This window comes from Salmo salar, chromosome ssa09, assembly GCF_905237065.1.
Source record: "Salmo salar chromosome ssa09, Ssal_v3.1, whole genome shotgun sequence".
In the NCBI taxonomy this organism is placed as follows: domain Eukaryota; kingdom Metazoa; phylum Chordata; class Actinopteri; order Salmoniformes; family Salmonidae; genus Salmo; species Salmo salar.
This window is the reverse complement of record NC_059450.1, coordinates 103,949,838-104,226,589: the sequence shown is the minus strand read 5'-3', so window position 1 is coordinate 104,226,589 and position 276,752 is coordinate 103,949,838. Positions and strand designations below refer to the sequence as shown.

The 276,752-nt window shown below is 44.1% G+C and overlaps 2 protein-coding genes, 1 long non-coding RNA gene and 1 pseudogene across 3 annotated transcripts; 1 reads left to right on the top strand and 3 right to left on the bottom strand.

Annotated features, from left to right (window-relative positions):
• The first annotated feature begins 393 nt into the window (after window positions 1-393).
• LOC123744696 (uncharacterized) lies at window positions 394-17,693 on the top strand. Its single transcript, XR_006771099.1, has 4 exons — window positions 394-527; window positions 10,253-10,402; window positions 17,227-17,317; window positions 17,434-17,693. It is a non-coding gene; the product is annotated as an uncharacterized lncRNA (long non-coding RNA).
• On the bottom strand, window positions 2,412-39,618 carry LOC123744694 (cytospin-A-like). Its single transcript, XM_045724283.1, is given in 16 exon segments — window positions 2,412-3,829; window positions 4,919-4,978; window positions 5,084-5,200; window positions 10,737-10,795; window positions 10,798-10,838; window positions 13,196-13,358; window positions 13,555-13,635; window positions 14,528-14,606; window positions 27,373-27,658; window positions 27,733-27,902; window positions 28,159-28,232; window positions 30,012-30,219; window positions 31,873-33,542; window positions 33,638-33,788; window positions 33,920-34,112; window positions 39,439-39,618. Coding segments are annotated over 15 exon segments (3,405 nt in total). The 5' UTR covers window positions 34,076-34,112; window positions 39,439-39,618; the 3' UTR covers window positions 2,412-3,739.
• A 3,174-nt stretch (window positions 39,619-42,792) lies between these two features.
• Window positions 42,793-169,221, bottom strand: LOC123744695 (breakpoint cluster region protein-like). The gene is given in 26 exon segments (XM_045724284.1): window positions 42,793-44,120; window positions 44,203-44,365; window positions 44,844-44,949; window positions 53,186-53,320; window positions 54,008-54,147; window positions 58,010-58,119; window positions 58,337-58,396; window positions 60,963-61,094; window positions 61,809-61,906; window positions 63,918-63,992; window positions 71,352-71,462; window positions 71,732-71,807; window positions 72,588-72,707; window positions 72,839-73,004; window positions 73,211-73,332; window positions 82,575-82,715; window positions 83,314-83,366; window positions 83,616-83,676; window positions 87,447-87,554; window positions 90,861-91,046; window positions 91,151-91,255; window positions 97,963-98,147; window positions 166,940-167,587; window positions 167,590-167,737; window positions 167,739-168,061; window positions 168,157-169,221. Coding segments are annotated over 26 exon segments (3,936 nt in total). The 5' UTR covers window positions 168,431-169,221; the 3' UTR covers window positions 42,793-44,030.
• A 7,103-nt stretch (window positions 169,222-176,324) lies between these two features.
• LOC106566303 (sarcoplasmic/endoplasmic reticulum calcium ATPase 2-like) lies at window positions 176,325-247,012 on the bottom strand (annotated as a pseudogene).
• Window positions 247,013-276,752: the final 29,740 nt, after the last annotated feature.

The window sequence follows — 276,752 nt, the reverse complement described above, 5'->3', positions numbered from 1 at the left end:
TTTCTTTAAATATGCTTTTCACCTCATTCAAAAAAAAGTAAAATCGTTTTATAATTTCATAATAAGTTAAACGGCCATGTAATGTTAACTTTACATTGAGGACTTTAAGTTCAACTGTTAAGTCAACCCAGTTTGTACTTCGGAATGCTTTTAACTCAATGGTCCTCTGATACATGAGTAGTTGGAGGCTCAACCATGGTCAAATGAGCCCAGGTACCTTAAAAGGGATTCTCCGGTACTTTTTAGCCAGTAGTTCTAAAAGTAGCACCCACGAGCCAAAAGTGGTCCCCCGAAAATTGCTTACTGCATCACATCGGCAGATTGTGCACCACGTAATTTCTCTCGTTCTCGCTCTGTGTGATTCTTGCTAGCTGTCATTTAAAATGGCAAGGGGCTGAATCTCATTGGCTGGAACCTGAATTGCTAGGGTGCTGGCCCACGTGGGAGGAAATGCAGGAAAAAAAAAATAACAGCACAGCTTCTAGAAAACAGTCACTTTCAAACGACGGATTTCGTGGTTAATTGAGGTAAGAGAGTAATTCAGCTCATAGATTATGTATGAACTACACATTGACACATCCAGCCCAAAGCGGGAGGTTTAAAAAAAACAACTTATTAGTCACCGAAGTACCAGAGCATGTCTTTAAATCATTGACTAAACAGTGGAGCTATAAAAGGAGGGGAGAAGGAAATAAGAATACATTGGCATCCTGCCTACTGTTAGCTAGGACGGACTGACAACTCTTTACTTTGAGAAGTGTTCCCATACAGTACATAACAAGCTCTAGCTATGCTCAGTCTACTTTTGATCCAATTTATATTACAGCGAGACATCAGTGACCTTTATAATGTAGCCCAATTCTCATTTATGAGCGAGTCCATTTCATCAGATAACATATGACAAGGTGCAAACCAGGAACTGTAGAAACCAAACACCAACTTAACCAAAACATGACCAGTGTCCTAACAAAATCATGACCATAGTGTTCGTGTAAGGAGTTACACCACTTTGCCATGAGTACATAGGGGGTGTGTGAGACAAAATGTAACAGATCAATTGTAGGGTAACTTGGGGAGTAAAACGTCACCCTACCTCAAAATCATTTTGTGATGAGACCAATATAACTTTTTTGTTGAGAAACAGTGACAACCAGGGGAAAGTGTTGGGGAAAAATTGTGACATGAAGTGGTTCCTGTGAGATGTACAGGCAGAGTGCGTGTTACACCAAGTTACCCTAACTGGAACGTTTACTTTACAGTGAGAATACAAAACATTAAGAACAACTGCTCTTTCCATGACATAGCTTTCCCCTGGATCCACCTGGTCAGTCTATGATCCCCTATTGATGTCACCTGTTAAATCCACTTAAATCAGTGTAGATGAAGGGGAGGAGACAGGTTAAAAGATTTTTAAGCCTTGACACAATTAAGACATGGATTGTGTATGTGCCATTCAGAGGGTAAATGGACGAGACAAAATATTTGACTGACTTTGAACAGGGTATGGAACTAGCTGCCAGGCACACTGTTTTGTGTCAAGAACTGCAACGCTGCTGGATTTTTCATGCTCAACAGTTTCCCTTGTGTATCAAGAATGGTCCACAACCCCAAGGACATCCAGCCAACTTGACACAACTGTGGAAAGCATTGGAGCCAACATGGACTCCACAAGCCAATCTTGTAGAGTCCATGCCCTGACGAATTGAGGCTATTCCGAGGGAAGGTGTTCCTAATGTTTTATACACTGTCTATTAGCCTTGATTCCTGGCAATGACTAGTACCATTTAAATGACTGTAGCTCATCTTAGCTGTGGAAACCTTATCAGATGCCTTTATGAGCAACAAAATGTTATGAAATATTCACATGGTATCTCAGTATAAGGAGAATATTCCAATGTACCAAAAACACAACTCATAAGTTCTCATACATACTTATTTAACTATTTCAAAGCAAATGAGGATTGTAAGCTTTTCCCATGTGTGGGAACATGCATAGCTAATATGATTTCCCTGTGCTGGAGGAAGGGACTTTACTGTGTGTAGTACACCCAACGGTTTTGAAACATGGTGGTTTCTATGGCATCGATGAAGGTTTAAACACATTCCATTTAAGTAAAGAGCCTCACATCCCCTTGTTGTGCTTTGAAACCAGGGAGGATTTGCTGAACAGTAAGTGGTGCTTTTACCTTAATGCCTAAACTGTTAGCTTATCAGGTCAGCTCCCTGTGTTGTTCAGCCTATTTATGGATGGGTGTGCAACAGGGACCTCACTGTACAACCATTATGGATGGGTGTGCTACAGGGACCTCACTGTACAACCATTATGGATGGGTGTGCAACAGGGACCTCACTGTACAACCATTATGGATGGGTGTGCAACAGGGACCTCACTGTACAACCATTATGGATGGGTGTGCTACAGGGACCTCACTGTACAACCATTATGGATGGGTGTGCTACAGGGACCTCACTGTACAACCATTATGGATGGGTGTGCTACAGGGACCTCACTGTACAACCATTATGGATGGGTGTGCTACAGGGACCTCACTGTACAACCATTATGGATGGGTGTGCTACAGGGACCTCACTGTACAACCATTATGGATGGGTGTGCTACAGGGACCTCACTGTACAACCATTATGGATTGGTGTGCTACAGGGACCTCACTGTACAACCATTATGGATGGGTGTGCTACAGGGACCTCACTGTACAACCATTATGGATGGGTGTGCAACAGGGACCTCACTGTACAACCATTATGGATGGGTGTGCTACAGGGACCTCACTGTACAACCATTATGGATGGGTGTGCTACAGGGACCTCACTGTACAACCATTATGGATGGGTGTGTTACAGGGACCTCACTGTAAAACCAGAGACTGGCCGTGGTGGTCAACCATCACGCTTACAGAGTTTGGACACAACGGACTGAGACAAATAATAACTGGCGTAAAAGACGTCAATGCGATTGAACTCTGACTTTGGGTCCTTCAAAAAGCACTATGTATTATTAATATCCCTAATGGGTCAATGCTCATTGTCATAATTGGCAAAAACAAGAGACAAACATGGCATTGATTCGTATGAAGTTATTATCTCTTTGGAATAAATATCACAGCAAAGCATTGGGCTAAAACAGCCTTGTTAGAACAGCTACAGTTAAGCTGGACCCTCTGTCAGTCAGGTAAATCACACTTACCCTCAAGTCATTGTGCGAAGAGACAAAATGGACAAAGCCAAAGGCATTTTAAAAAGGCAATCCTGTTCTCCGCAGTATTCCAAATCCAAAACCATACACATTGTTTCAGCTAGCTAAACATGAACTACAGTGTAAAGTTGGAGGTAATGATGGTGTAGGCTACTGCAGACAGTAGGACATAGGACTGGGGTCAAGAGGCCAGAAGACTTGAGTATACAGGAAGTCACTGACCCAGGGAAAGTTGAAGGACAGTTCAACCCATGGCCTCAGTCTATCCACAGCCTAGTCTGACGAATTCAATCAAACTGAGAAGCCACATGAGCATCCCAAGCCAAGAGTTTGTAGAACATTGCAGTGTAAACATGGAATATATTGGTGAAGTTAAGTGATGCAGCTTAAGGTAGAACTCAGGGTCCCAGACATATTCGCAGGTAGCATTGGCTGATGTTGCTCTAAGGTTGTCCAGTGTTGCGATGACAGCCCTGGCTGGACACGTGCGTGTGGGCAAGCGAGGTGTTCAGGCTTGAAGATGGGTCACGTCTCAAAGTACTTGTAGATGGCAGTGACGTAGGTCATCACACTCTGCCAGTCAGGCCTCTCTGTGTGCACCATCTCTCCAATGTCCTGAGAGAGAAAGACACATGTAAGATGTGTTGCAGTACAAAATGCGCATCACACTGCATACTTTCTTTCACTGCAAATTGTGTGTTTAGAATATTGTCAGTGAGAGACCGTGAGGAATAAAGTTCTGACTTTATTCCTAGGCCCATTGCTTGGCCTAGGAGTAACATCACAATACCTTCCACCAGAGAACGTTGGAGAGGTGTTACTACATCTTCTTAAAGGAGAATTGTGTCCTTCCAAACCTCATCCGCAATGTTATATTCCATATGTGCGACTCGCGCCGTTTCCCCCTATCCAACTGTTCCATTCTCCGTGTTGCCTGCTGCTAGAATGGACAGAGAGGTATCGCTCACGTCACAACAAAATGGAATAACACGTTGTGGATAATGTTCGGAATGACAATGTGGTGTACAACATCTAAACACCCGCATCACTATATTGAGAGCTTTTCTGTTTCTGAAAGGAGGTATTTTGGTGTTTTTGGATTATTTGTTCATGTTTATTCAGAGCCCCTGTACTGAATCACAGGTTAGGTTAAGTTTCTCAAAAAAGTGCCGGGACCCTTCTATAACATGCAATTTACATCACAAATAGAGATTTGGTTGTAAAAAAAAAAAAGAAGCTAAATTATAATGTAATATCTAAAAGGTTGTAAAATTGACAAGAGGCAAGACGCAGAGAGAATGTGTTTTTTGTTTTAATAGTAAATCTCCTCCCCCTGTCAGCGCTCTGGAGTGGATCACCCACAGATGAAACCCAGTCTGTCTCTTGTTAAGCTGAAGTCAACTGGCCTTGGTGTGACACTGCTCTTAAGTCAGCTGTAGCTGCTTGCCATGAGCACATATTTTATGGGCAGTCCTCACAGGCTCCAGACAGCCAATCTATGACTGTTGGTATGCATTGCTGCTGAACTATATAATCAGCCCTGTCTTTCTGTTGCCCAGTCTTTCTAGTCAAGCCTTACAAAGGGGAGGAAGGGATATGGGAACGTCTCTCTCACCCCTCCAGCCATATAAAGCATCTTGGTCATTTCATTCTACACTTTTGAGTGGTAGTCAAATATCAGTTCATTTTAGCTCGGACACCAACCAATGAGGACTTGATCCCGACACTTTCAGCGGCCTGGAAAGCCAGTGTGAAATTTCGCTTCTGAAGGAAAAAAGGGAGAAAATACATTTGTGATGAACGAACTACATGTATATAATTTCCACACTAAGAACTTTCAGGTCCGTGGACTGAGGGGGTCTATCTCACCTTGTCCTGGCTGGAGAGCTCCAGGTAGGGGATGTGGGCAGGCAGGTAGGTGTGGAGAACAGCACAGAAGGCCAGCCCGTCGTTCCAGCTGCTGCTGAAGTTGGTGATATCAATGTTCTGGAGAGAGGAGAGAAAGAGCATAACAGTAAAGGCTCTCTAATAGCAGCCCTAGCAGTGTTTCCTCTAGAGAAATGTGTAGCAGTTGGAGAAGAGGTTGTTTTGCTGACTCCATCTAAAATAGAAATTCCACCTCCAGAAATGTGTCCAACAACATATTGGTAAAATGATTTTAACATGTTGGACCATGGTATGCATATAGCCGGTGCATGGTCTATATTATCAGGTATGCTATTAGCAATTAGCATTATTACCTGTACCCCAACAGATGCAGCATAGTGGCTATAAATAAATAGGCTGAAGCATTGGGTTGCCCATCTGCTAATCATTAGGTAGATCCCAAATATGATATTTTAACTAGTTAGCGTCAAATTTATACATTTTATGTCCCAAAACAGTGAATATGCACAGAATTCTGAACATTAGGAACATTTCATTAATATTGAGTTGCCCCTTCATGTCACCATTTTTCCCTCCAACACTTTCCCTGGTTGCCACTATTTTTGCTCAACTCAAAATATGCATCGGTCTCATCACAATTTTCAAAGAAAAGATTGGAGGACATTTTACCCCCCAAGTTACCCGACGATTGATCTGTTACATTTAGCCTCACTCTCCCCTACCCACTCATGGTGAATTGCAGAGCGGTATAACATGCTTAATCATGACGCTGCTAAATTGTGAAGTTTGAGTATATTTAGAAGTGGAAAGCTGAGATTCCCCTCTTTTTAACAATGGCCATTAAAAACGGCTTCTTTCGACGTGATGGGATTAAGAATAGATGTTTATTGACTGCATGTCAGAAAGCATGTTTCCTTCCCTATGGCACTCGCAACTTGAATGCGCCTTAATATTTATCTTGCATATAACACACAACAACAAGCCGGCTAGGAAATAGATAAACTATTCTACTATGGGGTTGTCTGTTTTTTTATTCATTATGTTTTACGTCGGAGGCAGTCACAGTGGCCCAAATGTTGAGACGTTCAGAAATGTAACAGATTTTGACTATCACTAATGTCATATGTTTGGTAAAGTAATAAAGAGGGTGAAATATTTGGGGTAGATGTTCCTAAAACAGATATAGATATATATATGACATATTATAAAGAATAAAAAGGCTTCATTCACAATTTTTATCATACCATCATATTTGTATATGTTTTATTGAGTACTAGATCGTATGGGTTGGAAATGTTTTTCTCCGACATAAATAAACAATTCCAGCTGAAAGCCAAAGGTCATAGCTTTCTAGGGGGAAACACTACTACATTAATAAAATATTGCCCTCTTTCTAGATGAATAAAAGCATAGTGAAACAGTGCGGCTGTCAGCTCAACTATATAATTAACTATATTATAGGATTTAGCCATGGTGCAGCGCAACAAAAGACTGCAGAGGAAACACTGAGCCCGAGGCTATTCTTATGTTTCACCATGTCATCCCCAACAGCTGTCAACAACAGTAGATGATGCAAACTGTGGTCTTTCAAAGGAAGTATAAGAACGTACTTGTTTTAGCACACTAGTGTTTCTTCACACTGACTTGCACTCAAGTGAGAGATGATCAAAGACTCCATTGTACTAGCTTCACTACTTTATCACTGTGTGTTTGCTTAGTGGACAAGTTTATCTCCATCGACTTGCATCCCACGGCTCCCCTCTCTAACCCACATAATATACAACGGGAAGCCATTTAGGGCCGACTGGTGTGTGTGTGTGTGTGTGTGTGTGTGTGTGTGTGTGTGTGTGGGCCTTTATAGCCCTGTTGTTATGACCAGGTACGGTAGGTCGGGGGAATTCATGTTCGGTTGGCTTAACCTTTTTAATGCTCCACACGGATGGATGCCATTCAATTGGGATGCACACACCTCACGTGCGTCCAAACACTATGTGTGTGTCTCTCTCTAGAAAGTCCTGTGGAAAGAGACTCTTATTCTTGTCCCACATAGTGTATTTGGAAAGTATTCAGACCCCTTGACTTTTTCTACATTGTGTTACGTTACAGCCTTATTCTAAAATGGATTAAATAAAACAAATCCTCATGGATCTAGACACAATACCCCATAATGACAATGAAAAAACAGGTTTAGAAATGTTTGCAAATTTATTACAAATAAAAACCAGAAATACATAAGTATTCAGACCCTTTACTATGAGACTCGAAATTGAGCTCAGGTGCATCCTGTTTACATTGACCATCCTTGAGATGTTTCTACAACTTGGAGTTCACCTGTGGTAAATTCAATTGATTGGACATGATTTGGAAAGGCACACACCTGTCTTTATAAGGTCCAAGGTTGACAGTGCATGTCAGAGCAAAAACCAAGCCATGAGGTCGAAGGAATTGTCCGTAGACCTCCGAGACAGGATTGTGTCGAGGCACAGATCTGGGGAAGTGTACCAAAACATTTCTGAAACATTGAAGGTCCCCAAGATCACAATGGCCTCCATCATTCTTAAATGGATGTTTGGAACCACCAAGACTCTTCCTAGAGCAGGCCTCCCTGCCAAACTGAGCAATCAGGGGAGAAAAGCCTTGGTCAGGGAGGTGACCAAGAACCTGATGGTCACTCTGACAGAGCTTCAGAGTTCCTCTGCGGAGATGGGAGAACCTTCCAGAAGGACAACTATCTCTGCAGCACTCCACCAAATCAGGCCTTTATGGTAGAGTGGCCAGACGGAAGCCACTTTTCAGTAAAAGGCACATGACAGCCCACTTGGAGTTTGCCAAAAGTCACCTTAAGGACTCGCAGACCATAAGAAACCAAATTCTCTGGTCTGATGAAACCAAGATTGAACTCTTTAGCCTGAATGCCAAGCATCACGTCTGGAGAAAACCTGGCACCGTCCCTACGGTGAAGCATGGTGGTGGCAGCAGCATCATGCTATGGGGATGTTTTTCAGCAGCAGTGACTGGGATAGAGGGAAAGATGAATGGAGCAAAGTACAGAGAGATCCTTGATGAAAACCTGCTCCAGAGCGCTCAGGACCTCAGACTGGGGCGAAGGTTCAGCTTCCAACAGGACAACAACCCTAAGCACACAGCCAAGATAACGCAGAAGTGGCTTCGGGACAAGTCTCTGAATGTCCTTGAGTGGCCCAGCCAGAGCCTGGACTTGAACCCGATCGAACATCTCTGGAGAGACCTGAAAATAGCTGTGCTGCGATGCTCCCCATCCAACCTGACAGAGGTTGAGAGGATCTGCAGAGAAGAACGGGAGAAACTCCCCAAATACAGGTGGGCCAAGCTTGTAGCGTCTTACCCGAGAAGACTCGAGGCTGTAATCGCTGCCAAAGGTGATTCAACAAAGTACTGAGTAAAGCATCGGAATAGTTATGTAAATGTGATATTTCAGTTTTAATTTGTTATAAATGTGAAAAATTCTGAAAACCGGTTTTTGCTTTGTCATTATAGGGTATTGTGTGTAGATTGAGGGAAAGAAACGAATGCAATTTATTTTTAGAATAAGGCTGTAACGTAACAAAATGTGGAAATAGTCTAACATGGAACCCAAACCGGCTGCGCCATCGTGCATAAATGTATTTTGTCCCCCACACCAAACGCGATCATGACACACAGGTTAAAATATCAAAACAAACTCTGAACCAATTACATTAATTTGGCAACAGGTCAAAAAGCATTGAACATTTATGGCAATTTAGCTAGTTAGCTTGCACTTGCTAGCTAATTTGTCCTATTTAGCTAGCTTGCTGTTGCTAGCTAATTTGTCCTGGTATATAAACATTGAGTAGTTATTTTACCTGAAATGCACAAGGTCCTCTACTCTGACAATTAATCCACACATAAAACGGTCAACCAAATCGTTTCTTGTCATCTCTCTTCCTTCCAGGCTTTTTCATCTTTGAACTTATATGGTGATTGGCATGTAAACTTTCATAGTATTACTACAGCGACCGGCAACACAGTTCGTCTTTCAATCACCCATGTGGGTATAACCAATGAGGAGATGGTACGTGGGTACCTGCTTCTATAAACCAATGAGGAGATGGGAGAGGCAGGACTTGCAGCGTGATCTGCTTCAGAAATAGAAAGGAGTTCCATTTTAGCCCTTGGCAACGCAGACGCTCGTTGACATGCGCGAGCAGTGTGGGTGCAATAATTGAATAACATAGATCCCTACATTTATTTTGCAACGCTCGCGTGTGGTCAGCCTATAAGACTGAATACTTTCTGAATGCACTGTAGGTATGTTAGATGACAGCTTCCTCTACCAGAGACGATGGAAACTCAGTAACCCCATCCCAACCTTCTCACCCCCTAGTGCACTATATAGGGAATAGGGTGCCATTTGGGACGCAGTCCCCGTCTACAGCGAGGCAGTCCTCAACTCGCTACTAAGGGTCACAGGGGACCTGTGTCAATTATCAGAGAAGCCAGGACTACACATGCTGCGGGCAAAGAAACTCTGGCTCACCATAGTTAGTGACAACACTGGTTATTAAAGCTCATCTTTTCCTCAGAACCTTATTCCACACAGAAACTTTTGAGAAAGGACTGTTAAAATGCAAACAAACTTAGCAACAAGGAACATATACATATGTGCTAGGTTGAAGGTAGGTATTCTCTCTGCATCCCCTTGCTTTACGGGAGTTGGCAAAAAAATATATATGAACCAACGATGGCTCGAGCTGGAGAGTAAAAGCAACAGGACGAGCCCAGTAGAAAACATGAAGGTATAATCTGTGGGAAAACAGGGCTGAGCTACGGTAGGAGAGGCTTGGCTGGTAGCAGTGTGTTTACAGTGAGCATGGCTCCTAGCAGCACCAGAGCACAGGTAATGAACACATTGTTTTCAGGAGTACTGTAGTTAATGACAAAAAGGGGTAAGAGAGAGAGACAGAGAACATTTACGATTTAGAGAGGAGACAGGGGACTGCCCCTGCCAGAAACCAACAGAAAAGACGACAAAGTAGAGAGGCAATTTAACATAGAAGACAAGGCCTTTGATACTATTTCCCAAACTGAACGGCTAAGAACGCTTGTGCTACAACAGACTATAATCCTCTATTTTTCTTTTACCCTACACAGTTTCCCACAATGCCCATCTGTGCCAACGTGCCCTTTCCCATACCGTCAGAGTTTCAGCAAGAGGAGAGGTCAAGTTGGCAGAGGAGAGGCCGGGACTATGGCGAAGTCTGGCACACTTCCTGGAGAGGGCAAAGTCTAACTGCTACCATGGTAACTACACAGGGCATCCTTAATGCTGCCTGGTGGGTAAACATCTTAAAAGCCTGGAAGGAGAAGGAAGGGGCACTGATTGGAAACGAACAGGAAGGAAACACAGCGTTTACCATCTGTGTTTGCAGCTATTCCATAGAGAGCATAAGGCGTTACTGATCAAAACAGTAACGGTAATGATCTGATATTCTTTCCTGCATCTAAACCTGTTGAGAGAAACCAAACATTGTCCAATGGGATGGAGTAAGTAAGTCGCCTAAGTTGGTGTGTGCATGCACGTGTGTCTTATGCTAGCCTGTACCCTCCACCCTTCTCCCACCCTGTTGGTCATTACCAGGTATCCTTCAGTCTTCTTCTGGCACCACTTAAGCAGGGCGTTCCTCTTGGATCCCCGTACTCCCTGGCCAGTGCAGACAGGGCGTATTTTCTCTCCTCCCTATGGACACACAGAAGGACATGAAAGAACACAGGAACAGAAAGAATGATCAGACACATAGGGGCGGTTTTACAGACACATATTTAGCCTGATCTTGGACTAAAAAGGATTGTCAAAGGAGATTCTCCATTAAGCTTGCTTTTCAGTCCAGCACTAAGCTATATCTGTGTCTATCACTAAGCTATATGTGTCTGACAAACTACCTCAGTGCACCCTTCAGAAGAGGAAAATCTACAACACATCAGCGTGACAATGAAAACCTAAAAAATACAATGTGTTATACATTTTTTTGTTCATCCCCTGCATTCACCGACTAGCAAGTCAAGCTGTGGACAAAATAATCCTTCTATAATTCAGCGCAAACTGGCTCTAACCAGAATAGATAAAAGGAGTGGGAGGCTCCGGTGTACAACTGAGCAAGAGGACACGTACATTAGTGTCTAGTTTGAGAAACTGAGCTGCCTAGAAGGCCAGCATCCTGGAGTCACCTCTTCACTGTTGACGTTGAGACTAGTGTTTTGCAGGTACTATTTAATGAAGCTGCCAGTTGAGGACTTGCAGGCGTCTGTTTCTCAAACTACACACTAATGTACTTGTCCACTTGGTCAGTTGTGCACCGGGGCTTCCCACTCTTTCTATTTTAGTTAGAGCCAGTTTGTGCTGTTCTGGGAAGGAAGTAGTACACAGCGTTGTACCAGATCTTCAGTTTCTTGGCAATTTCTAGCATGGAATAGCTTTCATTTCTCAGAACAAGAATAGACTGACGAGTTTCAGAAGAAAGTTCTTTGTTTCTGGCCATTTTGAGCCTGTAATCGAACCCACAAATGCTGATGCTCCAGATACTCAACTAGTCTAAAGAAGGCCAGTTTTATTGCTTCTTTAAATCAGACCAACAGTTTTCAGCTGTGCCGACATAATTGCAAAAGGGTTTTCTAATGATCAATTAGCCTTTTAAAATGATAAACTTGGATTAGCCAACACAACGTGCCATCGGAACACAGGACTGATGGTTGCTGATAATGGGCCTTTGTTCGCCGATGTAGATATCCCATTAAAAATCAGCCGTTTCCAGCTACAATAGTCATTTACAACATTAACAATGTCTACATTGTATTTCTGATCAATTTGATGTTATTTTAATGGACAAAAAATGTTTTTGCTTTTCTGAACGGTAGTGTACACACACACACACACACACACAGGGGAAAGATCGAGAAAGAGGGGAATAGATAGATCAAGAAAGAGGGGGACAGAGCATTAGAGAGGTGGTTCAGGAATGAGAGGGAGATAGTGAAAGGAGGAAAGTCCTTTTAGTCGAGCCTGTCAACCATTCAAAGCAGTGTGCGCTGTCAGCGCTCAATATATGGTTGCAGTCAATTGGATTTCCAGTTATGCTCTCCTGAATTACCTGGAATTTTTAGTTCACACCCCGCATGCCTCTGATTGATTGTCTAGTCTATCTGCCACTTCGCTTAATTACTGATATACCCATCTGTAGAGCAGAGGAGAGTAGCCATAGGGAGATTGGACACAGACAGATAGACATCCACAGATACTGATAGAGACACAGACCGAGACAGAGATAGAGACACAGACTAGGGCTGTTGCAAGTTTGGTAGAGTGAGCTTCAGGTGGATCCAAGTTAATACAAATGTTACAAATTCATTGCAGACAGGCCATGTGTAGCCAATGTGACTTATAGGATTTTTTTTTTTTTTTATCAGGATATTTACCTGCAGGCTGCAATGTTTTTATTTGTTGGCTTTATGTAGGCAATTTTTACATACTTGGCAATAGCAAAAGGTTTGTATCATTTAGATTTGGATAGAATTTTGATTAACCACATGACAATGATTTAGAGATATGGAGACATTCTAAATGAAAAGAAACTGTACCACCAAAATGTGCATATGAAAACCAGAACTGGCACACAGATCAGCAGAAATGGCAAGATACATTGGCATTTCACATGAGAAAGGCTGCCGACTCCCCGTGTAGCCCATTACCAGGAACTTCATGGAAGTAAGGGCAGAATCTGCTAACGCCAGCAGGAGGAGAATGGTCAGGACAAGGTTATCTTGATCTCAGGCTCCCTCTTGACTAATTTGTGTCTTATTTCATCAAACAGTATGCTTAAAGAATAAGACAAGCTGAATGCATATATAGTTGATTTTATTGAAACACATATGGAAAAATACTTTAAAAACTTTTAATCATTTTGACAAAGATTTTTGGGGGGTCAGGCCCAGCCCTAAGACAGACACACACAGACACACACACACACACACACACACACACACACACACACACACACACACACACACACACACACAGACACAGAGAGAGAGAGTCCATACCGTAAGCGTCCCCTTGTGGAGGGGGTGACTGAGGCGGTGGGGGAGGAGGAGGCGGCGGCGGAAAGGGAGGAGAGCTGGGGGGAGGAGGTGATGAGGGAGGCTGAGGTAGTGTTCTCTGAGGCAGACATGTCCCTCTTCAGCTCCTCACTGCACCTTCGTGACACTGGGGACAAGACAGGAGAAAGGTCACTTACTGGAACATGGGTCACTGTGATGACTGAAGAAGTAGTTAACCACAGTGTTATCTGCACCACAATCACATTACTTTCACTATCAAGCCACAATAAAGTAATTTGGAGCACAGCACAGTCACAAATGTATGATACAGAATCTGACAGGTGCATATAGTAAACACACACCTGATAGGGACTTGGAGTCCATGTTGGGGACCCTCTGGAGGGAAGAGGGGGTCCCAGGCGAGGCCCGTAGCAGGTGATCTGCTGTTGGGGATGGAGAACACAGTCCCTAGTACTCTAAATGGACCCTTAAATTAACTAAATATGGAAGTATGTTGGTTGAAGCAGAGGGCAAGTCATAACTCTGATCCATAAAATCATCCAGCCAGTAAATAAACACACTTCAGAGCCCAAGATATTACATGAATACCTGTTAATGCAAACAGACTTTTCCTAAATACAAAAGTAGAGCTTTGTGAGGCTCACAGTTGGCTGCTTTTGTGCCAACCTAAGGGGAAAAACTGAGTCTGAGCTGAGTTAGCAACGGGGGCTCTTAAGAGGTGTGTGAACAGGCATCTAAATCCACTGTGGCATGCTCTTTTTACTCCTTGTCTGCATCCAAAATGGCACCCTATTCCCTATTAAATGCACTACTTTTGACCAGGCCTATAGAGCTCTATATAAAAAGGAGGAATAGGATGCCATTTAGGGCAAAGCCCTGTTGTCTGAGCCTGTGGCCTCCCCACTGATGGCTGCCTGCACAAGGCTGCTATATGAACCTCATGTGATTGCAGTGTCTGCTATATGAACCTCATGTGATTGCAGTGCCTGCTATATGAACCTCATGTGATTGCAGTGCCTGTGGCCCTTCTTCCATTTTTACACCTGACACTGAAAATAGAGGTCAATCTCCCATCCCCGTCTGCTACACACCGCTCTACTATTCCAACCTCCTAGCTATACATGGACATCCAGACGGACTTCTTTCGGTCTTGTGGTGTTCATCTGTGAGGTCATGGTGCAGTGAGGTAACCTACTAAACTAGGTGAATGCACTGACTCCCTGGATAAGTGTCTCCTAAATAACTCAAATGTAAATATGTCTGTTTTGTTGGACAACCATTACATGATATGAATGAAGACAGCGTTGTACCCACCTGGCATAGTGAGGTCTGTGTAACTGGACCTCTTATCCACCATGGAGGACGGGGGTTTGGGGGTCGATGCCGTGTGCCTCTGAAACATAGCACAATTGAAGAGAATCAGACATACACACCAGCATATACAGTAACATTGTTCATTAATGAGGACAGTATAACAGAACTACTCAAGAAGTAGGGTATCCAATCAAAAACGCATATTTTGTCCAATGGGTAAAATAATTGTTAATTGTGTATATACTCCTTTAAGAAAACCAAAGTATACATATAATCCGTACCAAAGTTATTGGAGTTTTTACCATTGTAGGATCGGATGGCCAAAATTAGGGGGACTAAATCAATGGAGGCCGGAGGAATTTTTTTTAAAAAAGGGGTCAAAAAAGAAATCTAAAATATCTGGAAAATAGCATTGCGTCAGCTAGGCTTGATGCAGTGGGAGAATTAAGGCTAACTGACAGGCTCACCGTTGAACTGGTCATCTTTCTTCTCAAATCCGGAGGACAAAAAAAAAAAAGGTAAGATAGATATCGATTGAGACATGACATAGTATTTTCAGTTTAGTATACGCTCTTCAGATTAATGTGAAATTCCTGCTCTTTCGCAAAGATTTCCCAAAAAACAAGCAATATCTTTGTGAAATGTCAATGGAGCAAAGAGCGTACTGCAAGCTTTTTATTTTCAAAGCATTTTTGACCTGAGGAAACAACTTCGCAGACGACCACATGACCATGTCAAATCCTCAAAAGTGTCTGTGAGAAAGCGGTACTGCTCTGTCAGATCTCGGTACTTATTATCGGATGTATTAGGTTACGAAATCTGACTTTTTGGATAGAATGTTAATGATATGTTAGAGAAAGATACCCACTGAACGATTCAGAACATGAATAATCATATTTGTCTTGGTAAAATGCATTTTATAACATTTTTACATTTTAGTCATTTAGCAGACGCTCTTATCCAGAGCGACTTACAGTAGTGAATACATGCATTTTTAAAAAATGGTTACTATATATATTTTTTTTGTACTGCCCCCCCGTGGGAATCGAACCCACAACCCTGGCGTTGCACACACCATGCTCTACCAACTGAGCCACAGGGAATACTTTTTTTTAATATAACATAAGGAAGTGAAATTTCATCACCACAGTGTGATTTCAACCACTCTGGGCAGAGAGGGTGGATACCCTATATTAGAGCTACCCGACCCCCGACATTATACATCGGGTTAGGACTGGGTAGGGCCTGTTTTTTCATTACGAAGTTGGGTACCACTAACATTTTCAATCGGAGCCATTTTCTCATGCTCATAACATATCTCATCATTGAGCAGAGCAGCCCCAGTGGAGCTGTTGCTATGGATTAGTGCTGACCCCATTTAGTCGACTGGTCGATTGTTTGGTAGATAGGCTGTTGGTCGACCAAGATTTTTGTAGTCGAGTAGTGGCAAATATATATTTTTTAAATTATGACACACAAGATACCTATCTGATTCACGCCTGTGAGTGGACTAAAACGGACCAGGTTTTTTTTCTTCTGGTTAGGCTTCATTGATCTCTGGCTCCCTCTTAAGTAATTTGTTTGTTTTCATTTTTAAATCACAGTGCTTAAAGCATCAGACAAGCTCAGTAGCCTACATATAGTTGATTTTATTCAAACAAACGGTGTGTCTATATATGGAAAAATATCCTTTTTAAAATTTAAACCAATCGCTTGGTCGAAAGAACAGACAACTCTCGGTCAACAGTTTTTTTCTAGCTTGAAATATACTTATTCATGTTACCATACTAGAATTTATTGATTACTTTACATGAATATATGTTGGGGTCAAAGGAGGGTGGATAAGAATTAGGTGTATGGAAAGTTACAGAGGGAGACAAGGGTGGGAGGCAGGAAGTTTACATTCTGTTAACAATAACCTGTTTGAATCTCATGGATCCTATGGAGGAAGGTAAAAGGCAACAGTCTGGTTTCAGTCACTGATAAAGGTTGGACAGTCGTAGAGTAGTGAGGAGTGAGGAATTCAGTGCAAGCTCAGGTCAGATGAAGTGAGAAGGAATAGTCCCATCACACACACACTTCAAAATCAAGTTATTGGTCACATACACATTTTTAGCAGAGGTTATTGCGGGTGTAAGAAATTATTGTGTTCCTAACTCTAACAGTGCAATAGTACCTAACAATTCACAACAAAACACAAATCTAAAAGTAAAAGAATGGAATTAAGAAACAAAATATTAGGACGAGCAATGTCGGAGTGGCATTGACTAAAATACAGTAGAATAGAATACAGTATATACATATGAAATGAGTAAAACAGTATGTTAACATTATTAAAGTGACTGGTGTTCCATTATTAAAGTGACCAGTGATTCCATGTCTATGTATATAGGGCAGCAGCCTCTAAGGTGCAGGGCTGAGTAACCAAATAAACGGGTGGTAGTACTTACATGCCTACGAAGGTTCTAGCAGGAGGTTAGGCCATGACTACACCAGTGAAAGGAACCAATTACGTTCCTGACCAGCAACAGAGATGCATTGGCTATCTAGATGTGCAAGGAGTTGACTCCTAGTAGAAGGGTATAAATATACGTGCTTGTGTAAACAAGTCTGTCTTTACAGCTGTTTGACCCAGTGGGTGAATGAACTTGGTTTGAGCTTTTTTTCTAGTCATCCATTTGAGTTTTTACTCTGTTCAGAACAGTTGGCGTTGTTGTCAGGACTCACCACGATTCACAGTCAAACTAGAGAGTCCGAATCAGTGAAACAGGAGCCAGCACCAAAAACAAGGTAGACACAGATCCTACACCTGTTACCAGTTAATAATTATTCATACGGTGAATAGTTTGTCTGCATTTCCTGAATCAGAAATGCCTTAAACTTGTTTTGGTCTGTCCTCTCTCAAGGTTATGGCGATAGTGACTCCAGATGGTATCTACAGTGGGAAGAAAAAGTATGTGGACCCTTTGGAATTTCATGGATCTCTGCATAAATTGATCACAACATTTTATCTGATCTTCATCTAAGTCACAACAATATACAAACAGAGTCTACTTAAACTAATAAAACAATATGTTTTCATGTCATTATTGAACACAGTGTAAACACTCACAGTGCAGGGTGGAAAAAGTATGTGAATCCTTGGATTTAATAACAGGTTGACCCTCCTTTGGCAGCAATAACCTCAACTAAACGTTTTCTGTAGTTGTGGATCAGACCTGCACAACAGTTAGGAGGAATTTCAGACCATTCCTCTTTACAAAACTGTTTCAGTTACACAATATCCTTGGGATATCTGGTGTGAACCGCTCGAGGTCATGCCACAGCATCTCAAATCGGGTTGAGGTCAGGACTGACTGGGCCACTCCAGAAGGCCTATTTTCTTCTGTTCAAGCCATTCTGTTGATTTACTTCTGTCTTTTGGTTTGTTGCCCTGTTGCATCACCTAACTTCTGTTGTGCTTCTATTGGCGGACAGATAAAGACATTTTGCAGGAGAATGTAAGGCTAAACTTGGGAATTAATTTTTCCGTTGATGACAGCAAGTTGTCCAGGCTCTGAGGCAAATGTAACTAAAGTTGTGGTGGTTGGAAGGAACACACAACACTGTGTGGAGAAAAAAAGGCACAACACCAACATCATTTGGGGCTGCCCCAAACCATGATGCTCCCTCCACCATACTTTACAGTTGGGATGAGGTTTTGATGTGCCTTTTTTTTCTCCACACATAGTGTTGTGTGTTCCTTCCAACCACCACAACTTTAGTTTCATCTGTCCACATAATATTTTGCCAGTAGCGCTGTGGAACATCCAGGTGCACTTTTGTAAACTTCTGATGTGCAGCAATGTTTTATTTGGACAGCAGGGGCTTCTTCCATGGTGTCCTCCCATGAACACCATTCTTGATTAGTGATTTACGTATTGAAGACTCGCCAACAGAGATGTTAGCATCTTCCAGAGATTTCTGTAAGTCTTTAGCTGGCACTCTAGGATTCTTCTTAACCTCTCTGAGCATTCTGCGCTGTGCTATTGCAGTCATCTTTGCAAGACGGCCACCAGGATGAAACTAGCGAGATTACAGGCAAAAACTAAGAAGGGAGGATTAAAGCTCCCTAACATGCAATTATATCAAGAAGACTTTGTCGCTGCCCAAATAGGCTCTCTCGCTCTATTGAGAACTCGACTAGGCCAATTTGGGTGGACATGGAAGAGGAACTTAATGCCCCATATGGATAATCAGATTATCTGAGTCAACAAAAAGTGGGACTGCAGAATCCAATAATGTCCTATACTAAAAATAGATGGAGACAGAGTCACAAGATGGCGAGATTGTTGCCTTTCTTGACAAGCTCGGTGTCTTTATGGAACAACCCTAAATTGAAAATAGGGGGACACAGTTTTCTGGAAAGATTGGTATAGAAAGGGGATAAAGAACATTGGTTGTCTATATCAAGAAACACTTACCTCTGAAGAACTAAGGTCCAAGTATAATTTACAGAAACAAGACTTGGAGATATCTCCAACTTAGAGACTGTATGTTTAAGGTAGGATAGAACAACAAATTCCCAGTACATTCTGATAGTGTTACGATAGACATCCTTTGCAAATTACCACATACAGCAGGGCTTTTATATTGCCACCTTATAGGTGGATTTAATGATACTTGTATGGGCCTAAAGGCCGTATGGGGAAAAAGACCTGGAGGTAACATTTGGAGAGGAGGAATATAACAGTACAACAGACGCTCCTCCTATGAGAGATGCCCGGTCCAAGCTGATTCAATTTAAAGTGTTCAATAGGATTTATTGGACTTCTCTGAGGTTGAACAGAATAGGTTTGATAGAATCCAGTCGATGCTGAAGATGTCAGTCAAGTACAGGTGACATGATCCGTATGTTCTGTGACTGTCCAAGCTTACATACCTTTTGGCAGAATGTAATGGAAAAGATTGGGGATATTCTGGGTACAACAATAATTTCAAATCCTGCTTTGCTATTACTGAATATCACTAAGGATATTGATGGACTGAGAAGCTCATGTTTAAACTGGCTAAAAGTTGCTCTAACCACATCCAAAAGAGTCATACTGAGACACTGGAGGGAGAAGGACCTTCCCTCATAAGAAATGGTCTATAGCCTATTGAAACAGCTTCATATGAAAGATTGATTTATAAAATGAATGGAAAACCCAATAACTTTTCTGACATCTGGGGACATTCTCTCAAGGATAGAAAGAGAAAACAATCTGGAATGGCCTGATTGACAACTGGTAGAGGTACGACCTTTTTTCTTAGTTTAGTTTGTCCTTTTGTTGTAATAGTTGTTATGGGGAGGGTGAAAAATGAAAAGTTTGTTTCCTTTTCTATCTTTGTTGTGTGTGCGGTGTGTTCGGGGGGTGTTAATGCCCCTTAACTTTTTACACATTACGTTGCTGCCTTGTAGCGGGGCGGGGCCAGGGTGCATTCCAAATGCACGGTTTATTCCTGTCTGTCAAGTTATTGTTTAATGCCAAATGTAATTCAATTGCACGGTTGTTATATCGTGAAAGGAAATAAAAGCTATAATTACAACAAAAAAACTAAAAACATAGCAAGGTAAAACAAAGCCCCTACTATCAGAATCCTAATGTTAAAGATATATGGCTTTCTGGATTATACAGCCCAATGAATTACTCGTAGTCCGAGTCTTGCTTTGACACCCGAGGATGAAGACTGGGTAAAAGTGAGTGGGATAACCAACAGGAAACTAAATTTCATTGGAGCCCAGGGAAGATCTAGCATCCCATTGGCACAGAACCGGACGGTCCTTGCCCAAATCTCATTCTCATCAAGGGTGGTGTGAAATTATTGAACATGTATTCTCTCTCTCTTCCCTGTTCAAGTCAATAGGTTTTCTAGGTGGTATGGAACATGTGAGTGATCATTGTTCCAGACAAGAATTGTTGGAAACTGACTGACTTGAGCACGTTTTAATATTTTTATAACTATATAAGTGGACTAGCAGTAGTGATTAACGTGTTATGGGTTAGATGGAATGATCTATGTGCAAATGTATTTGTGGCTGGAGGCAAAGTACATAGGTGGCCTGTGTCTGAGACAGAATGTTTCCATAAGGGTGTTAGTTGCAGATTCTGGCAGGACCGATATCAGTGCATTCTATGCAGTCCCAAAAACCAAGGCGTTAACGTTACAGGGAATTGGGAAAGTGGAATTGAATATGACTGGGCCGGAGATTCTTGTGGCTCATAGATTAAGGAAGTGGGTAATACGAGTCTCTGGGAGAACGATACCACGCCTCTGTATAGTAATACAGGGGATAGCTCGTAGTAGAGGAAGGACAGCTAACGGTGCACAATATAGAAACTACTATGAAGACAACTTGAACGTCACGCATACCCATATCATGGTGGGAGTAGCAGAGATGGTGTTATCATTTCAGACACTATTGTCAACTTTCAGTGAGTGGTTCATCGAAGAATGTACAGCTCTTGAAAGACTAGCTACAGATCCCCGTATACAGGAAGCCACCTCACCAGAAGGACTAGCTACAGATCCCCGTATACAGGAAGCCACCTCACCAGAAGGACTAGCTACAGATCCCCGTATACAGGAAGCCACCGCACCAGAAGGACTAGCTACAGATCCCCGTATACAGGAAGCCACCTCACCAGAAGGACTAGCTACAGATCCCCGTATACAGGAAGCCACCTCACCAGAAGGACTAGCTACAGATCCCCGTATACAGGAAGCCACCTCACCAGAAGGACTAGCTACAGATCCCCGTATACAGGAAGCCACCTCACCAGAAGGACTAGCTACAGATCCCCGTATACAGGAAGCCACTTCACCAGAAGGGAAGTTTGCTGTAATAATAGCATCATATCTCTTGTGATTAAGAAACATGTGACAGAGTTTTGTAAGGTTGGATACTCTTACAACGCCAATAATCTCTCCCCATTCCTAACCACCAGCAAACACTTATCTCCCAGAAGATTGGGACCGAGTGACAGTAAAAGGAAAGTGTCAGAAGGTGGCTGCTTACCAACCGTTGGGACCCAAAGTTTACACTGTAACGAGGGTGTTCACAAAGGGGTGGGGTGTAGATCGGCCTTGGGATGAGAGTTGTGTATCTAACCTGAACACAGGGAAGTATTCTCCACAGATACCAAATGTAGCAGAACATAGGATGTCAGTGGCTAGAAAGTCAGGTAGGAGTTGGGAGACAGGTAGGGAGTATCTGAAAGATTCAGTCCTAGATCTATCGGTGAACCACAAGGGCAATAGGAGATCGGGAGCAGGAGACAGATTCAATGCAATTGCTATTCTCAAGGCAGTCAGTCGCTGTAGGGTCAGCAACTGAAGGATGCTATAGTAACAGCATGGAACTGGACTATGGAGCAAATGAGGGGTATCTTGAAGTATGCATCATGGACAATGTTAGTGGTAGCAGGGGTTACCTTGTTAGCATTGCTGGGATATCACCTTCTGAAGGTGTTGATGTTCAAATGTGTATATAGTGCAGATTTACCTCAAGATGAGGTACAGTTGATTAAGGCCACCGCTCGTGTATATCGGGTGGCCACCTTTTGTAACCTGTAGCCTGATGGGGAGGACTGGGTACAAGCATGAGGTGTTTAGAGCCTTCATTGTTGTGGACCCAAGCAGAACAGTATCCCAAAGGTCTAGAGTCAGGAAGTGGGAATCGTCATGTTATCAAACTTCCCAAAAATGTTTTGCCATATATAAATTATGCATAGCTAAAGACATTATGAATACTTTAAGTCTTTTGCTATCACTCTCTTAGGAATCCGAAGGAGGAAATGGAGAAAGTCTCCATGAGCAGAGCGCATGCAGAGCGAGCTGCGCGCAGGGAGCGAGCGACAGACAGAAGAGCCGCTAATGGACATACTAATGGAGGAAGTTATTTTGCAATTCGGGCAGGGCCGGGATTACATTTGCCAGAAGCAAATTGGGCCTGGGTAGGGTAGGGCCTGAACGTCGAGGGCATAGGTAGGGTTCGGTTTTAAAATGCATTCCTGAGCAGGGCTTTACCCTACATAAAGTAATGAACTTAATTAACACATCATAAAGTTTATTAGTAAGGTGAAGTGTACTATCATTATGCTGAGACTGAGCCACTGAGGGATAACTCTAGCCTGAGTGCCAGCCAGTCTGTTTGTGCTATCATACGAACTCCTTATCACTCACTGTTAGGGTTGCAAAGGGTCGGAAACTTTCCGTGAAACTTCCAGAAATTTTCCATGGGAAGTTAAATTCGGGAAATTGAAAATGTTGCTTAAAATTCATTTAAAAAAAAGTTAGCTTATAACAGTGAACCTTTTATGTGGGATACACAAGGCAATTCTTGGTCTTGGGGATAGTTTAACCAAAATATGCCACAATTCAATGGAATTGAAACCCTCTGCATGCACAGTGCACTCTTCCATCACATGTACAGCTGATTTTCAAGATCTTGCACACTAATGAGATGCTATTGAGCCCACACTACTATACTGTCTGAGCCAAGGACTACATGCTTTCTGGTAGGTTTTGATTACAATACTGGGTGGGATGAATATATTTTATATGACATACATGATTTTTTGTTAACTAGTAAATAGTAGCCTACAGCAAAGTGTGTTAAAATCATTTCTAACTTGTTAACCATTTCTGCTAATTAGTTTTTGCTACTATGTGGGTTTTAACTTGCTTCAGCCTGCTAACTGAGAAGTGTTAATTCATCTGTTTCCATACATGTTTCATTTGAAAACATTTATCTTACAAAAGGAGTTGTTTAATCTAACTGCTTAACTATTTATCTGTACATGGATTTGTATTTAAAAAAAAAAAAATATTTACAGGAAAATGCCATGGGCACTATCTGATGTGTGGAGACATTTCACTGCAGCTAATGTAGAAGGAAACACTGTGTACATTTGCAAATAATGTGCCAAAGCATGTGAAGAATGCAACAAAGATCCAGAATCATCTGGCCAAGTGCATAAAGTTCCCTCAGCGCTCACAACAAGCAACCTCAAATAGAAGTAGAGGGACTTTTGTCAGAGGTGAAAATGATGACTCAGACACCTAATTGATAGCAACAGCTCATGGTCCTCCTGGAATCAGAAGTTGTTTTGACTCAATAGAGGAACGTAGTCAGAGAAATACTGATGAATGTCTTTCTCGATCTGTGTATGCAACTGGTTCACCTCTGATGCTCACAGGCAATGTGTATTGGAAGAGATTTCTGAATGTTCTTCGCCCAGCATACACCCCTCCAACCAGACATGCTTTATCTACTAATTTGCTGGATGCAGAGTTCAACAGAGTTCAAGTAAAGGTCAAGCAAATCATAGAGAAGGCAGACTATTGCAATCATCTCTGATGGGTGGTCGAATGTTCGTGAGCAAGGAATAATTAACTACTTCTCCACCCCTCAACCAGTATTCTACAAGAGCACAGACACAAGGGACAACAGACACACCAGTCTCTACATTGCAGATGAGCTGAAGGCGGTCATCAATGACCTTGGACCACAGAAGGTATTTGCACTGGTGACAGACAATGCTGCGAACATGAAGGCTGCTTGGTCTAAAGTGGAGAAGTCCTACCCTCACATCACACCCATTGGCTGTGCTGCTCATACATTGAATCTGCTCCTCAAGGACATCATGGCACTGAAAACAATGGATACACTCTATAAGAGAGCCAAGGAAATGGTTAGGTATGTGAAGGGTCATCAAGTTATAGCAGCAATCTACCTCACCAAGCAAAGTGAGAAGAATATGACCACCACACTGAAGCTGCCCAGCAACACCCGTTGGGGTGGTGTTGTCATGTTTTACACTCTCCTGGAGGGGTAGGAGTCTCTCCAAGAAAAGGCCATATCACAGTCTGCTGATATGGACAGCCCCATCAAGAGGATCCTCCCATCAATAGGATCCTCCTGGATTATGTATTTTGGGAGAGAGTGGTAAGCAGCCTGAAACTCCTGAAACCTATAGCAGTAGCCATTGCACAGATTGAGGGAGACAATGCCATCCTGTCTGTTGTTCAGACTCTGCTTGCAGATGTAAGAGAAGAAATCCGTACTGCCCTGCCCACTTCACTGTTGCTCCAAGCAGAGGAAACTGCAGTTCTGAAATACATCAAAAAGCGTGAAGACTTCTGCCTGAAGCCCATACACGCCGCAGCGTACATGTTGGACCCCAGTATGCTGGCAAGAGCATCCTGTCTGGTGCAGAGATCAACAAGGCCTATGGTGTGATCACTACCGTGTCTCACCACCTTGGCCTGGATGAGGGCAAGGTTCTTGGCAGTCTGGCAAAGTACACTTCCAAGCAAGGGCTTTGGGATGGAGATGCAATATGGCAGTCGTGCCAAAATATCTCAGCCACCTGGTGGAAGGGACTTTGTGGATACGAGGCTCCTTCCCCTGTTGCCTCCAACATCCTCCAAATCCCACCAACATCAGCTGCCTCAGAGCGCAACTGGTCCTTGTTTGGGAACACACACCAAAGCACGCAACAAACTGACTAATACAAGATTGGTGGCCATCTGGGCAAATTTGAGGCTTTTTGAGCCATCCTCAACAAGGTTGGAAAATGACAGTGAAGATGAGGCCTCAGACTCTGATGTTCAAGAGGTGGACATTGAGGAGGACCAGGGAGAAGACATGGAAGCCTGAGAGGAAGACAACCAATGCTTTAGTTTCTAGACTATCATTTTACAGATGTATGTTGAAAACGTTTTTGGGAGATGCGATGGATCATTCAATATTCCCTTTTGTTGTTCAGTGAAATAATCCCATGTGAAGAGTCAACTCATTTAATTAAAGTTCAATTTGTAACTAAATTGTTTTAAAAAAATTATATTGGAAGGATTTCATAATTTGCAATTATGTCTACTTATGATAAGGTTTATGTCTCCATATGATATGGTAAACATAACCAATGCAAAAAACATCTACATTTAAATGGTTTTAATATTAATTTGCATATATATATATATATATTTCTGTTAATTCCCACAGAAAGTTTCCAACTCTGAATATATTCCCCAAAATGTGCAACTCTACTCAGTGTCATGCCAAACATTGTTGGCTTCACAATCAGATTTGGGACCAGGCTAGGATGCCTTGTGTTATAGTGGAGGACTTATTATGGGTCACATAGTTCCAGGGTGACTTTAGTGTTTCTAGCGGAATCAGGCTTAACAGTGCTGATTTGTCCTCTCCAACTCACTGCCCAGATAATCAAACCAATGAGGAAATATGACAAAAATATACAAAGCCAGACCTCTGCTTGAACTTTTTTTTTTTTTATCTTCAATCCATCCAACATTCATCCCTTCTAACATCTCAATACTATTCTGAGGGGCATTAGACTAATTCCGCAAAAGTGTAGTTTTAGATTATACATTAGGGAAATATCCAAATTATCCTCATGTTGTAAAACACTCCAGGGAAGTGTATAAAATGGTAATAAATGCAAAAGTGTGTCAGAGGAAAATGGGCTTATTTATTATCCTTCACTGCAGACCAGATAGAGGCCATGGGCCTGCCTGGGGGTAAAATAAAGCCATCTCCCTATAAACTGCAGGATTAATATTTGATCTTCAATAAAACGTGAGGGAGGCTACTCAGTGAGTGAAGGACGGGCATCTCAAAAGCACCTTCTATATCGACCAGTCTAAAAATAAAACTGCAGAATACATTTACGTTTCACGACCATCCATTGTCTGACAACCAGAGCTTTGTTTCACGGAAGTGATTTTCTTCCTAAAGCTTGAACCAAAACACTACAGGCAGCGATCAACCAATTCACTGAAGAGACGGGCTGTGTGCCATACAGACAAAACTCACTGTGCTCCAAATGAATGACCGTTTAACATTTCACTGGACTCTGAGTGATTAAGTGAATAGGCTCCCTGTGTGAACCAATTGTGTATGGTGATTTACACTAATGCACTGTTTACGTGCTAGTCAGAACTAGGAAACTGACATTTGTCTTGGTAACTGGTTGTAGTTATACAGGAGCGACGTTCAACCAGTTAGCAAGTCGGAAATTTCAGACACTTCCTAGCCCGTGAATGTGGCATTAAACTTACCCCAACATGAAGATACATGTCTCTATTTCTGTAGAGACAGATATATCTATGCCAACAAAATCCAGAGCTTTCACATGCTCTCTCCCCCATAAGGTCCGACTTAGACTGGACTTGACACTCAGGTCCTTAGGGAAAACTTCTGGCTACGCCACGAGCAGGGCAAAAATAGCTGGTATTGGCAATCAACACATGAGCTTAACTCCAACATGCAGCGGTTGTACTAGCTCTGAAAGCCTTTATTCCCTGGTCTTGTGATGGTTAGAAAGTCTCTGGGCCTGTTCTAAACAAAGGTTGTGAACAGCACGTCTCAAGTCTGGCCAGACGAGTGGCCAAAACATAAACCTTAACCCATAATAAGTTCACATTTTAATGTTCAAAAATGACCCTTCCTCACACTCCTTCCAAACCGACTTGACACAAAAATTGTGTCACCTAACGTGTCACCTACTCTGAGCATGAATTCCATGTTAGCTTGAAGACATCCTGACTGTTTGGGTAGAGACCCGTGCGAAGTCCCGTCAAGTCTTGCAGGGGTCTGAATTGGAATTCTCATAGTAGTTCTATAAAGACAGGGCTGAGGCAGGGGAACCACATTAAAGGAATGATAGCAGGGTTGACATCTGCTGAACCAATCAGAATGGGGTTAGAGACAGACTCCTTTCAGAAGGGGCCTGTGCTGCCTGCTGGTCTGATTCAGAGTGCTTATAAACTACTGGTCTGCCATTGTGTGTGTTTCTTACCTGTATGGGAGAGATAGCAGCAGCGGGTGGGGTTTTCAGAGGGCTGGGGCTGAGGGGTGTACGGGCAATCGTTGTGGTAAGTGCTGGCACGGCTGCTGTGGGGGAGGTTGGGACAAGGCCTGCAGTGGAGGCGTTGTCAAAGCTCTTGATAAGGGTCTTGACGGTGGGAGAGGGCTCAGAGGAGGTAGAAGAGCGTCGGCTGAGACCCATGCCCTGCCTCAGGGCAGCTAGGTCCCTCTCAACAGCATTCATGTAGTTATACACCCTGCCCCTCTCCTCATCCTGCCTATAGAGACAGATAACAGATCGTCAATATCTTTGACACAGGGAGAGATTGGCACACACACAAAGACCACATACTTCTTGATCTCCTCCAGCTCTTTGCTCATCTTCTCATGCTTCTCCTGTGTGTCCAGTAGGCGGCGCCGCAGATCCCCAATCTCCTCCTGAGCCTCAGACTTGATGTCGTTAGCAATGACCACCGCCGTCTGCAGGTCGGCCTGGAACTGACGCCACTCCATAGACTCCTCCTACAACGGGAGATATGAACCGGACATGGACAACGGTCAAAAGTAGTGCATTACATTCACGTCATTTAGCAGACGTTCTCATCCAGAGCATTATATGGAATACGGTGTCATGTGGGATGCACCCATGGGCTAATGCTACGGACCAGCAGACCAATTTTCATTATGACTGGGTGAAATGTCTTCAACGGATGTTCAGTACCAGCTGAGATATAGCTGAGGCACTGGACTCCGTATTCCTCTAGCTCCCCAAACAAACCCGTAGCTTTCGATGCAGCATCTTGATCTCACGCTCCATGTCATGTTTTTGGTCCTGCAGTTTTTTGACAGAGTCTAAAAGAAAAAGAGAGAATGAATTATGAAATGAATGAATTGAGACGGGATAAACTCTGACTAAGCTGTGTAATAATGGTCCCACATTGCCACCTGGTGGTCGCAGCAGCTTTATCATTGGTATATGATTCAGTATTGGCCCAGCATCATTGGTGAACTGTCTGGATGAGCATATTATTCCCCCTAGTCCCATTTCCTGACTGATATGCGTGTCCTAAATGGCACTCTATCCCTAAATAGTGCACTACTTTTGACCAGAACCCCATGGGCCTTGATCAAAAGTAGTGCACTACGAAGGGAATAGGATATAGGGTGTTCACACAATTATTAATTTATTAATTCAAGGTTTATACTAATATGTCCATTCAATAGAAAATCCAAACCTCATGTCTCTACCGTACAGTACAGCGCATTTGGAAAGTACTCATACCCCCTGACATTTTGTTACGCTACAGCATTACACTAAAATTGATTAAATAGTTTTTTCCCCCCACTCAATCAATCTACACACAATACCCCATAATGACAAAACAAAAAAAAAATATAGAATTTTTTGCAAAAGTATTCAGACCCTTTACTCAGTACTTTAACAAACACCTTTGCTAGCGATTACAGCCTCGAGTCTTGGGTAGGACGCTACAAGCTTGGCACACCTGTATGTGGGGAGTTTCTCCCACTCTTCTCTGCAGAGCCCCTCAAGCTCTGTCAGGTTGGATGGGGACCGTCGATTCAGTTATTTTCAGGTCTCTCCAGAGATGTTCGATCCGTTTCAAGTCCGGGCTCTGGCTGGGCCACTCAAGGACATTCAGACTTGTCCCGAAGCCACTCCTGCGTTATCTTGGCTGCATGCTTAGGGTCGTTGTCCTGTTGAAAGGTGAACCGTAGCCCAGTCTGAGGTCCTGAGCAGGTTTTCATCAAGGATCTCTCTGTACTTCTTCAGACCAGAGAATCTTGTTTGTCATGGTCTGAGAATCCTTTAGGTGCCAGCTCTAGGAAGAGTCTTGGTGGTTCCAAACTTCTTCCATTTAAGAATGACACGGTGTTCTTAGGGACCTTCAATGATGCAGACATTATTTGGTACCCTTCCACTGATCTGTGCCGACACAATCCTGCCTCGGAGCTCTATGGACAAATGCCTCGACCTCATGCCTTGGTTTTTGCTCTGACATGCACTGTCAACCTTATATAGACAGGTGTGTGCATTTCCAAATCATGTCCAATCAATTGAATTTTATCACAGGTGGACTCCAATCAAGTTGTAGAAACATCAAAGGTGATCAATGGAAACAGGATGCACCTGAGCTCAATTTCGAGTCTCATAGCAAAGGGTTTGAATACTTACGTAAATAAACTGTTATTTTTTTATTTCTGAGTCTTTCCCTTTAAAGTCGCCATAGAAACAGCCCCTCTCACACAGATTGCTTGCAGTTATAGGCAATGAAAGCCAAGGATCTGGAGGTGAAAACGACAAAGGCATCAAGTTGATTTTGATTGGTCCAACCAGCGGAAACACCTCCAAATGGTACCACCTCACATCACCACATATGAAGGACACAAGACCAAGAGCGGCAGTCCAAACTAACAACGGTGTATAATAAGGTTATAATATTGTAGAGAACAATCTAACGACATAGGGAAAAGAACATTTCATTTTGACATTTAATTTCGTAGCACCCTCTTGAATTACCCCGTTTTTCTCTACATTGTACAGCAGTGAGTGAACGCCCTATAGGATAGGGTGCAATTTGGGATGCAATCTAGTGTCCATCCACCACTCACTCTCCAGGTCTGTGATCACGAGGTTGTCGTGGAGTTTTACGGCTCGGTGTTGCTCCACTTCGTCCTCCAGCTCAAAGATGGTCTCCTTCATGTCTGAGACCTCAGTGTCCCTCTCCTCCAGCTCAGAACACTGATGGGCCAGGGTCCGCTTCTGCTCTGCTAGCTGCTTCTGTACCTCATCACGAAATGCACGGAAGTTCTCCTCCAGCTGACGGGAGAATGGGATACATAGGTGTATGCATGAGCTCACGTGTCATATACAGCACCAGCCAAAAGTTTAGACACACCAACTCATTCAAGGGTTTTTCTTTATTTTTACTATTTTCTACATTGTAGAATAATACTGAAGACATCAAAACTGTGAAATAACCCACATGGAATCATGTAGTAACCCAAAAAAAAAGTGCTAAACAAATCAAAATATATTTTATATTTGATTCTTCAAAGTAGCCACGCTTTGCCTCGATGACAGCTTTGCACACTCCTGGCATTCTCTCAACCAGCTTCATGAGGTAGTCACCTGGAATGCATTTCAATTAACAAGTGTGCCTTGTTAAAAGTTAATTTGTGGAATTTCTTTCCTTCTTAATGGATTTGAGCCAATCAGTTGTGACAAGGTAAGGGTGGTATACAGAAGATAGCCCTATTTGGTAAAAGACCAAGTCCATATTATGGCAAGAACAGCTCAAATAAGCAAAGAGAAATGACAGTGCATCATTACTTTAAGACATGAAGGTAAGTCAATTCGGAAAATGTAAAGAACTAAGCGCTATGATGAAACTGGCTCTCATGAGGACCGCCACAGGAAAGGAAGGCCCAGAGTTACCTCTGTTGCAGAGGATAAGTTCATTAGAGTTAACTGCACCTCAGATTGCAGCCCAAATAAATGCTTCAGAGTTCAAGTAACAGACACATCTCAACATCAACTGTTCAGAGGAGACTGTGTGAATCAGGCCTTCTTGGTCAAATTGCTGCAAAGAAACTACTACTAAAAGACACCTATAAGAAGAAGAGACTTGCTTGGGCCAAGAAACACGAGCAAGTGGAACTCTGTCCTTTGGTCTGATGAGCCCAAATTTGAGATTTCTGGTTCCAACCGCTGTGTCTTTGTGAGACACAGAGTAGGTGAACAGATGATCTCTGCATGTGTGGTTCCTGTGGGAAGGAGGAGGTGGTGGTGTGATGGTGCTTTGCCGGTGACACTGTGATTTACTTAGAATTCAAGGTACACTTAACCAGCATGGCTACCACAGCATTCTGCAGTGATACGCCAACCCATCTGGTTTACGCTTAGTGGAAGTATCATTTGTTTTTCAACAGGACAATTACCCAAAACCCACCTCCAGGTTGTGTAAGGGCTATTTGACCAAGGAAAGTGATGGAGTGCTGCATCAAATGACCTGGCCTCCAATCACCCGACCTTAACCCAATTGAGATGGTTTGGGATGAGTTGGACCGCAGAGTGAAGGAAAATCAGCCAACAAGTGCTCAGCATATGTGGGAACTCCTTCAAGACTGTTGGAAAAGCATTCCTCATGAAGCTGGTAGAGAGAATGCCAAGAGTGTGCAAAGCTGTCAAAGGCAAAAAGGGTAGCTACTTTGAAGAACCTAAAATATTTGTTTAACACTTTTTTGGTTACTACATGATTCCTTGTGTTATTTGATAGTTGATGTCTTCACTATTATTCTACAATGTAAAAAATATTAAAAATAAAGAAAAACCCTTGAATGAGTTGGCGTGGCCAAACTTTTGACTGTTACTGCACGCACATACATACCAACATAGGAATTGGGTGAAATACTAACATAAGACTGATGGACAATCTGAAATTAAAGTATGTTAAATATGAGAATGTGTGACCTTGCTGATACCGTCCTCCAGCCTTGCGGCCTCGTTGCGGGTGTGGTCCAGCTCCTCATGCAGCTGAGCAGACTCTGCCTCTGCCCTCTCCTTGTCCCTCCTTTCGCTTTCCAGCTGGTGGCAGATGTCCATCTTGTCCCCGGCATTGTGGATGGAGTAGAGCTCAGCCACCCTCTGTCTCTCCTGCTCCAGCTGGGCCCTGCATCGAGCCAACTCCGCCTGTTCCCCTCCGGCCGCCTCCCTCAGGACCTCCAGCTCTATGGCCGCCACTGCCCTATCCCTGCGCTCCATCTCAGCCTGCCGCTCAGCCACGTGCACCCTCTCCTTAAGCGCTGATATCAGGCCCTGGGCTTCTGCGTTGTCCTGCTCTGTCATTTTCAGCGCCCCGCTCAGGTGCTGCTGCACCCCCAGCAGCTGCTCCCTCTCGAAGTGGGTCCCATCAGTCAGGTCCATGTAGCGGCGCTCCAGCTCCAGATAGCGGCTGCTCTTAGTGTCCTCCTCGTCGACCGGGGCATAGGCCACGCGGTGCTCGTCCAGCAGGCCCCGGAAGTAGTCCATCTGCTGGCCGTACAACTCCAGCCGGTCACCTTGCTGGCACAAGGAGTCCACCAGGATGACCCGCTCTTCGCCCAGCCGCTCGTTCTCTGTGCTTAGTTCCTGGGTGATCTGCTGCAGGTCAGCCAGCTCCTGTAGTGTAGCCTGGAGCTCCTCAGAAGTGCAGTGCTGGTTCTCCTCCATCTGGTGAATGCGCTCAGTTAGACAGGCCACCGACACCTCGCTGGTGTTGCCACTGCTGCCTCTACGGGAGCGCTCACCGTGACTCGGTGGCCCGCCCTCTGACTCAGAGGAGGAGCAGCAGGCAGAGGCAGAACCAGAGGGGGCATCCAGGGCGTCGTCGCTGGAGGTGATTGGCTGGTAGGCTTCGCTGCACTCGCTGTCGGCCGCCTCAGGGGAGATGGCTCGCCGGGGGTCCAGAAGGTCTTCATTGGAGCCGCGGGCAGAGCCGTGTGGGGAGACCCCATGTAGTAAAAAGGCCCGTTGGAACACTCCATCTCTGCCACCGCTGGCTGGGCTGAGGCAGGAGCCTCGCGGGGCTTTGAGGGGGCAGTCCAGCCTCTGCTCCAGGGAGAAACCCAGGGCATTGAGGCGGTCCTTCAGCATTCGGTTCTCACTCTTTAGCATGTTCAGTTCCCCGCGGATCCCCTGGTTCTGGTCCTGCAGCAAGAGCAGGGGTGGACTCAACGTCTGTAGGGATGAACGGAGTAAGGGGTTCTTTCTCCTGTTCCTGTGGGGGCTCAGCCTCAGCAGTCTCCTCTCCCTCAGCCCTCTCTCTGCTCCCCCATCCTCCTCAGGCAGGCCTAGCTGGACACGGATGGCCCGCAGCTCAGTGCGCAGTTGGAGGATCTCCACGTCTTTGCTCTTGGCCAGGCCCAGCAGGTCCTTCACCCTGCTCTCCAGGACCGTCTTATTGCTGAGCTGCCCGTCCGACCTGGACTTGCTCATACGGGACTCGGACTCAGTCATGGCCCGGCTGCGGACTCTCTTGGGCGGTGCCAAGGCATCCGAGGGTCCGGAGAGCTTCCTGCTGGCGGTGCCAGTTCTGGAGCGTTCTCGCAGGCCCTCCCGGGATGAACCGGGCTCCTTCACCACAGAGGAGGTCCCACGCTTTCCTGAGGAGTACAATACAACACGTTATTGAAGGTCAAGAAGTTAGAGCTAATCACAAACCGAGTATAGTCTGTTAGTAGCTGTATGGTTGATGTACCTGAGCTGGTCTTTGTCTTGCCCTCTGGGTTGCTGGTACCTGTAGTGGAAGAGGTTGAAGAGTGGGCAAAGCTAGTCTTCTTGGCCTTAGCAACAGTGCTGATCCCACTGCCTACTGTTGTTGCTGATGGCAAGTCATCGCTGCTCTTCGCCTGGCCAAAGAGAAAGATGATAGTTAACACACCAGCTACTGGACCTATAAAGATAATTGACTTCATGGTTGTTCTTAGCATGTAGCCAAAGTGCCCGCACGGTTATTTGCATGTGCCTTCTGCATTTGTACCTTAGAGAGTGGTGCGGTAGCGGAGGTCTTGGCCGTATTCTTGCCGGCTGTGCCCATGGTGGCGCCCTCAGGCTTGACTCTCTCCCCAGTCTGGGCCTTAGTGCCTGCTGCTGTGGCTTTGGATACGCCGGCCACTGGCCTGGTCGTCTTCCTCATACTGGGCTCTAGGTTTCTCAGACATTTCCAATGCAATCTGTGTGGAACAAAAACACACAAGCATACAGGAGTTAATAACAGGATGAGGTGGTAATGCATGCATCAGAGGGTTTCTAGTTTCTCAGTCAGAGGGAAAACTATTTCATTATTCCATAATTAACATCAGTGAACAACCTCTTACAACTAACGTAAATATTAAACCCACATAAACGCAGCCTACAACTACAAGAATTATAGTAGGCAGCCCAACAGTCTAGAAACTAGTTTGTAAATCAATTGTTTTAAATCAATTACCAGAAAAACCAATTAGCCTAGATTGCCTTTTTTTAAATACAGTTAGTTACCTGATGCCTGTGGCAGTAGTTCTTGTGAGAACACGGTCTGTCATCTATGGGCTAGCTAGTAACTAAGGAGTTGCTGTCTAGTCTGGAGTACGGACAAAATGACTTTACAGTTCTTCTGTGCTGTGGTCGATGCTATTTATGTTCAAACGCCAGCCAGCACTACATCCTTCTCAGACACTGACTCACACAGATCACGAGGGAGCGGTCATTGGATGCAGATCTGAAAGCACACGAGGCGTGTGACTGGAGGTCTCAGGCCTGTAGCTACAGTTGAAGTCTGAAGTTTACATACACCTTAGCCAAATACATTTAAACTCAGTTTTTCACAATTTCTGACATCTAATCCTAGAAAAATTCCCTGTCTTAGATCAGTTAGGATCACCACTTTATTTAAATAATGTGAAATGTCAGAATAATAGTAGATTTAATGATTTATTTAAGCTTTTATTTCTTTCATCACATTCCCAGTGGGTCAAAAGTTTACATACACTCAATTAGTATTTTGTAGCATGGCCGTTAAATTGTTTAACTTGGGTCAAACATTTTGGGTAGCCTTCCACAAGCTTCCCACAATAAGTTGGGTGAATTTTGGCACATTCCTCCTGACAGAGCTGGGGTAACTGAGTCAGGTTTGTAGGCCTCCTTGCTCACACATGCTTTTTCAGTTCTGCCCACAAGTTTTTCTATAGGCTTGAGGTCAAGGCTTTGTGATGGCCACTCCAATACCTTGACTTTGTTGTCCTTAAGCCATTTTGCCACAACTTTGGAAGTATGCTTGGGGTCATTGCCCATTTGAAAGACCCATTTGCAACCAAGCTTTAACTTCCTGACTGACGTCTTCAGATGTTGCTTCAATATATCCACATCATTTTCCTCCCTCATGATGCCATCTATTTTGTGAAGTGCACCAGTCCCTCCTGCAGCAAAGCACCCCCATAACATGATGCTGCCACCCCCATGCTTCATGGTTGGGATGGTGTTCTTCGGCTTGCAAGCCTCACCCTTTTTTCCTCCAAACATAATGATGGTCATTATGGCCAAACAGTTCTATTTTTGTTTCATCAGACCAGTGGACATTTCTCGAAAAAGTATGATCTTTGTCCCCATGTGCAGTTGCAAACTGTAGTCTGGCTTTTTTATGGCGGTTTTGGAGCAGTGGCTTCTTCCTTGCTGAGAGGCCTTTCAGGTTATGTCGATATAGAACTTGTTTTACTGTGAATATAGATACTTTTGTGCCCGTTTCCTCCAGCATCTTCACAAGGTCCTTTGATGTTGTTCTGGGATTGATTTGCACTTTTCGCACCAAAGTACGTTCATCTCTAGGAGACAGAACACATCTCCTTCCTGAGCGGTATGACGGCTGCGTGGTCCCATTGTGTTTATACTTGCGTACTATTGTTTGTATAGATGAACGTGGTACCTTCAGACGAAATTGCTCCCAAGGATGAACCAGACTTGTGGAGCTCTACAATTTTTCTTCTGAGGTCTTGGCTGATTTCTGTTGATTTTCCCATGATGTCAAGCAAAGAGGCACTGATTTTGAAGGTAAGCCTTGAAATATATCCACAGGTACACCTCCAATTGACTCAAATTATGTCAATTAGCCTAGCAAAAGCTTCTAAAGCCATGACATCATTTTCTGGAATTTTCCAAGCTGTTTAAAGGCACAGTCAACTTCGTGTTTGTAAACTTCTGACCCACTGGAATTGTGATACAGTGAATTATAAGTGAAATAATCTGTCTGTAAACAATTGTTGGAAAAATGACTTGTGTCATGCACAAAGTAGTTGTCCTAACCGACTTGCAAAAACTATAGTTTGTTAACAAGAATTTTGTGAAAAACGAGTTTCAATGATTCCAACCTAAGTGTATGCAAACTTCTGACTTCAACTGTAGCTGGCTCTTATCACAACATCACGAGGAGGTTGCACTGTAGCAGTAACGGTGGTCTGGGCAGGTCGACTGGGCCTTACGAGGCATGAGGAGCCTGTGTGTGCAGACCTATAACGGTGCCCAGACAATGAGAAAAAACACTCACTTTCGTTGGCTTATGTCTGAGATCTTCAAGATAAGATAAGACTGATTATTCAAATTGATCAGGCTACTCGTCATCACCTAGAATGAAGCACATATTGCCTGACTGACGAACACTCTGTAAGTCCCCATTCCCAGATCAGTCTATTCATACCACAGATAAAGCTGGACCATTATAACCACTACCCTGCAATAGCACGCAAGATAGCTTTGAACATTTTTACAAAGACAGGTATACCCATAGTAACCATAACATTTCCTCTCCCCAGCCCCCTTCCCTTATCGTTGAACTGGATCCGTTTGAACTGTAGACAAAGCAACTAGATGTCTAGAGACACACCCAACCTAACAGACATCTGCCCACCCACACGGTTCACTGACTGAGTCGGGGCATCCAGTAACAGGGACTATCCTTGTAGTGCATCATGTTCAAACAACACGAGGCAGGATATCAACACCACCCTGAGTCAGATAGTTTCTAGAAAGGCTTACTGAGGATGCAGCCAGACTCAGAATTGGTGGCAGTTGTGAAAACCTAAATCTTTCAGGCTCCTTCTGTAGAGTGAAGTATTATGATAAAGTATCAGTACCAGAGGAATTTAGCCTAGTCTAATTGTTTGACCAAAAAAGGAAATACACAGCCTAAGCTACAGTAAATAAACATCCTGGGCTGGCCATGGTGAGCTTTATGATATTAGTACCAGGGCGTCGGGGTAGAAATGTTTGCGCTGAAGATGGATTGGACAATAAGAGTAGAAAATTATACCATAGCTGGAATTCTAGAGTTGAAGAGTAGAGGGAATGGGACGACATGGTAATACCACTCAGTATGCACTAGCATAACTCAGTGACATACTCTCTTCATTTGAAATGAGGGAGTAACACACACACAGACAAGGGAACACGTATAGCCAACTCAGGAATTTTAAAGTGCAGTCAGATACCAGATGTGTTTCTGTTGTTTGAAGTCCATGTGTTAAAAAGCTTTACCTGTTAACTGCAACATAAAATGCAACTGTTGTTCTGAAATACAGCCTATTCTTTTAAAGCTTTCTCAATGCACTCTTAGACTACGACTTGAATCAGTTGCCTAAGATTAAAATCAAATTTGAAAATAATATGATCACAGTGGACAGCCCAAGAGTGAGTCAGCGTCTAATGACCGAGCCTGACCTTGAGTGAGCCACTGACTGGGTAAAGGTCTGAGCTCAGGCTGGTGTCTTTGGATCCCCACTGAGTCTGGCTGACTGTAATTTCCTATTGACCTAATTAAAGCCAATACTAAATCAGACCAGATAGATACTGGAGGAAGTGAGGGGGAACTATGAATGCATAGTATGGTTTGTACAAGGCCAATATAGATTGGTGCTGCTGAGGGTGGAGACCAGACAAACGTTTGACACAACCACCAGGAAACAACCCTGGAAAGCAAAGAGAGACAGAGGTCGGATGGGGGGGTGGAAGAAAAGAGAGCAGATGAATGATACAATCAAGTTGGTTGCTGACTAACAGATTGAGCATTGCTTGAGTGTGACTCTCAGTCTCTCACACAGGACGGTAACAACTGCTTGTAGACCCTATCCCTGCTGTATACCACAAATTAACCTTGTTCACTATGGCAGGGGTAGGATGCAGAGGTGCCAGGTTTTCAAAACACTGCTGTCTGTTTTAAGAGAGCAGCTGCACCATTATTTCCAGCACCAGATGGCTCCTGACAGATCTCATATCAAGGTTTAATGGGTAGAACACCGTGTTGAGCATCACAGAAGAGGAATACATAAAGAATTTTGTCATGAAAGCCAGATCATCCACAAGGCAAGAAAAATATGATAAGGCAAGAAGAACATGATTCCAGTGTTTCCCCTATATGCATTTAGCAGTGGCGCTGATTCACTGTCCATGCTACGGTTACATAGATAGAGAACAGGCCTAGGCTACATTTGCTGCTCCACAATACACTTATGCTGACTGTTTCAATGCATACACAGCGTGAGAGAATAAAACCACACTGACTGGATAGTCTCTCTACTGCCTCAAATTCCTCATCTTGCTCCTAAAAACGATGACCCTATAACACTGGCCCTCCTCTCTTCTCCTTTTCTCCCATAGCTTTAATAACACAAGCTGAAACCCCTTCCCCCATGTCCAGGGACCTCACGCAGGTTTGGAGGAATGTTGGGGATTTTTGGGGACATTGTGTGGCCGGGAATGTGCTGCAGGCAGCAAAGTCAATACCAGTTGTCTGCTCAATAAAACCTCTGTTAATTGCTTGCCAGACTGTGATTTTTACTGCACCATGTGAAATGATCCTTCATGCCAGTTAGTAGTTATTCATCTCAATCTATTCCAGGGTGCAGAATGGCACTAGAAGTAGCAAACTAATAAGGCTTAGTGTGACATGTAATGATCACAACAAAAAGGTCACTGGCAGTCCCAATATATATTTGGTGGTTGCGGCTAAATGAGCATGACTACTCAAGAGATACATCTCCTTCACATAGTGTGAAACATCACATGAATGATACATAGTTTGACAGGTTACTGATAGTGGACACACTACCATGGCTGGTAGAACACACTACTATGATGTCAACCCTATTCTGACTTTATGCAATGTGATAGTATGGCTGCAATATAAATTGGTGTCTCAATTTGGTCAAAATGAGTGGATTTTTCTTTACCCTAACCCTTCTCATATTTGTTTGGAGGGGAGGAAAGTAGCTAGCTAACGAAATGAAAAGACAACAGTAATGTTATTGTATTTTGTTATCTAGCGTATTATTTAGTTAGCTAATTAGCTAGCTAGGTAGGTATGTATGTATTATTTCTATACATTGAAATTATCAGACACTGCTGGCTCGATGAAGTTACTGTAACGTTAGCTTAGCTACGTTAACTCGTTAGCTAGCTAGCCACCTACAATACATGTAGCTAGCTAGTTACACACAAACAATCACAATTTGAAAAACATCTAACACATTTTACCTGGAATTCTTTGGTAGAGATAATCGAATGACTCGGATACCATCGGTTTGAAGTTACAATATGCAGTATTGGTCATTTCATGCACTCCATCCTCAGCGTCCCTGTGCCCCTTGATCTTCTCCATTGACAGGACACACAACATGAGCACCGTAGAGCGAGCATTCCCAATTAATGCTTGGAATTGTGGGACGGCGCCTGACAGATCCCTCTCCACGTCCTTTTTGGAACGTAGCAAATTATATGGTGGGGGCCATATAAAAATGTGATAACGACATGTAGTGAATCTGTGATGTGGTGATATGTATGCGATCTGTAAAATCTAGTTGGGTCCAGGTCAAGATATGCTCAATTGAAGATATAAGGCATTGCCATATTTTTACATAGATACCGATTTTATTTAACATTTTGTGTACAAACAGAGGCTGCAAATGCCTTCCAAACATGTATTTTCCTCAGACTACAGTATCCCTTTTTACAGACTCATGACATAACATGTATGCTGACCAGAAGGAAATAAATCTAAATTGAAAAACAGAAAAAGGTAAAATGTATTTTTTGTTGTTGTAGATAACCAGCAAGTACCATCATTTTAGCTTCACACAGTCAACTAGAAAATGTGGAATAAAACACACATATTCCCAAGATGTCAAAATATGGTTTCAGGTCATTTAAAATACGTTTAATATGGGAGTGAATTATAATAAACTATTGCCAGGCTCATGTCAACTTACAAGGACTGAAAGAATGAATATTCATTCATCATACAGTATGCATACACTGAAATGCTAAAGTCGTACATAGAGTAATATATTCCATATTTTTAGACTTTAAAACATAGTGCACATATTTATAATAATCTTATGTTGACATATATTACTTTTTTGTGAAAGAGGCATGGTAAGTGACTAGCCCTATGAAGAATCACACTGACAACCAATAACCAAGTTCTCTTTCAGTTGAAGCCTAATTATTCAACTGTTTTATTAATATGATTAATCCTAAATGTATTGCCCAAACTTGGATGAACATCACAATAAATAAACCTAAGAACCCAATGTCTCTAGTATGATACATACAATACATATTGTACAACCATAAGACAAGGTTAGAGAGATGAGTAACCTATATAAACTCAAATAACCTTCATCTTTCCTTGCAAATCATTTCCAAACCACAGAAAATGTCCTAAAGCATCACAGTGGGCAGTCTGGAGTAAAACCAAAAGAAACTGAAAGTGCAAGCCCCTCCAAATTAAATCCTGTTCTGGATTAGTGACATGTTGATACATACAGTAGTTACAGTTAGGACAACAGATGGTTACAAACTGTTTGGCAGTTATTTGAAAATACAAAGGACATCTTGCAAATGAACGATACACAGCATAGCATAGTGCCTTGAGAGATATTATCTATATATGAGTCATATAACATGACAGTGAATTTTGAAAGTGTCCTCCTTCTACAAGTATAGATACCACTTTGCTACTACTAATATAATTTCCTTCAGATGAGGGTATTCATCTCCGTAAATACAGTAGACTTCATTTTACACAGAACTGGAACAGAAAAGCTGAAAATGAGTTATTTTGCTATTGTTGACAGAGCTAAGTCAGAGTGAGGGTTATTGACTAAGCATTTGTCTGTCTGTCTCGTATGATTGCAAAAATGAATTGGGCTTAGCAGACGAGATCTCCCACACAGGCTAATAGTAGCATGAATTGCGATACCAAACTCTACGTTCATGTATTGGTCTCAAAATAGGTGCCTTAATGACAGATCTGTTTTCTCAAAAGGCGAGGGAGACTACAGCACCCCAGTAAGTCTCCTTACAGAAATTCCACTGACACATTGAAATCCACGGCATATGTGCTGAATAAAAGCTATAACGCGGAGGCACAACGGAGCAGAGCAGTGCACATTGAGCACTAATTATATAAATCAAAGAGATCCAAATGAATGGTGAATGCACTGCCTTTCTCTCTCATAATCAATGGCTTCCTCCAATGTACAGTTATGTGTATGGGACATGTGAGGATATATTAGGACAAAATGTGTTACTAAAATTATGACTATGGCTATTAACTGGAGCTGATTTAGTTGATATGTCAGCATATGGATACGTCAGGATTTGAAACGTTATGTCTTAATTCTACTTTTTTACAGCAAATCATCCCATTATTTCATTCACTCACTCACGCATGTGTGCACATCAATGCTGCATGTACAACCACACACTCAGATGCCAGATTTTACACTAGCTACTTACTACTGTACAGTCAAAACTGTCAGAAATGTCTCTGCTAACTTCAAAATGTCGGAGTTCTTCATGAAATCTCAGTAGTGCAGACAGTAGTACAGACTGAGTTAGTAAACACATTACTTGTTAACAATTATCCAGCCAGAATGAAATATCATAACATATTTTAAGCTTGGTTTTTCAAAACCAAAACACATTGGTCACTAACATCCTGCTGCCCAATATAACAACAATATGTTTATGACAACACACAGAAGAAAATAACTTTAATCAAACATGCCTGCATTAATCAAACATGCCTGCAGGTACTGAAATTAAAACCATTCTAATATAATCTTCTCTTTTTTCCTTCTGAACAAAATATTCTAAGAGCATTTTCTTTTCCATGGCCTTTTGGTGGGTGACAATCAGGCAGACCAGGAGTGAGACGAGCTTAAGGAAGGGTTTAGAGGACAGTTAATGACAGCTGTCCAGCCACCCTCATAAATATGGGTGAGAAAAAGATGGGTCACTTTCATTGAAAAGAGGATAAACAAGTATTCCTTCATAACATCAACGGAATGGTTCACTTTGGGTAAAATGTAGAGCGCCCACAATTTAGCGCAACATGTTTGAAACAGGTGAATGATTTTCATTTTCATGACAACAACTGTCTCCACCGACACAGTTGTAGAGATGAAACATGTTATTGGTAAACTGTTGATGTTATTAATGTTATTGTTGTAAGTTGTAGAAAGGGAACATGTTATTATTGTAAATTGTAGAGATTGTTATTGTTGTTCTGTATACAACTAAATGTAATGTTTTGTATCCTACTTCAGTAACACATCAAGATTTCAGGCTGGATGGTTGGGACTGGAACACTCAAAACAGATGAAGAGGGGTTATGACATTGGCATTCAAAGATGGAGAGTTACCTTCATGACGGATAAATGGCTAACAATAGGCTGGACAAAACTGCAGTTATTCCCACAACAAGACTACATCCTGGTTACATAGGCAGCATATGATCTCCCATCACCTCAGACCTCCAGGACTCAAGTCTGTAACCTATACCACCTTCATCAAATCAAAACAAACACATCGAAAAAAAACATGTTGATTTCTGCCCCCACCCCATTTTATCTTCTTCATAAATTATAATCATAACAATGATTATTACACTGTTAAAATAAGTCAAATAAAACAATTACAGCATTATGATTATGTACATACTGTACTGTATCTGTAAATACAATAGTTTTCTTTTATCCCAAACAACAGATCATTTTGGCAAGATCTCCTATGTTACCATGATGAGGACATCTCCGGACTAAGGATATGAACGCAGACAAACTCCTATGTTAGAAAATCTATTGCTTCCTGGGTATTTAAGCTGAGGACTACTTGAAACACAAAGAACAAAAAAAGAGGGAATTGCTTTATGGTCCAAACTGTAGGCAGTCTTATTATAAATGACAGATAATCTGTTTCTGTCAACTGTTCCTATTTCACAAATGCCTTTGTTGCAGTCTCCCTGTCTCTGCCTTTGTCCAAGGCTTGTTTACCTTGTAAACACTTTTGTTGTTGTTGTGAGTGGTGGATTCCTGGGACACACAAATAGACTGGTGATGCTGGCAGCTCTGGATGTTCCTCTTTAAAAGTCTTCAGAGAACCCAGATGTTCCTTTTCAACAGAACTCTCGTAGCATTGCGGTGCTAATGTATCATGTGTAAAACATACGGTTTGAATCTCTTCAGCAGTGGATTAAGAAATAACTCAACATTTGAAAAGGCTAAACAAAACGATGTGCAGGCTCTGCCTGTTTTTCTGCCAACAAAGCAGGAGACAATAGCAAAACATTTTTTTTTTAAATAACCTTGGACGCTCTTTTCCCCTACATGCTGATCAGACTCAAACTGAAGTGTTTCATTTGTGGTTGCAGCAGGCATGTTCAGTAGTGGCATTCATTCCGTACACCGTACACAAGCTGTGGAGCTTCGACATGAGAGCGAAGAGACAGAGCGAGGAGACAAGGATATGTTGTGTCAGAGAGGCACAGAGAGTCACACTGGCTATTGGGTGTGATGTATTAATGCGTTATCGTCATCAGATATGTGTGGTACAACAGAGGATTGGTGTCCACCCTCTTGTTCTCAGAGGGATGGTGGCGCCCTCTGCAAGGTATGTCCAGAATCAGTGCAGAATACATCTCCTGCTGCAGTCCAGCAAAGGCCATTCTCACTCTCAGTAGCCTTCCCAAATGGACATACTGTACTGTAGACTCAGTTTGAGTCGACGTCTCCATCTCACCCTCTCTCTCCCATTGTCTTCATGATGGGAACCTGTGGAACACTCTACACTTCGGTGGAGAAGAGGATGCTCTGACGCTTACTGTCCGGCGTGGGGATGGTCTCCAGCTGGAGGAAGTACAGCAACACCTGGACCTGGAGGGACAGACGGACAGTTAGAAGGACATCAATATCAAAGAAGAGGGATGGGGTGAGGGAGAGAGACTATATCGCCTACTTGTGACATGACCTCCAGGGACCAGCTGTCTCCCATGCTGATAGGCTGCGTGGGGTTGGTGGGGATCTTGCTGTCCTTCTCTGCAGGCCGCAGCAGCGTGGGGCCAAACACTGTGGCCAGGTTGTGGAGGGACATCTTGTTGATGCTCTCCTTGTCAGCCACCCTGGGGAGCAGGGAGAGACAGAGGGTGAATGGTGGCTCATGGTAATACACCAAGTGAAAATACCTAATAATCACTATTACTTATTCAAAGAAAGAGTTTGGGATCTGCTTGTCTCTAAATCCCTGTGTTTGTCTGTACATAGCTCTATGACTGTGGTAGTGCTATGACTGTGGTAGCTCTATGTCTGTGGTAGCTCTATGACTGTGGTAGCGCTATGTCTGTGGTAGCGCTATGTCTGCGGTAGCTCTATGTCTGCGGTAGCTCTATGTCTGCGGTAGCGCTATGACTGCGGTAGCGCTATGACTGCGGTAGCGCTATGACTGTGATAGCTCTATGTCTGTGGTAGCTCTATGTCTGTGGTAGCTCTATGTCTGTGGTAGCGCTATGACTGTGGTAGCGCTATGACTGTGGTAGCGCTATGTCTGTGGTAGCTCTATGTCTGTGGTAGCTCTATGTATGTGTGTCTGTCTGTGTGTACCTCTTCAAGTGATCCAGCAGGAAGAGGAATGTGACCAGGTTGGGTTCTGGCAGTGACAGCAGTAGATTCAGCATGCAGCTCTCTTTGGCAACGCTGTCAGACAGGGCTACAGACAGAGAGACAGACATTCACACATTAACCTGAGTGCTAAGTTATACCATGATAATACTATAGGTACAGTTTCTGTCAAAAGTTTGGACACACCTACTCATTCAAGGGTTTTTCTTTATTTTTACTATTTTCTACATTCTAGAATTGGCTTCCGGTTTGGAGCGAGCAGCCGCACCACGCTTCGCTCCACAGGTAATATTACACTTCACTACATTACAACGGCTTGATTTGTTTGATCTGAGCAATTCTTCTTAGCTAGCTACATAGCCGTCTTTGTATCAAAGATAATTGTGTAGTTTAGAGTAACTGAGTAATTATCGAGGCTAGCTATCTTCGTCCTCCTAACGTAGTCAACACTGCTAGCTGCTAGCTAGCTAGTCATCACTGCTAGCTAGCCAACTTCTACCGACTAGCAGCACTGCAGAAACTATTACATCGTAACGACTTGATTAGTGTGGTGTTAGTGTTAGTTAGCCAGCTACATAGTTGTCTTTGCTGTCTCTGTATCTAAGATAATTGTGTAGTTTGAGTTTGAGTATTATCGAGGTGAGCCAGCCAGCCGCGACGCGGCGCCAGACTTACTCAACACACCTAGTCATCATTAACCCACTGCCAGCTAGCCAACCGTTACCGACTAGCAGCGCTGTAGATACTAATACTTTACAACGGAACGATTTGACTAGTGCAGTGTTACCTAGCTAGCTACTTAGTTGTCTTTGTCATAGCTTGATAATTGTTAGCTAGCCAGCCATCGAGGTTAGCTAGCCAGCTATTTCCGTCCCCCGCGACGCCATTTTTCCTAACCCAGCCAACTATTACCGACGTGCAGCATTGTTGAAACTAAATACACTACAAGGAACGTCTTGATTAGTGTTATGTTAGCTAGCTAGCTACAAAGTTGCTTTGTATCATGACAAGGTGTAGTACTGAAACTACCGAGGTTACCTAGCCAGCTACACATTCAAAGTCAACAAAGCAGCCACTGCTAGTTAGCCTACTCCACCAGCCAGCAGTACTGTATCATTTTAGTCAATAAGATTTTTGCAACGTAAGCTTAACTTCCTGAACATTCGAGACGTGTAGTCCACTTGTTATTCCAATCTCCTTTGCATTAGCGTAGCCTCTTCTGTAGCTTTTCTACTATGTGTCTGTCTATCCCTGTTCTCTCTCCTCTGCACAGGCCATACAAACGCTCCACACCGCGTGGCCGCTGCCACTCTAACCTGGTGGTCCCAGCGCGCACGACCCACGTGGAGTTCCAGGTCTCCGGCAGCCTCTGGAACTGCCGGTCTGCGGCCAACAAGGCTGAGTTCATCTCAGCCTATGCTACCCTCCAGTCCCTAGACTTCCTGGCGCTGACGGAAACATGGATTACCACAGATAACACTGCTACTCCTACTGCTCTCTCCTCGTCTGACTACGTGTTCTCGCATACCCCTAGAGCATCGAGCCAGCGGGGTGGTGGCACTGGAATCCTCATCTCTCCCAAGTGGACATTCTCTCTTTCTCCCCTGACCCATCTGTCTATCTCCTCATTTGAATTCCATGCTGTCACAGTTACCAGCCCTTTCAAGCTTAACATCCTTATCATTTATCGCCCTCCAGGTTCCCTTGGAGAGTTAATCAATGAGCTTGACGCCTTGATAAGTTCCTTTCCTGAGGATGGCTCACCTCTCACAGTTCTGGGTGACTTTAACCTCCCCACGTCTACCTTCGACTCATTCCTCTCTGCCTCCTTCTTTCCACTCCTCTCCTCTTTCGACCTCACCCTCTCACCTTCCCCCCCTACTCACAAGGCAGGCAATATGCTTGACCTCATCTTTACTAGATGCTGTTCTTCCACTAATCTCATTGCAACTCCCCTCCAAGTCTCCGACCACTACCTTGTATCCTTTTCCCTCTCGCTCTCATCCAACACTTCTCACTCTGCCCCTACTCGGATGGTATTGCGCCGTCCCAACCTTCGCTCTCTCTCTCCGCTACTCTCTCCTCTTCCATCCTATCATCTCTTCCCTCTGCTCAAACCTTCTCCAACCTATCTCCTGATTCTGCCTCCTCAACCCTCCTCTCCTCCCTCTCTGCATCCTTTGATTTCCTCTGTCCCCTATCCTCCAGGCCGGCTCGGTCCTCCCCTCCTGCTCCGTGGCTCGACGACTCACTGCGAGCTCACAGAACAGGGCTCCGGGCAGCCGAGCGGAAATGGAGGAAAACTCGCCTCCCTGCGGACCTGGCATCCTTTCACTCCCTCCTCTCTACATTTTCCTCTTCTGTCTCTGCTGCTAAAGCCACTTTCTACCACTCTAAACTCCAAGCATCTGCCTCTAACCCTAGGAAGCTCTTTGCTACCTTCTCCTCCCTCCTGAATCCTCCTCCCCCTCCCCCCTCCTCCCTCTCTGCGGATGACTTCGTCAACCATTTTGAAAAGAAGGTTGACGACATCCGATCCTCGTTTGCTAAGTCAAACGACACTGCTGGTCCTGCTCACACTGCCCTACCCTGTGCTTTGACCTCTTTCTCCCCTCTCTCTCCAGATGAAATCTCGCGTCTTGTGACGGCCGGCCGCCCAACAACCTGCCCACTTGACCCTATCCCCTCCTCTCTTCTCCAGACCATTTCCGGAGACCTTCTCCCCTACCTCACCTCGCTCATCAACTCATCCTTGACCGCTGGCTACGTCCCTTCCGTCTTCAAGAGAGCGAGAGTTGCACCCCTTCTGAAAAAAACCTACACTCGATCCCTCCGATGTCAACAACTACAGACCAGTATCCCTTCTTTCCTTTCTCTCCAAAACTCTTGAACGCGCCGTCCTTGGCCAGCTCTCTTGCTATCTCTCTCAGAATGACCTTCTTGATCCTAATCAGTCAGGTTTCAAGACTGGGCATTCAACTGAGACTGCTCTTCTCTGTGTCACGGAGGCTCTCCGCACTGCTAAAGCTAACTCTCTCTCCTCTGCTCTCATCCTTCTAGACCTATCTGCTGCCTTTGATACCGTGAACCATCAGATCCTCCTCTCCACCCTCTCCGAGCTGGGCATCTCCGGTGCCGCCCACGCTTGGATTGCGTCCTACCTGACAGGTCGCTCCTACCAGGTGGCGTGGCGAGAATCTGTCTCCGCACCACGTGCTCTCACCACTGGTGTCCCCCAGGGCTCTGTTCTTGGCCCACTCCTATTCTCGCTATACACCAAGTCACTTGGCTCTGTCATATCCTCACATGGTCTCTCATATCATTGCTATGCAGATGACACACAATTAATCTTCTCCTTTCCCCCCTTCTGACAACCAGGTGGCGAATCGCATCTCTGCATGTCTGGCAGACATATCAGTGTGGATGACGGATCACCACCTCAAGCTGAACTCTCGGCAAGACGGAGCTGCTCTTCCTCCCGGGGAAGGACTGCCCGTTCCATTATCTCGCCATCACAGTTGACAACTCCCTTGTGTCCTCCTCCCAGAGTGCTAAGAGCCTTGGCGTGACCCTGGACAACACCCTGTCGTTCTCCACCAACATCAAGGCGGTGACCCGATCCTGTAGGTTCATGCTCTACAACATTCGCAGAGTACGACCCTGCCTCACACAGGAAGCGGCGCAGGTCCTAATCCAGGCACTTGTCATCTCCCGTCTGGATTATTGCAACTCGCTGTTGGCTGGGCTCCCTGCGTGTCCCTATAAACCCCTAGAAATCATCCATAACAGCCGCAGCCCGTCTGGTGTTCAACCTTCCCAAGTTCTCTCACGTCACCCCACTCCTCCGCTCTCTCCACTGGCTTCCAGTCGAAGCTCGCATCCGCTACAAGACCATGGTGCTTGCCTACGGAGCTGTGAGGGGAACGGCACCTCCGTACCTTCAGGCTCTGATCAGGCCCTACACCCAAACAAGGGCACTCCGTTCATCCACCTCTGGCCTGCTCGCCTCCCTACCTCTGAGGAAGCACAGTTCCCGCTCAGCCCAGTCAAAACTGTTCGCTGCTCTGGCACCCCAATGGTGGAACAAGCTCCCTCACGACGCCAGGACAGCGGAGTCAATCACCACCTTCCGGAGACACCTGAAACCCCACCTCTTCAAGGAATACCTGGGATAGGATAAAGTAATCCTTCTAACCCCCCACCTTAAAAGATTTAGATGCACTATTGTAAAGTGGTTGTTCCACTGGATATTATAAGGTGAATGCACCAATTTGTAAGTAGCTCTGGATAAGAGCGTCTGCTAAATGACTTAAATGTAAATGTAAATAATAGTTAAGACATCAAAACTATGAAATAACTCATATGGAATCATGTAGTAAGCAAAAAAAGTGTTAAACAAATCAATATTTTATATTTGAGATTCTTCAAAGTAGCCACACTTTGCATTGATGACAGCTTTGCACGCTCTTGGCATTCTCTCAACCATCTTCATGAGGTAGTCACCTGGAATATATTTCAATTAACAGGTGTGCCTTGTTAAAAGTTCATTTGTGGAATTTCTTTCCTTCTTAATGGGTTTGAGCCAATCAGTTGTGTTGTGACATGGTAGGGGTGGTATACAGAAGATAGCCCTATTTGGTAAAAGACCAAGTCCATATTATGGCAAGAACAGCTCAAATAAGCAAAGAGAAACGACAGCCCATCATTACTTTAAGACATGGAGGTCAGTCAATTCAGAAAATGTCAAGAACTTTGAAAATTTCTTCAAGTGCAGTTGCTATGATGAAACTGGCTCTCATGAAGACCACCACAGTAAAGGAAGACCCAGAGTTACCTCTGCTGCAGATGATAAGATCATTAGAGTTAACTGTACCTCAGATTGCAGCCCAAATAAATGCTTCACAGAGTTCAAGTAACAGACACATCTCAACATCAACTGTTCAGAGGAGACTGCGTGAATTAAGCCTTCATGGTTGAATTGCTGCAAAGAAACCACTACGAAAGGACACCAATAAGAGGACTTGCTTGGGCCAAGAAACACAAGCAATGGACATTAGACCGGTGGAAATATGTCCTTTGGTCTGATGAGTCCAAATTTGAGATTTTTGGTTCCAATCCCCGTGTCTTTGTGAGACGCAGAGTAGGTGAATGGATGATCTCCACTAGAGGTCGCCCGATTATGATTTTTCAACACCAATACCGATACCGATTATTGGAGGACAAAAAAAGCTGATACCGGTTAATCGGCCGGTTTTTATATATATATTTGTAAATAAATGACAATTACAACAATACTGAATGAACAATGAACACTTTTATTTTAACTTAATATAATACATAAATAAAATTAATTTAGTCTCAAATAAATAATGAAACGTTCAATTTGGTTTAAACAATGCAAAAACACAGTGTTGGAGAAAAAAGTAAAAGTGCAATATGTGCCATGTAAAAAAGCTAACGTTTAAGTTCCTTGCTCAGAACATGAGAACATTTGATAGCTGGTGGTTCCTTTTAACATGAATCTTCAATATTCCCAGTTAAGACATTTTAGGTTGTAGTTATTATAGGAATTATAGGACTATTTCTCTCTATACCATTTGTATTTCATATACCTTTGACTATTGGATGTTCTTATAGGCACTTTAGTATTTCCAGCCTAATCTCGGGGTTGATAGGCTTGAAGTCATAAACATAAAAATCATAAAAATCCAGCATCACTACTCTGGACGGTTCTGACTTAGAATATGTGGACAACTACAAATACCTAGGTGTCTGGTTAGACTGTAAACTCTCCTTCCAGACTCACATAAAACATCTCCAATCCAAAGTTAAATCTAGAATTGGCTTCCTATTTCGCAACAAAGCATCCTTCACTCATGCTGCCAAACATACCCTCGTAAAACTGACCATCTTACCGATCCTCAACTTTGGCGATGTAATTTACAAAATAGCCTCCAAAACCCTACTCAACCAATTGGATGCAGTCTATCACAGTGCCATCCGTTTTGTCACCAAAGCCCCTTATACAACCCACCACTGCGACCTGTACGCTCTCGTTGGCTGGCCCTCGCTTCATACTCGTCGCTAAACCCACTGGCTCCAGGTCATCTACAAGACCCTGCTAGGTAAAGTCCCGCCTTATCTCTGCTCGCTGGTCACCATAGCTGCACCCACCCGTAGCACGCGTTCCAGCAGGTATATCTCACTTGTCACCCCCAAAGCCAATTCCGCCTTTGGCCGCCTCTCCTTCCAGTTCTCTGCTGCCAATGACTGGAACGAACTACAAAAATCTCTGAAACTGGAAACACTTATCTCCCTCACTAGCTTTAAGCACCAGCTGTCAGAGCAGCTCACAGATCACTGCACATAGCCCATCTATAAATAGCCCAAACAACTACACCTTCCCCTACTGTATTTATTTTGCTCCTTTGCACCCCAGTATTTCTACTTTGCACACTAATTGCTATATCGTATTTACTTCGCCACCATGGCCTATTTATTGCCTTTACCTCCCTTATCTCACCTCATTTGCTAACATTGTATATAGCCTTATTTTTCTACTGTATTATTGACTGTATGTTTGTTTTACTCCATGTGTAACTCTGTGTTGTTATATGTGTCGAACTGCTTTGGTTTATCTTGGCCAGGTCGCAGTTGTAAATGAGAACTTGTTCTCAACTTGCCTACCTGGTTAAATAAAGGTGAAATAAAATAAAATAAATAAATACAATAAACAGCGCGGGGCTTCAAGCATTGCTAAGAGCTGCTGTTTGAATGAATGCTTACGAGCCTGCTGCTGCCTACCACCGTTCAGTCAGACTGCTCTATGAAATATCCAATCATATACTTAATTATAATATAATAAACACACAGAAATACAAGCCTTTGGTCATTAATATGGTCAAATCCAGAAACTATCATTTAGAAAACAAAACGTTTATTCTTTCAGTGAAATACAGAACCGTTCCGTATTTTATCTAACAGGTGGCGTCCCTAAGTCTAAATACTCCTGTTACATTGCACAACCTTCAATGTTATGTCATAATTATGTCAAATTCTGGTAAATGAATTACGGTCTTTGTTAGGAAGAAATGGTCTTCACACAGTTCGCAACGAGCCAGGCGGCCCAAAGTGTTGCATACACCCTGACTCTGCTTGCACTGAACGCAAGAGAAGTGACACAATTTCCCTAGATAATATTGCCTGCTATCATGAATTTCTTTTAACTACATATGCAGGTTTAAAAAAACATTTAAAAAATATATATATATTATGGTTAGGTACATTGTTGCAACAATTGTGCTTTTTTCGCGAATGCGCTTTTGTTAAATCATCACCCGTTTGGCGAAGTTGAAGTAGGCTGTGATTCGATAATAAATGAACAGCCACCACATAGATTATATGCAACGCAGAACAAGCTAGTTAACTTAGTAATATCATCAACCATGTGTAGTTAACTAGTGATTATGTGAAGATTGATTGTTTTTTATAATATAAGTTTAATGCTAGCTAGCAACTTACCTTGGCTCCTTGCAGCCACAAGGTCCTTTTGATGCTGCACTCGGTAACAGGTGGTCAACCTGCCATGCAGTCTCTCCGTGGATTGTAATGTAATCGGCCATAATCGGCGTCCAAAAAAGGTATGAAAATTGATATGAAAATTCGAAAATCGGCCCTAATTAATCGCCCATGCCGATTAATCGGTTGACCTCGAATCTCCACATGTGTGGTTCCCACGTGAAGCATGGAAGAGGAGGTGTGATGGTGTGGGGGTGCTTTGCTGGTGACACTGTCAGGGATTTATTTGGAATTCAAGGCACACTTAACCAGCATGGCTACAACAGCATTCTGTAGCGATACGCCATCCCATCTGGTTTGCGCTTAATTGGGACTATCATTTGTTTTTCAACAGGACAATGACTCAAAACACACCTCCAGGCTATTTGACCAAGGAGAGTGATGGAGTGCTGCATCAGATTATCTGGCCTCCACAATCACCGCAGAGTGAAGGAAAAGCAGCCAACAAGGGCTCAGCATATGTGGGAACTCCTTCAAGACTGTTGGAAAAGCATTCATCATGAAGCTGGTTGAGAGAATGCCAAGAGTGTGCAAAACTGTCATCAAGGCAAAGGGAGGCTACTTTGAAGAATTTAACACTTTTTGGTTACTACATGATTCCATATATGTTATTTCATAGTTTAGATGTCTTCACTATTATTCTACAATGTAGAAAATAGTAAAAATAAAGAAAAACCCTGGAATGAGTAGGTTTTGACTGGTACTGTATAAGTGGCTGTTGGCCCTGTCAAAGGCCTGTGACTGACCAATGCCTCCTGCGAAGTTGGGGTACAGGTCGTCGGTGAAGAGGGGTTCTGGCAGCTCTCTGAAGTACAGCTTCAGAGTCCCGGCGATGGCGTTCACATCCATCTCACTCATCATCACAGACACGTCTTTGTTGTCTGTGGGAAAGATGGCAATGCTCAGGAAGACAGGTAGAAAGTGTAGCCATGGCAACAGCGGATGGGGAGGCAGCCAGCCTCTGTTATTTCTGCCATTCACAAAAACACACTGCACCTCAGATCATTGGCAGAAAGACATTGGCTGAGGACGCAACATGCCCCCAAACTAAGCTGTAAATGTCATAATCAGAGAAATCACCACACACGAGTGCACACACAAATGCACACACACAAACGTTCCTACACACGCACACAAAAACACAAAATGCTAACACTAGTACACCCACACATAGGAATTAGTAAGCCTACACAAGAAATTAAACTGGGTTAAGCACCCAAACTTGACATATGGAAAATGTACCCATGATTCCCAACAACGGAGCACCATAATCAGAAGTTGACCTAGGGGACAGAGCAGGGTAAGACACATTGATCCTACAGTAGTCAGTCCAATAGACTTGAATTTGCAAGGGAGTGCACAGAGAGGATAGCCTGATGGAACCAGCCTGATGGAAGCGGCCTGATTGCTGCATTCAGTACTGTATTTCACTTCACGTATCAAGGCTGGTTCCACCAAGCTACAGAAAGTCCACAGAGAGTATGCCATATGCTATAGTGTAGCCTATTCCCACTTCCAGGGCTTTACTGAGAGGGGGAGCCAGGGGGAAGTAAGGCCTTGGTACTCACTGGTGTCGAAGGCAGCCTTCAGGGCCTGGATGTCTGTAGCCACCCCTGAGACCCGGTAGATTCCCACCTCCTCCATGCCCCTCCGCTCAATCTCCTCCAGACACTGTCTGACGATGTAGGGAACCTTGGAGTGCTCCCGTCTGGCATGGGGAGACAGACAGACAGACAGACAGACAGACAGACAGACAGTTAGTTAAGGAACAGCATACCATGGGGATATTTTTCAGTTGGATGCACAGTTGCATCTTTAAATGTAATAGTATCAAAAATGTGTGAGCAATTATTAAAACAACAAAAAACATTCCCACTGACAATGAGGTGTACTGCTGGCTGTCGCTGCATTCTTGTAGTATGTGAACGCAAAATATAAACACACATTGACTGTGTACTTTATCATGTTTATTATTATCCTGGTGACAATATGCACAACTACCGCTGTGTGTTCTGTTGTGAGTTCACGGACTACAGCGCGCAGGTCGAGCTGGCACTGGCAGGCAGCTCTGCAGTGATGTTTGTTCTCTGTTGGTGTTATTGGTGACATGCTGTCTCTCCAGCCTTAACTGGCCATGCTGTTTAACCTTATTAGTCCACTCGTTACTAGCAATCCTCATTAGCGTCACTCACCAACATTGGCAACAAACCTAACCTCAACTGCTCTCTCTCCCTCTCCCACACTCACCTCTGTCTGTCTGTGTGCCCACTGCCCACTGTACCCAGAGCCTACTGCCCATAGTGACAGTGCCCGCTGCTGCCAACCGCCCTGTGGAGCATGCTGCCAGGCCATGCCAGGTGAGGCCAGGGGACAACTGAGGGACTGTCTGAGGATGGGCACACTGCCTGCCAGGTGCCTGCTCAGTGCCCCATGCCAAGGGCCATTAAGACAGTCTCTCCATAGATAGACACCACCAAAGTATGTACCACCAAAGTATGCACCACCAAAGTGTGTACCACCAAAGTATGCACCACCAAAGTATGCACCACCAAAGTATGCACCACCAAAGTATGCACCACCAAAGTATGTACCACCAAAGTGTGTACCACCAAAGTATGCACCACCAAAGTATGCACCACCAAAGTGTGTACCACCAAAGTATGCACCACCAAAGTGTGTACCACCAAAGTATGCACCACCAAAGTATGCACCACCAAAGTATGCACCACCAAAGTATGCACCACCAAAGTGTGTACCACCAAAGTATGCACCACCAAAGTATGCACCACCAAAGTATGCACCACCAAAGTGTGTACCACCAAAGTATGCACCACCAAAGTGTGCACCACCAAAGTATGCACCACCAAAGTGTGCACCACCAAAGTATGCACCACCAAAGTATGCACCACCAAAGTATGCACCACCAAAGTGTGTACCACCAAAGTATGCACCACCAAAGTATGCACCACCAAAGTATGCACCACCAAAGTGTGTACCACCAAAGTATGCACCACCAAAGTGTGCACCAAAGATGCACCACCAAAGTATGCACCACCAAAGTATGCACCACCAAAGTATGTACCACCAAAGTGTGTACCACCAAAGTGTGCACCATAGGAACACTCAGAGTCTGTGTAGAGTAGAGTAGTAGCCACAACCAATAATACTTACAAGATCATAAAAGACCACTCTGTATCTATCTAACTGCTGCAAAGAGGAGATCTAGTGGTGGAGGGGCATACAAGGCACAAAGGCACGTTAAGAGTAACATCATTGTTTATATTGATTTAGGACTATTGTACAACCACTCAAGATTCAAAGATTCTACACTAATTGTATGCCTAGGGCCTCAGAGCTTGTGTGTATTTTCCAGTAAGGATCTCTCCCCCTCTCCCTCTCTCCCTCTCTCTCCCGCTCTCCTCCTCTCCCCCTCTCCCCCTCTCCCCCTCCCTATTGTCTTCTTATCAATGACATTTCCCTTCTGTAAAAACCAACCAAATCTCTCTTTTGTTGCTTTGCTATTCTCAGGCAGTGTCCCAAATGGCACATTCCTCCTTACATAGTGTACTACCTTTGACCATGGCCCATAGAGCTCTGGTCAAAAGTGGTGCACTATATAGGGAGTAGGGTGCCATTTGGGAATAATCAGAGGTTTGCCAGATGCTTTCCCAGACTTTTTGTGATCTCTTATCAGACTGAAGAAGGGGAACAGATCAGTTCCTGACCAGGGCTGGTGCATGGGGGAGTGAGTGAGTCGTGACATGGGAATGTAGTTGGGATTATGTGGATTGAAAGGCTCACAATCACCACAGGGGGTCCGTCCCTCTACCTCCCTCCTCTCCTCCCCATCTTCTTCCTCCTCCTTTCCTCAGAGAGATTCTCTGGCTGTGTTACAGCAGGCTTTCTGCATGGTTACCATATACAGTTGAAGTCAGAAGTTTACATATACCTGAGCCAAATATATTTAAACTCAGTTTTTCACAATTTCTGATATTTAATCGTAGTAAAAATCTTCTAGTCTGAGGCTAGTTAGGATCACCACTTTATTTTAAGAATGTGAAATATCAGAATAATAGAAGAGAGAATGATTTATTTAAGCTTTTATTTCTTTCATCACATTCCCAGTGGGTCAGATGTTTACATACACTCAATTAGTATTTGGTAGCATTGCCTTTAAATTGTTTATCTTGGGTCAAACGTTTCAGGTAGCCTTCCACAAGCTTCCCACAATAAGTTGGGTGAATTTTGGCCCATTCCTCCTGACAGAGCTGGTGTAACTGAGTCAGGATTGTAGGCCTTCTTGCTCTCACACGCTTTTTCAGTCCTGCTCACAAATTTTCTATAGGATTGAGTTCAGGGCTTTGTGATGGCCACTCCAATACCTTGACTTTGTTGTCCTTAAGCCATTTTGCCACAACTTTGGAAGTATGCTTGGGGTCATTGTCCATTTGGAAGACCCATTTGCAACCAAGCTTTAACTTCCTGACTGATGTCTTGAGATGTTCCTTCAATATATCCACATAAATTTCCTCCCTCATGATGCCATCTATTTTGTGAAGTGCAATAGTCCCTCCTGCAGCAAAGCACCCCCACATCATGATGCTGCCACCCCCGTGCTTCATGGTTGGGATGGTGTTCTTCGGCTTGCAAGCCTCCCCCTTTTCCTCCAAACATAACGATGGTCATTATGGCCAAACAGTTCTATTTTTGTTTCATCAGACCAGAGGACATTTCTCCAAAAAGTACAATCTTTGTCCCCATGTGCAGTTGCAAACTGTAGTCTGGCTTTTTTATGGTGGTTTTGGAGCAGTGGCTTCTTCCTTGCTGAGCGGCCACTCGTTTTACTGTGGATATAGATACTTTCCTCCGGCATCTTCACAAGGTCCTTTGCTGTTGTTCTGGGATTGATTTGCACTTTTCGCACCAACATATGTTCATCTCTAGGAGACAGAACGCGTCTCCTTCCTGAGCGGTATGACGGCTGCGATGTCCCATGGTGTTTATACTATTTTTTGTACAGATGAACGTGGTACCTTCAGGCATTTGGAAATTGCTCCCAAGGATGAACCAGACTTGTGGAGGTCTACAATTTTCTTTCTGAGGTCTTGGCTGATTTCTTTTGATTTTCCCATGATGTCAAGCAAAGAGGCACTGATTTTGAAGGTAGGCCTTGAAATACATCCACAGGTACACCTCCAATTGACCCAAATTATGTCACTTAGCCTATCAGAAGCTTCTAAAGCCATGATATCGTTTTCTGGATTTTTCCAAGCTGTTTAAAGGCACAGTCAACTTAGTGTATGTAAACTTCTGACCCACTGGAATTGTGATACAGTGAATTATAAGTGAAATAATCTGTCTGTAAACAATTGTTGGAAAAATTATATGTGCAAAGTAGATGTCCTAACAGACGTGCCAAAACTATAGTTTGTTAACAAGACATTTGTGGAGTGGTTGAAAAACGAGTTTTAATGACTCCAACCTAAGTGGATGTAAACTTCCCACTTCAGCTGTAGGTCGTCAGGGAGTGTGTTCAGGATATATTTATATGAGGGCACTATTGAACTCACTTGGTCACTGTGGAAATCTTGATTCCAAACACGCCCATGGGTTTCCGTGATGGCATCCTCTTCAGACTAAACTCTCGGCTGGTAAACTTCATAGAAAGCTTTACCTCCATCTGGAGCAATGGGAGAAAGGGTGAAATGACAGTTTAAACCAATTTACAATGACAACAGATGGTTAGTTAGTAAAGATAAGAAGCAGATCAGTTACAGATAAGAGTTAAGGATAAGAGTTAAGGATAAGTAACAACCAACATTTATAGGATCACATGGCATGGCACAAACACAGACTCCTCCTTTTAACGGTGCCGACACACTCCCACACGGACTCACCCCGGTCATGGGGACAACCGTTCTCTGCCAGTCTTTGCCTTGGAGCGTCTGGGGATCAAGCTGGAGGGAGCAAAACCAGATGGTTGGTTAGTACACCAATACACACAGACACTAACAGACTCAAACACACATACAGACAAGAAAACGGCAACATTAGGCTACCTTATAATGCATCATCAGTGCGCACACACACACACACACACACACACAATTCCCCTCTCCGTATATATTATTTGTTTCTGTCAAACTATTGAACATCAGTTGTCCTATCAGTGAGGGGGGTTACCATGCGTCTTAGCAGGGCACTGCGTACACACCTCCATGGCTTCGACCCCCCCCGCGGTAGGTCGCCCCTCTCCCTCTCCATAGTGCCCTCCACACTGACATTGCTGCAGGCAGTGTCTGGCCAACAGAGTGTAGGCCTTGCCTTGCATCCCATCTCCTCTGTCCTCAACTACTTCACCTGTCATGGCTCTCTGTGTAGAGAAACTGTCAAAGTCTCCAAACTAGTAAGATATTCTTTATCCAGTTGGCTTCGGTCTAGTATACATGTTCTGTGGTATGAGGGAGTTGGTGGTAGATGCTCAAATCAGGCCCATACTGCTCCTCTCATTCTTTTCTCCTCCTCTTTCTCTCTTTTGGTCCTCTTTCTTTCTTTCTTTTCCTCCATCAGTAGAGCTGTAGTCTCAGTAGGTGTGTATCCTGTCTCTGTGTGTAGCCTAACTCAGCCCAGTCGATAATGATCTCCAGTGGTCCAGGAAAGCTGTTTCACCCTACACACACCTGCCGCGCTCGCTCTGAGGAGTGTGTGAGGATCACAAGCTAAAGTACGTCCTTATACACACAGGTGTGGATTGCACTACAGGACGACCGCTTGTTTCTGCACCTCTCTCGGTCTCCTCCCCTCTCTTCTGCATTATCCCCCCTCCTGCTTTTCTTCCCTCTCTCCTCCTCTCTTCTCTATTAGTTACAGCTAATCCCTCTGCTTAAGTTAGTTTCGGTGTAAGCTGTAAAATGCACCATCCCCCAGTGGCCTCCAGCCAAGCCTTGGGTAACCCTACCGACCCCTCTCTTCACTGGGTGTCCCCCCTCCCCCCACTACACCCTGCCTAGCGAGCCCAGCCCAGTGTGCCAAATTCCCACCCTCTATATGTGTGTTTGGATGAAAAGTTTATCTGAATCATCAGCTGGAGCTTTCATACAAAGCTGCTCAGCTTTGGCAACATGGCCCACTGCTGTGTGTGTTTGTGTGTGAACCGCCTGGGGACATGGTCTCTCTCCATCATTATGAAGCCAGATAGAAGCTATGTATTAGAAGACTACTGAGCAACATAGCACATACATCAGAGGATGAGAGAACACAGTAATCCATAAGCAAACACATGGTACAGTATGTACAGACTGGGGTAGGGATGATTCTGCGTTGATGAGCATTCACACAGTTTGATTACACATTTTTGAACCACCATCACAGTTGGCATGGCAATTATCCAGTTACCATGGTTACCACTGGAGGGGATGTATATCCACATCTAAGCAGTAAGTATTTCAAGTCTTCATCCTGTTGTATTCGGTGCACGTGAAAAATACAATTTGGTTTTATTGATTTTGACAAACCAGAGAAGAACTCACTGTCTCCAGCCACCATGAATGGCCCTTCTCTAGGGTATAGTTTCCCCCTAGGTACAGATCCAGGATCAGCTACATCTTCCCCAACATTAACACCTTGTGAAATTGCAAAACTTAACTCGTTTTTGGGGGGCAACTACATCCTGCAAGACTGCCCCTGGCCGGGTAACTGTGTCTGTTATTGGACATCACTGAATACTGAAAGGTTTACACACACACACCTGTCCAAATGGGGGGGGGGGGGAATAGGGAACAGTACACCCCTCCCAGGACGTGGACCAGATCAAAGCAGAGGCTCCATGGCTCTGATACACTAACCAATGTCTTTATTCACCTGCCTTTCCTTGAAACATGAAGGTCTATGTACACAAAGCCTACCAGGCCCTATCCAGCACTCCATCCCTCACCACCCACATGCAAAAAGAGACGTGCGCGCACACACACCAGATCTGGTTACCCATGGGTCAGACTCATCAGAGGCACATGATATTTACAGGAAGAACACATTAATTATGGACCCTGATTCAACCACAGTCAAGATGGGCTGATACTGTACCCTCTAACATACATTTCTCAAAGCAAAAAACATAATTAAATGAATAAAAGCAAAGAAGAGCAGTTCACTCAACTCATAACTCCTGATCATGACCCAATCCAAGTGTTGTCCTCGGTCTCTCTACAGCTTTTCACAGGTTACTGGATCAACTATCTGGTTCTGAAGCTCAGTTGGGTTATGACTAGAGCTCGGCAGGTCTATTTACCTATTAGATACCTTTTTGCAGGTTCTAAGTCTGGAATTTACACATCTAATCACTGTAGACAGTCTATCCTACTACTCACATAATTAGCTAATTCATTAATTATATCAGCTGAGCACTCAGCAGTGTCTAGTCCACATCTAGGACATTGGGACCACAATCTCACCACACTGTCATAACCATAATGTCATCAGGCTATGTTACTATGGTGACGTAAGAGCGTGAAGGTGATGACGTACCGGGATCTGTCCTTTGCCGATGATGCGGTCGGTGCTGTCTCCGTCCTCTTTGTTCTGCTTAGTCTTGTTGTAGCTCTTCTCATAACACAGCAGCCTCAGGGTCTGAGAGCCCTCCAGGTCTATCTCAAACTCCTGAAGCAGAGAGAGAGACAGAGAGAGAGACAGAGAGACGTTAGGAGAGAAAATGCCACAGAAACCACAGGTTGCCTAAAGTAGCTTTACAGTCATTTCTCGAAGGACCAATTGTCACGACTTCCGCCGAAGTCGGTTCCTTAGGTTCTAGATAGCACCTTTTTTCTAAGAGTGTATACGTTATCAGTTAAGTGCTGTAAATGTGAATGTATTGTCAACAGCAGACAGCACAGCTGACGGAGGTTCCTGGTAGTTATGTAAAAGAACACACTGCATATGGTTTCCACACGGTTAGGGGCCGCAACACATTCCATTAACATTTCTACAGACATGAGTCATCAGAAGCTCCTCATTAGCTGACACTATTTCCACTTTGCTGAGCAATGTAATTAAGCAGCAGAAGCAGCAGCAGTTCCTTGGGCCTGATGGAAAATTCCTGCTGCAGATAAACAAATTCACCGATTGTGTTTTTAAACACAATAGCTCTCATGACACACAAGCACTTTGTGTTTGGCTCTGACATCCAGCACCGAAATACGTGACGACTGTGTGTTTGTGTGCTTTCTGCCGTTACCTCCTTACTGAAGAGGCCATACGGCTTTCTCATTAAGACACTATAACATCACAACACCAGATGTCTTGGTCTTGGTAGTACCCAGAAAATGCAGATACAGTACTCTGCATATGTCTGGTAATACCAGTACAAGTTCTTACCTCGTTCCATTTGGGCTCTGTGGTATAGCGATACACCCGCGTCTTGGCTTTGTTCGCAAAGTAGCCAAAGGAGTCCACCTCTAACGTGCAGTACAGATCTGAGAGGAGAAGAGGAGATGCAGTCACAGTTACAGTTGAAGTCGGAAGTTTACATACACCTTAGCCAAATATATTTAATCTCAGTTTTTCACAATTCCTGACATTTATACCTAGTAAAAATTCCCTGTCTTAGGTCAGTTAGGATCACCACTTTATTATAAGAATGTGAAATGTCAGAATAATAGTAGAGAGAATGATTTTATTTCATCTTTTATTTCTTTCATCACATTCCCAGTGGGTCAGAAGTTTACATACACTCAATTAGCATTTGGTAGCATGGCCTTTAAATTGTTTAACTTGGCTCAAACATTTCGGGTAGCCTTCCGCAAGCTTCCCACAATAAGTTGGGTGAATTTTGGTCCATTCCTCCTGACAGAGCTGGTGTAACTGAGTCAGGTTTGTAGGCCTCCCTGCTCGCACACACTTTTTCAGTCCTGCTCACAAATGTTCTATAGGTTTGAGGTCAGGGCTTTGTGATGGCCACTCCAATACCTTGACTTGGTTTTCCTTAAGCCATTTTGCCACAACTTTGGAAGTATGCTTCGGGTCTTTGTCCATTTGGAAGACCCATTTGCGACCAAGCTTTAACTTCCTGACTGATGTCTTCAGATGTTGCTTCAATATATCCACATAATTTTCCATCCTCATGATGCCATCTATTTTGTGAAGTGCACCAGTCCCTCCTGCAGCAAAGCACCCCCACATCATGCTGCCACCCCCGTGCTTCACGGTTGGGATGGTTTTCTTCGGCTTGCAAGCCTCCCCCTTTTTCCTCCAAACATAACGATGGTCATTATGGCCAAACAGTTCTATTTTTGTTTCATCGGACCAGAGGACATTTCTCCAAAAAGTACAATCTTTGTCCCCATGTGCAGTTGTAAACCATAGTCTGGCTTTTTTTTATGGCGGTTTTGGAGCAGTGGCTTCTTCCTTGCTGAGCGGCCTTTCAGGCTATGTCGATATAGGACTTGTTTTACTGTGGATATATATACTTTTGTGCCTGTTTCCTCCAGCATCTTCACAAGGTCCTTTGCTGTTGTTCTGGGATTGATTTGCACTTTCGCACCAAAGTACGTTCATCTCTAGGAGACAGAACGCGTCTCCTTCCTGAGCGGTATGACGGCTGCATGGTCCCATGGTGTTTATACTTTCGTACTATTGTTTGTACAGATGAACATGGTACCTTCAGGCATTTGGAAATTGCTCCCAAGGATGAACCAGACTTGTGGTCTACAATTTATTTTCTGAGGTCTTGGCTGATTTCTTTAGATTTTCCCATGATGTCAAGCAAAGAGGCACTGAGTTTGAAGGTAGGCCTTGAAATACATCCACAGGTACACCTCCAATTGACTTGTGTCATGTACAAAATTACTTGTGTCATGCACAAAGTAGATGTTCTAACCGACTTGTCAAAACTATAGTTTGTTAACAAGAAATTTGTGGATTTGTTGAAAAACGAGTTTTAATGACTCCAACCTAAGTGTGTGTAAACTTCCGACTTCAACTGTAGATTCACCCAAAAGACTACGACTAGTGGTGGTCTCTATGACGATACAACACAAAATTAAACAGAAGAGTAGAATGGACATTGTCATCCTAGCAACAAAAAAATCAGCCATTTTGGTCAGGAAAACTTCTCTATGTGATCTCAATATGATACCCTCTTTAAATGAACTGTCATAAACGTAAAGCATACTACTGTTGATGAGAACAATTTTTTAACAATGTTATTACAAAATCACATGAAATATATGTTGAAGTAACCTCTATCAAATTATATGACATTCACCAGAACAGTTCTGTTTTACAGAACAGCTGTGGCCCCTGTAAGCTTAGAGTATCAGTGTGTCCTAAATTACACCCTATTCCCTATATAGTGTACTACTTTTGACCAGAGTAGTGCACTATAAAGGGAATAGCGTGCCATTTGGGGCGCAGACTAATGCCTGTGTCATTACTCCTGTAAGGTATGTACAGTATAGAGGCACTTCTCGGTGGAGGGTCACTCACTCAAGCTCTGTTTGAGGCCCGAGGCCGAGTGGACGATTACATTCAGGAATCCATGGAGGCCAGGGGATTCATCCTCTGGAAAAACACAAGGAAGAGAGATGAAGGCTTAGAGAGGAATGGAAGATACAGGTAAACTGCCAAAATAAAGGAAACACTTGAGTAAATGAGGGATACAAAGTATACTGAAAGCAGGTGCTTTCACACAGGTGTGGTTCCTGAGTTAATTAAGCAATTAACATGGCATCATGCTCAGGGTCATGTATAAAAAGCCCAGTTGCCCATTATTTTGACATCCATGGCTAGAAGAGATGTCAGTGACTTTGAAAGGGGGGTCTCAAAGGAGTATAGGGGGTTGAAATGGCGTGTGTGTGTCTCAGTCACCAGATCTGAACACATATGGGAGATTCTGGAGTGGCGCCTGAAACCGCGTTTTTCACCACCATCAAGAAAACACCAAATTATGGAATTTCTCATGGAAGAATGGTGTTTCATCCCTCCAATAAAGTTCCAGACACTTGTAGAATCTATGCCAAGTCACATTGAAGCTGTTCTGGTGTCTCAACACCCTATTAAGACACTTTATGTTGGTGTTTCCTTTATTTTGGCAGTGGCAATTACCTGTAGATCCATGTTAACATTGGAATGCTGAATGAAACTATAAAGAGCCCCAAATAACTCTATTCTCTTCACTCTAGAAACTAAACTACACCATGAAACAAAGATAAATGACGTAAAGAATGATAGCAAAAAGCTTTGGAGCACCTTCAATTACATTTTGGGCCAAAAGGCAAACTCAGCTCTATCATTAAATCAGATGGCTCATTCATCACAAAACCCACTGATATTGCCAACTACTTTAATGTTTTTTTCATTGGCAAGATTAGCAAACTTAGGCATAACATGCCAGCAACAAACGCTGGCACTACACATCCAAGTATATCTGACCAAATTATGAAAGACAAGCATTGTCATTTTGAATTCCGTAAAGTGAGTGTGGAAGAAGTGAAAAAATTATTGTTGTCAATCAACAATGACAAGCCACCGGGGTCTGACAACTTGGTTGGAAAATTACTGAGGATAATAGCGGACGATATTGCCACTCCAATTTGCCATATTTTCAATCGCTGGTTGAAAACTGTTTTCTGCCCCTCCCAAAAGATAGAATTTGTAGATAATTGGCCCTCTTTCTGGGACTCACCCACAAACAGGACCAAGCCTGGCCTGTTGAGGAGTGACGGACTCCATCCTAGCTGGAGGGGTGCTCTCATCTTATCTACGAACATAGACAGGGCTCTAACTCCTCTAGCTCCACAATGAAATAGGGTGCAGGCCAGGCAGCAGGCTGTTAGCCAGCCTGCCAGCTTAGTGGAGTCTGCCACTAGCACAGTCAGTGTAGTCAGCTCAGCTTTCCCCATTGAGACCGTGTCTGTGCCTCGATCTAGGTTGGGCAAAATTAAAAATGGCGGTGTTCGCTTTAGCAATCTCACTAGTATAAAGACCTCCTCCATTCCTGCCATTATTGAAAGAGATTGTGATACCTCACATCTCAAAATTGGGTTACTTAATGTTAGATCCCTCACTTCCAAGGCAGTTATAGTCAATGAACTAATCACTGATAATAATCTTGATGTGATTGGCCTGACTGAAACATGGCTTAAGCCTGATAAATTTACTGTGTTAAATGAGGCCTCACCCCCAGGTTACATTAGTGACCATACCCCCCGTGCATCCGGCAAAGGCGGAGGTGTTGCTAACATTTACGATAGCAAATTTAAATTTACAAAAAAAAAAACAACAATGACGTTTTCGTCTTTTGAGCTTCTAGTCATGAAATCTATGCAGCCTACTCACTCACTTTTTATAGCTACTGTTTATAGGCCTCCTGGGCCATATGCAGTGTTCCTCACTGAGTTCCCTGAATTCCTATCGGATCTTGTAGTCATAGCAGATAATATTCTAATTTTTGGTGACTTTAACATTCACATGGAAAATTCTCAGACAACCCAAAGATTCCTTGATGCCCTTCCAGACTGCCTCTGCCTACCCAAGGACGTCAGAGGACAAAAATCAGTTAACCACCTAACCGAGGAACTCAATTTAACCTTGCGCAATACCCTAGATGCAGTTGCACCCCTAAAAACTAAAAACATCTGTCATAAGAAACTAGCTCCCTGGTATACAGAAAATACACGAGCTCTGAAGCAAGCTTCCAGAAAATTGGAACGGAAATGGCGCCACACCAAACTGGAAGTCTTCCGACTAGCTTGGAAAGACAGTACCGTGCAGTATCGAAGAGCCCTTACTGCTGCTCGATCATCCTATTTTTCCAACTTAATTGAGGAAAATAAGAACAATCCGAAATTTCTTTTGATACTGTCGCAAAGCTAACTAAAAAGCAGCCTTCGCAAATGGAGGATGGCTTTCACTTCAGCAGTAATAAATTTATGAACTTCTTTGAGGAAAAGATCATGATCATTAGAAAGCAAATTACAGACTCCTCTTTAAATCTGGGTATTCCTCCAAAGCTCCATTGTCCTGAGTCTGCACAACTCTGCCAGGACCTAGGATCAAGGGGAGATACTAAAGTGTTTTAGTACTATATCTCTTGACGCAATGATGAAAATAATCATGGCCTCCAAACCCTCAAGCTGCATACTGGACCCTATTCCAACTAAACTACTGAAAGAGCTGCTTCCTGTGCTTGGCCCTCCTATGTTGAACATAATAAACGGCTCTCTATCCACCGGATGTGTACCAAGCTCACTAAAAGTGGCAGTAATAAAGCCTCTCTTGAAAAAGCCGAATCTTGATCCAGAAATTATAAAAAACTATCGGCCTATATCGAATCTTCCATTCCTCTCCAAAATTTTAGAAAAAGCTGTTGCACAGCAACTGACTGCCTTCCTGAAGACAAACAATGTATACGAAACGCTTCAGTCTGGTTTTAGACCCCATCATAGCACTGAGACTGCACTTGTGAAGGTGGTAAATGACCTTTTAATGACGTCAGACCGAGGCTCTGCATCTGTCCTCGTGCTCCTAGATCTTAGTGCCGCTTTTGATACCATCGATCACCACATTCTTTTGGAGAGATTGGAAACCCAAATTGGTCTACATGGACAAGTTCTGGCCTGGTTTAGATCTTATCTGTCGGAAAGATATCAGTTTGTCTCTGTGAATGGTTTGTCCTCTGACAAATCAATTGTAAATTTCGGTGTTCCTCAAGGTTCCGTTTTAGGACCACTATTGTTTTCACTATATATTTTACCTCTTGGGGATGTCATTCGAAAACATAATGTTAAATTTCACTGCTATGCAGACGACACACAGCTGTACATTTCAATGAAACATGGTGAAGCCCCAAAATTGCCCTCGCTAGAAGCCTGTGTTTCAGACATAAAGAAGTGGATGGCTGCAAACTTTCTACTTTTAAACTCGGACAAAACAGAGATGCTTGTTCTAGGTCCCAAGAAACAAAGAGATCTTCTGTTGAATCTGACAATTAATCTGGATGGTTGTACAGTCGTCTCAAATAAAACTGTGAAGGACCTCGGCGTTACTCTGGACCCTGATCTCTCTTTTTGAAGAACATATCAAGACTGTTTCAAGGACAGCTTTTTTCCATCTACGTAACATTGCAAAAATCAGAAATTTTCTGTCCAAAAATGACGCAGAAAAATTAATCCATGCTTTTGTTACTTCTAGGCTGGACTACTGCAATGCTCTACTTTCCGGCTACCCGGATAAAGCACTAAATAAACTTCAGTTAGTGCTAAATACGGCTGCTAGAATCCTGACTAGAACCAAAAAATTTGATCATATTACTCCAGTGTTAGCCTCCCTACACTGGCTTCCTGTTAAGGCAAGGGCTGATTTCAAGGTTTTACTGCTAACCTACAAAGCATTACATGGGCTTGCTCCTACCTATCTTTCCGATTTGGTCCTGCCGTACATACCTACACGTACGCTACGGTCACAAGACGCAGGCCTCCTAATTGTCCCTAGAATTTCTAAGCAAACGGCTGGAGGTAGGGCTTTCTCCTATAGAGCTCCATTTTTATGGAATGGTCTGCCTACCAATGTGAGAGACGCAGACTCAGTCTCAACCTTTAAGTCTTTACTGAAGACTTATCTCTTCAGTAGGTCCTATGATTAAGTATAGTCTGGCCCAGGAGTGTGAAGGTGAACGGAAAGGCTGGAGCAACGAACCGCCCTTGCTGTCTCTGCCTTGCCGGTTCCCCTCTTTCCACTGGGATTCTCTGCCTCTAACCCTTTTACAGAGGCTGAGTCACTGGCCTACTGGTGTTCTTCCATGCCGTCCATGGGAGGGGTGCGTCACTTGAGTGGGTTGAGTCACTGACGTGGTCTTCCTGTCTGGGTTGGCGCGCCCCCTTGGGTTGTGCCATGGCGGAGATCGTTGTGGGCTATACTCGGCCTTGTCTTAGGACGGTAAGTTGGTGGTTGGAGACATCCCTCTAGTGGTGTGGGGGCTGTGCTTTGGCAAAGTGGGTGGGGTTATATCCTGCCTGTTTGGCCCTGTCCGGGGTATCATCGGATGGGGCCACAGTGTCTTCTGATCCCTCCTGTCTCAGCCTCCAGTATTTATGCTGCAGTAGTTTATGTGTCGGGGGCTAGGGTCAGTCTGTTACATCTGGAGTATTTCTCTTGTCTTATCCGGTGTCCTGTGTGTATTTAAATATGCTCTCTCTAATTCTCTCTTTCTCTCTTTCTGTCTTTCTCTCGGAGGACCTGAGCCCTAGGACCATGCCTCAGGACTACCTGGTATGATGACTCCTTGCTGTCCCCAGTCCACCTGGCCGTGCTGCTGCTCCAGTTTCAACTGTTCTGCCTGCGGCTATGGAACCCTGACCTGTTCACCGGACGTGCTTGTTGCACCCTCGACAACTACTATGATTATTATTATTTGACCATGCTGGTCATTTATGAACATTTTAACATTTTGACCATGTTCTGTTATAATATCCACCCTGCACAGCCAGAAGAGGACTGGCCACCCCTCATAGCCTGGTTCCTCTCTAGGTTTCTTCCTAGGTTTTTGGCCTTTCTAGGGAGTTTTTCCTAGGGAGTTTTTCCTAGCCACCGTGCTTCTTTCACATGCTTTGCTTGCTGTTTGGGGTTTTAGGCTGGGTTTCTGTACAGCACTTTGAGAATATCAGCTGATGTACAAAGGGCTATATAAAAATAAATTTGATTTGATTTGATTTGATTTGTTCCCTCAGGCCTGGAGGGAAGCTAAAGTCATTCCGCTACCCAAGAATAGTAAAGCCCTGTTTACTGGCTCAAATAGCCGACCAATCAGCTGGTTACCAACCCTTAGTCAACTTTTGGAAAAAATGGTGTTTAACCAGATACAATGCTATTTTACTGTAAACAAATTGACAAAAGTCTTTCAGCACACTTATAGGAAAGGTCATTCAACAAGCACGGCACTAACACAAATGACTGATGATTGGCTGAGAGAAATTGATGATAGAAAGATTGTGGGAGCTGTTTTGTTAGACATCAGTGCGGATTTTGACATAATCGATCATAGTCTGCTGCTGGAAAAATGTATGTGTTATGGCTTTACACCCCCTGCTATATTGTGGATAAAGAGTTACTTGTCTAACAGAACACCGAGGGTGTTCTTTAACGGAAGCCTCTCCAACATAATCCAGGTAGAATCAAGTATTTCCCAGGGCAGCTGTCCCCTTACTTCTTTTTCAATCTTTATTAATGACCTGCTACTGGCCTTGAGTAAAGCCAGTGTGTCTATGTATGCGGATGACTCAACACTATACACATCAGCTACTACAGCGAGTAAAATCACTGCAACACTTAACAAAGAGCTGCAGTTAGTTTCAGACTGGGTGGCAAGGAATAGGTTAGTCCTAAATATTTCAAAAACTAAAAGCATTGTATTTTGGACAAATTATTCACTAAACCATAAACCTCAACTAAATCTTGTAATAAATAATGTGGAAATAGAGCATGTTGAGGTGACTAAACTGCTTGGAATAACCCTGGAGTGTAAACTGTCATGGTCAAAACATATTGATACAACAGTAGCTAAAATGGGGAGAAGTCAGTCCAAAATAAAGCCCTGCTCTACCTTCTTAACAGCACTATCAACAAGGCAGGTCCTACAGGCCCTAGTTTTGTCGCACCTGGACTACTGTTCAGTCGTGTGGTCAGGTGCTACAAAGAGGGACTTAGGGAAATTACAATTGGCTCAGAACAGGGCAGCATGGCTGGCCCTTAAATGTACATGGAGAACTAACATTAATAATATGCATGTAAATCTCTCATGGCTCAAATTGGAAGATAGTCAATCTATGAGCACACAGCTCGGACACCCATAAATACCCCAGAAGACATGCCACCAGAGGTCTCTTCACAGTCCCCAAGTCCAGAACAGACTATGGGAGGCGCACAGTGCTACATAGAGCCATGGTTACATGGAACTCTATTCCACATCAGATAACTGATCTAAGGAGTAGAATCAGATTTAAAAAACAGATAAAAATAGACCTTCGGCCTCCCGAGTGGCGCAGTGGTCTAAGGAACTGCATCGCAGTGCTAGCTGTGCCACTAGAGATCCTGGTTTTAGTCCAAGCTCTGTCGCAGCCGGCCGCGACCGGGAGACCCACGGGGTGGCGCACCATTGGCCCAGCGTCGTCCGGGTTAGGGGAGGGTTTGTCCCATCGCGCTCTAGCGACTCCTGTGGTGGGCCGGGCACAATGGACGCCGACACGGTCGCCAGGTGTACTGTGTTTCCTCCGACACATTGGTGCGGCTGGCTTCAGGGTTAAGCGGGCATTGTGTCAAGAAGCACTGTGGCTTGGCTGGGTTGTGTTTCGGAGGATGCACGGCTCTCGACCTTCGCCTCTCCCGAGTCCGTACGGGAGTTGCAGCGATGAGACAAGACTGTAACTACCAATTGGATACCATGAAATTGGTGGGAAAAAGGGGTAAAAAAATAAATAAAATCTATACACCTTATGGAACAGCGGGGACTGTGAAGAGACACACACACAGGCACAGACACATGTACACATGATAAGACACACACTCTACACACACGTACACATGGATATTGTATTGTAGATATGTGATAGTAGAGTAGTGGCCTGAGCGAACACACTCAATGTGTTGTGACAAGTGTTATGAAATGTAATGTTATGTAATATTTTACACGGTATAGGAAGAGTAGTGGGGATCCTTAATACATATAAATACAAACTAAGATTAAAAAATAGACCAAGAACTACAAACAAGTACAAACTGCAAACTATTCTGACAACCATAACTTCTATTTTGTTCCTATTTTTCTTTGGATACAGTCTTTCTCCACTTCAGAGCACATCGTTGATACATCTGACAGAAAAACTCTGGGCCAGGAGTCAGAGCAGAACATTGAGGAACATCTGGTACCTTGGCCTTCTTTGTTGATGGTGAGTGGGATGTGGTGGACAGTCTGCAGCTTCACACAGGAGTTGGTCAACATCTGTAGCTCCATGGAGGTCAGGGAGAAGCTCTTGAAGCCTGGGACCATACAACCACAGGGTCAGGGTTCAGGGGTCAGAGTCACCCACACAGTATGTCACAGTACAGTGTGTATGTTAATGCTGCACGTGAGCAAATATTTGTTGTTTCAATTGGTGGTTCAATTTACACAATGGACTACAGGTCAGAATATTGGGCATCTTCTATCATCTAACCTGAGCCAATGGCTGCTCCTTACTCAAACACTCATTGCTTACAGAGTGATACTGAAGAGGTTTAGTCACAGTAGAATACTGAGGGCCACCTACATTTCTTCTGCTGTTCCCGGATCGTCTCCTTCCACTCAGCACGCTCGTAATCTGATGACATCAGAAACATGTAACCCTGAAACACAGTACACACGTAAATACAATACAGTCATATACAGTCTATCAAAGATGATGAGGGTGATGGTAATGGTGATGATAGCTTGTTGTTGATGATGATAAGGGTGATTGTAATGATGTAGAGGGTGATAGTGATGGTGATGATAGCTTGTTGTTGATGATGATGAGGGTGATTGTAATGATGTAGAGGGTGATAGTGATGGTGATGATAGCTTGTTGTTGATGATGATGAGGGTGATTGTAATGATGTAGAGGGTGATAGTGATGGTGATGATAGCTTGTTGTTGATGATGATGAGGGTGATTGTAATGATGTAGAGGGTGATAGTGATGGTGATGATAGCTTGTTGTTGATGATGATGAGGGTGATTGTAATGATGTAGAGGGTGATAGTGATGGTGATGATAGCTTGTTGTTGATGATGATGAGGGTGATTGTAATGATGTAGAGGGTGATAGTGATGGTGATGATAGTTTGTTGTTGTTGATGATGAGGGTGATTGTAATGATGTAGAGGGTGATAGTGATGGTGATGATAGCTTGTTGTTGATGATGATGAGGGTGATTGTAATGATGTAGAGGGTGATAGTGATGGTGATGATAGCTTGTTGTTGATGATGATGAGGGTGATTGTAATGATGTAGAGGGTGATAGTGATGGTGATGATAGTTTGTTGTTGATGATGAGGGTGATTGTAATGATGTAGAGGGTGATAGTGATGGTGATGATAGCTTGTTGTTGATGATGATGAGGGTGATGAAGAGGAAGACAGGGGTTCACCTTGCCGTTCCTGTTGTGTACTCTGAGGGCCATACTGGGGGAGGTGAGCAGCAGAAGAGACTCCTGCTCTGACAGCTTCTTCCTCAACCTGTCAGTCACCTTCGACCCTTTGTTGGCTCGCTAGACAGAAGAAAATAAATGTGTCAAAAGACCTGTTAACTACATTTACATACTATGGTATGTGTGTGTGCGGATGCATGCATGCGCGTGTGTGTGTGTGTCTGTGTGTGTGTACACTGTCTGTGACGTACCTTCTCTCTCTGGATCTCACTCTTGATGTGGGAGATCTTGACCTTCATGGCGTCCAGCTCCTCATCAGGCACCTGGGGGATGGGCAGAGGCTCTGACTCATCTGCGTTCTGGAAGGTCAGGTCTGACAGAGGGATGTACCACTTGGAATCATACTGCTGACTCTTCCTGTAGAGAGGGAGGGATGGAGATAAAGATGAGTGAGAGAAAGAGAGAGAGAAAGAGAGAGAGAGACAGAAAGAGAGAGAGAGAGAGAGAGAGAGAGGAAGTGATATGATTAGAAATCCTAGCATCTTGAAGACAGACATGTCCTGGAATATGTTAGAAGAAAAGAAGAGTTGAACATAGACAGAACGATGGGAAGACTATTTTACCCTCCGATCTGTTTCTTGAGCTTGGCGCAGAGCAGCAGGTCGGTGAAGAGGAAAACATGGCGGAGCTTCCTGGCTCCCTCCACCAGCTCCACCATGAAGCTGTCCTTCAGCAGCTGGCGGTTCTACGAGACCACACAATCAGCCATCAGATCAATCTATACATCAGCTGATCAAACAATACCATACACTTCCATATTTTCTATTGGTTAAGACACTGTGGTGTGTGTGTGTGTGTGTGTGTGTGTGTGTGTGTGTGTGTGTGTGTGTGTGAGGGGGGGGCGGGGGGGGGCTCTCTTATGCCACCATGATCCAGAAGGGGGCAGTGATGTTTTCCACACACAGCTGTACATTAATAGCTCTGTGTATAAAATAAAACAGCTTGCATCAGGAGAGGGCCAATGTTACAACACTGTTCCATATGCCTTGTCTAACCTCATGAAGGCGTACAGGAGGTACATTTCTGAACAGGTCCAGCAAGTCTACAGCACGTCGGGAGGATCTTTGAAGTAAAGAATAACTAACTAAAGCATATCTACGGCCAACATAAGAAGGGCATATCTGAACAAAGCACATAGTCCATGTGAGGACATTACAGATTTACTGCACTCCCTACAATGAACGGTCTGATAAAGCTAGGCCTGAGGGGTAGAGGCTCACCCCCCCACCTCCCCCCTCCCCCGTTTCTGTGTGTGTGAGTCATCCACGCTCACACACACCTAACAGGGTCTCCCCGGCAAAGTGCAGGGTTGTTGCTGTACCAGTCAGTGTGTATGGACCATCTTAAAGGGAATGTCGAACAATGGCTCAGAGTCTCTGATCCAGGCAGCAGCACGTCACACAGGACCCCAGAAAGAGTAGATACTGCATGAGCTGCAGATAATAGGATCCTAATAAATAACCCAAAAACACAGGCACCAGAGACATGCTAGGACACCTTGCTCTGTGCCTGTCCTCAGCCTGATTGACATTTAGAGTCTGATATCCCTGCTAAGAAGATGAGACACTTCTAATTTACTCATTCCCAATGGCTGCTCTAATTATTCATTAGATAGATAATGAACACAGCTGTGATAGATCACTTCCTCATTGGCTTATTAAAAATAACATTTTAGGCTCTCAAATGGTATCATTTATTTAAAAAGTGAACGTAGTTGGGGGCCAAAATGGCTACACACTGTGGCTTTGATGTAAAGAGTGACCCCACAATCTGTCGGACACAGTGGAGGGGTGTACCTCTTTTAACTGATGACCATCGTACATGTTGATCCTCTTTTCGGTTTGGGACGAGGTTTCATCAGCTGCTCAGTTTGCATTGACAAATTCCCCCGACCTTCCAACTACAACACTGTGTTCTGTGGTGCTCTCTGAATACTGTATTATTAAAGCAGCGTGTATGTATTGTACATCACAGGGAACAGCATTTCGTTCAATCAAATCACGTCTTCGATCCTGCTGGTCGTGGCTTGTAAGGGAGGGATCCAATAAGATAATAGCTCACCAGGAGATCATGGGGTGATTGCTAGAGATAAGCCAGTCAGGGGGATAACAGAGAGATTTAGGGATTACATGATGTCCTCTTGTGTATTGTAAGTGTATACTGGCCCTCCTAGAAAGTGAAGGGGATAGGGCGCCCAAACATTAGGGACACATCTGTTTGTTTACCTTGTCAAACACAATCAAATGATCCTCCAGGCTGCAGATAACGACACTACATACAGTACACACTTTATATGACCCAATCATGTTACAATGCACCGTTCTAGATGCAGCCAGACTACTGACATTCTCCCTGAGGGACTCCTAATCTTTCTCTCCCCCTGAAAGACAAGGTCCTCCTCGTCAAATACGCTTTACTAAGGCCTCCAGAAGAAATATGACTTTGGCCATCTCTCATAATCGCTGACTAAAACGGCAGCAGCACTATCGAGAAAAGAGAGACTCGGTCTGTGACGCATGCTGACAGCAAAGAACGCGAGACAGCGAAGAACGCCGACAGCGAAGAACGCCCGACAGCGAAGAACGCCGACAGCGAAGAACGCCCGACAGCGAAGAACGCCTATGAAATATTGACCAGTTCGTGGTAGTCTCTCTGAGTGCTGTACATGTGTGTTTGTGTGCATGTGTCTGTGCATAGATGTTCAAAATATATATATTTAGAGTCTGCTCTCAGAACCATCCACACACTGTGTGTGTGCCTCTCCTGCATGCCTCTCCTGCATGCCTCTCCTGCATGCCCAAACACACATCAGAAGCACATCACTCCCGGAGGCACAGAGACAGAAAGAGAGAGAGAGAGAGAGACAGAGAATGGCACAGAGAGGAGGGGCAGAGACAGAGAGAGACAGAGAGAGACAGAGAGGAGGGACAGAGACAGAGAGAGACAGAGAGGAGGGACAGAGACAGAGAGAGACAGAGAGAGACAGAGAGAGACAGAGAGAGACAGAGAGGAGGGACAGAGACAGAGAGAGACAGAGAGAGACAGAGAGGAGGGACAGAGACAGAGAGAGAGAGACAGAGAATGGCACAGAGAGGAGGGACAGAGACAGAGAGAGACAGAGAGAGACAGAGAGGAGGGACAGAGACAGAGAGAGACAGAGAGAGACAGAGAGGAGGGACAGAGAGAGAGAGAGACAGAGAGAGACAGAGAGGAGGGACAGAGACAGAGACAGAGAATGGCAGAGAGAGAGAATGAGGGGACCACTCTCTGTATATATATATATATATATATATATATATATATATATATATATATATATAGAGAGAGAGAGAGAGGGCAGAGAGAAAGAGAGAAGGGAAGAGAGAGATACAAAGAAGAAAGAGAGGAGAGAGAGAGACAAAGAAGAGGGAGAGAGAGAGGAGGGAGAGAGAGAGATAGAAAAGAGAGAGACAGAAAGAGAGAAACAATATGACAAAATGTAAAAAATAAAAAACAATTAGAGTGTCATTTATCCAAATTTGAAACCCTTATTCAAGGTTTCAAAGACCTCTGATGAGGATAGGCTACCCGTCCTGTTGGGGGAGGACACAGAGAGCTGTGGGTTGGCAGCACACTACACTGCTGCCTGCCATAAGATGAGGGACAGTGTCTGACAGACCAATCAACCTGCACATGTACTCTACTGTATGCTTATTGTTATTGTTGAATGTATGGTTATTTTGACCCTTGGTTATTGTTGTTACTGTTGTCCCGTTGACAATTTTGATTCTTATTATTTTCATATTGTAAATATCCAAAGTAAGCTTTGGCAATATGTACATTGTTACGTCATGCCAATAAAGCAACTTGAATTGAATTGAGAGATGGAGGGAGAGTCTTCAGATGCAGCCAGGCTAATTAGCATTTTAATTAGGTATCTTCTGTTCAGCCCCCGACCCTCTACAACCCCAATCTGGCTGGCCAAGGCCCCTGGGGGCCACTTGTGCTGCGCTCCTCCTGCACACCTCCACTAAACACATGCTGACAGTCTCATATGTATGCTGTTGAAATGGTCCCCTCATTCTATACTATACCGGAGCATCATCAAACCACGACTCATCTAGGGCAGCATCTGTTAACATGCTGACAGTTTCACACCGGAACAAACTGTTAACAATCCCAAACACGGCATCAAAACTCATTAGTCTCCCCACTCCAAGGCCTAGATTCAATCAGATCAAGCGTTAACCGGCGATAGCCGACACCCGTACAGCTGATGTTTTGGTGGTGTCTGAGGTGCAACTGCGTTGGAGCTGTCCAATCAGTGAGCAGATACTCCTGATCATTGTCACATAGCCACACCTGTCCCGCTCGCGTTAGAAGTTCAGAAGAAGAAGGTGTAGGCTACATATGGGATTTCTCTTAATGCGACTCTGTGCAGCCAATGGGAATGTCCGCTTTAAGTATAACGCCAGGAGCCGCTTGTGGATTTGACAGCTCTAACGCAGTTCCACCTCTGGCACCGCCAAAACAACCACAGTGAGGATGTTGGCTAAAGAGGATCTGATAGAAAACAGCTCTAAAACTCTCCCTTCTTAATGAAAGCGCAATCTAGTGCAAAGCCAGCCCAGACCACCCTCTTCACCACCGCTTTGATGTCCTCCCATCAGGTCGGGAGATAACGGACAATGAAATGTGGCGCTGTGCACTTCAGGAGGAGTTTCATCCCTGGGGCTGTCACTATGTTAAACAACTGTATGAAGCTTCCCTCTATGGGCAAGTGGTGGTACTGTTAATGTCTGGCTTGTTAGTTTCTTCCTGCGTTTTCTATTTATTTAATGTATTCATGTGTGAATTGTGCTAAACTATTCCTCTCGTAGGACAACAAACGTGATTCTGATTCTGATACCTCTACCCAAACCCCAGCTCCTGTCTATCCCTGCTCCAGATCAGTATCATCTACCCCTGTCATCACAACCCTTCTCCCTGACCACAACCCTTCTCCCTGTCAACACAACCCTTCTCCCTGTCATCACAACCCTTCTCCCTGTCATCACAACCCTTCTCCCTGTCATCACAACCCTTCTCCCTGTCACCACAACCCTTCTCCCTGTCATCACAACCCTTCTCCCTGTCATTACAACCCTTCTCCCTGTCATTACAACCCTTCTCCCTGTCATCACAACCCTTCTCCGTCATCACAACCCTTCTCCCTGTCATCACAACCCTTCTCCCTGTCATCACAACCCTTCTCCCTGTCATCACAACCCTTCTCCCTGTCTTCACAACCCTTCTCCCTGTCACCACAACCCTTCTCCCTGTCATCACAACCCTTCTCCCTGACCACAACCCTTCTCCCTGTCATCACAACCCTTCTCCCTGTCAACACAACCCTTCTCCCTGTCATCACAACCCTTCTCCCTGTCATCACAACCCTTCTCCCTGTCATCACAACCCTTCTCCCTGTCATCACAACCCTTCTCCCTGTCTTCACAACCCTTCTCCCTGTCATCACAACCCTTCTCCCTGTCTTCACAACCCTTCTCCCTGTCTTCACAACCCTTCTCCCTCTTCACAACCCTTCTCCCTGTCATCACAACCCTTCTCCCTGTCATCACAACCCCTTCTCCCTGTCATCACAACCCTTCTCCCTGTCATCACAACCCTTCTCCCTGTCATCACAACCCTTCTCCCTCTTCACAACCCTTCTCCCTGACCACAACCCTTCTCCCTGTCATCACAACCCTTCTCCCTGTCATCACAACCCTTCTCCCTCTTCACAACCCTTCTCCCTGTCATCACAACCCTTCTCCCTGACCACAACCCTTCTCCCTGTCATCACAACCCTTCTCCCTGTCATCACAACCCTTCTCCCTGTCATCACAACCCTTCTCCGTCATCACAACCCTTCTCCGTCATCACAACCCTTCTCCGTCATCACAACCCTTCTCCCTGTCATCACAACCCTTCTCCCTGTCATTACAACCCTTCTCCGGCATCACAACCCTTCTCCCTGACCACAACCCTTCTCCATCATCACAACCCTTCTCCCTGTCATCACAACCCTTCTCCCTGTCTTCACAACCCTTCTCCCTGTCTTCACAACCCCTTCTCCCTGTCTTCACAACCCTTCTCCCTGTCATCACAACCCTTCTCCCTGTCATCACAACCCCTTCTCCCTGTCATCACAACCCTTCTCCCTGTCATCACAACCCTTCTCCCTGTCATCACAACCCTTCTCCCCTGTCATCACAACCCTTCTCCCTGTCATCACAACCCTTCTCCCTCTAATCACAACCCTTCTCCCTCTAATCACAACCCTTCTCCCTGTCATCACAACCCTTCTCCCTGTCAACACAACCCTTCTCCCTGACCACAACCCTTCTCCCTGTCATCACAACCCTTCTCCCTGACCACAACCCTTCTCCATGTCAACACAACCCTTCTCCCTGTCATCACAACCCTTCTCCCTGTCATCACAACCCTTCTCCCTGACCACAACCCTTCTCCATGTCAACACAACCCTTCTCCCTGACCACAACCCTTCCCCCTGTCATCACAACCCTTCTCCCTGTCATCACAACCCTTCTCCCTGACCACAACCCTTCTCCCTGTCATCACAACCCTTCTCCCTGTCATCACAACCCTTCTCCCTGACCACAACCCTTCTCCCTGTCATCACAACCCTTCTCCGTCATCACAACCCTTCTCCCTGTCATCACAACCCTTCTCCCTGTCATCACAACCCTTCTCCCTGTCATCACAACCCTTCTCCCTGTCATCACAACCCTTCTCCCTGTCATCACAACCCTTCTCCCTGTCATCACAACCCTTCTCCCTGTCATTACAACCCTTCTCCCTGACCACAACCCTTCTCCGTCATCACAACCCTTCTCCCTGTCATTACAACCCTTCTCCCTGACCACAACCCTTCTCCCTGTCATCACAACCCTTCTCCCTGTCATCACAACCCTTCTCCCTGTCATCACAACCCTTCTCCCTGTCATCACAACCCTTCTCCCTGTCAACACAACCCTTCTCCCTGTCATCACAACCCTTCTCCCTGTCATCACAACCCTTCTCCCTGTCATCACAACCCTTCTCCCTGACCACAACCCTTCTCCCTGTCATCACAACCCTTCTCCCTGTCATCACAACCCTTCTCCGTCATCACAACCCTTCTCCGTCATCACAACCCTTCTCCCTGTCATCACAACCCTTCTCCCTGTCATCACAACCCTTCTCCCTGTCATCACAACCCTTCTCCCTGACCACAACCACTACTATCTCTGGTTAACCTCTGTTCAACACAGACACTCAAGACAGCGTAAGAGTCGGTCTGAAAGCAGAGCTAACAACAGGATCACTGCTATTTTGACTTAGTCCTCAATAGTTTTCACTATTTGTGGGACCGATGCACTGGAAGTCTTGTCACTTAAGCATTCTCCGGAGTAGCCGATGATTGTGGACTAAAGGCTGAAGTAGCATCGTGTCACCGGGGAACGATAATGACCGGGCGTTCCTGTAAGACTGGAGATATCCCAAGTCGACTGTGTATGTGTCCAGAATGGCAACCTATTCCCTATATAGCGCACTACCCTATGGGCCCTGGTGAAATGTCGTGCAATATAAAGGGAACAGGGTGCCATTTGGCACGCATACTATACTTGTGTATATGTAACATAGTAGGGTAAAGCACACACACCCCAGGAATATTCTCACACACTAGCTAATGCACAATATAATGAGGCCATTGATTTCCATGCACTCCTTTCATGTATCCATGATCAATATTTGATGATCAGTGTGGTCTGGGCAGACAGAGCTGCACATGGGGATATGGTGGTAGGGGGCGTGTAAGAGGGGTGATGATGGGGTGCTGTAATGACCCCCCCATGTGCAGAGGGAGGAGCCTCATTATGAATATTTAATATAAACTCTCCCAGTCAGAGAGACGAGGCTCGTTATGGGGCATTACATGTCACACCAGCTGTCAATAAACTGACACCCTGTTGGGGCTCGGGGGCAGTATTGAGACATTTTGAAAAAAATATGTGCCCATTTTTAACTGCCTCCTACACCAACTCAGAAGCTAGGATATGCATATTATTAACACATTCGGATAGAAAACACTCTGAATTTTCTAAAACAGTTTGAATGGTGTCTGTAAGTATAACAAAACTCATATTGCAGGCAAAAACCTGTGAAAAATAGATCCAAAAAAATGTGCATTTTGTGACTGTACTATTTAGTGTCATTGTTTTATAGATACCATAGTGAGAAAGGATTCATTTCGCAACACCTACGGCTTCCACTAGATGTCAACGATCTTTATAAAGTTGTTTGAAGCGTCTATGATAAACAGAGAGCAAATTAGAATGCAAGGAAGTTGACATGTCATCACTTCATTTTTTGCGCCTGCGCATAAATCTGAGAAGCGTGAGTTTGTCATCATTGTTTATCTAGACATAGGATAGGTTGTGTGAAAATATTACTGATGTTTAACGTTAAAAATGGACCAAAAGATTAATGCTAAACAACATTTGACATGTTTGAACGAACGTAAATAGATTATTTACTAGGTTTTTTTAGCTTTTCGCCGTGATTTTACACCCCCCCACCACGTTTTGTGGGAGCATAATGAACGCTAAATACTTGGTGTTATTTGGACATAAATTATGAACTTTGTCAAAAGAAACCACATTTGTTCCGGACCTGGGAAATCCTGGCAGTGCCTTCTGATGGAGATAATCAAAGGTAAGGGGATATTTACAATGTTATTATCGATATTAGATGATGCTAACTGTATAGCATAGCTTATTGTTCTTAGCATAGCACCCCGTTTATTGCAAAATGTGATTTCCCAGTAAAGTTATTTTGAGATCTGGCCATTCGGTAGCAATTACGAGATGATAATATATTATTCTTTGAATGACAATATTATAATTTACCAATGTTTTCGAATAGTAATTTTGTTATGTTCACCGGAAGCATTTCAGAGAAGAAAAAATCTGAATTTCACGCTACTGTAAAATGCTGTTTTTGGATATAAATATGAACTTGATGGAACAAAAAATGCATGTATTGTATAACATAATGTCCTAGGAGTGTCATCTGATGGAGATTGACAAAGGTTAGTGCATAATTCTAGCTGGTTTCTGCTTTTGGTGACGCCTGGCCTTGAATTGAAAATGGATGTTTGTACTTTTGTGGCTATGTACTGTCCTAACATAATCTAACTTTATGCTTTTGCCGTAAAGCCTCTTTGAAAATCGAACAATGTGGTTAGATTAAGGAGATGTTTATCTTTTAAATTGTGTAAAATAGTTGATTGTTTGAGAAATTGAAATTATTAGATTTTTGATGTTTTGAATTTCCAGCCTTGTTTGCAATCCCGACTCGGGGTTCATTGCTAACCTGTAGCCCCAACAGGTTAATTAATGTACCACAGTCTCTAGGGGGAAGATGTGGGGTTGGAGGGATGGAGATCCAGCACAGAGAGCAAACAGTAGGGTTCCTAATAGGCATGCGCAGGGGATTCTGTATTATTACCATATTTGGGCATAGGTTGTGTATGACACCGTATTAGATCATCCCATACAGCCCTGACAACGACTACCGGGTCGGTTGTCAGGGCAGGGCAAGGTCAATCTACCAGTGTTGGGTTACTGATCAATGACGTAATACCATACCCTCAGCATAGACCTAGAATAACATAACGGTCCCAATTCTACCCTATGGCCCAAAGCCAAATCAGATAAAGCTCTGCTATAGTCTATTGATTAAGAACATCAACAACACAAAAATACAGCAGAGCTCTGGATCCGTATTCATAAAGCATCTCAGAATTGGAGTGCTGATCTAGGATCAGGTCCCCACTGTCAATGTAATCGTATTTGTTTATTACCGAAAAATCCCAAACTATCCCAGATCAGAACTGCTCCTCACCTCTCCCTTCTTGACAGTCATGGACTGGCGTCTGGGCGTGGTCTCCTCGTTGATGCTGGACAGGAAGTTCTGGGAGATGCGGAGCGCGTCCTGGAGCAGGGGATGGTCTGGGTGGCTGGAGGGCGTGTGCTTCAGCAGGTCCTACAGGCACACCCACAGACACATAGTTACCGTGTGTTACAGAGACAGTCTTTAAACACACCCACAGACACACAGTTACCGTGCGTTACAGAGACAGTCTTTAAACACACCCACAGACACACAGTTACCGTGCGTTACAGAGACAGTCTTTAAACACACCCACAGACACACAGTTACCGTGTGTTACAGAGACAGTCTTTAAACACACCCACAGACACACAGTTACCGTGTGTTACAGAGACAGTCTTTAAACACACCCACAGACACACAGTTACCGTGCGTTACAGAGACAGTCTTTAAACACACCCACAGACACACAGTTACCGTGTGTTACAGAGACAGTCTTTAAACACACCCACAGACACACAGTTACCGTGTGTTACAGAGACAGTCTTTAAACACACCCACAGACACACACTTACCGTGTGTTACAGAGACAGTCTTTAAACACACCCACAGACACACAGTTACCGTGTGTTACAGAGACAGTCTTTAAACATCCTGAGTTGTGAGGTTCACAGAATTACCAGTACATACAAAAAGAGCAGGAGAATAAACAAAAAGCAAGCTTTGTGTTTTGGGGCTGCCTTATACTCACATGCAGTACCAGGGTGCTACGAGTAACTCTGTCCACTGGTTTGTACAGGAGAGCTTTGGGAGAGAAAGGAGAGACAGCAACATGAGCTACAACACAGCCCCACTAGGTCAGGGCACTATGACATGACACTAGTCAAATAACCAGTCTATTTTTCTGTGGCAGTGATTTAGTCTGTGTCATTAATGGTAGCCTATTCCTTATATAGTGCACGACTTTTGACCAGAGTAGTCAGAAGTATAGGACTATATAGGGTGCCATTTCAGACACATGTTAAATGTTCAGTTATACTGTTGGCTACTTACTCTCCAGAGAGTTCTTGGCTGACTGATCCTTCAAGTCCTTGGTGCTCCTCACCTTGAGGTTCTGTTAGGGACACAGAATGAGTGAACAGTGGACAACATTACACAGAGGAAAACCTGATGCTGATCAACATACAACCAACATGGTGCTGGCAAATGATAATAACAGCCTGGCCCCTTGATGTAGTGCTTCATGTCTTATAGTCTGTCCCAAATGGCACAGTATTCCCTATATATAGTGGTGCACTACTTCTGATCAGAGCCCTGCGGGCCTTGGTCAAAAGTAGTACACTATAAATGGAATAGGGTGCCATTTGGGATGCAGAGAGCCCAGCAGTAATGAGACAGACACACTCTCCTCAGCCTAACTCCTAACTCCTAATGCACCCAATAAACCATCATCAGCATTTTTCCACAGTCACGTTCAGATGGCAGAGAGACATGCATCATTACATATCCCATTAAAAACACTGAATGATTGATTCTCTGCCTCAAATCCAGTCACCATCTTAAAGGGAAACTTCAGGATTTTGGAAATGAGGCCCTTTATCTACCTCACCAGAGTCAGATGAAGTCGTGGATGAATAAGTTTTTTATTTGTGTGCAGTTTGAAGGAAGTTGGTAACTAGTGCTAGCGCAATTTCTAACTAGCGCAATCACTGGAAGTCTATAGTATCTGCTAGCAAGTCAGTTAAGAACAAATTCTTATTTTCAATGATGGCCTAGGAACAGTGGGTTAACTGCCTTGTTCAGGGGCAGAAGGACAGATTTTTACCTTGTCAGCTCAGGGATTCGATTTAGCAACCTTTCGGTTACTGGCCCAACGCTCTAACCACTAGGCTCCCTGCCTCTAACCACTAGGCTCCCTGCCTCTAACCACCAGGGTTCCTGCCTCTAACCACCAGGGTTCCTGCCTCTAACCACCAGGGTTCCTGCCTCTAACCACCAGGGTTCCTGCCTCTAACCACCAGGGTTCCTGCCTCTAACCACCATGGTTCCTGCCTCTAACCACCAGGGTTCCTGCCTCTAACCACCAGGGTTCCTGCCTCTAACCACCAGGGTTCCTGCCGCCAACATCCCGAAGTATCCCTTTAATGTTCACCGGTGGCTTTGGCACAATATTTTACGTACCAGCGGCCGTGACTACATACAGACTTTAGTCCAAAATATCTGTTTAAAATAAGCCCTTAAAAAACTTCTAGTCAAGAGATCGTAGTGAAATTGAAATTTGATTATTTAATGCATTCACACCTGTAGCCTGATAAGCAATGAAGCGTTTCACCACGTGTAACCCCAGCTTCGTACATCATCGTCTAAACTGTTTCTCCTTGCCTTGGCATTATGCTTCTCTGTTCAGGCAATTACACTTCCTATCTGAGAGAGACGTTCTTCCACTAGCATGGCTGGGCCCTTAAAGCTCTGTTTTGGGGATAAATTAATATATTAGCCTGTCATGGTTCATCTGCACATAGGTAAGATGGAGTGCATTTCCGTACTCAGGGTTTCTAACACTGGCCGCCGGGGACTCAGACAGCAACCAGAAACCCAAGAAAACATTACCCACCACCTCCCTCTGCATTGGTTCCACATCACTGCAGAACACACAGATTGCAGACACACAGGCAGGCAGGCAGGCAAAACAGTATAATAATACAATACAATTCAAGTGTGGTCTAATGGCAATCAGAGGCGTCATGCCCATAGGGGGCAGAATGACACAGGCCCCTCAGATTTGATTTGATTTTAACTGCCGGTGATAGGCAGGACTCACAGGAGGTATATTTGTAAATTGTATCAAGCTATGTAGCATACTGATTCCTTCTTGATTAATAAACCAAATTGAAATGTTTTGTTGTTTCTATGTAGTACTAGCCACGTAGAAATTGTATGAAGTTGGCTTTAGCGAGCCAGCTAGATAGGTTCCCAATCTCCCAACTAGCTACCAAGCCATTTCAGCTTAGAGTAACTTATCTAAGTATCTTAGCTGACATGCCTGCTGGCAAGGTTGCTAGATTTGAGAAAAGTAAGCAATTACTAAATGTACTGAAAAAGACTCACATTCCTTTCCATCTTTTACACAGGTTTTAGCAGAGATGCAGAGAAGCATATTTAGGGTCGCAGTTGTACTAAACTCCTAAGGAAAAATGCTAAATTCTCCACCGTCCATCTATCCATCCACACGTACTTCATGCCCCTCTAAAATAATGGGTTCATGACGCCCCTGAAGGCAATGATTGTGAAATTGTGTGGGTGGTGGCGGTGAAGGGGTTTGTGGGTAAAACAAATAGAATAAATCTGTTGAGTTTGATACCCCACTGTCCTCTTTACACGAGTAGATGTGAAATGTTCTCCCAACGATTTTCCCTGTGTGCTTAATGGCCCACTTTCACAGTCTCCAACCATCCTCTCTGTCTGTCTCTCACGCAGCGTGGCAGAGTGACCTGGGGCTGGGACACAAAGCTGCTTCCTAAGAGCTGGAGAAAGAGCTACTTTCCTCTCAGGAGGAGAGAGCTTGAAGAGAAACATTTATTTTCAAGCTGTCACTTTGAGGATGTGGAAGACTGAGTGTGTTCATATACTGTTAGTGGAGGGATGTTTCTTCCTTTCCACCCATATCCCATCACCCCATTTCCAAAACAAGAGGTGTACCCCCTAGCCCCCATAGTCAAGATGAAATGACAAAACCTATCCAGTTTACTAGTCATTACCTCCTTTCTTCCATACCTCCCCCACTCGCTCCCTCCCTCCCTCCTTCTCTCACCTCCCTGTCCCCTGTCCTCCCATACCTCCTGTCTCCTCTCCTCCCTCCCTCACCTCCCTGTCCCCACTCCTCCCATACCTCAGTCTCCTCTCCTCCCTCCCTCCCTCCTTCCCTCACCTTCCTGTCCCCTCTCCTCCCATACCTCCCATACCTCCTCTCCTCCCTGTCCCCTCTCCTCCCATACCTCCCTGTCCCCTCTCCTCCCCGTCTCCTCTCCTCCCTCCCTCCCTCCTTCCCTCACCTCCCTGTCCCCTCTCCTCCCATACCTCCCTGTCCCCACTCCTCCCATACCTCCCTGTCCCCTCTCCTCTCCTCCCTCACCTCCCTGTCCCCTCTCCTCCCATACCTCCCTGTCCTCCCATACCTCCTGTCTCCTCTCCTCCCTCCCTCCCTCACCTCCCTGTCCCCTCTCCTCCCATACCTCACTGTCTCCTCTCCTCCCTCCCTCCCTCCCTCCTTCCCTCACCTCCTTGTCCCCTCTCCTCCCGTACCTCCCTGTCCCCTCTCCTCGCATACCTCCCTGTCCCCTCTCCTCCCATACCTCCCTGTCTCCTCTCCTCTCCTCCCTCCCTCCCTCCCTCCCTCCCTGTCCCCTCTCCTCCCATACCTCCCTGTCCCCTCTCCTCCCATACCTCCCTGTCCCCTCTCCTCCCATACCTCCCTGTCCCCTCTCCTCCCATACCTCCCTGTCTCCTTCCCTCCCTCCCTCCCTCCCTCCTTCCCTCACCTCCCTGTCCCCACTCCTCCCATACCTCCCTGTCCCCTCTCCTCTCCTCCCTCACCTCCCTGTCCCCTCTCCTCCCATACCTCCGCTCCTCCCTCCTTCCCTCACCTCCCTGTCCCCTCTCCTCCCATACCTCCCTGTCCCCACTCTTCCCATACCTCCCCGTCTCTTCTTCTCCTTCCCTCATCTCCCATACCTCCCTGTCTCCTCTCCTCCCTCCCTCCCTTCTTCCCTCACCTCCCAGTCTCCTCTCCCCCATCCCTCACCTCCCTGTCCCCTCTCCTCCCATACCTCCCTCCCTCCTTCCCTCCCATACCACCCCATCTACCTCCGTGCCAGTTCCCATTACCTCAGAGATTTCAGCGAACTGCGTGTTGGCCTGACAGCACTTCTCAGCCGTCTCCACGGCAACCTCGTAGTTGTCCACAAAGGCCCGATAAACTCCCAGCTGGCTGGCCTGTCGAACGGATGGGGAGGGTGCGAGAGAGGACAAAATACAAAAGCCACATTAAAATACAGTCACCACTTTCCATAGTCCATATTTACCAAAGTAGGCCTTCTGTTTGCATTGCTGTTTTGGGGAAAGAAGGACATGTTGGCATAATCACAACAGGACAAATGGCAGCTACAACCCAACAGAGTTCACCATAATGAGTGGAGAAAAAAAAACTAAGTGTTTGGGACACAGTTCGACAGACGGGGCGATGTCATCATCGCCACAGGAAACACCAGCATTTCCGTGGCGCAGTCCCGGCCTACGGCTGTTGCCATGGTAGCGGCGGAGTGAAGGACTACGCTGGGGTGAGTAATGAGTGTCCTGGGTAACAGTTGCTGTAAAAACACATTTGAAAATCTCATTCAGCCGTCCTAACTCCTTGAAACTCTGCCCGTCAGTAACACTATCCATCTACTTAGCGCTCAACTGCCTAATCCATTCTCCTGAATACAAGCCTGACAGCAATGGATGAAGAGGGGGGGTAGAGTGTGTAATGATGAAGAGGGGGGGTAGAGTGTGTAATGATGAGAGAGGGGGGTAGAGTGTGTAATAATGAGAGAGGGGGGTAGAGTGTGTAATGATGAGAGAGGGGGGTAGAGTGTGTAATAATGAGAGAGGGGGTAGAGTGTGTAATGATGAAGAGGGGGGTAGAGTGTGTAATGATGAAGAGGGGGGGTAGAGTGTGTAATGATGAAGAGGGGGGGTAGAGTGTGTAATGATGAAGAGGGGGGGTTGAGTGTGTAATGATGAAGAGGGGGTGGAGTGTGTAATGATGAAGGGGGGTTGAGTGTGTAATGATGAAGAGAGGGGGTAGAGTGTGTAATGATGAGAGAGGAGGGTAGAGTGTAATGATGAAGAGGGGGGTAGAGTGTGTAATGATGAAGAAGGGGGGTAGAGTGTGTAATGATGAAGAGGGGGTAGAGTGTGTAATGATGAGAGAGGGGGGCAACTGAGGCAAACGCAAAAATGTTTTACACACACACATGCACCCACCAACACATGTACGAACACACACACACAGCTACACACACAGCACCAAGGTAGCTTAGTGTGCCCCTGAAGAATAGTCTACAAGAACACAGTGCCCAGGACACAATATGCTTCTCTACTTCACCTTAGCACTGGTCCATCTGCACCTGCTCATGAATATCTCCAGTGCATTGTATGTAGATGACAGACAGCGGACTGACAGCGGGCTGCCAGAACCTGTTCCTCTCTTTACTTTCTAGCATCACCTATGAGCTCATCCCATTCCCACACATTATCATCCTGGTGTGACCCCTGACCTTTACAGTATTTCCTGTCCCCTGGTGGCATGCTGAGACAATCGATTTTGTCCCACAGTCAAAAGAAACCCACGTTTTTCCAGGAGCTGCTAGAAGTTGAGTCGGTAAGAAATTTTCCCCCAGCAAGCAATCCTATCCCTACTGCGTCTGAGTCCTGCCCCAGGCCAGAATAAATCTGCACCACAGTGGACAGGAATTCAGAGCGTGACAATCCCACTATGGGCAGGGAGGAGCCGGAATGGCGGTAATAGCGCTGCAGACATGGAGCAGTTGGAGCCGTTCGACACACACAGTTGCTGGCTGGCTGTATGGTGACGTAAGATGACGAGTGAAACCGCATGGTTGGGATGCTTTTCTTATCTAGCACAGACTGGGAGGAAGGTGTCATCAACAGCACAAGAATGTACTCAGAACACGTACTGTGTGTTGGTGGACATATTGTATACTTTGTGTGCAAAGATGCTACAGTATTACTCTTGAAATTCACCATTCATATGCACCTATCCTAGATAAAGAAAATGTCAGTCTCCATGGTGTATTCATAGACCTATATAAGAAACAGCAGAGAGGACTGTACCATTAGGGGAAAACAGTACAGTGTATTATTTAGCCCCATTTTGGGGCTTTAAAGGAGTGTGAGAATACTTCTCTCTTGACACCCGCACTCATAACCTGTCATGAACCTTTTTTTCAGTTTTTTCCCCCCTTCTTTCTGGTAGTGATGAGCTGTTACTTTTCCTCCGGCTGACTGTCTGTTACAGACAGGGGAGACAGCTCTATCACAGAGACTCAGCCTAAATCTGCTAGCTGCTCCCCTCACCCACTCTCCTCCCTCCTCACCCACTCTCCTCCCGCCTCTCCTCTCTTCTCATCCTCTCTCGCTCCCCTCCTCCACCCTAAATGGCTGTCATGTAAGGAGAGTTTTCCTGCGGTGTTGGCGTCTTCTTGATGTCTGGCGAGAGGAATTGGGGGAAAGATGTATTTTGGTATGAGGGAGATAAAGAGATGAATAGAGAAAGACAGAACGAAAAAAGAGAGATAGAGAGAGGAAGAACTAACAGGCTACTCCTCTATTGTAGCCTACAACCTGTGAATCCATATTGCTCCTCTTTCAACGCTCCTCTTTCAACGCTCGTCTGCTGGGAGACACAAACGCAGCCGTTGAAGCCACTGCTTATCACATAGCAGACACAGACAAGAGAGAAAAACGAACAATTCATAAATAAATGCGGAAAAGGATTCCGGCGTGTGCCGCCCTGACAGTATAACAGACAAATGAAATAGTCATTATTCAGGCCTCCCGGGGAGAGCGGGCTTTGTGAAGATAATAGGAGGGAAGAGAGAGAGAAAAGTCCCCCATCGCTCAGTGTATGGCACTATGTATAGGCTGCTTCTTAGAGACAGAGAGCACACAGTGTAACATTAGTCTCAGAGCTCCCTGGGTAAAAAAGACAGCATTGTGACACTCTACTTCTTCATGTGCACTGTCCTCGTACACACAGCCCTCATGACAGGCTAGACTCAGGCTCTACTTCTGCAGTGGCTGCATGAGCATTAGGGGAATAAACAAGTGGTTAATTCAGGGTTAATTGACCCGTTGTGAACAGGATGAAATGGGCCCAGTCAGTACAGGTTTGGCTCTGGCCTCCGTGGCAGAAGCTCCCGGGTCAGGAGGAGAGGGGCTATTCCATCTGTCCCTAAAATAAGTTGCACCTCATGAGGTTGATCAATGTGATTTGATTTAGCATTTCTTCCATTCAGAGTACGGATGCTGCTGTGAGCTGTGACACGAAGCCACACTGAACCACAGGCAGACTGTATAATGCATAAAGGTCCTGTGTCATTCTGAATGAGGCTCATGATGTCATGTTGCCATGCAGCCAGGTCCAGGGAGGGACTCCTCTGTCATCCTGAGTCAGGCTCCAGGCTCCTACAGACACAGGGCAGGGGCGCATCCCAGGGATCTGGCTTATGACCTCACCTGTTTCTGGAAGAGGTCCCCCACGCGCTGGTGGTGGCTCCACTGCTGCACCCGGGGGAGCAGGCCGTCGTAGAACTCCTTGTGGACCTCGTAGAGCTCGGGCACTTTGAAGAAGATGGTCTCGATCTGGGGGATGGTCAGCACCGGCTGGGACGTGGTGGCTGCTGCCTTCAGAGGCTTCATAGGCTGAGAGAACAGGTGAGAGAGAGAGAGTTTGTACTGTGTGTGTACGTGTATGTGATACATAGAGCATTTATGGAAAGTCCTGTGTGTGTGTTCCAGTCTCTCACCAGTAGCAGTGCCTCGAGGTGGCTGAGGTAGGTCTCCTCGCTGGCTAGGATCCCAGACAGAACCCACTTCCTCATCTCCAGGCCTTTCTCTAGGTCCAACTCCGTCTGCAACAAACACATAGGAAACGACTATGAAAAAATGCACACACAAGTACTGTACAGACAATGCAAACAAAGCATGAGCATTAGTCTGATGACAACAACGTAGTGGGTAGAAAGAGGAGCTATACAGTGCCTTCAGAAAGTATTCATTCCCCTTGACTTATTCTACTTATTCTATTTTGTTGTGTTACAGCCGGAATTCAAAATGTATAAAAAATTTAAAAAACACAAAACCCCTACACACAAAACCCCATAATGACAAAGTGAAAACATGTTTTTAGAAATGTTTGCAAATTTAATGAAAAAGAAATACAGAAATATCTCATTTACAAAAGTTAGAATCACCTTTGGCAGTGACTACAGTCGTGAGTCTTTCTGGGTAAGTTTCTAAGAGCTTTGCAAACCTGGATTGTACAATATTTGCCCATTATTCTTTTGAAAATTCTTCATGCTCTGTCATATTGGTTGTTGATCATTGCTAGACAACCATTTTCAGTTCTTGCCATAGATGTTCAAGTAGATTTAAGTCAAAACTTTAATTTGGCCACTCAGGAACATTCATTGTCTTCTTGGTAAGCAACTCCAGTGTAGATTTGGCCTTGTGTTTTAGGCTATTGTCCTGCTGAAAGGTGAATTCATCTCCCAGTGTCTGGTGGAAAGCAGACTGAACCAGGTTTTCCTCTTGGATTTTGCCTGTGCTTCGCTCCATATAGAGAATGGTACTCAGTAATGTGTTGTATTGGATTTTCCCCAAACCTAACACTTCATATTAAGTACAAAAAGTGAATTGCTATATGACATTTTTTGCAGTATTACTTTAGTGCCTTGTTGTAAATAGGATGCATGCTTTTCAATATTTTAATTCTGTACAGGCTTCCTTCTTTTCACTCTGTCAATTATGTTAGTATTGTGGAGTAGCTACAATGTCGTTGATCCATCCTCAGTTTTCTCCTAGCACAGCCATTAAACTCTGTAACTGTTTTAAATTCACCCTGAGCGGTTTCCTTCCTCTCCGGCAACTGAGTTAGGAAGGATGCCTGTATCTTTGTAGTGACTGGGTGTATTGATACACCATCCAAAGTGTAATTAATAACTTCACCATGCTTAAAGGAATATTCACTGTCTGCCAACAGGTGTCCCTTCTTTGCGAGGTATTGGAAAACCTCCCTGGTCTTTGTGGTTAAATCTGTATTTGAAATTCACTGCTTGACTGAGGGGCCGTACAGATAATTGTATGTGTGGGGTACAGAGATGAGGTAGTCATTCAAAAATCATGTTAAACACTATTACTGCACACAGAGTGTGTCCATACAACATATTATGTGACTTGCAAAGCACATTTTTACTCCTTAACGTTAGGCTTGCCATAAACAAAGGGGTTGAATACTTATTGACTCAAGACATTTCAGCTTTAAATGTTTTATTATTTTGGAAAAATGTTGAAAAACATAATTCCACTTTGAATCTAATTTAATAATTTTTAAATTCAGGCTGTAACACAACAAAATGTGGAAAAGGTCAAGGGGTGTGACTACTTTCTGAAGGCACTGTAGTTAATAAACGCTGTGGTCTAAAATACAGGAAGCCTAGTGATTAAGAGCATTGGGCCAGTAACCGAAAGGCCGCTGGTCCGAATCCCCGAGTCGACAAGGTATAACATCTGTCGATGTGCCCTTGAGCAAGACAATTAACCCTAATTGCTCCTGTAAACGCAGCTTTGTTTTTAAAGAAGCCATTGTTCTCGCATTCTTCCAGGACAACCGAACCTCACTAGAGAGTAACAACATTCAACATGCGGCCGATGAAAATCTTTGGGCCGTCTAGCCTAACCAAGGAACCTAAAATAACTCTGGCAGTCAGTATTTCCCATGGGATGTAGGTTGGTCTCTTAAAATGGCCAAGACAGAGGACAGGCATGGCAGGAGGTGTAGCTAACCCTCAGGCTACAGGACAGAGGAGAGGAGAGACAGAGAGCAGAGCAGAGCAGGCCAGGTAGGGCCAGGTAGGCAGGCCCTCTCCTAGGTCTGGGATATCCAACCCAGACGTCTGGTTAACTAAGCTGAACTAAAGCTATCTCTATCCAGCTATTTCAGAGCACAACCTGGGGCTCCTTGGAAAGAGAGATACTGAGTGGAGGGAGGGAGGGGTAAACACAATGCTCCCTCAGGTATGGGGCCTCTGTCTGTCTGCGTGTGTGTGTCTGTTTCCCCATGCCAGACAGGCACTCTCCAAGGTGCCCTATATTGTCAGACAGTGAGAGAGAGTGAGTGGAAAAACTATTTATTTACAAATGCCATAGGAGAAATAATAAGTCCCCATGCAGAAATGCAGTCTGAAATGAATTACAGAATGTGATCATGTTCTGTGTGTGTGTTTAATGGGGGGGTAAATGAGCCTTAAACTCCTGCTTCCATGGCCACTGAACAGGTAGTGGAAGCAGCAGATGTCAGTAAGAGTCTCAGTGGAACTACAGGGGTCCCGACTCACTGATGGAATCCATTACCTAGAGGTCTGTGCTGTGGACTCCATTACCCATATGTCTGTGCTGTGCATCGCTCTGCTTCTTGGTTCTTATACAACAAGCCGTTTCTGCTTCCATACTAGAGGAGAGTGTTAGAAGAGAACAGCTACATGTCTGACAGATGACTGACCACCGATTTCACCTGAACAAGATCAACAGATTGAATGTAATATTTTTCTGATGTGCGTTGAATCTTTATCTAACCCTGTAGGCCAGACGGGGCGAAAGCCTGAGGGACGATAAAAGTGAATGAAAGAGAAAATGAATGTGAAACCTCTCAGAGATATAATGGGCCCAGCCAGCCCACGTTTCCATTGTGGAGGTGAGCTAGCGTGTATTCATTCATTGCTCAGCCCCAGACTCTCCTCCTCAGGGGGCCCATCGCATCTCCAGACTATCATCTTTTATTTATCGCCGTAGCAACAACTAATGAGCACCTCTCAGAATTGAGATGTGTAGAGACAGAGGGAGTCTGGTCCTGGGCCTATAACTCAGCTGATCACTCCAACACTCTGTGTGTCTGTGTGTCTGTGTGTGTGTGTGTGTGTGTGTGTGTGTGTGTGTGTGTGTGTGTGTGTGTGTGTGCCTGATTTTAAAAAAAAAAGGGAAGTGTGTGTGCAGGCATCCATAGTAAAAAAAAATCTAGATGGGAAGCACCCAGCCAAAGTCAGTCTACAGTAACTGTGTGTACCTTGACTTCATGTATCATTCTCTAAACACAAATACCACATGGATGGATTCGTGGTCACTACTGATTTGTTTAAGTAGGTCTAAGTCTAATTGCTCTGTGGAAATACACCATAAGACATACCAACAGTTATTATCGTGTATGTAAGCAGATGGCCTAATAACTGAGGACATTGAGAGAAACGTTCAAAGCCAGGTAGGAGGCGATTGTGGGCGGCAAAGAGCATCTCGTTTTATATAACTCCTGTTCACTTTAATTTCTCATATTTCTTCTGAACGTCAACATCATCCTTCTCTATCCCTGAAGCGTTAATGAGACCGTATCTCTTCTCTCTCTCTTCTCTCTGTTCCCAAAACACTCAGTGTAATGTGAAATCTAAACATCTCTGAATAATCTTGTTTTCTAAAGGAGTGAGTTATAGTACTGTAATACTTTCCAAGACTCTGGGGGAGATAGCAGGATCAAACAGCAGTGACTCACTCTGATGACATCAAAATGCTGTGTGGGCGAGCTGCTGAACCCAGGGGGTATCAAGGACGTACGGAGGGGGGGTATAAAGGACGGACGGATGGGTGGTATCAAGGACGGACGGAGGGGGGTTATCAAGGACGGACGGATGGGTGGTATCAAGGACGGACGGAGGGGGGTATCAAGGACGGACGGAGGGGGGTTATCAAGGACGGACGGATGGGTGGTATCAAGGACGGACGGAGGGGGGTATCAAGGACGGACGGAGGGGGGTATCAAGGACGGACGGAGGGGGGTTATCAAGGACGGACGGATGGGTGGTATCAGGGACGGACAGACGGACGGAGGGTTTAGTATCAAGAATGGACGGACGGATGGGTGGTATCAAGGACGGACGGATGGGTGGTATCAAGGACGGATGGACGGAGGGGGGGTATCAAGGACGGACGGACGGATGGGTGGTATCAAGGACGGATGGACGGAGGGGGTATCAAGGACGGACGGACGGATGGGTGGTATCAGAGATGGACGGATGGGTGGTATCAAGGACGGATGGACGGAGGGGGTATCAAGGACGGACGGACGGACGGGGTATCAAGGATGGACGGATGGGTGGTATCAAGGACGGATGGACGGAGGGGGTATCAAGGAGGGACGGACGGAGGGGGGGTATCAAGGAGGGACATCATTGCATTTTGGAGATGACTAATGAAAAACAACAGTGTGCACAAATCTGTCTATGTGTGGTGCTGCTGTGTGGATATTGAGTGTGATACGTTTAGCTGCCTAGTTACAAAAAAGGTTAAATAAATCCACACAAATAAACAAAACGAATAAAAAATAGCTGGAGCTCTCTCTCTGCTAACACTACAGTAACAGGTTTACTCAGGGAGTGGGTCTCTAAATACAGGAGTTTACTCAGGGAGTGGGACTCTAAATACAAGAGTTTACTCAGGGAGTGGGCCTCTAAATACAAGAGTTTACTCAGGGAGCGGGGCTCTAAATACAGGAGTTTACTCAGGGAGCGGACCTCTAAATACAAGAACTCAAGGGGCCTCTAAATACAAGAGTTTACTCAGGGAGCGGGGCGCCTCTAAATACAAGAGTTTACTCAGGGAGCGGGCCTCTAAATAAAGAGCTCAGGGAGCGGGCCTCTAAATACAAGAGTTTACTCAGGGAGTTGTCTCTAAATACAAGAGTTTACTCAGGGAGTGGGGCTCTAAATACAAGAGTTTACTCAGGGAGCGGGGCTCTAAATACAGGAGTTTACTCAGGGAGTGGGTCTCTAAATACAGGAGTTTACTCAGGGAGCGGGCCTCTAAATACAAGAGTTTACTCAGGGAGTGGGCCTCTAAATACAGGAGTTTACTCAGGGAGTGGGGCTCTAAATACAAGAGTTTACTCAGGGAGTGGGCCTCTAAATACAAGAGTTTACTCAGGGAGTGGGTCTCTAAATACAAGAGTTTACTCAGGGAGTGGGTCTCTAAATACAAGAGTTTACTCAGGGAGTGGGGCTCTAAATACAAGAGTTTACTCAGGGAGCGGGCCTCTAAATACAAGAGTTTACTCAGGGAGTGGGCCTCTAAATACAGGAGTTTACTCAGGGAGTGGGCCTCTAAATACAAGAGTTTACTCAGGGAGTGGGCCTCTAAATACAGGAGTTTACTCAGGGAGTGGGCCTCTAAATACAGGAGTTTACTCAGGGAGTGGGTCTCTAAATACAGGAGTTTACTCAGGGAGTGGGTCTCTAAATACAGGAGTTTACTCAGGGAGTGGGTCTCTAAATACAGGAGTTCACTCAGCAAATGTCACTCAATCCCTGCAATACCAAATCCATCACACTTTGTGGACAGTGAGAGTGTGTATGTGTGTGTGTGTGTGCGCCTGTGTATGCTTATTAAAACCGCCCAGGGACTCATCATTTATTGGCAGATTCAACCATCAATCAATTTGACAAGCACTCTGTCTGCTACTGAGGCGAGGCAGGGATGGGTCACAGGCCTTACTTTATTACCACTGATGTTATTATTTCCTCCAGGAGAGAGAGAATGCAGTACAGTGATGTGATTACTTCCTCCAGGAGAGAGACACTTGTCACAACCTGACCAGTAAAGGGGGTTATTTGTTATTGTAGTTTGGTCAGGGCGTGGCAGGGGGTGTTTGTTTTATGTGTTTCGGGGTTTTTGGTTTATGTTCTATGTTAGTATATTTCTATGTTTATTCTAGTGTGTCTATTTCTATGTTTAAGTTTCTTGGGTTGGCCTTCAATTGGAGACAGCTGTTCCTCGTTGCCTCTAATTGAAGGTCCTATTTAGTAGGGGTGTTTTTTCCTGTGTTTTGTGGGTGGTTGTTTCCTGTTTTGTGTATGTTGCACCTGACAGGACTGTTTACGGTCGTTTTGTTGTTTTGTTGATTTAGAGTTGAATAAAAGTGAATATGAGCACGTCACACGCCGCGTCTTGGTCCCCTTTAGACGACAAACGTTACAACACTGCAGTACAGTGATGTGATTACTTCCCGCCGAGAGAGAGACTGCAGTACAGTAATGTGATTACTTCCACCAGGAGAGAGACACTGCAGTACAGTGATGATTACTTCCTCCAGGAGAGAGACACTGCAGTACAGTGATGTGATTACTTCCACCAGGAGAGAGACTGCAGTATGGTGCGTTTACAACAACATATACTAACATAGCACCAGGCTAACCCAATCAGTAAGGTGTACACACACCTATCGCAAGGTAATCACATTGCAAAAATGGCAATATAATGTCACTAAGGTAGTATGGCTTATTGATGAAGATAATAAGCTATTATACTATATATCTGTTGAAGGGGAGGGTGTGTGTGTGGTCTCCATGGTAACCTATGAGGAGAAAGAGGCCTCAGAGATAAGTGTCTATGTTTCTTCATGGCTCAGGCTGTGATGGAAAGCCAGAAGGTGATAGAACAGAGTAGGAGAGACATGAGGAGCTTCCTGGGGTGATTGGGAGGTTAACTTTGTGACATAGACTCAACGGGGGGTGGCACTCACCGACTTGGAGGACTCAAGGGATCCGGAGGAGAGGGTGTCTCGGCTGCTGCGGCTCTTGGAGCTGAGGTGTGGCGAAGAGGAGGGCGAGTCGTCGATGTAGGGTAGGATGTCATGGTGGCGCCGCTGCTCCTCCGCACGGTCCGCATCGTAGCCGTAAGTGGGAGGGGTCCCCGTGAACGGACCATCTGTGATTGACAAAGCATTTGTGATCATGTTGCTGAATATAAGGGTAATTATCCTAGTATAGATATTTCTGTTTGTAGTCTAAATCCCTTCAAGGCCAGGAGGCTGAGTACAGTGGAGAGTTCTGGGTAGTGTGTTTGTAATGCTGGGGTGGTGGGGGCATCCGTGTCAGAATGTCTGAGACCTTTTGGTCAACCCCCCACGAGAGCTGTCAACCCCCCACGTTTACACCACACAGTCAGCATTTTGTCTGCATTTACATGAGCTCAACCTCCCTCCACTGGAAACGACAGCCAGGGACTCTGAGTGGATGGTCGCGGGCCAAACAATAGATTGAATTTGAAAAGAACAATCATTTTACACCTTCATTTCATTCTATTCGTGGGAAAACTTGTAAACATATTTCCTAAATTAAACTCATTTTTGGGTGAATTACTGGTGATTTTACAGTATAGTTTTTTTACCTAAAAACGATGGGGGGCCCACTGACATACTGTGTGTGTGACATTTTTCTATTTCCTTACTCATGGTTTTAACTTTCACTCCATCGATAAGCCATTTCTCCCTCTCCCACACTCCCCTCTGTCTGTCTGTGTGCCCACTGCCCACTGTACCCAGAGCCTACTGCCCATAGTGACAGTGCCCGCTGCTGCCAACCGCCCTGTGGAGCATGCTGCCAGGCCATGCCAGGTGAGGCCAGGGGACAACTGAGGGACTGTCTGAGGATGGGCACACTGCCTGCCAGGTGCCTGCTCAGTGCCCCATGCCAAGGGCCATTAAGACAGTCTCTCCATAGATAGACACCACCAAAGTGTGTACCACCAAAGTATGCACCACCAAAGTGTGTACCACCAAAGTGCACCGCAAAGAGGAGATCTAGTGGTGGAGGGGCATACAAGGCACAAAGGCACGTTAAGAGTAACATCATTGTTTATATTGATTTAGGACTATTGTACAACCACTCAAGATTCAAAGACGTACACAGTATATTCAGTATCCATGAACTAGGTCAACCTGGGAGGTATTTCCCTCATTTACCCTAAGCAAGTATAGTGTACAGGTCTGTATTAGTGTCTGGTATGATTCTACACTAATTGTATGCCTCGGGCCTCAGAGCCTGTGTGTATTTTCCAGTAAGGAGGGATGAGACATCATAATGCAGTTACAGGTCAGCTGTGAGGTTACTGTGCTATAGGTGCTGTCTCCAGGGAACATAGTATCTCTAAGACAGCTCCTCTAGCCCAGACAGTGTCTACAGTCCAGTAACAGCCCCTCTAGCCCAGACAGTGTCTACAGTCCAGTAACAGCCCCTCTAGCCCAGACAGTGTCTACAGTCCAGTAACAGTCCCTCTAGCCCAGACAGTGTCTACAGTACAGTAACAGCTCCTCTAGCCCAGACAGTGTCTACAGTCCAGTAACAGCCCCTCTAGCCCAGACAGTGTCTACAGTACAGTAACAGCCCCTCTAGCCCAGACAGTGTCTACAGTACAGTAACAGCCCCTCTAGCCCAGACAGTGTCTACAGTACAGTAACAGCCCCTCTAGCCCAGACAGTGTCTACAGTCCAGTAACAGCCCCTCTAGCCCAGACAGTGTCTACAGTCCAGTAACAGCCCCTCTAGCCCAGACAGTGTCTACAGTCCAGTAACAGCCCTTCTAGCCCAGACAGTGTCTACAGTACAGTAACAGTCCCTCTAGCCCAGACAGTGTCTACAGTCCAGTAACAGCCCTTCTAGCCCAGACAGTGTCTACAGTACAGTAACAGTCCCTCTAGCCCAGACAGTGTCTACAGTACAGTAACAGCCCCTCTAGCCCAGTGAGTCAGTCTCTTTCTGAACAGGTCCTCCATTTGTCCGCTGGCAGGCTCCACAGCTGCAACCATACTCATTCTGGTCACACCCCGACTCACGCTTCCTTCCAAACCTCCTCTCCTCTCTAATTCCCCCAACAGCCCCCGCTGTCATAGAATCCACTATCAATAATACACACACATACTCACGCACAAGCCCTTGCCCCCATCTCCCCATCTCTCAAAAAGTACACAAATGTTCTTCCTCAAGCTATTGGCAGAGGACAGTCCAACCACTGCCAATGGGGAAAAACAGTGTTAAATCACGTTGGCATGGAAACAGATTTTTTGGAGGGGAGTAGGCCTTTTCCCCTCACAGGTGGAAAAGTACAATCACACATGGAAATGGAGGTACTCTGCTGACATGGCAAAGCATGGGTCTTTTCCAAAACACCAGCGGGCGGGTCTAGAGAACTATCATGTGACCTGATTTCCTGAAACACCTGATGTCAGCTCTAAATGTCACGTATAAAAGACATCTACTTTGGTGCTGTTATGAATGGTATAAAACTCTGCATTGTGTAAATCACATACAGCACACTACCTGTGTGTGTGTGTGTGTGTGTGTGTGTGTGTGTGTGTGTGTGTGTGTGTGTGTGTGTGTGTGTGTGTGTGTGTGTGTGTGTGTGAAGGAGACCTCTGTAAATAGAGTGTGAAGGAGACCTCTGTAACTAGAGCGTGAAGGAGACCTCTGTAACTTGAGTGTGAAGGAGACCTCTGTAACTAGAGCGTGAAGGAGACCTCTGTAACTAGAGTGTGAAGGAGACCTCTGTAACTATCTGTAACTAGAGCGTGAAGGAGACCTCTGTAACTAGAGTGTGAAGGAGACCTCTGTAACTTGAGTGTGAAGGAGACCTCTGAAACTATCTGTAACTAGAGCGTGAAGAAGACCTCTGTAACTAGAGTGTGAAGGAGACCTCTGTAACTAGAGCGTGAAGGAGACCTCTGTAACTAGAGTGTGAAGGAGACCTCTGTAACTAGAGTGTGAAGGAGACCTCTGTAACTAAAGTGTGAAGGAGACCTCTGTAACTAGAGCGTGAAGGAGACCTCTGTAACTAGAGTGTGAAGGAAACCTCTGTAACTATCTGTAACTAGAGTGTGAAGGAGACCTCTGTAACTAGAGTGTGAAGGATACCTCTGTAACTAGAACGTGAAGGAGACCTCTGTAACTAGAGCGTGAAGGAGACCTCTGTAACTAGAGTGTGAAGGAGACCTCTGTAACTAGAGCGTGAAGGAGACCTCTGTAACTAGAGTGTGAAGGAGACCTCTGTAACTATCTGTAACTAGAGTGTGAAGGAGACCTCTGTAACTAGAGTGTGAAGGAGACCTCTGTAACTATCTGTAACTAGAGTGTGAAGGAGACCTCTGTAACTAGAGTGTGAAGGAGACCTCTGTAACTAGAGCGTGAAGGAGACCTCTGTAACTAGAGCGTGAAGGAGACCTCTGTAACTAGAGTGTGAAGGAGACCTCTGTAACTAGAGCGTGAAGGAGACCTCTGTAACTAGAGTGTGAAGGAGACCTCTGTAACTATCTGTAACTAGAGTGTGAAGGAGACCTCTGTAACTATGCCTCGGGCCAGTTGGTAGAGCATGGTGTTTGCAACGCCAGGATTGTGGGTTCGATTCCCATGGGGGGCCAGTATGGGGGGGGGAAATGTATGAATTGAAATGTATGCATTCACTACTGTAAGTCGCTCTGGATAAGAGCGTCTGCTAAATGACTAAAATGTATGTAAAATGTAAAATGTAACTAAAGTGTGAAGGAGACCTCTGTAACTAGAGCGTGAAGGAGACCTCTGTAACTAGAGTGTGAAGGAGACCTCTGTAACTAGAGCGTGAAGGAGACCTCTGTAACTAGAGTGTGAAGGAGACCTCTGTAACTATCTGTAACTAGAGTGTGAAGGAGACCTCTGTAACTAGAGTGTGAAGGAGACCTCTGTAACTATCTGTAACTAGAGTGTGAAGGAGACCTCTGTAACTAGAGTGTGAAGGAGACCTCTGTAACTAGAGCGTGAAGGAGACCTCTGTAACTAGAGCGTGAAGGAGACCTCTGTAACTATCTGTAACTAGAGTGTGAAGGAGACCTCTGTAACTATGCCTCGGGCCAGTTGGTAGAGCATGGTGTTTGCAACGCCAGGATTGTGGGTTCGATTCCCGGGGGGGGAAATGTATGAATTGAAATGTATGCATTCACTACTGTAAGTCGCTCTGGATAAGAGCGTCTGCTAAATGACTAAAATGTATGTAAAATGTAAAATGTAACTAAAGTGTGAAGGAGACCTCTGTAACTAGAGCGTGAAGGAGACCTCTGTAACTAGAGTGTGAAGGAGACCTCTGTAACTAGAGCGTGAAGGAGACCTCTGTAACTAGAGCGTGAAGGAGACCTCTGTAACTAGAGTGTGAAGGAGACCTCTGTAACTAGAGTGTGAAGGAGACCTCTGTAACTAGAGTGTGAAGGAGACCTCTGTAACTATCTGTAACTAGAGCGTGAAGGAGACCTCTGTAACTAGAGTGTGAAGGAGACCTCTGTAACTAGAGTGTGAAGGAGACCTCTGTAACTAGAGTGTGAAGGAGACCTCTGTAACTAGAGTGTGAAGGAGACCTCTGTAACTAGAGTGTGAAGGAGACCTCTGTAACTAGAGCGTGAAGGAGACCTCTGTAACTAGAGCGTGAAAGAGACCTCTGTAACTAGAACGTGAAGGAGACGTCTGTAACTAGAGCGTGAAAGGGGCCTCTGTAACTAGAGCGTGAAGGAGACCTCTGTAACTAGTGTGAAGGAGACCTCTGTAACTAGAGCGTGAAGGAGACCTCTGTAACTAGAGCGTGAAGGAGACCTCTGTAACTAGAGCGTGAAGGAGACCTCTGTAACTAGAGCGTGAAGAAGACCTCTGTAACTAGAGCGTGAAGGAGACCTCTGTAACTAGAGCGTGAAGGAGACCTCTGTAACTAGAGCGTGAAGGAGACCTCTGTAACTAGAGCGTGAAGGAGACCTCTGTAACTAGAGCGTGAAGGAGACCTCTGTAACTAGAGTGTGAAGGAGACCTCTGTAACTACAGCGTGACGGAGACCTCTGTAACTAGAGCGTGAAGGAAACCTCTGTAACTAGAGCGTGAAGGAGACCTCTGTAACTAGAGCGTGAAGGAGACCTCTGTAACTAGAGTGTGAAGGAGACCTCTGTAACTAGAGCGTGAAGGAGACCTCTGTAACTAGAGCGTGAAGGAGACCTCTGTAACTAGAGTGTGAAGGAGACCTCTGTAACCCTCCTCTGCACTGCAGCTCTGGAGCAGAACAAACACCCATCCTCTCGTTCTTTCCCTTCACTGTTCCACCTCTATTTCTCCTATTTCTCAACCACCTGAGCCACTGCCTGTTCACCCCACTATCATCCAGAAGGCGAGGTCAGTACAGGTGCATCAAAGCTGGGACCGAGAGACTGAAAAACAGCTTCTATCTCAAGGCCATCAGACTGTTAAACAGCCATCACTAACATTGAGTGGCTGCTGCCAACATACTGACTCAACTCCACCCACTTTAATAATGGTAAAATTGATGTAATCAATTTATCACTAGCCACTTTATATTATATAATGTTTACTTACCCTACATTGCTCATCTCATATGTATATACTGTACTCTATACCATCTACTGCATCTTGCCTATGCCGTTCGGCCATCACTCATTTATATATTTTTATGTACATATTTGTATTCATTCCTTTACACTTGTGCGTTTTAGGTAGTTGTTGTGAAATTGTTAGGTTATATTACTTGTTAGATATTACTGCATGGTCGGAACTAGAAATACAAGCATTTCTCTACACTCACATTAACATCTGCTAACCATGTGTATGTGACAAATACATTTGATTTGATTTGACTTCTACACTCTTAGAAAAAAGGATTTCAAAAGAGTTCTTCGGCTGTCCCTATAGGAGAACCCCTTCTGGTTCCAGGTAGAACCCCTTCTGGTTCCAGGTAGAACCCCTTCTGGTTCCAGGTAGAACCCCTTCTGGTTCCAGGTACAACTCTTTTGGGTTCCATGTCGAACTCTCTGTAGAAAGGTTTCTACACGGAACTCAAAAGGATACTTCAAACGGTAACACCTTTTTTTCTAAGCGTATACCTCTCCCCTCCTCATCCAGCTGAAAGAGAGACAAGCGGGCATCTGGGAAGGCCATCGGCTATACATCATTCTAGTTGGAAACAAAGTGAAGAGGCCTCTCCACAGAAAGACATACTGTTCTCTTTACATTTACATTTAAGTCATTTAGCAGACGCTCTTATCCAGAGCGACTTACACACATCACTCCCAACTCACATACGTCCCAACACATGTTCATACACACACACATACACTGAGTATACCAAACATTAGGAACACCTTCCTAATATTGAGTTGCAACCCCCCTTTCGCCCTCAGAACAGCCTCAATTCGTCAGGGCATGGACTCTATAAGGTATCGAAAGCGTTCTACTGGGATGCTGGCCCATGTTGACTCCAATGCTTCCCACAGTTGTGTCAAGTTGGCTGGATGTCCTTCGGGTGGTGGATCATTCTTGATACACACAGGAAACTGTTGAGCAAGGAAACCCCAGCAGCGCTGCAGTTCTTGACACACTCAAACCAGTGTGCCTGGGAGCTACTACCATACCCCGTGCAAAGGCACTTAAATCTTTTGTCTTACCCATTCACCCTCTGAAGGGCAGACATACACAATCCATGTCTCAATTGTATCAAGGCTTAAAACTCCTTCTTTAACCTGTGTCCTCCTCTTCATCTACACTGATTGAAGTGGATTTTACAGGTGACATCAATAAGGGAGTATAGCTTTCACCTGGATCCACCTGGTCAGTCTGTCATGGAACGAGCAGTTGTTCGTAATGTTTTGTATTCTTAGTGTAGTGTTTTCCTCATCTCTACTTGTGTATGTGGGATTTAAAAGAGAAACGTTGCCTGTATATTTTAGGCCTATAAGGCAATAACCCCAAAACACACAAATAAAACGATCAGTGCCTCAAGCTCAGTCCCTGTGGTGTAGACGTAGAAAGAGAGAGAGAAAGAGGAGGGGTGGAAGAGGGAGAGAGAAGCCTTTAGGGAGGGGGCAGGAGACTACCGTGAGATGCCTCAAGGAGGCAATTTAACCCCACAGAAAGGGGGGGAAATCAGCCAAAATGGAAGTCTCGAAAATTAAACTGAAATCTCAGCTAAAGCATAGCCGTGGGCGCCGAGCGGGATCAAATGAAGTTGATCACAGTGTTGCCATGGTAATCCCATGTTACCACACTTGACAGCAGCTAATTTGATAAACGCTGTCACTGTCTTGTCATTAAGGGCGAATGGGGCCGTAAAATGCCTGGTGGATCTACCAGCACCTCAATATCCACCCGAATGAAAAACTCTGGGTGGGGCACTTCTTTACTGACCAAACCCAGGGGTGTGTCTCAAATGGCACCCCATTCCCTTGATAGAGAACTACTAGGCCCAAAGAGCTCTGGTCAAAAGTAGTGCACTATAAAGGAAACAGGGTGCCATTGGGACGCAGCCCAGGAGGCAGACAGGCAGGAGACAGAATGAGAGGCGACACCGTCACTGCTCCTCTGATCCATCTCATTAACAGTAAGAGTCTGTGTCCCCTGACAGTTAGTCATCTACAAACCACACCAATCCAAGTACCAAACGTCCAAGATTTTTAAACAAATGTATTATCGTTCATAACTCAGCTAATTTGCTTCTCAGAGGTCTTTGAGAGGTGCATGGTGTGAATCTCAGTGGAAACGCAACAACAGCAGTGCTGGTTAAAATGCCCAGGAGTGGCACCAAAGTGGGCAGTGCCAACCCCACACAAAACCCACACACACACACACACACACACACACACACACACACACACACACACACACACACACACACACACACACACACACACACACACAGAGAAATAAGGATGTGAAATACAATGTGTGTTTGTCACAATGTGTAGAATGTTTTTCACATAAGTAGTAGAGCAAGATTAGTTTAGTTCCATCAAAGTCCTGACTTGCAGCTTTGTAGATAGAATACACAGTACAGATTTGGTTTGATACATGTGACTATCATACTCTATGATGGTTACAGTGACTCAAACACACTGCCAGGAGTCCCATGATCTATGGCTCAGACACACTGTCCTACCATGACCGACATAATCATTTACATCAACTACCACACTCCCAGAGAGTACATAGACAGACTAAAGGACAAGGAATAAGCTGGACATGATTATTTGTGCTGTATATCTGTCTGTAGAAAGTCTGATGGTCCTGTGGTCCCACTCCCAGCAGCAGTGACAGACTGAGGCTGTGTGTGTGCTGTCACAGGGACAGAGGGGAACGCTTTCAATGATTGAGTCTTTCGCAAATAGTTGGCTATGATTGAATCACAGATAATGAGGTTAGGGCTGAGGAAATTCCCCCATCCTTTCTGAATCTAAAAACAGACACATGGGAGGAACACAGAACAGTTTTTCTCACACCCCAACATCCACGTAGCTACCATCATGTTCAGCCATCTACAGTCAGTGGTACTGATAGTGTACAACTGAGGATCCGAACCAGGAAGAGTTTACTGGAAGTGATAGCTTCCGGGTTTGGGAGGACGGGCAGACAGCTCCAAAGGGAACACGGCTGACATGGACCTGACTGTGTGTGTTGTGTCAGCCTCCTTGTTTTACATCTCCCCTCAGGACACGACAGTCGACAGGGCAGGCAGAGAGTGGCCTGGCCCGCTATAAATATATATATATATATAAATAAATAAATCTCTCAGACATGAGAGCACCACCAGCCACTCTCAGCGGACATAATGTGTCTTAATTAACTCATGCTACCATCATCTGATACACTAAACGCTGACCATGCATATACTTTCTGAACCACTAAAAGTAATTAAGACCAATTGGCACCCTATTCCCTTTACAGTGCACTACTTTTGACAAGGGCCCATAGGGGAGGCTCATTACCCAGCCATGCTTTGCTAGCACAGACTGGAATATGTTCCGGGATTCATCCAATGGCATTGAGGAGTATACCACCTCAATCATCGGATTCATCAATAAGTGCATCGACAACGTCATCCCCACAGTGACCGTACGTACATATCCCAAAGAGAAGCCATGGATTACAGGCAACATTCGCAATGAGCTAAAGGCTAGAGCTGCCGATTTCAAGGAGCGGGAGACTAATCCGGAAGCTTATAAGAAATCCAGCTATGCCCTCAGATGAACCATCAAACAAGCAAAGCGTCAATACAGGATTAAGATTGAATCCTACTACACTGGCTCAGACACTCGTCGGATGTGGCAGGGCTTGAAAACTATTACGGACTACAAAGAGAAACCCAGATGAGAGCTCCCCAGTGACGCGAGCCTACCAGACAAGCTAAATGCCTTTTATACGTGCTTCGAGGCAAGCAACACTGAAGCATGCACGAGAGCACCAGCTGTTCTGGATGACTGTGTGATAACGCTCTCGGTAGCTGATGCGAGCAAAACCTTTAAACAGGTCAACATTCACAAAGCCGCAGGGCCAGATAGATTACCAGGACGTGTACTCAAAGCATGCACGAGCCAATTGGCAGGTGTCTTCACTGACATTTTCGACCTCTCCCCTGACTGAGTCTGTAATACATACATGTTTCAAGCAGACCACCATAGTCCCTGTGCCGAAAGGAAGTGAAGGTAACCTGCCTAAATGATTACCGCCCCATAGCACTCACGTCAGTAGCCATGAAGTGCTTTGAAAGGCTGGTCATGGCACACAGACAGCATCCTCCCAGATACCCTAGACCCACTCCAATTCGCATACCGCCCCAACAGATCCACAGATGACGCAATCTCAATCGCACTCCACACTGCCCTTTCCCACCTGGACAAAAGGAGCACCTTTGTGAGAATGCTGTTCATTGACTACAGCTCAGCGTTCAACATCATAGTGCCCACGAAGCTCATCACTAAGCTAAGGACCCTGGGGCTGAACACCTCCCTCTGCAACTGGATCCTGGACTTCCTGACAGGCGGCCCCCAGGTGGTAACAGTAGGCAACAACACGTCTGCCACGCTGATCCTTAACACTGGGACCCCTCAGGGGTGTGTACTTAGTCACCTCCTGTACTCCCTGTTCACCCATGACTGCATGTCCAAGCACGACTCCAACACCATCATTAAGTTTGCTGACGACACAACAGTGGTAGGCCTGATCACCGACAACGATGAGCCAGCCTATAGGGAGGAGGTCAGAGAACTGGTAGTGTGGTGCCAGGACAACAACCTCTCCCTCAACGTGAGCAAGACAAAGGATCTGATCGTGAACTACAGGAAAAGGCGGGCCGAACAAGCCCCCATTAACATCAACGGGGCTGTAGTGGAGCGGGTCGAAAGTTTCAAGTTCCTTGGTGTCCACATGACCAACAAACTATTATGGTCCAAACATACCATGATAGTCGTGAAGAGGGCACGACAAAAACTTTTCTCCCTCAGGAGACTGAAAAGATTTGGCATGGGTCCCCAGATCCTCAAAACGTTATACAGCTGCACCATCGAGAGCATCCTGACATGTTCAATCACCGCCTGGTATGGCAACTACTCGGCATCTGACCTTAAGGCGCTACAGAGGGTAGTGAGTACAGCCCAGTACATCACTGGGGCCAAGCTCCCTGCCATCCAGGACCTATATTATAGGCGGTGTCAGAGGAAAGCCCATAAAATTGTCAGAGACTCCAGTCATCCAAGTCATAGACTGTTTTCTCTGCTACTGCACGGCAAGCGGTACTGGAGCGCCAAGTCTAGGACCAAAAGGCTCCTTAACAGCTTCTACCCCAAGCCATGAGACTGCTGAACAATTAATCAAATGGCCACCGGACTATTACATTGACCCCCCCTCCTCCATTTGTTTTGTATACTGCTGCTACTCGCTGTTTATTATCTATGCATAGTCACTTCGCCCCTACCTACATGTACAAATGACCTCAACTAACCTGTACCCCGCACACTGACTCGGTACCGGTACCCCCTGTATATAGCCTCGTTATTGTTATGTTACATTTTATTATAATTTTTACTTTAGTTTACTTGGTAAATATTTTCTTAACTCTTCTGGAACTGCACTGTTGGTTAAGGGCTTGTAAGTAAGCATTTCACAGTAAGGTCTACACTTGTTGTATTCGGCGCATGTGACCAATAAAGTTTGATTTGATTTATATCCCAAACATGTGTTCAATCGCTGCAGAATCACACAGAGACAGTGATTAATAATACAGCTAAATTAGCGGAAACATTTTGGTACATGAACACTGCTCATTAGACAACAGTTCAACATGAATATGTGATGGAACATCTAGCTTCTTGTGAGGCAGGCTGTGCATAAAGCAAGTGAATGATGGTGAAACATTGTTTTAATAGGAACGAGGAGATGTGGATGTGCTTTAAGTGGCCTGCTGTCTGCTCCCCCCACTGATGAAGATAATAACAGTAATAATGGATTCCTTATCGCCAGACCCTATTTGCTCATTCCTTTGCAGCCAGTCCTTTTCAGAAGAACACAATAGGTGCGCCCTTAGAATCAGATAGCCCTTTCTCTCTCTCTCCTTCCGTCTCTCTCTCTCTTATTGTGTCTCTCGCTCTCTCTTTTTCCTTTCCCATGTTGCTTTGCAGGAGTCAGTCTGCGATCTTGCCACGTCTGTAAATCTTTGGGCGCACTTCCCCCCTCTCTCTGATGTATCATTATCACCGTGGCAACAGCAGTTTGAGTGCGCACGCGTGTGCGTGTGTGTGTGTGTGTGTGTGTGTGTGTGTGTGTAGTGGGCAGGCTCTATGTGCGACCTGGCACTTTAATCTGCCTAGCTATCCGCAGAATGCTCCATGACCCCTAAAACAATTATATACAGTGCCTTCGGAATGTATTCAGACACCTTTACTTTTACAACATTTTGTTTCGTTACAGCCTTATTCTAAAATTGATTAAATTGTTGTTTCCCCTCATCAATCTACACACAATACCCCACACAATACCCCATAATGACAAAGCAAATATAGCTTTTTAGATGTTTTCGCAAATGCATTACAAATCAAAGTATTCAGACCCTTTAGTCAGTACTTTGTTGAAACACCTTTGGCAGCGATTACAGCCTCAAGTCTTCTTGGGTATGAACCTAAAAGCTTGGCACACCTGTATTTGGGGAGTTTCTCCCATTCTTCTCTGCAGAGCTTCTCAAGCTCTGTTAGGTTGGATGGGGAGAGTTGCTGCACAGCTATTTTCAGGTCTCTCCAGAGTTCAGGGTTCAAGTCCGGGCTCTTGCTGGGCCACTAAAGGACATTCAGAGACTTGTCCCGAAGCCACTGCTGCGTTGTCTTGGCTGTGTGCTTAGGGTCATTGTCCTGTTGGAAGGTGAACCTTCGCCCCAGTCTAGAATCTCTTCATCGAGAATCTCTCTGTACTTTGCCTCGATCCTGACTAGTCTCCCAGTCACTACCGCTGAAAAACATCCCCACAGCATGATGCTGCTACTACCATGCTTCACCATAGAGACGGTGCCAGGTTTACTCCAGACATGACGCTAGGCATTCAGGCCAAAGAGTTCAATATTGGTTTCATCAAACCAGAGAATCTTGTTTCTCATGGTCTGAGAGTCTTTAAGTGCCTTTTGACAAACTCCAAGTGGGATGGCATGTGCCTTTTACTGAGGTGTGGCTTCTGTCTGGCCACTCTACCATGAAGGCCTGATTGGTGGAGTGCTGCAGAGATGGTTGTCCTTCTGGAAGTTTCTTCCATCTCCACAGAGGAACACTAGAGCTCTGTCAGAGCGACCATCGGGTTCTTAGTCACCTCCATGACCAAGGCCTTTCTCCCCCAATTGGGCGGCCAACTCTTGGAAGAGCCTTGGTGGTTCCAAACTTCTTCCTTTCAAGACTCTCTGTTTAACTGGGTCCTGGACTTCCTGACGGGCTGCCCCCAGGTGCTGAAGTAGAACACAACACCTCCACTTCGCTGATCCTCAACACAGGGTGCGTGTTCAGCCCTCTCCTGTACTCCCTTTTCACCCATGACTGCGTGGCCATGCACACCTCCACCTCAATCATCAAGTTTGCAGACGACACAACAGTAGTAGGCCTGATTACCACCAATGACGAGACAGCCTAGGGGGAGGAGGTGAGGGCCCTGGGAGAGTGGTGCCAGGAAAATAACCTCTCTCTCAACGTCAACAAAACAAAAGAGCTGATTGTGGACTTCAGGAAACAGTAGAAGGAGCATGCCCCTATCCACATTGGCGGGAACGCAATGGAGAAGGTGGACAGCTTATAGTTCCTCGGTGTACACATTACTGACAATCTGAAATGGTCCACCCAACAGACATTGTGGTGAAGAAGGCGCAACAGGGCCTCTTCAACCTGAGGAGGCTGAATAAATTTGGCTTGGCCCCTAAAACCCTCACAAACTTTTACAGATAAACAATTGAGAGCATCCTGTCAGGCTGTATCACCGCCTGGTATGGGAACTGCACCGCCCGCAACCGCAGGGCTCTCCAGAGGGTGGTGCAGCCTGCACAACGCAAACTACTTGCCCTCCAGGACACCAACAGCGCCCGATGTCAAAAGATCATCAACCACCCGAGCCACGGCCTGTTCACCCTGCTATCATCCAGAAGGCGAGTTCAGTACAGGTGCATCAAAGCTGGGACCGAGAGACTGAAAAACAGCTTTTATCTCAAGGCCATCAGACTGTTAAATAGCCATCACCGGTTTCGCAACCCTGCACCTTAGAGGCTGCTGCCCTATATACATAGAGTTGGAATCACTGGCCACTTTAATAACGGAACACTAGTCACTTTGATTATTTTAAAATTATGTTTACATACTGCTTTGCTCATCTCATATGTGTATACTGTATTCTATTCTACTATATTTTAGTCAATGCCACTCCAACATTGCTCAATCTAATATTTATATATTTCTTAATTCCATTAATTTACTTTTAGATGTGTGCATTGTTGTGAATTGTTAGATACTACTGCACTGTTGGAGCTAGGAACACAAACATTTTGCTACACCCGCAATAACATCTGCTAAATATGTGACCAATAAAATTTGATTTGATTTGGAGGCCACTGTGTTTTTGGGCACCTTCAATGCTGCAGAAATGTTTTGGTACCCTTCACCAGATCCGTGCCTCGACACAATCCTGTCTCGGAGCTCTACGGACAATTCCTTCGGCTGTGTTCTTGCTCTGACATGCACTGTCAACTGCGGGACCTTATATAGACAGGTGTGTGCCTTTCCAAATCATGTCCAATCAATTGAATTTACCACAGGCAGACTCCAATCAAGTTGTAGAAACATCTCAAGGACAATCAATGGAAACAGGATGCACCTGAGCTCAATTTCGGGTCTGAATACTTACGTAAATAAGGTATTTCTGTTTATTATTTGTAATACATTTTCTCAAATTGTTGCTTTGTCATTATTGGGTATTGTGTGTAGATTCCTGCGATTTTTATTTTATTAATCCATTTTAGTAACGTAACAAAATTTGGAAAAAGTCAAGGGGTCGGAATACTTTCTGAAGGCACTGTATGAATTTGAGATTGTATGTATATATATAAATATATATATCCTCTCTCTATATATATTTTTATTATTATTATATATTTTTTAACATTTTAGTAATTTAGCAGACGCTCTTAATCAGAGTGACTTACAGTAGTAAATACATACATTTTCGTACAGGTCCCCCATGGGATTCAAACCCACAACCCTGGCGTTGCAAGCACCATATTCTACCAACTGAGCTACACAGGACTGAGCTACACATGAGGACCTATCAAAAACATATCTTCACACCAATCACAGGTGGTAACTACGACATGACTTGAACATGTCCAGTGTTGGGAGTTGGGAACAGGCCCTCGGGCTAGAGGTCAACGGTTAATGTATTCATGGAGAGGTCAGAGGGGTCACGAGGCTCAGTATCACCATGTCTTCACGTCATGGGGGAAGCTAGCTACCATGATGCCCAAGGGAGTAGGAGGCTAAAATCCAATAACACAAAAGCATTACCCTGCCTATCAATTAGGGGTAAGACCATAAGCTAAAAATCAATTAGGTAATGTGGTACAGCTGGTTCCTCTTCAGAAAGGCAGCTCGCAACCTCCATATCAAATCAAATCAAATGTTATTGGTCACATACACATGGTTAGCAGATGTTATTGCGAGTGTAGCGAAATGCTTGTGCTTCTAGTTCCGACAGTGCAGCAATATCTAACAATTCCCCAACAACTACCTAATACACACAAATCTAAGTAAAGGGATGGAATAACAATATGTACATATAAATATATAAATGAGCAATGACCGAGCGGCATAGGCAAGATGCAATAGATGGTATAAAATACAGTATATACATATAGGATGAGTAATGCAAGATATGTAAACATCATTATTAAAGTGGCATTATTAAAGTGACTAGTGATCCATTTGTTAGAGTGGCCAATGATGTATGTATGTAGGCAGCAGCCTCTCTTTGTTAGTGATGGCTGTTTAACAGTCTGATGGCCTTGTGATTGACAAATAGCTTCTGTCTCTTGGTCCCAGGTTTGATGCACCTGTACTGACCTCGCCTTCTGGATGGTAGCAGGGTGAACAAGCATTGGCTCGGGTGGTTGTTGTCCTTGATGATCTTTTTGGCCTTTCTGTGACATCGGGTGCTGTAGGTGTCCTGGAGGGCAGGTAGTTTGCCCCCAGTGATGCATTGTGCTGCCCCGTGGTTGCGGGCGGTGCAGTTGCCGTACCAGGCGGTTATACAGCCCGACAGGATGCTCTCAATTGTGCATCTGTAAAAGTTTGTGACAAATTTCTTCAGCCTCCTGAGGTTAATGAGGCTCTGTTACACCCACTTCACCACACTGTCTGTGTGGGTGGACCATTTCAGTTTGTCAAGAATGTGTACGCTGAGGAACTTTACATTATCCACCTTCTCCACTGCTGTCCCTTCGATGTGGATAGGGGAGTGCTCCCTCTGCTGTTTCCTGAAGTCCACGATCATCTCCTTTGTTTTGTTGACGTTAAGTGAGAGATTATTTTCCTGACATCACACTCCGAGTGCCCTCACCTACTCCCTATAGTCTGTCTCGTCATTTTTGGTGATCAATCCTACTACTGTTGTGTCGTCTGCAAACTTGATGATTGAGTTGGAGGAGTGCATGGCCACGCATTCATGGATGAACAGGGAGTACAGAAGGGGGCTGAGCACGCACCCTTGTTAGTGTTGAGGATCAGCGAAGTGGAGATGTTGTTTCCAACCATTTACACCTGGGGGTGGCCCGTGAGGAAGTCCAGGATCCAATTGCACAGGGCGGGGTTGGTGACCCAGGGCCTCAAGTTTAATGATGAGCTTGAAAGGTACTATGGTGTTGAATGCTGAGCTGTAGTCATTGAACAGCATTCTTACATAGGTATTCCTCTTGTCCAGATGGTATAGGGCAGTGTGCACTGTGATGGCGATTGCATCGTCTGCGGACCTATTGGGGCGGTATGCAAATTGCAGTGGGTCTAGGGTGACAGATAAGGTGGAGGTGATACGATCCTTGACTAGTCTCTCAAAAGCACTTTGTGATGACAGAAGTGAGTGCCACGGGGCGATAGTCTATTAGTTTAGTTACCTTTGCCTTCTTGGGTACAGGAACAATGGTGGCCATTGCTATTGGATAGCGTGCAGCGTGCAGAGTGTGTGTGTGTGTGTGTCTTATCTGCTGACTGAGGCTGGTAATAGGCCTCATACCACTATAGAGCAAAACAGTCATGATCCAGAGCAGGGTCCTAGAGAGATGAAGTGGAAGAGGTAACGGAGGCGGAGAGGAGCCGCCATGTCGCCATCCCAACATCCCTGCCACCTGGAAACTGGCCCTCGTCATCATCATCAGCAGCGGCCTGGTCTGTGGGCGGTGGAGCGGCTGGAAGGGCAAGCGGCAAAGAGCGCGGTCTCCTCGTCTCCCAGAGCACGCCAGCTCCTCTGAGGCTGGCAGAGCTGAGCCATGCTGCTGCTACTGTGATCTCTAGGAGACAGAGTCAGGCCCCTGCCAACAGCCAACCAACCAGACCACGCCACGGGCAGATAAACTAAAGGCCAGCCGGACCGTTCTTGCCGTTATGCCGCCCTAGGCGATACCAAAAATGACGCCCCCAGCAAAACTACAATAGTCCCAGTAAGCAAAAGGATGTTGAAAAGGTGTAAAATATGTTTTTTCCAATTTAGGTTCTGAATGAAAGGTGAAAAAAATTATTTGCCATAGTTTTAAAATATATATTTTATGGAAGTTGAAATCAGGTTCCTTTTCAGTTCTGAATGAAAGTAAAAAAATACTTATTTCCCCAGATGTTGAAAATGTGTATTTTCCAGATGTTGAAATCATTTTTGGTTCTGAATGAAAGTTGAAAATATGTAATTTATAGACGTCTATGTTGGGGCCAAATCAAGGCTGGTCCAAAAATGGACCAAAAATCAATGTCCATGGATGTTGAAATCAAGGCTGTTCTGGACTGCACCAAATCTGAACCAAACATAGACGTCTATGATTGGTTCAAATTTTGTCCGGACCAGACCAAAAACCAATGTCTGTGGAACTCAAGGCCGGTCTGGATTGCACCAAAAAGACATCCAAAAGGCATCGGCGTCGGTCCGTGCTTACTGAGGTGTAGCCTACAGTGTTGCCTGAAATAGAATTTTATGAATGCCCATCTATGTGGTAAGGCTACTGTTTGTAAAACAGTAAAAAAGACGGCCAAAAGACGTCGGCTCGTGCTTACTGGGGTGTAGCTTTCCCCAAAATTGACGGATACAAACTTGAAACCACTGATCATGACAATGGGGTGAAACTCCTGGACAACAGTTGTGATTGTCCATTCCATATTGTCCATTTTACTTTGACCTATCCTGTTTTTAGAATATGTTGTTTTCTAACATGACAGCGCATGTTTTTTGATTGGGAACCATTTAGGTTAAGCTATTTGATCGGAGAAACCTGCATGATGTAAAAAGTGTCCGTCTTATGACATTGTCATAAATTTTAGCTGGCTCGCTAGCTAACCTTACGTGTGAGATCTGTGTAATAATATTATTCATATCTCAGAGCCATTTGCATTGCTAGTTATAGCCTAACATTAAACTTAGTTGGTTAGCTAGCTACCAAAGTCAAATTAGGATATAACATTAGTGTCACGGCCGTCGTAAGGAGTGGACCAAAACGCAGTGGGAAAATGTATACTCATCTTCTTTTTTATTTGAAGAAGGAAAAACAAAATAAACACGTATACAAAACAAACGACTCCAAACAGTCCCGTCAGGTGCAACAAACACTAAACCAGGAAATACTACCCACAAACCCCCATAGAACAAACATCCCTATAAATAGGACCTTCAATCAGAGGCAACGAGAAGCAGCTGCCTCCAATTGAAGGTCAACCCAATAAACACCACATAGAAATAGACCAACTAGAAATAACATAGAATTACACTATCATAGAACATAACCCAAACAACCCTGAAACACCCTAAACAAACACCCCCTGCCACGCCCTGACCAAACTACAATAACAAACAGCCCCTTCACTGGTCAGGACGTGACAGTTAGGCCAACGAGACAGTGTCCAAGTTCTAAAACTCTCCAGGAGAATGTCCTGCTTTTATTTCGTCACACTCACAACAGTAAGCTTTTCTGTAATTAGCTTGCAATTGTTGATTTTCCTGTAATAATGAAAACAAATTAGCTAAAGTTAAGACGTTGTCTTACCGTTAGCTAGCTAGTTAACACGCAAAAAATGAACCAAAACACTGTTTGGAAAGTTGCTTTTAGTTGCCTGGTTTGCTAAATTGACATACTAAATACATTTTTAAACGGATGGGTTTATTGGTGTTAAAATACACCAGTTATGCTATTTTGGACCACCAGGCTGCTGATGTCGTGAATCCTTAAAGAGATGGGTGGGGCTAAGGCTTAAGAGGGTGTGAACAACACAGAGTGGTTGTAGACAAAGAAGAGCTCTCCAGTAGGTGTACCAAAACACTCAAGGGACATTTCTCAAAGGTGGGGTTTATCAAGTTTATCAACTTTCAAAGCAGAATTACTTTCCCATTGTTCCGCAACTGTAGTATATGATAACATTGTCTAGCTCTGAGTATCCACTTTTATCCAATGTACAGAACACCACTTCAAATTTTGCTACATAAGGCCAAATCGAGTCGGTCGGTCATATATGCCACTGGTTAAGAGAAATTGTCATTGTTTTTGGGCAGAATTATGTGAGGTTTTATGTGTTGTTGTTAGAGGTGCGTCTTGATCAGTTTATCTCAGGAAATGCTGCCCTCGTCAATTTGCCACCATAGGTGGCTGCCTAATCCTGTCTAATCAGCGAGCTGGCCGTGAAGGCTAGTCACCAGCTTCAGCGCCATTCCCAGCCACTAGCCCCAGCACCTAGCCCTGGCAGGGAGGCAATAGCAGCAGTGAATGGTCTTATCATCAGCAAACAGAGACTAGGCACAAAGCACAGGGCCAAATCTGCCTTAACTCCTGGCAAACACAGTCCCCAGTATCAGCTGCTCAGAGCAATCACTCCCTTTCTCTGTTCTACCAGTGTGACATATGCTTGGGCCTTTTTAAATGGAGCTTACAGATTTGTTAGCCGCTGTCTCCTGGGGTCTGTTGCCTGGGATACCACAGACAACAGCAAGTGGGTTTTGTTCCTCCTGTTTGGAATGGCTGTAAGCTGTGTGTAGGAGCCAGAGAGCAGTGTATTGCAGGACAAATCCAGATGTTATAACACAGGTGTAATGATTGCAGTACTGTAATGTATAGTTACACCATTACCCACACCATAGCAGTGTCATAGGTTAAATCCCAAATGGCACCCTAGTATTCCACATTTAGTGCACTACTTTTGACCAGAGACCTATGGGACCTGAAGCTGACCAGCATCAATTACCTGAATCCAGCACTCAAACAGCCCTAACGGATCCAGCCTCCCTGATCAAACGCATGCAATCATCAGAGCCTGCCAGACACACCACACACACACTGCCTGCATCATCTCATCTAGTCTACCCGCTTCTCACACACACACTGGGCTAAAAACACACACACACACACACACACACACACACACACACACACACACACACACACACACACACACACACACACACACACACACACACACACACACACACACAGACTGGATTTCACTATCCATACTAAGACGTACCAGGGCTGGGGTCAGTTCGGATTGAAAACGTGAAAAAAACAGAATCAATTTTCTAGGGCCGGGATGATAGAAGTATTGAGATACTTGTTAGTATCGTGGCAAGGTAACAAAACAGAAAGTGGATTTAACTTCTTTAGGAAAACAGCCCTAATGTTGGAAACAAACATCATTATGTTGTCATCCAGAGACATATGTACAGTTGAAGTGGGAAGTTTACATACACATTAGCCAAATATATTTAAACTCACGTTTTTCACAATTCCTGACATTTAATTCTAGTAAAAGTTCCCTGTCTTAGGTCAGTTAGGATCATCACTTTATTTTAAGAATGTGAAAAGTAAGAATAATAGTAGAGATAATGATTTATTTCAGCTTTCATTTATTTCATCACATTCCAAGTGGGTCAGAAGTTTACATACACTCAATTAGTATTTGGTAGCATTGCCTTTAAATTGTTTATCTTGGGTCAAACGTTTCAGGTAGCCTTCCACAAGCTTCCCACAATAAGTTTGGTGAATTTTGGCCCATTCCCTCCTGACAGAGCTGGTGTAACTGTTAGGTTTGTAGGCCTCCTTGAGAGCACACACTTTTTCAGTTCTGCCAACAAATGTTCTATAGGATTGAGGTGAGGGCTTTGTGTTGGCCACTCCAATACCTTGACTTTGTTGTCCTTAAGACATTTTGCCACAACTTTGGAAGTATGCTTGGGGTCATTGTCCATTTGGAAGACCCATTTGAGACCAAGCTTTAACTTCCTGACTGATGTCTTGAGATGTTGCTTCAATATATCCACATAATTTTCCTCCCTTATGATGCCATCTATTTTGTGAAGTGCACCAGTCCCTCCTGCAGCAAAGCACCCCCACAACATGATGCTGCTACCCCCATTCTTCACAATTGGGATGGTGTTCTTCGGCTTGCAAGCCTCCCCCTTCTTCCTCCAAACAAAGATGGTCATTATGGCCAAACAGTTCTATTTCTGTTTCATCAGACCAGAGGACATTTCTCCAAGAAGTACGATCTTTGTCCCCATGTGCAGTTGCAAACCGTAGTCTGGCTTTTTTATTGCGGTTTTGGAGCAGTGGCTTCTTCCTTGCTGAGCGGCCTTTCAGGTTATGTCGATATATGACTCGTTTTACTGTGGATATAGATACTTCTGTACCCAAAATCAAATCTAGAATTGGCTTTCTATTTCGCAACAAAGCCTCCTTCACTCACGCCGCCAAACTTACCCTAGTAAAACTGACTATTCTACCGATCCTCGACTTCGGCGATGTCATCTACAAAATAGCTTCCAATACTCTACTCAGCAAACTAGATGCAGTCTATCACAGTGCCATCCGTTTTGTTACCAAAGCCCCTTATACCACGCACCACTGAGACCTGTATGCTCTAGTCGGCTGGCCCTCGTTACATATTCGTCGCCAGACCCACTGGCTCCAGGTCATCTATAAGTCTATGCTAGGTAAAGCTCCGCCTTATCTCAGCTCACTGGTCACGATAACAACACCCACCCGTAGCACGCGCTCCAGCAGGTATATCTCACTGGTCATCCCCAAAGCCAACTCCTCCTTTGCCCGCCTTTCCTTCCAGTTCTCTGCTGCCAGTGACTGGAACGAATTGCAAAAATCGCTGAAGCTGGAGACTTATATTTCCCTCACTAACTTTAAACATCAGCTATCTGAGCAGCTAACCAATCGCTGCAGCTGTACATACTCCATCTGTAAATAGCCCACCCAATCTACCTACCTCATCCCCATATTGTTTTTCTTTACTTCTCTGCTCTTTTGCACACCAGTATCGTAAGGTGTGTATATGGGAGGCGAAGTCAAGTGCAGGAGAGCGGAGTATAATAAACAGGCGCACTTTAATACCGGTTAACATATGACAGCAACTAACACATACTAGTGCCAAAAACACGGTCTAAAACAAAAGTGCAGCGCCTGACAAATATCCACGTAACAATAAACAATCACTCACAAATACAACATGGGGAACTGAGGGTTAAATAATAAACAAGTAATTGGCTGAGTGAAGCCAGGTGTGATAAGATAAAGACAGAACAAATGGAAAATGAAAAGTGGATCGGCGGTGGCTAGAAGGCTGGTGACGTCGACCGCCGCCCGAACAAGGAGAGGGACCGACTTCGGCGGAAGTCGTGACAAGTATCTCTACTTGCACATCATCATCTGCTCATTTATCACTCCAGTGTTAATCTGCTAAATTGTAATTACTTCGCTACTATGGCCGATTTATTGCCTACCTCCTCACGCCATTTGCACACACTGTATATAGACTTTCCTTTTTTCTATTGTGTTATTGACTGTACGCTTGTTTATTCCATGTGTAACTCTGTGTTGTTGTTTGTATCGCACTGCTTTGCTTTATCTTGGCCAGGTCGCAGTTGTAAATGAGAACTTGTTCTCAACTAGTTTACCTGGTTAAATAAAGGTGAAATAAAAAATAAAAATAAAAAAATTCAAAAACTGTTTCCTCCAGCATCTTCACAAGGTCCTTTGCTGTTGTTCTGGGATTGATTTGCACTTTTCGCACCAAAGTACGTTCATCTCTAGGAGACAGAACGCGTCTCCTTTCTGAGCAGTATGACGGCTGCATGGTCCCATGGTGTTTATACTTGCGTACTATTGTTTGTACAGATGAACGTGGTACCTTCAGGCATTTGGAAAGGTAGGCCTTGAAATACATCCACAGGTACACCTCCAATTGACTTAAATTATGTCATGACATCATCATCAACTTGGTGTATGTAAACTTCTGACCCACTGGAATTGTGATACAGTGAGTTATAAGTTAAATAATCTGTCTGCAAACAATTGTTGGAAATATTACTTGTGTCATGCACAAACTAGATGTCCTAACCAACTTGCCAAAACTATAGTTTGCTTACAAGACATTTGTGGAGTGGTTGAAAAACGAGTTTTCATGACTCCAACCGTAAGTGTATGTAAACTTCTGACTTCAACTGTATGTATTTTCCAAGCTATAGCATACAATAGCTTACATAGAGCAGGTTTAACATTTCATTTAGTAATTTTTTTAATTACATTTTTTACCTTTATTTAAATAGGCAAGTCAGTTAAGAACAAATTCTTATTTACAATGACGGCCTACCCTGGCCAATTTAAAGGGCCAAAGAGTTTGGTCTGCTTCGTGTTTACATTTTTGTCATGGAAAATGTTTTGCGATACTGGTATCGTCACAGCCCTACTATTTACAATGACTTTTCAAGTCGAAGCAATTTATTTTAAAAATTTTACATTTTTTATTAAAATCACTTCCTGAATTGACTGCCTTCAATTCGAACTGACTCCAGCCCTGACACATTACACACGCCCAAATACACCCCTGAAAAATGAGGCCATGGAATAATTAGGAGGATTAAAAAAGCGTGTGTGTACAGACAGGCATTTCAATGATCTCTTCCTTTGGCTGGCTCTTGAAGGTTATGAGCTTGGCTGCTGCTGACACTCTCGTGGGATGCAGACAAGGTGGAAGTTTGTTTTCATACCCTGCTTCCCCTCTACAGAGAAATCGTCTTCAGATATGGGACTGCAAATGGCTACCAGCTAGTGCTGAGCGATTAGTACTTTGAGGTTGTTTCGGTTTCGGTAAAACATTTTTTTTTAAATGATAACGGTTTTACATTTTTGGTGAATTTTTTTAACATTAAATGCATTATGAAATAATGAGAGCTTTGTAATGGAAATTCAAAAGCCAAAACATTGAAAATATTAAAAATGTCTCTGTCAGCTCCACATTGGGTAGATATCAATAGGAAAATTGGAAATTGCTATGAAATAATACAATATTTCAGTTGTTTTTATCTCATCTCTGTTCAGGCAGTAGCAGCCAGCCAGACAACTGATGTTATCTCTGTGCTCCTCATACTGTACTGTCTTTAGTCATGCTATTTAGCTAAGCTAACCTGCCTAAGTATACTGCAGAGCTGTCTGACTATATCATTTGAGTAGTTCTTCAAAGTAGATAAGGCATACTTTCAAGAACTGTTTCTATCCCTCTCTCATCATTGTGTTGTGTACATTCCTCTCTCATGTGGTCGATGCGGTCTGTGTGTATCTAACCTAACGTAGAAGGCGTAAAAGTGTATCCATCTCTGTCCAGGCTGAAAAGAACAGGCATAATCAAGGCACAATTGATTATGGTCATTGTTGTTAATTGCCACGTTTCTGTGCTGAACTAGGTTGAATATTTGCTTAATGAAAACTACAACTCCCTTCAGCCCAGCATCCCACATAGTTCTTGACTTCATTTCTCTCGTGAATTATTTTATTTCTCTCTAGAGAAACAGCGCGCTGGGCTCACAAAAAAACCCAAACTAAATGGATTCAAGTAATTGAACCGATGTCAGTCAATTAGTTGTTTAACAACCCCCAAAAAATATGACATTTTTGTTAATTGCTCAGCACTTTTACCAGCCAAGCACCTGCTGTTTCAAGCCTCATTGTCATTGTAAAATGATATGAACGGGCCCATAGTGAGTGAGTGTGAGAGCCCTCCCAGGTATGTATTATAGGGGATTCTGCCTGCAGAGGGTCTGGTCTCCCTGGCAACAGGACCAAGAGCACAGGAAGCTCCCAGGATAGGCCGTAGTGGGGGGTGCTCTTTATCAGCTTTCCACCGGACACAGCGGCCGAGTCTTCTGCTGCAAGGTCACCTTTTACTACACACCCAGAACAACAATACACACATACATTCACATATGTGACTATGCTATTACATAGTCACGTACGTGCATGAATAAAGGCAGAAATGCAAAAACATTTTGAAGTAGTCCCACATTAATACTGAAATAGGACAGAAATAATAAATGTCCCACTAACACAGATTTACACTCCCTCACCAATACAAGATATACGTTTACATTATTACATAAATTCCTGTGAGTGTACTATGCTATTCTGTACAATGCCAAGTTATGTAATGAAATATCTATGGAGAACTTCAAAGGACATCTAAAGTCAAGAAAAGTCTTTACTACAAGACATTTAGAAATTAACTGAAATGTCTGTCCGTCAGTCATTCTGTCTGAAAATATCTCCTACTAGAAGAGCCATCATTAAATCTATCGACTCCTCCAGAGAGAAAGGGAGAGAGGAAAAAGAAATAAAAAGAGAAAGAAAGAAAGGAGAAAGAAAGAGAGAAAGAAAGAAAGAAAGAAAGAAAGAAAGAAAGAAAGAAAGAAAGAAAGAAAGAAAGAAAGAAAGAAAGAAAGAAAGAAAGAAAGAAAGAAAGAAAGAAAGAAAGAAAGAAAGAAAGAAAGAGAGGAAGAAAGAGAGGAAGAAAGAGAGGAAGAAAGAAATTAAGAGTTTGGAGGCTTTCTTCTCCCTAGCCTCCAGGGAAGACTAATATATTCAATGTGGGTTAAAAGAGTGCATTTAAAGAGGAAACTCTCCAACGGGCTGGTAGAGACAAGGCAGGGATTTGAGGATTAATGTGTTTTCTCTGTTTCTCTGCTCAGCCTGTAATTGACTGATTCAGGATAGGAGGTTTTAATGAGGCAGACCCAGACCCAGACTCCCAGTCAGGGCTAATACAAGGCTGCTGGCTGACCTGCCACTCATTGCAAACAAACATGGCTGCCTCCAATGAGTCTGCTACCACAGCTCTCGGCTTCTCTCTCGCTCTCTCTCACCCTCCTTATCTCTCCCTTTTCTCATCATTATCTAGTTCTCTCCTTTCAAGCGATTCCCATCCAGGTCCCACCTCTCCTCCAGTGAATCTACTCTAAGATGAAGAATGTATAACTAGCACCTCAGGATTAGTCTGATCAGGTAACACTCCACAGTTCTAATGTAATAGGAGAGTTATGGGCAGTGAAGCAGAGCATGGGAAAGTACAGAACTAAGTATGTGTGTGTTTGTGTGCGCACCCGTGTTATCTTACATAATACACCAGAAATAATACGTACAGTTGCAGCATCAACAGGTTATGGGTTTTAGGGCTGTCCCGACTAAAAAAATCTTGGTCGACCGAAAGTCGTCTGTTCTTTCAACCAATCGATTGGTCGACATTTTTAAACGTGTATTTTTCCATATAAAGACACACCCTATGTGTTTTAATATAATATCAACTATATGCATTCAGCTTGTCTGATGCTTTTAGCTTATGGGTTGATGAAATAAGACAAATGCCTCAAGAGGGCGCCAGACATCTAGATAACCAGAAGATAAAAACCATAACCTGACCCAACTATTCTCTTCCCACTTCAGCTGGCTTTTGCAGATTCTGCCATTACTCTCCTGAAGTTGGCGGTAATAGGCTACACGAGGAGTCGGCAGACTTTCTCATGTGAAATGGCAATTTATCTTACAATTTCTACCGATCTGCATGCCAGTTATGGTTTTCATATGCACATTTTCGTGAAACAGTTTCATTTAATTTATAATGTCTTCATATCTCAAAATTATTGTCATGTGGTTAATCAAAATTCTATCCAAATCTAAATGAAAATGATTCAAACCTAAAGAGCTTGCACAAGCAAACTTGCAACATTGTATAAAATATTCTGGGCCCTCACTTTCCCTCACCAGTGAGTGCAAGGGATAAGAAGCAGTGCTTGACTTGGGCAGGAGCTCACCGGAGAGGAGTACCCGCACCTCGAATGTTCTACTGCTTGAGCTCCTGTTCCTCTTATAGAATGTTAGTTCAAAAGTATTGTGGAGCTCCTGCACCTAAATACAAATAGTACCAGCACCCAAAATGAGTACCGTTACCTATTTCAGTCCAAGTCAAGCCCTGATAAGAAGTAATCAGGTAGGCCTATTTAATAATGTTTCAACTGGGTCAACTAGGCCCTTTCACGCTGAGTGGTTATCGAAAGGGAGAGAGCTGGAAAGATTTTTCAAATACATTGAGGAACTATTGTAATTCTCAATGGATGTAAAAACAGACTTTGTTTGCTTGCAGTTCGAGGTGAAGAAAAAAATTACTTTGAGAAGCTCCACAGGTCATTAGTGGTGGTGCGTTAAGCCAATAATCAGAAATACTATCAGATCTCCAAGTGGGCACATTTACAGTCGTGGCCAAAAGTTTTGAGAATGACACATATATTAATTTTCACAAAGTCTGCTGCCTCAGTTTGTATGATGGCAATTTGCATATACTCCAGAATGTTATGAAGAGTGATCAGATGAATTGCAATTAATTGCAAAGTCCCTCTTTGCCATGCAAATTAACTGAATCCCCAAAAACATTTCCACTGCATTTCAGCCCTGCCACAAAAAGACCAGCTGACATCATGTCAGTGATTCTCTCGTTAACACAGGTGTGAGTGTTGACGAGGACAAGGCTGGAGATCACTCTGTCATGCTGATTGAGTTCGAATAACAGACTGGAAGTTTCAAAAGGAGGGTGCTTGGTGCTTGGAATCATTGTTCTTCCTCTGTCAACCATGGTTAGCTGCAAGGAAACACGTGCCGTCATCATTGCTTTGCACAAAAAGGTCTTCACAGGCAAGGATATTGCTGCCAGTAAGATTGTACCTAAATCAACCATTTATCGGATCATCAAGAACTTCAAGGAGAGCGGTTCAATTGTTGTGAAGAAGGCTTCAGGTCGCCCAAGAAAGTCCAGCAAGCGCCAGGACCGTCTCCTAAAGTTGATTCAGCTGCGGGATTGGGGCACCACCAGTACAGAGCTTGCTCAGGAATGGCAGCAGGCAGGTGTGAGTGCATCTGCACGCACAGTGAGGCAAAGACTTTTGGAGGATGGCCTGGTGTCAAGAAGGGCAGCAAAGAAGCCACTTCTCTCCAGGAAAAACATCAGGGACAGACTGATATTCTGCAAAAGGTACAGGGATTGGACTGCTAAGGACTGGGGTAAAGTAATTTTCTCTGATGAATCCCCTTTCCGATTGTTTGGGGCATCCGGAAAAAAGCTTGTCCAGAGAAGACAAGGTGAGCGCTACCATCAGTCCTGTGTCATGCCAACAGTAAAGCATCCTGAGACCATTCATGTGTGGGGTTGCTTCTCAGCCAAGGGAGTGGGCTCACTCACAATTTTGCCTAAGAACACAGCCATGAATAAAGAATGGTACCAACACATCCTCGGAGAGCAACTTCTCCCAACCATCCAGGAACAGTTTGGTGACGAACAATCCCTTTTCCAGAATGATGGAGCACCTTGCCATGAGGCAAAAGTGATAACTAAGTGGCTCAGGGAACAAAACATCGATATTTTGGGTCCATGGTCAAGAAACTCCCCAGACCTTAATCCCATTGAGAACTTGAGGTCAATCCTCAAGAGGTGGGTGGACAAACAAAAACCCAGAAATTCGGACAAACTCCAAGCATTGATTATGCAAGAATGGGCTGCCATCAGTCAGGATGTGGCCCAGAAGTTAATTGACAGCATGGTCTTGAAAAGGAGGGTCAACGCTGCAAATAATGACTCTTTGCATCAACTTCATGTAATTGTCAATAAAAGCCTTTGACACTTATGAAATGCTTGTAATTATACTTCAGTATTCCATAGTAACACCTGACAAAAATATCTAAAGACAACTGAAGCAGCAAACCTTGTGAAAATGTATATTTGTGTCATTCTCAAAACTTTTGGCCACGACTGTATATGCCTACATGTGCGCAGGCCAGGTAGGCTATAGGTCTACTTCTATGCGTGCGGGTCCTTACTCAGTATTAACAGGAGCACTCCAAACAAAAGACAATGACTAAATTGACAAAACTCGTAAATGGAAGGAAATAAACCAAAACTTGTTTCTCACAAGTGCACTCTGCAAACAATGTGTCCACTCCAACAATGTCTCTTCTTATTATTGGTGTCCTTTAGTCGTGGTTTCTTTGAAGCTATTTGACCATAAAGGCCTGATTCACGCATTCTCCTCTGAACAGTTGATGTTGAGATGTGTCTGTTACTTTAACTCTGTGAAGCATTTATCTGGGCTGCAATCTGAGGTGCAGTTAATTCTAATGAATTTATCCTCTGCAGCAGAAGGTAACTCTTGGTCTTCCTTTCCTGTGGTGGAACTCATGAGAGACAGTTTCATCATAGAGCTTGATGGTTTTTGTGACTGCACTTGAAGAAACCTTCAAAGTTCTTGAAATGTTCCGGATTGACTAACCTTCAAGTCTTAAAGTAATGACGGACTGTAGTTTCTCTTTGTTTATTTGTGCTGTTCTTGCCATAATATGGACTTGGTCTTTTACCAAATAGGGCTATCTTCTGTATACCACCCCTACCTTGTCACAACACAACTGATTGGCTCAAACATATTAAGAAGAAAATAAATTCCACAAATTAACAGGGCACACCTGTTAATTGAAATGCATTCCAGGTGACTACCTCATGAAGCTGGTTGAGAGAATGCCAAGAGTGTGAAAAGCTGTCATCAAGGCAAAGGGTGGCTACATGGAAGAATCTCAAATATAAAATATATTTTGATTTGTTTAACACTTTTTTGGTTACTAAATTATTGTATATGTGTTATTTCATAGTTTTGATGTCTTCACTATTATTCTACTATGTAGAAAAGAGTAAAAATAAAGAAAAACCTTAGAATGAGTAGGTGTGTCCAAACTTGTGACTGGTGCTGTATATTTGTTACTTGACTAAAACAATTTCGGTCGACCAACAGCCTAACGACCAAACAATCGACCCGTCGACTAATTGGGGTCAGACCTAATGATTTTTAACCAGCCTTTACTTAGTCTCTTTACCCCAGAACTTATGCAGCAACCCTTCGAATCACACACATTAGTAGAGGCCTACGTTTGGCTGTGACATCATAAAGCCTGTCTAAATGTCCCTCCAGTGAACACTGTATGTCTCAGTCTCACAGCCCAGAATGCTGTCAGTAATCTTGGCAGTGTCCCAAATGTCACCCTACTCCCTATTGAGGTGTATTGTAATGCACTATATAGGGGATGGCGTGGCATTTGGGATGCATTCCCTGTCTGTCACACCCTGTTTCCCATGTTCTAGTCACTCCTGAGGAGGAACACACCGTCAGCACAGTCCCACCAGACACAGCTATAGCACCAAGCAGCCTTCCTCCAACACTTAGACAAAGGGAGATTTCCCCCCAGAGTGTGTCCCCTTAAACGACGTGGAAGAAGCCTCCTTCAGAGTGTGTGTGTGTGTGTGGAGAGAGAGAGAGCACAGGAAGCTGTGTATATTGTATGTGTGTGGTGGCTGGGGGAGGGGCCAGCAGGTAGAGAGCAGGTGGGGGGTGGGGCAGTGGGTAATGTTGGCAGCAGTGCAGCGCCTCAATCAACCACCAGCCAGATGTGTATACTGCTGCAGTCTCACACGCTTATTACACAGCAAGGACACAGGGGAGGGTCTAAGACCTGCACATATACAAACACATGCACGCACACACACAACCTCACATACAAGCACATTTATTACCGAACAAGGGCACGTGGATAGCACATGGTTAAACCAATAATAATGCATACACACACAGACACTGCACACACACTCCATGGTTCAGCAAATTGAGTAGAGACCGCCATCTCTGTCTGATACTGTGGGAGGAAGGATCTGGCCTGGGCAACATCGGCTCTACATGTGAATTCACATTTCATAACACATACACATTGACGCAGGCGGCAGGGTGAGTTTCCAACTGCAGATGACCCACGATCGCTGAGAGAGAGCGAGCGAGAGCAGGCGAGGAAGATAGAAAGAGGAGAGGGCAGGATCCTTGCTACGGCATGTGCCGCCCTGGAAGAACACAGGAGTCATTTTCCCCCCTCATCATCTCTCCCAGCCATGTGTGCGTGTGTTAGGGTTGTTAGTTGGGCTAGCTGGCCAATGCCTAGTGTTCTCTCTGCTACGCAGTGTGTTCAGTAGTGCACTGGTGCAAATTGAACGTGTTCCCGTGGGTATTACTTGGCCAACGCCCTGCTACCCTTGAAGACGAGTTATACTTTGGTGTGTTTTTTTTTATCGTTTTTTTTGCCCAGAGTCCGAGAGAGAGAGAGAAAGCGGTTACACCACCACAACTTTTTTGAAGAACCCTAAGTGTTTCTACCTTGTACTTGTAATCTGTATGTACTCTATGGAGCACATCGGTTCAGATCTAGCGCTAGTGCGGGCGTACACACACTATCCAATATGATAGAAACACACACACACACACGCCCCTATGCAATTATTTGGACAGTGAAACTAAAACTTTTAATATGACTCCATACTCCAGCATACATAAAGTGCTTTCATTTCTAAACAGTAAAACAGATATGTATGAAAATACCCTGAAATAAAAGGTGACATTCTAGGCCTCCCGAGTGGCGCAGAGGTCTAAGGCACTGCATCACAGTGTTGCGGCGTCACTACACAACGGCCGCGACTGTGTGTCCCATAGGGCGGGGCACAGTTGGTCCAGCGTCATCCGGGTTAGGGGAGGGTTTGGCCGGAGGGGCTTTACTTGGCTCATCGCGCCCGGGCGCTTGCAGGCTGACTTCGGTCGTCAGTTGGACAGTGTTTTCTCTGACACATTGGTGCAGCAGGCTTCTGGGTTAAGTGAGTGGGTGTTAAGAAGAGCGGCTTGGCGGGTCATGTTTCGGAGGATGCATGACTTGACCTTCGAACTCTCCCGTGGCCGTTGGGGAGTTGCCGCGATGAGACAAGATAGTAATAACAAAATTGTGGAGAAAAAGGAGGTAAAAATCACAACAACAAAAAAATAATGATCATTATAAAAAAAGGACATTCTGTACAGTCGCCTCATATGAAACATTTGATCTCAAATAAAAAATGCTGGAATATAGAGACACATTTACTAATTTTAGCTTCACTGTCCAAATAAATACGTAGGGGAATGTATTGAACGGCTGTCTCAGCTGTCACACAGCAGCCAGCTGGAGGAGACGAGAGTAGTAGTTTAAACTACTAAAAGTACTAAGCCAGCCTCTTCCGTCAAGCAGACACATTTCTAAGTCTGATCTCCCAGCTCAGTGTGTGTGAAGGATGATGGGAAAGTCATTAAATTACGTAACCTCAACCCAAACCACCCCATCACTTCCAGATGATTAGCATGGTTAGCCTGCTGCGGCTAATTACACAAGAGGAATACTCAGTGAAACTATAAGACTTGTTTTGAAGAGTGCCGGAGCGCAGAGGAGAGAGAGCACAGAGAGGATAAATGATTTATCATGGCAAGCAATCAATTGATCTATATCAGTCTGTTTGTAGCTCTGTCTACCCATCCATCCATCTGTCCATTCCTCAGTCCCACACTGTGTCTGTCTCGGTCTGTCCATCTCATAGACTTAGATAGACATCGCATCATTGTATCTGTCCCATTATGGCGTCTGTGAGAGCATGGGCAGAGCCATTGAGGCCATCTCCATATTGAAATAGTCAATTTTCTTCTTCAACTACTTCTATGAGTTGGAAAACTGTAAGGGTGCACACTGCTACATAGAGTGTTGTTTGAACAGGTATAACGCCAAGGTTGGAGATGTACTGTTTCCTCACAGGTATAATTCATTGGCTGATCCCTCAGTGACCTGGATGGAACTATGTGATCCTTCCTTAACCCATAGGAAGTCCCGCCCAGTTGACTACTTCAAAATGGTGAAAGTCCTCAATAGCACTGCCCATGCTAAAACTGGTTTTGGGCACAAGAGTCTGTCTGGTTGGCTGGCTTTTTCTCTCGCATTCCCTCCCCCTCCTTTCTCCCTTCTCTTTCTTGTAATATGGGGCCCCTACCTAAGTCTTTGGCCGCGTTCCCCTGCTCAGAAATTGCATGCATAAACCAATGGTTGCATGCCACGTCCTCAACTGTGTCATCGACTGACAGATTGCTATAATATATGATGTGGTTAGCTGATACGTTAAATATCTATTCAGGCGTTGTAAGATCTAGCAGGCATCAGCACTGCCTGGGCAGAGGAACGTGCCCTTTCTCTCTTTCCGTAGCAGTGAAAGGCCCGTGGCTGTTGTGTCATTGCAGCTCAGTTCATCACACACAGTTCATCCACCATTAGCCACTGTTTATTTATTTACATATTCACAGCAGGCATCCAACCACATATTCATCCATTCAGGAAAACATGACTCAAACCACGGCCCCTAACATTTAACTCTGCCTACATTGTGACAACAGAGAGGTCACTATAGGTCACCCTCCGACAGACCACACCCCTGGCCTCTAGCACGTAAACAGGGAGGAGAGGGACCTGTTTTTAGCCAAATGGGGATTGCCTGTGGAAAAACTAACTGCAAAAATGCTGAGGAAAACTGTCTATGGCTGCATATGCAAAATTAACAAGGTTAACACATTAGCATCCGGTACAGAGGGATAAATAACACCTCTGTTTTTGCGCAGAGAAGAACATGGTCGTGACTCAAATGACCATCTTATAGGCCCCCAGGAGGCCTTGCCATAACATGCAGAGCAGTGAAACGGATCCCAGACAGAGGACTTTCAGCTCACTCCAACTAACCAAACACATGACTTAGAGTGATGAGAGTCAATTACATTGTGAGGACAATGACCATAGTGTCCCTGTATCATGATCATCATTATCCCCCTTCTTCATTGTGTACCCCTCTTGTTTGCGCACACACACCACCCTTTTGAAACTGCAGGGTCTTGTCGGAGGCCTGAGGGTCTTGTGGACCAGAGAAGGAGCCGCTCCCTCTTCCTCTCCAGCAGCTTGTGTGTGTGTGTGTGTGTGTGTGTGTGTGCGCGTGCGCGGTGTGTGTGTGTGTACACATGCGCAGAGCGGAGGACAGAACAACACAGGAGTATTTTTAGCCCCACTGCAGCAGCAGGAGCACAACTATTCCCCCGAGGGCGCTGTGCGCTCCAGTAATCTCTCCATGGGGGGTCTGAAGGAGCGAGGGAGGGGGCGGACAAGAGGAGGAGAGAAAGAATATCTATAAACAAAACAAATTAACAGAACCTTCAAGAGCTACTACAGAAACCTGGGGGCAGACAACTAACACTGGGGTGGAAGGTGTGTGTGTGTGTATACAGTATGTGTGTGTGTCCACAATGCATCCTCTGGTTTACTCAGCCATAGTGCATAGGGCTGTTGTTCCGTTCTATTGCAGTAGTGTTCGCATGGCTGCTCCGCTGGAACAAACAGAGGCACTCTGTCTTCCCTCTTCCTCTCCACTCGTTACCCACACGTGTCACAATCACACACAGTGTACCTACTGTACCCAGTAACAACATAGAACTTCTATCTAGTCGGCGCTAGGGACTCTCCATTTTAGTCCACCACCAGTTCAAAAGCATAGCAGAGAGCTGGGGATGGGGAGGGGGAGATAGAGGTTTAGGATTGTTAGAGAGTGAAAGAGTGACTGATGTGTTTCTTTATATCATTCGTTTAGCAGCCTCCTGCCCACGCCACACACTCCACTTCACTGCCGTAACAGAGAAAGCACAAGCTGTGTGTGTGTGTGTGTGTGTGTGTGTGTGTGTTTCTATGTCTCAGTGTCACATAGAAGCCCACTGGATAAGCAGAGGACAGAGAGAAAGAGGATAGGGAGGAGGGGGTTTAGGAGAGGGGAAAGGAGGGGGGGTCATACTGAAGTCAGTCACATGACATGATGCACATGACATGATCTACTAGTGCCCACACACAGTGGTGTAAAGTACTCAAGTAGTACTTCAAAGTATTTTTACTTAAGTTGTTTTTGGGGTATCTGTACGTTACACTTTATATTTTTGACAACTTTTACTTCTACTTCTACTTCACTACATTCCTAAAGAAAATGATGTACCTTTTACTGCCCAAATTTTCCCTGACACCCAAAAGTACTCGTTACATTTTCCCTGACACCCAAAAGTACTCGTTACATTTCCCCTGACAGCCAAAAGTACTCGTTACATTTCCCCTGACAGCCAAAAGTACTCGTTACATTTGAAATGATTAGCAGGACAGGAAAAGGGTGCAATTCACACACTTATCAAGAGAACATCCCTGGTCATCCCTACTGCCTCTGATCTGGAGGACTCACTAAACACAAATGCTTTGTTTGTAAATTGTCTGAGTGTTGGAGTGTGCCCCTGGCTATCCGTACATTTTAAAAACAAGACAATTGTGCCGTCTGGTTTGCTTAATATAAGGAATTTTTAATTCTTCGTACTTTCACTTATTTCATTTTTATTTCCTTATAAAAAAAAATTCACACCCTGATGGTCCCCAATTCCGTGGTATCCAATTGGTAGTTACAGTCTCGTCCCGTCGCTGCAACTCGAGGCGAAGGTCGAGAGCCGTGCGTCCTCCGAAACAGAACCCTAGCCCAGCCGCTGCCCGTGACACAATGCTCGCTTAACCCGGAAGCCAGCCGCACCAATGTGTCGGAGGAAACACTGTACACCTGGCGACCGTGTCAGCATGCATTGCACCCAGCCCGCCACAGGAGTCGCTAGTGCGCGATGGGACAAGAACATCCCTGATGGCCAAACCCTCCCCTAACCCGGACAACGCTGGGCCAATAGTGCGCCGCCCCATGGGTCTCCCGGTCGCGGCCGACTGCGACAGAGCCTTGGACTCGAACCAAGTTCTCTAGTTGCACAGCTAGCAACAGCGATGCAGTTCCTTAGACCACCGCGCCACTCGGGAGGCCTGTACTTTCACTTTTACTTATGATATTTAAGTATATTTTAGCAATTACATTAACTTTTGATACTTAAGTATATTTCAAACCAAGTACTTTTAGACTTTACTCAAGTAATATTTTGGTGGGTGACTTACTTGAGCTATTTTCTATTAAGGTATCTTTACTTTTACTCAAGTATGACAATTGGATACTTTTTCCACCACTGTGCATACACACAACACACACACACACACACACACACACACACACACACACACACACACACACACACACACACACAGTTCAATAGCTCTATAGCCTCTAGAGACATTGGGAGAGCTAGAGGGGCAGTCATCTACAGACAGCCATTCTCTGTGTGTGTGTGTGTGTGTGTGTGTGTGTGTGTGTGTGTGTGTGTGTGTGAAAGACCTTCCCAGACACACGCTGTAAAAACTAAACAAAGCACACCGTGACTAATCAGACACATCAAGACTAATGTAACATACTTCCCTGCCATGCACAGACAGAGAAAAGCAACGTGAAAGAGGGCATGACAGATTTCAACCGTACAGACCGGGGTGTTAAAACATGTTAAAGGAGTATTTTGGTTCTCAAACGTTGAAAAGGGAATCATTTTTTCATGAAGGTCTTGTCAGCCGATGTCTGGGTTTGGGGAGGGGTAGGAGTGAAGCAGTGTGGGTATGTTGTTGTAGTCCTATAACTCACCCATTCTACCCCGACTCAATCCCCCTACACCCTGTTGATCTGCAGAAGCCAGACAGACAGACCCCTCTCTCCCCATCAATGATTTATGTCAGGCAAGGCTTTGGTTTGGTTGAGGTTCGCTCTCACCCAGATAAGTAGTGATGGGGGAGAATCACAATACATATCGTATCGTTACCCAAGTATCGTGACAATATATTATTGTGACGTCCCTGGCAATACCCAGCCGAGTGTAGGAGATGATATGCCCCACGGCTGCAGTTCTTCCAATATGACCCTCAACATAAGACCCCTGACCCACCACACTAAAATAACCACTAGTGTAGACATATCACTGACAAAGACCAGGGCCGAGGCTCTGATAGCCAGAATATGCTGTTGCAGTTGTCATATCAGTGTGTTAGAGAGGGTTGCCATCCTCATCCTCGCCCCCCAGGGCTCCCAGCCCTCGTCTGGTAAATGTGTCTGAGGAAATGTCTGCATCTCCTACGCTACAGGCCCAAATCCAGGTCACAGAGGGGTGTCTGTGTGTGTGAGGTGAGTTGGTTGGTTGGTTGGTTGGTCTCTTAAAATGTGTGCAGCGCCCCTATCCACTCAAAGCCATTCGTCTTGTCAGGCTGTTTTTTGGGGGGGCAGCCAACCAATCACCAACTACAGACACCAGCCAAAAGCAGCTGTGTTACCATGAGGATACTTGACTTGATACCACAGATACAATCTTGTGAATGAAACGCAGTGACGTCTTATTATTGACTTTCTGTTTTCCCACAGAAAAAAACACTGATTTGTTACAGCATTGGCCCCAGATAGATGAGTCAACACGTACTCCAAGTGCCAAGAACCATACACATTAGATATACACTACCGGTCAAAAGTTTTACAACATCTACTCATTCAAGGTTTTTCTTTATTTTTACTATTTTCTACATTGTAGAATAAAAGTGAAGATGTCAAAACTATGAAATAACACATGGACAAATCAAAATATATTTTAATATTTTTCAAAGTAGCCACCCTTTGCCTTGACAGCTTTGCACACTCTTGGCATTCTCATTGTAAATAAGAATGTGTTCTTAACTGACTTGCCTAGTTAAATCAAATGTAAAAAATGAACCACTAATGAGATGGGTGTGCTTGATGAATGTCCCACTTCTCAAAGTCAGGGGGCGTGGTCGACAGCGCCCACCTCATCTCTGCTGTCCAACCTGGATCGATATTTGGTTTTAATGCACAAGAGCACTGAATCCAGCTTCACACAGATATGCTGGCGAAGGGTAGCATGAGTTTTATGACGCTTTCACGACAACTCGGAACTCTGAAAAATACGAGGTCAAATCACGACGTCAGTGATCTTCAGGTCGGAAAGTCGGAGCTCTAGAAATATGACCGAGTTCACGAGATGGAATTCCAAGTTGGATGACCATTCAAAAAATAAATCCCAGTTGGAAGTCGGAGATTTCCGAGTGTCCAGTTCCGAGTTTCCAGTTGTTTTGAACGCAGCATTAATGCTCAGAGGGAAACGGCAGGGTATTGTCAGGAACCGAAACACTCGATAACCACCAAGCCTCGGTGTGAAAAATAACATTGTCATACTCTGATCCCATATGTCAACATAGTTTTGCGTGCGAGCAGTGGATGTGATTTGATGTAGTTTACAATGGAAGTTACCTGCTGCATTATATCGCCGAGTTCTGTGCTCAGCTCTTTTGCCGCAAGTTGCTCTCGGTGTATCATACAACGGACATCTCGGGCCTCACAGCTAACGTCCATTTGGAGAACATAAACTGGGGAGTTGGAGTCATTCAGTCAGTTTCCTCTTCATTACTAGCAATAGCATACATTACTTGTTTAACAGCGTTACCTGACAGAAGGTATTGATGTGAGTTTCTGTGCCACTGCCTCCCCACACATTGTTTTCACCATATCAATTGTAGCTGGTAATATCAAAGTCTCTGCAATAGTGTGGTTTCATAGTGTAGCGGGCCTAGCTATTCACAGTGGGAATGATTCAAGTGCAATGGGTCAAGTGCCACCTGTTTCCATGATCTGAGGGCGCTCTCCGGTTTAGATGTGAATTATTTTCATTAAGATTTTTAAGGTTAGCCACATTACAATTATTTTGCAATACAAAGAAAATATTATAATATCATTGTTTTTTTGTATACAGTTGAAGTCGCCAGTAACCGAAAGGTTGCTAGATCGAATCCCCGAGCTGACAAGGTAAAAATCTGTCCTTTTTCCCCTGAACAAGGCAGTTAACCCACCGTTCCTAGGCCGTCATTGAACACTGTTCCTAGGCCGTCATTGAACACTGTTCCTAGGCCGTCATTGGAAATAAGAATGTGTTCTTAACTGACTTGCCTAGTTAAATAAAGATAAAATAAAAAACATATATATTGAGTTGAAATGTATAACATTTTGAGTTTGCATCCCAATATTACACTTTATACACATTACAGAAGACTCAAATATAACAAAACCATTTGACATAGAAACACCGGATATTCTGCAGTTTGTCTTTTACAATCTTTATTGATGATGAAATTATGAAAAATATTAATAACATTCCCCCCATGAGGCCAAAGAGGATGTGCTGAGTTCACTAGTGTTCAAAACCATTCAGAGGTGAAGACTGGGGGGAGAGAGAGAGAGAGAGACCCCTTAAAGACCTTGCCTGGCTGACACACTCCACTGCAAACAAACAATAGCTCTCAAAATGGGACAAGGCCCCCACGTGACCCACTTTCTCTCCAGTGGACCAATCAGACAAGGCCAGGGCAGGGTGACACCACTTCAGGAGCACCAAGTCACCCATGTTAGCATTGTGTGGATGTGTGTGTGTGTGTGGTTTAGATCATTACCAATCCATCCAAATGCACAGGAATATATAAAGATAAATTATTCTTGATGGATATAGCAGCAATTACAACCTTTGATGCAGAAAATATAGCCTACAAGCCATTTAGTTCAATGGATGGATTGAACCTTATCCCTTAACCCAATAGAATTGTAGAATGCTGCTGTAGATTATTGAGAATTTTCAATATAAAGCTAATTTTATCACACGTCAAACAAACAGACATCACTCAAAAACAAAGAACAAATGACAATTACAAGTTAACTTAGTTTTAAAGAACACCACCTCTTCTTTAATATGACATCCACATTCAAGCCAATCGGAATAACACACGTTGTCTTCCATTGTGTAAAGACACTATCAAAAAACAAACACTCAACACAACAAAAAACCCTAGCGTAAATTTGACTAAATTACTCATTTAAAATGTACCAAGTATAATATATTATACTAATAAATATTATTTACATTCAAATAAAAATGTTTTCCAAAACGTGAACAGAGGACTATATTCAGAAAGTATTTCAAAAACCACACAAAATAGACTATTTGATTGACAACGATTCTTACTTCTGTAACAATGTAAAAATGCAAACAACTATTCAGAGACAATTTGTGTAGGTAACCTCTCTCAATAAGATTTAGTACAGACCAGGCCTGACACAAAATGTAGAAATAGTAACCTACTTTGACAACAATTCAGTGAATGCAACAATTATTAGATTGGGACATATACCGTAGAGAAGATACAAACACAACAACTGTTCAGAGACAATAAAAGCATGTCCCCATCCTGCAAAGTGGCACAGAACATGTAGAGCACCCAAAGGAGGTTTCTACACACCTCCCACTCCTTGCCCTGCGTCCACTCCAAATGCACACCACACACCCTCTCTTGTGCCCTTCAAACTTCACCTGCTCTCAAATGAGTAACAACTCGGTCCACACACCCTGGTGCCACACTCTTGGCTCCCATCTTCCTGCCACTGTAGCCATATCACAAAGTGAATGCACAAGCTGCATTCTGAATGCCTTCAGGGACCAGTGCATGTGGTTTCTGGGAAGGAGCCTTTGCAGGGTCCCCCACACAATGTAAACATTTATGATGGCAATGTTGAGCATCCCCCAAAACACATACTTCCAACATTTTCTGCCTGTGTCCAACATTGTAATTGCTCCTCAGTTGGTCAACCCCAACCATTTTCTAGTTGTAATCCATTACAAGCTCTGGAACAGTGAAAGAAAGAAAGAAAGAAAGAAAGAAAGAAAGAAAGAAAGAAAGAAAGAAAGAAAGAAAGAAAGAAAGAAAGAAAGAAAGAAAGAAAGAAAGAAAGAAAGAAAGAAAGAAAGAAAGAAAGAAAGAAAGAAAGAAAGAAAGAAAGAAAGAAAGAAAGAAAGAAAGAAAGAAAGAAAAGAAGTGGAGGGGGAAAAAAAGAAAAACGAGAGCGAAAAGGGCAAGATAGGAGAGGGAAAGCTGGAGATTAAAAGGAATATGCTAACCCCAGTAGCGCAACTTCTGCCTTTTAGCCCTAAGGCCTACCTCTGGAAACCAGCAAACCCTACACTAGCTAACTGCATCCTGTACCCAGCACACCCAACCTGGTTTTTCTGTTAGAATGACCAGCTCTCAACTGGAAGCAAATGTTGGAACCGGGTCAGGGAACAGAACCAAAAAAAGAAAATAACAAAATTATTTGAGGAACAGAACCCGAATCGAAAACGAAAGTGATATATACTGTTTCGGGAACAGAACAGTTATTTTAAACGCATGGGCATTTGTTTCCAGTCCCCCCCCCTAACAAAAAAAACGCCTATGCAAAGCCCTCACTCTGTCACAAAAAAAACCGTATTCCAGCTGGAAATCTTTGCCACTGGGTGTGTGTGTAGGCTACCTGCCCCTCCACACTGAAGCATAGGTTACTGTAGCCTACTGACAACGTTGTATGCATGATTCAGAAATGAGGGAGAGATGTTTAATTAGAGAAGAATGGATTTACTTTTTCAATGCTAGTTAAGGATAGTACAGTATATCACATTTCACATAGGATTAATTAATTCTAGTGCTGCTCTGCTAGCTAGCTACCTTCCTACGGTCCAACGTTAAACCAACTCTGAAGTTCAAAGATATTCAAAGTTCCTCCATAGAAGCCGCTCCTTCGTAGGTATAATTCTGTGAGCCTAATTCAGATAATGCATGTCATAACAAGATGCCCAGCACTTCAAGGCAAGCTTCCTTCATCCTCTCTCGCTCTCTCCTCACCCGCAAAATGTCAGTTGCATCTCGCGCCCTACACTGTGACTGGCAGCACAGTGTGTGTGTTTGTCTTTCATTATGATTAAACCATGCTGTTACGGCAAAATACAATTTGCTCTTAACGACTTTCCTATACAGATTAAATCGCTTACCTGCCCCACAGCAAGTTGCTCTATCCACACTGACTGGTGAAGGAATTTAAATGTGAGCTAAATATAAAAATAAATAAGAATATTTCAGAAGATTTAAAAAAAGATTTAAACTGCTACTTTTTGTTTGGTTCGAACTGGTTCAGAATTTTATTTTGCTGGTCGGAACAGTGGAACGAAAAATAAAAAAAATGGTTCTGGTCCGAACGAAACGATTGGAAAATTATTTTGGTTCCACGAAGGCTTTTGAATCTGGTATATTCATTCATGGTGTGGGTTTAACTGAAGCCCAGTGGATTTAGCAGACATTCTATTAAGATTCCTCAAGTTAATCATCTTCCCATCAGAGACAGTCTGTGCCCCAAATGTGCTAAATGCTCTGCAGTTGCACATTTGGTTTGCTAATTTAGTAGCTAGTTAGCTATCTAGCTAAGGGGTTAGCTTCTTCCAAAATCAAGCTTCACTTGGTAAAAGCAGAGAATCCCCTCCTTGATCAAAAGCCTTGCTGTATAATATTTGTTTACTGCGTGCAGCAAACTGTGAGTAGTATTTTTGAGTGACTTGTATAACTTTATGAGCTGGGATGTTAGTCTTGCAAATAGTTTAGGTCAGAGATGCTTGTTAGCATTTAGTTAGCATTCTCTAAGGGGTATTACATGTACTTGTTAGCATTGCTAACCTTCGGATTACAAAGACTCAGTGGGGTTTGAAAATAGCACCCCTTGTGTTCAGTGCCAATATTACTGAATATCCCAGTATGGCACAAGGTCAATATGAAGGTATGACAATCTGGATACCACCCAAGCCTACTTTTGATCAGAGTCCTATGGGTCGTGGTTAAAAGTAGTGTACTACATAGAGAATAAGGTGCCATTTGGGACACAATCAGTGTCTCACCAGAGCGCCAACCATCCACCCTCACTTCCCCTGTCTAAAATAGACTGCAGAGATGAAACGCCACTCACCCTACATACAGCAGGGTAGGGTGACTGGGATGTTCTTCACATGGCCTCTATGTCAGGGCAATGCCTGGTTAGGCTGAGCATTTATAGCTTTTTTTGGTACTTCCTATTTTCACAGCAACAAGGAGAGGGAACAACTATTCCCATCGGTGTCAGTGTACCTTCCTGCCCTTTGCCCTTTCCGTGGGAGGATATATACACACTATAAGGAATTACATATCAGAGGGCACAAGATACACACACACTGACACACTGGTGTACACATTCTCTCTCACACACATCATCCAGAGGGGAGAATGTGTGAGTGACAGTTAATCTGCTTACCTACTCCTGGACCACCGGATTGTGTGCCTGATTGACTGCCTGATTGACAGCCTGGCTGGTTGACTGCCTGACTGACTGACTGCTTGACAGGTTTACTGAAAGCAAGGCAGACTGGACTAAAAACGGAGACGCTAATCAATGTCAACGAGTAAAGACGAAACCTAAAAAAACTCAGCTAAAAGACAGCTACTTTGGGTTTCTAAACGGATAAAATTATTTAGCAAACTCCTAGCAGCTCTGCTGTGAATCAGACAGTACATGGTGCGTGGTCAGATAGGGGTGTAGACAAGTCTCATGTGGCGTTCTCGGCTATCAGCAGTGGTGTGTCAATGAGCTCTATAGGCCTAACCTTGGTAGTAAGTAAGTCTAGAGGACACTGCTATGGATTCAGCAGTGTCGCCAGTACAGCTGCACACGGTCCTTGGCCCTGCTCCCTGTCTCTCAGCGCGCGCACACACACACACACACACACACACACACACACACACACACACACACACACACACACACACACACACACACACACACACACACACACACACACACACACACACACACACACACACACACACACACACACCTTGAGTGTGTATAGGCCTGGGAGCGAGGGGTGGAGGACTGTGTCTTTGGCATTCAGTCTCTTTATTGTGTTTCCACTGAAGCCATCTTACCTTGGCAAGTAATTCAATTCCTTACACCTAATGGTGTTAGTGTAAATCACTGAACATTTTAATTGGGTTAGGTTTTCTCTCCTTGCTCCTTAAAGCCCAGTGTTTTGTTTCTGGAAGCCATCTTTCACTGTGTGATGGAACACAGATTCCACTCAGCCATTGCTGAGGGCAGGTGGCTCGGTCAGTTTTATGTGCGTTTGTTAGTCTGTCCCATTGGCTGGTCCTCTGCTGTGAGAGTGTAAGATTTCAGACCAGTCGCTGGCATCTTGCGTGACTTGTGACCTGCCCTGTCCAGCTCATGTAAACGGGTAGGCTTACAGTTTAAAGTTAGCAATAGCATCCAATAAAGTTCAATTTAGTAAATAGGCATTTTATTGCTAATGCGAACCCTCCCATATGGCCTCTGGTCAACCTCGGGTTAAGAGGATGTGCCCTCAGTCAAGGGAGGAACTGAGCCCATTTCTAAGGGACAGTTTTATAGAGGCATCAGATAGGAGACTTCATAATGGATTCACTTAAATAATCAATAACACGCTGCTACAAATACCTCCTTCATATCGCTGGGGTTGCGTCCCAAATGGCACCCAATTTTGTACCTAGTGCACTACTTCTGCCCAGAACCCTATGGGCCCTGGTAAAAGGTAGTGCACCATAAAGTGAATAGGGTGCCATTAGAGACATAGCGTGGAGCTGGCTGAAGTAATAGTATCTCCATCCATCCAAGTCTGACCCTGGGAGAATATTAAACACCAGCCCTTCACTTCCCTCATTCAGCCCTCTTTCTAGATGTTTTTCTTACACACCTCCAAGGTCACCTGGAGAGTGAGAGAAAAGGAGGGAGAGATAGAGAGCGAGAAGGAGGGTGAATGTGTAGGTGTGGGTATTTGTGGTACCATGTTGTGTTATGTGGGTATAGAATAGATGAAGAGAGGTATCCAGGGTAGTATATGGAATATGTCTGGGACTAGTGCCCAATGGGGAGATTGGACGTGTGTGTGTGTGTGTATCCTGTGACACAGGGACTCCTTAGTACTGTGATGTGAGACACCTTAGGCTCCAACTCACTGAAGGGGTAAGACAGGTGGAGGGGGAGGGGAACAGAAACAGCCAATCGTGAGTCATGACGCTGCAGGGTGCTGCTGTCTGTCGCTGTGGACCTCCAATCAGAACACCTCATGTAACATCCTGTACCACTGTGGGGGAGTGGGCATCTCTCATCAGACTAAAACCATTCCCACCCACTATTAGATAGATAGCCATTCCACAAGCCACTGCCAATCTGAAACATGATTGATGAAGTCCCTCGAATTCAAAAGGCACCCTTTAAAAAATGTCTAATTCAAGCATGGCACCACCACTCTCCCCTTTTTAGTGGTACATAATTGCTTGCCTTTCAGATTTACCTTGGTTTTGAGGTTGAGGATGGTGCATCCCATCTAATTGTAAGGGCAGGGCGAGGGGAGTGTATGACGTCATGGAAGAGCAGTTAGCCACGGCGGTGAGAGGTTATGGTGGGGCGCTGTGTGAACATGACACCTGGTGTCACGCCACTCTGCTTTTGAGAGAAGTAGGCTCCACTATCAATAATGGATGAAAGACCCCTGTGCCTCCCCCATTGGGATACTGTGTGTGTGTAGGAGGGGACAGGGAGGAATGTGCTGAATGCTTTAAACACACATGACAGAGAGAGGAGGAGAGGAGAGCTAACAGAACCTGGCTAACTGTGTCTGTCCTTGGAGCAGTACAAAGGAAACACGGCTAGCTGGCTGTCTCTCCCAGTCACTGCTCTGCCCTGCCCTAAGCCATTTATAGTCATTGGGCCAAATGAAGGAGAGGTGCCTTGACAATGACATGTGAATATATGCAAAACTAATGCAGTGAGAGATAATACCTGACCACTGTGACTGACACAAAATTAAAGAAAGCTTTGACTATGTACAGACTCAGTGAGCATAGCCTTGCTTTTGAGAGAGGCCACCGTAGGCAGATCTGTCTCTCAAGAGAAGACAAGCTATGTGCAGACTGCCCACAAAATGAGGTGGAAACTGAGCTGCACTTCCTAACCTCCTGCCAATGCATGACCATATTAGAGACACATATTTCCCTCAGAATACATACATCCACAAACAATTCGAAAACAAATCCAATTTTGATAAACTCCCATATCTATTGGGTGAAATACCACAGTGTGCCATCACAGCAGCAAGATTTGTGACCTGTTGCCACAAGGGCAACCAGTGAAGAACAAACACCATTGTAAATACAACCAATATTTATGTTTATTTATTTTCCCTTTTGTACTTGAACTATTTGCACATCGTTACAACACTGTATATAGCCATGACACTTGAAATGTCTCTATTCCTTTGGAACTTTGAGAGTGTACTGTTTACTGTTTCTTTTTTTATTGTTTCAGAGAGAGTAGTGGGAGAGAGATGGAGGAGGGAGAAGAGAAGGAAGGAAAAGCAAAATGAATGAGATTAGATGAGTCTGTGAATGAGTGCAGAGTGGGTTTACTGAGGAGTTCATGAAGTACGGTGGTAATCAGGGCCGAAAACTAACTTATTTTTAAATCTACCAGCCCCTCAGATTGTTTACCAGCCCAAATATTTTTGGTGCCACAATTACACACAAAAAACACATGAGCATGCTTAATAATGTTTCTAAAACAAGAAATATACAGTATAATACTAGTAAGAAGTAATGTGGTATACTGCTTAATTTAATATTCTTTGACTAGAGTCTGTGACCCCAAAAATGTTCAGCTGCCCCTGTAAGGTTACCTTGGTAACTGGGCGCTCGAGTCCTCACCTGTGCCTGTGAGAATCTCACTAGTAGAGATCTATTTTTAGTAGAGGTCTACTAGGTCTACTAGTAGAGGTCTATTTTTAGTAGAGGTCTACTAGGTCTACTAGTAGAGATCTATCTTTAGTAGAGGTCTACTAGTAGAGGTCTATTTTTAGTAGAGGTCTACTAGGAGAGGTCTATTTTTAGTAGAGGTCTACTAGGTCTACTAGGAGAGGTCTATTTTTAGTAGAGGTCTACTAGGTCTACTAGGAGAGGTCTATTTTTAGTAGAGGTCTACTAGTAGAGGTCTATTTTTAGTAGATGTCTACTAGGTCTACTAGTAGAGGTCTATCTTTAGTAGAGGTCTACTAGTAGAGGTCTATTTTTAGTAGAGGTCTACTAGGTCTACTAGTAGAGGTCTATTTTTAGTAGAGGTCTACTAGGTCTACTAGTACAGGTCTATTTTTAGTAGAGGTCTACTAGGTCTACTAGTAGAGGTCTATTTTTAGTAGAGGTCTACTAGGTCTACTAGTAGAGGTCTATTTTTAGTAGAGGTCTACTAGGTCTACTAGTAGAAGTCTATTTTTAGTAGAGGTCTACTAGGTCTACTAGTAGAGGTCTATTTTTAGTAGAGGTCTACTAGGTCTACTAGTAGAGATATATTTTTAGTAGAGGTCTACTAGGCCTACTAGGTCTCCTTTTACAGGTCTATTTTTAGTAGAGGTCTACTAGTAGAGGTCTATTTTTAGTAGAGGTCTACTAGGTCTACTAGTAGAGGTCTATTTTTAGTAGAGGTCTACTAGGTCTACTAGGTCTACTAGTAGAAGTCTATTTTTAGTAGAGGTCTACTAGTAGAGGTCTATTTTTAGTAGAGGTCTACTAGGTCTACTAGTACAGGTCTACTAGGTCTACTAGTAGAGGTCAATTTTCAGTAGAGGTCTACTAGGTCTACTAGTAGAAGTCTATTTTTAGTAGAGGTCTACTAGGTCTACTAGTAGAAGTCTATTTTTAGTAGAGGTCTACTAGGTCTACTAGGTCTACTAGTAGAGGTCTATTTTTAGTAGAGGTCTACTAGGTCTACTAGTAGAGGTCTATTTTTAGTAGAGGTCTACTAGTAGAGATATATTTTTAGTAGAGGTCTACTAGGTCTACTAGTACAGGTCTACTAGGTCTACTAGTAGAGGTCAATTTTCAGTAGAGGTCTACTAGGTCTACTAGTAGAAGTCTATTTTTAGTAGAGGTCTACTAGGTCTACTAGTAGAAGTCTATTTTTAGTAGAGGTCTACTAGGTCTACTAGTAGAAGTCTATTTTTAGTAGAGGTCTACTAGGTCTACTAGGAGAGTTCTATTTTTAGTAGAGGTCTACAAGGTCTACTAGTAGAGGTCTATTTTTAGTAGAGGTCTACTAGAAGAGGTCTATTTTTAGTAGAGGTCTACTAGGTCTACTAGTAGAGGTCTATTTTTAGTAGAGGTCTACTAGTAGAGGTCTATTTTTAGTAGAGGTCTACTAGGTCTACTAGTAGAGGTCTATTTTTAGTAGAGGTCTATTTTTAGTAGAGGTCTACTAGGAGAGGTCTATTTTTAGTAGAGGTCTACTAGTAGAGGTCTATTTTTAGTAGAGGTCTACTAGGTCTACTAGGAGAGGTCTATTTTTAGTAGAGGTCTACTAGTAGAGGTCTATTTTTAGTAGAGGTCTACTAGGTCTACTAGTAGAGGTCTATTTTTAGTAGAGGTCTACTAGTAGAGGTCTATTTTTAGTAGAGGTCTACTAGGTCTACTAGTAGAGGTCTATTTTTAATAGAGGTCTACTAGGTCTACTAGGAGAGATCTATTTTTGCTAGCAGTGGAAGCAAACTCAAACATCAAAAAGAAACCTAGCTTGTGAACAAAACAATGTATAATATTTGTAATTGTTTTAAGATGGTCATACCAGGTATAATTTAGCTATTTGATTTTGAATTTTAGGACCCCTTTAGGTATAAAACAAATATTTAAAAAATGATTTGATAAAATATTGAATTTGGCCTTTACTACTATAGCCCATAGAAACACATTGAATAACATTCATAAAATGTAAAAAAAATTAAAAATAAAATAAAAAGACAGTACAAAATTAATCATAACGAATACGGTTTTGAAGTGCTTGTCCTATATCTAGGAGATATAAGAACGCTCAGGAAATAGATTCTAGGCAAAACCGTTCGTACGCTACAGACGTTTTCGTGAGAAGATCGATTATCGAGATGTCTGACAAACACCTCTGTAGCTCAGGCATCTTCCACCGCAGATGCGGAAGGCCGCCATAGGCGGATGGCTTGAGAAGCAGCCCATGCAAAAGAACTCTAGCTTAAACTGGTTTTGATGGGGATTTTTTTATTATGTTACTTAAATTGACACATGGGTGTGTCAATAGACTCTCTTCATTTTATGTTCTTGTGGTAATGTTCAACTGAATGTCCATGACATCAACACAATCACCTGGAAACCAAAACGTCCTACTAGTGTGCCAGTTGTAGAGCTTAATAGAAGTTGTCCCTAGACACAGGTTTAGGAGCAGTTCACCTTCCCCCAATCATAATCTTAACCAATATGAAGATGAACACAAAACCAGTGCTTGACTTGGGATGAAAGAAGTGCAGGAGCTGTCTTTTTTCACATCTGGTCCATTAGACTATGTTCATTGAAATTCACAAATGACATTTCGTTATAGAGAGCTCTGATTATTCATTGTTAAGGGTTACATACACCTATTCCAGGACTTTCAACCACATGTTCATGACTATTATTATAGCCAACATGAAAAAGTAAGCTTTATTGACCCTGGAAGGCTGCTGTATCTGATCCCATGTAGGCCTTCCATCTCCTGCCGTTGTGCCCTTGATCAAAGCACCCCCACAAAGTAGAACTGCACTGTTAGTCACATGTTGTCAACATGTGGTCAACCCTCCATCTGAAGAGCTCTTGGGTGTACAGGTTTTGCTTTTGCTCCAGGCCTGAAACACTGCTTATCAAGGTCCTGTTGGGCAGCTGATGTTTATGCTACAATGTGGTTAGACCAGGGCTGGAACAAAAGCCTGCACACCCAGTAGCTATCCTGGAGGATGGTTGCCACCCTTGATATAAAACATTGCAACATTAGGCCAACAACCAAATACTTGTTGTCTTTATAAAATGATTCCCTCATTCATTGAATCAGGGATCAAATGGATAAGGTAGGCTACTTCAAAGCAAGGTATGTAACTAGACATGTTTATATATAAGGCTCAAATATTAATGTTTAAATTAAAGGAAAATCTATGCACAGCAAGTTACTTGTCAATTAGGCTATTCTTAGAATATTTGTAACGTTGTCACAATTACATGGCTGCTGTTTAATAGAAGGGAAGCCCTGCTTCCCAACGGTGCATACTAATTTAGGCTATCTACAGAACCGGTGGAAACGTGACAACAACATTAATGCTTAGCTAGCTCCAGCCCAAGTCAAACACCTCACAAAACTGACCTTGGATCAGTCTTGTTCTGAGAGGAAACTGTGTTTCTCTGTGTTTCAGACCTAACCTGAGGGAGGTATGGAGGGAGGAGAAGGAGAGTGTGTCCTGCTCTTTGTTAGCCTCAGCGAGCCAAGTTCATCACCACAACTCAAGAGGGAGAAGAGACACATTTGTTGTAGAAGATACACCAGATGTTTGGTCATTGTCTCTCTCTCTTCTCCTCTTTATCCTCGCTCTCTTTTCTCTGCTCTTTCTCTCTCTCCATAGAGTCCAGAGCCTGTTCATGTAGTCCCCCTTTCCTCCCTCCCGGCAGGGTGGAGGTGAGGCCTGGACAGCTCTTGGCCCTCTCCCTCCTTCATACCGAGGAGAAATATGTTTTGGCTTCTTCCAGCCAAGCCTTTGGCTCTGGCTCCATACCTCCCCTCCTCCCTCCATACCTCCCTCCTCCTCCCTCCATAACTCCCTCCTCCTCCTCCCTCCATAACTCCCTCCTCCTCCTCCCTCCATAACTCCCTCCTCCTCCTCCCTTCATAACTCCCTCCTCCCTCCATAACTCCCTCCTCCATACCGCCCTAAATACCTCCCTCCTCCCTCCATACCTCCCCCCATACCTCCCTCCTCCTCCTCTCTCCCTCCATAACTCCCTCCTCCATACCGCCCTAAATACCTCCCTCCTCCCTCCATACCTCCCCCATACCTCCCTCCATCCCTCCCTCCTCCTTTCTCCCTCCATAACTCCCTCCTCCATACCTCCCTCCTCCCTCCATACCTCCCCCCATACCTCCCTCCTCCTCCTCCCTCCATCCTCCTCTCTCCCTCCATAACTCCCTCCTCCATACCGCCCTCCATACCTCCCTCCTCCCTCCATACTTCCCTCCTCCTCCTCCTCCATCCCTCCCTCCTCCTCCTCCTCCCTCCATACCTCCCTCCTCCTCCTCCCCCTCCATACCTCCCTCCTCCTCCTCCTCCCTCCATACCTCCCTCCCAGCATCTGAGCCTTAAATCAGAACTGGCCCGTCTGTTTCTCCCCACCTCTGTTTCTGGTTTAGTTCCAGGGATGTTAAAGGAAACAGAAACACCACAATTCCACAGCCATTTCCGTCCAGGCGCAAACCACTCACCAGAGAGGGGTGTCTCCACTCAGTCTCTATCCGACTAGCAGGCAGCCATTTTCCTCATTCATTCAATAATATGTTATTGTTACAGCTCAAACCACCACCATCAGGTCAAGTTACCTCGTCTCCCCTCATCCTCCCTCCCATAGCTCACTGAGCGCTTAGCAACTAGCGTTTATCGAGAGAACACACACTAGCTTCTCTGCACAAACACTATCCTACAACAAAGAGCCAGAGGGAGAGATAAAGAGAGAGAGAAAGACTGATGGAGAGCTGACAAGCCCCAAAGGAGAGAGATTGTAAGACCTCAGGCAGGACTAGTGTGTGTGTGTGTGTGTGTGTGTGTGTGTGTGTGTGTGTGTGTGTGTGTGTGTGTGTGTGTGTGTGTGTGTGTGTGTGTGTGTGTGTGTGTGTGTGTGTGCGTGTGTGTGTATAAGAGCTTGAGGAGTTGCTTTGATAGGGGAAATAAGCTCTATAAAGCATCCTATAGAGACAGTTGATTCACAGCATGTTCATTCCATTGATTCATATTATGACCACAGGCTTATCGATACACTCCCACCATAGAACCATGTCTCTCCTCTCCTGCTGGGGGAAGAAATGACTGTGCAAAGGAGGGTTCAGGACTTCCCAGAAACATGTGAAACCTATATCTTAATCTACATCCCTACTGTCTGTCAACACTGACCATGTACATTTAGCAGACGCTCTTATTCAGATATATATTTTTGTACTGTTCCCCCCGTGGGAATCAAACCCACAACCCTGGCGTTGCAAGCGCCATGCTCTAATAACTGAGCCACAAGGGACAGTCACCAGGGCTAACACCATTAAAGTACACTGAACTTAATTCCTACCTCCACCCTGAGCTTGTATAGAAAGAGTGTCCACTACACATACAGAATGTCCACTACACATACAGAATGTCCACTACACATAGTGTCCACTACACATACAGAGTGTCCACTACACATACAGAGTGTCCACTACACATACAGAGTGTCCACTACACATACAGAGTGTCCACTACACATACAGAGTGTCCACTACACATACAGAGTGTCCACTACACATACAGAGTGTCCACTACACATACAGTGTCCACTACACATACAGTGTCCACTACACATACAGTGCATTCGGAAAGTATTCAGACACTTTCCCTTTTTTTAATTTGTTTTAATACTTTTTTCCCCCTTATCAATCTACACACACAATACCCCATAATGACAAAGCAAAAACAGTTTTTTAGAAATGTTTACAAAATGTATTACAAATAAAATACAGAAATACCTTATTTACATAAGTATTCAGACCCTTTGCTATGAGACTCGAAATTGAGCTCAGGTGCATCCTGTTTCCATTGGTCATCCTTGAGATGTTTCTACAACTTGATTGGAGTCCACCTGTGGCAAAGTCAATTGATTGGACATGATTTGGAAAGGCACACACCTGTCTATATAAGGTCCCATAGTTGACAGTGCATGTCAAAAACCAGGCCATGAAGTCGAAGGAATTGTCCGTAGACCTCAGAGAAAGGATTGTGTCGAGGCACAGATCTAGGGAAGGGTAGCAACATTTCTATATCATTGAAGGTTTCCATGAACACAGTGGCCTCCATCATTGCTAAATAGAAAAGGTTTGGAACCAAGACTCTTCCTAGAGCTGGCCGCCCAGCCAAACTGAGCAATCGGGGGAGAAGGGCCTTGGTCAGAGAGGTGACCAAGAACCCGATGGTCACTCTGACAGAGCTCCAGAGTTCCTCTGTGGAGATGGGAGAACCTTCCAGGAGGACAACCATCTCTGCAGCACTCCACCAATCAGATCTTTATGGTAGAGTGGCCAGACGGAAGCCACTCCTCAGTAAAAGGCACATGACAGCCCGCTTGGAGTTTGCCAAAAGGCACCTAAAGACTCTCAGACCAAGATTATCTGGTCTGATTAAACCAAGATTGAACGCTTTGGCCTGAATGCCAAGCGTCACATCTGGAGGAAACCTGACACCATCTCTACGGTGAAGCATGGTGATGGCAGCATCATGCTGTGGGGATGTTTTTCAGTGGCAGGTACTGGGAGACTAGTCAGGATCGAGGGAAAGATGAACAGAGCAAAGTACAGAGAGATTCTTGATGAAAACCTGCTCCAGAGCGCTCAGGACCTCAGATTGGGGTGAAGGTTCACCTTCCAACAGGACAACGACCCTAAGCACACAGCCAAGACAACGCAGAAGTGGCTTCAGGACAAGTCTCTGAATATTCCTTGAGCGGCCCAGCCAGAGGCCGGACTTGAACCCAATCGAACATCTCTGGAGAGACCTGAAAATAGCTGTGCTGCGATGCTCCCCATCCAACCTGACAGAGCTTGAGAGGATCTGCAGAGAAGAATGGGAGAAACTCCCCAAATACAGGTGGGCCAAGCTGGTAGCGTCATACCCAAGAAGACTCGAGGCTGTAATCGCTGCCAAAGGGGCATCAACAAAGTACTGAGTAAAGGGTCTGAATACTTTTAAATTGTATAAATTAGCAACAGTTTCTACAAACCTGTTTTTGCTTTGTCATTATGGGGTATTGTGTGTAGATTGATGAGGGGGAAAAACTATTTAATCCATTTTAGAATAAGGCTGTAATGTAACAAAATGTGGAAAAAGTCACGGGGTCTGAATACTTTCCGAATGCACTGTACACACCTGGCAAATACTGACTGCACTGACAGTCAAAGGGAGGGACACTGAGAGAAGAGAAAAAGAGAGAGAAATACCAGACAGCGGTGGCTTGCAGGCATTGCTGACATTTGGTATTGATTCCCCAGGTTTTTTATTGCCACTCCTCTCTTAAAAGCCTATTGGACAACAACAGGGAGAACCCCATTGGTCCTGAGGGTCCGCCCAGGACTTTAATCTCTCCTGGTTTTCCCCTTGCTCCGTGGAAAACAGGGAGAAGCTTCGGAAAGGTGCAGACGCTCTAATTGGCTACGAGCAGACCAAACTCAAAACAGCTGTCAAGTGAGGGAGAAAGGGAGAACATCTGACAGAAGAGAGAATGCTTCATTAAAAACGACAAGAAAGTGCAATCTGGATTTTCTTTTAAATAATTTAACACAGCCGGGTGAATTACGTCTGATTTCTCTAACACTGCAAAGTGCAGTCAAGGAGCACCCAATCTGAAGTTGCAATGGTGAACTACACATTCGCTAACTACCAATCACAAATTGCCTTGTTTCAATGTCAGGTAGGTGTAGCTTAATCACTGGTCTATGTTCACCTTGCTTGTTACTTTTATTTCTTATTCTCATCCGTATTTTTTTAAACTGCATTGTTGGTTAGGGGCTCGTTAGTAAGCGCTTCACTGTAAGGTCTACACCTGTTGTATTCGGCGCATGTGACTAATACAATTTGATTTGATTTGAGTTTGATGAAACCAGATCATGATCATGTCCATCAAGTTTAACTATACACAACTGGCTCCACCTCCCACCACACTACCACTGGTCTAGTTCTGCATGTCTGATTCTCTAACCCACTGTAATATATAGGAAAACATGCATTAGTACCATAATGAGAGCACTGAGACGAGGTCAGATATGGAGGGTTTGCAAGGGCCTTTAATCCAGAAAGTAGAACCAGACTATATAGGCTCGTGTCCTATCTCTACCACCACCATACCCATTACCTAGGCATTGTAGCAAACCAGCAAGATGCACCATGTTTCAAGCAGACCACCATAGTCCCTGTGCCCAAGGAAGCGAAGGTAACCTGCCTAAATGATTACCACCCCATGGCACTCACGTCGATAGCCATGAAGTGCTTTGAAAGGCTGGTCATGGCTCACATCAACACATCATTCCAGAAACTCTAGGCCCACTCCAATTCGCATACCGCCCCAACAGATGACGCAATCTCAATCGCACTCCACACTGCCCTTTCCCACCTGGACAAAAGGAACACCTATGTCAGAATGCTATTCATTGACTACAGCTCAGCATTCAACACCATAGTGCCCACGAAGCTCATCACTAAGCTAAGGACCCTGGGACTAAACACCTCCCTCTGCAACTGGATCCTGGACTTCCTGACAGGCGGCCCCCAGGTGGTAAGAGTAGGCAACAACACATCTGCCACGCTGATCCTTAACACTGGGGCCCCTCAGGGGTGTGTACTTAGTCACCTCCTGTACTCCCTGTTCACCCATGACTGCATGTCCAAGCACGACTCCAACACCATCATTAAGTTTGCTGACGACACAACAGTGGTAGACCTGATCACCGACAACGATGAGACGGCCTAAAGGGAGGTCAGAGAACTGACAGTGTGGTGCCAGGACAACAACCTCTCCCTAAATGTGAGCAAGACAAAGGAGCTGATCGTGCGCTACAGGAAAAGGCGGACCGAACAGGCCCCCATTAACACCGACGGGGCTGTAGTGGAGCAGCTCGAGAGTTAAGTTCCTTGGATCACCAACGAACTATCATAGTCCAAACATACCAAGATAGTCATGAAGAGGGCAAGACAAAACCTTTTCTCCCTCAGGACACTGAAAAGATTTGGCATGGGTCCCCAGATCCTCAAAAAGTTCTACAGCTGCACCATCGAGAGCATCCTGAACGGTTGCATCACCACCTGGTATGGCAACTTCTCGGCATCTGACCATAAGGCGCTACAGAGGGTAGTGCGAACGGCCCAGTACATCACTGGTGCCAAGCTTCCTGCCATTCAGGACCTATATACTAGGCGGTGCAAGAGGAAGGCCCAGAAAATCAGAGACTCCAGTCACCCAAGTTATAGACTGCTTTCTCTGCTACAGCACGGCAAGTGGTACCGGAGCGCCAAGTCGAGGACCAAAAGGCTCCTCAACAGCTTCTACCCCCAAGCCATTAGGCTGCTGAACAATTCATAAAAATCACCACCGGACAATTTACATTGACTGACCCCCCACCACCTCTTGTACACTGCTGCTTCTCGCTGTTTGTTTATTATCTATGCATAGTCACTTCGCCCCCACCTACATGTACAGATGACCTCAACTAGCCTGTACCCCTGCACACTGACTCGGTACCGGTGCCCCCTGTATATAGTCTCGTTATTGTTATTCTTATTGTGTTACTTTTTATTATTACTTTTTATTTTAGCCTACTTGGTAAATATTTGCTTCTTCTTGAACTGCACTGTTGGTTAAGGGCTTGTAAGTAAGCATTTCACAGTAAAGTCTACACTTGTTATATTCGGCGCATGGGGAAAATAATGTTTGATTTGGAAGCAGTTACACCACTACAAGACCAATGGCCTGTGGAGACTGCTGAGCATGTAAAGATGGATGCAAACACAGATTTGTTGTACTGCAGCCTGCGACTGGGGCTTTGTCCCGACAGAGATCGCCAATATGGACGCTTTTCCAAAAGGGCAGGCAGGGACATGTGATGAAAAAAATGTATGAGAGGGATTTTCCAGTTTTTTTTTTCTTACAAGAGCTGTCTGTCACCATAGCTGCAACTGAGGGAAGTTTGTGGTTGGAGATTTGGCATGGAAACCAGCAAAAACACATACACACCGACATACACAGAAACACTTGAGAAGGTGACTACCCCTGGCACCCTGTGTGTGTGTGTGTGTGTGTGTGTGTGTTAGAGACCTGCACACGCATGAATTTTGAGCCCTAGCCATGCCCGAAATGTTCAGGCCGTACCCCACCCAGGCCCAATTGCTTCTGCCAAATTTAAGGCCCGGCCCTGCCTGAAACCAGAAATAACTTCCTCCGTTAGTAAATCCATTAGCTGCTCCTCTCTGTCTGTCACTCGCTCCCTGGCGCAGCTCATGGTGGTTCTGAGTCTCCATAGCAACGGCTCTGCTTGGCTCAATGTCGAGACATGAGACAGCAGTTAGCTGTTAGCTACTTTCATCACTCGGACAAAACTCAAGAAACATTATTATGTTCTGTGAAATAATCTCTCCTGTCTTATATTTGACAAGGTTGAAACAATTCTGACACCATGTTATGATCTTAGATGTGACTGTACTGCGCAGCAGAGCACGAGCAAATGGCTCAGCTTCAAAATGTTAACGATCCATTTATTGATACCCTGCCAGTACCCTAGTTATTGATGAAAAGATTGGCCCTACCTGGCCTTCACCTGAGGTATAATGTTGGGGCCCATCGGGTCGGGTAGCAGATATCTAGTGTGTGCGCTGTTGGGCTGTGCCATCTGTCCAGGGCGGGATCAGTTCTGTCTGCTGCTCTTCCCCAGGGTGGGGGTCATTGTCCAACTCTGCCCCAGGCCTAGATAAAATGCCCAGCCCAGAACAACAGCAGACCGCAGCCAGGCATGTTGACTCTGACTGGAGGTCTGACTGTAGCCTGGAGACACCCCACCCATCTGCCCTGATCACGCCCACACCCAGCCAGCCAGGCCGTCTACAATATGGCTATATCCTACAGCACAAGACAAACCAACCATCTACTCCTACAAACAGGCTGTAAACCATGTCTGACAGAACACAAGCAACTCACCAAGTGATAAAAACACTACTAATCCTATCTAGCACCGTGCTCCAAGTCATGTATGAAGTTCTCTCAACCAGAACAAAGGGACCATTTTCCTGTAGTATTGGTCCCAGGACTCACCAGGGGGGTTCTTCCCTCGTTCCCTGTACTGTAGAGGGAGAAAGAGCAGCCTCCTCACCAGCTGGCTCTGTGAAGAGATCCACTCCCCATTCCTCCTCTCATCCATCCCTCCATCCACACACCCCCTCCTCCACTCTGAGCCTTTTGGTTTCACTCCAGCCCCTGTTTGCCTTCTGTGGTTACACGGGCTTCCGATGCCACAATCACTCAACAGTGGAGGCTGAACAAGGCATTTAAGAGTCCCTGGCAGCCCCCCCCTCACACACACACACAGTGTGAAAAAGGGGTCATTGTGCCACACAGTAGTACTAGTGAATGTGGGGTTGGCTGGAGGTAATGCTGACTGCTTTTAAATGCCCGTTAAACCAATCATTCCTCTCCATCGTCCACCCACACACGCAGTCACCTACCTCCTGGCAGCCCACTCACAGTCCCCCTACCTCCTGGCAGCCCACTCTCACACACACACACCACACACGTAGTCACACACACACACACGTAGTCACCTACCTCCTGGCAGCCCACTCACAGTCCCCTACCTCCTGGCAGCCCACTCTCTCTCACACACACACACACACACACACACACACACACACACACACACACACACACACACACACACACACACAAGTCACCTACCTCCTGGCAGCCCACTCACAGTCCCCCTACCTCCTGGCAGCCCACTCTCACACCAACACACACGTAGTCACACACACACACGCAGTCCCCTACCTCCTGGCAGCCCACTCACACACAACACGTAGTCACACACACGCACACGTAGTCACACACACCACACACGTAGTCACACACACCACACACGTAGTCACACACACCACACACACACACACACACACACACACACACCTCCTCCTGGCAGCCCACTCATATTCACACAGACACTGCTGCTGTGACCATGCTACAGTTCCCTGTCATGTCAGCTGATGGCTGCATCATACAGAATTTACATTGGGAGTAAAACTCCCCTGACACACACCACTAAACGGCTCATCCCTCACAGTTCTCACAAGCCTGGGTATTGTAAGCGTGTGTTTCAAGTCAGTGTGTTTGATGCCTGTGTACACGCACGCACACAAACACGCACAGACACTCACCCACATACACACACTGTGGCAGTGATGAAATTGTCCCGATTGAATCAGAGGTCAGGGACACCAAGCCCCTTTATATGTCACCACACCACAGCCTGGCATCATGGCTCCCTGGACTGACACACTTCTACCAACATCACATCTCATCTCTATATCTCACATCACATCTCTACTAACATATTTCATCTATGACACACAGAGAGAGCGGGGGGGGGGGGGGGGGGAGCCGGCCATAGGAGGGATGGTGGGGTGAACAAAGTGTCCCTTTTGGCTAAGCTTAGGTCAGGCCTGTCCGTTTTTGGTACAACGACAACCAGCCTCAAAAAAAAAAAAAAAATTATCAGCATTCCCCTCCCCAAACCTTCCAATGAATCATTGGAGTCTAAATAATACAAGTGTCCCTGGATTACACATTTCTATGACAAAGTCAAACAAGAGACCTATACATTCTGGGTGGGTGTTGTGCTCACCTCTTTCTCATTTCAACACATGCTCAGGTATACTGGCTAGACTTCATCAACTCTCTCTCAAAGTCTCTAGACAGGCCCAAGGCAAATCAACATGTCAAAGCCTAACCTGACAAATAAGGCTAACACATAGGCTAAAATGTAAATGAGATGGTTAATATGAAGTAATGAAAATGTTAAATAATGAGAAAGACTGCATAAACGACGGCCTCACATTTCAGAAGTATAAGCAGGTAATTTGCATGTTTCATGCATCCTCCAACCTCTACCCCTGTAGGTGGTCCGTGTCATCGGTGCAGGGGCCATGTGTGTACATTTAGGGTAAGTGTACCTATTAAATCCACCAAAATCTTAGTTTAGACATTTCTAACATACTGTATACCGCCTTAATTGCTGTAAGAAAAGTGGAGAAAAAATTAAATATTAAATGTGAAGTTATGATTTTACAAGACAAAAATATTTGATCAAATATGCCCAGAGTGGGTTTAATGGGTGTTCCAAATAAGCCCACTTCTTAAATAATCTATTTTCATTTCCAAATGTACATTTCTTATGTAAAATGTGATTATTTGTAATAATTGTAGGGGAGATTAATACACTGCTCAAAAAAATAAAGGGAACACTTAAACAACACAATGTAACTCCAAGTCAATCACACTTCTGTGAAATCAAACTGTCCACTTAGGAAGCAACACTGATTGACAATAAATTTCACATGCTGTTGTGCAAATGGAATAGACAACAGGTGGAAATTATAGGCAATTAGCAAGACACCTCCAATAAAGGAGTGGTTCTGCAGGTGGGGACCATAGACCACTTCTCAGTTCCTATGCTTCCTGGCTGATGTTTTGGTCACTTTTGAATGCTGGCGGTGCTTTCACTCTAGTGGTAGCATGAGATGGAGTCTACAACCCACACAAGTGGCTCAGGTAGTGCAGCTCATCCAGGATGGCACATCAATGCGAGCTGTGGCAAGAAGGTTTGCTGTGTCTGTCAGCGTCCAGAGCATGGAGGCGCTACCAGGAGACAGGCCAGTACATCAGGAGACGTGGAGGAGGCCGTAGGAGGGCAACAACCCAGCAGCAGGACCGCTACCTCCGCCTTTGTGCAAGAAGGAGCAGGAGGAGTACTGCCAGAGCCCTGCAAAATGACCTCCAGCAGGCCACAAATGTGCATGTGTCTGCTCAAACGGTCAGAAACAGACTCCATGAGGGTGGTATGAGGGCCCGACGTCCACAGGTGGGGGTTGTGCTTACAGCCCAACACCATGCAGGACGTTTGGCATTTGCCAGAGAACACCAAGATTGGCAAATTCGCCACTGGCGCCCTGTGCTCTTCACAGATGAAAGCAGGTTCACACTGAGCACATGTGACAGACGTGACAGAGTCTGGAGACCCCGTGGAGAATGTTCTGCTGTCTGCAACATCCTCCAGCATGACCGGTTTGGCGGTGGGTCAGTCATGGTGTGGGGTGGCATTTCTTTGGGGGGGGCCGCACAGCCCTCCATGTGCTCGCCAGAGGTAGTCTGACTGCCATTAGGTACCGAGATGAGATCCTCAGACCCCTTGTGAGACCATATGCTGGTGCGGTTGGCCCTGGGTTCCTCCTAATGCAAGACAATGCTAGACCTCATGTGGCTGGAGTGTGTCAGCAGTTCCTGCAAGAGGAAGGCATTGATGCTATGGACTGGCCAGCCCGTTCCCCAGACCCGAATCCAATTGAGCACATCTGGGACATCATGTCTCGCTCCATCCACCAACGCCACGTTGCACCACAGACTGTCCAGGAGTTGGCGGATGCTTTAGTCCAGGTCTGGGAGGAGATCCCTCAGGAGACCATCCGCCACCTCATCAGGAGCATGCCCAGGCGTTGTAGGGAGGTCATACAGGCACGTGGAGGCCACACACACACTACTGAGCCTCATTTTTACTTGTTTTAAGGACATTACATCAAAGTTGGATCAGCCTGTAGTGTGGTTTTCCACTTTAATTTTGAGTGTGACTCCAAATCCAGACCTCCATGGGTTGATAAATTGGATTTCCATTTATTATTTTTGTGTGATTTTGTTGTCAGCACATTCAACTATGTAAAGAAAAAAGTATTTAATAAGATTATTTCATTCATTCAGATCTAGGATGTGTTATTTTAGTGTTCCCTTTATTTTTTGGAGCAGTGTATAAACTGATCATTACTATTCATCATGAAAGTAGCACTCATAACAGGGTCCAATGGTATACACAGAGATCAATGCGGACTTGTCAAACAGCACGCACCTGATCCAACTAATCAACTAATCATAGACTTCAATCAAGACATGACTGGTTGAATCACGTGTGTTATTGCTTGGTTATAAACAAAATGTACCCCCACTGGCCCACTGTGGATAAGAAGCCATAACACAAAGACTAGAACACACACAACTTTCAATGAATTATCTGAAAGCTGATTCACATTTGCTGTATTGCTATTCTTGTTGCTTAGTTCAACTAGTCTTCCTAAAGCCTGTCTGAAGACTTTTTCAAATCTCCCTCTCTACTGTTGTATTACAAAGGTACAGGTGGTGGACCAAAAAACGGAATCACCTGGATGAATGAAGGACAACAATATGACAATGCCCCCACCCAAAAGTGCATGATTAGTCGCCCAATAGACGTCTTTTTGTCCACCACTTGTAGGTATTCTACTGTATCTCAGATATGCCTGAAACCTGCTCTTATTCTTCTCACTCTGCATCAACGACTACCTGTCCACTCCAAACGTTTTGGAGAGAGTACAGAGGTTTCTAAATGTTCCTCATCTTGGAAAAGACACCAGGGCTTAATGAATAATATGCAGAACTGTAGTTTGTGTGTTTTAATCAACTTCAATCTAAAGAAAAAAACGATTTATGCTCATGTTCATTGAATATTAGGAATATCAACACACTATCCCCATGTGTTTCAATGCAAACCAGGCTTAATAGGAGCACAGTGGGCTTAATAGGAGCACAGTGGGCTTAATAGGAGCACAGTGGGCTTAATAGGAGCACAGTGGGCTTAATAGGAGCACACTGGGCTTAATTGGAACAACAGTAATTTATGGTGTAAAATAGAGAATAGCAAAGTCTACTCGTAAAATATTTGGAAACCAATGGTTTAGGGTATAAATATACACTATTGACTACAATATTATGTACAGTTAGTATTAATATATCGAACAATATGTATTTATTGCCACCTTCTGCATAGAGGGAGTGCTTTTTGTGCTACTGTACCTTTTAAGCCCCCCTGAGATAAATGTCAAATTTACAAAAATGTAATCTATGTATACAATGGAAGGTTAATTTAACAGTAAAATAAGACAAAATGCATTTAAAAATGTATGCTGTGAATGCCTGAAATCTATTATTTTGTTGTAGTTGCAAGTTATGTTGCTTTTGTGTGACTGTGACATGTAGGCATGAAAGACCAATATATTCAATTGGCAAGAAATAGTCATTACTGCCCATGAAATATGCTATCATGTGCATACATCAGTACATTCATTTCTTAATTTTACATAAAGTATGATCACTTTTTTTTCAGCTTTGAAATTGGCCACTAGTGGGAACTGTTATTTAGTTGAAACAAACACTAAACAGCAGAAATGTACAAAAAAAATGCCTTCTTTATTTGAATCCAAAGACGGAAGTGAGTTTAACGGGTATGTGGGCTTAATAGGTACACTTACCCTAGATGTGTGTCTAATTCCACCCAATCTGTAGGTTTAAACAGTTTACCCCCTACCCATGTGAAATAGGTCATAGAGATAATGATATGAAGCTTATGAGGCCATCGGTAAACCAAAGAGGATCAATTGAATTGGACAAACCCAATATAGGCTGCCTCAAATAATCCCTACATTTGGGGAGCCCTCTTTCACTCCCTTTAAAACCCACCTACTTATAGCCAATATTATGAGCTTATCGCACCTGAACTCTTTCAGCTTGAACTTCTTCCCTCAGTCTTTTCCATGTGACTATTTCTGTCCCCTCTCTTTTGATAGTGTTTAAGTGAGTGTTTCCCAATTTTCATGTTCTATATTTCATAATTGAATGTTACGTTCGTTGGAATGATCGGACCAAGGTGCAACGTGAGTAGCGTTCCACATAATTTATTAGAAAGTGAAACTTTGAAAAAATAAATACAAAACAATAAAGAATAAATGAACCGTGACGACAATGCAACTACACATAAACAATATCCCATAACCCACAGGTGGAAAAAATGCTACTTAAGTATGATCCCCAATTAGAGACAACGATAACCAGCTGCCTCTAATTGGGAATCATACAAAACACCAACACAGAAAAAAGAAACTAGAACCCCACATAGAAAATATAAACTAGACTAACCCCCCAGTCACGCCCTGACCTACTCTATCATAGAAAATAAAAGCTTTCTATGGTCAGGACGTGACAGTACCCCCCCCCAAAAGGTGCGTACTCCGACCGCAAAACCTGAAACAAAAAGGGAGGGTTAGGGGGTGTCTCGTGTCGGCTCTGGTGCAGGAAGAAGAACCCTCTCATCCTGCAGATCCGCCAGCATCGGAGGCGGCTCTGGTGCGGGCCGAAGAACCTGCTCATCCTGTGGATCCAGCCATGGACGCAGGCTGAACACTGTGCCTGGACTGGGCACCAACGCAGAAGAAGACTCTGGCCTTGAAGCTAGAGGTCCCGAACCGTGGACCGTCTCAGGAGGTTCCGGACCGTGGGCCGTCTCAGGAGGTTCCGGACCGTGGACCGTCTCAGGAGGTTCCGGACTGGGGAACTGTCGCCGGAAGCTCTGGACTGGGGAACTGTCGCCGGAAGCTCTGGACTGGGGAACTGTCGCCGGAAGCTCTGGACTGGGGAACTGTCGCCGGAAGCTCTGGACTGGGGAACTGTCGCCGGAAGCTCTGGACTGGGGAACTGTCGCCGGAAGCTCTGGACTGTGAAAGCGCACTGGAGGCCTGGTGCATGGAGCCGGGACAGGTGGCACCAGACTGGTGACGCGCACTTCAGGGCGAGTGCGGGAAGCAGGCACAGGACGTACTGGGCTGTGGAGGTGCACTGGAGACCTGGTGCGCAGAACCGGTGCAGGATATACTGGACCGTGGAGACACACTGGAGGTCTGGAGCGTAGAGCTGGCACAACGCATCCTGGACAGATGACCACCTTCGCACGGCAAGTGCGGGAGCTGGCACAGGACGCACTGGGCTGTGAAGGCGCACTGGGGACACAGTGCGTAGAGCCGGCGCAGGATATCCTGGACCGAAGAGGCGTACTGGAGACCAGGCGCACTGAGCTGGCACCACCCGTCCTGGACAGATGCCCACTTTCGCACGGCAAGTTCGAGGAGCTGGCACAGAACGCACCGGGCTGTGGATGCACACTGGAGACACTGTGCGTATCACCGCAAAACATGGTGCCTGACCGGTCACACGCTCCCTACGGTGAGTACGGGGAGTTGGCACAGGACGTACTGGGCTGTGAAGGCGTACACTGGAGACCTGGTGCATATAGCCGGCATCAATTCTACCGGAACTTTAACACACTTCTCAGGACAAGTACGAGGAGCTGACTCAGGTGGCCTCGGACGGCTAACACGCTCCTCAGGGCGAATGCCGTGCATACTATGCCAAACCAACAGCTCTCTCTCATCCCTCTCCTCAACTTTCGCCGCCCATTCCTCGCTCAATCTGTCCCAATATTCCTCCTCGGTCTCTGACTCATTCCTCGGCTCCGCCGACCACTCCATGTGCCCCCCCCAAAAAAACGTTTTGGGCTGTCTCTCGGGCTTCCGTCGTGGTTGCGAATCCCGGAGTCGTCGTTGATCCTCCTTCGCTGCCTCCGCCTGCTTCCATGGCAGGCTCTTGTCTCCTGCCATGATCTCCTCCCACATCCAGGAAGTCCTCCACTCCCTTCTCTCCTGTGTCACGCTGCTTGGTCCTGGTTTGATGGGATATTCTGTCACGTTCGTGTGTATAGACGGACCAAGGCGCAGCGTGAGTTGCGTTCCACATAATTTATTAGAAAGTGAAACTTTAATACAAAACAATAAAGAATAAACGAACCGTGACGACAATGCAACTACAAATAAACAATATCCCATAACCCACAGGTGGAAAAAAATTCTACTTAAGTATGACCCCCAATTAGAGACAACGATAACCAGCTGCCTCTAATTGGGAATCATACAAAACTCCAACATAGAAAAAAGAAACTAGAACCCCACATAGAAAATATAAACTAGACTAACCCCCCAGTCACGCCCTGACCTACTCTACCATAGAAAATAAAAGCTTTCTATGGTCAGGACGTGACATTGAAGTCTTTCCTTGGAATGTGAATCGCTACAACTAGCTGTGTAAGAAAATCTCCTTCCATTCTCCTGCTGGTGAGATGAAGGTCAATTTCAGGCTATGCATGAGGAAGAGGGTCTGTCAGAAAGTTTACTGAACATAAATTATGAAATAATCTGGCCAGTCGTACTGCTTTCCTGATGCTACATTGAGAAAGCTAGCTATCTGTGCCTTTGTTTAGAATCCTACACATTTTTGGAACATTTTGTCAGCCCAAGCTTCTCCTGGTTTCTTCTCCATTGAATGGCGCTTGTATGTGAGCACTGAGAAGGAGAAGTTGTCTTTCCTCACTCGCTCTAATTCCATCTTTCACGCTCCGTCTCAATCTAAAGATCAGCCATTTTAGATTGACCACCATGAATACAGTTAATCCTGAAAAACACCCACTTCAACAGACCAAAGGGACATGATGGAACAATTAGTTTGGTGTTTACACCAAGGCCATCTACCATGGGGAGAGAGATAGACCATGGAGTAGAAAAGAGGAAGAAGAGAGTGAGTAGAGAGGACGAGGAGAGAAGTCCTAGCTAGCAGATGGCCTGAATCGTCCAGAGAGACAGTATTCTCGCTCTCTCCAGAGTCAGGGCAGCCATTAGGAGAAAGGCCTTCTGCTAGAGGAACATTTCACTGTGAACACTCAGTCCAGCATAGGGAGGAGGAATCCAACAGCCCAGCTAGCTATAGAACGAACAAACAGCCTCCAGCACCTGGTCATGACACATGCATACACTCACATGTACGCTTGGGCACAGACACACTCACGCACACACACACGCACACACACACACACACACACACACACACACACACACACACACACACACACACACACACACACACACACACTGCTTACAGCCCCAAGATGTGTGTGAGTTTGTTTGTGTGTGTGAGTATTCTGTTACGCAACGGGAGAGCTCTTCCCATCTGTGCCTCTACAGCCCCCGCATCCCTGACCAGTGAAGCAAGAAACCATACATCAGCCTTGCACTCTGCCTCAGCTTTATCATCTTCACCCTCTTCCTCCCCATCATCATCCTCAGAATTTCCCCTGACCCTCAACCTCTTCCTCCTTATTTTCCTCACCATCATCCTCACTCAGCCAACCACTATCAGAAAACATATCCTATTCTCCATCCCAGGAGCTTCATCTAACAGATTCCATACATTTCAAAATCCAGATTATCCCCCAAATACATGAGTGCAAAATCTCCCACATCGTCTGTGGCATTGTAACTGACCCCGCTCTCCTATTGTTGTGTGAAATGTAGTAAAACAAAGAGACCAGACAAGAGTGAGATAATCCCACAGATCGCAGCTGGGAAGGAGTAAGAGCGTTAGCCACATGCTAGGCCTCTTACTGTGCAGCCTGCCTGCCTGCAGCCCCAGCCAGCCAGCCTAGCATAGAGCAAGACCAGAGAAAGGAGAGGTGGACACTGTTTGTGGAGGGATTTTCAATAAGAGGGTGGCTATGTGTTATTCATCACTTTCAATCTTTACACTGTGTGAGTGCATGTCACTGGAAGCAAAGCAGGTATATCCTACAGGCCTGAACTCAACAGTCATGAATGATGTCCCTATAGATGAAAATGGGTCAACAGAAATGAAGACTCTGAAATGATGAAGAATAGGAGATATTTTTGACTTGCACAATACAGATCATTCCCAATCAAAGAGAACATCAACAGTGCTGGAGAGAGAGAGTCTGTTTCCTGCCACACCCTCAGTACAGGGGTTAGTGTGCAGCTGCTGCCCCTCTCCTCTTTACCCCCCCACCCCCACCACCGCCAGAGCAGACAGTCTTATCTGCCTCTCTGCACAAACACAGGGCTCATCCTGGCACAGGAACGGGTGCCTGCTGCCAATGACCCACAGCTTGATCAACGACCCACAGCTCGGTCTGCTCTAATAGGGTGCCAGAGCTGCTGCGGGAGGGCGGGCTCTAAAACGCCACTCACCTTGTCAGCAGAAAGCCCAGGGAAACCAGGTCAGAAGGAGCCACGTCACAACACCACTGCAGCTAGCGTATTTGAACCCAACCGCTCAAGCCTCTAGCTCCGAGCTAACCACTCTGTTAGCTCGAGCCGTAACTGGGCCTCGAGGCTACGAACAGGTTAAAGATATTACTGAAGATGATTGTTTGGGGAGAGAGAGGGGAAGAGATAGATTTCTTTTGTCCAGGACTACAGTAAAAGCTTTTTAGAAAAAAGCTGGTTGGGTTTCAGAAATAGTCGTGGACTGAGTCAGATGCCTCTCTCAGCCGGCGTCACAAATGGCATTCTTTCCCACATATAGTACACTACTTTTGTAGTGCACTACATAGGGGACATGGGATGCATTTGGGACATATCCTCTGTCTCCCATGGTTGGCTGGCTGCGGCTCACAGACACCTGTGGTTGGAATTCCACACACGGAACCCTGGGAGCCAAGCGTCTGTCTGAGGAAGACCTCCCTGTCTCAACCTGGACTGACTGCATTTGTTATTCACTCAACTGAACTCACATTCCAGGAAGATAGAGGTAACTCTCCTACACAAGGCCACTCAGAAGACACAGTCAGGTATACACACAAACACACACAGGCACTGAGTGACACACACACTTTGAGGCTTATGTGTCCCTCTATACCCTTCACAAAGAGCGTACCTGCTTAGAGACAAGGGGGAGAAGACAAGAGCGTCAAAGTGCACTGAGAGAAGAGTGAATGAGGAGGGGAAAGCTGCTTACACAGACAAAAGAAAACAATGCTCACAATTCATTGTTCAGTGATTTTTAGGAGGAGCCCCATGTCTCACAAGGTTTAGTGGAACTATGACCGTGTAATGAACAGGCAGTGAAGAGATCACCGAGTAGGCAGGTTTCCATGGTTTGCCTCAGTCAAGAGGTCAAACCTGACATTTCAGCCAAGGAACATGTAAAGTACCAGAAACTACACACAATAATCAAGTGCACCAATTCCAGGACCAGCAGTTGTGAGATTAAAATTCAAACCATTAGATTTCACTAGCTTAGATGCTCTAGTCTAAATCCTACCAGTGTGTATGACGAGACTATGAACACATCCCCCCTCCCTCCATACATGTCAGTCAGTCAGTCAGTCAGTCAGTCAGTCAGTCAACCCTGCCAGGAAGGGGTCAGCGTGCAACAGCCTCTTAAATCTCCAGACATGAACGGAGCAGCAACTAGAGCTAAGATTAGAGGGCAGCCGCCACTCACCCAGGTCTCCATGGAAACTGTTGTCATGGGAGGCTCTGCTGGCCGGTGTTGAGTCCGGATCAAGTGGGGGCCAGATCTGGCCGGTCTTGCGGACGCTCACAATGGTGGCTTCGGACATGACCACGTGGCCCTGCTGGCGGTGGCGCTTCTGGGACTGTGGCGTGGGGGGACTGCTGCTGTCAAACGAATGCTGGGAGTTCTGGGAGTTCTGCGAGGGCGAGCGGCTCTTCTCCCTGAAGGGCCGGCGGTAGGCCGTGGTAGGACTGGGTGACACGTGGCTGGACTGGCCAGACGAGAAGTCCTCCTCGCTGGATGTTAGGTTCTCATTGGAACTGCAGTCTGGTGTGTAGCCGCCGCCTCCGCCCCCCACGTCCTCAAAGCTCCCGGGAGAGTAGGAGCGCCGGGGCCAGGTCAGGTGGTGCTCTTCTCCGATGTGGTCCCTCATGATAACGCCCCCTCTTCCATCCCCCCCGCCCTCGCCCATCATCACCCCGCCCACGTAGACGCTGGTGTAAGGCTGGAAGTCAGAGGGTTGCCATGGGGGTGGAGGGGGCTGTTTGCCCCCGTTGGCCTTGGGGTGGCGTGGGTTGGGGTCCCCGTCCTCGTATTCAGCATCGTACCCACAGGTGCTCTCTGTAGAGCGCCCCTGTAGACCGGCCGAGTGCGGAGCTCACCTGCCACAGTGGCCAGGTTGCCTGGCAGGGAGTGCAGAGATCTCTTGCGCTCCATCTGCATGGCCTGGCTGCCCAGGGTGCTGATCTTGTCAGAGACGTCTCGGTCATTGACCCTGACCAGGCCCCCTGTCATGGTGGAACTCCATGTTGGTGTAGAAGGGCTGCTGCTTCTCCTGGCTCTTCCCTGCATCCCCGGCAGAGTGAGAGTTTGCCCGCTTGATCCTCTCAAAGTTAGACCTCAGCGCTGCCACCCCCAGTCCCATGCCAAGCTTGTCATTGGGGTCAGATGCTAGGTCCTTGTTCGGGGGTGGGTGTTGGCGGCGAGGGGATATACCTCCTTTCTGTTTGGAGGGCGAGAGGCCGTCTGTCTCGCAGGGCTCTACCTGCTGGGGTACCTCAAAGGCAGACTGGAGCTCCAGCCCGTCTCCGTGGGAGGCTGACTTCCGGGCTGGAGGGGTCTAGGTTTGGACCTAGCCTCCCCCACCGGTTGGAACCGGCTCCGCTCCCCCTGTTCCTGCACGTGTGGCTGCTGAGACTCAGCACCCAGCCCTGCCTGGTCCCCTACCTCGTTCATCTGGGCCTTCCTGAAACCCCAGCGCTGGCGGTCATAACTCTTCCTCTCCTTGGCCAGCAGCGTCTGCAGGTAGATCATACGGAAGCGCTCCTTGTTCACCTCCAGCTCTAGCCGCCGGATGGAGGCTTTGCACTTCTCCAGCTCCTGTTCGATGCCCCCCACCGACCTGAGCTCCATCTTTGGGGGGTCCGACTCGGGGAACTGCGCTTTCCATGCTTCAATAAATCCCACAGGCTCCACCATTGTTGATATTTACTGTACAGCAGTAGATCTGACTGGGGTGATGTCACCAGTAGCCTACGGGGCTCGTTATTTCTCGTCTATCATACAGTTTCTGACAGGGAAAAAATCGGAATGTACCTAGAGAAACTACTATAGAAAAATACCATTCATATTAATGGTATGTTAAACCAGTTCATAAACTGACAATTGAACTGTTGTCACCTCTTTGCCGATTCGCAGTCACAATATATTGAATAGTCAACAATAGAATAGAACAATAGGCTTATCACTCAAACCTACGAATGTGTCAGACACGAATCATATTTGACGACGGTCTCGCCTCTTCTGCATTATTCCAGAAATAAATATGAGACACATCTCCTGTGCGGATGATCTTCTGGATATAGAACTCCCGTGTGATGAGAAAGTGATAACGGCTCTCCAACTACTTACTTTCCATTGTCTTATTCAAGTCAAGCTTTTTCCATATATTCCATAATCGATTAACTTCGTTTACTCACATGACAACATCCCTGTTCCATAATCACCGGCTCCAGCTGTTCCTAGCTCTTTATACCAGCTCAGCGTCCATGGAGAATGGCATAAAATGAGAGAAAAGAGAGAATGATCGTTTTCCCACGACAAATTCATTTTATCTTGTTCCTATTCCGAATCGAGGATAAATTATCATTTGTTTTGCCTTGTTATCCCATGTTTTCGCGGTTCATTGTTAGTGTACAGTTTATCCAGATCTTCACCGTTCATCGCCTGTGGACCCCTGCGGTTGCGTGTTCCAATCTCGCTCTGGAGACCGAGGGCTGCAGGAAAGGGAGGGGCCAGACGGAATATGATTGACAGCGGTTGCGCTCGGTTTCCGTTCAATTAAAGAGACAAGGTATGGATATATTCAACTGTATTCCACATAACAATGATCCGGCACTGGATAATTTATTGATATTTCAGTAAATCCTATAAGCATAATCATCTAAGCGAAACTCTTGGATGTAGCCTATATTCCATGTATATCTGTCTTTATTTGAGCATTGCAGCCAAGATTGTAGAATGGAGAGTTAAAAATCTATTGTTGTATTATTCTCTTCGTATGGACTGAGAAAATGCTAATTATATGCTACAGTAATTGAAATCAACCTGCTGTGCAGGTGTGATACTTCTGGGCGAAGCCACTTCCGGAATTCATAATATGACACCACAATGCCACCTTGTGGGCTGTTCACGTAAAAAATATATATACAGTAGGCTGATTATTATAAACTGGGTGGTTCGATCCCTGAATGCTAATTGGCTGACAGCCGTGGTATTTCACAGGTATGACAAAACAGTTATTTTTTACTGCTCTAATTACATTGGTAAACAGTTTATAATAGCAATAAGGCACCTCGGGTGTTTGTGATATATAGCCAATATACCACGACTAAGGGCTGTGTCCAGACACTCCGTGTTGTATCGTGCATAAGAACAGCCCTTAGCCGTGGTATATTGGCCACCACACCCAGTTGGGCCTGGTATATTGGCCATATACCACACCCAGTTGGGGCTTATTGCTTAAATAAACTCCATTCAAATCGACAAGTCCACAATATAGGAGTACAGTAGTTGTAGTACAATAGTAACTTTCTATCGGTGGTGGAAAAAGTACACAATTGTCATACTTCAGTAAAAGTAAAGATACCTTAATAGAAAATTAAAGTCACCCAGTAAAATACTACTTGAGTAAAAGTGTAAACGTATTTGGTTTTAAATATACTTAAAGTATCAAAAGTAAATGTAATTTCTAAAAATATACTTAAGTATTAAAAGTGGTATGAATAGTTAAAAATTCCTTATATTAAGCAAACCAGATGGAACCATTTATTTTTTATTTACGGATATCCAGGGGCACACTTCAACACAGACATAATTTACAAATGAAGCATGTGTTTAGTGAGTCCACCAGATCAGAGGCAGTAGGGATGATCAGGAATGTTCTCTTGATATGCATTCAAAATGTAACAAGTACTTTGGGGTTTTAGCAAAAATGTATGGAGTAAAAAGTATATTATTTTCTTTAGGAATTTAGTGAAGTAAAAGTTGTCAAAGGTACAGATACCCCAAAAATGACATAAGTAGTACTTTCAAGTATTTTTACTTAAGTATTTTACACAACTGCTTTCTATGTCTAATCTAATTAGCTGACATACTAACAATATTACATACAGGTAACTGCCAAAATAAAGGAAACACTTGAGTAAATAAGGGATACAAAGTATATTGAAAGCAGGTGCTCCACACAGGTGTGGTTCCTGAGTTAATTAAGCAATTAGCATCCCATAATGCTTAGGATCAGTTGGCCATTATTTGGCTACCTTAGCTAGAAGAGATCTTAGTGACTTTGAAAGAGGGAGAGAACCCATATTTCCCTCAGATTACACAGATCCACAAAGAATTCGAAAAAACAAACCCAATTTTGATCAACTCCCATATCTATTGGGAGAAATTCCACAGTAGCAAGGTGTGCGACCTGTTTCCACAAGAAAAGGGCAACCAGTGAAGAACAAACACCATTGTAAATACAACCAATGTTAATTTATTTTCCCTTTTCTACTTTAACTATTTGCACATAAAATTACATTTCATGTCTTTGTTCTTTTGGAACTTTTGTTAGTAATGTGTACTGTTAATTTTTGTTTATTATCTAGGTAACTTGCTTTGGCAACGTTAATGTGTCCCATGCCAATAAATCCCTTAATTTGAATTGAGAGGGAAAGAGAGATGGGGAAACGAAGCTTCCTGAAGCATTGAGGCTTTACAGCCAATTGTGTCAAAAATAGGTTAATTACTAGGTGATTCATTATTTGTCACTAATGTGCATTGTGAACATCTGCTGGACAGCAATAAATAGCAACGTGTGATTATTAGTTTTTCTCCACTAATCCGTGGTGCAGCGGTAAATCTTTGGTTTTAATAGCCTTACCTCAATTGGATTTCTAAATTCACATCATACTTCCGTTTTTTGCCTTCAAATGTATGGTTTTTCAAAAACGGAATCCATGGCATTATTTGGGATGCTTCAGACAGAAGCTATTTTCAAAATAGTGTTCCTAAAGCAGAATTCCACGTCATACCCTCACGTCCCTGAATGTTCCCTTTATGAACAACTAGTCAGGTGAAAGTCCCTGCACAAATTCCGAAATATATTTATAAGTACGATTTCCAGTACAGTTGGGTGTTTGAACGCAGTTTAATTGAAGAAAGCACCGTAAACAAGGCGAAATCAGTGGGATTTCGCATTTTTCAACACATGGTTTTAAAAAGCACATGATCAAACGAAGCTTCGGACATCGTTGATGATGCACAAGGTCAAATCATGACGTCAGTGATATTCAGATCAGAAAATCGGAGTTTTACAAAGAGTCACGAGTTGGAATTCCGAGTTGGATGACCGTTCAAAACGATTTTTCCCAGTCGAGGCTCGTTTTTTTCCCACTTCCCAGTTGTCCTGAACGCACGGAAGTCAGAGATTTCCGAGTTCCCTGTTCAGAACGTTGTTCTGAAAGTGCAGTGGTGTAAAGTACTTAACTAAAAAATACTTCAAAGCACTACTTAAGTAGTTTTTGGGGGTATCTGTACTTTACTATTTATATTTGACTACTTTTACTTCACTACGTTCCTTAAGAAAATATTGTACTTTTTACTCCATACATTTTCCATGACATCCAAAAGTACTCGTTACATTTTGAATGTTGAGCAGGACAGGAAAATAAACTCAGCAAAAAAAGAAACGTCCTCCCACTGTCAACTGCGTTTATTTTCAGCAAACTTAACATGTGTAAATATTTATATGAACATAATAAGATTCAACAACTGAGACATAAACTGAACAAGTTCCACAGACATGTGACTAACAGAAATTGAATAATGTGTCCCTGAATAAAGGGGGGGGGGGGGTCAAAATCAAAATTAACAGTCAGTATCTGATGTGGCCACCAGCTGCATTAAGTACTGCAGTGCATCTGGACTGCACCAGATTTGCCAGTTCCTGCTGTGAGATGTTACCCAACTCTTCCATCAAGGCACCTGCAAGTTCACAGACATTTCTGGGGGGAATTGCCCTAGCCCTCACCCTCCGATCCAACAGGTCCCAGACGTGCTCAATGGGATTGAGATCCAGGCTCTTCGCTGGCCATGGCAGAACACTGACATTCCTGTCTTGCAGGAAATCACGCACAGAACGAGCAGTATGGCTGGTGGCATTGTCATGCTGGAGGGTCATGTCAGGATGTGCCTGCAGGAAGGGTACCACATGAGGGAGGAGGTCTTCCCTGTAACGACCAGCGTTGAGATTGCCTGCAATGACAACAAGCTCAGTCCGATGATGCTGTGACACACCGCCCCAGACCATGACGGACCCTCCACCTCCAAATCGATCCCGCTCCAGAGTACAGGCCTCAGTGTATCACTCATTCCTTCGACGATAAACGCGAATCCGACCATCACCCCTGGTGAGACAAAACCGCGACACGTCAGTGAAGAGCACTTTTAGTCAGTTCTGTCTGGTCCAGCGACGGTGGGTTTGTGCCCATAGGAGACGTTGTTGCCGGTGATGTCTGGTGAGGACCTGCCTTACAACAGGCCTACAAGCCCTCAGTCCAGCCTCTCTCAGCCTATTGCGGACAGTCTGAGCACTGATGGAGGGATTGTGCGTTCCTGGTGTAACTCAAGCAGTTGTTGTTGCCATCCTGTACCTGTCCCTCAGGTGTGATGTTTGGATGTACCGATCCTGTGCAGGTGTTGTTACACGTGGTCTGCCACTGCGAGGAAGATAGGTGTCCATCCTGTCTCCCTGTAGCGCCATCTTAGGCATCTCACAGTACGGACATTGCCATTTATTGCCCCGGCCACATTTGCAGTCCTCATGCCTCCTTGCAGCATGCCTAAGGCACGTTCACGCAGATGAGCAGTGACCCTGGGCATCTTTCTTTTGGTGTTTGTCAGAGTCAGTAGAAAGGCCTCTTTAGTGTCCTACGTTTTCATAACTGTGACCTTAATTGCCTACCGTCTGTAAGCTGTTAGTGTCTTAACGACCGTTCCACAGGTGCATGTTCATTCATTGTTTATGGTTCATTGAACAAGCATGGGGGTAAACAGTGTTTAAAAACTTTACAATGAAGATCTGTGAAGTTATTTGGATTTTTACGAATTATCTTTGAAAGACATGGTCCTGAAAAAGGGACATTTCTTTTTTTGCTGAGATTAGTTCAATTCACGCACTTATCAACCGAGCATCCCTTGTCATCTGTATTGCCTGTGTTCTGGCGGATTACTAAACACACATACTTCCTTTGTAAATTATGTCTAAATGTTGGAGTGTGCCCGTGGCTTTAAATAAATAAAAAAAATGGTGCCATCTGGTTTGCTTAATATAAGGAATTTGAAATGATTTATACTTTTACTTTTGATACTTAAGTATATTTTAAACCAAATACTTTTAGACTTTTACTCAAGTAGAGTTTTACTGGGTGACTTTTACTTTTACTTGAGTCATTTTCTATTAAGGTATCTTTACTTGACTCAAGTATAACAGTTGGGTACTTTTTCCACCACTGTGAACGCGGCACGTATCTACACACTGCTTCGCGATTTCGACGCATGCCTCGGAGCTCCAGTATTAAACGTAAAATACCCCAGTTCTAATATTTTTCCACCTAATTGGTCTTTTGACCAGTCACAACATATATATTTTTTCAGAACTGATCTGATTGGTCAAAAGATCAATTACTGGAAAAAATATCTGGAATTGGCTGCGCAGCTAAAAATCACCAGATCTCAACCGAATTGAACACTGAAGGCAGCGAAGCAAGTGTGCCTCATACTAGGTTATGTTTGCACATAGCATAATTCGGCTAGGCGATGTCAGCGAGGCGAAGCATACATCTGTACCACAGACAGAAGGGGTAAACCCAGACATGTCACAGGGGCTATAATGCTGAAGCATCCTTTAAGAACGTTTTCTCAGAGGAAGTCCAGTCGCGGGTAGTGGGAGTGAATGGAACTAAGTGAAACTGAGCAGATGTTCTGCAACATTCTCAATACATTTTCCTGTTCCCAAAACTAGAATATGTTACAAACACAGTGCACTTAGTTGTAAAAAATCGTGTTGTTTAGGAATGCAAGGTCAAATTGAGTTTGTGCACAAGCACACTTCACAGAGGAGGCATTCCCGAAAGGAAATATGTTACAAAACGCCTACCTTGCTTGTTCTGCCCACTATGCTTCATTTTCTCCCACTGTAAATGACACAGATTAACTATCTTGGGTTAGCTATACTGAACAAAAATATAAACACAACATGTAAAAAGTGTTGGTCCAAAGTTTCATGAGCTGAAATGAAAGATCCTGCAATAGACTGTACAGGGGGGCTAGGGTCAGTCTGTCCTATCTGGATGAATTCTCCTGTCTTATCTGGTGTCCTGTGTGAACTTAAGTATGCTCCCTCTAATTCCCCATCTCTCTCGCTCTCTCTGAGGACTTGAGCCCTAGGACCATGCCTCAGGACTACCTGGCCTGAAGACTCCTGTCTGTCCCCAGTCCACCTGGTTGTGCTGCTGATCCAGTTTCTGCTGTTTTGCCTGTGGCTATTGAACCCTGACCTGATTACCGGATGTGCTACTGTACCTTGTCCCAGACCTCTTGTTTTCGATCCTCTCTCTCTCGCTCTCTACCACACCTGCTATCTCGACCTCTGAAAGCCAACTGACATTTACTCCTGAGGTGCTGACCTGTTGCACACTCTACAAGCACTGTGATTATTATTTGACCCTGCTGGTCATCTACGAACGCTTGAACATCTTGAAGAATGATGTGGCCTTAATGGCCATGTACTCTTAGAATCTCCACCCTGCACAGCCAGAAGAGGGCAGGCCACCCCTCAGAGCCTGGTTCCTCTCTAGGTGTCTTCCTAGGTTCCTGCCTTTCTAGGGAGTTTTTCCTAGCCACTGTGCTTCTACATCTGCATTTCTTAATGTTTGTGGTTTTAGGCTGCTGATGTAAAAAGGGCTTCATAAAAACATTTGATTTGATTGATATGCATGCTTGTCATCCTCACAAGGGTCATGACCTGACTGTAGTTAGGCGTCGTAACAGACTTCAGTGGGCAAATGCTCACCTTCGATGGCCACTGGAGAAGTGTGCTCTTCACAGATGAATCCCGGTTTCAATTGTACCGGGCAGATGGTAGAAAATGTGTATGGCGTTGTGTTGGTGGCGGTTGGTTTATGGTATGGGCAGGCATAAGTTACGGACAACACAATTGCATTTTACCGATGCCAATTTGAATGCAGAGATACCATGATGAGATCCTGAGGTCCATTGTCGTGCCATTCATCCAGCGCCATCCCCTCATGTTAATACACTGCCCCAAGTTGCAAGGATCTGTACACAATTTCTGGAAGCTGAAAATGTCCCAGTTCTTCCATGGACTGCATACTCACCAGACATGTCACCCATTGAGCACTTTTGTGATCCTCTGGATCAACAGCGTGTTCCAGTTCCCACCAATATCCAGAAACTTCACACAGCCATTGAAGAGGAGTAGGACAACATTCTACAGGCCACAATCAACTCTATGCAAAGATGTGCTGCATGCATCACACCTACACCCCTATTATTATTATTTTTTAAGGTATGTGACCACAGATGCATATCTGTGTGAAATCCATAGATTAGGGCCTAATGGATTTTTTTCAATTGACATTTCCTTATATGAACTGTAAATCAGTAAAATCTTTGAAATTGTTGCATTTATATTTTTGTTTAGTGTATTTGCACACTTGCCAAGCCTAACACTTATGGCAAACAATGAGTTGGTATGAGCACAAAGACTGGCACTCTGACTACAAGACAATGATACAGACCCAAATAAAGTTTCAATAGTTTATTAAACTGAAACCAATCTCAGTGATGCATGTTACAATCATTGAGCACAGGTAATGATCAATCAAATGTACAGATGTTCCCGTTAACGCCCCACCATGTTAACACATCAGTTTAACTGCAGCTTCAATAAGTTACATGATATTGCATGATAAGACATGGGACAATTTTATTCAACAGGTATAGAACACAGCTATATTGCAAGTCACTAATAAATCAAAGCCAGTCTTCTGTCCTAGTTTCTCACAACTAATAGTAGTTTAGTGGTAATATTGTTAAAGTTCAGACTCCGTCTTCTGGCCCAGTACTGTGCAAATTCCCAAACAATAGGAAATATTTCTGATCAGTGATAAACACTTAATAGTATTAGTGATACTGTAGTATTTATCTGTAAAATCTATTGTGTCAAGCAGTTTTGTACAATATTTTACTATAGAAATATAGATAAATTGCATGGCTACTCACAGCTGGAGGGCATGCACTACTGTGTATTGTACATGGATATAAAACTATAGTCAACCTGGTATGAAATACTGAAGGTAGGAAGACGCAGGGAGGAATGTCAGGGACATGGAAGGCTTCCCCTGCATATAAGAATCCAAAACGGCACCATCTCTCCCAAGTCTAACCACGATATAAGAAGTCAGTTAAACCCCCACCCACCAATCCCACACTATCTCATGCCACTTACTATTTGGTCATTTTTTCCCATAACATTTGAATATACTGTAAATGCATTGTACCCATGTCTGCAAAGGTCACATATACAGAGGAGGCTGGTGGGAAGAGCTATAGGAGGACGGGCCCATTGTAATGGCTGGAATGGAATTCATGGAACAGTCAAACGTGTAGTTTCCATGTTTGATACCATTCCATTTCAGCCATTACAATGGGCCCGTCCTCCTATAGCCTCCACTAATATACAGTACGGGTCAAGACATCCGAGGTGTAATGCTGCCCAGAACACACATGCTGAACAGGACAGTTAGCTGTAGAGACTATCATATCAGACTACATGGAATGGCAGGTTTTAGTCATCACCTGTAGAGAAAGGGAAAATATGATGAGTACAAAATATCAGAACAGAAAAACATGTCTAAAATATATTTTTACTGCATTGCCAACAGACTACATCCAGTATATTTACATGCAAGCAAAACACTAGATTTGACACCCACACTGATATCTGAGATTGTGTGGGAGCTTAAGCTGCAAGTGTAGGTGTGTGAGAAAATAGACACTCAGATAAAGTGCATTAGAAGAATGGTGACAAAGAAAAACAGGAATATAACGTAGACATGGCTTGAAATATCAATCCAATATCAACCACAACATAGCCAACTAACTCGGACTTCTATGGCTGCGTTCAGACAGGCAGCCCCATTCTGATATTTTTTCGCTCTGAAAAAGATCTGATGTGAAAAGATCTGATATGATTGGTCAAAAGACCAATAAGTGGAAAAGAGATCAGAATTGGCTGCCTGTCAAAACATTTTACAGAGTCCTTGTTTTAGTGTGCACTGAATACATTTAAAAAAAAGCCTCTCATCAGTCAAAAGCCTATCCTGAATCGATATAGCCTGTCAGAGACAAGTGAATTAAATCTTTTGCACAGCAGCCATGGCCGTCATCAAGTTGCAGCAACAGCAGAAAGCTGCCTGAGCACCAGATGGACAACTAGCCCAAACTGACAAGAACAGCAGAAATGTATTGATCTAATGGTCTCAGCTGGTCAAAGGCAATCATGTAATGCAAAAATATGCTGATGTCTGTAGTTGATCAAAATGTTATAGCTATGGGTCATCTCTCCATTATACATTTTTGATGTGAAGTGATGTGTGTTAAGGAGTGTGGTGGTGAAAGGGAATACTCACTAGTGAAAAGGGAAGCCAGTGGAAGGCATTGAAGGAGAAAGCACACAGTTGTTAAAGAACACAGACACAGTGAAATCAAACCAAGGCATCTACCAAAAGACATGCTTCACAGAGGTATGTTTCCATGTTGGATTGCTGAAAAACAGACCTATTAAGTAGACAATAATACTAGTGTGATGGTATGGACTCCTTGGGACTACTATTCTAAAAAGGTATACAGCACCTTTCACAGACACTAGATCAGAGTTCTGTATAAACACACCCTGCCAGACACGTTGCACCCAATTAGGATGAAGCATTCAAAGACACTCTACATTATCTATATTCAAGTATGTGCCCATACAAAAACCACACTGTATAGAAATGATCTGGACACCATGTTCGCTCAATCCTGGTAAAGAAAGACAAAAACACTTTGATTCAAAGGGTTCATGAGTGTATTTTTCTTGAAATATAAAAAATAAAACCTTGGGGGACTTTTGTGTCGCAAGTTCATGGTTGGAGTAGTCAATTGGAAAACCTGTATTTTTTAAGTAAAAAATGATGTAGCCTTTTCTCTCCTTTGAATCAAAATCATGACCCACAAAGACGGCAACATTTACATCCTAAACCCAATCCTGCCAACAAAACAACAATAAATGTAATAAAAGTCAAGTAAAAAAAAAAAAAAATACAAAGACAAAATACCCTTAAAAAAATGACCGAGGGAAGGCCAATTAGATTTTTGTTTTCTGCACAAGGAAATAGGGGCACACATCAAGTGTCATAACTATATGGACTAAATGTTAAATAAAGACTAAAGCCATGTAGGGGAAAGAATCTAGAAATGAGCAAAATGGATTGTATTGAGGTAGCTGTGCTCTGCCTACAGCAGAAAAACTGGCTTTTCAAATCAAAAAGTTTTTTTTTTTTAAATCCATAAATGTCATTTTTACATTGATGTGGGGAAATGACTAAATCATAAATGAAAAACCCAGTACAGTTCATGCTAGGTTAAAGAACATGCAGCTTCCATTTTCAGAATACTTCTGTTTCGTTTTCAGCTATGCATACACAATCCCTCCACAAACCCTTATCTTACCCACCTCCTGCCATCTAGTGCTTGTCCATTGGCTCTGAAAGAGTTCTAAGTTTATACTGAAGACAACAGTAAACATTAAAAAGGTAACCCTACCCGTTCTCTTAGCCACTCCTCCTGCAATCCGTTCCAACAATTTACAAAGTGATGAACAAAGAAAAGTTGCATAAAATAGTGTTACAATCTCTGTACAGGTCAATGGACTGCTTTTAAATATCTAATTTGTATACTAATATGAAAAGGGCAGCGCAAAAATATGATTTGTACTGTAGTGAAAGAGAAGGTGATAATCCCAAATCATTAAAAAAAATTCAAATTTAAAAAGGAAATAGACAACAAAAACATACATTATTTTCTGTTTGAACCAGCAAAAAGTCCACAGCTACAGGAGTGACGGTCAAACTGACACTCACACAAAAGCCTCACCCACTCACAATTTCAAAAAGACTTTTCAATATAATTTTTAAGTTTGTGTTAAACTAGGTCCTTCTCATGCACGCTCGGCAGGCACACTCCAAGTCTACACAAACACACACACTAACTATGCACACACAGGAGGAGAGAGATGGGGGGGGGGGGGGTTGTGCTCAAGTCAGTCAGGACCAGAACATGTCTGCCATGTTAGTGTCGGTGCTGTAAATCCACAGCACCAGGGGGAGGGTGAGGGCCACAAAGGGCCAGGAGATGCCTTCCATGCATGCAGACAGAGAGCAGCCTTTGCTGCTGGGCTTCTCCAGCTCTTTACCAGGGTAGTTCTCCATGTAGTTCCTGGCTGCTAACTTTAGGACCTCGTCCAGCAGGAGGACGGGCAGGGAGAGCTTCAGCACCATCAGCCACTGGGTCAGGTTCAGAGGGGTGATCTGGAAGATGATCTGTAGAGAAAGTAGCAACATGGGTGAGGAGGATAACCTCTCCTGCTTTTTCAGTTTCTCCACCTATCCCACCCGTTACACTAGCATGTAATTGTTCTAGAAATCATTTCTGGTAGCCTCAGGTTTATTATTATTGCAGGTAGTCTCACCGGCAGGGGCTCCACGTAGAGGATAAGGAAATGCAGGGACATGGAGAGGCAGATGGCTCCCAGCAGCCACACGTTCTCCCAGGGGGGCATACGCAGCAGGGACTGGTTCTCTGACACACTGAGGGAAACAGAGAGAACAACTGGGCTAAGTCACTGATTAAAAACCCATTTGGGAGCCATTTGCCCATCATTTGACCATGTGTACCAGATTAATCTCACAACATTATGCTACTAGTGTCAAGCCTAAAGCAACAGTGGAGAAGTTCAAAAGAGAGAGGCAACGTGAAAGATGTAGTGGCATAGTCTGACCTGTTGAGGGCGTTGCACATCTCAATGGTGACAAGCACAGACAGGGCCATGGTCATGGGGTAGGGGGATTCAAACAGCTCACACTCCAAACCCTCAAACTCTGGGTTGTCAGGACCACACTGCAGGAAGTGGCTCTGTGGGCAGAGGAGAAAAGCCGCTCAGTAAGTCTATGCGTGAGTGCGCCTGCGTTTGAGTGCGTGTGCGTTGTATTGGCATTGTTCTCCTACCAGTTGGTAAAGGTGATCCTGGGTCCGTCCTCAGCAGCGACGAACCACCAGGTAGCAGCACCGACTGTAGCCGCACCTACATAGCCTGAAGAGGCAGAGCACAGGAGTCACACATGGCTATCTGGATACACACAACAGCCTAAACACTTGTTCAACTAAGCCATAGTTTTAAGCCATATTTCACTTTTGTGAAGTTTTTTTCTCCACAGAAGGCAAGTGAACTCACATCCGATGGCGAGGTATCTGAAGAAGAGCCATCCAGAGATGAGGGGCTCGCGGGCGTTGCGGGGGACCTTGTTCATGATGTCCAGGTCAGGGGGTTGAAGCCCAGTGCAGTGGCAGGGAGGCCGTCAGTCACCAGGTTAACCCACAGCAGCTGGACAGGGATCAGAGCCTCAGGGAAGCCTAGAGCAGCCGTCAGGAAGATGCTGTAGGAATGGTAGAATAACATTATTTACGTGAGGATGAAGGCTTGTTAACCCTGGCACTGACAACCTTTTGATTTTCTTACTGAGCGATGTGGGGTTGTGATAAATGACGCCCAGTCCCTATATAGTGCACAACTATTGACCAACGCCCTATCGGGTCAAAAGTAGTGAACTTTAACTGGAGCCATTTGGGACAAAGCCGTGATCCTTACCAGACGACCTCTCCCACGTTGGAGGAGATGAGATAACGGATGAACTGCTTCATGTTGTTGTAGATGGCCCTGCCCTCCTCCACAGCCGCCACGATGGTAGAGAAGTTGTCATCAGCCAGGACCATCTCAGAGGCCGACTTAGCTACAGCCGTGCCTGAACCCATGGCGATGCCAATCTCTGCCTTCTTCAGAGCAGGGGCGTCGTTCACGCCATCACCAGTCTGGTCATGGGGAAAGGACAGGGCGTGGTTAGCCATCTACTTTTCTACAGGATAGCTTTAGACTAATCACATATGGATTAGAGGTTACATGACATGCTGAGGGCTCATCATGAAAACCAAACCACAAAGTGTAGTTTCAGTTCAACGCTGCACAGAAACTGATGAGGCAGGTCTCAGGAGGACCTCGTCTCACTCACCATGGCCGTGATCTCGTCCATGGACTGCAGAAACTCCACAATCTTGGACTTGTGGGATGGCTCCACGCGGGCAAAGCAGCGTGCATTGACCACCGCGTCTCGCTGGGCAGCCGGCGACAAGTCGTCAAACTCGCGGCCGGTGAAGGCCATGGAGGAGACATCGTCTTTGTCACTGAAGATGCCGATGCGGCGGCAGATGGCAATGGCTGTGCCTTTGTTGTCGCCGGTGATCATGATGACGCGGATGCCGGCCAGGCGGCACAGCTTGATGGAGGCGGCCACCTCCGCCCTGGGAGGGTCCAGCATGCCCACGCAGCCCACGAACGTCAGGTCCGTCTGGGGAGAGAGACAGTCAGACCAGAGTCCTGGATTTGGCTCACTCACAAGGCCTCATCCGTATGATCGAAATCTTTTGTTTTTGCAATATACATTTATTTTTGCAGCCTCATGTTACTTCTATACAGTAAGCCCAAGTAAGTTCTCTGAATAAATGCTCTGCTATTTCTGTCACTGTCACTGCATTATGACCCCCCACTTCCTCACCTCGTATTCAATGAAGCGGTTTGAGTCTTCCAACACCATGTCCTCTTTGGCAATGGGGTTGTCCTTTGTGGCCAGGGCCAGGCAGCGCAGTGTGTCACGCCCCGTCCCGTACTCCCTGATCACTGACAATACCTTGTCCTTGATACCCGGGGTCAGGGGCACCTTGTTCCCGCCCACACGGATGTGAGTGCACCTGTCCAGCACTCCTTCTGGGGCTCCCTGGAGAGTGAGGGACAGAGACAGGAACTCAAACCAGAGGAAATAAAGCATTATCCTCTGCTCATTTCCTACACACTCTACATTACAACTACAAAATGACACCGGTTCTTAATCTCACTATGGCAGGGGGCACTATTTTCACCTCCGGATGAAAAGCGTGCCCAAAGTAAACTGCCTGCTACTCAGGCCCAGAAGCTAGGATATGCATATAATTAGTAGATTTGGATAGAAAACACTCCAAAGTTTCTAAAACTGTTAAAATAATGTCTGTGTGTATAACAGAACTGAAATGACAGGTGAAAAGCTGAGGAAAATCCATCCAGGGAGTGCCATTACTTTGAAATGGCTGTTTTTCCAATGAAAGCCTATCCACCATTTAAAGGGATAGGACCTAGATTCCATTCCCTATGGCTTCCACTAGTTGTGAACAGTCTTTAGACATTGTTTCAGGCTTTTATTCTGAAAAATGAGGGAGAATGACAACTGAGTGAGTGGATAGTGGGATGTCCCCAGAGCTGTTTGCTGTGAGCGACCGAGAGCGCGCCTTTCTCTTTTTTTTATTTTTATATTGACGACGCTATTGTTCGGTTGAAATATTATCGATTATTTAGGCTAAAAACAACCTGAGGATTGATTAAACATCGTTTGACATGTTTCTATAAACTTTTCCGGTACTATTTGGAATTTGTCTGCCTGTTGTGACCGCATTTGAGCCATTGGATTACTGAACAAAACACACCAACAAAATTGAGGTTTTTGGATATAAAGAGGGACTTTATCAAACAAAACGAACAATTGTGTAACTGGGAGCCTTGTGAGTGCAACCATACGAAGATCAAAGGTAAGTAATTCATTTTATTGCTATTTCTGACTTTCGTGACTAATCTACTTGGCTGGTAGTAATGTAATGTTTTGTGTGCTGAGCGCTGTCCTCAGATAATCACATGGTTTGCTTTCGCCGTAAAGCCTTTTTGAAATCTGACACGGCGGCTGCATTAACAACAAGTTAAGCTTTATTTTGATCTATTACACTTGTGATTTCATGAAAGTTAAATATTTATAGTAAATGAATTTGGCGCTCTGCAATTTCACTGGATGTTGGCCAGGTGGGATGGTAGCGTCCCACATACCCTAGAGCGGTTAAAGTACACAAACACATGTATCAAAATCCTATCATTTATCATAGTTACTATGAAGCGGCATCTAGAACTGTGTCCAAAATGACACCCTATTCCTTATATAGTGACCTACTGGGCCCTAGTCAAAAGTAGGCACTATATAAGGAATTTCTCCTGTGTCCATATGGTCTACAATCCGAGAAATACTGTAGATGGATGCTAATAATTACCTTAACAAACATCTTGCCAATGGAGGAGTGGGCCTTGTTGGGTGTGCAGTACACAGACATCGACTTCCTGTCTCTGGAGAACTCCAGGGTGAACTCCTTCTTCATCAGCTGCTTGATGACCTGTACCACACAGTGAAGAAACACACACCAACACATCTTTAACAAGGAGTGGAACAACAACCTGGGGATGTCTGATGGAATTGGACCACACTCAGGCATAAGTCCTAAATGGCACCTTATTCCCTTTATAGTGCATTACTTTGACCACCAGGGCCCATAGAGCTCAGGTCAAAAGTAGTGCACTATAAAGGTAATAGGTTGACATTTGGGACCAACACACAGTTTTATAATACTTTCACAGGAGAATCATGTTGGGATTAAGAGAGAGCTGACGGTGGCTTACAGAGTTGCAGGCATTGGCTCTCTCGATCTTGGACAGGCCCTTGACGTCGGTGTCAAACACATTCATCTTCTCCACCAGGCAAGTGAGGGCAGTCTCTGTAGCCTCGCCAACCTTCTCATACACACCTTTGATCTGAGGAGAAAACACACACCAGATAGTAGCAATGAACAACTAAAAAACAGTTAACTTGTATATCCACAACATAATGGAGAAGACTTCTGATATTCAAAACCATAAATGAACCACGGATAAAGGCTTATGTGACAGGCCTTTTCAACCAGCAGGAACATAACAGTGAAGGTTATAAAGGACATAAACCTCATTGTAATCCAGGGAGGAGTCGTTACATAAGGCACAGATGGAGGCCATCTCAACTAAGCCATCATACTGGGAGGACTTCACTGGTTTACCATCATGGTACCTGGAATAAAAGACAACAGCCATGAAAAAGAGTGAACAGTGAGCTCAGGTATGTTGTGGTGTATTGATAACAAGACTACACGTGTGTGTGTTTCATTGTGTGCGCACGCGTGTGTTCGTTCTGTATGTGTCACTACTCACACTTGTCCCTCAGGGGCGTATGTGGAGCCAGTGATCGTGAACTCCTTCAGGGAGCAGCTATCGCCCGCCACCTGGTCAATAACGAACATCTACAACACAAACGGGTAGAAAATGTGTCAGGTCACACACACACAAATCTGTTTCCTTATGGATGCAAGGCACTCGCATACTAGGTTCATTCAGTCGTCTGTGCCTCACACACTTCCCTAAAACGCCTTCGCTTAAAAAAAAAAAGAGGAAAAAAGCTGCAATATTACTGTTGTCCCTCTTAAAACACCATAGAAACATATCCAGGATACTGTACACTTCCTCAAAATAATTCAAATTCATCTAAGATACATTAAGAAATCAAATTCATGTTTTTTCTGAGGAGGTCCAAGTTAAGCAATTTTACATTAACTAAGATGTTTGGTGCAGTATTTCTCAAGTGAAAAAAAATTGCATGAATACTAGTCATCTCTCATTGTATTACATTTCATTAAAGAATCCCGTCCAGTAGCCACTTGTGATAGAAAAATGACATACTTACCTGATTTATTTTATATTAATAGTGAACGATTATATATTTAACTAAAAGTAAGACTGGTCTGCTAACGCTGAGTTTTTATGGTGTCCAGTCTAGCTTCCTGCAGCTAGTCTGGGCGTCGAGGAAATGGGTTTTACTAGAGGGTGACAACTTTACAGCCACATACCATTCTATGATCAGTGGTGCACTGAGGGAGATGTATTCCATGGACAGGTTGTGGGGTGGTTGTAACTGGGATAGAGATGGACTGGACAAAGGGTTCCTAGACATCCTGGCATCAGGGAAATTAAGCCAGGGTTGGGGGGTTATAACACCATGTGTTGTTAACGACATGATGAACCCAAAGTGGCTTATGATGCTCTTTGAGCTGCCTGAGAGAGTTGGAACTAAGCATTCTTAGTGTCCGATATAAGATGTCTGTTTCTCGTTGTTTGGGAGGCTCTCAGCCTAACAGTCAAGGCTGTTGAGGTGAAGGTTTCATTATTGCAATAATGAATCGATATTAAATGAAGATGATTGTTTGAAGAAATGACCAAGTCTCTCTCAGTGCTGAATTTCCACAACACACTGCTATCAGGAGTTGACCAACCACAGCCCCAAAAAAATCTGCCGAACACCAAAATGGACAAAAACATCACAATTTGCACAAATTGTTTCGACTGGGAAGCATGCGACAGGCTTTACACAACCACCAGTTCTCTAGATCCCCTAAATCACCCTAACACTGTATGCCGCTGATTCGGAAAGCGGACATTTTACAGGCTCCAGACCAATTGTATTTTTGGCAGCCAATCGTAACTTTCTTTTGTAAATAATGTTTCCACCATCATTTCCTATGATTGACAAGAGCTTTTGGACATCAGAACAGCAATCACCAACCTTGAATTGGACGAGGACTTTACTTCAATGAGTTGGAGGCGAAAGACATTGATTATCCCGTACCCGACCCAAATTCCAGACACTCATAGAAGGTTAAGACCGTGATATAGAGGCACCTTCATTAGACAACGGCGGTGAGAATAAAATCGTCTCTACCCTTTATTGGTGAATATACAGTCGCTGGAGAAAAAAACTGGACGAGCTCTGATCAAGACTATCCTATCAATGGGACATTCAGAACTGGGTGAGACTCAACAGCTGGTGCGCGATCTCTAATATTAAGGAAGTCTCAAGGTCCTGCTCACTTCAGTTAGAATAGCTCATAATAGAGGTCGGCCGATTAATCGGAACGGCCGATTAATTAGGACCGATTTCAAGTTTTATAACAAATCAACAATGTTTTTTTTTAATACACCTTTATTTAACTAGGCAAGTCAGATTAAAAACACATTCTTATTTTCAATGACAGCCTAGGAACGGGGGTTAACTGCCTTGTTCGGGGGTAGAACAACAGATTTTTACCTTGTCACCTCGGGGATTCGTTTTTGCAACCTTCCGGTTACTAGTCCAACGCTCTAACCACCTGCCTTACATTGCACTCCACGAGGAGCCTGCGTGGCAGGCTGACTGACTACCTGTTATGCGAGGGCAGCAAGAAGCCAAGGTAAGTTACTAGCTAGCATTAAACTTATCTTATAAAAACTATCAATCTTAACATGATCACTAGTTAAACTAGTAATATCATCAATCATGTGTAGTTATCTAACGTGTCCTGCGTTGCATATAATCGATGCGGTGCCTGTTAATTTCTCATCGAATCACAGCCTACTTCGACAAACGGGTATGATTTAACAAGCGCATTTGTGAAAAAAGCACTGTCGTTGCACCAATGTACCTAACCATAAACATCAATGCCTTTCTTTAAAATTAATACACAAGTATATATTTTTAAACCTGCATATTTAGTTAATATTGCCTGCTAACATGAATTTCTTATAACTAGGGAAGTGACGTGTCACTTCTCTTGCGTTCCGTGCAAGCAGTCACGGTATATACAGCAGTTTGGGCCGCCTGGCTCATTGCGAACTGTGTGATGTCCATTTATTCCTAACAAAGGCCGTAATTAATTTGCCAGAATTGTACATAATTATGACATACCATTGAAGGTTGTGCAATGTAACAGGAATATTTAGACTTAGGGATGCCACCCGTTAGATAAAATATGGAACGGTTCCGTATTTCACTGAAATAATAAACGTTTAGTTTTCAAAATGATCGTTTCCGGATTCGACCATATTAATGACCAAAGGCTCGTATTTCTGTGTGTTATGTTATAATTAAGTCTGATTTGATAGAGCAGTCTGACTGAGCGATGGTAGGCAGCAGCAGGCTCGTAAACATTCATTCAAACAGCACCTTCGTGCGTTTGCCAGCAGCTCTTAGCGATTCTTCAAGCATTGCGCTGTTTATGACTTCAACCCCCGAGATTAGGCTAGTGTAACCGATATGAAATGGCTAGCTAGTTAGCGGGGTGCGCCTAATAAGCGTTTCAAACGTCACTCGCTGTGAGACTCGGAAGTGGTTATTCCCCTTGCTCTACATGGGTAAGGCTGCTTCGAGGGTGGCTGTTGTTGATGTGTTCCTGGTTCGAGCCCAGGTAGGGGCGAGGAGAGGGACGGAAGCTATACTGTTACACTGGCAATACTAAAGTGCCTATAAGAACATCCAATAGTCAAAGGTATATGAAATACAAATGGTAGAGAGAGAAATAGTCCTATAATAACTACAACCTAAAACTTCTTACCTGGGAATATTGAAGACTCATGTTAAAAGGAACCACCAGTTTTCATATGTTCTCATGTTCTGAGCAAGGAACTTAAACGTTAGCTTTTTTACAGGGCACATATTGCACTTTTACTTTCTTCTCCAACACTGTTTTTGCATTATTTAAACCAAATTGAACATGTTTCATTATTTATTTGAGGCTAAATTGATTTTATTGATGTATTATATTAAGTTAAAATAAGTGTTCATTCAGTATTGTTGTAATTGTCATTATTACAAATATTAAATAATAAAAAAATAATTTGGCCGATTAATCGGTATCGGCTTTTTTGGTCATCCAATAAATCGGTATCGGTGTTGAAAAATCATAATCGGTCGACCTCATAAGCTGTAAAACATACCATACAAACCAATACAACATTTTTGTATTTTTCACAACTGTCCATTTACCACCACAAACTGAAAACTGATGCTGGCTCTAAGACCGCACTCAACGAGCTGTATAGGAGCCATAAGCAAACAAGAAAATGCTTATCCAGAGGCTGCGCTCCTAGTGGCCAGTGATTTTAATGTAGGAAAACTGAAATCTGTTTAACCTAATTTCTACCAGCATGTCACCTAGAGACGTATACAAAGCTCACCCTCCATTTGGCAAATTAAACCATAACTCTAGCCTTCCAATTCCTGCTTACAAAAATAAAAAAAAACAGGAAGTAGGAATGACCCGTGGTCCCTTGTGGCTCAGTTGGTAAAGCATGGTGTTTGCAACGCCAGGGTTGTGGGTTCGATTCCCACGGGGGACCAGTACGGAGAAAAAAAATTATGAAATGTATGCATTCACTACTGTAAGTCGCTCTGGATAAGAGCGTCTGCTAAATGACTAAAATGTAAATGTAATGACGTGTTCGATACGGAAGTGGTCAGATAAAGCAGATGCTACGCTACAGGACTGTTTTGCACAAACTGGAATATGTTCCAGGATTCAACCGATGGCATTGAGGAGTTTACCACATCAGTCACCGGCTTCATTTATAAGTGCATCGACGACATCGTCCCACAGTAACCGTACGTACATATCCCAAATTGAAGCCATGGATTACAGGCAGCATCCACATTGAACTAAAAGCTAGAGCTGCCGCTTGAGACAGCCTACAGGGAGGTCTGAGACCTGGCAGTGTGATGCCAGGACAACAACTTCTCCCTCAAAGTGAGCAAGAGGGACACTAATTCAGACGCATATAAGAAATCATCAAACAGGCAAAGTGTCAACACATGACTAAAACCGAATCCTACTACACCGGCTCTGATGCTCATCGGATGTGGCAAGGCTCGCAAACTATCACAGATTAAAAAAGGGAAACCCGGCCATGAGCTGCCCAGTGACGAGAGCCTAGCAAATGTTTTTAATGCCTTTAACATTGAACCATGCGTGAGTGCACCAGCTGTTCTGGACGACTGTATGATCACGCTCTCCGTGGCCGACGTGAGTATGACCTTTAACCTGTTTAGGATAGGGGGCAGTATTTTCACGGCCGGATAAAAAAAACGTACCCGATTTAATCTGGTTATTACTCCTGCCCAGAAACTAGAATATGCATATAATTATTTTATTTGGATAGAAAACACCCTAAAGTTTCTAAAACTGTTTGAATGGTGTCTGTGTATAACAGAACTCATATGGCAGGCCAAAACCTGAGAAGATTCCATACAGGAAGTGCCCTCTGACCATTTCTTGTCCTTCTATAGCCTCTTTATGGAAAATAGAGGATCTCTGCTGTAAAGTGACATTTTCTAAGGCTCCCATAGGCTCTCAGAAGGCGCCAGAATGGGGAATGATGACTCTGCAGTCCCTGGGCGAAAAACAGTAGGGGTTTTGGAAAGTGGTCGTTCTGAGAACAATGACACGGGCGTGCGCGTGCATGTGAAGACTGCATTTTCTATTTTCAGTGTTTGAACGAAAACAAGGTCTCCCGGTCGGAATATTCTCGCTATTTTACGAGAAAAATCGCATAAAAATGTATTTTAAACAGCGTTTGACATGCTTCGAAGTACGGTAATGGAATATTTTGAAAAAATTTGTCACGATACGCGCGCGGCGTCACCCTTCGGATAGTGTCTTGAACGCAAGAACAAAATGCAGCTATTTGGATATAACTATGGATTATTTGGAACCAAAAGAACATTGGGTGTTGAAGTAGAAGTCCTGGGAGTGCATTCTGACGAATAACAGCAAAGGTAATCCAATTTTTCTTATAGTAAATCTGAGTTTGGTGAGGGCCAAACTTGGTGGGTGTCAAAATAGCTAGCCATGATGGCCGAGCTATCTACTCAGAATATTGCAAAATGTGCTTTCACCAAAAAGCTATTTTAAAAATCGGACACCGCGATTGCATAAAGGAGTTCTGTATCTATAATTCTTAAAATAATTGTGTTTTTTTTGTGAACGTTTATCGTGAGTAATTTAGTAAATTCACCGGAAGTGTTCGGTGGGTATGCTAGTTCTGAACGTCACATGCTAATGTAAAAAGCTGTTTTTTGATATAAATATGAACTTAATTGAACAAAACATGCATGTATTGTATAACATAATGTCCTAGGAGTGTCAGCTGATGAAGATCAAAGGTTAGTGCTGCATTTAGCTGTGGTTTTGGTTTTTGTGACATTATATGCTAGCTTGAAAAATGGGTGTGTGATTATTTCTGGCTGGGTACTCTCCTGACATAATCTAATGTTTTGCGTTCGTTGTAAAGCCTTTTTGAAATCGGACAATGTGGTTAGATAAAGGAGAGTCTGGTCTTTAAAATGGTGTAAAATAGTCATGTTTGAAAAATTGAAGTATTGGGATTTCTGAGGTGTTTGTAATTCGCGCCACGCTCTATCATTGGATATTGGCGAGGCGTTCCGCTAGCGGCACATCTAGATGTAAGAGGTTAAACAGGCTAACATTCACAAGGCCAGACGGATTACCAGGACAGGTACTCAGAGCATGTGCTGATCAGCTGACCAGTGTCTTCATTGACATTTTTCAACCTCTTCCTGACCTATTCTGTAATACCTACAAGTTTCAAGCAAACCACCATAGTACCTGTACCCAAGAACACCAAGTGAACCTGTATAAATTACTACCGCCGCGCTGTAGTCACATCTGTAGCCATGAAATGCTTTGAAAGGCTGCTCATGTCTCAAACACCATCATCCCTGAAACCCTGGACCAACTCCAATTCACATACCGCTTTAACAGATCGACAGATGACGCAATCTCTATTGCCCACTACACTGTCATTTCCCACCTACACAACAGGAACATCTACAGGCCTGATCACCGTCGACAATGAGACAGCCTATAGGGAAGAGGTCAGAGACCTGGCAGTGTGATGCCAGGACAACCGCTCCCTCAACGTGGGCAAGACAAAGGAGCTTATCGTAGGAATGGGGGCCGAACACACCCCCCCCCCATTCACATCGACAAGGCTGTAGTGGAGCAAGAGCTTCAAGTTCCTCGGTGTCCACGTCACTAAGGACCTATCATGGTCCAAACATATCACAGTCGTGAAGAGGGTAGGAAAACGCCTCTTCTCCCTCAGGAGGCTGAAAAGATTTGGCATGGGCCCGCAGATCCTCAAAAGGTTCTACAACTGCACCATTGAGAGCATTTTGACTAGCTGCATGATAGCTTGGTATGGCAACTCAAGTGATACTGGAGCACCAAGTCTGGGACCAAAAGGCTCCTGAACAACTTCTACCCCCATGCCATAATGATGCTGAACAGTTAGTAAAGTAGCTACCCCGGACTATTTACACTGACCTCCTTTATTATTTATTTATCGTAATGCACTGGCTCTATGCACATTCACTTAACTAACCACACTCACAAAATACACTTCACATAACCAGAGTAGCAGCAGGGTATTATACATCCTGAATGCCTAGTTACTTTTACCCCTAACTACACGCACAGTACCAGTCAAAAAGACACTTACTCCTTCAAGGTTTTTCAATATATGTACTATTTTCTACATTGTAGAATAGTGAAGACATCAAAACTATGAATTAACACATGAAATCAATTGGTAACCAAAAAATTGATAATCAAATGTATTTATAAAGCCCTTTTTACATTAGCCGATGTCACAAAGTGCAACACAGAAACCCAGCCTAAAACCCCAAACAATACAGATGTAGAAGCACGGTGGCTAGGACAAACTCCCTAGAATATATTTGATATGAGATTCTTCAAAGTAACCACCCTTTGCCTTGACAGCTTTGCACACTCTTGGCATTCTCTCAATCAGCCTAATGATGTAGTCAAAAAGAGGTTGAGGTTGTTAAAAAGTTCATTTGTGGAATTTCTTTCCTTCTTAATGCATTTGAACCAATCAGTTGTGACAAGGTAGGGGTGGTATACAGAAAATAGCCCTATTTGGTAAAAGACCAGGTCCATATTATGGCAAGAACAGCTCAAATAAACAAAGAGAAATGGCAGTCCATCATTACTTGAAGGTCAGTCAATACAGAACATTTCAAGAACTTTGAGTTTCTTCAAGTGCAATCGCAAAAACCATCAAGCGCTATGATGAAACTGGCTCTCACGAGGACCGCCACAGGAAAGGAAGACCCAGAGTTACCTCTGCTGCAGAGGATAAGTTAATTAGAGTTAACTGCACCTCAGATTGCAGTCTAAATAAATGCTTCAGAGTTCAAATAACAGACATCTCAACATCAACTGTTCAGAGGAGACTGTGTGAATTAAGCCTTCATGGTTGAATTTCTGCACAGAAACCACTACTAAAGGACACCAATAAGAGGACTTGCTTGGGCCAAGAAACACGAGCAATTGACATTAGACCGGTGGAAATATGTTTTTTGATCTGATGAGTCCAAATTTGAAATGTTTGGTTCCAACCGCCGTGTCTTTGTGAGACGCAGAGTAGGTGAACGGATGATGTCCGCACGTGTGGTTCCCACTGTGAAGCATGGAGGAGGTGTGATGGTGCTTTGCTGGTGATACTGTCTGCAATTTATTTAGAATTCAAGGCACACTTAACCAGCAGGGCTACCACAGCATTCTGCAGCGATACACCAACCCATCTGGATTGCACTTAGTGGGACCATCATTTGTTTTTCCAAAAGGACAATGACCCAACACACCTCCAGGCTGTGTAAGGACTATTTGACCAAGGAGCGTGATGGTGCAGCGTCAGATGACCTGGCCTCAACAATCACCAGACCTCAACCCAATTGAAATGGTTTGGGATGAGTTGGACTGCAGAGTGAAGGAAAAGCAGCCAACAAGTGCTCAGCATATCTGGGAACTCCTTAAAGACTGTTGGAAAAGCAATCCAGGTGAAGCTGGTTGAGAGAATGCCAAGAGTGCACAAAGCTGTCATCAAGTATATCTAAAATATATTTTGATTTGTTTAGCACTTTTTTGGTTACTACATGATTCCTCGTGTTATTTCATAGTTGATGTCTTCACCATTGTTCTATCATGTAGAAAATAGTAAATATAAAGAAAAACCCTTTTGATTGGTACTGTACAACCTCAATTAACACTACTGTGTACTCCTGCACATCGACTCAGTACTGGTACTAAGTAAGTCAGTTAAGAACTAATTCTTATTTACAATGACAGCCTAGAACTGCCTTGTTCAGGGGCAAAATTACAGATTTTTTACCTTGTCAGCTCGAGGATTCGATCTAGCAACCTTTCGGTTACTGGCCCAACGCTCTAACTACTAGGCTACCTGCCGCCCAAAATGTATGGTTTTTAATTGTGTTCTCCTTTTCTATTTAGCAAATCTTTCTTAGTTATTTACTGCATTTTTGTGAACGGGCTCATAAGCAAGCATTTCACTGTAAAGTCTATACCGGTTGTATTTGTCACATGTGACCAATAACATTTGATTGGAGCCCACTGATCTACATGCAGTAGAAGCACAGCCTACCAAGTAGGGTGCAGCACATCAGACAACTACAATACCAATAGAGCACTGATAAACCATAGCAGCTTTACTTAGGCAAATTAATGAAATAATTGCTACTGTACCTGGGAACAAAAACACTAAGGATTAAGCACACTTTACTACTGGTGGCTGTGGGTCTCCTGGAGATGTATTCTAGACAAAGGTACTAATGCATATCCATGCTGGGATGAATGTGTGGATGTAATCTGTCTAAATTAATGGGAGTCAACACAATGTGACGGAAGAGCGGGAGAATATTAGTTCTCCATAATGAACAAAACACACAAACCAGCAAGGCGGCAGGACAGGGGAGGGAAAGAGGAGACAGGAGAAAAAAGGCAGACAGGGACAGGGTTAGAGGAGACAGGAGAGAAAAAGCAGACAGGGATAGGGTTAGAGGAGAGAAAGAGAAAAAAACTAAAAAACAAAGGGAGATGGAGAGCGTGAGATAAAGTGGGAGCATGTGAGAGAAACAGAGAGCGTGAATAAGAGGGCAAGCATGCCTCCTCCACAGACACACAGTGAGACTAATCTCCTGGAGCCGGCTCTGCAGAGAAGCAAGGCAAGATGGAGAGAAATATTAAAATAAAAGTATGAACCGGTGTCATCTTTCCCTTCTCCCCTCCTGCGGCACAGTAGACTTCAAAGAGCTGTGACGTCAGGGATGCTTTACCAAAAACAATGAATTAAGAAAAACATTCCTCTACTCAAGCAGGCTGGAGAGCTACGCTTCTTACACAGCAGCCGAATTTCAGATTCTGACATTGCAGTATTGGTACAGGAATAGTTCAGAAGTATATACGCCAGCAAGTTTTGCAATGGAAAACTATTTCTTTGATATCTTTAAACAAGATACTGCTTCCAATCTCTCCGCTCTATTGCAAGAACTGAACCATGCTGCCATGTTATGCTGTGCTGTTTTGATTATGCTGGGCAGTGTTGCGTGGAGATGCATTGTGTAATGCTGTGCATGCTGTGCCTTGTGCTGTGTTTGCGTGCAGAGACACTCTCAGCAGAGGCCACTCAAAAAAACACGAGAGAAAGAGAGTTGAGAGGGAGAGGTAGAAGAATGAAGAGAATGAGGGAATGAAATGTGAGAATAGTAGGAGAAGGCAGGAAGAAAGGAAGATAGAAATGATACTGGAGTGATACAGTGGAAGAGAATAGCAGCAGAGGAGACCATGGGGGAAAGAGGCTTGGGAGTGGTAATGCATAATGGTCCATATTCAGGGGGTCAGTAACAGGCAGACCCCCTGTTGCCCATTCCCCTAAATATGGATGACCGTGTGTGTCACTCATCACAAATCTGAGGGCAGTGAAGAGGGGGAGGGGAGATTAAAATCACCAGGAACTCCTCTAAACATTTGTTCAGTTTTGGAAGTCTGTTTCAACGAGAAAAAAATAAGTGATCATGTCTCAATGAAATAAAGGTATGAAATTGTTATTTTCAAATTTGCAGTGCACAAATGATTAGAATTACGTTCCTGTCTCCGACCATCCGCTCCGACAAACATTGGCCCACGGCTTAATCTAATCTCCTACCCCTGGCATAAAGTGTTCGGCGGATGCATATAATCAATCTAATATGATGCAATTCAATAAATATAGGAACAACAATTTCATATCCTCCACTTTCTAATCTAATTTAAACCATGATAGAAAATAAATGAATCATTCCTTATGCTGCTTTGCCTTTCAACCTCTACAATACCCTGTGGATAATCCACACTGTCAGTAGACGCTGTCAAGACTGCTTTATTGCCAGGTGGGTTCAGATGCCAAATCAGTGGCAAAGTACTCACTGGAATGGATTGTTCATGGTTGGCAAGAACATAGCCTTCTCCTTAAGCAGGTATACAGCTACATAAACTAGCAGAGGCTAATAAAGTTGAGCTCAGATAGCCCTAAAACTCCACCTGGTTAAATATGCTAATGTGGAACAGGCTGCTGTAGGCTCTGTTTGGCTCAGCTGGACCCCGCCCTGCCAGTGCAGAGTGCTGAAAGCTCGTCCTAGGAGGCAAGGTGTGAGGTGTTTTTTGCTTGGCTTTTGCATTGAGCAGCTGGAGATTTGCTTTTGAGATGCTCAGTGGCTGGGTCTCATATCTTGACTTGCCTCTTTCCCAGGATCCTCCATGGTAAGTGTTTCCAAGCAGTAGCACACAAAGCTAGAATCATTGATTTAGGTAAGAATATTTTTCACTGCGAAGGTCATGTTAGTTTTAATACCCTGAGCGTTGGACGTAGCCATAATACTAAACATCAGCCATTCCTAAACATCAGCCATTCCTACTAAATCCCCATGGTGCTCTGGGGATGGGGACTCACCCTGCAGACAGACATCTGGTTGGTGGTGAGGGTGCCAGTCTTGTCTGAGCAGATGACGGAGGTGCAGCCCAGGGTCTCCACAGAGGGCAGGCTGCGGACGATGGCGTTCTTCTTGGCCATGCGACGGGTTCCTAGAGCCAGACAGGTGGTGATGACAGCAGGCAGACCTAGTAAAGAGAGATGGAGATAAGAGAGGGTTAGACATACTAACTATGCTGGAGCCCAATGTATTGCTTTCTGTATATTATAGACTGCTTCCCCTCACTCCCACTCTCCTAGTGACTCTTACCCTCTGGGATGGCGGCCACGGCCAGGGCCACAGCAATCTTGAAGTAGTACACGGCGCCGCGGATCCAGGAGCCTCCGTGGACGGGGTCACTGAAGTGGCCAATGTTGATGAGCCACACAGCAATGCAGATCAGGGAGATGACCTTGGACAGCTGCTCCCCGAACTCATCCAGCTTCTGCTGCAGAGGCGTACGCTCCTGCTCCGTGGACGCCATCTCGTCCCGGATCTTGCCAATCTCCGTGTTGACGCCTGTGGCCACCACAACACCCACCGCCTTACCCGCTGCTATGTTGGTGCCCTGTGGAGGAGAGAGGAGAGGTGGTGAGACACTAGGTGTACACTGCTGAGGGCTGTAATAACACTGGGGAAACCTGAAACACACTGGGCACCTGAACAAGTGGGGGAGGAACAGCTAAAAAACTGGAGAAGAGGATGAGGGGTTAAGGAGAAGTCTGACATCAAAATCCCAGAGAGGAACATGTAACGGAGATAAGTGGAGAAAAGGAGATTATAATTCTTGGGTTGGCTAAACAGGGAAGAGTATGATGTACTGAAGAGACAATAGAAGATGAACGGGGAAGGGGGAGAGAGGTATTTAATGGTTTTCTAGTTACTCACACAGAAGAGCATGTTCTTCTTGTCCTGGTTGACAGCCCGGGGGTCAGGCACCGGGTCAGTGTGCTTGATCACAGAGACAGACTCCCCTGCAGGAGGAGAGAAAGAGACGGATGAGGATGATCAAACAACGCAGCCCTTACACAGAGCAATGTGGTGCTGGGTTGACATTTTGGGGAAGATGGGTGTGGATCGACTTCACAGCTGACTGAGCAGGGCTGCCAATTACAAAATGCGGCATCCAAGGGGACTTTCACAGTCATGAGTCTGCACTGCAGGGGGAAGCAAGGCCTAGTGGGTAATCAGCTGAGCAAGCTCTGCACTGTTCTGATAGGCTGAGAGACTGTTTTTGACAGATTAGAGCCATGAATGGCAGGAGGGAAAAGCAGCTGAAATACCAAACTCTGCTACCAATTAAGGCAGTGGAGCAAGACAGGGGTTTCGGGACTAGCTTCTTCTCGTAACGCTCTCCGCTCTCATCCATATCGCTCTCTCCCTGTCAGTCTCTGCCTCCCTCTTTCAGTCTATCGTTGTTCTCCCTCTATACTGTGTTGATTAAGAACTGCTGACTTCTTCTTGAATAAAGGTTCACGGAGTCATTCAGAAATTCTTGTTCTCACACTGACTGTTTCAGGGTCATTCCCAAGTGGTGACTAAACCCATTCATCAGCCCATATAACCCAACTCAAACACTGGCGACTACATACAAATTATACACAAAGATAAAGCATAGCTAAATAAGATTCATATTGTAAATTCCTGTAACATTGTGTTCTTGCGGTGCTTTTACGGATGCAGGAGCAATGACAAGTAGCATTTAAAACTACACTATACATACTTTTTGTATGTGGAACCCCCTTCAAATGAGTGGATTCAGGTATTTCAGCCACACCATTGTTGACAGGTGTATAAAATTGAGCACAGAGCAATCTCCATAGACAAACATTGGCAGTAGAATGGCCTTACTGAAGAGTTGTGACATTCAATGTCGTACCGTCACAACAAAGTGCTGTTATTGTGAAGTGAAAATGCCTAGGAGCAACAACGGCTCAGCCGCGAAGTGGTATGCATAGTGCCAACTAAAGTTTGGTGGAGGAAGAATAATGGTCTGGGGCTGTTTTTCATGGTTTGGGCTAGGCACTTAGTTCCAGTGAAGGGAAATCTTAACGCTACAGCATACAATGACATTCTAGACAATTCTGTGTTTCCAACTTTGTGGCAACAGTTTGGGAAGACCTTTCCTGTTTCAGAATGACAATGCCCCCGTGCACAAAGCGAGGTCCATAAAGAACTGGTTTGTTGAAATCAGTATGGAAGAACTTGATTGGCCTGCACAGAGCCCTGACCACAACCCCATCGCACACCTTTGGGATGAATTGGAACGCCAACTGCGGGCCTAAACGCCCAATATCAGTGCCCGACTTCACTAACACTCTTGCAGCTGAATGATTTTTTTTAAATTTCACCTTTATTTAACCAGGTAGGCAAGTTGGGAACAAGTTCTCATTTACAATTGTGACTTGGCCAAGATAAAGCAAGCAGTTTGACACATACAACATATGGAGTAAAACAAACATACAGTCAATAATATAGTAGAAAAATAAGTCTATATACAAAGTGAGCAAATGAGGTGAGATAAGGGAGGTAAAGGCAAAAAAGGCCATGGTGGCAAAGTAAGTACAATATAGCAAGTAAAACATTGGAATGGTAGATTTGTAGTGGAAGAAAGTGCAAAGTAGAAATATAAATAATGGGGTGCAAAGGAGAAAAATAAATAAATACAGTAGTGAAGAGGTAGTTGTTTGGGCTAAATTATAGATGGGCTATGTACAGGTGCAGTAATCTGTGAGCTGCTCTGACCGCTGGTGCTTAAAGCTAGTGAGGAAGATAAGTGTTTCCAGTTTTAGAGATTTTTGTAGTTTGTTCCAATCATTGGCAGCAGAGAACTGGAAGGAGAGGTGGCCGAAGGAGGAATTGGCTTTGAGGGTGACCAGAGAGATATACCTGCTGGAGCGTGTGCTACAGGTAGGTGCTGCTATGGTGACCAGCGAGCTGAGATAAGAGGGAACTTTACCTAGCAGGGTCTTGTAGATGACCTGGAGCCAGTGGGTTTGGCGACGAGTACTACCCACCACTGCGTACAGGTCGCAGTGGTGGGTAGTATATGGAGCTTTGGTGACAGAACGGATGGCACTGTGATAGACTGCATCCAGTTTATTGAGTAGGGTATTGGAGGCTATTTTGTAAATGACATCGCCGAAGTCGAGGATCGGTAGGATGGTCAGTTTTACGAGGGTATGGTTGGCAGCATGAGTGAAAGATGCTTTGTTGCGAAATAGGAAGCCAATTCTAGATTTAACTTTGGATTGGAGATGTTTGATGTGAGTCTGGAAGGAAAGTTTACAGTCTAACTACACACCTGGGTATTTGTAGTTGTCCACATATTCTAAGTCAGAACCGTCCAGAGCAGTGATGCTGGACGGGCGGGCAGGTGCAGGCAGCGATCGGTTGAAGAGCATGCATTTAGTTTTACTTGTATTTAAGAGCAGTTGGAGAGTTGTATGGCATTGAAGCTCATCTGGAGCGTAGTTAACACAGTGTCCAAAGAAGGGCCAGAATTATACAGAATTGTGTCGTCTGCGAAGAGGTGGATCAAAGACTCACCAGCAGCAAGAGCGACATCATTGATGCATACAGAGAAAAGAGTCGGCCCAAGAATTGAACCCTGTGGCACCCCCATAGAGACTGCCAGAGACCCGGACAACAGGCCCTCCGATTTGACACACTGAACTCTATCGGAAAAGTAGTTGGTGAACCAGGCGAGGCAATCATTTGAGAAACCAAGGCTATTGAGTCTGCCGATGAGGATGTGGTGATTGACAGAGTCGAAAGCCTTGGCCAGGTCAATAAATACGGCAGCACAGTATTGTTTCTTATCGATGGCGGTTACGATATCGTTTAGGACCTTGAGCGTGGCTGAGGTGCACCCATGACCAGCTCTGAAACCAGATTGCATAGCGGAGAAGGTGCGGTGGGATTCGAAATGGTCGGTAATCTGTTTGTTGACTTGGCTTTCGAAGACTTTAGAAAGGCAGGGTAGGATAGATATAAGTCTGTAGCAGTTTGGGTCCAAAGTGTCCCCCCTTTGAAGAGGGGGATGACCACAGCTGCTTTCCAATCTTTTGGAATCTCAGATGACACAAAAGAGAGGTTGAACAGGCTAGTAATAGGGGTTGCAACAATTTCGGCAGATAATTTTAGAAAGAAAGGGTCCAGATTGTCTAGCCCGTCTAATTTGTAGGGGTCCAGATTTTGCAGCCCTTTCAGAACATCAGCTGACTGGATTTGGGAGAAGAAGAAATGGGGAAGGCTTGAGCGAGTTGCTGTGGGGGTGCAGTGCTGTTGACCGGAGTAGGGGTAGCCAGGTGGAAAGCATGGCCAGCCGTAGAAAAATGCTTATTGAAATTCTCAATTATAGTGGATTTATCGGTGGTGACAGAGTTTCCTATCCTCAGTGCAGTGGGCAGCTGGGAGGAGGTGCTCTTATTCTCCAAGGACTTTACAGTGTCCCAGAACTGTAAGCAAGTAACTGCAGCAATGTTCAAGCATCTAGTGGAAAGCATTCCCAGAAGAGTGGAGGCTGTTATAGCAGCAAAAGGAGACCAACTCCATATTAATTCCCATCATTCTGGAATGAGATGTTCGACAAACAGGTGTCCACATACTGTCATGTAGTGTATCATGCATAACATAAGAAATACATAAAGACTGATAAGAAACAAGGCCAAAGCCTAGATCTCACCTGTCAGAATGGACTGGTCCACCCTCAGGGTTGTGGATTTGATGGAGGTGAGTCGAATATCTGCAGGAACTTTGTCGCCAACTGTGGAGAAAAACAAACAAAATGGAGGGAGACCATTAAAGGAAAAATCCACCAAAAAAACACACATTTCTATTGTTAAATAACACTAATATGTGAAAACGATAACTTCTGTGAACAAATGTTTCATTTTAGCGTTATAATAAAGTTGGTAGCAACATGGAAAATGGTTGTGACATCTGTTGCAACTACAAAATACACAAAGCAATGCTCTCTCTATGGGCTAGCAAGCAAACGAAGCAACACACAATAATATCAAAGACAATATCAGAAAAGTAAAGTAAATAGATATAAAATCACCAAACAAACGGCACTATCAATTTAGGAGTCTACAATCTCACCATGTTCAACCTGCAGATCGATGTGCCTCAAAGAGTGGAGTCTGACATTCGCAACAGCAGATATAGTTGAGGAGATGGGAAACGTTGCCCATGCTAGTCAAAAAAATGGGCCGTACAGTGCATTTTGAGCGTCAACAAGTAGTACAACATTGCAACTCTTTTTCAAGGTGTAAGAAAATGTACTTGCCATCTGGATTATCGTATAGCTTTGGAATCCTGACATTACGCACTTTCTAGGAAAACAGGCACGTTTCTCGACATTTACACTGACTTTGAGAAGGGATTGCGTGACGATAGCTTAGCAACCGCATGACGCAGAATGACAACGTTAACACGATTGGTCGACAGTCTGCTGGGTGGGGAGTTGTACGTTTCTTCATTTATTGGATTCTTATCTCCTTTCTATAATATCTCTGGCAACTGCAATGCATTCAGGACCAACGAGGCAGACAAATAGGAAAAATGTGCTTGACCCTCCGAGAAATTTGTAATTTAACTTAACGAGGTTAGGAATATCGCAAAAATATGATCAATGGCTCATTCGAGAGAAGACACCTTTCCAAGTTATGACATCCTGCCTATATTGAAATCTGAGATGTATGACAGACGTTTTTTGCCATGTAAAAGTCGTATTCCTATTAAACTTTGTGTAGTGACAGCTACTTTCACGGTGCTACGTCATACTGGCCGGATTTCTTCCTGCTTGAACGCCAATAACTCAAGATACACATTAAACCATGAAATGACCCAGGGAATTGCTAGATCACACAGACGCACAAAAACAATACAACATTCAAAATGGGTTAACATTTCCTTTAAGTACAACTAGAGCAGGTCTGAGTTGAGTGGATTATACTGAAGGAGGATAACTTCAGTAAATGGATTACATTCTAACCTGTAGTTCACAGATTAAGCACAAAACATCTAAACAAATTAGGCATACGGTACATGAGGATGGGGCAATTTGACATTTTGAAGGCATAATTGGGTCATGAGATGTTCAAAATGTTGGTGAAATATGCTGTCCAAACCTCTGAAGACAGAACGGCTTTATCAAACTCAATTAGTTCCTTCATGAGCAAGAGGGTCAAAACTAATGATGTTCACAGGGCATGTCTAAAATATTGAAATTTACATGGTTTTTAGAGTGAAGTACATCGGAAAAAAGCAAAAGAAAACTGCAAGACTGAATAGGAGAAAAAACAAGCAACAAACAAAGAAGATAGGCTTTTGAAAATAACTATTTTTCATAAAATTGTAGTTATCTTAGCAAGCTGAATTGTTTACCAGTTGCTAAGCAGTTGCTAGGGACTCTTTTGGAAGAAGCTAGCTAGCTAACGAAGAACAACAAAGAATATCTAGTTAACAGAAGAAAAGAAAGAGAAAATCAGGACAGAAGAAAAAGGATATCAAAGTGAAACAGTTCTCTAAAGACACAGGAGACAATAATACAAGAAACAACACTTCTGTAGCTTGTCAACTATGTGTCTGTCTATCCCTGTTCTCTCCTCTCTGCACAGGCCATACAAACGCTTCACACCGCGTGGCCGTTGCCACTCTAACCTGGTGGTCCCAGCGCGCACGACCCACGTGGAGTTCCAGGTCTCCGGCAGCCTCTGGAACTGCCGGTCTGCAGCCAACAAGGCTGAGTTCATCTCAGCCTATGCTACCCTCCAGTCCCTAGACTTCCTGGCGCTGACGGAAACATGGATTACCACAGATAACACTGCTACTCCTACTGCTCTCTCTTCGTCTGCCCACGTGTTCTCGCATACCCCTAGAGCATCGAGCCAGCGGGGTGGTGGCACTGGAATCCTCATCTCTCCCAAGTGGACATTCTCGCTTTCTCCCCTGACCCATCTGTCCATCTCCTCATTTGAATTCCATGCTGTCACAGTTACCAGCCCTTTCAAGCTTAACATCCTTATCATTTATCGCCCTCCAGGTTCCCTTGGAGAGTTCATCAATGAGCTTGACGCCTTGATAAGTTCCTTTCCTGAGGATGGCTCACCTCTCACAGTTCTGGGTGACTTTAACCTCCCCACGTCTACCTTTGACTCATTCCTCTCTGCCTCCTTCTTTCCACTCCTCTCCTCTTTTGACCTCACCCTCTCACCTTCCCCCCCTACTCACAAGGCAGGCAATACGCTTGACCTCATCTTTACTAGATGCTGTTCTTCCACTAACCTCATTGCAACTCCCCTCCAAATCTCCGACCACTACCTTGTATCCTTTTCCCTCTTGCTCTCATCCAACACTTCTCACTCTGCCCCTACTCGGATGGTATTGCGCCGTCCCAACCTTCGCTCTCTCTCTCCCGCTACTCTCTCCTCTTCCATCCTATCATCTCTTCCCTCTGCTCAAACCTTCTCCAACCTATCTCCTGATTCTGCCTCCTCAACCCTCCTCTCCTCCCTTTCTGCATCCTTTGATTTTCTCTGTCCCCTATCCTCCAGGCCGGCTCGGTCCTCCCCTCCTGCTCCGTGGCTCGACGACTCACTACGAGCTCACAGAACAAGGCTCCGGGCAGCCGAGCGGAAATGGAGGAAAACTCCGCCTCCCCTGCGGACCTGGCATCCTTTCACTCACTCCTCTCTACATTCTCCTCTTCTGTCTCTGCTGCTAAAGCCACTTTCTACCACTCTAAATTCCAAGCATCTGCCTCTAACCCTAGGAAGCTCTTTGCTACCTTCTCCTCCCTCCTGAATCCTCCTCCCCCTCCCCCCCTCCTCCCTCTCTGCGGATGACTTCGTCAACCATTTTGAAAAGAAGGTTGACGATATCCGATCCTCGTTTGCTAAGTCAAACGACACCGCTGGTCCTGCTCACACTGCCCTACCCTGTGCTTTGACCTCTTTCTCCCTCTCTCTCCAGATGAAATCTCGCGTCTTGTGACGGCCGGCCGCCCAACAACCTGCCCACTTGACCCTATCCCCTCCTCTCTTCTCCAGACCATTTCCGGAGACCTTCTCCCCTTCCTCACCTCGCTCATCAACTCATCCTTGACCGCTGGCTACGTCCCTTCCGTCTTCAAGAGAGCGAGAGTTGCACCCCTTCTGAAAAAACCTACACTCGATCCCTCCGATGTCAACAACTACAGACCAGTATCCCTTCTTTCTTTTCTCTCCAAAACTCTTGAACGTGCCGTCCTTGGCCAGCTCTCCTGCTATCTCTCTCAGAATGACCTTCTTGATCCTAATCAGTCAGGTTTCAAGACTGGGCATTCAACTGAGACTGCTCTTCTCTGTGTCACGGAGGCTCTCCGCACTGCTAAAGCTAACTCTCTCTCCTCTGCTCTCATCCTTCTAGACCTATCTGCTGCCTTTGATACTGTGAACCATCAGATCCTCCTCTCCACCCTCTCCGAGTTGGGCATCTCCGGCGCGGCCCACGCTTGGATTGCATCCTACCTGACAGGTCGCTCCTACCAGGTGGCGTGGCGAGAATCTGTCTCCGCACCATGCGCTCTCACCACTGGTGTCCCCCAGGGCTCTGTTCTAGGCCCTCTCCTATTCTCGCTATACACCAAGTCACTTGGCTCTGTCATATCCTCACATGGTCTCTCCTATCATTGCTATGCAGACGACACACAATTAATCTTCTCCTTTCCCCCTTCTGATAACCAGGCGGCGAATCGCATCTCTGCATGTCTGTCAGACATATCAGTGTGGATGACGGATCACCAGCTCAAGCTGAACCTCGGCAAGACGGAGCTGCTCTTCCTCCCGGGGAAGGACTGCCCCTTCCATGATCTCGCCATCACGGTTGACAACTCCCTTGTGTCCTCCTCCCAGAGTGCTAAGAACCTTGGCGTGATCCTGGACAACACCCTGTCGTTCTCCACTAACATCAAGGCGGTGACCCGATCCTGTAGGTTCATGCTCTACAACATTTGCAGAGTACGACCCTGCCTCACACAGGAAGCGGCGCAGGTCCTAATCCAGGCACTTGTCATCTCCCGTCTGGATTACTGCAACTCGCTGTTGGCTGGGCTCCCTGCCTGTGCCATTAAACCCCTACAACTCATCCAGAACGCCGCAGCCCGTCTGGTGTTCAACCTTCCCAAGTTCTCTCACGTCACCCCGCTCCTCCGCTCTCTCCACTGGCTTCCAGTTGAAGCTCGCATCCGCTACAAGACCATGGTGATTGCCTACGGAGCTGTGAAGGGAACGGCACCTCCATACCTTCAGGCTCTGATCAGGCCCTACACCCAAACAAGGGCACTGCGTTCATCCACCACTGGCCTGCTGGCCCCCCTACCTCTGAGGAAGCACAGTTCCCGCTCAGCCCAGTCAAAACTGTTCGCTGCTCTGGCACCCCAATGGTGGAACAAGCTCCCTCACGACGCCAGGACAGCGGAGTCAATCACCACCTTCCGGAGACACCTGAAACCCCACCTCTTTAAGGAATACCTAGGATAGGATAAAGTAATCCTTCTAACCCCCCCTTAAAAGATTTAGATGCACTATTGTAAAGTGGTTGTTCCACTGGATATCATAAGGTGAATGCACCATTTTGTAAGTCGCTCTGGATAAGAGCGTCTGCTAAATGACTTAAATGTAAATGTAAATGTAATGTCCATCTCTCCAGACACACACACATGAAACCACTGGCTCACTCAAATGTGCAGAATGTAGGCTAGTGAGAAATAAAACATTTGCTGGATAACAGTGGAGAGAAAACGATATGTAAAACAATAATGTTCCACTGAACTACTGCATGGGACAAAAATAAAAGGTAGGTCATTCTTTCCATTCACAGGGCTTTAGTAATTGCCAGTAAAACAAAAGTAAAACTTAAATTCCAAAATACTCTTCACGCCACTGAATGGGACAGTCACAAAGAGCTCATTAAAGGCTCTTCACATTTATTAGCTATGGCTGAGAGGAGGGTATCAGCGTATCCTACTGTCGGCCTGAAAGAACAACGCACAGGAATTCCAAATTATATTGATAATTGCTTCAGGCAGGGTGGTTGATTAAGAAAGCAGAATTTAAAAAGGGCTTGTTCTTTTGATGTAATTTTACAGTATATAAACTAATTTATATAGACAGACAACAAAAAAAGAAAGCCTACTGTACGAACAAGAGCCCCTGATTAATTCCTTCTCCAGAGGACAGAGTTTTGACAGACATGTAAACAGACCCTTGGCCCTCCTCAGTGCTAGGAGGAGGGTGGGGGGAGGAGAGACAGGCGAATTGCATGAGACCTGCAAAAGGCATATCCAAAAATGGGAAAACTATTTTGATCAGTTCTACAGTGCAGTAGTGGGGGTTTAGATGTGAACACTGCTGGGCAAGAGTCTCTGCTATGGCCCTCATGGAACAGGGGAGACCACCTAGCCAGCACTGTCTCTATACAAGAAACTCACTATGCTCTGCAATAATCATCCTAGCGCCACCATAGGGACAAGAGGCTAGGGACTACATAAAACACTGGAAGAGCAGCTACCTATTTCTAGTTTTATCCCTATGAACATTCTGCAAAAACCCCAGCCTTAAATGTGCCAACTTCAGCTGTAAAGTTTTGAATGGAGCGCTATCATCTTCATCCTAGGTGGCTGTCAAAACTTCATTACCACCCGCCAGGCTTCAAACTATACTGAACAAAAATAATGCACAACATGCAGCAACTTCAAAGATTTTACTAAGTTACGGTTCTTAAGGAAATCAGTCAATTGAAAAAGTCATTAGGCCCTAATCTAGATTTGACATGACTGGGAATACAGATATGCATCTGTTGATCAAAGATCCCTTAAAAGAAGGTATGGGTGTGGATCAGACAACCAGTCAGTATCTGGTGTGACCACCATTTGCCTCATGCAGTGCGATATCACCTTCACGGAGTTGACCAGGCTGTTGATTGTAGCCTGTGGAATACCCTTATTTGAAACAGCTGTGTAGTGCTAGCACAAAAAACAAAACGTGCACTCCTTGGGGTCCCCAGGAGCAAGTTTGGGAAACGCTGCTCTAAAACAACATTGGAGGTCACTAATTGGTAGCGAAATTAACATTAAATCCTCTAGCAACAGCTCTGGTGGACATTCCTGCAGTCAGCATGCCAATTGCACAAGCAACTTGAGACATCTGTGGCATTGTGTTGTGTGACAACTGCACAATTTAGTGGCCTTTTGTCCCCAGCACAAAGTGCACCTGTGTAATGATCATGCATTTAATCAGCTTCTTGATATGCCACACCTGTCAGGTGGATGAATTGTCTTGGCAAGGGGGAAATGCTGACTAACAGGGATATAAACAAATATGTGCACAAAATTTGAGAGAAATAACTTGTGCGTACGGAACATTTCTGGGACCTTTTATTTCAGCTCATGAAACATCAACACTTTACATGTTGCATTTATATTTTTGTTCAGTGCAAATAAAACTCGACGGGAGATTGAAGGGTGAATTGGTAGGAGAGAAAGGAGGGAGCGAGATGAGGGTAGATCAAAAGAAGAAATACAATGACAAAAGATTTCCCAAGCCCCCTGTGGACTAATTTATGAAAAGTCAGTCAAAGTGCCCCTAAACCAAACTAGCTAATAGTGAACCACGTTCCCAATACACAAGAGGGTCATGGAGTAGGGTAACCTACCGTAATTTCCAGACTATTAAGCGCACCTGAATATAAGCCGCACCCACTGAATTAAAAAATAGATATATATTTTGAACATAAATAAGCCGCACATGTCTATAAGCCGCAGGTGCCTACCGGTACATTGAAACAAATGAACTTTACACAGGCTTCAACGAAACACGGCTTGTAACAAAATATTAACAGTAAACAGTAGACTACCAACAAAGTCATTGGTCACCATCTTCCTCCTGTGCACTGAAACCATCTCCTTCGGTGTCGGAGTTGAATAGCGGCAGAATTGCTTCATCCGATATTGGATCGTTTTCATTGTCGCCTCGTCACTGTCATCCGGAGGCAAATCCCCCGCTGAGCCCTCTTCAACACGCAGCAGTCCAGCCTTTCGAAACCCGTTGATGATAGTGGATTTTTGACAATGCTCCACGCTGTCAGGACCCACTGGCAGACTTGACCATAAGTTGCTCTTCGCATGTGGCCCGTTTTAGTGACGGATTTCTCCCACTTGTCATCCAAGCCTTCCGCTGAACACGGAGCGCCACCTTAAATGCACGATTTACACTGATTTCGAGTGGCTGCAAATACTTAGTTTTGCCCCCAGGAATCAGGGTGACAAAATGACTACCGTAATCAGAATGATGGGAAGTTTGAGAGCACTCGATTTATTCTAAACAGTTAACAAAAAAGTTGTTTGGCTGTAACCCGTTCGGAAATTTCATTGGTCTAATGAAAGCTTCATGCCGGCAAAAAACTGAGCATGTCACAGAATGTGTTTTTTTGGAGGAAAAAAAATTGAAAGCGGGAAAAATTCATATTAGCCGCGTCATTGTTTAAGCCGCGAGGTTCAAAGCATGGGAAAAAAGTTGCGGCTTAAAGTCCGGAAATTACGGTACTTTTGAAGACAATGAGAGCAGAGCACTTGTAAGAATAGGTCTTCATTCGACAAGTTGATCATCAAGTAGCCTAACAGCATGTCTTTGACAGGATCGTTGCAATCAATGGTGAATCCAAAAACCAAAGCTTAATGAAAGAAATTAAGGGCATTTATGAATAACTCCATAGATAAACAGTTCTTGAGGAAAGACAGCCCTACTCGTGCCACTAGTCTAGGGCTGACCCCAATTAGTCATTGTTTGGTTGTTGGTCGACAGATTGTTTTAGTCGAGCAGTAACAGTCAAAAGCTGGGACACCAACTCATTCAATGGTTTTTTTTTTTTACATTGTAGAGTAGTGAAGACATCAAAACTACAAAATAACATGGAATCTAGTAACCAAAAGTGTTAAAATAAATATTTTAAATTTGAGATTCTTCAAAGTAGCCACACTGCCTTGATGACAGCTCTGCACACTATTGGCATTCTCTCAACTAGCTTCATGAGGTAGTCACCTGGAATGCATTTCAATTAACAGGTGTGCTTTGTTAAAAGTTATTTTGTGGAATTTCATTCCTTCTTAATGCCTTTGAGCCAATTAGTTGTGACAAAAATGTACCCAAATTAAACGGCCTACTACTCGGGCCCAGGAACTAGAATATGCATATTATTAGTAGATTTGGATAGAAAACACTGAAGTTTCTAAAAAACAGTTTGAATGATGTCTGTGAGTATAACAGAACTCATATGGCAGGCAAAAACCTGAGAAAAATGTAACCAGGAAGTGGGAAATCTGGTGCTTGTAGTCCTTTCAAGTCATTGCCTATCGAACACACAGTGACTTAGGGTTCATTTTGCACTTCCTACGGCTTCCACTAGATGTCAACAGTCTTTAGAAAGTTGTTTGAGGCGTCTATGATGAACAGAGAGCGAACAGAGGAAGTTGGAAGTTGTTGACTCAGGAAAGCACATGAGTTCATTGGCACGCATTCACGAGAGGAGGTAGCTGTGTTCCAAAACGTTTTTCAAGACATCGGAATCGTCCGGTTGGAATATTATTGAAGTTCTAAGTTAAAAAGGCCCTAAAGATTGATGCTATACAACGTTTGACATGTTTGAACGAACGTAAATATAACTTTTTTGACTTTTCGTTGTGACATTTTGGCCGCGCTTCCTACACTTGGAGTAGCTTACTGAACGCGCAAACAACAAGGAGCTATTTGGACATAAATGATGGACTTTATCGAACAAAACAACATTTGTGGACCTGGGATTCCTGGAAGTGCCTTCTGATGAAGATCAAAGGTAAGTGAATATTTCTAATGCCATTTATGATTTTAGATGACTCCAAAATGGTGGGTATCTGTATTGCCTTCTGTTGTTTTTATGATGAGTATTTTTGTAAATTGTTGTGCTTACTCACCGGCAGTATTGGAGGCAAAATATTTTCTGAACATCACGCGCCAATGTAAAATGCAGTTTAAGATATAAATATCAACTTGATCGAACAAAAAATGCATGTATTGTGTAACATGATGTCTTAGGAGTGTCATCTGATGAAGATCGTCAAAGGTTAGTACATAATGTTAGCTGAATTTCTGGTATTTGTGACGCCTGTCCTTGCTAGGAAAATGGCTGTGTGGTTTTTCTTGTGTTGGAACTGTCCTAACATAATCTAACTTAATGCTTTCGCCGTAAAGCCTTTTTGAAATCGGACAATGTGGTTACATTAAGGAGACGTGTATCTTTAAAATGGTGTAAAATAGTCGTATGTTTGAGAACTTTGAATTATGACATTTTGTGGTTTTGAATTTGGCGCTCTGATTTTTCACTGGCTGTTGAATAGTGTGAACCGTGGGTACCTGCCCAAGAGAGGTTAAGAACTTTGAACATGTCTTCAAGTGCAGTGGCAAAAACTATAAGCGCTTTGGCTCTCATGAGGACAGCCACAAGAAAGGAAGACCCAGAGTTACCTCTGCTGCAGAGGATAAGTAAATTGGCAGCCCAAAAAAGGCTTCAGAGTTCAAGTAACAAACACCTCAACAGTTCAGAGCAGACTGCATGAAATCAGGCTTTCATTATCGAATTGCTGCAAAGAAACCACTACTAAAGGACACCAATAATAAAGAGACTTGCTTGGGCCAAGAAACACGAGCAATGAACATTAGACTGGTGGAAATCTGTCCTTTGGTCTGGAGTCCAAATTTGAGATTTTTGGTTCCAACCTCCGTGTCTTTGTGACACAGAGGGTTGTGGGGGTGCCACACATGCTATGACATCTTCTGGTTTCAATGATGTTTCTAGAGACAATATCTCTCATCACTCAATGCCTAGGTTTACCTCCACCGTATTCACATCCTACCATACCTTTGTCTATACATTATACCTTGAAGCTATTTTACCGCCCCCAGAAACCTGCTCCTTTTACTCTCTATTCTGGACGTCATAGATTACCAATTCTCATAGCTTTTAGCCGTACCCTTATCCTACTCCTCCTCTGTTCCTCTGGTGATGTAGAGGTGAATCCAGGTCCTACAGTGCCTAGCTCCACTCCTATTCCCCAGGTGCGCTCTTTTGATGAGTCTTGGTTTCATGCATGTTAACATTAGAAGCCTTTTCCCTAAGTTTGTTCTATTCACTGCTTTAGCACACTCCGCCAACCCGGATATCCTAGCCGTGTCTGAATCCTGGCTTAGGAAGTCCACCAAAAACTCTGAAACCTCATCCCTAACGACAACATTTTCAGACAAGATAGAAAGGCCAAAGGGGGCGGTGTTGCAATCTACTGCAGAGATAGCCTGCAGAGTTCTGTCCTACTATCCAGGTCTGTACCCAAACAATTAGAACTTTTACTTTTAAAAATCCATCTCTAAAAACAAGTCTCTCACCGTTGCCGCCTGCTTTAGACCACCCTCTGCCCTGGACACCATATGTGAACTGATTGCCCCCCATCCATCTTCAGAGCTCGTGCTGCTAGGTGACCTAAACTGGGACATGCTTAACCTGTTTAGGATAGGGTGCAGTATTTTCACGGCCGGATAAAAAAAACGCATCCGATTTAATCTGGTTATTACTCATGCCCAGAAACTAGAATATGCATATAATTATTTTATTTGGATAGAAAACACCCTAAAGTTTCTAAAACTGTTTGAATGGTGTCTGTGTATAACAGAACTCATATGGCAGGCCAAAACCTGAGAAGATTCTATACAGGAAGTGGCCTGTGAGAATTTGTAGTTCTTTTGATTCTCAAACTTGGTGGGTGTCAAAATAGCTAGTCATGATGGCCGGGCTATCTACTCAGAATACTGCAAAATGTGCTTTCACCGAAAAGCTATTTTAAAATCGGACACAAGTTTTCGGTATGTTTGCTAGTTCTGAACCTCACATGATAATGTAAAAAGCCGTTTTTTTTATATAAATATGAACTTCAACAAAACATGCATGTATTGTATAACATAATGTCCTACGAGTGTCATCTGATGAAGATCATCAAAGGTTAGTGCTGCATTTAGCTGTGGTTTTTGTGACATTATATGCTAGCTTGAAAAATGGGTGTGTGATTATTTCTGGCTGGGTACTCTGGCATAATCTAATGTTTTGCTTTCGTTGTAAAGCCTTTTTGAAAATCGGACAATGTGGTTAGATAAAGGAGAGTCTGGTCTTTAAAATGGTGTAAAATAGTCGTATGTTTGAAAAATGGACGTTTTTGGATTTCTGAGGTGTTTGTAATTCGCGCCACGTTCTATCATTGGATATTGGCGAGGCGTTCCGCTAGCGGCACATCTAGATGTAAGAGGTTAACCTGTCTGGGCGAGGGGCAGTATTTTCACGGCCGGATAAAAAAATGTGCCCAATTTAAACTGGTTACTACTCTTGCCCAGAAACGAGAATATGCATATTATTAGTAGATTTGGATAGAAAACACCCTAAAGTTTCTAAAACTGTTTGAATGGTGTCTGAGTATAACAGAACTCATATGGCAGTCAAAAACCTGAGAAAATTCCAAACAGGAAGTGGCCTGTGAGAATTTGTAGTTCTTTTGATTCTCTATCGAAACTACAGTATCCGTGGGGTTACGCAGCACTTTCTAAGGCTTCCATTGGCTCTCTAAAGCCTTCAGAAAGCGGATTGAGGCGTCTCTGGGCAGAGTATAGTAGCTCAGTTTCTCAGTGGTCTGCCTGGTGACAAAGAGATTGGATATGCGGGTTCATGCGACCACGCTGTTTTATCTTTTCCTCTTTGAATGAATACACTATTATCCGGTTGGAATATTATCGCTATTTTACGAGAAAAAAAAACATAATTTGATTTAAAGAGTGTTTGACATGCTTCTAAGTACGGTAATGGAACATTTAGAATTTTTGTCGTCTCAAAATGCGCTCCGCGCGTTACCCTTTGGATAGTGACCTGAACGCACGAACAAAACGGGGATATTTGGACATAACTATGGATTATTTGGAACAAAAACAACATTTATTGTGGAAGTAGCAGTCCTGGGAGTGCATTCTGACAAAGAACAGCAAAGGTAATACAATTTTTCTAATACTAATTCTGAGTTTAGTGTGCCCCGAACTTGGCGGGTGTCAAAATAGATAGCCGTGATGGCTGAGCTATGTACTCAGAATATTGAAAAATGTGCTTTCGCCAAAAAGCTATTTTAAAATCTGACATGGCGATTGCATAAAGGAGTTCTGTATCTATAATTCTTATGTATTTTGTCAATGTTTATGATGAGTAATTTAGTAAATTCACCGGAAGTTTTCGGTGGGAATACATTTTCTGAACATCACACGCCAATGTAAAAAGCAGGTTTTTGACATAAATATTAACTTGATTGAACAAAACATGGATGTATGGTATAACAATGTCCTAGGAGTGTCATCTGATGAAGATCAAAAGGTTAGTGCTTCATTTAGCTGTTTTTGTGACATATATGCGTGCTTGGAAAATGGCTGTGTGATTATTTTTGGCTATGTACTCTAACAAAATCTAATGTTTTGTTTTCGCTGTAAAGCCTTTTTGAAATCGGACAATGGTTAGATTAACGAGAGTCATCTTTAAAATGGTGTAAAATAGTCGTATGTTTGAAAAATTGAAATGATTGCATTTGAGGTTTTTGTATTTCACGCCACACTGTTCCACTGGCTGTTGAATAGAGTGGGACGGTCACGTCCCACCTAGCCCAGAGAGGATATTAACACCCCAGCCATCCTACAATCTAAGCTTGTTGCCCTCAATCTCACAAAAATGATCAATGAACCTACCAGGTACCACCCCAAAGCCGTAAACACGGGCACCATCATAGATATCATCCTAACCAACTTGCCCTCTAAATACACCTCTGCTGTTTTCAACCAAGATCTCAGCTATCACTGCCTCATTGCCTGCATCCGTAATGGATCAGCGGTCAAACGACCTCCACTCATCACTGTCAAACGCTCCCTGAAACATTTCAGCGAGCAAGCCTTTCTAATCGACCTGGCCCGGGTATCTTGGAAGGATATTGACCTCATCCCGTCAGTAGAGGATGCCTGGTTATTTTTTTGAAATGCCTTCCTCACCATCTTAAATAAGGATTCCCCATTCAAGAAATTTAGAACCAGGAACAGATATAGCCCTTGGTTCTCTCCAGACCTGACTGCCCTTAACCCACACAAAAACATCCTGTGGCGTTCTGCATTAGCATTGAACAGCCCCAGTGATATGCAACTTTTCAGGGAAGTTAGAAATCAATATACACAGGCAGTTAGAAAAGCTAAGGCTAGCTTTTTCAAGCAGAAATTTCCTTCCTGCAACACAAACTCAAAAAGGTTCTGGGACACTGTAAAGTCCATGGAGAATAAGAACACCTCCTCCCAGCTGCCCACTGCACTGAGGATAGGAAACTCTGTCACCTCCGATAAATCCACTATAATTGAGAATTTCAATAAGCATTTTTCTACGGCTGGCCATGCTTTCCATCTGGCTACCCCTACCACGGTCAACAGCAATGCACCCCCCACAGCTACTCACCCAAGCCTTCCCCATTTCTCCTTCTCCCAAATCCAGTCAGCTGATGTTCTGAAAGAGCTGCAAAATCTGGACCCCTAAAAATTAGCCGGGCTAGACAATCTGGACCCTTTCTTTCTAAAATGATCTGCCGAAATTGTTGCCATCCCTAGTACTAGCATGTTCAAATTCTCTTTCGTGTTGTCTGAGATTCCAAAAGAATGGAAAGCAGCTGCTGTCATCCCCCTCTTCAGAGGGGACACTCTTGACCCAAACTGCTACAGACCTATATCTATCCTACCCTGCCTTTCTAAGGTCTTCGAAAGCCAAGTCAACAAACAGATTACCGACCATTTCAAATCACACCGCACCTTCTCCGCTATGCAATCTGGTTTCAGAGCTGGTCATGGGTGCACCTCAGCCACGCTCAAGGTCCTAAACAATATCGTAACCGCCATCGATAAGAAACAATACTGTGCTGCCGTATTCATTGACCTGGCCAAGGCTTTCGACTCTGTCAATCACCACATCCTCATCGGCAGACTCAATAGCCTTGGTTTCTCAAATGATTGCCTCGCCTGGTTCACCAACTACTTTTCCGATAGAGTTCAGTGTGTCAAATCGGAGGGCCTGTTGTCCGGGTCTCTGGCAGTCTCTATGGGGGTGCCACAGGGTTCAATTCTTGGGCCGACTCTTTTCTCTGTATACATCAATGATGTCGCTCTTGCTGCTGGTGAGTCTTTGATCCACCTCTTCGCAGACGACACAATTCTGAATAATTCTGGCCCTTCTTTGGACACTGTGTTAACTACGCTCCAGATGAGCTTCAATGCCATACAACTCTCCAACTGCTCTTAAATACAAGTAAAACTAAATGCATGCTCTTCAACCGATCGCTGCCTGCACCTGCCCGCCCGTCCAGCATCACTGCTCTGGACGGTTCTGACTTAGAATATGTGGACAACTACAAATACCCAGGTGTGTAGTTAGACTGTAAACTTTCCTTCCAGACTCACATCAAACATCTCCAATCCAAAGTTAAATCTAGAATTGGCTTCCTATTTCGCAACAAAGCATCTTTCACTCATGCTGCCAACCATACCCTAGTAAAACTGACCATCCTACCGATCCTCGACTTTGGCGATGTCATTTACAAAATAGCCTCCAATACCCTACTCAATCAACTGGATGCAGTCTATCACAGTGCCATCCGTTCTGTCACCAAAGCTCCATATACTACCCACCACTGCGACCTGTACGCTCTCGTTGGCTGGCCCTCGCTTCATACTCGTCGCAAAACCCACTGGCTCCAGGTCATCTACAAGAACAGTGGGTTAACTGCCTTGTTCAGGGGCAGAACGACAGATTTGTACCTTGTCAGCTCGGGGATTTGAACTTGCAACCTTTCGGTTAATAGCCCAATGATCTAACCACTAGGCTATCCTGCCGCCCCATATCACTGTAAATGCTGCATGGCCATTGCAGAAGTTGGATTGACCATGCGCCCAGATGCAAATTGTACTTCTCTGTAGAATATGCGCTCTCACCCAACAATTTGAGCACATTCCTTGTTTCATAAGTTTGTGTGAATTGTTTGCGTTTGATTTTTAGTGTATATCAATTCCTCATTACATATATCACCAGTAGTACATTTACCATTAATTCCTATAATTTCTCATCTACGTTTGTTACTTTGCTCCTATTAATACTGAGTAAGGACCCACAAATGTAGGCATATAAAAATGTGCCTACATATGACAGAATTTCTGATTGGCTTAACTCACCACCACTAATGACCTGTGGAGCTTCTCAAAGTAATTTTTTCTTCACCTCGAACAGCAAGCAAACAAAGTCTGTTTTCAGATCCATTGAGAATTACAATAGTTCATCAATGTATTTGAAAAATATCTTTCCAGCCCTCTCCCTTTCGATAACCACTCATCGTGAAAAGGAAAAAATGTCATGCTCTGACCCAGTGGAAACGTCATAAAATAGGCCTACCTGATTACTTCTTATCAAGGCTTGACTTGGACTGAAATAGGTAACGGTACTCATTTTGGGTGCTGGTACTATTTGTATTTAGGTGCAGGAGCTTCACAATACTTTTGAACTAACATTCTATAAGAGGAACAGGAGCTCAAGCAGTAGAACATTTGAAGTGCCAGTAATAAGCTCCAGTGAGCTTCTGCCCAAGCTTCTTATCCCGTGCGCAAATAGCCTACAGCTGTGTCTGTCCTGAGCTCACTGGTGAGGGAAAGTGAGGGCCCAGAATATTTTATACAATGCTGCAAGTTCACTAGTGCAAGCTTCAGGCCTGACCCAAGTTAATAGTTGATACAATGTTTCAAGTTCGATGCAGACAGGCCATGTGTAGCCAATGTGATTTATAGGATATTTTCTACCTGCAGGCTGCAATGTTTTTATTTGTTGGCTTTATGTAGGCCATTTTTAAATACTTGGCAATAGAAGATACAAACCTAAAAAGTATAACAAAAATGTGCATATGAAAACCATAACTGGCATGCAGATCGGTAGAAATTGTAAGATAAATTGCCATTTCACGAGACAGGTTGCCGACTCCTCGTGTAGCCTATTACCGCCTACTTAAGGAGAATAGTGGCACTACCGCTCGCACTCCTCAGTGGCCAGGGAGGTTTGATTTAGCACCTACAGCTCCTTGGCGAGGTTGCACGTAGGCCTGAAGTGTCCAGGTCGTTTCAAGCAGTCAAAGTCCCCAGGGAACCACCTGCTGTTCTCATGAATGGAAAGAGAAAGGAGCCATCATCAAACCCAAGGTACATAAAACAAAGAGCTGGAGATACACAGCATGCTGTGTTAACTTACATCCATGACCTAATAAAAGCAGACAGACTCTTAGTGTCGGTTGTGTAATGAAGAAAGAAAAAAAGATAAAAAGGGAGGATGAAGAGAGATGAGAATGAGAAGAGGGAAAGACGGATGGGGTAGAGTTAAACGGATCGCTTGAGGACAAAAGCCTAAACACATGAAAGGAAATTGCAAGGAAAGTTCGCTAATGATTAATCTGATCAAATCGTGCCCTTTGTAAACTTTATATCCTGTCTATGCCCCTTGGACCACCTTCCCAGCACCGCCATGGTGGTGGGATGTTGTAGAAGGCAACAAGACCACAAAGCCAGAGCCTGCTGTGGTCCAACTCTCACACACAACACAACTGGGTCACACATGCAGACCAAAGTGTGCCAGCCACACAGAGACCGAGAGAAAGGCCATGCTTGTTTGATTCCTATATACAGGATGTTGTTGCTCCAAGGGGTCAGGGTTATTGCCATGGCAAGGTGGGAGGTGATGGTGGTCAGCTCAGCTGGAAGAAAAAAACATTATTGGAAGGAGAAGTGGTGAAAGATGAATTACTGCTGCTGTTACAACATTTTACAACACAGAATCCCTGTTACTCATAGCCAACTGTGGGTGAATAGAAAAACAAGGGAGAAGGAGGGAATATATCTAGAAAGCAACCTTTTGCAGAGTGCCTGAGAATGCCACTGTAAGCAGCAACACTAAGCTAAACCTAGTCTTGACAGCTGCTTAGCCCAGGCTCCCGCTCTCGTTCCTCCTCACGTCTGTCCCGGGTGAATGCATGGTTGCACTCTCCCACTCAGAGGGGGGATGAAGGCAGGCGGTTAAAGTGAAAGCCACAGCTGAGGAGGTGGTGAAGGCAGTCTAAAGGTTTCTGGCACGCGCCACAGCTCCTGTTCAGGTCATTCTCTCCACCCACGTTAACAACATCACTATGTGTTTATAGTCCCTGAGGGGTTGGTAGCATGCTGTCGCCAACCCATCTCCCCCCCCACACAATCTCAGAGGAAGAGAAAGACCTCTGACCCCCATGGTTGCAGTCTGGTATGACCCCAAAAGAAAACCAGGAGGCAGCCAATACCATTGCTGACAGATATTTTTGGGGGACAAAAACTTGGGGACAGACTATTTTGAGCAACTTCCATAAAAACCACTTAGTTATGGAAAACTTGTTTATTATGGTCTAACAGTGGGGAGATACTGGATCATTGATGCAGTCTAAAGGAAGGCAGGTGTAGCGTTTGGGATTTGACATGACAGCACTGATTGGCTTGACTGTTTCCAGATGAGCAGCAAATCAGTGTGTAAGAGATGGACTAAACATTTCGGTGTATGCTGCAAACAAAATTGTGGTCTTTGACAAGTAAACTAATTCATTCAAATGTACAGTATGTAAGCAAGTGGAAGGTAGGTAGATGGGTATTATCTTGCCAGTAGACTTCCAATGTCACTGGGCTCCAGACAGTGGAGACAGCAGCTCCAGCCCAGCCTGTCAGCTCTGACTCACTCTTCGGGAAGGGGGGGGGTTTAGGCGGAAGGACTGTACATGGCACGTTGTGTGCTCTGCTTACATAAAGCCAAAAGGTGGGATATTCAAGAGATATGTACACACACTGCAGAACTCTGTTTAAACCCTTACTCTTGACAAGACTTAAGATTCCTCTTTGGCAGCTCTAAGGACTCTGGGCCAGGATATAACACAGATGCAACTTAGCGACATAGCATTCAAGACATGCATCAACTCCTTTCCTTATTCACCGCACAAACATCCACATATTCTGCCTTACTGTTATGTAGTTAACTCTTGTTACTCTGGAATTGGAGTGTTAGGGGTTAACTAAAGCCCTTCATTCGACTTCCTGAGTGCAGTGGCAGGAGTGGGAAAAGGCAACAACAGTCTTAAGTAATAGGCAACCCCCCCCCCCCCCCCAACCTTTCCTTTGAGGCAGAGGGAAAGAAAAGTAATTTTCTCAGAAGCTGGGTGACAGAGAGAACAAGACAAGGAGAGTAAAAGGGGACAGGGCCATGAATTGGTTGAAACTGAAGGAGAAAAGCCAATCTGAGGAGGCCAGGTCCGGATGACAAGAGGAAGTAAGTCGTGGGAAAGGGTTGCAGATGCCAAGAGCCTGAGGGGACATGGGGTTTTTGAGGCCACATTATTCTGGTTTCACTGTAACCCTATTCTAATCCAATATCCAATCCCATGTCCTAGAAATCCCCCCCCTCCCCCAGATACTAATTTCATATGACCCTTAATTCGTTTACAGCTCTCATGGTCTTATGTAACAGGCAACTCCACTCACCTGGTGCCGCGATTGTATTGGAGAACGGATGTATGAGTTGGGGGAGAGACTCATCTACATCCCAAACACTTGATGAGAGCCTGCTATGGCAAATTACTTGCCTTTTTAGCAGAGCCTAACCAATCAATTATCTCAAGTACCTGTCCCACTGCAGCCAGGTAGATTTTACAACAGCATGGTTGGAGTTCACATTCAAACAACCTCCTCCAGTGCCATTCCATATGAGAGAGAGGGGCAGACAGAGCAGGCTGAACAGTTGCCAGTTTTACATTGAGAAGATTCGTTGTTGGGGGAGTGTCCACTGAGTCTGACAAGTGTAGAGCACTGCGAGTGATGATGCAAACAAAAAAGGGTTCAACTCAGGACTGACATTTCAACTTAATTCCAATGAACAATGGATGGTCCAACTCTATAAAGTTATGGCTCATCTAAGTTGTCTAAACCATACTTTGAAACAACATTCACCAGCCAAGATCAAATAGTGTGGGGGTGAATCAATGGCAGTGAAAGTTCCTGTAAATCAATTAGCAGAGCAAATGCCAGTCGGTGTTCTCTCTCTCCTGGTTTAGCGTGACAGGGAGACGACTGGGGAGAGCAGAGATGAGGAGCAACAAAGCGTTGATCGCTTTTCTTACATGAAGGAACATGCATGCGCACAACAAAAAAAGGAACACATGCATATGAAATACTAAAAACACACCTATAAAAACAGTAGGACTGTAACAATTCACTGATATGCATCGGTACCAGATTCAAATGTGCATCGTTCCGCAGGTCATGCACCGGTCCACATTTTTTTTCTGCTTATATTATTAAATTCTTTCTTCCTTCTGAAAACACCTCTAATCTTTTTTTAACTGATGCGTCCTCTCCGTCAGTGTCGAACTGCATGTAACTGGGTTGACAGTCATTGATCTACAAGTAATTTTGTATGCCGAACAACCCCAGGCAATAGCTTAGTCAAACTGCGTACTGTGCCCAGATTTGCGCGCTGACCAACGCGAGGTAGGTGGCTTGTTCCTGATCTTGCACAACTGCGCAGCTCCTTCAGCATTCAAATTCTACAACGGCTTGCGTGATATTAGGCTTTATTCGTAGAGTGAACAGGCACCTAAAAGACCATGAGAAACAAGATTCTTTGGTCGAATTAAACCAATATTGAACGCCTGGCCTGAATGACAAGCGTTACATCTGGAGGAAACCTGACACCATCCCTACGGTGATGCATGGTGGTCGCAGCATCATGCTGTGGGGATGTTTTTCAGCGGCAGGGACTTTCACTAAAAACGACTAACTTCTTGTAGAAGGCATTCTAGAAAAGTAACAGGTCTCATAAGCATTGGGATTGATGCAAAACTGAAAGCGTGAACCTCCGCATTTAACCATGGAAAGATGACCGGGAAAATGGCCGAATACAAACAGTGTAGTTATTCCCTCCACAAGGCAATCAAACAAGCGTAATGTCAGTATAGGGACAAAGTGGAGTCGCAATTCAACAGCTCAGACTCGAGATGTGTGGCAGGGTCTTCAGACAATCACGGACTACAAAAAGAAAACCAGACACTACACGGACACCGAAATCTTGCATCCAGACAAACTAAACACCTTCTTTGCCAGCTTTGAGGATAACACAGTGCCACCGACGTGGCCCGCTACCAAGGACTGTGGGCTCCCCTTCTCCGTGGCCGACGTGAGTAAGACATTTAAACATGTTAACCATCGCAAGGTTGCCAGCCGCGCCCTCAGAGCATGCGCAGACCAGCTGGCTGGTGTGCTTACAGACAAATTCAATCTCTCCCTTTCCCAGTCTGCTGTCCCCACATGCTTCAAGTTGGCCACCATTGTTCTTGTACCCAAGAAGGCAAAGGTAACTCAACTAAATGACAACCGCCCGTAGCGCTCGCTTCTGTCATCATGAAGTGCTTTTGAGAGACTAGTCAAGAATCATATCACCTCCACCTTACCTGTCACCTTGACACACTGCAATTCGCATAACGCCCCAATAGGTCCACAGACAATGCAATCGCCATCACACTGCCCGATCCCATCTGGACAAGAGGAATACCTATGCAAGAATGCTGTTCATCGACTACAGCTCAGCATTCAACACCATAGTACCCTCCAAGCTCATCATTAAGCGTGAGGCCCTGGGTCTCAACCCAGCCCTGTGCGAATGGGTCCTGGACTTCCTGACGGGCCGCCCCCAGGTGGTGAAGGTAGGTAACATCTCCACCCCGCTGATCCTCAACACTTGGGCCCCACAAGGGTGCGTGCTCAGCCCCCTCCTGTACTCCCTGTTCACCCATGACTGCGTGGCCATGCACGCCTCTAACTCGATCATCAAGTTTGCAGATGACACAACAGTAGTAGGCTTGATCACCAACGAAGATGAGACAGCCTATAGGGAGGAGGTGAGGGCACTCGGAGTGCGGTGTCAGGAAAACAACCTCTCACTCAACGTCAACAAAACAAAGGAGATGATAGTGGATTCAGGAATCTGTGTACAATCTGAAATGGTCCACCCACACAGACAGTGTGGTGAAGGCGCAACAGCGCCTCTTCAACTTCAGGAGGCTGAAGAAATTTGGCCCGTCACCTAAAACTTTTACAGATGCACAATTGAGAGCATCCTGTCGGGTTGTATCACCGCCTGGGATGGCAACTGCAATGCCCACAACCGCAGGGCTGTCCAGATAGTGGTGCGGTCTGCACAACGCATCACCGGGGGAAAACTACCTGCCCTCCAGGACACCTACAACAACTGATGTGACAGGAAGGCCGAAAAGATCAAGGACGACAACCACCCAAGCCACTGCCTGTTCACCCCGCTACCATCCAGAAGGCAAGGTCAGTACAGGTGCGTCAAAGCTGGGACAGAGACTGAAAAACAGCTTCGACGTCAAGGTCATCAGACTTAAACAGCCATCACTAACACAGAGAGGCTGCTGCCTACATACAGACTTGACATCATTGGCCACTAACAAATGGATCACTAGTCACGTTATTAATGCCACTTTAATGTTTACATATCTTGCATTACTCATCCCCTATGTATATACTGTATTTTATGCCATCTATTGCATCTTGCCTATGCCGCTGGGTCATTGCTCATCCTTATATATATTCCATCCCATTACTTAGATTTGTGTGTATTAGTTGTGGAATTGTTAGATTACTTGTTGATATTGTTGCACTGTCAGAACTAGAAGCACAAGCATTTAGCTACACTAGCAATAACATCTGCTAACTGTGTGTATGCAACCAATACAATTTGATTTGAAAATGCCGAAGACACATTTTGGTTGAATGCATTCAGTTGTGTAAATGACTAGGTATCCACTTTCCCCTAGTAAAACAGTAAATGCTGCTAGAGGTACATGGTCACCGCAATGGAGTGCGCGACTAACTGAGCATTCATTTTCAAGAATCATTGATACTCCTGTTTTAGTAGTGTCTGCTCTGAGCGCAATTTGAGAGTTAAGACATCGAAACAGACATTATTTTACTCTAATAGAAGTAAGTTAGAAATGTTCACTTCTCTATTTGAGTAAAATAATGTCTCGGTGCCCATGTGACTAATTATGGAAAAATGTGCTTAATGGAAAAACATAAAAAATTTGCGGTCTTCCGTTAAAACGATAAGAACAATTTCACGTGCATTCACAACGCAGATGGTCTACATGCCACTTCCGCGGAGAGATAACATTGTATAAGTTATGTTGCTCGTGCTCGTTTTTCACAGGAGTGGCGGGTGTAGCTTGTTGTCGTCGTCATCCAATCACAAGTCTTCAAACCGGCACTAGGGTACAGTCAGAGCCTCTGTGTGGCAAGATAGGGGATATCTAGGCTAATCGATGGAATTAAAATGACAGAAACAAAAATTAAATGAGGAGAGAGGCTACAACACCAAGAGCTTCATTAGGTACACCCATCTAGTTCCAGGTCAGACCACCCTTTGCCTCCAGAACAGCCTGAATTCTTTGTGGCAGGGGATTCTACAAGGGGTTGGAAACGTTCATACGTTGCTCAATTTTCTATCAAGGGACCTAACGTGTGCCAGGATAACATTCCTCACACCACCAGCCTGTATCATTGACACCAGGCAGGATAGGGCCATGGACTCATGCTGCTTACGCCAAATCCTGACTCTGCCATCAGCATGATGTAACAGGAACCGGAATCCTTCGGACCATGCAATGTTTTTCCACTCCTCAATTGTCCAGTGTTGGTGAACGTGTGCTCACTGGAGTTGCTTCTTTTTGATTTTTAGCCGATAGGAGTGGAACCCGGTGTGGTCGTCTGCTGCAATAGCCAATCCGTGACAAGGATCGACAAGTTGTGCATGTTCTGAGATGCTGTTTTGCACAGCACTGTGGTACTGCGCCGTTATTTGCCTGTATGATTCTTGACAATGTCCTTCGATCTCTCGTCAACAAGCTGTTTTAGCCCACAGGACTGCCGCTGACTGGATGTTTGTCGCACCGTTCTTGGTAAACCCTAGACGTCGCTCGTGAAAGCTGAGGAAACTGGACATTTCTGAGATACAGGATCCAGCCCGCCTGGCACAGACGATCATACCAAACTCGTTTTGCCCATTCTAGCATTCATTCAAACAGTAACTGAACGCCTATGCCCGTCTGTCTGCTTTATATAGCAAGTCACGGCTACCTGACTCGCTTTCTGTAGGAGTGAAACCAATAAAAACTGGCCAGAGTGTAACTAGCAATAACTTAAATCTACCAGCACGAGTCAACTTGTTCGCTATATCTCCCCCTCCCTACTCCCAGTGTCACTCACATGAGCTGCTGCTCTGCTTCGAGCCTCGTGCACTACAGCTCTGGTTAATAAAATTAAAATGTTCCCCTCCTAGAAATGTTACAGCATTGTTGCGTTAGGTATTCATTTCTTTTCCCTGTAAGATGGAGACTTGTTAGTGGTAGTTTTGTGATAACTGCACTGTGATTTTCATTTTGTGGAGAAAAAAAAAAGTCAAACAAAAAACTCATCTTTGTTGTTCTGAGTGGCTGGGGGAGGGGCTTGGTGTGTGGGTAAATGGGAAGGAGCGAAGGTAACAAGACCAAAATCATGAGCACAAGCTGAATTATATATATATTTTTTTTAAACACTATTTTTGGAATACCACGCTAAAACATACATTTTAATTAATCAAATTAATATCACCCAGCCCTATGACATACACCATAGACATACATAATTTACACACACAGGTCTCAGAGTAGGCCTGGGCGGTACACCGTATTTTATGATATACCAGTATTGATGCAGGGACCGGTTTGGGTTTTTACTTTACCGGTATTTGAAAGTTTGGTTTGTTAAATGTGATACGCCATGTGTAATGTCATTCTTTATAGTTTACTTCGCTACTTTGAGTCATCTCTCTCCATGCCACTTTACACACAGACAGACCTAGCCACGTCCCCTGTCACTCAAAGAGCGCATTTGATGTTCCCTCAACCACGAGACACTTGCCTTCAGTCTTAATGGTCAATGCAGCACATGCAACAATGTTGATGACAACAATGCTGTTTTCACTTTGCTTCTTAATATAAATCCACTAGCATTCTATAATGACACTATAGGTTTGTGTTTCTTACATCAGCAAACAGCTAGTTTCTTTTCTTAGAAAGTTGCTAAAATCTTGAGACTCTAATTGTTAGCCGCTAATGCTAATAGCTAGCTAGCTAATAAATGTACTGCGTAAGAGCAAACGTAGCTAGCTAATACAGCCTGATCATACCAGTGATGGTGTGGACCTAAATCAGCATCCTGTTTGTGCAACAGTATCTTCTAAATCAAAAGAGGAATGTGCAAAGCAAGTTGTTAGCTACAAGAAGTAGTTAAGAGAAAACATGCAACGTAGCCAAAGCTTTTAGGGTCCCCTAGGAAACACGTATCAAAACTTTAGTTCCTACCCTGTCACAATAACTCCTCCCTGACATTTTAATTCGTTGTCATCTCAAACACTGTATTCAAAGTGCCCGCTATTATATTCTAACTATGGAATTATAATAGTCATTGTATTTCCATGAATCCAACAGTTTTACTCTAAATTCGCAATTGCAACATTTAGTTAAAAATAAGTCATAGGTTATTTGCGTATATCGTGCAGATTTCCATGGCAGTGTGGAAATTCTCTCAATTGAGCAGTGGTGTAAAGTACTTAACTAAAAATACTTTCAAGTACTACTTAAGTCATTTTGGCATCTGTACTTCATTTTTGTTTGACAACATTTACTTCACTACATTCCTAAAGAAAACACTGTACTTTTTACGCCATACATTTTCCTGACACCCAAAAGTACTCATTACATTGTGAATGCTTAACAGGACAGGAAAATGGTCCAATTCACACACTTATCAGGAGAACATCCCAGGTCATCTACTGCCTCTGATCTGGAGGACTCAAACACAAATGCTTTGTTTGTAAATTATGTCTCAGTGTTGGAGATGCCGCTGGCTATCAGTAAATAAATAAAACATTTAAATGGTGCCATCTGGCTTGCTTAATAAAAGGAATATTAAATGATTTATACTTTTACTTTTGATACTTAAGTATATTTTAAACCAAATACTTTTAAACTTACTCAATTTGTATTTTACTGGGTGACTTTTACTTGAGTAATTTTTTATTAAGGTATCTTTACTTGACTCAAGTATGACAGTTGGGTACTTTTTCCACCACTGCAATTGAGTGCAGGAAATGCAGAAATGATAAGTGCTGAAATTTGTTTTGGTTGAAGTTGAATTGAACAGTATAAAACAACCAGAATGGAGAAAGACTCATTGATATCACTTAGAATATATACGTGTTACCACCCTTGGAAAACTCACTACCCATAAAGCAAATGTAGAACTTTAATTAGATTTTTTTTTTATTTTTTAAATACCATCATTTAAAAAAAAATACCATGATATAATATTTTGGCCATATCGCCCAGCCCTAGCTCAGAGGCCACCCAGTTCATGAGCTTAACCTCTTGGTTAGGGGCAGTATTTTCACGTCCGGATAAAAAAACGTACCCGATTTAATCTGGTTATTACTCCTGCCCAGAAACTAGAATATGCATATAATTGTTTGATTTGGATAGAAAACACCCTAAAGTTTCTAAAACTGTTTGAATGGTGTCTGAGTATAACAGAACTCATATGGCAGGCCAAAACCTGAGAAGATTATATACAGGAAGTGCCCTCTCTGACCATTTCTTGGCCTGCTGTAACGTGACATTTTCTAAGGCTCCCATAGGCTCTCAGAAGGCACCAGAACGGGGAATGATGACTCTGCAGTCCCTGGGCGAAAAACAGTAGGGGTTTTGGAGAGTGGTCGATCTGAGAACAATGACACGGGCGTGCGCATGCACGTGAAGAGTCCATTTTCTTCTTTCAGTCTTTGAACGAAAACAACGTCTCCCGGTCGGAATATTCTCGCTATTTTACGAGACAAACCGCATAAAAATTGATTTTAAACAGCGTTTGCCATGCTTCGAAGTACGGTAATGGAATATTTTGACATTTTTTGTCACGACATGCGTCCGCGCGTCACCCTTCGGATAGGGACCTGAACGCACGGACAAAACAGAGGATATTTGAACATAACTATGGATTATTTTGAACCAAAACAACATTTGTGGTTGAAGTAGAAGTCCTGGGAGTGCATTCTGACGAAGAACAGCAAAGGTAATCCAATTTTTCTTATAGTAATTCTGAGTTTAGTGAACGCCAAACTTGGTGGGTGTCAAATTAGCTAGCCCGTGATGGCGAGCTATCTACTCAGAATATTGCAAAATGTGCTTTTGCCGAAAAGCTATTTTAAAATCTGACACCGCGATTGCATAAAGGAGTTCTGTATCTATAATTCTTAAAATAATTGTTGTGTTTTTTTTGTGAACGTTTATCGTGAGTAATTTAGTAAATTCATCGGAAGTTTTCGGTGGGTATGCTAGTTCTGAACGTCACATGATAATGTAAAAAGCTGGTTTTTGATATAAATATGAACTTGATTGAACAAAACATGCATGTATTGTATAACATAATGTCCTAGGAGTGTCATCTGATGAAGATCAAAGGTTAGTGCTGCATTTAGCTGTGGTTTTGGTTTTTGTGACATTATATGCTAGCTTGAAAAATGGGTGTGTGATTATTTCTGGATGGGTACTCTCCTGACATAATCTAATGTTTTGCTTTCGTTGTAAAGCCTTTTTGAAATCGGACAATGTGGTTAGATTAACGAGAGTCTTGTCTTTAAAATTGTGTAAAATAGTCATATGTTTGAGAAATTGAAGTTATAGCATTTAAGGTTTTTGAATTTCACGCCACTCGATTCCACTGGCTGTTGACTAGGTGGGACGACATACGAGAGAGGTTAACAGCAGTAGATCTGAATTTAGAATGGAAAATGAATGTTTATAATATGCATATCCTACCTTCTGAGCCTGAGTAGCAGGCAGTTTAATTTGGGCACAACTTTCATCTGGACGTCAAAATACTGCCCCCTACCCTAGAGAAGTTAAAGGGAAAGATACACATCCCTAATAAACTGACACCTGCACTCTGAAACAATATTCTGTGATCACACAACACTAGGTCATCAAAGTTAAGCAGACATGCTGGGATGGAGCAGGGGAGGGCAAAGGTTTTGGCTCGAGTTGTTGTTCAAGTCTCGCCTGGAGTGTTTATTTAACCCTAACAATACTACAACACCAACCCACCTAAATCGGCTGGTGGGCCTGATGCTCAGTGTATTGGAAAGGGGGATACCTAATCAGTTGTACAACTGAATGCCTTCAACTGAAATGTGTCTTCGATTTAACCCAACCCCTCTGAATCAGAGAGGTGCGGGAGGCTGCCTTAATTCGACATCCAAGTCTTCGGCGCCCGGGGAACACTGCCTTGCTCAGGGGCAGAACGACAGATTTTTACCTTGTCAGCTCGGGGATTCGAGCCAGCAACCTTCTGGTTACTGACCAAACGCTCTAAGCATCTTACCGGCCACCTCCACGATGTCCCCTGGTACAAGGTCCTTGGACTTGATCCTCTGCACACTCTTCCTGTCCTGCCGGTACACCTTTCCCATCTCCGGCTCGTACTCTTTGAGCGCTTCAATGGCATTCTCTGCATTTCGCTCCTGTAAGACAAAATCAACCAGATTAAATCAGTATTATTCAGAGATAAATGTAAGCTTCACGTGTGGGTTGATGACCAGATCCCACACAAAGAGCATTTAGAGATGGTTAAAGAATGAGAACAATCACTTGACCAGTGACACTTAAGCTGGAAAAGGAAGCAAACCCAACAACAAATCATTGGACATTGTAATAGCCTGTAATAGCCAGAAATACCACTGTTTTTACAACGGTGATCTGTTGATTCTCATCACATACCAAAGAAAAAAACAACAATAGGATCAAATGAAAATAAGGCAATTACACTTAAAAAGGGCTCAATTTCAGATTTAAGGAAACAATACATTCCTGGCTCAGTCAACCCTGGGAATTCAATGGACTTGTATTTTTAACATCTTGTATGTTTAACGTCACAGTCAGTGTGCCATCAGATATAGCTGAGGACTGGAGCACAGTGTACCACAATTAAACCCTCCGTCCCTCCAACCCCCGTCCTTTCCTCCCAAATCAACTACCAGCGATCTGCTGACCTTTCCCTCCCTGTGGGATTACTCCCAGAGGTACCGTCACAAGCAGCCAGCCTGGCAGCACTCTGGACAGGGCACACCCGCTGGCCTCTCATTGGATGGGAACACAGACAACATCTCCATTAAAAATGCAGGCTGCAGGGAAAGTGTTGTAGGTTGTTAACAGTTGCCGTGATAACCGTAGTGGGCATTGATTGGTCCAAGGCGCCTCTATTGAAGTAGAGTTTGGTCAAAGACTGAGAAGAATTCAAAGGTATTCTGAACATGTTAGTCAACATAACCTCCAACGTCCCCAGATAAGCTTTGTTTGCTTATACAATGGCAAACAACCTGACAGATAACCGCTCCTCTTACAAACTTCAACAGAGCATAATATAATTTATGTCCCAACTACCATAAGTGCCGGCCTCCACAACTGCCATCGCTAGCCTAATTTAACTGAATATGGCATGCTAGAGTAAATAAACGTTAGACATTGCATTTGCTTAGTAGCAGCAGCATCATGATGGAATTCTTTTAAATGCATTTTCAATACTACACCTAATCAAAAGTCCCCCCCCCCGTAGAGGTAACCTCCCTGCGTGCGTGTTGTAGATCAACAAGGGTGACTATGAGGTGAGGTGTAAATCTTCGGGAGCAGTGAGGTGCAGCAGAAGGCCCGAGAGATGATCGAGGAGTTAATGGCCAAAGACAACAGCCCCAGGGGATTCCGCAGAGATAAAACACTTAAACCACAGTGAACGGGAGACATCGCTGAGTGAGGTACTGTATGTAGGGCGCAACGGACCCACGGTTCAATACATATTGCGGTTTTAGGGTTGCGATTCAGTTTTGGAACAGCGGGAAAATTAAATAGTTAATTATTGTTTATTTAAGAAAATACAAAGTGGTGGTATTGCTGATTCCACATACGATCATAATGCCTGATGAGAACAGGAATATCAACACTTTGTATTCTCTAAAATGAAAACACGATTACTCAACACTAAAATAAAGTGCAATATGCGTGTAAAATCAATGTAAACATTGCATAGGCCTATGCTACAATGATTTCTTACAAAGAGAAAAAAAAAATGGCATTTGTGTGACTTTCATAAAGGGGCCATCAGTAGCATAATACTTCTCATGTCCCATTCCAGGGTAATGTGATGGGCTATCACTAAGTAGCTCTCGGTAGCACTGGAAATCCATCCATCTGTAGTAAGCGCAACACACGGTGCATTGGCCAATTCATTGGCAACTTCAGACTTAGCTTGCTTATATAGAGCAGGTACTACTCTTTTGCTGAAATGGGTGCAAGAGGACGAAGTTTGTAATTTTGCTCGAGCACTTTCGAGGTGCCGAAACACCCCATTCTCAACCACCAAGAACGGGCGCATATCCGCGGCTATAAACATACCCATCACTCTAGTAATTATTTTTGGCCTGGTCATAGTCGGAGAACACAACACACACCAACTGATTAAGGGACTGCTGAATGTATATTTTTTCCCTCTTGCTTTGTTTGCTCTTTTCAGTATTATGTCTCTCTCCAATAAGCTACCCAGGAAAGGGCTGAAAATAGCCCATATTAATATATGTAGCCTTAGAAATATGGTTAATCAAATCAATAACTTACTAACATCAGATAACATTCATATATTAGCCATTTCTGAGACTCAGATAATTAATTTGATGATACAGCAGTAGTGATATAACAAGTACAGTGCATTCGGAAAGAATTCAGAAAACTTGACTTTACACATTGGTACGTTACAGCCTTACTCTAAAATGTATTAAATTGTTTCCTCCCCCACCCATCAACCTACACACAATACCCCATAATGACACAAAGCCAAAACAGGTTTAGAAATGTTTGCAAACGTATTTAAAAGTCACATTTACAGTTGAAGTTGGAAGTTTACATAAACCTTAGCCAAATAAACTGAGTTGAAATGTTTCACAATTCCTGACATTTAATCCCAGTAATAATTCCCTGTTTTAGGTCAGTTAGGATCACCACTTTATTTTAAGAATGTGAAATGTTGAATAATAGTAAAGAGAATGACTTATTTCAGCTTTTATTTCTTTCATCACATTCCCAGTTAGTATTTGGTAGCATTGCCTTTAAATTGTTTAACTTGGGTCAAATGTTTCGGGTAGCCTTCCACAAGCTTCTCACAATAAATTGGGTAAATTTTGGCCCATTCCTCCTGACAGAGCTGGTGTAACTGAGTCAGGTTTGTAGGCCTCCTTGCGCGCACACACACCTTTTCAGGTCTGCCCACAAATTTTCTATAGGGTTGAGGTCAGGGCGTTATGATGGCTTAAGGACAACAAAGTCAAGGTACTGGAGTAGACATTTTGCCACAACTTTGGAAGTATGCTTGGGGTCATTGTCCATTTGGAAGACCCATTTGCGACCAAGCTTTAACTTCCTGACTGATGTCCTGAGATGTTGCTTCAATATATCCACGTAATTTTCCTCCCTTATGATGCCATCTATTTTGTGAAGTGCACCAGTCCCTCCGGCAGCAAAGCACCCCCACAACATGATGCTGCCACCCCCCGTGCTTCGCGGTTGGGATGGTGTTCTTCAGCTTGCAAGCCTCCCCCTTTTGCCTCCAAATATAAAAGTGGTCATTATGGTCAAACAGTTCCATATTTGTTTCATCAGACCAGACGACATTTCTCCAAAAAGTAAGATCTTTGTCCCCATGTGCAGTTGAAAACCGTAGTCTGGCTTTTTTTTAATGGTGGTTTTGGAGCAGTGGCTTCTTCCTTGCTGAGCGGCCTTTCAGGTTATGTCGATATAGGACTCGTTTTACTGTGGATGAAGATACTTTTGTACCTGTTACCTCCATCTTCACAAGGTCCTTTGCTGTTGTTCTGGGATTGATTTGCACTTTTCGCACCAAAGTATCTCAAAGACAGAATGCATCTCCTTCCTCAGCAGTATGACGGCTGCGTGGTCCCATGGTGTTTATACTTGCATACTATTGTTTGTACAGATGAATGTGGTACCTTCAGGCATTTGGAAATTGCTCCCAAGGATGAACCAGACTTGGTCTACTATTTTTTTTTCGGAGGTCTTGACTGATTTCTTTTGATTTTTCCATGATGTCAAGCAAAGAGGCACTGAGTTTGAAGGTAGGCCTTGAAATACATCCACAGGTACACCTCCAATTGATTCAAATGATGTCAATTAGCCTATCAGAGGCTTCTAAAGCCATGACATTTTTCAGGAATTTTCCAAGCAGTTTAAAGGCACAGTCAACTTAGTGTATGCAAACTTCTGACCCACTGGAATTGTGATACAGTGAATTATAAATGAAATAATCTGTCTGTAAACAATTGTTGGAAAACTTACTTGTGTCATGCACAAAGTAAATGTCCTATAGTTTTATCAAGAAATTTGTGGAGTGGTTGAACAAGAAGTTTTAAATGACTCCAACCTAAGTGTATGTAAACTTCCGACTTACACTGTACATACAGCGGCAAGAAAAAGTTTGAGAACCCTTTGGAATAACCTGGATTTCTACAGGTTACAACAATAGACAAAGTGTGCTTAAACTAATAACACACAGAATTGTATTTCTCATCTATATTGAATACATAATTTAAACATTCACATTGTAGGTTAGAAAAAGTATGTGAACCCCTAGGCCAATGACTTCTCCAAAAGCTAATTGGAGTCAGCTAACCTGGAGTCCAATCAATGAGACTGGAGATGTTTAGAAGTGCCCTATTAAAAACACTCACAAAATTTGAGTTTGCTATTCACAAGAAGCAATGCCTGATATGAACCATGCCTCGAACAAAAGAGATCTCAGAAGACATAAGAAATGTTGACTTGCATAAAGCTGGAAAGGGTTACAAAATTCTCTCTAAAAAGTCAGTTCACGGTAAGACAAATTGTCTGTAAATTGAGACATTCCAGCACTGTTGCTACTCTCCCTAGGAGTGGCCGTCTTGCAAAGATGACTGCAATAACACAGCGCAGAATACTCATTGAGACTAAGAGGAATCCTGGAGTGTCAGCTAAAAAGACTAGCATCTCTGGAAGATGATAACATCTCTGTTGACGAGTCTACAATACGTAAATCACTAAACAAGAATGGTGTTCATGGGAGGACACCATGGAAGAATCCACTGCTGTCCAAATAAAACATTGCTGCACATCAGAAGTTTACAAAAGTGCACCTGGATGTTCCACAGCGCTACTGGCAAAATATTATGTGGACAGATGAAACTAAAGTTGTGGTGGTTGGAAGGAACACACAACACTATGTGTGGAGAAAAAAGGCACATTAAAACCTCATCCCAACTGTAAAGTATGGTGGAGGGGCATCATGGTTTGGGGCTGCTTTGCTGCCTCAGGGCCTTGACAGCTTGCTATCATTGACGGAAAAATGAATTCCCATGTTATCAAGACATTTTGCAGGAGAATTTGAGGCTTTCTGCCAATTGAAGCTCAACACAAATTGGGTGATGCAACAGGACAACAACCCAAAACAACAGTAAATCAACAGAATGGCTTGAACAGAAGAAAATACACCTTCTCGAGTGGCCCAGTCAGTCCAGACCTCAACCATATTGAGATGCTGTGGCATGACCTCAAGAGAGCAGTTCACACCAGATATCCCAAGAATATTGCTTAACTGAAACTGTTTTGTAAAGAGGAATGGTCCAAAATTCCTCCTGACCATTGTGCAGGTCTGATCCGCAACTACAGAAAAAAATAGGTTAAGGTTATTGCTGCCAGAGGGCCAACCTGTTATTAAATCCAAGGGTTCACATACTTTTCCCACCCTGCACTGTGAATGTTTACACTGTGTTCAATAAAGACATGAAAACAAGAGTTGGTTGTTTTTAGTTTAAGCAGACAGTCTATTGTTGTGACCTATTCAGACCCTTAACTCAGTACTTTGTTGAAGCACCATTGGCAGTTACTACAGCATCGACTCTTCTTGGGTATGACACCACAAGCTTGGCACACCTGTATTTGGGGAGTTTCTCCCATTCTTCTGTATAGATCCTCTCAAGCTCTGTCAGGATGGATGGGGAGAGTTGCTGCACAGCTATTTTCAGGTCTCTCCAGAGATGTTCGATCGGGTTCAAGTCCGGGCTCTGGCTGGGCCATTCAAGGAATATTCAGAGACTTGTCTCGAAGCCACACCAGCATTGTCTTGGCTGTGTGCTTAGGGTTGTTGTCCTGTTGGAAGGTGAACCGTCACCCCAATCTGAGGTCCTGAGTGCTCTGGAGCAGGTTTTCATCAAGAATCTCTCTGTACTTTGCTCCATTTATCTTTGCCTCGATCCTGACTAGTCTCCCAGTCCCTGCCTCTGAAAAACATGCCCACAGTATGATGCTGCCACCACCGTGCTTCACCGTAGGGATGGTGCCAGGTTTCCTCCAGAAGTGACACTTGAGATTTAGGCCAAAGAGTTTAGTATTGTTTCATCAGACGAGAATACTATTTCTCACGGTCAGAGTCCTGCGGGCTGTCATGTGCCTTTTACTGAGGAGTGGCTTCAGTCTGGCCACTACCATAAAGGGCTGATTGATGGCGTGCTGCAGAGATGGTTGTCCTTCTGGAAGGTTCTCCCATCTCCATAGAGGAACTCTAAAGCTCTATCAGAGTGACTATCGGGTTCTTGGCCACCTCCCTGAGCAAGGCCCTTCTCCCCCGATTGCTCAGTTTGGCTTGGTGGTTTCAAACTTCTTCCATTTAAGAATGATGGAGGCCATGGTGTTTTTAGGGACCTTCAGTGCTGCAGAAATGTTTTGGTACCCTTCCACAAATCTAACGACACAATCCTGTCTTGGAACTACGGATAATTCCTTTGACCTCATGGCTTGGTTTTTGCTCTGACATGCACTGTCAACTGTGGGACCTTATACCTGCTAAAAATGACTTAAATGTAAATGTTATATAGACAGGTATGTGCCTTTCAAAATCACATCCAATCAATTGAATTTACCACAAGTTGATTCCAATCAAGTTGTAGATGCATCAAGGATGATCAATGGAAACAGGATACACCTGAGCTCAATTTTGAGTCTCCTAGCAAAGGGTCTGAATACTTACGTAAATAAGGTATTTCTTCCCCCCCCCCAATACATTTGCAAAAAATTCTAAACCCGTTTTCACATTGTCATTATGGGGTATTGTGTGTAGATTGGATTGAAAGATTTTAGAAAAGTCTGCATTTTACAGTCAGGCTATAATGTAAAAATGTGGAAAAAGCCAAGGGGTCTGAATACTTTCTGAATGCACCAATCCTAATTTAAAGCCCTAGTCATTCAGTTCATAGGTTAGTCAGTTGGTTGAATCATGGCTGTGTAATGGTGTTTGCCAGCTAAGTACATTAACTTTTGCTCAAGGGAAACTATACAATGTGATTAGCCTATACATCTCTTATACAGTTTGATTGATCAACTTAATTAAAGATTAGTGATCCACAATAACCATTCTTGCCTACTCACTGCTGACTGCATAAAGTGGAAAAGTAATTCACTGCATAGTCCTCCCCTGGAGCACAGTGTGTGCAGTTCTACAGAACATGGTTTTGCTAGATTGAGTCAAGAAAGCTTGACTTCACTCTAGTTCTCTCTACTGCTCATGGGGCTAGCACAATGGTAGTGTGAGGCGAGTCACCCACACACTACGCAGTAGTACAGCGGCATCCTCACATGAAAAGGTGTGACATAAACCCAATGAATTCAGCCTTGTCATTCCATCCCTTTTTTGTTATGGGACATTCAGAATAGTTCCTTTACTCTAGCAGGACTATTCGTCATTAATATGTGCAACGCTGGAGTACTCTGACACACCTGTGCTGCCTGTCTCGAAGGGATGAATCAGGTCTAATGAGCTGACGGCTTTATAACTTGCTAACCAAGGTTTTTTAGCCCCAGCTTTTCAAACAAGCTTGTCACTTAAAACCAAGTTAGAAAAAAAACACTGAAACCGACAGATGTTTAAGGTAATACAAGAATTGTGGAAGATGTATGATTCCAGTTAATCTAGTTGAGATTGAAGAGAAATTTTACTTTAGCTCCCAGTGTCAAGAAATCCCTAGATGCAGTGGGGAATGGAGTTGGATAGTGAAACTTTGGTTATGAGAAAGGAGCAGCCTATATTGAGTTGTCATTGGAAAACTCCAGATCTAACTAGATAACTCCCCATTCAGGCTAAAGATAGCACAAACATCCCACTGGAGTCCCCAGGCCAGGAGCAGAGAGAAAAGAGGTCCTATTTTCCCTCCCTGCCTTCATTCGTTTCTTACTAATGTCCCACTTTCTCCTCCTTGGTTTTATTTTAGTCTCCATTCATTACCTTGACTGGCCTGAAACATCCTGCCCCCCTTTTCCACCCACATGCCAAGTTTTCCCTCCTCACTCTTGGGTCCTTTTAGGGGTAAAATAAAAGTTTCAATGACACAACCTGTATCGTTGTACAGGTATGTCTCTCTGCTTTGTTGTTTCCCCTAGACTTCTGGCTTAGCCCAAGGCAGTCAAGTGGCCAGTCATGGACAGGATGGATTATTGATTTGGCTGTGTGCACCTTGGAGGCACAAAGCCTAATTACCTATCTGCTTTCGTTTTCAATCTGAGTCGGAGCAGAGGCAGGAGTGGATCGCTGCTCGATGGGCACAGGGACTCCTAGCACCCACCGTGCGCATGGCAACAAGATTTAGAGGTGATAAGATGACTAGAAAGAGTGTCCTGTTGAGCAAATGTCCACCCACAGCTAGAAGGAATCCCATTAAAGCAGGTCCATACAGTCTGTCTGTTTAGCTAGTTATATCTTTTTGGTCAATGGTGTCATTGACTATTGGAGTTTAGTACAGAAGTCTTTCTTGCCATACGGCTTTTGCATCCTGCCAAACTGTGGATTTCTAATATATTCCTCAACCAAGAGAAGGAAATCTGTCTCTAGCCATAGAACCCTGTGGTGAGTCGTTCTATTCAGAATACACCCTGGATACCGTGGCTAGGACAAACCTCTAATCGAGAGCCAAGTAATTTTCTTAATGTGCAGGATGTAAATGAGATTACCCACATTTCAAAAAGACTCATTGTAATTCACACCAAGCCCCTTCTCGGCTCTCATTTGAGAACAATCGGCTGCACAGTTCACACTGAACACACCTCTGCCGCTGAGTACAGTGGGTGGCTCGTGAAATGCTCTCCAACACTCTGTCCCTTCAGTTAAACTGTGTGGTCTAGAACATTCACCTTACGCTAGCTAGGTGAGACAATCACATCAATCATAAGTTCAAAGTCAGTGCTAGTGGGGGTGGGGGAGGGGGTGTTCAAAGGTCATTTACAGAAATAAATATATATATATACACACACACAGCAAAGAAAGAAACATCCTTTTGTCAGGAACCTGTCTTTCAAAGAATTTTTAAAAATCCAAATAACTTCACAGATGTTCATTGTAAAGGGTTTTTAAAAAAAACTGTTTCCCATGCTTGTTCAATGAACCATAAACAATTAATGAACATGCACCTGTGGGACGATCGTTAAGACACTAACAGCTTACAGACGGTAGACAATTAAGGTCACAGTTATGAAAACGTAGGACACTAAAGAGGCCTTTCTACTGACTCTGAAAAACACCAAAATAAAGATGCCCAGGGTCCCTGCTCAATGTGCCTTAGGCATGAGGACTGCAGATGTGGCCAGGGAAATAAATTGCAATGTCCGCACTAGAGGTCGACTGATTAATCGGAATGGCCAATTAATTAGGGCCGATTTCAATTTTTCATAACACTGTATTTTTGGCCACCGATTTGCCGATTTTTTAAATTATTTTTTTACACCTTTATTTAACTAGGCAAGTCAGATTAAAAACACATTCTTATTTTTAATGACGGCCTAGGAACGGGGGTTAACTGCCTTGTTCAGGGGGGGGGTTCGTTTTGGAACCTTCCGGTTACTAGTTCAACGCTCTAACCACCTGCCTTACATTGCACTGACTACCTGTTACGCGAGGGCAGCAAGAAGCCAAGGTAAGTTGCTAGCTAGCATTAAACTTATCTTATAAAAAAACAATCAAATCTTAACATAATCACTAGTTAACTACACATGGTTGATGATATTACTAGTTTATCTAGCGTGTCCTGCATTGCATATAAATCGATGCGGTGCCTGTTAATTTCTCATCGAATCACAGCCTACATCGACAAACGGATGATGATTTAACAAGCGCATTTGTGAAAAAAAGCACTGTCGTTGCACCAATGTACCTAACCATAAACATCAATGCCTTTCTTTAAAATCAATACACAAGTATATATTTATAAACCTGCATATTTAGTTAATATTACCTGCTAACATGAAATTGTGTCACTGCTCTTGCGTTCATTGCCTGGCTTGTTGTGAACTAATTTGCCAGAATTTTACGTAATTATGACATACCATTGAAGGTTGTGCAATGTAACAGGAATATTTAGACTTAGGAATGCCACCCGTTAGATAAAATACGGAACGGTTCCGTATTTCACTGAAAGAAAAAAACGTTTTGTTTTCGAGATGATAGTTTCCGGATTCGCCAATATTAGTGACTAAAGGCTCGTATTTCTGTGTGCTTATTATACTATAATTAGGTCTATGATTTGATAGAGCTGTCTGACTGAGCGGTGGTAGGCACCAGCAGGCTCGTAAGCATTCATTCAAACAGCACTTTCGTGCGTTTTGCCAGCAGCTCTTCGCAATGCATTGCGCTGTTTATGATTTCAAGCCTGTCAACTCCCAAGATTAGGCTGGTGTAACCGATGTGAAATGGCTAGCTAGTTAGCGGGGTGCGCCCTAATAGCGTTTCAAACATCACTCGCTCTGAGACTTGGAGTAGCTGTTCCCCTTGCTCTGCATGGGTAACGCTGCTTCGAGGGTGGCTGTTGTCGATGTGTTCCTGGTTCGAACCCAGGTAGGAGCGAGGAGAGGGACGGAAGCTATACTGTTACACTGGCAATATTAAAGTGCCTATAAGAACATCCAATAGTCAAAAGATATGAAATACAATACCTGGGAATATTGAAGACTCATGTTAAAAGGAACCACCAGCTTTCATATGTTCCCATGTTCGTTAGCTTTCTTACATGGCACATATTGCACTTTTACTTTCTTCTCCAAAACTTTGTTTTTGCATTATTTAAACGAAATTGAACATGTTTCATTATTTATTTGAGGCTAAATTCATTTTATTTATATATTATATTAACTTAATAAGTGTTCATTCAGTATTGTTGTAATTTTCATTATTACAAATAAACAAAACTATTAAATCGGCCGATTAATCGGTATCGGCGGGTTTTTGGGGTCCTCCAATAATCGGTATTGAAAATCATAAATCGGTCGACCTCTAGTCCGTACTGTGAGACGCCTAAGACAGTGCTACAGGGAGACAGGACGGACAACTGATCATCCTCGCTGTGGCAGACCACGTGTAACACCTGCACAGGATCGGTACATCACACCTGCGGGACAGGATGGCAACAACAACTGCCCGAGTTACAACAGGAACGCATAATCCCGCCATCAGTGCTCAGACTGTCCACAGTTGGCCGAGAAAGGCTGGAGTGAGGGCCTGTAGGCCTGTTGTAAGGCAGGTCCTCACCAGACATCACCGGCAACAACGTCACCTATGGGCACAAACCCACCGTTGCTGGACCAGACAGGACTGGCAAAAAGTGCTCTTCACTGACGAGTCGCGGTTTTGTTCACCAGGGGTGATTGTCAGATTTGTGTTTATCGTCAAAGGAATGAGCGTTACACCGAGGCCTGTACTCTGGAGCGGGATCGATTTGGAGGTTGAGGGTCCGTCATGGTCTGGGGCGGTGTGTCACAGCATCATCAGACTGAGCTTGTTGTCATTGCAGGCAATCACAACGCTGTGCGTTACAGGGAAGACCTCCTCCTCCCTCATGTGGTACCCTTCCTGCAGGCTCATCCTGACATGACTCTCCAGCATGACAATGCCACCAGCCATACTGATCGTTCTGTGCGTGATTTCCTGCAAGACAGGAATGTCAGTGTTCTGCCATGGCCAGCAAAGAGCCCGGATCTCAATCCCATTGAGCACGTCTGGGACCTGTTGGATCGGAGGGTGAAGGCTAGGGCCATTGCCCCCAGAAATGTCCGTGAACTTGCAGGTGCCTTGGTGGAAGAGTGGGGTAACATCTCACAGCAGAAACTGGCAAATCTGGTGCAGTCCATGAGGAGGAAATGCACTGCAGTACTTAATGCAGCTGGTAGCCACACAAGATACTGACTTACTTTTGACCCACTCTTTGTTCAGGGACACATTATTCCGTTTCTGTTAGTCACATGTCTGTGGAACTTGTTCAGTTTATCTCTCAGTTGTTGAATCTTATGTTCATATAAATATTTACACATGTTAAGTTTGCTGAAAATAAACGCAGTTGACAGTTAGAGGACGTTTCGTTTCTCTCTGAGTTTGATCATAAATATATTTCTTTTTTTACCACCGATCATAGAAACGTGCTGTATTCACATACTTTTGGTCATGTAGTGTATGTGGACGCTGCTCGAACGTCTCATTCAAAAATTATGGGCATTAATATGGAATTAGACTCCAATCAAGTTAAAGAAACATCTCAAGGATGATCAATGGAAACAGGATACACCTGAGCTCAATTTCTAGTCTCATACAGTAGCAACGGGTCTGAAAACATATGTAAATAAGGCGTCTTTATTTTAATACATTTGCTAAAATGTCTAAATCTATTTTTCCCTTTGTCATCATGGGGTATTGTGTAGATTGATGCATACAGTGCATTCATAAATTTTTCAGACCCCTTCCCTTTTTCCACACTTTGATACTTAACAGCCTTATTCTAAAATGAAGTAAATGCAAAAAAAATCCTTAGCAATCGACACAAAATACCTGATTTGGAAAGGCACACACCTGTCTATATAAAGGGCCCACAGTTGACAGTGCATGTCAGGGCAAAAACCATGCCATGAGGTCGAAGGAATTGTCGTTAGAGCTCCGAGACAGGATTGTGTAGAGGCACAGATCTGGGGAAGGGTACCAAAAAAATGTCTGCAGCATTGAAGGTGCCCAAGAACACAGTGGCCTCTATCATTCTTAAATGGAATAAGTTTGGATCAACCAAGACTAACTAGAGTTGGCCGCCCGGCCAAACTGAGCAATTGGGGGAGAAGTGCCTTGGTCAAGGAGGTGACCAAGAACCCAATGGTCACTCTGACAATGTTCCAGAGTTCCTCTGTGGAGATGGAAGAACCTTCCAGAAGGACAACCATCTCTGCAGCACTCCACCAATCAGGCCTTTATGGTAGAGTGACCAGATGGAAGCCAGCACAGCTCGCTTGTAGCTTGCCAAAAGGTACCTAAAGGACTCAAACCATGAGAAACAAGATTCCCTGGTCTGATAAAACCAAGGTTGAACTCTTTGGCAGGACTGGGAGACTAGTCAGGATCAAGGGAAAGATGAACGGAGAAAAGTACAGAGAGATCCTTGACGAAAACCTGCTCCAGAGCGCTCAGGACCTCTAACAGGGGTGAAGGTTCACCTTCCAACAACCCTAAGCACACAGCCAAGACAAGGCAGAAGTGGCTTCGGGACAAGTCTCTGAATATTCCTTGAGTGGCCCAACCAGAGCCCGGACTTCAACCTGATCGAACATCTCTGGAGACCTGAAAATAGCTGTGCAGCAACTCTACCAATCCAACATGACAGAGCTAGTGAGGATCTGCAGAGATGAACAGGAGAAACTCTCCAAATACAGGTGTGCCAAGCTTGTAGCGTCATAGCCAAGAAGACTCGATGCTGTAATCGCTGCCAACGGTGCTTCAACAAAGTACTGAGTAAAGGGTCTGAATACTCATGTAAAATGTACATCTGTTAAAATTAAAAATCCTGTTGCCTTGTCATTATGGGGTAGTGTGTAGATTGATGATAAAAAAAATGTAATGCATTTTTGAATAAGGCTGTAACGTAACAAAATGTGGAAAATGTCAAGGGGTCTGAAGACTTTCTGAAGGCACTGTATAAGCCTAGCTATATGCCCAGTGTATATGTTCATTCTCCTGTGTCATAAAGGACTGAGAAGAATAGCCTCTGGTTCCACTCTAAGCTTGGTTCTATTTTTAACTGTCTTTTTGTTCATGCCATTTTCTCTCTCCGTTGTGCGGCGGATCGGTTTGGGCAGGCAGGCGTTTAACTGGCAAGAGGACGTCCACAGGGATCCCTCCAAACCCTCTTCCTGGGATCCAATCCCTGCCATCAGGGGATCCAGCTCAGTGACCAATCACAGGCAACTAATGGTTGTCACTAACTGGAGTAACCAAGAAACTGTCATTAAACCAGCCAGAGGCAAAAACAGCTTTGCTACAATTTGTACATAATTTCAGCTTCTCCCTCATACAATCAATTCCCTCAATTTATAGTGAGTGAGGCAATCAGTTATCTGTAGATATGGCCTGATCCTATCATAAGCTAGGCCTACTACTATTAATTATATTCCTCTTAGGGTGGGACAGTCTATCAAACCAAAAAAAGAACTATGTTAAAAGAAAAAGGTTGTAAAAAGATCTGCTTACCTGCCAGACACCCACAATGGCATTTGCTATCAGAATCAGCAAAATTACAAAAGGCTCCACGAAGGCTGTGATGGTCTCCTCGCCCTCCTCGAACCAGGCCAGCACCTAAAACGGGAGAAACAGGCAGACAAGTCAGACAGCAATACAAAGAAATACATTCATATTATGCCCTGCAGTTGCAGATATCAATGTCTCAGTCATATCAGCTTTAGGGTGTAGAGGAGATGAGGCGAGCCAGAGGCAAGGGTCAAGATAACAGAGCCTGGAGCACTATTGCAAAACCAGGGCAAAGGCAATCACTTGGTAACAGTAAGTAAGTAATTCAATTTGGGTGAAAAGTAGCCGTTGGAGAGTGACAATGCTCGTCAGGGCTGAAAGTTTGATTGTCAAGCCCATCAAACACCTAATTGTTACGTCAGCTGCAGGACTTTCAGCGACATCAATCAAATCTAATGTTGAACATGCCATTTCTAATACCTGTAGTTCACATTCAAAGCACCACACAACTCTACCCTGTTCAGGCATCCAGTCTCTAGCAAAGCATTTTGTCCTCTCAACAGCAAGTGACTGCTCTTTAAAGTGGTGTTCATTTCCATTAAGTTCTTCTCAGCCACTGAAATAGGATGCATGGGTTGAAACCAGTGGTTTGAATAACCACATTACATAACAGAAAATCAGCAATTTCATCTGCTGAGGTCAAACAATTTTACAACATAGAAATGACTTGGAGATAGAGGGAACAATGGTAGAAATGACTGAAAATGTTCCTATAAATCTCAAACTATGCTACAATTTAAAGGGCTGGAGCGGTAGCTTCCCACACAACAGTGCTCATAAAGGCCAAGCTTGAACTTGTATGCTATGGAATGATCACTTCTTTGAATGAAGAGGTTAAAAAAAAGCAGCATCCTCTTATTTTATTTTGATTTCTCCGACAGTCAATCATGAACGGGGAGATACTGCCTGAGAGCAGAGCCTGAGAGCAGAGCCTGGAGTACACTACAGAGGCCTCAGCATCATTAACTCAGAACCCACCTAATTATCCTTGTCAAGCTCTCTGGCGCCAACAGTCAATAATGACTCATTTGCGCAATGAATAGAGGGTTGAAAGCCTCTCACTACCAAGTATTTGTAAATGTGTTCAGCATAATGACAGCATCAGTCCCATATCATCAAATCTTATCCAGTGAATGGGTCTATTGTTTCTCAAAGACTATTTCAGAACAGGTACAGAAGTAACTTGTCTCCTCAATCAGAATCTAGGCCAGAACTAGAAATGTGTCATATACTAGGATTCTCCTCCTCACCCAGTTAGAGGTACAGCCTATCGCAACAAATGCCAATGAAAAATATGAACATCTTGACAGCTCAAGCACGCTTATGACTTTGTGTGTGTGTGTGTGTGTGTGTGTGTGTGTGTGTGTGTGTGTGTGTGTGAGACCAGGCCACTGCTGGATGTGATTTACAGACTAGATTCCAGAACATCACTGTGTGACTGTCCCTGCTGCTGGTGATATTTACAGTGATGTGGCATTGAATACCAGCCAACAGGAAGATAAATGGGGTCACAGAGAGGTGAACTTGGCACTCACCAGGATCACCACTAGTGAGGCCACTTGTGACATAACAAACATTTTTTATGTCCAGATCAACTGCTTCCCCTGAAGGACTTCAATAGAAGGGATATGATGGGGCCTAAAAGGAGTAAATTCGGCATAATTGGGCAACAGCAGGAAAAGGAGGCTCCAAACAGGTGCAAGAAAATGGCTGACGACCAGTGACTCACTAACAACTAGAAACTCCATCAATGATGTTCTCAACATAGCAGACTAGGATGTAATGACATTACAAGTAGGTGCAACAACCAATTATCCCTAAATTATTGGATGAATGCCAGTTTAACATCACATTTTCACCGGAATAGACAGTCAGATACCATACAAAACCGACATGAGGCTGGAGCTGTGGGTACAAGGCCTAATGGAGACCCAGGGGCTTGCAATTTCTTAAGAAACCCCTCTTCAGTGCCATCTGCCCTAGAGGGGATTTGTGTGTTCCCCAACAATTACGCATATACATTTATTCTGGACATATGAAGCATACCATCATCCTCATTTCAATAAATGGAGAGTAATTATATACTTACAAAGGATATGCAGGCCGCAAGAAGAAGAATCCTCACAAGTAGATCTCCAAACTGTTCAGCTACCAGTTCCCATAAAGACTTCCCTAAGAAAATAAAAGAGGGTTTGATTGCATCCAAATAATTGAATACCTAGAAAAAGTAAATTAACAAAGAAATTAACGATTTACTTACCCTCCTCAGCAGGCAATTCTGCGATTCATCCAAAGGATACCACCCAGGAAAGAGGACAACAGTGAGAGGAAGGTTACAACCGAAAATTAAGTTTTCCGATTACGAATAAGAGTTTCAAAGGGGAAAATACATCTAAATTGACGTGGACAGGAGGACAAACATAAGACATACTGAACATCATTTAAAACAGGCTGACTATTTTAAAAGTACAGCATTTTGCTTTAACTCTAGCTCGTTTACTTAAATTGTTTCAACACACGAGACTGTACATGTTCGTGACGTCACCAATTCGTTCAAACAAGCCGGTTGCTGAAGAATGCCAGCGGCGTAGCGATAGTTCAGCAGGCTAACTAGCTAACAGGCCGTACACCGTGTGGCCAGGGAAGGGATATCACATTTCAGCAACATGTTACTCACCGTTAGGTCCCCATGTTTCCCGCTGCCTCTTCACCTGGTCTAAACCTAGACCTGTGCTTTCGTTCACGTTGAAATGGCTGTAAACTTCCTCCACCGTCTTTGTGTGAGCGTTCTCCATGGTGAGTATCTGCGCGAGGTCACACACCAGCTCGCTAACGTTAGCTGAAACCTCGACAACCCCACTGAATACTCACTTATTTTGTGTCTTCCCCAAACTCACGCTGCCATAAATTCATACGAATATCTTAAAATGTATTTGTTTCCCCAAACACTAAATAACCTAACGTGCAATGAAAATTGTGGCTAATGTTAGTCCTCACACTTGTTAGGAGACCGATGCCTTCACCCGTCAAATTCTCCGGTTAGCTACAATGTTCCAGACAACCATGAAATACGGATAATTCATACCACCATCAAAACTATTTCATTTTTTGAAGGTGCAATAACTAAATGAGTCCCTGTAGTTGGATAATGCAAGTGGCTACGCGGTAGGTCTGACAAGTACAGCCTTCGTGGATGTCCGCTGTCTATTTGTTCTTGTGTGCTGCTGCGGATTCACTACTATCCCCATCAGCACCAATCGCATTTGTTCACTACCCCTTTCGCATGCTCTGAATGCTGTGCTCGGTGTCCGCATGTGGAATGCGCTTATTGGTTGGAGAGACTCCGGAAATCCATTTTTCCTCCCGATCTTTCAGTCCTCACTAGTTACCACAGCCTATTTCAAAAATGGATTTGAACCCTAACCACCCTGCTAACATTATGCCTAACCTTAATTAAGACACGTTTTACGATAGCCAATTTCGACTTTGTGGTTGTAGTAACTTCTGACAAACCGATATTCTTCGGTGGGGTTTATCAGCGGTTGGCATCCAAAGTCATTGTGTTTTACCACCACCTACTGTACTGGAGTGTGGGCCAGGGGCCAGAGACCAAGAGAAAGTAAATCCTAATTGCCAGCCCCGTTGCTCTTAAAAAAAGATTACATATTTGAGACTATAGAGTATATTGAGTAGAACGTCATTAGATATAAACTACTTTTCTGTATCCCCCTCTCCCTCATACTGGATCTCAGCCTCTCTCTTTCCTTCTGATACTTGAAATAAATGCCTGCTCTTAGTATCTCTACTTCACTGCTCCTGCCATCTCTGCACCATCACTGTCCATATCAGTCTTTTGCCTCTGCCTTGCTCATTGAAACTACAACATCCCCACTACTAAGTGCTTGTTTAGCGGGTACATCAACTGCCTAGTTCCCCTCCACCCCCACATGGGCTGGGACCACAGAAGGTTGGTGGTACCTTAATTGAGGAGGACAGGCTTATGGTAAATCCTCCATTTGCTCCGTTCCAGCCATTATTATGAGCAGTCTTCACCTCAGCAGCCTGCACTGGCTGGGAACCAAGTAAACCTTATCTGTATACCCATCTGTTTAATCCTGCCATGGGTTTGTAGTACATCATAAAGCAGGTCTTGTCTGCTACGTGAGCTAAAGGACTGCAGACTCATCAACACTGCACATGAATCAGAGCAAATAACTACTCTGTCTGGCTTGACTTACTCCACACACTGCAAGGCCAACAGTATGGCCATCAGCTCTGCCATATATACAACCAGATGATCTGAAATACACTTCCTGACTGCCACCCCACATTCCTGCACTTCAAATGCTGACCCAGTACGTCCTGTCCTTGGATCTTTTGAACGATCTGTGTAAATGGCCACAAAATCCTGGTACACAGTATGCATCTATCTATTAAACAAATAAGATGGATCAACACCCACCCTATCTTTCCGTAGTCTCTCCAACACTTCTAGATCAACTACTGGAGGTGGGAGTAGCCATGGTGGATTTACAGGAATAGGTACCGTTGGACTAAACTCTTTTGCATATACAGTCCCACCTCCCTCGCCTGGGTATTACCCACCCAAAGCTCGTGTTCTGTGCTCGCTCATGTTTTCCATCATGCATGTAAAATCCTTTTTGCATTATGAAACAACCCATGTCCCTGTAGGTTGACCCAATAATTCATTGCCAGCTGCTGTCTCCTAATCTGCAATGGCAAATCCCCCATCGCCACCTGTAGTGCAGCCACTGGGGAGGTCTGAAACACCCCACTACATATTCTGAGTCCTTGCCCCAGCATGACATCTAGCCTTTCCAATAAGGTCCGGGCTGCCGAACCATACGCTATGCTACCATAGTCTATTACAGATAGGATCGATGCAACATACATGGTCCTCAAAAAGGAACACTCACCCCCCACTCCTTCCCCATCAGACAGCGCATCACATTTAGCACCTTCTTACACTTACCTGCCACTCTCTCAAAGTGTTCTGCCCAGGTCAGCCTAGTGCCAAAGTATACCCCAAGGAACCTGAAGGCCCTCACCAAGTTTCTCCCATATAACCTCAACCATACCTCATCTCCCACCTTCCTCCTGGTAAAGAACACTGTCTAAGTTCTCTCAGAGAACAGAGAACCTGAATCCCCACATTAATGCTCACCACTCTACCTCTTCAATTTGCTCCCTGTAATGGCACATTACTTACCCTCTCCCATAAGGCCCCATCATCTACAAATAAAGACCTCCCAATATCCAGCCGTACCTGAGAGTAAACATCATTGATCGTGATTGAGAACAGAGGACTAATCACGCTCCTCTGCGGTGTACCGTTATCCACCATGTAGCTGTCTGATGGAGACGTCCCCACCTTCACTTGGATAAACCTTCCAAACAGGAAATCATTTCTACGTTCTTCCTCCTGCCCCCATAATATCAAGCTTTATTAACAACCCCTCCTTCCACATAAAAAGACAGCTACAACAGTCTCCTTGTTCACCTGAGCCTTACTGACCTCTGCTTCTAAGCAGAGCACTGGGTCCATAGTTCCCCTCCCCTTCCTGAACCCACTCTGATGTGGCGATACTAGCTCCCTGCTCTCCAGGAAGTTAGCCTCTCCGTAATCATACGTTCCATAATCTTACATACATGTGATGTTAAAGCTATTGGCCGATAGCTTGTTGGCCTTGCTGGGTCCTTCCCTGGCTTCCGGATTGGTACCACTACTGCCTCCTTCCAGCTGCCTGGTAGTTTCCCCTCCTCCCACACTCTGTTGTACAACACTAATACCTTATCACTAAGATGGGCCAACATAATATAGCACACCTCATCTTTCCCAGGTGAAGTTAACCCAGCCTTACCTGTTTCCCTTTTCATCTCTGCCATGGTAAATGGTGCATTCAACGCATCATTTACATCCTCCGTCCTATCCAACACTCCAGGATGCTCTTCTCTCATTCTCTCTCTCCCCCTCCTCTGACAAATTTGCAGAGTTACGCACTTGGACAAACGCTTTGTCCATCATCTCTGCCTTCATCTGTTACTTCCACATCCTTCCCACTCGTCAACACTGTATAATCCCACTCCCTTCACTCATCCTCTTAATCATCCCTCACGCTTTTCCCACAGGTGTCGCCCTTCCAATGGTGTCACAGAACCGACGCCAACATGACCTCAATGCCTGACGGATAGTTCTCCTCACCAGGGCCTGCTGATACTGAATCAGATGTTGGACGTTTTCAGTACTCTAAATGCCCTCTTCCTATTCCTCACCATTGCCCCACACTCATCCATGGGACTGCTTTCCCCCTCCTCCTCCCTGAACTCTAAGGTATAGCCTCAGTAGCTGCCCCCACTAAAGCTATTCATACTATCCACATCCCCTCTTATATCCACCCGAGCCATCACCTGCTCACTCAGCTCCTGAAACTGATCCCGCTTTGTCTTTCCAAACACCCACCTGCCTACTTCATCCACTGTCACCTCCTCCTCCCTCCAGCCTACTGTGCATACTATGGGGCAATGATCACTCCCCACTGTCGACTCCTCTCATACCTCCCACTCACAGATTCCTGCCATCGCACTAGATACCAGAGTGAGGTCCAAGGCAGTCTCTTCCCCTGTGGAAGTGAATGTCACCTGCTATAAATGTCACCAGCTTTCTGTTATCTATGTATACCATATCGCCACCCACCTACCCCCTAATCCCCGGTCTAGATGCTCCCTGGACCACCCTCACTGCCTCAGCATGACACCCTTCACTCCACTCTCACTTGTTGCACCTCCACTGCCTGCTACATTGCCTCACACCCACCATATGCCACATTATGAGCACCCACACAGCTGCAGCACTTTGGTTGTACACCATCCCCACACTTGCCATACTCATGTCCCCCCACACACACCTGGCACACCTCTTTTTTTTCTTTACAGGCTGTTGCCTAATGCCCAAACCTCTGGCAGTTCTAACATCTTAAAGGCTTCGATATATAAGCCCTCACATAATTAGGCAACAAGGCCAGAGGGGGTGTGGTATATGGCTAATATACCAAGGCTAAGGGCTGTTCTTAGTCACGACCCAACGCGGAGTGTCTGGACACAGCCCTTAGCCGTGGTATATTGGTCATATATCACAAATCCCAGAGGTGCCTTATTGCTATTATAAACTGGTTACCAATTTAATTAGAGCAGTTAGAGCAGTTAAAAGAAAGGTGTTGTTGTACCCGTGGTGTACAGTCTGATATACAACGGCTGTCAGCCAATCAACAATCAGGGCTCAAACCACCCAGTTTATAATAACTCATATATCCTATGGTTACTTTATTTGGCAGTACCTGGTCCTTGAAGTGTAACAGAATAGACAGCCTATCTACCCTAACTCCATCCCTTGTTGCTTGCCATCTTTGAACATTCACTAGAACGCCTCATCTCAAGTTGTCACTTGCTAACACTCACAGGCACTCCTGATATCACCCCTTTAATCCACTGCTTCCCTGCTCGACACCACCCTATTTGCTTCACTCAGAGCTTTTTCCCTCTGCGCCATGTCCTTACAGAACACCAACAAGCTCCTATCTCTTAACACTTTAGCATTGACAACTTCCCCAATCAACTATTTTATAACAGCCGTCAACCTAACCCCCCAACTTTCCCTTACTCCCTAAACTTCAGAATCACTTTATACTCCCCTCAAGAGAGACGTATCTTGCCCTTCCTCGGCACTCTACCTCCGAACTGCCGTTGGTGTTAGCAACTATGTTGCTCTCGTCAAACTTCCTTTTCTTCTTCATATCTGCCTCCATTGACCTCTCGCTCCCCTTCAAACCACCACACTCCCTTTCTCTCCAGTTTTCTTTGTATTTTTATCTTTCCTACTCCCCCCCCCTTTATTTGTACTACTATGCTCCATACTTGCTTCACTTTCTTCTCCATCACTATCTCCTACCATCTCTGACCCAGTCACAACACAGCCGTGCCGAGTAAAGTTTGTTTATCAACGATTGATACCGGAGCTCGGATCAACCCACGTTACGTCTCTACTGTTCCCAGCTCACTTTCCTCAAAGAACTATGCCGCGTTCACGTGCTAGTCGGAACTAGGAAACTTGGAAATGTGCGAGTTCCGTCTAGCACATTAAGCAGCGTTACATATATTTTCTTTAATATTACAGTCCATTAATATCATTTATCTGGTAATATTTAGAGCATTTTTATTATAATATTTATATAAAACCAGCTAGTGTAAAAAACCTGCTACATTAACTGTAAAATAATCTTGGCTTATCACTTGAGGGTCAAAACATACAAACATTAGCTAGGATTCCATCCAATTGGGCACATATTTTCATGTAAATATTCAAAATTCGCATAAAAACAATAACGCCTTTAACCGCTAGAGATGTGTTTCCATAAAATTGGCATGTTGCAGATATAGCCCCACAGTGGAGGTATCATAATACCCTCCCAAAACCTAGCAGTCAAACAGGGAAATAGCTCCTCAGCATCCCCAGTGTGAGACACAATGTGCTGCCTGGCTCCAACATGTTCAATCGGGCCACCACTAATAAATGGCTTGCATGAAACCCCCTACTCCACTGGAAGATGATAGTCAGTGAGTGGAGGACATGCTGTAACAGCTATCTTGCACAAAGTAACTCACATTCAACACAAAGTAAGAGATGGATAATATTTTTGGTTAGTATAGTGCATGTGTATTGGCAGTGTGTGTGCGTGTATGTGGTTATTTTGGAATTTTATTAGGATCCCAGCATTAGCTGTTGCAAAAGCAGCAGCTACTCTTCCTGGGGTCCACACAAAACATGAAACGTGACATAATACAAAACATTAATAAACAAGAACAGCTCAAGGACAGAACTACATAAATAATGTTTTAAAGGCACACGTAGCCTACATATCAATACATACACCCAAACTATCTAGGTCAAATAGGGGAGAGACGTTGTGCCGTGAGGTGTTGCTTTATCTGTTTGTTGAATCCAGATGTATTATTTATTTCAGCAATGTGAGATGGAACAGAGTTCAATGTAGTAATGGCTCTATATAATACTGTATGCTTTCTTGAATTTGTTCTGGACTTGGGAACTGTGAAAAGACCCCTGGTGGCATGTCTGGTGGGGTAAGTGTGTGTGCCAGAACTGTGTGTAAGTTGACTATGAAAACAATTGGGGATTTTCAACACATTAATGTTTCTTATAAAAGAAGTGATGCAGTCAGTCTCCCCTCAACTCTTAGCCAAGAGAGACTGGCATGCATAGTATTGATATCAGCCCTCTAATTACAATGAAGAGCAAGATGTGCAGCTCAGTTCTGGGCCAGCTGCAGCTTAATCTGGTCTTTCCTTGCAACACTCGACCACATGACTGGACAATAATCAAGATAAGACAAAACTAGAGCCTGCAGAACTTGCTTTGTGGAGTGTGGTGTCAAAAAAGCAGATCATCTCTTTATTATGGACAGACCTCGCCAATCTTTACAACCATTGAATCTATATGTTTTGACCATGACAGTTTACAATCTAAGGTAACGTAACGCCATGTAATTTAGTTTCCTCAACTTGTTCAACAGCCACACCATTTCTTACCAGATTCAGCTGAGGTCTAGAACTTAGGGAATGATTTGTGCCAAATACAATGCTCTTAGTTTTAGAGATGTTCAGGACCTGTTTATTACTGGCCACCCATTCCAAAATAGACTGCAACTCCTTGTTAAGGGTTTCAGTGACTTCATTAGCTGTGGTTCCTGATGCGGAAATGGTTGAATCATCAGCATACATGGTCCCACATGCTTTGTGTTTAATGCCAGTGGCAGTTCATTGGTAAAAATAGAAAAGAGTAGAGGGCCTAGAGAGCTGCCCTGCGGTATACCACACTTTACATGTTTGACACTAGAGAAGCTTCCACTAAAGAAAACCCTTTGAGTTCCATTAGAGTGATAGCTCTGAAACCACAATATGGCAGAGGTTGAAAAGCAACAACACATGTTTTTTCAACAGCAGGTTATGGTCAATAATATCAAAGGGTGCACTGAAATCTAACAGTACAGCTCCCACAATCTTCTTATTATCAATTTATTTCAACCAATTATCAGTCATTTGTGTCAGTGAGTTGAGTGCCCTTCATGTTGAGTGCCCTCTTGTAGTCATAGCAGATAATATTCTAATTTTTGGTGACTTTAACGTTCACGTGGAAAAGTCCACAGACCCACTCCAAAAGGCTTTCGGAGCCATCATCGACTCAGTGGGTTTTGTCCAACATGTCTCTGGACCTACTCACTGCCACAGTCATACTCTGGACCTAGTTTTGTCCCATGGAATAAATGTTGTGGATCTTAATGTTTTTCCTCATAATCCTGGACTATCGGACCACCATTTTATTACGTTTGCAATCGCAACAAATAATCTGCTCAGACCCCAACCAAGGAGCATTAAAAGTCGTGCTATAAATTCTCAGACAACCCAAAGATTCCTTGATGCCCTTCCAGACTCCCTCTGCCTACCCAAGGACGTCAGAGGACAAAAATCAGTTAACCACCTAACCGAGGAACTCAATTTAACCTTGCGCAATACCCTAGATGCAGTTGCACCCCTAAAAACTAAAAACATCTGTCATAAGAAACTAGCTCCCTGGTATAAAGAAAATACACGAGCTCTGAAGCAAGCTTCCAGAAAATTGGAACGGAAATGGCGCCACACCAAACTGGAAGTCTTCCGACTAGCTTGGAAAGACAGTACCGTGCAGTATCGAAGAGCCCTCACTGCTGCTCGATCATCCTATTTTTCCAACTTAATTGAGGAAAATAAGAACAATCCGAAATTTCTTTTTGATACTGTCGCAAAGCTAACTAAAAAGCAGCCTTCGCAAATGGAGGATGGCTTTCACTTCAGCAGTAATACATTTACGAACTTCTTTGAGGAAAAGATCATGATCATTAGAAAGCAAATTACAGACTCCTCTTTAAATCTGGGTATTCCTCCAAAGCTCCATTGTCCTGAGTCTACACAACTCTGCCAGGACCTAGGATCAAGGGAGATACTAAAGTGTTTTAGTACTATATCTCTTGACACAATGATGAAAATAATCATGGCCTCCAAACCCTCAAGCTGCATACTGGACCCTATTCCAACTAAACTACTGAAAGAGCTGCTTCCTGTGCTTGGCCCTCCTATGTTGAACATAATAAACGGCTCGCTATCCACTAAAAGTGGCAGTAATAAAGCCTCTCTTGAAAAAGCCGAATCTTGATCCAGAAATTATAAAAAACTATGGGCCTATATCGAATCTTCCATTCCTCTCAAAAATTTTAGAAAAAGCTGTTGCACAGCAACTCACTGCCTTCCTGAAGACAAACAATGTATACGAAACGCTTCAGTCTGGTTTTAGACCCCATCATAGCACTGAGACTGCACTTGTGAAGGTGGTAAATTACCTTTTAATGACGTCAGACTGAGGCTCTGCATCTGTCCTCGTGCTCCTAGATCTTAGTGCCGCTTTTGATACCATCGATCACCACATTCTTTTGGAGAGATTGGAAACCCAAATTGGTCTACATGGACAAGTTCTGGCCTGGTTTAGATCTTATCTGTCAGAAAGATATCATTTTGTCTCTGTGAATGGTTTGTCCTCTGACAAATCAATTGTAAATTTCGGTGTTCCTCAAGGTTCCGTTTTAGGACCACTATTGTTTTCACTATATATTTTACCTCTTGGGGATGTCATTCGAAAACATAATGTTTAAATTTCACTGCTATGCGGACGACACACAGCTGTACATTTCAATGAAACATGGTTAAGCCCCAAAATTGCCCTCGCTAGAAGCCTGTGTTTCAGACATAAAGAAGTGGATGGCTGCAAACTTTCTACTTTTAAACTCGGACAAAACAGAGATGCTTGTTCTAGGTCCCAAGAAACAAAGAGATCTTCTGTTGAATCTGACAATTAATCTGGATGGTTGTACAGTCGTCTCAAATAAAACTGTGAAGGACCTCGGCGTTACTCTGGACCCTGATCTCTCTTTTGAAGAACATATCAAGACTGTTTCAAGGACAGCTTTTTTCCATCTACGTAACATTGCAAAAATCAGAAACTTTCTGTCCAAAAATTACGCAGAAAAATTAATCCATGCTTTTGTTACTTCTAGGCTGGACTACTGCAATGCTCTACTTTCCGGCTACCCGGATAAAGCACTAAATAAACTTCAGTTAGTGCTAAATACGGCTGCTAGAATCCTGACTAGAACCAAAAAATGTGATCATATTACTCCAGTGCTAGCCTCCCTACACTGGCTTCCTGTTAAGGCAAGGGCTGATTTCAAGGTTTTACTGCTAACCTACAAAGCATTACATGGGCTTGCTCCTACCTATCTTTCCGATTTGGTCCTGCCGTACATACCTACACGTACGCTACGGTCACAAGACGCAGGCCTCCTAATTGTCCCTAGAATTTCTAAGCAAACGGCTGGAGGTAGGGCTTTCTCCTATAGAGCTCCATTTTTATGGAATGGTCTGCCTACCAATGTGAGAGACGCAGACTCAGTCTCAACCTTTAAGTCTTTACTGAAGACTTATCTCTTCAGTAGGTCCTATGATTAAGTATAGTCTGGCCCAGGAGTGTGAAGGTGAACGGAAAGGCTGGAGCAACGAACCGCCCTTGCTGTCTCTGCCTTGCCGGTTCCCCTCTTTCCACTGGGATTCTCTGCCTCTAACCCTTTTACAGGGGCTGAGTCACTGGCTTACTGGTGTTCTTCCATGCCGTCCATGGGAGGGGTGCGTCACTTGAGTGGGTTGAGTCACTGACGTGGTCTTCCTGTCTGGGTTGGCGCCCCCCCTTGGGTTGTGCCATGGCGGAGATCGTTGTGGGCTATACTCGGCCTTATCTTAGGACGGTAAGTTGGTGGTTGGAGACATCCCTCTAGTGGTGTGGGGGCTGTGCTTTGGCAAAGTGGGTGGGGTTATATCCTGCCTGTTTGGCCCTGTCCGGGGGTATCATCGGATGGGGCCACAGTGTCTTCTGATCCCTCCTGTCTCAGCCTCCAGTATTTATGCTGCAGTAGTTTATGTGTCGGGGGGCTAGGGTCAGTCTGTTACATCTGGAGTATTTCTCTTGTCTTATCCGGTGTCCCGTGTGAATTTAAATATGCTCTCTCTAATTCTCTCTTTCTCTCTTTCTGTCTTTCTCTCGGAGGACCTGAGCCCTAGGACCATGCCTCAGGACTACCTGGTATGATGACTCCTTGCTGTCCCCAGTCCACCTGGCCGTGCTGCTGCGGCTATGGAACCCTGACCTGTTCACCGGACGTGCTTGTTGCACCCTCGACAACTACTATGATTATTATTATTTGACCATGCTGGTCATTTATGAACATTTTAACATCTTGACCATGTTCTGTTATAATATCCACCCTGCACAGCCAGAAGAGGACTGGCCACCCCTCATAGCCTGGTTCCTCTCTAGGTTTCTTCCTAGGTTTTTGGCCTTTCTAGGGAGTTTTTCCTAGGGGAGTTTTTCCTAGCCACCGTGCTTCTTTCACATGCATTGCTTGCTGTTTGGGGTTTTAGGATGGGTTTCTGTACAGCACATTGAGATATCAGCTGATGTACGAAGGGCTATATAAATAAATTTGATTTGATTTCTCTATAAGAATGCTGAAAGTCTGTTGTTAATTTGTTTACAGAGATATAGCATTGTATTTAGTCAAACACAATTTTTTCCCAACAGTATGCTAAGAGCTGGCAGCAAGGGCATAGGTCTGCTGTTAGAACCAGTAAAGGCCACTCTTGGGTAGTGGAAGTACTTTGGCTTCTGTCCAGGCCTGAGGACAAAGACTTTCCTCTAGGCTCAGATTAAAGATATGACCGATGGGAGTGGCTATACAGCCAGTTACCATCCTCAGTAACTTTCCATCTAAGTTTACAGTGCCAAGAACGTTTGTCAATAGTGATCGATAACAATAATTTTTCCGCCTCTCCCACACTTACAAAATTCAAACTTGCAATGCTTTTCTTTCATTATTTGTTTTTTTATGCTTGAATGTGGTGGCTCACTGTTCGTTGTTGGCATTTCCTGCCTAAGTTTGCCCACTTTGCCAATACAGTAATCATTAAAATAATTGGCAACATCAAATGGTTTTGTGATGAATAAGCCATCTGATTTGATGAAAGATGGAGTTGAATGTGTCTTTTTGCCAATAATTTAATTTAGTACTTCAAAGTTTTTTCGATCATTCTTTATATCATTGATCTTGGCTTCATAATACAGTTTCTTCTTCTTTTTGTTGAGTTTATTCACATAATTTCTCAATTTGCAGTAAGTAAGCCAGCTAGATGTTCAGCCAGACATATTAGCCACTCCTTTTTCCCCATCTCTTTCAACCATACCATTTTTTGAATTCCTCCTCAATCCATCTAACAGTCAGTTTCTTAACAGGTGTATGTTTATCAATAATTATTAATCACATCAGACCAACAAATATTGTTAACATCATCCACATAAGAGTCACAGCAAAATATTTTGTTAAATCTCTTAAACAGTATTTTAGGCCCAGCTTTTGGAACTTTGGCATTCCTGGATATAGCCACTATATTGTGATCACTGCATCCAATGGGTACGGATACAGCTTTAGGTGTTTAGAAGCCTCAATATCATCACTATCTGTATGCAGAGGATTCTCCCCAGATACTGGTATTATTAGGTCTGTGAGAGATGAGCCCCATGCTCTGATAGATATGGATGTGGATTCAACACAGGTCACCCCATTACCCATTAGGCTATCTATGGCCATATCAGGGTCTATTAGCATGTGCTATGGCAGCTAAAAATAATACATTCAATGTTGTTGCAGAGTTCTATAAAGTTCTACTTTATTATCTTTAGGCCTATGTGAGTGTATTATGATTCACATTTCCTGATATCATACCAACCTGTGTCATTGACACAGGGGTGCAGATTCCTGGACACAGTTAAGCCTAGGGGTGGCAGGTAGCCTAGTGGTTAGCGCATTTGGCCTATAACTGAAAGGTTCTTGGATCAAATCCCCGAACTGACAAAGTAAAGATCTGTCTTTCTGCCCCTAAACAAGGCAATTAACCCACTGTTCCCCTGTAGGCTGTCATTATAAATAAGAATTTGTTCTTAACTGACTTGCCTAGGTTAAATATAGGTTAAATAAAAAGATTGTCCTGGAATAAAATGCACACTCAATCCAGAATTGAACATGCTTTTTGGTCCAGGATAAGGTGTAATCTATGTCCAGGAAACTGCCCCAAGAAGTCGAATCTGTACAAAATCTTTTGAATGTGAATATCACCTTTGAAAAATGGTCCTGGGTTGTGAGTTATACAGGGAGGTGGATTATAGTAGGAGATGGTTACTGTCTCTTACAGCTGGCCTGTTGTCTGCCTAAGATTGTGGTTATTTATAGATACTGTGATTAGTGTGTCCTGTCATACATCAACCCAATGATGAAAATAGATAGAGTTTCGTGTAGACCTCTGATGGAAACAATAAAACAAGGGTCTGCAACTTTTCTGCCACACCAGATAAGATGTAGGAGGGCTGACATTGTTCAGCTGATGTGGGGTTGTTATGGAGATCTGCCCATCAACTAGTCCCAGAGCTTTTTAAATGGGCAGTAGATGTTTAATGCACATTACTCCCATACAATGTAAAGGTTCATGTAAAAGGTAAATGGTGTCTTATTGATGTTCAGATGGACTGAAATCCATCATGAACAGTGGGTCCCCAGTATTACCATTGAGAGACATAGAGATACAGACAGGCTGACTGTTGCAGACTTAACATCACGGTAAAATATCATGTCATGTCCATTATCTCAGATTTGAAACGAACAATTGCAATATATTATCCCCCCAGGCTCCCACCACCAACACACACACACACCGTTTCCTACTTATTTTACCAAATGGTTTTACTTGTGTGGAATGTGAATGTGGCTGCTTGTGTTCTTTTCCCATATTAAGTCTGTTTGACAACTTCCTCTGGGCAGTTTGCCAGATGATCACCTTATAAGGTGCTGTGAAAAATTGGGAGAAAGAATCTGGTTTGACATAGAAATAGGGAAAATTCACTCTATAGATTAAGGATGATAATGCTGATTGATGTGTCTGTCATTCATGGCGTCTCTACGTGTAGTAGACTTGTGACCAGTATACCACCATTAGACATAGGAGATGGTTGGGGGGGAATTGGGGGAAATGGTAAAAAGATAACATTTGTTATTATAGCACACTGTCATGACAGGATTGAATCAAAAAGGTTATTTGCTATTATTCAGTGTCTTTGCTTACAAATTACGGGTGTGTCTTATTGTGAGATCTGGTGAGAGCTGTGAGGTGAGTATACTTCGCATTATAACATTAATTGAAAACGTTTCTGTGATTGTATTTGACCGAGGGTAGAAATGCACATGTGTCTGTAAATTTGATGGAATTGAGCCCTCAACTCTGACCCTTGCTTTTCATGGGCATACAGTACATCTGTGATGATCTACTGCACTCTAGTGGGCACAGATAGTGCATGAAAATAGGGAATAATAGGCATCCAAAAAGTGTGTATTTTCAAAAAACATTTAAGGGGCTTATGTTTAAACTGATCATTTGTTTGGCCACAAATGTTGAGGTGATCATACCGGTAGAAAGGGCTTAAAGGTAAGTATAAAAAATAAAAAATCTTCTTCATTAACATTTTACATCCCTTCTACAGAGATAGGAGAAACAATTAAAAACAACAAGTATTCACAGTTCACACAGAGACGTTTTCCACCTTTACAGAAATCTAATGGTGGCTCAGCCTTGAACGTATAAAAGTATGGATAGATCTTCCAAATAAATAGGTAAAGGCTCAGTATTATAGGTTTTAACGTATGGAAGTGCTGTTGGTGTGGAAGATCATAGAACGATACCTTCTCTTTGTCCAAGTCCAGACAAACCCTGATCCTCTCAGGTTTCTGCTTTATTCATGCCCCCCTTGGGAATTCTGACCATCCAACTCATCTCTTCTTACAGACAGAAATTAAAAACCGCAAGGCCTGTCAAAAAATACAGTGAGGAAAGGGAGCAGTGAGGCCAGAGGGGAGTTAAATGACTGCCCCCCCCCAGCTCTGACTACTGAAAAATGTGCTTTCTATGCCTGTGATATGTGGTTGTCCCACCTAGCTATCTTAATATGAATGCACTAACTGTAAGTAGCTCTGGTAAAGAGCGTCTCTAAAAATGACTAACATGTAACTGTGGGTTGTCCTAGTGCAGCAAGACCCCCCCCCCCCAAGTGAGGCCAGTTTGGATTTGGTTTCACACCAATCAAATCACATCCTAAGCTAAACGTAATTTTAAGAAAAACGTGTCTGTTTCTGGTCTGCTTAAGTTAATGTCCTGCATTAGCTAGCTTGCTAAATCGTCCCTTTCCTAAGCCATGGATGGAGATGGGGATTTGGACTTGTGGTTTTGACTTAATTCTCTGTACAGGCCAAATAATTATGATGGCTATTCTGATCTAACCATAAATTAATATGTTGTGCTACTGGCCTGAGACGATGAAGTTCAATGTAGCCTAGAAGGCTCATGTTAACTAGCCAGCTAACTTAGCTGGTTCATTGTTGTCCATGCATGGAAATTAGGCAAGCAAGCGTTTTAGCTAGGTAGCCTATGACAACAAAAACTAAAAGCATACTGTATGACAGAGCCATAGACTGTTTTTTTCAACATGAAAGAGAGGAGGATGGCATTGGCGTTCAACTAGTCTACAAGTAAGGTGAGTCAAAAAATGTTTTACTTGCACACACACACACACACACACACACACACACACACACACACACACACACACACACACACACACACACACACACACACACACACACACACACACACACACACACACACACACACACACACATTGGGGCAGCATGTAGCCTAGTGGTTAGAGCGTAGGGCCTGTAACCGAAAGGTTGCTAGATCGAATCCCCTGAGCTGACAAGGTAAAGATCTGTCTGTCATTGTAAATAAGAATGTGTTCTTAACTGACTTGCTTAGTTAAATAAAACATAAATCAGTATCTTGGACAGACATTTGATATTTAGCAACATTGATTGGACTAAATTGTTTTTGGTATCTTTAAGTTTGTTTTCAGTGTATTAAAATAAGCATATTGTTGATTTGATGATATGTAGATGTTTAAGTTGAAATGGCTGGAATAGCAGAGGCAGTGCTACTGTTGTCTTTGTGATGACTCTGTGGTTCTCTGTGTTTCTAAATCAGAATTTGTTTAGTAAACTGTCAAAACATTATTAACTTGCTTGACCATGCTGCAAGTCATATAGCTGTTTGTTTCATGCAGTATACAGTACCAGTCAAAAGTTCTTACACACCTACTCATTCAAGGGTTTTTCTTTATTTTTACTATTTTCAACATTGTAGAATAATAGTGAAGACATCTAAACTATGAAATAACACAAATGGAATCATGTGGTAACCAAAAAAGTGTTAAACAAATCCAAATCTATTTTATATTTGAGATTGATCAAAGTAGCCACCCTTTGCCTTGATGACAGCATTGCACACTCTTGACATTCTCTCAACCAGCTTCATGAGGTAGTCACCTGGAATGCATTTCAATTAACAGGTGTGCCCTTTTCAAAAACAGTCCCAGTTGTTTTTACATTTATGTTTTGAGATTGGACTTTAGCACGTATAGCACTTTAGCACGTTGGGTGCACCAATTGGTGTCACCTTGTTAGTCAGTATTTGTTCCACCTGTGCTGGTTTGCCATCTCGTTAGTGGGAAGGTATTTCACCTGTGCTGGCCCAGTGCTCCAGTATGTTTTGAGAGAGGTGGAGGGTCAACACCTTCAGTTGGCTCTCTCTTTTAGATTTCTAAAAAAACATTCCCTGTTTTCATTTACTCCACTTTTTGGTTTGCTTCCTGTCTTTAAGTTTGGTGTGTTTTTTTGTAATGGGTGCCCATGGTGGGTGTATTTTAGGTCCCAGTTGTTGTTGCTAGTGTCTTTTAGAACTGCTTCCAAAACCTCACCTGTTTCGTTTTGGTTGTTGTCTGTGACTGTGTTAGTTCCCCCTTCTGTTTGAGCACCATTTTTGTTTTTCTTGCTGGGGAATTTAACAAAACGGTGGCTCATCCGGGATATTGTTTCCCATGAGTATGGTCGTCGCTCTAGTCCCCTACTCTGAAGCTATACTGTGCCTAGATATGAGTGTTCAAAATACACTTTTGTGGCAATTTGTCACTGACATCAATCTTGAAGGGTTATAAGTGTTGTGTCTTTGGCTATGCCGGATTAAGTGATATGACATGCTATTCTATAAAATCATTTCTCTGTAATTAATATTACCTGATATTACCTGATCATGTAAATGTAATTAACCAGAAAGTCGGGGCACCACGAAAGAATGTTTATAGAGCTGTTATCTTCCGAATAAACTCTTAAAGACCTGGTAATCTTTTACATCAATAGCAGTCAATATTTAACCGTCACCTTGTTTCAGTCTCATCTGAAAGTGGTAAATTCTTGGTTATCTTCACAAACCCTGGCTAAATTGAATCAGCAATACAAAATTTGGCTTAATTATTTATTTACTAAATACCTAAATAATCACACAGAATGGATCATACATTGATTACAAATTATGTCCTACAAGAAAACGTCCCTGGGGGACGGAACCTGTATGACGGCTGGTTACACAAAGAGAGGAGGTTGGGCTTGAATCAAAGCGCGGGAGGACTGAAGAACAAAGGGAGAAGCTATGCTATCATAAATACAGAATCTTTTGCATTCTAAATAACCGCCCATTTGGAAAAGGAAAATGCACTAAATATTTACTCTGAGCTGTGCTTCAATAGGTTGGTTGTAGATGGAAGGCCGTGTTGCCCAACAGAGATCTTCCTTGTAAACTGGATACGTTGCAGTATCGTCGTTGTGTGGTAGACTGGATTCGTCGTCCGTCCTTTCCTAACCCACGTTTACAGCAGCCGCTGCTAACTCAACGGCTAGGAGGTATCACTTCTGGAGTGAATAAGAGTTCAAAGTTCATACCAAGTTGCCATACTTTTAGCTCATGATATATTCTGGCTGGTATAGTCGAAATTCATCCTTTCGGCGTGTTGATCGTCATCTTCATGTTGAAATTCGATGCTAATTTCGTTAGGTTATTACCTGAGCCCTTTCAACGTGGAGACCGTCTTCCTCTCGTCCTCGGAACACAAAGTTACATTTTAGTCAAGGGCTTTATATAGGAGGGGAGAGAAGGGCGTGTTTCATAGTTTATAACCAATGTCTGTTCACATGGGCAGGGCCACTGAGTTGAGCATAGTTCACTCATGAAACCCCAATTCTCTCATTTGGAAGCTAAAATTACATTTAATCTTTTCACAAATAGTTTCATATTTAAACATTTAAATTGCACAACAATTCCATGTGAATCTGATAACTAGAATGTGTAGACGTTCCAAGATACAGTTTATGTCATCCTATCATTAGTAAGAATGTCTCAGACGCCAACTGATCTGGCATCATATTCATTAAGTACCAACGCATATTTTCAACTGGTTGGATTACTGAAATATGGTTCCTTTCCCCCCACCTTTTGATGTTCCCAGACTCTATATGTTTAACAAAGGCTTTTCAAGAGTCCTTCTGTAGAGTCAAGAGAGAGGAAAGGGAGAAAGGTATTTATGGCGGAGGGGGGGGGTCATAAACCTCACCCACAGGCCAACGTCATGACAAAGATTGGTAGAATCATTTTGAAAGTTACATAAACACATGCTAATAAAACATTTAAAAAAGGCCATGGACTTTAAATTGGAAGCGTTTGTGGAAAACCCTGCACGGGAGCTGCTAGATAAATGTACAAAGGCGAATCTGCTAATTTCAAAGCATTATGATATCAAGGTGGCATCTACCGACCCAAAAGCAGTAGTCAGAGTTGATCGGTACTGCTTTCGTCGAGGAGGAAATATTTCCGGAGAGGGAGGTTGATGAAAAGGGTCCTAAGGGTAGTAGGGTGAGTCCTGTAGATGTGCAACTGCGTGAGTTTGAGCTAAAGGCAAATTTGGAGCAACAGACAGAGCTTGAGCACAAGGAAAGAGAATGTGAGGTGAGATTGGAGCAACAAATGAAAGCTTGAGCACAAGGAAAGGGAACAGGAATGTGAGCATGCCATTCGATTAAGAAGGATAGATCTAGAAGCAATCCGAATCCAGTCAGGCCATCGTGCACCCTCAACAGAGTTTGGTCTTGGTTGGAACAGCCGGCTTGTACCGCCATTCAATGAAAAAGAGGTGGATGTATATTTTACTCTGAGCCGATTGCCACATTCCTAAAATGGCCGCAAGACATTTGGTCACTGCTCCTCCAAAGTGTTCTTGTGGGAAAAGCTCAGAAAGTGTATGGCACTTTATCTCTTGACCAGAGCTCAAATTATGACACTGTTAAAGCTGCTATCCTTCGGGCTTACGAGTTGGTCCCAGAGGCATACAGACAACAGTTCCGTAAATTATGAAAGACAGAATCACAAAACTATGTTGAGTTCGCAAGGAAACAAGCATGTCTTTTTGATCGGTGGTGTGGTTCTCAGGAGGTCAAGGACCTTGAGGATTTAAAGACACTCATACTTTTTGAGCAGTTCAATAATTGCCTTCACGAAAGGGTTGTGACCTACATTTATGAGCACAAGGATCTCACTCTTGAAAAAGCTACAGTTCTTGCAGATGAGTTTATGTTGACACAAAACTACCTTCGCAAAACAAAGCACCCAGTAGTTATCTCTACGCAAAAAGCGATCCAGAGAAGTCACCTACTGCAAGGTTTCAGTCTATTTCTACAGTGCCCAAAGATAAAGATAGGCAGAAAACTGTTTTTTCGAACCCACCAGTTTGTCATTACTGCTGTGGGAAAGGACACGTTGTCTCTCAGTGTCCTGAGTTGAAACAAAAAATGAAAGAGAGAAAAAGCTGTTTCTTCTTGAGGGAGCACTCCAGCCCATTAAGTCTCTGGTTGGGACTGGTGTATCTCCTAAACAAGATTTTGGATCAGATGTGTATGAACCCTTTGCTTCAGACCGGTTAGTGTCTCTGCAGAGTGGCAATAGCATCTAGTGAACATACTGCGAGACACTGGCGAAGCCCAGTCCTTCATTTTGGAGGGGGTTTTGCCTTTGTCTGACACTTCAGCAACTGGTTTCAGTGTGTTAGTACAAGATGGGTTGAATGGAAGTTTCTTTGTATGATGTGGAACCAGAGTCTGATTTCATTTCTGGTTCTGTCATTGTTGGAGTTAGTCCTAGCCTAACGGTGAAGGATGTCTCATCTATTTTGGGAAACGACTTGGCTGGAGGCAAGGTTGTGCCAAATCCTATCCTTTCTGGGTTATCAGAAAAGTACCTTACAGTGTTCCCAGTGTGTGCTGTTACACGTGCTATATCTAAGAAATTCACCAAGTGTTGAGGAGGATGTCAGCGATCCCACCATGGTCGATCTGTCTGAGAAGTTTATGGGTGATCCTGATTTTTGCAAACTTCCTGAGTTCACCTTTCCTTCGAGAACCCCAAAGGTGAGTGAGTTTGTAGGACCACTGAAGGAAGAGAGGGTCCCTACACTTGTCACTTGGATGTCTAGGAAGCAGCTGATTTGTGAACAGAGTAATGAGGTATCCCTCTCCCCTAATTTTGCTGAGACATGTCCAGTTCATGTGGGTTACTTTGACAGAGATGGTGTTCTAATGAGGAAATAGCGTTCTCGCGCCACTTCTGGGCAAGACGATTGGCCCATTGTATCTCAAATTGTTGTTCCAGTTACACTTCGACAAGAGATACTGAGATTGGCTCACAATGGTAGTATGGCAGGCCATCTTGGGCTCAACAAGACGTATGACCGTATATTGTGTAACTTCTTCTGGCCTGGTCTGAAAAAGGATGACATGTCTTACTGTAAATCCTGTTATGTTTGCCAGCAGACGGGTAAACCGAACCAAGCTTTTGTTACGGGCTCCTAACCAACTGTGCTATTTGTTTGTTTTTTCGCATTGTTTGTAACTTATTTTGTACATAATGTTGTTGCTACTGTCTCTTATGACCGAAAAGAGCTTCTAGACATCAGAACAACAATTGCTCACCTCGAACTGGAGAAAGATTTTTTTCTTTAACGATTCCGACGCGATTTATATACTGCTTTCTCGAGACCAGGCCCAAATCACTGTCATTCGCGTGAAGAAAAGATGGAGAAAAAGGGGCGGAGGTCAGGGTGCCTTGTGAGAAATTGGTAGGCGAAAGTGAGTAAACCATCCGTACTATTGACCAACGTGCAATCATTGTAAAATAAACTGGAGAATCTATGATTAAGACTATCCTACCAACAGGACATTAAAAACTGCAATATCTTATGTTTCACCGAGTCATGGCTGAACGACGACACGGATAATATAGAGCTGGCTGGGTTTTCCGTGCATTGGCAGGACAGAGCAGCTATGTCTGGTAAGACAAGGGGCGAGGGTGTTTATTTGCCAATAATAGCTGGTGCATGATGTCTAATATTAATAAAGTCTAGGTATTGCTCACCTGAGGTAGAGTACCTCATGATAAGCTGTAGACCACACTATCTACCAAAAGTTTGGATATGCCTACTCATTCAAGGTATTTTTTTAAAACTATTTTCTACATTGTAGAATAATGGTGAAGACATCAAAACTATGAAATAACATATGGAATCATGTAATAACCAAAAAGTGTTAAACAAATATATTTGAGATTCTTCAAAGTAGCCACCTTCTGCCTTGATGACAGCTTTGCACATTCTTGGCATTCTCTCAACCAACTTCATGAGGTAGTCACCTGGAATGCATTTCAATTAACAGGTGTGCTTTGTTAAACGTTAATTTGTGGAATGTCTTTCCTTCTTAATTAATGCGTTTGAGCCAGTCAGTTGTGTTGTGACAAGGTACGGGTGGTGTACAGAAGATAGCCCTGTTTGGTAAAAGACCAAGTCCATATTATGGCAAAAACAGCTCAAATAAGCAAAGAGAAATGACAGTCGATCATTACTTTAAGACATAAAGGTCAGTCAATCTGGAAAATTTCAAGAACTTTGAAAGTTTCTTCAAGTGCAGTCACAAAAACCATCAAGCGCTATGATGGAACTGTCTCTCATGAGGACCGCCACAGGGGAGGAAGACCCAAAGTTACCAGCCTCATAAATTGCAGCCCAAATAAATACTTCACAGAGTTCAAGTAACAGACATATCTCAACATCAACTGTTCAGAGGAGACTGCGTGAATCAGGCCTTCATGGTTGAATTGCTGCACAGAAACCACTACTAAAGGACACCAATAATAAGAGACTTGCTTGGGCCAAGAAACACATGCAATGGACATTAGTGGAAAACTGTCCTTTGGTCTGATGAGTACAAATTTGAGATTTTTGGTTCCAACCGACGTGTCTTTGTGAGACGCAGAGTAGGTGAATGGATGATCTCTGCATGTGTGGTTCCCACGGTGAAGCATGGAGGAGGAGGTGGGATGGTGTTGGGGTGCTTTGCTGGTGACACTATCTGTGATTTATTTAGAATTCAAGGCACACCTAACCAGCATGGCTACCACAGCATTCTACACCGATATGCCATCCCATCTGGTTTGCGCTTAGTGGGACTATAGTTTGTTTATCAACAGGACATTAACCCAAAACACACCTCCAGGCAGTGTAAGGGCTATTTGACCAAGGAGAGTGATGGAGTGCTGAATCAGATGACCTGGCCTCCACAATCACCCAACCTCAACCCAATTGAGATTTGGGATGAGTTGGACCACAGAGTGAAGGAAAAGCAGCCAACAAGTGCTCAGCATATGTGGGAACTCCTTCAAGACTGTTGGAAAAGCATTCCTCGTGAAGCTGGTTGAGAGAATGCCAAGAGCTTGCAAAGCTATGATCAAGGCAAAGGGTGGCTATATTGAAGAATCTAAAATCTGAAACATATTTGGATTTGTTTATCACTTTTTTGGTTACTACATGATTCCTTATGTGTTATTTAATAGTTTTTGATGTCTTCACTATTATTCTACAATGTAGAAAATAGTACAAATAAAGAGAACTTTTGACTGGTAATGTATATTATTCGTTGCCATCTATTTACCACCACAAACCGATGCTTGCACTAAGACTTCACTCAGCAAGCTATATGAGGCCATTAGCAAACAAGAAAATGCTCATCCAGAAGCGGCGCTCCTATTGGCCGGGGACTTTAATGCAGGCAAACTTAAATCCGTTTTACCTAATTTCTATCAGCATGTCACATGTGCAACCTGAGGGAAAAAACTCTAGACCACCTTTACTCCACACATAGAGACGCATACAAAGCTCTCCCTCGCCTCCATTTGGCAAATCTGACCATACAGGACTGTTTTGCTAGCACAGACTGGAATATCTATCAAATGTATTTATAAAGCCCTTCTTACATCAGCTGATGTCAAAAAGTGCTGTACAGAAACCCAGCCTAAAACCTAAACAGCAAGCAATGCAGGTGTAGAAGCACGGTGGCTAGGAAAAACTCCCTAGAAAGGCCGGAACCCAGGAAGAAACCTAGAGAGGAACCAGGCTATGAGGGGTGGCCAGTCCTCTTCTGGCTTTGCCGGGTGGAGATTATGACAGAACATGGCCAAGATGTTCAAATGTTCATAGATGACCAGCAGGGTCAAATAATAATAATCACAGTGGTTGTAGAGGGTGCAACAGGTCAGTACCTCAGGAGTAAATGTCAGTTGGCTTTTCATAGCCAATCATTCGGAGTATCTCTACCACTCCTGCTGTCTCTAGAGAGTTGAAAACAGCAGGTCTGGGACAAGGTAGCAAGTCCGGTGAACAGGTCAGGGTTCCATAGCCGCAGGCAGAACAGTTGAAACTGGAGCAGCAGCACAACCAGGTGGATTGGAGACAGCAAGGAGTCTTCATGCCAGGTTGTCCTGAGGCATGGTCCTAGGGCTTTGAAAGAAAGAAAGAAAGAAAGAAAGAAAGAAAGAAAGAAAGAAAGAAAGAAAGAAACAGAAAGGAAGAGAGAAAAAGAGAGAGAGAATTAGAGAGAGCATACTTAAATTCATACAGGATACCAGATAAGACAGGAGAAATACTCCAGATATAACAGACTGACCCTAGCACCCCGACACAAACTATTGCAGCATAAATATTGGAGGCTGAGACAGCAGGGCTCGGGAGACACTGTGGCCCCGTCCGACGATACCCCGGACAGGGCCAAACAGGCAGGATATAACCCCACCCACTTTGCTAAAGCACAGCCCCCACACCACTAGAGCGATATCTTCAACCACCAACTTACCATCCTGAGATAAGGCCGAGTATAGCCCACGCAGATCTCCCCCATGGCACGAACCCAAGGGGGGCTCCAACCCGGACATGAAGATCACGTCAGTGACTCAACCCACTCAAGTGACGCACCCTTCCTAGGGATGGCATGGAAGAGCACCAGTAAGCCAGTGACTCAGCCCCTGTAATATGGTTTGAGGCAGAGAATCCCAGTGGAGAAAGGGGAACCGACCAGGCAGAGACAGTAAGGGCGGTTCGTTGCTCCAGTGCCTTTCCGTTCACCTTCACACTCCTGGGCCAGACCACTCAATCGTAGGACCTACTGAAGAGATGAGTCTTCAATAAAGATTAAAGGTCGAGACCGAGTCTGCGTCTCTCACATAGATAGGCAGAACATTCCATAAAAATGGAGCTCTATAAGAGAAAGCCCTGCCTCCAGCTGTTTGCTTAGAAATTCTAGGGACAGTAAGGAGGCCTGCGTCTTGTGACCGTAGCGTACGTGTAGGTATGTACGGCAGGACCAAATCGGAAAGATAGGTAGGAGCAAGCCCATGTAATGCTTTGTAGGTTAGCAGTAAAACCTTGAAATCATCCCAAGCATTAACAGGAAGCCCATGTAGAAAGGCTAGCACTGGAGTAATATGATCAATTATTTTGGTTCTAGTCAAGATTCTAGCAGCTGTGTTTAGCACTAACTAAAGTTTATTTACTGCTTTATCCGGGTAGCCGGAAGGTAGAGCATTGCAGTAGTCTAACCTAGAAGTGACAAAAGCATGGATACATTTTTCTGCATCATTTTTGGACAGGAAGTTTCTGGTTTTTGCAATGTTACAAAGATGGAAACAAGCTGTCCTTGAAACAGTCTTGATATGTTCGTCAAAAAGAGAGATCAGGATCCAGAGAAACGCCGAGGTCCTTCACAGTTTTATTTGAGACGACTGTACAGCCATCAAGATTAATTGTCAGATTCAACAGAAGATCTCTTTGTTTCTTGGGACCTAGATCTAGCATCTCTGTGTTGTCCGAGTTTAAAAGTAGAACATTTGACACCATCCACTTCCTTATGTCTGAAACACAGGCTTCCAGGGAGGGCAATTATGGGGCTTCATCATGTTTCATTGAAATGTAAAGCTGTGTGTCATCCACATAGAAGTGAAAGTTAACATTATGTTTCCGAATGACATCACCAAGAGGTAAAATATTTAGTGAAAATAATAGCGGTCCTAAAACGGAGCCTTGAGGAACACCGAAATGTACAGTTGATTTGTCAGAGGACAAACCATCTACAGAGACAGCCTGATATCTTTCCGACAGATAAGATCTAAACCAGGCCAGAATTTGTCCGTGTAGACCAATTTGAGTTTCCAATCTCTCCAAAAGAATGCGGTGATTGATGGTATCAAAAGCAGCACTAAGGTCTAGGAGCACGAGGACAGATGCAGAGCCTCGGTCTGACGCCATTAAAAGGTCATTTACCAGTGCAGTCTCAATGCTATGATGGGGTCTAAAACCAGACTGAAGTGTTTTGTATACATTGTTTTTCTTCAGGAAGGCAGTGAGTTGCTGTGCAACAGCTTTTTCATACATTTTTGAGAGGAATGGGAGATTCGATATAGGCCAATAGTTTTTTATATTTTCTGGGTCAAGGTTTGGCTTTTTCAAGAGAGGCTTTACTACTGCCACTTTTAGTGAGTTTGGTACACATCTGGTGGATAGAGAGCCGTTTATTATGTTCAACATAGGAGAGCCAAGCACAGGAAGCAGCTCTTTCAGTAGTTTAGTTGGAATAGGGTCCAGTATGCAGCTTGAACGTTTGGAGGCCATGATTATTTTCATCAATGTGTCAAGAGATATAGTATTAAAAAACTTCAGTGTTTCCCTTGATCCTAGGTCCTGGTAGTCTTGTGCAGACTCAGGACAACTGAGCTTTGGAGGAATACGCAGATTTAAAGAGGAGTCCGTAATTTGCTTTCTAATGATCCTGATATTTTGTCAAAGAAGTTCATGAATTTATCACTGCTGAAGTGAAAGTCATCCTCTCTTGGGGAATGCTGCTTTTTAGTTAGCTTTGCAACAGTATCAAAAATACATTTTGGATTGTTCTTATTTTCCTCAATTAAGTTGGAAAAATAGGATGATCGAGCAGCAGTGAGGGCTCTTCGATACTGCACGGTACTGTCTTTCCAAGCTAGTCGGAAGACTTCCAGTTTGGTGTAGCGCCGTTTCCGTTCCAATTTTCTGGAAGCTTGCTTCAGTGCTCGTGTATTTTCTTATGACAATTGTTTTTTGTTTTTAGGGGTGCGATTGTATCTAGGGTATTACGCAATGTTAAATTGAGTTCCTCAGTTAGGTGGTTAACTGTTTTTTTGTAGTCTGATGTCCTTGCGTAGGTGGAGGGAGTCTGGAAGGGCATCTAGGAATATTTGGGTTGTCTGAGAATTTATAGCACGGCTTGGTTGGGGTCTGAGCAGATTATTTGTTGCGATTGCAAACGTAATAAAATGGTGGTCCGATAGTCCAGGATTATGAGGAAAAACATTAAGATCCACAACATTTATTCCACAGGACAAAACTAGGTCCAGAGTATGACTGTGGCAGTGAGTAGGTCCGGAGACATGCTGGACAAAACCCACTGAGTCAATGATGGCTCCGAAAGCCTTTTGGAGTGGGTCTGTGGACTTTTCCATGTGAATATTAAAGTCACAAAAAATGTGAATATAGTCTGCCATGACTACAAGGTGGGATAGGAATTCAGGGAACTCAGTGAGGAACGCTGTATATGGCCCAGGAGGCCTGTAAAAAGTAGCTATAAAAGTGATTGAGTAGGCTGCATAGATTTCATGACTAGAAGCTAAAAAGACGAAAACACAGTTGTTTATTTTTGTAAATTGAAATTTGATATCGTAAATGTTAGCAACACCTCCGCCTTTGCGCGATGCGCGGGGATATGGTCACTAGTGTAACCAGGAGGTGAGGCCTCATTTAACACACTAAATTCATTAGGATTAAGCCATGTTTCAGTCAGGCCAATCAGATCAAGATTATGATCAGTGATTAGTTGATTGACTATAACTGCCTTGGAAGTGAGGGATCTAACATTAAGCAGCCCTATTTTGAGATGTGAGATATCACAATCTCTTTCAATAATGACAGGACTGGAGGAGGTCTTTATTCCAGAGCTCAGGCAAACACATCCATGTTTAGTTTTGCCCAACCTAGATTGAGGCACAGACACGGTCTCAATGGGTATAGCTGAGCTGACTACACTGACTGTGCTAGTGGCAGACTCCACTAAGCTGGCAGGCTGGCTCACAGCCTGCTACCTGGCCTGCACCCTATCTCAAATACCCGAGCTCTGAATATGTTCCGGGATTCATCCAATGGCATTGAGGAGTATACCACCTTAGTCACTGGCTTCATCAATAAGTACATTGATGACGTCGTCCCCACAGTGACCGTACATACATTTCCCAACCAGAAGCCATGGATTACAGGCAACATTTGCACCTAACTAAAGGCTAGAGTTGCTGCTGTCAAGGAGCGGGACACTAATCCTGGTGCTTATAAGAAATCCCGCTACGCCCTCAGATGAACCATCAAACAGGCAAAGCATCAATACAGGACTAAGATTGAATCCTACTACACCTGTTCTGACGCTCGTCGGATGTGGCAGGGCTTGCAAACTATTATGGACTACAAAGGGAAACCCAGCTGTAAGCTGCCCAGTGATGTGAGCCTCTTAGATGAGCTAAATGCCTTTTATGCTTGCTTCGAGGCAAACAACACTGAAGCAAGCAAGCTGTTCCAACTGTGTGATCACGCTTTCCGTAGACGATGTGAGCAAGAACTTTAAACAGGTCAACATTCACAAAGCCACCAGGGCAGACGGATTACAAGGACGTGTACTCATGCACGTACCAACTGGCAAGTGTCTTCACTGACATTTTCAACCTCTCCCTGACTGAGTCTGTAATACCTACATGTTTCAAGCAGACCATCGTAGTCACTGTGTCCAAGAAACTCAAGGCAACCTGTCTAAATGATAGCGCTCACATTTGTAGCCATGGCTCACATCAACACCATCATCCCAGAAACGCTAGACTCACTCCAATTCCCATACCACCTAAACAGATCCACATGACGCAATGTCAATCGCACTCCACACTGCCCTTTACCACCTGGACAAAAGGAACACCTATGTGAGAATGCTGTTCATTGACAGCTCATCACTATGCTAAGGACCCTGGGACTAAACACCTCCCTCGTTAACTGGATCCTGGACTTCCTGATGGGCTGCCCCAGGTGGTAACGGTAGGCGACAACATTTACATTACATTTTAGTCATTTAGCAGACACTCGTATCCAGAGTGACTTACAGTAGTGAATGCATACATTTTATACATTTTTTTCTCCATACTGGTCCCCCGTGGGAATCAAACCCACAACCCTGGTGTTGCAAACACCATGCTCTACCAACTGAGCCACACTAGACAACAACACGTCTGCCACGCTGATCCTCAACACTGGAGCCCCTCAGGGGTGCGTGCTTAGTCCCCTCCTGTACTCCCTGTTCACCCACGACTGTGTGGCCAAACATGACTCCAACACCATCATTAAGTTTGCTGACAACACAACAGTGGTAAGCCTGATCACCGACAATGACGAGACAGCCTATAAGGAAGTCAGAGACCTGGCAGTGTGGTGCCAGGACAACAACCTCTCCCTTAATGTGAGCAAGACAAAGGAGGTGATCGTGGACTACAGGAAAAGGCGGTCCAATCCTGTTGTTCTAACCATGGTAGAGAAAGAAAAGATTGGTTAGTGACATAGGGAAACTGGTTGACAATACATTGGTCAAAGTTTTTATGGATTTTCACAGACAGATCCAAGGACCCAGATAGTGGGCGCAGAGGAGCAGGTGTTTACATTCCTGAATTTGATGTGCAGATATGTAGACGACTAACATGAACTGTCAGTATACTCAGTTTAACTGTTGGCAGTAGTAGTTGCCCTCCAGTAAGTCTAGGACGCTCAACCTGTCAGAATTATAGTTTGCTCAGATTCCCTGTCTGTGTTGAATAGTTTTTCATCTGGCAAATTTAATAGGAGGCATTAATGTTATTATTGAGAATCGAGAGACTGTGTAGTAGTGATATTCTGCTGGTTCCCATCCCAATGAAATTGTAGACCAGATAGCCAATATGGCTTTAAAACAAGATATTATTGACATTCATGTTCCACTCTGTAGAGGTGAGGCCAAGGGTAAGATCAGAGCCATTTTGATACGTGTGGCAGAAGACATGGGACTCTGAGCCCAAGGGCCGGCATTTACAGTGCATTCTTAAAGTATTCAGGCCCCTTGACTTTATCAACAATTTGTTACGTTACAGCCTTATTTTAAAATTGATTAAATTATTTATTCCCCTCATCAAACTACACACAATACCCCATAATGACAAAGCGAAAACAGATTTTTAGAATTTTTGCAAATGTATTAAAAATTAAAACAGAAAACCCTTATTTACATAAATATTCAGACCCTTTGCTATGAGACTCAAAATTGTGCTCAGGTTCATCCTGTTTCCATTGATCATCCTTGAGATGTTTCTACAACTTGATTGGAGTTGACCGGTGGTAAATTCAATTGATTGGACATGATTTGGAAAGGCACACACCTGTCTAGATAAGGTCCCACAGTTGACAGTGCATGTCAGAGCAAAAAGCAAGCCATGAGTTTGAAGGAATTGTCTGTAGACCTCCGAGACTGGATTGTGTTGAGGGACAGATCTGGGGAAAAGTACCAACAAATTTCTGCAGCATTAAAGGTCCCCAAGAACTCAGTGGCCTCCATCATTCTTAAATAGAAGAAGTTTGGAACCACCAAGACTCTTCCTAGAGTTGGCCGCCGTGCCAAACTGAGCAATCGTTGGAGAAGGGCCTTGGTCAGGAGGTGACCAAGAATCCAATGGTCACTCTGACAGAGCTCCAGAGTTCCTCTTTGGAGATTGGAGAACCTTCCGGAAGGGCAAACATCTCTGCAGCACTCCACCAATCAGGCCTTTATGGTACAGTGGCCAGACAGAAGCCATTCCTAAGTAAAAGGCACATGACAGCCCACTTGGAGTTTGCCAAAAGGCATCTAAAGGACTCTCAGACCATGAGAAACAACATTCTCTGGTCTGATGAAACCAAGATTCAACTCTTTGGCATGAATGCCAAGCGTCACGTCTGGAGGAAACCTGGCACCATCCCTACAGTGAAGCATGGTGGTGGCAGCATCATGCTGTGGGGATGTTCTTCAGCAGTAGGGACTGGGAGACTAATCAGGATCGAGGGAAAGATACAGAGAGTACAGAGAGATCCTTGATGAAAACCTGCTCCAGTGCGCCCAGGACCTCAGACTGGGGCGAAGGTTCACCTTCCAACAGGACAACGACCCTAAGCACACAGCCAAGACAATGCAGGAGTGGCTTCGGGACAAGTCTCTGAATGTTCTTGAGTGGCCCAACCAGAGCCCGGACTTGAACCCGATCGAATATCTTGGGAGAGACCTGAAAATAGCTGTGCAGCGACGCTTCCCATCCAACCTGACATAGCTTGAGAGGATCTGCATAGAAGAAACTCCCCAAATACATCTGTGCCAAGCTTGTAGCGTCATACCCAAGAAGACTCGAGGGTGTAATCACTGCCAAAGGTACTTCAACAAAGTACTGAGTAAAGTGTCTCAGTACTTATGTAAATGTGATATTTCAGTATTTCTTTTAAATATTTTTGCTAACATTTCTAAAAACCTGTTTTTGCTTTGTCATTATGGGTATTGTGTGTAAATTTATGTGGGAAAAAATAACAATTTAATCAATTTTAGAATAAGGGTGTAAGAAAATGTGGAAAAAGTCAAGGGG